This window comes from Chiloscyllium plagiosum, unplaced genomic scaffold (genome assembly GCF_037043375.1).
Source record: "Chiloscyllium plagiosum isolate Xiang-an unplaced genomic scaffold, Cpla_swu_hap1 HiC_scaffold_17, whole genome shotgun sequence".
NCBI classification, from domain to species: domain Eukaryota; kingdom Metazoa; phylum Chordata; class Chondrichthyes; order Orectolobiformes; family Hemiscylliidae; genus Chiloscyllium; species Chiloscyllium plagiosum.
The window spans coordinates 46,357,490-46,587,993 of NW_028270155.1; the positions used below are offsets into that span (position 1 = coordinate 46,357,490).

Sequence of the window (230,504 nt, forward strand, 5' to 3'; positions counted from 1 at the left end):
GTTCAGCAGGAGAAGATAAAAGGTAGGGAGGAGGGACTTGGAGGAGGGGCGTTGGAAATGTGATAGGTGGAAAGAGGTCAAGGTGAGGGTGATAGGTCGGAGTAGGATGGAGGTGGAGAGGTCAAGAAGAAGACTGCAGGTCAGGAAGGCGGTGCCGGGCTGGAGGGATTCGGCTGAGACAAGGTGGGGGGAGGGGGGATGAAGAAACTGGTGAAGTCCAAGTTCATCCCCTGTGGTTGGAGGGTTCCCAGTCGGAAGATAAGACGCTCCTCCTCCGACCGTCGCGTTGTTGTGGTTTGGCGGTGGATGAGTCCAATGACCTGCATATCCTCGGTGGAGTGGGAGGGGGAGTTGAAATGCTGTGCTACAGGGTGGTTGGGTTGGTTCGTCCGGGTGGCCCAGAGGTGCTCTCTGAATCGCTCCGCAAGTAGGCGGCCTGTCTCCCCAATATAGAGGAGGCCACACCGGCTGCAGCGGATGCAGTAGATGATGTGGGTGGAGGTGCAGGTGAATCTGTGGCGGATATGGAAGTTTCCTTTGGGGCCTTGGAGAGAAGTGAGGGGGGAGGTGTGGGCGCAAGTGTTGCACCTCCTGCGGTTGCAAGGGAAGGTGCCGGGAGTGGAGGTTGGGTCGGTGGGGGGTGTGGATCTGACAAGGGAGTCGCGGAGGGAGTGGTCTCTATGGAAAGCTGATAGGGGAGGGGAGGGAAATATATCCTTGGTGCTGGGGTCTGTTTGGAGGTGGCGGAAGTGACGGCGGATGATGCGCTGTACATGGAGATTGGTGGGGTGGTAGGTGAGGACCAGTGGGGTTCTGTCCTGGTGGCGGTTGGAGGGGCGGGGCTCAAGGGCGGAGGAGCGGGAAGTGGAGGAGATGCGGTGGAGGGCACCGTCGACCACGTCGGGGGGGAAATTGCGGTCCTTGAAGAAGGAGGCCATCTGTGTTGTACGTATTTTGAACTGGTCCTCCTGGGAGCAGATGCGGCGGAGACGAAGGAATTGGGAGAATGGGATGGCGTTTTTACAGGGGGCAGGATGGGAGGAGGTGTAGTCCAGGTAGCTGTGGGAGTCGGTTGGTTTGTAGTAGATGTCCGTGTTGATTCGGTCGCCTGAGATAGAAACAGAAAGGTCTAGGAAGGGGAGGGAGGAGTCCGAGACTGTCCAGGTGAATTTGAGGTCGGGGTGGAAGGTGTTAGTGTAGTGGATGAACTGTTCAACCTCCTCGTGGGAGCACGAGGTAGCGCCGATACAGTCATCAATGTAGCGAAGGAAAAGATGGGGGGTGGGGCCAGTGTAGTTGCGGAAGATGGATTGTTCCACATACCCTACGAAGAGGCAGGCATAGCTGGGGCCCATGCGGGTGCCCATGGCTACTCCTTTTGTTTGGAGAAAGTGGGAGGATTGGAAAGAAAAGTTGTTCAGGGTGAGGACCAGTTCGGTCAGTCGAAGGAGGGTGTCGGTGGAAGGGTACTGGGTGGTACGGCGGGAAAGGAAGAAGCGGAGTGCTTTGAGTCCTTCGTGATGGGGGATGGAGGTGTACAGGGACTGGATGTCCATGGTGAAGATGAGGCGTTGGGGACCGGGGAAGCGAAAATCCTGGAGGAGGTGGAGGGCGTGGGTGGTGTCACGAACGTAGGTGGGGAGTTCTTGGACTAATGGGGACAGGACCGTGTCGAGGTATGCCGAGATGAGTTCGGTTGGGCAGGAGCAGGCTGAGACGATGGGTCGTCCGGGGCAGTCAGGTTTGTGGATTTTGGGCAGGAGGTAGAAACGGGCGGTGCGGGGTTGTGGGACTATGAGGTTGGAGGCGGTGGATGGGAGGTCCCCTGAGGTGATGAGGTTATGGATGGTCTGGGAGATGATGGTTTGGTGGTGGGGGGTAGGGTCATGGTCAAGGGGACGGTAGGAGGAGGTATCTGCGAGCTGGCGTTTGGCCTCAGCGGTGTAAAGGTCAGTGCGCCAAACTACTACTGCGCCTCCCTTGTCAGCTGGTTTGATGGTGAGGTTGGGGTTGGAACGGAGGGAGTGGAGGGCTGCGCGTTCCGAGGGTGAGAGGTTGGAGTGGGTGGGAGGGGTGTGGGAGTTCAGGTAGCGGTTAATATCGCGGCGGCAGTTTGCTATGAAGAGGTCGAGGGCAGGTAGGAGGCCAGCACGGGGTGTCCAGGTGGACGGGGTGTGTTGGAGGTGGGAGAAGGGGTCGTCAGAGGGTGGGCGGGAGTCTTGATTGAAGAAGAAGGCACGGAGGCGAAGGCGGCGGAAGAATTGTTCGATGTCACTCCGTGTATTGAATTCATTGACCCGAGAACGTGTGGGAACGAAGGTGAGACCTCTGCTGAGGACTGATCTTTCATCCTCAGAGAGGGGCAAGTCTGGAGGGATGGTGAACACACGGCAGGGCGGGAAGCTAGGACCTGGTGTGGGACTGGAGCTGGATGTGGGGGCGGGGTTAGGCCTGGGGGCGGGGACAGAGGTCGGCGTGGGGGCGGAGTTGGACATGGTGATGGAGGCGTGGGGGCGGAGTTGGACATGGTGACCTCCATCCCCCATCACGAAGGACTCAAAGCACTCCGCTTCTTCCTTTCCCGCCGTACCACCCAGTACCCTTCCACCGACACCCTCCTTCGACTGACCGAACTGGTCCTCACCCTGAACAACTTTTCTTTCCAATCCTCCCACTTTCTCCAAACAAAAGGAGTAGCCATGGGCACCCGCATGGGCCCCAGCTATGCCTGCCTCTTCGTAGGGTATGTGGAACAATCCATCTTCCGCAACTACACTGGCCCCACCCCCCATCTTTTCCTTCGCTACAATGATGACTGTATCGGCGCTACCTCGTGCTCCCACGAGGAGGTTGAACAGTTCATCCACTACACTAACACCTTCCACCCCGACCTCAAATTCACCTGGACAGTCTCGGACTCCTCCCTCCCCTTCCTAGACCTTTCTGTTTCTATCTCAGGCGACCGAATCAACACGGACATCTACTACAAACCAACCGACTCCCACAGCTACCTGGACTACACCTCCTCCCATCCTGCCCCCTGTAAAAACGCCATCCCATTCTCCCAATTCCTTCGTCTCCGCTGCATCTGCTCCCAGGAGGACCAGTTCAAAATACGTACAACACAGATGGCCTCCTTCTTCAAGGACCGCAATTTCCCCCCCGACGTGGTCGACGGTGCCCTCCACCGCATCTCCTCCACTTCCCGCTCCTCTGCCCTTGAGCCCCGCCCCTCCAACCGCCACCAGGACAGAACCCCACTGGTCCTCACCTACCACCCCACCAATCTCCATGTACAGCGCATCATCCGCCGTCACTTCCGCCACCTCCAAACAGACCCCAGCACCAAGGATATATTTCCCTCCCCTCCCCTATCAGCTTTCCGTAGAGACCACTCCCTCCGCGACTCCCTTGTCAGATCCACACCCCCCACCGACCCAACCTCCACTCCCGGCACCTTCCCTTGCAACCGCAGGAGGTGCAACACTTGCGCCCACACCTCCCCCCTCACTTCTCTCCAAGGCCCCAAAGGAAACTTCCATATCCGCCACAGATTCACCTGCACCTCCACCCACATCATCTACTGCATCCGCTGCAGCCGGTGTCGCCTCCTCTATATTGGGGAGACAGGCCGCCTACTTGCGGAGCGATTCAGAGAGCACCTCTGGGCCACCCGGACGAACCAACCCAACCACCCTGTAGCACAGCATTTCAACTCCCCCTCCCACTCCACCGAGGATATGCAGGTCATTGGACTCATCCACCGCCAAACCACAACAACGCGACGGTCGGAGGAGGAGCGTCTTATCTTCCGACTGGGAACCCTCCAACCACAGGGGATAAACTTGGACTTCACCAGTTTCTTCATCCCCCCTCCCCCCACCTTGTCTCAGCCGAATCCCTCCAGCCCGGCACCGCCTTCCTGACCTGCAGTCTTCTTCTTGACCTCTCCGCCTCCATCCTAGTCCGACCTATCACCCTCACCTTGACCTCTTTCCACCTATCACATTTCCAACGCCCCTCCTCCAAGTCCCTCCTCCCTACCTTTTATCTTCTCCTGCTGAACACTCTCTGCACATTCCTGAAGAAGGGCCTGTGCCCGAAACGTCGAATCTCCTGTTCCCTGGATGCTGCCTGACCTGCTGTGCTGTTCCAGCAATAAAGTTTCAACAGGGAGAGAAGAGCCTTGTTAGAGGAAAGAGAGAGAGAGAGGAAAAAGAAAGGGAGAGAAAGTTCTTAGCTGAGCAAAAAGAGAGAGAATTTGAGCTTTGAAGTTGTGAATTAGTCAGGAAAGTCAAGTTAACAGGATGGAGATGAAGACAGAAAGTAGTGATGTGCACAAATATGTTAAAACATTGCCACATGTTGATGAGAAAGATATCACAGCCTTCTTTATTTCATTTGAAAAAATTACTAGACAGATCGTGTGGCCAGAGAACTTATGGCTAATGCTAATTCAAACTAAGCTGGTAGGCAAAGCTAGTGAGGTATTTGCAGCACTGTCAGATGACAGGTCAAGAGATTATGCAGATGTCAGACAGGCTATTTTAAGTGCTTATGAATTGGTACCAGAAGCATATAGACAGTGATTCAGAAACATAAAGAAGGAACTAGGTCAGACTTGTGTTGAGTTTGAAATAATTAAACATAGAAATTTTGATAGATGGGTGCTGGCCTTAAAAATAGGTAAGACCTAAGAGGCTCCAAGAGAGATGATTCTGCTGGAGGAGTTTAAAAGCTCACTTTGAGAGATGATAAGAATTCATGTGGATGAACAGCAAGTTCAAGAAATGAGAAGAATGGTCAAGATGGCAGATGAATATGCATTGGTACATAAAGTAAAATTGAGTCTCCAGCAGGAATTTCATCCTGTGAGGGATAGAAATTGGGAAAAGGGGAGATCCTTCACTACAAAACAAAGAATAGATCACACTAATAGTTTATCACCGATGAAAAAAGAAACCCAAGAGGGTGGAAAGGAGATGAAAGACCTCTGGTGTTTTCACTGCAATGGGGTGGGACTGATAGCATCTCTAGAGTCATAGCAGAAGCAGTAATGCAAAGATTAGAACAAACAGTCTTACCGCAAATTCAACCCAAACTCTGGGTCAGATATGTGGATGACACCTTTGTAATCATTAAAAACATAGAAATAGAGAACACACACCGGATCATCAACGCCACACTCACAGGAATCCGATTCACTAGAGAGGAAGAAAAGGACAACCAACTCCCATTCCTAGACGTGATGGTACAGAGAACACCAAACGGAGAATTCACCACAAAGGTATACAGGAAAGCCACACACGCAGACCAAGTCCTAAACTATGAAAGCAACCACCCCAACACACACAAAAGAAGTTGTATCAAGACACTGTTCAAAAGGGCCACAACACACTGCAGTACACCAGAACTTCAAAAAGAGGAAGAAGAACACCTCTACAATGTATTCGCCAAAAACAGATACCCCCACAATTTCATCAACAGATGCCTAAGGGAAAGACAACGGAATGAGGACATGCTGCAACCCAAAGGACTAGCCACATTACCATACATCAGGAGCATTTCTGAACTGACAGCCAGACTACTACGACCACTAGGACTCATAACAGCACACAAACCAACAGTCACTCTCAGACAACAACTCACCAGAACAAAGGACCCGATACCCAGCATGAGCAAATCCAATGTAGTGTACAAAATCCCATGCAAGGACTGCACAAAACACTACATAGGACAAACAGGAAGACAGCTAACAATCCGCATCCATGAACACCAACTAGCCACGAAATGACACGACCAGCTATCCTTAGTAGCCACACACGCAGATGACAACCAACATGAGTTCGACTGGGACAACACTATTATTATAGGACAAGCTAAACAGAGAACAGCCAGAGAATTCCTAGAGGCATGGCACTCATCCACAGATTCAATCAATAAGCACATCGACCTGGACCCAATATATCGACCACTGCAACGGACAGCTGGAACTGACAACTGGAAGCGGCAGAGACAAACCACTATAAATGCCGGAGGAAACATCACAGAAGTGCTTCACAGGAGGCTCCCAAGCACTGAGGATGTCACCTAGACAGGGGACGAAATGTCTGCAACACAAATTCCCAGCTCGGCGAACAGAACCACAACAACGAGCACCCGAGCTACAAATCTTCTCAAACAGTGGGACTGATAAAATTACAGTGCCGGTGGTTTCAGAAGGGCACTGGGAAGAGATGATTTCACTGCCAGAAAATGGGACACATAAGGTCACAGTGCTGGTCATTGAAGAAATGCACTGTGGTAAAAGATGTGGTATAAGAGGCTAAGCCAGTGGCATTACTGAAAGTAGAAAAGGAAACCCCAAGAAAAGTCAAGGAGCTACAGAGAGTGCACAGCCTAGGGTATAGAGTTAGTGCCTGATCTCGAAAAAGACTTCACCTCTATAGGTAACGTATACTCAGGAAGGACAGAGGGAGAAGGAAAAGAAGCTACAATTTTGAGAGATACGGGATCTAATCAATCTCTAACAGTAAGACATTAATGTATTTGCACTCGTTTTGATATGTTACCCGAGAAAGTGTTAATTTGTAGAATAAATGAACTGAAATTTAGTGTTCCCTGTGTAAGATCAGTTTGGAGAGCCAAATTAAGACTGGGGAAGTAATAGTGGGAGTGATTGACAGAGTGTCAGTTCTAGGAATACAGTTTGTTCTTGGGAACAATTTAGCATGATCCAAGGTGGGAGTGACACCCCTTGTTATGGAGAAGTCAAAGGAAGGCCAGGGAACTGAAGAGTTCAAAGAAAAATATACAGAATTTTTCCAGACTGTGTAGTAACAAGATCTCACTGTCATAAGTCACAGCAAGAAGCAAAAACTAAAGAGAAAGATTATGGAGTTGAGGTTCAGTTAGCAGATGCCTTGTACAACGTAATGGTGCAGGAAAATCTTAAACAGGCAGAAGTGTTTAGTCCTGAAAGGCTAATGGACTTACAACAGAAGGACGATACAATAAAACATATGTATTCATATATATTGATGCATGCTCAGAAAAAGAATCAGAATGTATTCCTAAGGGTTATTATCTTAAAACTAGAATTCTAGCTGAAAAGATGAAAATAGAGACCACAGCAAATTAGTGCAGAAGAGAAATGGGTGGAAGTGCACCAGGTTGTGTTGCCAGTAGCACACATACAGGAAGTGTTATGGGTAGCACATAAATTGCCAGTAGGAAGTCACCTAGGTGTGAGGAAGACTCAGGCTAAGGTACAAAAACACTTCTATTGGCCTGCAATGCACAAGGATGTGGTTAACTTTTGCCATACATGTTTTACTTGCCAAATGGTAGGTAAGCCACAGGCAGTAATAAAACCAGCCCCTTTATTGCCAATTCTTGCATTCAAAGAGCCTATCACCTAGGTTATGATTGATTGTGGAGGTCCCCTCCTGAAAACAAAATGTGGGAACCAGTACTTGATTTCTGGAGAGAATTCCATCATGGAGTGTTAATGCAAAAAGGATGGTGGAGCTTTCTTTAAGTGGTATGGGCTACCAATAGCAATTCAGTCAGACCAAGGGTCTATTTTTACTGCTAGGAAGTCATGGATGGCTTAGGCATACAGCACTTTAAATCAAGTGCGTACCATCCTGAATCCCAGGGAGCTTTGGAAAGGTGACATCAGACCCTAAAGACCATGTTAAGGGTGTGCAGTCAGGATTATCCCAAATGATTAGGGTAAAGGTGTCCCTTTCATATTGTTTGCCATTAGAGATGCCCAAAACAAATTGACTCCGTTTATTTTAATATTCAGATATGAAGTGAGATGCCCTATGAAATTAATTAAAGAAAAAATTGACAGGATGGAAGTCAGAGATTTTATACTAGATTGTGTATCTAAGGTGAGTGAGAGATTAAATCGGGTAGGTGAGTTAGCTAAAGAGCACCTGAAGAGGGCATAGCATAGAATGAAGCAGGTTGAAGATAAAAACTTTAAAATTCAGACATTTTCCCATGGGGATGACATATTAGAATGTTTACCAATTGTAGGAGATCCATTCAAAGCCAGGTTTAGTGGTCCCTATCAAATTGAGAAAAAGTTGAGTCAGGTAAACTATCTGGTAAAGACGCCAGACAGTTTTTTTTCTCCTTGTTAAAAACTGGCTGCAATCAAAAAAACGAACAACAGTTCAAACATTGCTGTACAATTTGTGAACCACGTTGTTTTATTTTTGGAACTTTAGAATGGTCTTATCAAAATACACAAAAACTCTCCAATTGACCTGTGTTTTTAGACACTAAATTGACAGAAAGCATGGACTAGTTTACTGTACTTAAAAAGAGTTGCCATTAATTATAAAGAAATAGATTCTAACTACAACATTTGAATTTTCAATTAAACTTTTATTTTACAATTACTCTGATATTTCTATTTTACTCCCTCCTTGCTGTAAGTACACAGTACCCTTGATTATCAGACCTATTACCATGTATTTCCAACATATGACATGACACACTTGCTGATTCTTTCTGCTGTCCCAAATACTCACTACATAATTCAAATCTTTTAGTTTCTTCTTGATTTGGGAAGGTCCAGTGAATCTTTCTATTAATGGCTCCCTGGAAATAGATAACACTTTGTTTCCTGAAGTAACATTTTGAATCTTATGGTGTTCTCCAGTGGTCATGGTTTCTTGGGTTTCCTTCAAATGATGTTTTTTTTTGCCAACTCACATGCATTGGTCAGTTTGTCTCAGAAATTAAAGACAGAGATTGGAAATGAAATTTCTACATTTTGGATTATCAACTTTTCTTTAATTAGTCTGTGGTCCTTTCAGCTCATGTTAATATATTAGTTCAAAAGTCCTAAATCCTGTGACCCATTCCAAATGAATCTTATGACAAACATTTACAAAGCAATTATTTTAACCCAATCATCAGAACATTCTTGATAATAAGCTCTAATCATAGTCTTCAAAGTTTGATGTCACCTTTCCAATTCACTCTGAGATTGTGGATGATACGCAGAAGATGCTAATTGTTTAATTCCCAATCTAAACATCATTTTCTTGAACATTTGTGACATACAATTGGATCAAGGATCACATTTTATTACTTTGGGTAATCCAAAACTGATTTTAAAAAAAAACTGAGCAAGCATTTCTACTATTGTCTCTGCAGTAATTTTTCCCTAAAAGCACTACTTCAGGAAATTAGATGGAAAAATCCAAAATCATTAAAAGATATCGCTCCTTGTTCCTGTTTTAACTAAAGGTCCTAAGAACCTATTTAGACCTCACTAAATATTTCTTTAAAAGTTGATACTGGAATTTTAGTTGTAGGTTTAATTCAGGGTTGGTGTTTTCCTACATCTATCAGAAAGAGGTTGTGAAACCTGAAAAGGTTCAGAAAAGATTTACAAGGATTTTGCCAACATTGGACGGCTTAACCTAAAGAGAAAGGCTGAAAAGACTGGGGCTGTTTTCCTTCGAGTAGTGAAGGTTGAGGAGTAACCTTTATAGAGGTTTATAAAATCATGAGAGGCATAGATAAGATAAATAAACAAGGTCTTTTCCCTGGGATGGAGGAATCCATAACTAGAGGGCATAGGCTTAGGGTTAGAGGAGAAAACTTTAAAAGGGACCTAATGAGCAACTTTTTCATGCAAATGGTGTTGCATGCATGGAATGAACTGCCAGAGGAAGTGGTGGAGGCTGGTACAATTACAACATTTAAAAGGTATCTGGATGGCTGCGTAAATAGGAAGGCTTTAGAGGGATATGGGCTAAATACTGGCAAATTGAACTAGATCAGTGTAGAACATCTGGTCGGTATGGACAAGTTAGACCGAAAGGTCTAGTTCTGTGCTGTACCTCTCTATGACTCTATGACATGTAGTACGTTTGACAAAATGTATCTTTATGTAATCCTGACCAAGAAAGAAAATTAAATATTTTGGCCTAGGTTTTCTTAATACCTAAGTGACCTGTCATTAGAATTGCATGAGCCACTTAACCTATCATAATGATACTCAGATAATGATACTGAGTGGACCACTGCCCACTCCTCACAGACTAGTATTGGAGTTGTCTGCATTTCGTCATTAATACATCGTTTATCAAAGAATAAAACATACACATTGTTTTTGGTTCAGTTTCAGAATAGGCTGTTTGGTATAACTCTTTCAATTCTGAAGCAGTTGTTAGATTTCTATTAAAGAAGATGGGCCAAACTGATTAGCCTTATTCTCCTTACCTTTATTCTTTTTAGTTAAATTATCAGAAATTTCACCTGCTAACCCAATTTCTAAATGATTTTTCTGTTTTATAGACACCTTTTATTCCTGTCTAGGTCTGTGAGCTTGAGATCTAGTCAAGACAAAGTCATAATACTATCCAGGATGTTTTTTTGTTGTAATATATCAGTTTCTTTTACTTTCACTGGTTGTTCTATCACTCTTGGTGAAGCCAACATTCTTGAACCTGTTGGGTCACTTCCACAAATAAATTCAATTCCTCTTATATTTTCACTACTCCAACTATAATTTCTATATTTACCAAGTCCATCTTGAAGCATCTCATAGAATCCTTACAGTGTGGAAGTAGACCATTTGGCCCTTCGAGTCCATACTAACTCTCTGAATATCATCCCTCCCGAAACACCACCCCAACCTATTACAGTAACCCTGTATTTCCCATGGCTAACCCACTTGGACTGTACATCCCTGGACACTAGAAGTCAATTTAGCATGGCCAATACACCTAACCTGCACATCTTTGCACTGTAGAAGAAAACCAGAGCATCCAAAAGAAATCCACGAGGATACAGGGAGAATGTGCAAACTCCACAATCTCCAAAACCACTGAGGCACCATCCACCCAATCCTTATGAGATTCTGCATTTCCTTCTATTTTCAATTTATCCATTGACTCTCTCAGTTTAGCTTTGGTCAAAGATTTTAAATTATGTGTTGTTACACCTTCCACTTCCACAAAACTCTTAGCAACACTCAAAGCTATCTTCAAACTACATGTGGTAACTTCACGACACAGCTGCTTGAGATCCAAAACCATTGTGTAGCAATTTACTTTAACAAGGATGACGCAGAACTCTCTTAGATTAAAGATCCTGCCAAAAATCCTAAAATGCTATGATCCCAGCTAATATTATTACTCAACAAGTCAGATGCCAACCTGAAACCTGAACTGATAGATTATATTTTGTTTTGTCTTGGTTTTAACAAGGTGGTTTCTCACAGAAACATGAGCATGTAATGTTGCACATATAGACATAACCAATGTTTACTAACCAAGGTGAATGAAAATAAAATTGAATAAACCCAACTATTTACTCACAAGACAAATGCAAAGAATTTGAAATACAGTAGAAATATAAAACACTCCTTTATAATTTCCAAAGAAAAAGCAACAACTCTTTTCCATTACATAAAAACATCCCTTTTACAGCACTCACAGCAACGAAAACATATTTTCGTAACATTTTGATAGGCTTCAAGTAGATCTGATTTAGCTCCTAGACAGGAAACACTGATAGCTTCAGAAAGAAGAGGCTATCAGAGAGCTAAGCTGCAACACACTCTTTTTCAAATAACCTTTTCAGGGCTTTATTCTAACACTTCTGATCTGAGACAATCACTAACTCCTTATTCTCATGTAATCTAAATTTATTATATTCTCTTCTTCTTAGGATCACTGTTCTACACAACCATAACCATCCAAGGACTTCACAGAATTTTCCGAAACAAAGTGAAGCTAAAAAACAGTTTCTCTCTTCTAAGCTAATGATTGTTTCACCAAAGTTTAAAAAAAAACTCTTAATTGTAGAAATTTCCATTAAAGCTTAAAGCACTAGAGTAAAACAAAGCACTGTGAATGCTAGAAATCTGAAACAGAAATTGCTGGAGAAACTCAGCAGGTCTCGCAGCAGCTGTGGCGAGAAAGCAGAGTAAACGTTTCAGATCCAGATAGCCACAGATATTTAAAAAGGAATAGAGTGAGTGTTAGTCCTCTAGAGTGTGAGAATGGTGAGTTAATAGAAGACAATGAGGAAACAATGAATTAAATGAATAAATATTTTAGATCACTATAGAGGATACAACAAACTAAATCAGGAGGTGGAAGGGAGAGAGGAGCTTGGTGAAATTACAATCATCAGTGATGTGGTAGAGTGAAACCCGACAAGTCTCTGGGTTCAGATAGACTTCATTCCAGCATCTTACAAGACGCTGTTATTGAAGTAGCAGATGTGTTGGTGCTAATTTTCCAAAATTCCCTAGATTCAGAACAAGTTGCATCAGATTGTAAAGCAGAAGGTATTGCCCTTTTATTCAAGAAGGAAGGGAGTCAGCAAACAGGAAACTATGGGCCAGTTACCTTGACATCTGTTATGAGGAAGGTGTTAGAATCAATCATGAAAAAGATTATAACTGCACACTTAGAAAAACCCAAAATAATTGGGAAACAACAGCATAATTTTGTCAAAAGGAAGTACACTTAACCAATTAATTGCAGATTTTGAAGAGGTGACATGGACAAAGGAGAGCCTGTAAACATACAAACATTTGGATTTCCAGAAACATTTGATAATGTGCCACATCAAAAGTTATTGTGAAAAATAAAAGCACATGGTGTACGGGGTGACATATTGACATTGATAGAAAATTGCTTGGCAAAAAACCGACAGTACAAATGAATGGGACTTAGTCTGATTGTCACAATGTGACAAGTGGAGCCGCACAGGGGTCTGTACAGAGGCCTTAACTTATTACAATTTACATCAATGATTTAGATGAGGGGAGAGAAAGTATAGTAACTAAACTCACAGAAGACACCAAGATCGGTAGGAAAGTATATTTTGAAGAAGACATAGAATTATAGAATTTTACAGTACAGAAGAGGGCCATTCAACCCACCTTGTCTGTACCAGCTCATGAAAGAACTACCCAGCTAGTCCCATTTTCCAGGCCCAGCTCCACAGCTCTCTAAATTCATCACTTTCAAATACATATCCAGATACTCTTTTGAAACCTTTGTGTGGGATCTGCCTCCACCACCCTCCCAGCCTATGCATTCCAAATCTTAACAACTCTCTGAGTAAAGAAGTCTCTCTTCATCTCACTCCTCACTTTCTTGTTCTAAATCTTGAAATTGTGATCCTAGTTAGTGACATACTAACTTGTGGAAACAAAATATCCTTCTTTACTTTGAACACCTCAAAAAGGTCTTAATCTTCTCTGATCCAAGGAAAACAAACCCAATTTCTCTAATCTTGCCATGTATCAGCAATCTGTCATTCCAATTAATCTCCTTTGAACTCTATCTAGGACTTTAACATCCTTCAGGAAATAAGGTGCCCAGAAATGAACAGAATACTCAAAATCTGGTCTGACAATGATTTGTAGTGGTGTAGCATCGGTTTTCTTTGGTTTTTATACCCTATGTCTCTATTTATAAACCCAAGGATCCTGTAAGCCTCCTTAACACTCGTTTCAACTTGCCTGGATAAATGGATAATCGAATAATGGATGTGAACCCTGAGTTCCCTCTGCTCCTGTACTCTCCTCATATTTATACCATTGAGCTTTTATTGTCTCTCTGTGTTTCTTCTACCAAAATGCATTACCTCGTATTTCTGTACATTCAAATTCACCTGCCATGTACCTGACCCCTTAGGCCAACTTACCAATGTTCTTCTGAAGTTGCTTAGCATAATCCTCACAATTCACTATTCTTTCTTGCTTAGTATCATCTTATTGTCATGAAATTTGAAGGTTTTGCCATCAACAGCCATCTTCAGATTGTGTACATAAATCAAAAACAGCAAGGATCCCACCATCAATCCCTGAGGAACACTATTTTCAACTTGTCTCCAACCTGAGAAATGCCCATTTTTAACCACCTTCTGTCTCCTATTTTTTAGCCAACTTCTAATCCATGTTGCCAAGGACCCATCAATATCAATCATTTCTGATTTGCTAACAAATCTGCTATGTGGCTTTCTGAAAGTTTAAATATACAACATCCATAGCATTTCCCTCACACAATGCCTGTGTCACCTTGTCAAAGAACTGAATTAAATTTGTAAGACATGACCTGTCCTTGTTTACCTAATCCTGTATTATGGCTTCCATTAGATTTCCCTCTATTGATGTCAAGCTGACAGGTATGTAATTTCATGAGTTATCATTTGCCCCTTTTTTGAACAACGATGTCACATTTGCAATCTTATGTTCAGACAGGCCTGGAAAATTCCTGTCAATGGTTCCATGATTTGCTCCTTTAACTCTCTCAGCAATCTAGGATGTATTCCATCTGGGCCTGGTGGCTTCTCTACCTGGAGTGCTGCCAGCGTTTTTAGCACCTCTTCATTATTTATTACTATACTGCTCAATTGCTCAACACCCACATTTTCAACGTGGTCACCATCTTCTAATTTGGTAAATTTAGAAGCAAAATCTCCGGTTAATACCTTTGCCATATTCTACCCCCTAGCTTATCAAACTGATCCTGCAAGTCCTCTAGGCTATATCATTGTGTTGTTGGTCACAACATGAACCACAACCATTAGTTATTCACCTTCCTTTTCCAGAAGTTTATCTAGCCATCTAATTATATCCCAAACTCTTGCACCCAGGAGCCAACCAACCATACAGGACTCAAGCTCCTGGCTGGGTACCCTGGTGCTGTGGTAAAGAGGTTATAGATGGTCATTGATAGAGTTTTGTCCATTCAACCTATCATAGAATCATAGAGTCCTACAGCATGGATACATATCCTTTGGCCACAACTGGTCCATGCTGACCAAAATGTCCATTCACGCTAACCCCATTTCCGTGCATTTGTCCAATATACTTTCTGTTTGTTTTCATCCATGTACTTTTCCAAATGCCTTTTTAATGTTTTTAATGTACCTGACTCAACGACTTCCACTGGCAGCTCATTCCATATGCTTACCACCCTCTATGTAAAAAAGGTTACCCCTCAGGTTCCCTTTTATTCTTTCCCCTCTAACCTTAAATTGGTGCCCTCTAGTCCTTGATTCCCCAAATCTGGGAAAAAGACTGAGTGCATTCACTCTATCTATGCATTTCATGAGCTTATACACATCCATAAGGTTCCCCTCGCAGTCTCCAACGCTGTAAAGATAAAAGTCCTAGCTTGTCCAACCTCTCCCTACAACTCAGACCATTGAGTCCAGGCAACATCTTTGCAGATTTCTTCTGCGCTCTTCCCCTTTTAGTAACATCCTTCCTATAACAAGATGACCAAAACTGAACACAGTATTCCAAGTGTGGCCTCACCAACGTCCTGTACAACTGCAACCTAACTTCTCAACTTCTATACTCAGTGCCCTGACTGATGAAGGCCAGTGTGCCAAAAACCTTCTTCACTGCCCTGTCTACCTGTGACTCCACTTTCAGTGAATTGTGAACCTGAACTCCAAGATCCATCTGTTTCAATACAGTACTTAAGCCTGTACCATTCACTACAAAACTCCTACTTTGGTTTGACTTTTCAAAATGCAAGACCTCACCCTTACCAATATTAAACTCCATTTACTATTTCTCAGCCCACTTCCCCAGCTGATCAAGGTCCTGCAGCGATTTCTGATAACCTTTCTCACTGTCCACAAGGAAGTATAATATGGGAAGCTGTGAAGTTTGTAATTTAGCAGGAAGAATGAAAAAGTGGAGAAATACTCAGAGAATGACTGCAGAATTCTAAGGTGTAGAGGGATTTAGATGTTCTAGTGCATCAATCACCAAAGGTTAGGACATAGGTACATCACATACTTAAGAAGACTAAGGGAATGTTATCTTTTATTACAAAAGGAATTGAACATAAAATTAAGGATGTCATGCTTCAAGTATACAGGACATTGGTGAGACCATATCTTGAATATATTTGATCTCCTTACATAAGGAAGGATGTAAATTCATTGGTGGTTCAAAGGAAGATTACTAGAATGAGCGGATTGTTTCATTTGCATAGGCTGGACAGAATGGTCTTGTTTCCACTGAGTTTATAAGAATGAGGGGTGATTTGATTGAAGTGCACATGATTTTGAGTGACTTAGATAAGATGGATATGGAAAGGATGTTTCCCCTTACAGTGAGCTAGGGCATACTCGTTTGAAAAAAAAAGGTGTTGTCCTTTCAGGACAGACTTAAGAAAGATATATTTCTCTCAGAACGTTGTGCAACATTGGAACTCTCTACCTCAGCAGCTGGTGGGGTGCAGTCATTTTTTCAAGGCAATGGTGGAAGGACATTGTTAGGCATGGTAATCAGGAATTATCAGGGAAAGATGGGAATATGGAATTCAAAACAAAAACAGATCAGCATGGTCTTATTGATTGGCAAAGCAAGCGTGAGGGCCTGCATGGTCTACTTCTCCTATTTCATCTGTTTAAATGTTCATTCTGTTGTATACCTACATGAATGCACCACTAATAGTTTGGAACTCAGTCTTTGAATATGTGCACATGAAATCGTCATCTGCATAAAACAACTCAACAATAGAGTTTGGGGTGGTCTTGATTCTGGACTGGAGGCAACACTTATTTAAAAAGTTTGCGTTTGTCATGCTGAGAAGCTCTATTCTAGTAGGAGACTTCAGGATAATGTAAACCAAATGAGTAGGGAAGCTGGAAATCAGAAACAAGACAGAAATTTCTGGAGAAAACCAACAGGTTTGGCAGCATCCCTGGAGAGAAAACAGAGTTGAAGTTTTGGGTCGAATGACCCTTCTCAGAAATTGTGAACCTTTTGAAAAAGGCTTACTGAACCTGAAACATTAACTCTGCTTACCGTCCACAGAGACTGCCAGGCCTGTTGAGTTTCACCAGCAATACCTGATTTTGTTGGAGGCTTCAGAGATATGGGATGGAGCGTTGCTGCAAGGAAGATGGAGACGAATGTTGGTGTGAGGACACAGCCTGCCTGAGCCTAGTTTGGGGTCAGTGGTGGATCCTGTTGGTGAGAATCATGGCTTGTGCACCATCATATAGGAGGAAGGACGGATAGGTTTCCTTTGACAAAAGTATTTCCATTTCCTTGGTAATCCCCTGTTGGCACTGAAGAATTGTAAATGCAGCAGATCCATGATCTGTACCATTTCTCGCGAAGTAATTTTATTAAGGGTATCTGAAACAGACATTGCCTTCCTATTTACTTCTATAAGGGGACAGTTTCAGGTAGCCACCTGTAAGGTCAATTTAATCAATGTGGCAGTGCTCATGAGATATACACAAATCAGGCAGGGCTGTTACATCCTGATATAGGTCTTCATTATTCTCTCCTTTCTGCCTGGAATTGTGCATTTCAAGGGCTAATTTCTACCATGGTGTAACAAAACAAAGTTGTATAAAGACCACTGCTTCTAACACTGAGAATGATAGCTATTCCAAACATTTGTCTACTTCATAATGAATAAGAATGGGAATTAAAGAAAGATTGCATTAAAGTGCCAACAGATCCTGGCAGTCTTTGACAGTTTCCCAGATGAGTTGGGTGTGATGACTTAAAATATTTAATCTAGTGATTATTCTGAATGTCTGAAGTGTTTATAATGTGCAGATGCCACTAGACAAAGAGGCACTGCCCCTCATCTGGAAACCAGGTCTCACTAAAATTTCTAAGTTCTGTATCCTGGAAATGCCTTCGGTTACTGAAAAAGACGAGTTCTAAAGGGCATTTTTCTTCCCTTATGTCCTTCTTTTATAAGCTGTCAGTCTGATGCATAACTTTCACACTAAAATCCATTTCATATCAAAAAATGTACTCAGGTTTTGGGTTAAATAAAGCAAACAGATAGCAATACATACCCAAACAAGTGACTGATTTGCTAATAGATTCCTGTACCTCCTGTTAAAATACATCATGTGAAGAGAGGAATTTTAACAATGAATTCCAAGTATTGTGGGAGTCTAAATCAAAGCAGACTACTTGTTACTTCAGCAGGACTTGTATACTGATACTAACCATCAGTTAAATATGAAACAATGTTAACTTCTTCCCTTAACAGTGTTGACAAATTCAAACACTGTTAGATTCTTAGCTACTGAGAATAGACCTGACTAGTAATCAAAACTCTTCGAAGTTTCAGCAACTCACAAATGTCTGAAAAAATTAGACTTTTTTTCCCATTGCAGATGTAGATTTTCCTGGATCTAAGCCTGAACTTATTGTGTTGATCTATAAACCCATGAACAGGACCTCAAAGAAAATACCTTTCCACTTTGTTTCTCCAGTAAGTATTAAACAATTTATATCATTGAGAACCACACATCTGAGGGAGCGCTGCACTATCGAAAGTGCCACCTTTTTGATGATATTTTGAACCAAAGCTCTGTCTGTTTTCTCAGGTGAATATAAAAGATTCCATAGCACAATTTTAAAGATAAGAGTAAGGCAATATTAGTGGGTGGCACGGTGGCACAGTGGTTAGCACTGCTGCTTCATAGCGCCAGAGACCCGGGTTCAATTCCCGCCTCAGGCGACTGACTCTGTGGAGTTTGGACGTTCTCCCCATGTCTGTGTGGGTTTCCTCCGGGTGCTCCGGTTTCCTCCCACAGTCCAAAGATGTGCAGGTCAGGTGAATTGGCCATGCTAAATTGCCCGTAGTGTTAGGTAAGGGGTAAATGTAGGGGTATGGGTGGGTTGCGCTTCGGCGGGGCGGTGTGTACTTGTTGGGCCAAAGGGCCTGTTTCCACACTGTAAGTAATCAAATCTAATTACCTGTTATCCTGACCAATAGTGATTGCTCAGTAAAGATCATTCAAACATAACAGGCTATTATCATAGTCATAGAGTCATGGAGATGTACAGCAGGGAAACAGACCCTTCGGTCCAACCTGTCCATGCCAACCAGATATCTCAACCCAATCTAGTCCCACCTGCCAGCACCTGACCCATATCCCTTCAAACCCTTCCTATTCATATACCCATCCAAATGCCTCTTAAATGTTGCAATTGTACCAGCCTCCACCACATCCTCTGGCAGCTCATTCCATACACATACCATCCTCTGCGTGAAAAGGTTGCCCCTTAGATCTCTTTTGTATCTTTCCCCTCTCACCCTAAACCTAATCCCTCCAATTCTGGACTCCTGACCCAGGGAAAAGACTTTGTCTATTTATCCTATCCATGCCCCTCATAATTTTGTAAACCTCTATAAGGTCACCCCTCAGGACCTGATCAGATGTACCCGAGAACTCTGTGGGAAGCTAGAGAAGTGATTGCTGGGCCTCTTGCTGAGACATTTGTATCATCGATAGTCACAGTTGAGGTGCCGAAAGACTGGAGGTTGGCAAACGTGGTGCCACTGTTTAAGAAGGGCGGTAAAGACAAGCCAGGGCACTATAGACCAGTGAGCCTGACCTCAGTGGTGGGCAATTTGTTGGAGGGAATCCTGAGAGACAGGATGTACATGTATTTGGAAAGGCAAGGACTGATTAGGGATAGTCAACGTGGCTTTGTACGTGGGAAATCATGTCTCACAAACTTTTTTGAAGTTTTTTGAAGAATTAACAAAGATGATTGATGAGGGCAGAGCAGTAGATGTGATCTATATGGATTTCAGTAAGGTGTTTGACAAAGTTCCCCATGGGAGACTGATTAGCAAGGTTAGATCTCATGGAATATAGGGAGAACTAGCCATTTGGATACAGAACTGGCTCAAAGGTAGAAGACAGAGGGTGGTGGTGGAGGGTTGTTTTTCAGACTGGAGGTCTGTGACCAGTGGATCGGTGCTGGGTCCTCTACTTTTTGTCATTTACATAAATGATTTGGATGTGAGCATAAGAGGTACAGTTAGTAAGTTTGCAGATGACACCAATAGGCTGAGAAGTGGCAGATGGAGTTTAATTCAGATAAATGCGAGGTGCTGCATTTTGGGAAAGCAAATCTTAGCAGGACTTATACGCTTAATGGTAAGGTCCTAGGGAGTGTTGTTGAACAAAGAGACCTTGGAGTGCAGGTTCATAGCTCCTTGAAAGTGGAGTCGCAGGTAGATAGGATTGTGAAGAAGGCATTTGGTATGCTTTCCTTTATTGGTCAGATTACTGAGTACAGGAGTTGGGAGGTCATGTTGCTGCTGTACACGACATTGGTTAGGCCACTGTTGGAATATTGCGTGCAATTCTGGTCTCCTTCCTATCGGCTACTATGTTGGGTTTAATGTCCCAGCTTTTCAATTGTTACTATGGCCTGGATTTTCCCATTGTTTGGATTTGTTATTTTCAAGGAGTTTCTTTGAGGGTTTCAGCCATGGCCCATTGCATTTTGTATGCTATCTCCTGCTACTCACAATATTAATTATGTATTCAGGCTCCATGGTGCCTTTCTCATTCAATCACCTGGCAGCAGAGATGGAAGTGCACACTATAGACCGGACTGTGCACTGTTCACTCTGTGGGTGCCATATTTAAACCTTAGCTGTCAGCACTCCAAACACTGCAAGCCAAAAATTGCCTATCATAGCCCATTGCTCTACCATTTTTGTGAAAGGACCCTGCTTCTAAGAAAGAGACCTGGAGATGCTGGTAGACAAGGTGGTGTAGAGAAAAGCCACCTTCTTTCCAGTTGCTCATCAAAGGAGGTCACAACACAAGTCACAGCCAGCCTGGACCCAGATAGTATCTTGGGTAGTTGCTACTTCAATCACCAAGAGAAATGCACAGCAGGCTGCCCAGAGGATTAATGATCTTCTGGGCTCCACAAGGGTAAGTGTTGTTTCCACTTCCTCACAATCTCTGTAACTCTGCTACTGTAAAGTAACGTCACCCGGTCCACGATTCTCACCATTATATTGAGCAGCTCCCACTGGCTGGCTCTCGCACCTCCCATCCTTCAAAGCTATGAACCCTTCTTGCCCTCTGCGCTTCCTACTCACTCACTCAGAACAACTCTGCACCTCTGCTGCTCATGCAGCACCATTAGCGGTTCTTCCATCCACTTCCCTCTCACTTAATCCTTCTTTTTGTCTTGTTGCAGGAGAAACTGACTTAGCCAGCTGGGCAGTGATATGGCTGACATTCAGCTTCCCAGACCTATCAGGAAAAGATTCTTGAGATGACTGGAAAGGATAATGAGTGCTCACATTGGGATAACATGATCTGCAGATTAACGCTGCCTGGTGAGCTTCATTGGGAAGTGCTGCTCTCTCCCAGGACCATCCTTTATTCCATAGATTCTCAAGTTGCTATCCCAATTGCACAGCTAATGGCCTCTCTTTTCTTTCACAGGTACAGCAGCACTCACACAGCCTCCACCCATAAAGGACCAGCTGCCCCCAGTAGCTCCTGCACCACCTTGCAAGAAGAGACTACAGATCACTCGTAGGATGCACTGACAAAGCTATCCCAGTCACCCTCTGCCAGCTCAGACACTTTCACCTTGGTGGATACTTTGCTTGATCAGCAGCACGATCTGGTGAGCACATTTCTGACGTGTACTCACAGCAGGTGGAGGAAGAAATGTTCCACGTCTCTGCACAGGGCACACACACAGAGGACTGCTACCAGAGACCAGGCAGTTGGGTAGAGTCAACCATACAAGTGCACAAATAGGCAGAGCAGCAGCAGATAGCTGTGTCAGAGAGTCTCAGTCAACTGGATCAAAGGGCAGAGGAATCCACCAACTTGACCAGTACAGTCCTGGCTCCAGTTTGTGTGTGTCTGGCTGTCTCCCTGGCCAGCTTAGTGCATGCCATATAGAGCCAGGACCAGCAAAATGCACAACAGCTGCCAGAATTGCACAGAGCCCTGCACCTGTCACTGCTGTTCAACGTCAGCAGCAAGATGAGATGGGGCTGTGAGGGACCCCAACCTCATCTAAGGCCCCTCAAGCAGGCACCCAGATGGAGGAAGGACCCCCAGAAGTCTCCTCTCGGAAGTGCTAGGCCTATGCCTCTACCCTACATGTGACCTCCAACGATGTAGAATTGCAGGGCAGTCGAGCGAGCTTAAACCGAGACAAGATACTCTCAGCACGCCTGGGCTCTCAAGTCACAAATGACCTTATGGTCATTCACTGAAATCTTCCAGTATGACAGGCTCCATGACAGAACCTGTTCCCTCCACCCCAGCTGCAGGCCACAGGGCAGCACCTAGATGCAGTGAGAGGGCAAGAAAAGGGCACAGAAGTGGCACATAATTGTAAATACCCTTCCACATCTGTAAATATATATGTGCCCGTTCCATCATCATATGTCTAATCAATTGCCATTTCAGTTATGTATGTAGGACCTAGTTATGTGGCTATTCTATCAGAATTTAGTAGCCTCTTTATACATCCTAAGGAGGATTGAAGTTATATTGTGAAGGCATTGCTTGTCTCTGAGAAGCATCCTGGATAGCAGAATAGATTTCCAGGATCCTTCAAGTTTTACATTCAGAGTGGTCTCAGTGATCTCCTCAATCATCTGAATACCCTGTAACAGGCCCTTGCCACACTCATGTTCCACTTTTATGGCTGCCTTGTATATGTGACTATGAGATCATTGATCAGAGCATGCTTCTCTGGAAGCAAAGGCTCATTCCACCGATGTGCTTAACGACAGGTTTGTGCTCTTTCAAGGGTGGCTGATGACTAAGCTCAATGACCATCCAAGTTTGGTTTCACAGTGTACACCCCCACCCCACAGTCCACTCTGCCCACTGTGAATGTGTTAGCAGCCACTTTTCTTCCTTATTATGCAGTTGAGGTTTGGTGAAAGATGGTACATTATCCATTTCTGTTCCTGTTGTGATTGTGTTCTAAGTTCTAAGTTCTGTGTTCTAACCAAGAATCCTCCCCTATTCTCCACAAACCCTATTGTATATTTTCCATGTCAGCCCTGTCAGGTCTGAGGGTCCCAATGTTCCCAGCTAACTGTTTCATTTAGCAGTCAATCTCAATTTGTTCACTCCGTCTTTGGCTTAGCACATTATCATATTCATTATCACTATCCACTGCCCATCCATTGAAGCCAGGGCAGTCGTGAGCTCCCCACCCAACCACCCCCCCCCCAACATTATTCCATGTCCTCCCATTGCTTGTACTTGATCCCAGTCTTTTAGTTGGAGTTGCCCCTTTCACTGTCATTCCCTCAGCATCAAAGTATGATAAAGCCCATCCCCAGTCTTGTTTCTCCCACTTTCCACTACATTTTATGGACTGGCCTCTGATAGACCCTGTTTACACTTACTGCTCAAGACCCCAAGTACTGACCATGGCTCACACTGCATGACTGACTTGTGTTGATAATCCTAAGTGAGCTGGCCCAGACCCCACATTGATATCTCCACAGCTCCCTTACTGATTTATCTATGATCCCCATACTAATTGCACTTGACCTACAGCACTGACCATAGTCTAATCCTCTGATAGACGCACCTTGATCACACCAAGCAACTGACTGATTGTAGGCAACCCCCAGCACTGAGACTGGGCAATCTCCTTGACTGGATTAGAGTGGTGCTGGAAAAGCACAGCAGGTCAGGCAGCATCCGAGGAGCAGGAAAATCGATGTTTCGGGCAAAAGCCCTTCATCAATCCTTGACTGACTGTGGTTCATCCACTGATTGACTCTGGTCTCCATTAACTTTACTCCCCTTAGACTTTCATACATGGTCATTTGATGGAAGAACATGTGGTGCATTTGTCATGTAAACTGCTGGCCGATGCTATAGGCATGACATTGATTTAGCCATCCAGCAACACATTGACCCCTTAATATTCAGTGTTGGCAGCCATGACAAGCTGCCTCACTCTCTCTACACTAAAAAGTGAGTCAAGCCAGTGTTCTTGTGGACCCATAAGTTCTCATTGAAGTGACAATGCATTTAAAGACAAGGCAAGCCAGAGATGCTGTATCTAACTAAGCAAAAAATGAGTGAGCTCTAAATAAAACCAAAATTAGAGCAATGATATGCATTCTGCGCAGTTATTTGAGATGGATGTCTGGATTGCTGTGTGCTGAGCAAACTTCCAGGGACAGTTCAATGTAAGGTAGTACCGTGCTCCCAGGTGTGGCAGTGAATTGCTGAAGTGTATGATGAGTTAGTTTGAGATTTGCTACAACAATGTGGTGAGCTGGGATTTTGCTAATGTCGATTTCTGTGGATGACAAGTGGAGGTGGTCACTGCCTATGGAGTGTGCCATAAGGTGTTGGGGAATGGACCTTAAGATGGAGGCCGAGAGAAGCAAGTAGTGAGCTGTCTATACAAGGTAACCGCTCTGAGTTTCAAATCAGGGAGTGTGCTGTCTAGTTTATGGCCAGTATATGGGAGATTCCCATGAAGTGAGATTAGCTGATAATCAGATGCAAATTCATGGGAAGAAGATGCTCGCCACTTAGTCATGGGATTTGTGTCTCATTCTGTAAAAGGTAAGGAAGATACTACTCGCCTGAACTCTTGTCCTAGTTCAAAGAGATCAGTTTTAAAAAGAATAATAAGTGTGGTCATAGAATCCCGATAGTGTGGACTTGGCCCAAGTCCACACCGACTCTCCAAAGAGTAACCCACCCAGACCCATTTCCTTACCCTATTACTCTACATTTCCTCTGACTAATGCACCTACCCACTCTTGAACACTATGGGAAATGGCCAATTCACCTAACCTGAACATCTTTGGACTGTGGGAGGAAACAAGAGCACTCGGAGAAAACCCACACAGACACAGGGAGAATGTGCAAACTCCACACAGCCAGTCACCTGAGGTTGGAATTGAACCTTAGTCCCTGTGAGGCAGCAGTGTTAACCACTGAGCCACCGTGCTTCCCCAAATGGATTGGTCATTGAATACAGTGTACCCGCAGGTCACACGAAGAGAAAGCAGAAGAAAGAGATACATCTTTTAAACAGACTTTACACTTATTAATCTACCATAATATTTAGGAGTAAAGTGTTCATTAAAGAGGGTATTCAGCATTGGATATTGATTATACAAGATAAATAAAGTGTACCATGAAAGCTTTGATGGGCTTTTTGAAGTTACAAATTCCGTTTGTCATTATTAAGATGCTTTTGTCATCTCGTGAAGCATGATTATCTACTAAGCACAGATAGAGGAACATGGGGTCCCATTCATAATTGGGCCTCAGTGCAAGGCTCAATTTCAACTAGTTTCATGATGAGACATCAAATGATTGAGAAATGCCTTCAAGCCAAATCGAGAAAATTGCAAGACTGAACACTGCAACACACCAATTATTGGCTACAATTCAGTATAATTGGACAAAGTAAACTGGTGATAGAGTGTCTCAGTCTGTGAAGATTAGCTCCCAATGCTGAGTTCACATACCTTAGCCAGGTTATAGAAAGCACCAAACAGAGGCACGGCACTGTCCATTGGTTGGGACAACTCAGAAAACAAGTCAACACTGAGTGATCTCTTTTGGACACCTTCTGGGTTATAGAGTAATTCGCTGAAGCCTGGTTGCTAAGTTGCTTTCTGTAATCTCAGTTTGTGAAATAGTGGATGTAAAGTTAAAAGGAAAGATAATTAAAAAATACCAGGCCTGCAGCCTTCAAGATGGCTTATTGCTTCAGGCATAAACCCAGTGGTTGGGGATTGCCTTGGAAGAGACCTAAGTATGAAAACCAGCCAAAAGAAATAAAAACAATAATCTGGTTTGTGATATGAAGCTGAAGACATCTGTTTATTCAATTATTTGTATACTTGTAGAACAATAATTCATTTATGTACCAAATGACATTTTACAGCATGCCAGCTAACAAATGGGAATAATTATTGGAGCCTAAAGAGTAGATGTTGACTTTAACAAGAATAAACACTTTAGAAGCTCATTTCTCTTGAAACTAACTATAGAATTTGACCCTAGATGGTGAATGAGTTGAGAAAACTACTGTAACGTTCTGGTCTTCTGCCTAGTTTTGGAATATCAGCAAACTTTATCAGATCGGATCATGTCAAAAAGATTTTATCTAATCACACACGGGAGACCATTTTAATATAACAATCAAACTTGAGCTTTGTAGTGAAAATCTATTTGGAGATGAAATGTTTGCAGATGTTTAAAGAATTAAGAGCAAAATTGTTCTTGATTCATTTAAAATGCTGATTTTTCATTGTTTACTTGGCACAGCAGTAGGACTGTTTCACGCCAGCTATCAATAGAAACATTTATAGCATCAGAAGAACAACTGCAGCTTCATTAGTAACATGACATTGTGGCAGCTGATTAATAGCAGGAGTATGCTTTAATCTGGTATAACCATAAGCAGAATAACTTCAAAAAGTGATTGCTACGATTGTTGCAGAGGATTTAAAAATATAGAACAATTAGGCACATCAGCCAGTTAATTATTACTGTTCCTTTTTAATAAAAAAAATGTATTTGCTAATATTGATAACAAATGCCAGAATACACAGAAGGCACTGAATATAGGATCAAGAGTAGGTCATTCAGCCCCTTGAGCCTATTCCAGTATTCAATGAGATCATGGCTCATCTGTGGCCTAACCCCATATATTTCTCTCGGCCATTATCTCTCAATGCCTTTGTTTAACAAAAATGTAAAATGAATAACTGATCCAGCATCATTTACTGTTTGTGGAAGAATACAAAAGCAAGGAGGTTATGGCAGAATTATATATAATGTTAGTTAGACCACAGCTGGAGTACTGTGCGTATTACTGGAAGGATGCAATAGGAAGGATGCAATTACACTCGAGAGAGTGCAGAGGAGATTCATTAGGATGTTGCCTGGGCTGGAGTGACTCAGCCATGGAGAGAGTCTAGGTTCGCGGAGGTTGATTTCCTTAGAACAGAGAAGGCTGAGGGTGGGACCTGGTTGAGATGTATACAGTTATGAGACGCCTAGATATGATTGATGAGGTTGAAGAGTGTGGTGCTGGAAAAGCACAGCCGGTCAAGCAGTGTCCGAGGAGCAGGGGAATCGACCTTGTGGGCATAAGCCCTTCATCAGGAATCATGATGCCCGCTTATGTCCGAAATATTGACTCTCCTGCTCCTCGGATGCTGCCTGACTGGCTGTGCTTTTCCAGCACCACTCTATTTTACTCTGATCTCCAGCATCTGCAGTCCTCACTTTCTCCATGGTTGATGACAAACTTTTCCCCTTGATGAAGGAGCAATAACTGGGAAGTGGGGAGCACATTTTTAAGGTATGGCACAGAAGGTTTAGAAGGGAAGTTTATCAACCAGAGGCTGGTGGATACCTGGACTACAGTGCCTAAAAGGGTGGTAGAGGCAGGAAGCATCAAGCCATTTAAGAACTATATAGTTAAAAATCACACAACACCAGGTTATAGTCCAAAACAGGTTTAATTGGAAGCACACGAGCTTTCGGAGCGACGCTCCTTCATCAGGTGATGAAGGAGCGTCGCTCCGAAAGCTCGTGTGCTTCCAATTAAACCTGTTGGACTATAACCTGGTGTTGTGTGATTTTTAACTTTGTGCACCCCAGTCCAACACCGGCATCTCCAAATCATAAGAACTATATAGGTGAGCACCTGAAGCACCATAACTTACAAGGCCCCACATCAAGTGCGAGAAAGTAGAATTAGAATAGATAGATTACTTGATGAGCGATGTGAAAACAATGGGCTGAAGAGCCTTTTTCTGTGCTGTAAAACCTTTCAGACTCTAACTGGTCACAGATGGATGTGGCATATTTTGATTTGTGTTGGTTGAAATAGTTTATATTCCAATAATCTGTCGCTACATTGGCAGAGAAAATTTGATTTAAGGCGATAGAAGTAGTTATCCAATGGAGAATTTCTGTCATTTCCATTCAGCCAAGTTGTTGGACATCGATTGTCGAAGCTTTTATCTCTGGGGCTGCTCTGCTGTTCAGCATAAACTACATGGACACCTTGCAACTTGGTATTTCTGCATTCAGGTAGTACGTTAAACACCATGCTGCGACTTCAAAGAATAAAGAGCTGTCTTTGATGTGAGGAAAATCAAACAACATTTTCAGACTGTGCTTTTCAAAAACGCATAGTTACTTGATACTGTGTTATTGTACCCCATCCCCCCAGTTGCAGCTCTTAGTTAAAAGAAAAGCTGTAACTTTATTCCAGGTGCTGACATGTAAACTTCATTAACCATTTGTGAATTCTGAAACTTACATTTTGCAACATTTGGGAAGCTTTCAATTGCAGTGGTGTTTCACAAGTTTCAGACGACAACATGCAAAATGTAGAGTGGGTTCTGTTCGAGTGAAACAACGCCTCAAACCAGCAGGACCTATCAGTTTCATTGCTATAAACTTCTCCTTTAAAAATAGGGAATACTACTTTGGCGAGGTTTAATCATACGTGAGATAGAAAAGTAGTATTTACTACAGTTGTGGTTTCACATGTGAAGACGATTTGTGCATTTTGAAAAATCCATGATGGTAAAGAAAAAGACATTGTAATTGGTAGACAGTGCAAATGCTGCAATTTTGTAGTCTAGCCTTAACTAAATTTTACACTCTGATTAACCCTAGACTTAAACATTACAAACCATGGTAGTCACTGATGCAAGGTTATGTGGGATCACATGCAAAGGTAACATCATTAAATGTTTTGGGGTCTCCTGAGGTTCTGAAAGGCATTGTATAAATAAGAATAATTTATCTGTAATAAATAAATTAATGTTATTTGAAGCAGATCATTTAAACTCAGGTTTGGTTTCCAAATTCTTAATTTAATTTTCAATAATATGGCATTTTAAACTGGATTTTAAAAAACTTGAACTGTCAGCGAAGAATCATTACATGAAAACATGTGGAGAATTCATATTACATATTGTAACCTGGTTTGAACCTGCTGAAGGATTGGATTTAACAAATGTGACCATCCTTCAATAAGAGTTTAGTCTTTCAATCAGCCTCTCACACCTATGAATGTTGTCTCTCCTTTTCCTCTCCTGACATCCCCTTCCACCGACACTCTCATTCGTTTGGCCGAACTGGTCCTCACCCTCAACAATTTCTCCTTCGAATCCTCCCACTTCCCCCAGACCAAAGGGGTAGCCATGGGCACACGTATGGGCCCCAGCTATGCCTGTCCCTTTGTTGGTTACGTAGAACAGTTGATCTTCCGTAATTACACCAGCACCTCCCCACCTCTTCCTCCGCTACATTGATGACTGCATTGGCGCCAACTCGTGCTCCCGCGAGGAGGTTGAGCAATTCATCAACTTCACCAACACATTCCACCCTGACCTTAAATTTACCTGGACCATCTCTGACACCTCCCTCCCCTTCCTGGACCTCTCCATCTCCATTAATGACGACCGACTTGATACTGATATTTTTTTCAAATCCACCGACTCCCACAGCTACCTGGATTACACCTCTTCCCACCCTACCTCTTGCAAAAATGCCATCCCGTATTCCCAATTCCTCCGCCTCCGCTGTATCTGCTCCCAGGAGGACCAGTTCCACCACAGAACACAACAGATGGCCTCCTTCTTTAGAGACCGTAGTTTCCCTTCCCACGTGGTTAATGATGCCCTCCAACGCATCTCGTCCACATCCCGCACCTCCGCCCTTAGACCCCACCCCTCAAACCATCACAAGGACAGAACGCCCCTGGTGCTCACCTTCCACCCTACCAACCTTTGCATAAACCAAATCATCTGCTGACATTTCCGCCACCTCCAAAAAGACCCCACCAGCAGGAATATATTTCCCTCCCCACCCCTTTCCGCCTTCCGCAAAGACCGTTCCCTCCGTGACTACCTGGTCAGGTCCACGCCCCCCTACAACCCACCCTCCCATCCTGGCACCTTCCCCTGCCACTGCAGGAACTGTAAAACCTGCGCCCACACCTCCTCCCTCACCTCTATCCAAGGCCCTAAAGGAGCCTTTCACATCCACCAAAGTTTTACCTGCACATCCACTAATATCATTTATTGTATCCGTTGCTCCCGATGCGGTCTCCTCTACATTGGGGAGACTGGGCGCCTCCTAGCAGAGCGCTTTAGGGAACATTTCCAGGACACCCGCACCAATCAACCACACCGCCCCGTGGCCCAACATTTCAACTCCCCCTCCCACTCTGCCGAGGACATGGAGGTCCTGGGCCTCCTACACCGCCGCTCCCTCACCACCAGACGCCTGGAGGAAGAACGCCTCATCTTCCGCTTCGGAACACTTCAACCCCAGGGCATCAATGTGGACTTCAACAGTTTCCTCATTTCCCCTTCCCCCACCTCACCCTAGTTCCAAACTTCCAGCTCAGCACTGTCCCCATGACTTGTCTGGACTTGTCCTACCTGCCTATTTCCTTTTCTACCTATCCACTCCACCCTCTCCTCCCTGACCTATCACCTTCATCCCCTCCCCCACTCACCTATTGTACTCCGTGCTACTTTCTCCCCACCCCCCACCCTCCTCTAGCTTATCTCTCCATGCTTCAGGCTCACTGCCTTTATTCCTGATGAAGGGCTTTTGCCCGAAACATCGATTTCGCTGCTCCTTGGATGCTGCCTGAACTGCTGTGCTCTTCCAGCGCCACTAATCCAGACTATGTAAGTATATATCTATTAATAGAAGAGATAGTATTACAAGGTGTGGCATGTCTTTGAGATGTCAACAGTGAGTTTAATAACCTCTGTAACAATCAGATGACATATAACGTTATATCCAGTTGAGTTAGTTTTACTTATTAAATTTGGTGCATTTTGTATTCATTTCTGCACTTTTTGTATGAAAAGTTTAATAAATGTCAATCCCAGTCAGTGGGATATCTGGAGTGGCAAGTAGTTCAGATAGAAAATGTTCAGCTGTCTTTACATTTCCTGAATCAACACTCTTCATCAAATTCTTTTTGCTTTTCTGTCTTTTGCACTGGCAGAAGATTATAATGCATTAATAACAATACACTCGATGCTGCAGTTTAATGCTAGCTTTTTTTCACCCTTTCCTTTTTCTTCCCTAAAAGCTTTGTGAAAAAATTCTATTTACATCATCCAGGCAATCTGCTTTGAAGTAGTCCAATTAATCAAACTATTATGCTAAAAAATAAATGATCCACTTATCTACACACAGAAATGTTCAAAGCTTAAAAATTCCCCAGAACAGATGTACATTATCATTAACTTCGCCTATGCTCTTTGCTGCAGTATTAGTTAAGAGTGTTCCCTATGTCCCCTTACATCCTCCTCACTTACCATCTACTCTTCACAGAGGCTTGCACCCCACTGTGCCAGTATACACATCAAAGCTCTCTCTCTATCTGTTAGACACAAAGCACAAAGTGAGAACATATGGCCTCTTTTAATTTTCCCAGTATTTAAGTCAATATCGCTGCTTTTCTCCTTTGGCAAAAACATAATAGGGTTCATCTTCACCCATCAAAGCAGGAATCTCCAGCACCTCAGAAGACTCCCTCTGTAGACTCTTGCCAATTGAACAGTTATTGCTCCATATCAGTGCTGGCAGCACATATGAAGAAATCACTAATTTTTAGAACTGCTTTTATTTCTGTAGATCAAAAAGATGCTTTCAAATGATGAAAAATTGCCAGATGTGACTGCAGACTTTTAGATAAGAGGATTTGAAACACATGAAAGGCTTCAGTGTCTATTGCAATAAAGGAAAATGCACACTTTTTCTTTTAATTCCTCTTAATGCTGATATCCTACAATGCGATCTCTGCTCAACAATAACAAATATACTTTTGGAGAAAACACATTCTAATGGTAATTCTTTTTTCAGAACCAAGTCCATACTGTTAGTTTGTTCTGAAGCTGTGGAAGGTTACTTCTGTACACTTTTGTGTGCCAAGATCCTGAACTTGTCCCGATTTGACTGTTTATAATCCTAATTCTGATTTGCAATTGTGTTCGTTCATTAATTCAGAAATAACAGCTTGGTCTACAAATGAATATCTGTCATGTTCTATTTTCCCTCAAGTGAAAGGAATAATAGTGAAAATGTATAGTCCACATTTGTAGAATTAGTGAAAAAGAGATTGCAATGATTGGAACCAAGTTGACCTCATTAGCTAAGAGGTTCTTGATAAGGTTTGTTAACCTCTGCCAATCAGGAAAGCCCTGGCTGACCAACATAAACAGGAGAGGTGACTCAGTTTATTAGCACTGCTGCCTCACAGCGCCAGGGATGGGGGTTTGATTCCCACCTCCGGGGCGACTTCTGTGTGGAGTTTACACATTCTCCCCGTGTCTGCGTGGGTGTGCTCCGGTTTCCTCCCACAATCCAAAGATTTGCAGGTTAAGTGACTTGGTCATGCTAAATTGCCCATTGTGCTTGGTGCATTAGTCACGGGTAAATATAGGGTAGGAGAATGGGTCTGGGTGGGTTATTCTTCGGAGGGTCAGTGTGATCTTGTTGGGCCAAAGGGCCTGTTTCCATACTGTAGGGAATCTAAAAAGAATAATAATCGCTGGAAAGGCTCAGCTGGTCTGGCAGCATCTGTGGACAGAAATCATAAACAGGAGAGGTGTTTGGAAGGTGTGTCAGGGCAGATCGAGAACCGGAAAGGGCATGGGGTGGGCTGAGAGCCAGAAAGGGCATGGGGTGGGCTGCCTTAGAGTGGCTGGAAGCTGGGAGGGATGGGTGGGTTGCTTGGGGGTGGGGGAGGGGTGTGGTCTGTATTCTAAGCACTGATTTTTATGTAAATGGACTGTCCTATATGTATTTGTTAGTATTTTGTGATGACTGAAACTGGGATTTGTGGTTTGTCTTCATTTCCCTGAAAACTGGTTGAACAGTAGGATTTGGGGCCTGGCTTTGCCACTCCTCTCCCTTGTAAAATTGCTGTTTCTCTGTATACAGCTGTTAATGTTAACTGTTTTGTAAACTGCATATTGTTTAATAAAATTAAAAAAAAGGAGAGCCCCTCCTTCACTTTTTTGATCATGCAGCATTGCCCTTTGACGAGAAGGGCATTGCTTGTCACTGGCCACTCAGGTTTCTCCTTTCTTCCTGCGGGTGGAATACGAATAAAGATTTGTCCACCTGTTGTCTTTCACTGTGTCTCACACCAGCACACACACATCATGGGTGCTGGGGAAAATATAAGCACTACCACTGTTATGCAGCAGTGTGGGGGAAAATAAAAAAAGAGAAAAAAGAAAATAAAACATAAGCAGGGGATTTAGAATCTTCTTAGTTGAATTGACTGACCGGTAGCTGGCTGGTCAACCACAGCCAGTATACTATGCACTAGTAAATAAAGAGTGACTTGGTGACGGGACCCGGCCTCTGTGCTGTTGTTTCAGTGCGTAGGCTAGAGAGTGTGCCTTTGTGTGTAAAACTGGTGTGTGGGCCAAAAGTCCCGTGCATAAGCTGAAAGCCCCAGGTGTAGGCTGAAAGCTCCATCTTTAGGCCCTGGGCTGAAGTTTTGGTTAGATTAGATTCCCTACAGCATGGGAACAGCCCTTCAGCCCAACAAGTCCACACCAACCCTCCAAAGAGTAACTCCACCAGACCCATTCCCCTACCCTATATTTACCCCTGACTAATGCACCTAACACTATGGGCAATTTAGTATGACCACTTCACACCTTTGGATTGTGGGAGGAAACCAGAGCACCCGGACGAAACACATGCAGAAACGGGAAGAATGTGCAAACTCCACACAGACAGTCACCCGAGGTGGGAATTGAACCTACTGGTTCAATTGAACTGGTGCTGTGAGGCAGCAGTGCTAACCACTGAGCCACCATGCCCTCATTAAGTTCCTATGCAAGCAAGCTTCTTTCAAATAGTGATACAACTGTACTTCCTTGTATTTTGTGAAAAGAATTATGATTTTACAAGAGAAAGAAAAAAGGTGTACATCCAGGAGAGTGGAATGGCCTCCGCTTGAAGAATGGTCTCTGCACTGGCTGAGCATAGCCAGTGTATGGTGCATTGGTACAATAAAGGGTGATTTAATGATGGGGAAAAAAGGAGTTTAGAATCTCCTCAGTTGAGTGGACTGACTCTGAGCTGGCTGGCCACAGTAAATAAAGTAAGTAAAGGGTGACGTGGTGAACAGGATACTGGCCTCTGTGCAGTTACCTCAGATAGAAACTTGAGAAGACTAGAAAGGAAGTTTAGAAGACTTCTTCTTGCAACACTAGAATATGTAACTATGAAAATTGAATGAATCAACTAAAGCAGTCAATTATAATACTTTACAGGGGACTCAATAGTAATCAAAGAGGTAAACTATTAATAACCAAGGACAATGGTCAACCAAGTAGAAGGATGTACGTTATCTTTAAAATGCATTTTACACAGATGAGACGAGTATGGACGAGATTGTCTTTAGTACTGAATATCTATGATCCTGTAAACTTTGACCCCAAAATTATTATTTGTGGTGAAAGCGCTTACTGTTTTTAAATGAAATTCTGCCTTCTCCTTTAATAGTTCGTAAATAAATAAATAAATCATGGAAGTTATGAAGAAATTTAATATAAGTATATTGTTAACCATAAACTATTCTAGAAGTTCATCATTCATAAGAAGTTATCTTCATTATTTCAGAAAAAATGAATCGAGCTAATTCTTAACAAGAATAAAATTAGCAAGAACATAGACAAGGTCTACTTCATTCCATAATTCTTTTGCCACTTGCTTAAAAGATGAGTTCATTTAGTTCAATTCTTCTGCATTTCTAAGCAACTTTTTGCATTTTCTCTTTTACAAAATTTTAATAAATTCCTTTTTAAAAGTTGCTATGTATTAAGCATCCATCATTACTTCTATTGGATATTGCAGGTCATTTGTGTCATTGAAGACAACATTTGGGAAAGCAGAGACCTTCTGAGTGGGATACACCAGTGAATCTCCATGCTGTCCTATAGCAGCTTTGCTGGGAAAGGCTCACAGAGGCATTCCTCCTGAGATACAAGCTTTCAAACTACTTGCTGGTTCAGCACACATTTTACCAATTTAGACCAGGCTAAGGATAGAAATCATGGGCTATGTTTCTGATCCTGGCCCAGATCTAAATACAGTGAGCCTATTCCCAACCAAGCACAGCAGTACCATCCTAAAGCCCTGAGTGCCATTAATTGGGCCCTGATTTACTTCATTGCCATGGGCCCAGTGTTGTTCACTTCTTATTCAACAAAGAACAAGGCATGAATTCATCTGTAAGAATGGTATAGCAGTAGCATTATTTAAAGAATTGGGCACCTAATTTGTAGGCTATTTCATAGGAATACAGAACATACAAAATAGGACTAGGAGAAGACCATTCAGCCCTTTGAGTCTGCTCTGCCATTCATTATAATCACATCTGCTCATCCTACTCTGTTTCTACTTTCATCCCAAACCATGTGATACTTTTAAGAGCTATATTGATCTCCTTCTTGAAAACATTCAGTGTTTTGCCCTCAACCATTTTCCATGGGAGAGCATTCCACAGGATTATGGACCAGAACAAACCACTTCAAAACATATTAAGAAGATAGCTTAGACCCTAACTTCTTCTTATTTTAAAGTTAAGTATAAGGCATTGCACTCTAGATGCAATTCGATTGGTCAAACTATTTGACTTTAAGCAAAACACACTCTATTTTCAATTAATATAATTGAAATATAGACAAAATAAAAATAAAAGGATTGGCTTAACTGAAACGCTATGAAGTGCTGAACAAAATAATATCAACCACTACTAATTAACTGTTCCAATATAGTAACATCCCATAAACCTACACTCTTGGTGAAAGCAAATTCAGTAAAATGGATTGTCTCACATGCAAGTCGAGCAGCAGGAAGAGAACTCCAGCTTTTAGTTGTAACTGTGAGAGGAATAAGAGCTACTACATTCAGCTTCACCCCTGCAGCTGCAGAAAGCCAAAACTGAAAATGTTGGTTCTATGGGAGCTTAATCCCACCCATTCAGGCTGCTTCTATTATTCAAACTTTGAAGCAATAGAAAATCCCAAAGCCTCACAAGCTGCTTAATGGGTTTTTTATCCTCTATGCCCCTTTCTTGGATTTAAGACTGCTCCTATTTTTTTCTTGTTAGCTACGATCAAGCCACTTTTCTTGTTTTGTTTTCGTACTAGAAAGGAATGAACAATTGTTCCATTTTCTCCATACACTGTTTAAATGTTTGTCATTACCTATCCACTATCATCTCTTTAAGTAACATTCTCCAATTTACCATGGCCAGCTCGTGCCTCATAGAGTTGTATTTCCTCTATTTGGATTGTGGTATTTAGTCTCAGAATCAATTGAGTTATTCTCCATTTTAATGAAGAATTATGGTCACTCTTCCTGAAGGAACATCACACGACTCGACTGTCAATTATTCCTCTCTAATTACACAATACCCAGTCTAGGATGGTCTGTCCTCTGTGGTTCCTCAACATATTGATCGAGAAAACTATTTCGTACACACTCCTGGAATTCCTTTTCTATGCCATTGTTACTGTCTTAATTTTCCCTACCTATATGTAGATTAATCTTGCCCATGATTGTAGCTGTAACCTTATTGCTTGTGTCTCTAATTTATTATTGACTGTCTTCCCCAAAATAACACTTAGAACATAGAACATAGAACATTACAACGCAGTACAGGCTCTTCGGCCCTTGATGTTGCATCGAACTGTGGAACCAATCTGAAGCCCATCTATCCTACTCTATTCAATTTTCATCCAAGTGTCTATCCAATGACCATTTAAATGCCCTTAAAGTTGGTGATTCTATTACTGGTGCAGGCAGGCCATTCCATGCCCCGACTACTCTCTGAGTAAAGAAAGTACCTGTGTCCTATATCTGTCACCCCTCAATTTAAAGCTATGTCCTCTCGTGCTAGCCATCACCATCCAAGAAAAAAAAGCTCTCACTGTCCATTCGATCTAACCCTCTGATTACCTTGTTGTCTCAATTAAGTCACCTCTCAACTTTCTTCTTTCTAATGAAAACAGCCTCAAGTCCCTCAGCCTTTCCTCATAAGACCTTCCCTCCATACCAGACAACATCCGAGTAAATGTCCTTTGCATCTTCTCCAAAGCTTCCTGTAATGTGGTGACCAGAACTGTACGCAATGCTCCAAGTGCGGCCACACCAGAGTTTTGTACAGCTGCAGCATGACTCTCGTGGCTCCTAAACTCAATCCCTCTACAATAAGTGTTAACACTCTGTATGCCTTCTTAACAACCCTATCAACCTGGGTGGCAACTTTCACAGATCTATGTACATGGACACCGAGATCTCTCTGCTCATCTACATTACCAAGAATATTACCATTAGCCTACTACTCTTTATTCCTGTTGCACCTTCCAAAGTGAATCACCTCACACTTTTCTACATTAAACTCCATTTGCCACCTCTCAGCCCAGGTCTGCAGTTTATCTCCTTTTCTTCTTTGTTTATCCTTACTAAAAACCAAGTACCCCTGGATATTCAGTCCCCATCCCTGATCAGTCTGAAGCCATGTCCTTGTAATCCCACCTATATTGTATCTGTTTATATCAATTCTATGACTATAGAATGCTGAGATACTCAGTGCATTAGCTGGTCTGCTAACCAGCTTCTTTCACTGTCAAAGAGCATCTCTTTAAGTACTGCAGAGTGCTTTTTTGAATGTGTTTTGGCTGGGTATTGCCATATTTGCAGGGAGTTTTGCTGCATCTTCATAGGGAAGTTAGATAATACGGTTTGTAGTTTGTTTAATCAAAGTATAACGGCGACAATTGCCAGGCTTCTGGATCAACAACAACACAGGCCAAAAGAGCTAGGCTGTAGAGAAGGCCGTCTTTGTGCAATTCCTTCTTCTAAGTTGGAGATGACACATCCACACTCCATGACAGTGATAAGAGGATGGCTGGCAGACCAGCTAAAGCACAGAGTATCGCACTGTGCATCAGCATTCTCCTGTGTGCTGTTTCATTGAGGTGTTCATCCCAGTCCTGTACAGCAGACCCAGGGAACCTGTGGGGTAGACACACTAATTAGCCTTTTCTGTGGCTGGGCTGGAGACCACGCAAACCTCATGGTGACTCATCATGTACAGATCGCAGCTCTATCCAATCACCCTTAACTAAGCAGCCCCATGAATAGACATTTACCCTGCCAACCCTTCAGCCTGACGTAATTAAAAATCCACTTTTATTTCAAGGACAATTAATTTCTAGTCCCAGCTCTATAGTAGTCTCAGGTTTTTTTAATTTCAAAAATATACTTTATTCATAAAATAATTTGATGGTCTGTACAGTTGATCATGCCATACATACATAAACATTTGCATACAGAGATCAGAATTTATCATTCATATATACAGGTCTGTATGTTTATCAATCATATGTCCATATATTTAGCTGAGGCATCAGCGAAACCCAAATGACTGCGTGGGCCCCCTGTTCTTCTTAGGCAGGCAGATGTTACACAGTGGTCTTTCCCCACCGCGCCTTGGCGGCAGCTGCCCCAAGCTTCAGCACGTCCCTCAACACGTAGTCCTGGACCTTGGAATGTGTCAATCTGCAAAACTCAATCGGGGTCAACTCCTTCAGCTGGAAGATCAACAGGTTTCGAACCGCCCAGAGAGCGTCCTTCACCGAGTTGTTGATCCTCCAGGCACAGTTGATGTTCGTCTCGGAGTGCGTCCCAGGGAACAGACCGTAGAGCACGGAGTCCCGCATCACGGCGCTGCTTGGGACGAACCTTGACAAACACCACTGCATTCCTCTCCAGACTTCTTCTGCAAAGGCACATTCCAGAAGGAGGTGTGTAACAGTCTCGTCCCCTCCACAGCTGCTTCGAGGGCAGTGTGCGGTGCGGCAGAGAGTCTGCGCCTGCATAAAGGATCTCACAGGCAGAGCCCTTCTCACCACCAGCCAAGCCATGTCTTGGTGCTTGTTGGAAAGTTCTGGCGATGAGGCATTCTGCCAAATGGCTTTGACAGTCTGCTCAGGGAACCGCTCGATAGGATCCGCGCTCTCCTTTTCCTGAAGGGTCTCAAGGACACTACGTGCTGACCACTTCCTGATGGACTTGTGGTCAAAGGTGTTTTTCTTCATAAATTTCTCTATGAAGGACAGGTGATACCGAACGGTCCAACTGCTCGGAGCGTTCTGCGGCAGCAAGGGCAGGCCCATCCTTCGCAACACCGGGGACAGGTAGAACCTCAGTACGTAGTGGCATTTGGTGTTTGCGTACCGGGGATCCACGCACAGCTTGATGCAGCCACACACAAAGGTGGCCATCAGGGTGAGGGTGGCATTGGGTGTATTTTTTCCCCCGTTGCCCAGATCTTTATACAGTGAGTCCCTTCGGACCTGGTCCATCTTTGATCTCCATATAAATTGGAAGATGGCCCGGGTGACTGCAGCAGCACAAGTTCTGGGAATAGGCCAGACCTGTACCACGTATAACAGCAATGACAGTGCCTCATACCTGATGACCAGGTTTTTTCCCGTGCTGGAGAGCGACCGTAGCTTCCATCTGCCCAGTTTCTGCCTCACTTTGCTGATACGCTCCTCCCAAGACTTGGCGCATGCCTTAGCCCCCCGAACCAAATACCCAGCACCTTTAGGTGGTCGGTCCTGACGGTGAAGGGGATTGAGGATTGGTGGGCCCAGTTCCCGAAGAGCATGGCCTCGCTCTTGCCTCAGTTTACCTTGGTCCCCGAAGCCCATTTGAACTGGTCACATATGCACATCAGTCTGTGCACGAACAGCGGATCCGAGCAGAAAACGGCGATGTCATGCATGTACAAGGAGGCCTTGACCTGCAGGCCCCTTCTGCCAGGAATAGTCACCCCTCTCAGGCTTGCATCCTTCCTGACGGACTCGGCAAATGGCTCTATGCATCTCAAAAGCAAGGCAGGAGAGAGACGGCAGCCCTGCCTGACTCCAGATCTGACTGGGAAGCTATCTGATTCCCACCCATTGATTGAGACTGCACTGACAATGTTGGTGTAGAGTAGTCTGATCCAATTGCAGATTCCCTCCCCAAAGCCCATTTTGGAGAGAGCATCTCTCATATACGTGTGTGATACCCTGTCAAAGGCTTTCTCCTAGTCCAGGGTGATCAGGCAGGTGTCCAACCCTCTGTCCTGCACGTAGGCGATCGTATCCCTGAGGAGTGCAAGACTCTCAGCCATCTTCCTGCCCGGTACAGCACAGATTTGGTCAGGGTGAATCACCAACCCCAGGGCAGACCTGACTATACTAGTCTCAGGTTACATTGCCTGTGTAGGTAATTGTGAATGTCAGATCATGGAGCCTCTTGATTAGTACTGCACTGTTGCTGTGCCTCCTCTTCTGGGTGGCTGTGATGGTGAAAGTGGCAGCTCAGTGGCAGTCTGTGAGCAGGAAATCAGAGTAAAGAAAATTGGAATGGGGATATGTAAACTAAAATTTCCATGGTCACACCATCTTTAGACTACTCATCATTGTGGGAAGCAGGATGGTGACAAGTTCAGACCACAGCAGCCAATGGCAGCAGTATGAACAAATTAAAACTCTAAGTGACACTGTTGTTGAATTTAGCATATTTTAGCTATTCTTTTCACGGAATGCATTTGAGGTTTGACTTATTTTTAAAGTTTTAAAACAAAGTGAATGTATGATTAAAAGGTAAGACCATAGACTCCAGAATCAACCGGGGACTATGCTCAGCCTCACCATTAGTCCTTTCAACTCCTCCACTGTCTCGGTATTGTCAGAATGCATATCCAGCACCCTTTTCTGCCTTGTAACTGAGATTTTAATGTCACTGACAAGGTAAGTGTTTGTTTTCTACCTCTGCCCCTGAAAACATGGTTGTGAACCTCCTGATTCAGCCACTGCAGTCCATATGGTGTTGGTGCATCCACAATATGAGATGGAGGAAGTTCCAGGTTTGTATCCTAGCAATAGTGAAAGAGCAATGATACAGTTCCAGATTAGAATGGTGTCCAAATGTGTCAGAACTTCTTCTTGTGAAGTACTGCAAATGTTAAAACCATTGTTGTCTCTCCCATTACAAATGACTTACCATTGTTACTATTTACAATACTCTCTGAACCACTGTCTCAGTTTGAAATTATCTTCTCACAACCTCAATTTTCTACTTGTTTCTGAGCTGAATTTTCAACCCGTCAAAATGTAGATAAGGAGCAAGACAGGGTGGCCAAGCATAAATCTTTGGGATTTCTATTGGTAGGGACAAGAAAAAGTAACTATTATTTGAAGTATTATTTTGCTTGAGCTCAGAAATCAAGGTGGATACACTGCTACAGTACAGAAGGAGGTACCATCTTTCAGAAGAGATGGGAAACGTATGTAACCTTCTGAAGTGGCGATAAAAGATTCTGTTGGACTATAGATGAGCTATTCCTGTTTTCCTGATCATTATTAATCCTTCAGGTAGTCATCAGATGCTGTTTGTTGGAGCTAGCTGTGTACAAATTGACTGCAGTGTTTTCCATATTTCAACAAAGCCTACACTTCAAAATCACCTCATTGATTACAAGAGTGAAATGCTGTGATCATGAAAGATGCTATAAATACATGTCTTCCTTTGTTCTTCTTAGAATTGGTCAAGAGAGCAAAAAGGTGGAACTGATGGATAAGATGGGCTTTAAGGGTCATAAGAGAAGATCACAAAGAAACCAGAAATGTTTAGGGATAGGGTAAAAAGGAATCTTGGGGGAATTGGTTTAATGGGCTAGAAGAAGGCTTGGCTTTGTAGATGGTCTCAACCTGAATGACGAAGAGGTTCATAAACTTCATGCATATTTTGTTCAAGGTGAATGTGATGGGAGAAAAAAGTGAGAGATTTGAAGAGATTGTATGAAGCTTTTAACAGCATAAATCTCCAATCATCAATCATAATGTTCAAGTTCACTTATTGTGAAAGTGCAGCGTAATTGCAACATAATGGAATGTTATTACTTTTTTGACAGAATTCAAACTTATTTAGAATACAGAAAGAAAGCAGATCAATCCATATATGGCATTGATACTTGTAATTTCTTTTGTAATTCTTAGAAGGATCTCTTATACTTCTGTGTATGTTCAGGCTACTTTTTCTCTTAAACCTTAACTCTTCTTCACACTGTTAATTTTTCATTACTTTTAATCTCATCTTCAAATTGTCTACATCCATTTGTGCAGAGAAACCACACTTGCTGCTTTGGTAAATGAATAACATGTCTGTAGCAATATAAGCTAATGCCTTTGCACTGAACATCCACTGGTTTGACCACAAATTATTTCCTTATGTTTTCATTTTCAATTTTGTCTTGCAATTATCTAAAATCAAGTACTGCTTTTATAAGACTTCTTGTGATGAAATCAATTCCATCTTAAAAGGCTTTGTTTAAAGAAGTCTTTTGCTTGCAAGTAACCTATAGTTTACATCATGTGTCAAAAATTACAAAACCACATCTACTTTTGTCAGTAGATAAATGTACTTCTTGTTATTTTCCATGATGTGGAGGTGCCGGTGTTTGGACTGGGGCGGACAAGGTCAGAAGTCCCACGATGACAGGTTATAGTCCAGCAGGTTTATTCAAAATCACAAGCTTTTGGAGCACTGTTCCTTCGCCAGGTGACCTTGTGATTTCGAACAAACCCTTTGGACTATAACCTGGTTTTTTGGGACTTCTGACATTGTTATTTTCTGATAGGTAGTTGGTGAATGAGAAAATCAAGATTTGGAGATGCCAATGTTGGACTAGGGCATACAAAGTTAAAAATCACACAATCCCAGGTTATAGTCCAACAGGTTTAATTGGGAACACTAGCTTTCAGAGCACTGCTCCTTCATCAGGTGGTTGTGGAGTACACAATTGTAAGACACAGAATTTATAGCAAAAGTTTACAGTGTGATGTAACTGAAATTATACATTGAAAAATACCTTGATTGTAACTACCAGCTGGTCCGACCAACGAGCACACCCGTGAACTAAACAGATTGATCAGGACTTTGGATTCAATCCTTCAGAGTTCCCTACACACCCTCATCCCACATACTTCTTGCTTGGACGACTACTGCCTTCCAAAGATACACAAAGCCAATACACTAGAACGTCCCATCGTATCAGGCAATGGGACCCTGTGTGAGAACCTCTCTGGCTATGTCAAAGGCATCTTGAAACCCATTGTACAGGGGATTCCCAGCTTCTGTCGCGATACTATGGATTTCTTACAGAAACTCAGCACCCTCGGACCAATCAAACTGGGAACATTCCTCGTCACAATGGACGTTTCAGTACTCTACACCAGCATCTCCCACAATGACGGCATCGCGGCAACAGCCTCAGTACCTAACACCAACAACTGTCAATCTCCAAACACCGTCCTACAGCTCATCTGCTTTATCCTCGATCACAACATCTTCACCTTTGACAACCAATTCTTCATCCAGACACATGGAATAGCCATGGGGACCAAATTTTCATCCCAATATGCCAACATCTTTATGCACAGGTTTGAACAAGATTTTTTCTCTATGCAGGATCTCCAACCAACACTATACAACAGGTACATTGATGACATTTTCTTCCTCTGGACCCATGGTGAGGAGTCACTGATAAAACTACACAGTGGTATCAATAAGTTTCATCCCACCATCAAACTCACCATGGACTACTCTCCACTATCTGTCTCATTCTTGGACACATGCATCTCCATCAAGAATAGACACCTCTGCACCACACTCTACCACAAACCCACAAATAATCTTACAATGCTACATTTCTCCAGCTTCCACGCAAAACTTATTAAAACAGCCATTCCCTATGGACAAGCCCTACACATAGACTGGATCTGTTCAGTTGAGGAGGAACATGGCGGGCACCTGGAAGTACTCAGGGATGCCCTCATAAGAACCGGGTACGATGCTCAACTCATCGACCGCATGTTCTGAAGTGCCACAGCAAGGGACCGTAATGACCTCCTCAGGATACAGACACGTGCTGCCACCGACAGGGTACCCTTCATTGTCCAATACTTCCCAGGAACCAAGAGACTATGCCATGTTCTTTGCAGCCTGCAACACATTATCAATGAGGATGAGCACCTCACCAAGACCTTCCCCACACCTCCACTGCTCACCTTCAAACAACCACCAAACCTCAAACAGATCATTGTTCGTAGCAAACTGCCCGGCTTTCAGGACAACTCCATACAACCCTGTCACGGTAAGCACTGCAAGACGTGTCAGAGTGTGGACATAGATACCACCATTATGCATGGGGACACCTCCCACCTTGTACATAGCAGGTACTCATGAGACTCAGCCAATGTTGTCTATCTCATACGTTGCAAGCAAGGATGCCCTGAGGCATGGTACATTGGGGAAACTGAGCAGAGGCTACGGCAACAGACGAATGGACACCACACAACAATCAACAGACAGGAGGGTTCCCTCCCAGTTGGAGAACACTTCAGCAGTCCAGGACATTCAACCTCAGACCTTCGGGTGACCATCCTCTGAGGCGGACTTTGGGACAGGCAGAAGCAAAAAGTAGCCGAGCAGAGGCTGATAGCTAAGTTCGGTGCCCATAGGGAGAGCTTTAACCGGGACCTTGGGTTCATGTCATACTACAGGTGACCACCATTGCACTATATATACACACACACACATATACACTATATGTCACAGACACTCACAACCTTCCAACTCCCCCCCGCCCCCCCCCAACACACACACACACACATGCACATACGCATATATGTTTGTGGGGTGAATTTGTACTTGCAAAATTACATTGTACTTTGCTCAAAAACTGCACGAATCCATGTAAGATTCTGTTAATTCATTTTTTAGATTAGAATCAGTCTAAACATTATGGCACAGACAGCAACACACAGGGAGCTAACACCTTCAACACATTATCTGGGCTGACACCAATTGTTACAGTTAACCTGAGAATGTAACTTTTTTAAAAAGTTTTGTGATTTACATATGAAAGAAGTGAAACTAACATGGTCATTCTAACAGATGAGAAAATCAAGAGTTAGCTTGGAATTGATTTATTCACAAAGTGGAAAAAATACTGGAAAATATATCCTGGCTCCATTCCACTCCTGCGTCCAATTAGAATAGAGAATAGCAGATTAATATGAGGAGTAAACATGTTTGAGAAAGTAATGAAGCCTAAATCTTGGTCCTCCCCTCAACCATTGCTTTAGATACTGGGGAATGTCTTGGGCACCTCCTCTGTCTCACTCGGTTAAGTGCTGGTGGGTGTTTCCAGTTCAATCCTTTACTTTTCTTTAAGATATGACATTCTGTACCCACCTAGTAAGGGACATATAAAATGAGTGACGAGTGACTAAGCCTTTGTTTCTTTCACTTTTTCCTAAGTCTACTGATGACTTTTAACAGATAGTACAGTACGACAGGTGTTGGTAACATCCAGCAAGGTAATATTGACTATACACTTCCTTTTCTTCCATTGCAGAGTTTGCAACAATCCCAATGCACAGACCAGCACAACAGTTACATCCAATCGTGAGGATTAATGTCACAATAAAAAGTAATTGAGCCCATTATACCTGTTGATGGTCAAAAACAAGTCATTTCACCTAATCCCTCTGAACAAGTCTTTAGGCATCTTTAGGTAATGGCACTGAAAATGCATAACTAAATATTTTTTAAAATGAAATAAGGGTTTTGATTCTGCTATCCTTTTGGGCAGTGAGTTCCAGAATCTTCTTTGGTAGAATTCATGTAAATCTTCCATGTGCACTCTTAACTGCAATTATACTTCCTCTTCTGCAATGGTAAGGCTGCATGCAGTATCCTAACTATATAAAATTGACTCGCATTGTTCCAACATAACTTCTTGTTATTATATTCTGTCTCAGTCAATAAATGAAAACATGTTACAATTCTTCTTCACCACTGTATCCACATGTCCTGCTTTCTTTAGAGATGTATGGAAATGCACTCAAATATTGCGCTAATCATCTACATTTCTCATGAGCCTAGCATTTATTTAACCAGTTCGTCTGTCAGCATAGGGACTGATACACCCAACACTGACAAGATAAAATGCTGTCCACATATTTCCACAATTTTATTTTATATGTTCTAAACTTAAGTTACTAGCCCCAGGAGAAATCTCTCAATGCAGAAGTTCATAGAGAGACCAGCAGACAAGATCAATGCAAATGTCATGTCCCTTTCTTATGACATCAAATACCATATGAAGGTAAGTGTTTAAAGGTCTCAAAGTTTTTAAGTAAGTTAGTGAATGAGTGCAGTGAGTTGAGTGGACAATAAAGAAATTGCCCCAATCTCATTTTGGAGGCACAAATGTACAAAGAAATTCTAAATTATGAACCAAATGAACCAGAGTTAAAAAGCTATGAAATAATTTGCTATGTTGAAAATTCATTTGGGATTGATATTCTTCTCAGAGTATTGTCCCTTTGTTATCCTTAGGTTTGCCCGTACCTGCTACTTTCCTCACACAATTCTTGAAGGGTAGTGTGCGTAAGGAATGAGTTGCCAGAGGAAGTGGTGGAGGCTGGTACAATTACAACATTTAAAAGGCATCTGGATGGGTATATGAATAGAAAGGGTTTAGAGGAATATGGGTCAAGTGCTGGCAAATGGGACTAGATTCATTTAGGATATCTGGTTGGCATGGACGAGTTGAACTGAAGGGTCTGATTCCATGCTCCACATCTCTATGACTCTATTCCTCTGTGTTCTGAACTGAATGACACCAAGACAAACTAAAATCGAACACATTACAGTTAGTTTTCTATCTACTGTGTTTCTTAGTTTTTCATCCACATGGCACATCAAGTCACCTGGAAAATTCTTGGTGCCTATTCGTGTCAAAACAGAAAACCAAGTACCCCTATTTCAAAATACACTTCAGTTCATCGTGATAGTAAAGGAGACATTACACATGTAGAAAAGACAGGCTTTTCCCAAAACACATCAGGTATCACACTATATTAAAACTGTGGTCACCCTTCCAAAAAAAAGTGCAGCCTCTAAATTACATGGGTAATAGTGAGTCATTGGAATCTGCAGAGATTGTAAAATTTACATTCCTGATGTCAAGAAAAACAGAGTCTAATATTTCATCCAAGGTGTTAATGGTATCAAAGGAACCATCCTAGTAATCAATGAGAGGCCTACTTGCATGTTTTAAAATCTCATCATTACCTCATGATGTGGAGATGCTGGTGTTGGACTGGGGTGTACAAAGTTAAAAATCACACAACACCAGGTTATAGTCCAACAGGTTTAATTGGAAGCACACTAGCTTTCGGAGTGACGCTCCTTCATCAGGTGATAGTGGAGGGCTCGATCGTAACACAGAATTTATAGCAAAAATTTACAGTGTGATGTAATTTCAGTTATAATTTTTGCTATAAATTCTGTGTTACAATCGAGCCCTCCACTATCACCTGATGAAGGAGCGTCGCTCCGAAAGCTAGTGTGCTTCCAATTAAACCTGTTGGACTAAAACCTGGTGTTGTGTGATTTTCATCATTACCTCAGCTCACCTCATTTAAAGGCAAGTTACTATTCTTTCACACAGCAGAGAGAAAGTGAAACCCAACATGAAAGTAGGAGCACAAACTTCGTGGCTCCAGCTCACATCTTGCTCCTGTGAGCATCCAGCATGATGAGCTTTCCCCAACATCACAGAGCATGCTCCATGGGTAGCGGCCACCTGCCTCCACAGATTTTGCATTGGACACACACCAGCCTCACCACTTCATCATGTCACATCTCCAGCTCACTTAGAATACAGTTCAATACTGCTCATTGGAGCTCACTGACACCATATATTTTAATACTGCAGTTTGGACATTTTGTGGTCAGGGACTGGCACCCATTGTATGCATCAGCATAAGATGCATGTCATGGCTCCTCGTTTATTTCATTAGTGCTCACTCACTTTGCAAGTACTCGTATTTTTTCAGCACCTCAGATTTGTTTTTCTGCGCATTGCCACCTCATTCAGAACTTACAGCATTAAAGCATTACCATCTTGCCTTTTGATGTGGACGTGCCGATGTTGGATTGGGTGGACAAAGTTAAAAATCACACAACACCTGGTTTTCATCCAACAGGTTTATTTGGAAGTACTTCCAAATAAACCTGTTGGATTATAATCTGGTCTTGCCTTTGAGCACAGACAAAGCCAAACAGCCTGTTATGTTTGCCAGCAATGATCAGTAAAGGGGGCAGACAGGTTACTGCACAACAGTGTACTAAGTCACTGTCATACCTACACCATGTGCCAGTAGCTTATTTAACAAACCACCAGCAAGGGTTTCAACAAATGGCCATATCTCCAAATCTGTATGTGGACCTCCTGACTTGTTTCAACTACACATTTTGGCCAGATGCATTCTTGACCATTTTGTTCAAGATTACACATGAATCCGAGTACTGACTCTGAAGCGTAAGTAATGTCAGACAAGCTGTAAAGATTCATCCTTGTTCCAAAATATATCATCACTTTCCAAGCTAGCACAAGGTCCAGGATTGGCACTTCGCACATGGAGGCAGCATTGCCAGTGCAAGTTCTGAAGGACCTGTGGCTACTTCCTCAGAGTTGGAAGAGGAAGGGGCTGCTCTCTTCAGGTCAGAGATTGTGCAGATGCTGCTGGTGTCTACAGGAGACAAGAGAGACAATGAGTTGCAAAATAGGGGTAGAAGTTTGTTAAGAATACTTCCACAGGACCAGTAATAGGACTGCAGTACAATGAATCCTACTTCGGTTGCCTGCACTTTGAGATCTTAGCATTGCCCCATGAGTAGTCAAAGTCATCTTCTGCTAAGGCAAGGAGCTTCTCCTTAAAATGGATTGAGGAGATAACTGTTGGACACTGTACCACAGGTCTTGTTTCTCTGTTCTTTATTGTGAGCTGTTTCATCTTGAAATAAAACAGAGTGAGGGTTACATGAGATGATTGTGTCTGGTGCAGTTATCAGTGTTGGTGCAGGTTGGCGAAAGGTAGCAAGGTGTTCCATGTGAGTGTGCAGGAAATGCAGAGGACAGAAAAGGTTGGTTTTCTGGGGATGCGTTTGATGGGTGAGAGCAACTGATGGAAGACACTGCATTAAATTGTGAGAGATAGACCATGAACTTTGGTGGGAAGTGTGTGCAATAGCAGAGATAAAGTAAGTATGAGGAGACAGCAACAATATGGTGGCCCTTTACCCTTGCATAATGCAGAGGATCATTAACCTTCTTCCTGCATTGCTGGGCATTCTTCTGGGCTGTGAACACCACACAACCCTAAATGGCAACTTCAGACCAGGCTGGCAGGCTGTGAGACTGTGAACTCTTCTAGCAGTGTTGAAGGAGCAGATGATCCCTGTTGGTGGCATGACAATTCCCCGTTTTCAGCATATCCATTCAAATCTTTCAGCTGCACAAAGTGAAGGGCAGCTCCCAGTTTGCAGTGATTAACCCAGGTTGGCACGGTGGCTCAGTGGTTAGCACTGATGTCTCACTGTGCCAGGGACCTGGATTCAATTCCACCTTCAGGCAACTGTCTGTGTGAAATTAGCACACTCCCCCCATATCTCCCTGGATTTCCTTTCTCAGTCCAAAGATGTGCAGGTTAGGTGGATTGGCTATGTTAAATTGCCCCATAGGGTTGAGGGATGTGTCGGTTAAGTGGATTAGCTCTGGGAAATGCTGGGTTAGAGAAATAGGGTTGTGGGGCGTAGGTCTAGATAGGATACCCTTCAGAGTGTCGGTGTGAACTGGATGGGCCAAATGGCCTGTTTTCACACTGTATGGATTCTGTGATTCTATGGTGCTCAGCTAGGGCTTAACTATGGTTCTGGTAGCAGCAAGCACTTTTGAATGCAGAAAAATGCAACAGCCATAGAAATACAGAATATAGCAGCAGCAAGAAGTTATTTGGCCTTTTGAGCCTGCTCCGCTATGCAATATCATCATGGCTGATCATCCAACTCAGGAGCAAGTGAGGACTGCAGATGCTGGAGATCAGAGTTGAGAGTGTAGTGCTGGAAAAGCACAGCAGGTCAGGCAGCACCTCCTGCTCCTCGGATGGTGCCTGATCTGCTGTGCTTTTCCAGCACTACACTCTCGGTTCTGATCATCCAACTCAGCTTGTTCTCACTTTCTCCCCAAATCATTTATCCCTTTAATCCAATGAATAACATCTACAATATCAGGGTTCTTAGCAGACGCAGTAATGCAGAAACTTGAACAAGCAGCTCTGCCAACCATCCAACCCAAATTTGGGTCCGCTACTTGGATGGCATCTTTGTCATCACTAAATGAAACAAATTAGAGGAAACCTTCAAGACCATCAATAATACCCTTACTGGCATAAAATTCACTAAAGAGGAGGAAAACAACAACAAACTGCCATTCCTAGATGTCACAGTAGAGCGAGCAGCTAATGTGGATCTTCAAACCAGCATCTACAGGAAAACAACACATACGGACCAAATACTGAACTACAGAAGCAATCATCCCAACATCCACAAATGGAGCTGCATTAGAACATTATCTCAATGAACCACCACACACTGCAGCAAAGAGGAACTAAGAAGAGCAGAGGAAAATCACCTATACAGTGTACTCAAAAGAACAGATACCCAATGAACATAGACCGCTGATTTCTCAGCAACAAACCCAAACAAGCAGACAAAATGCATCCAGAAACCTTAGCCACTCTCCCCTACATCAAAGCTATCTCAGAAATGACTGCCTGACTACTTAGACCCCTTGGCATCATGGTAGCCCACAAATCCACCAACACACTAAAACAACAGCTAATGATCTTGAAAGACCCTAAACAGACAACAAGCAAAACTAATGTCATTTACAAAATACCGTGCAAGGACTGTAACAAACACTACATTGGACAAACAGGCAGAAAACTAGCCACCAGGATACATGAACATCAACTAGCCATAAAAAGACACTCACACTAGCGGGTCATGCCTTTTTTAGTGTGTCCTTACATACAGATGAGGAAGGACACCACTTCGACTGGGACAACACATCCATCCTAGGACTAGCCAAACAGAGACATGAACAAAAATTCCTCGAAGCATGGTACTCCAACCAGAAATCTATCAGCAAACACATCCTCTACATTGGGGAGACAGGCCGCCTACTTGTGGAACGTTTCAGAGAACACCTCTGGGACACCCACACCAACCAACCCAACCGCCCTGTGGCTGAACACTTTAACTCCCCCTCCCACTCCGTCACGGACATGCAGGTCCTTGGCTTCCTCCATCGCCAGACCATGGCAACACGACGCCTGGAGGAAGAACATCACATCTTCTGCCTAGGAACCCTCCAACCACAAGAGATGAATGCAGATTTCCCCAGCTTTCTCATTTCCCCTCCCCCCACCTTATCTCAGTCCCAACCCTCGGACTCAGCACCACCTTCTTGACCTGCAATCTTCTTCCCGACCTCTCCGCCCCCACCCCCTCTCCAGCCTATCACCCCCACCTTAACCTCCTTCCACCTATCGTATTCCCAACACTCCTCCCCCAAGTCCCTCCTCCCTACCTTTTATCTTAGCCTGCTTGGCACACCCTCCTCATTCCTGAAGAAGGGCTTATGCCCGAAACGTCGATTCACCTGCTCCTTGGATGCTGCCTGACCTGCTGTGCTTTTCCAGCAACACATTTTTCAGCTCTGATCTCCAGCATCTGCAGTCCTCACTTTCTCCACATTCACTTGGATCCCATTTTCCACCCCCTGAGAAAAAGAACCAGAAATGACATCACCACAGGAAATGACATCACCACAGGAAATAACACCAACAACCTAAGGAAACCTAAACACATACATAAAAAGTGGGCCATATCACCAGTGCTTCACTGGAGGCTCACTAAAGAAGTTACCTAGTATGGTGACAAACCGTCTGAAAATGAGCCTTCCAGCTCAGCAAGCAAACTTACTTCCAATAACATTTACATTTTTCTTGTAACTTTTTCAATGTTTTGGCCTTAGCAGTTTCATTAGGCAGAGAATTCCACAGGCTCACCACTCTCTGATTGAAGAAATTCCCCATCACTTCAGTCTACCTCTTACCCTTAGACTGTGACCCCGGTTCTGGACTCCCAGTCACTAAGAACATCCTTCCTGCATCCACCCTGTCTAATCTTGTGCTGCAATTTGGAGCAAGCTGAAGTTATGATAGGTACTATCTAAATGCAATTTCTTTCTTTAGGCAGTCAACTTTATTATGAGCTTTACTGGCAGAAGATTGCCTTGTTGTTGATTCCATCATTATTCTTTATTATCACTCAAAAGAAATTCAATCCATTAATATATCACTCAATGACATAATTACTTTGACAGAATATTATGTACATAACTGTTAGCACTTGAGCTTCAAAAAGTTAGTGGTTCCTTAGCAAGTAGAAGGTACAAGAGAAGTCGGGAATTTCAGCAGCCCTCCCACCTACTGCCATAGCTTCATGACCTCCTCCTTCTCTATAGAGGGCAGGCTCAATGCAAAATGCATCACATGTATAAAAACAAAGGAGACAGAGGGCGGGGGTGGTGGTGGCTGGGGTGGCTACGGCAATACTGGGAAGGCTATCCTGGGGTCATACTGAAAAGACCCCATTAACTCTCAGTCTGAGTATATTTGGTGTACAGTATGATCTCCAAGCTGCCCGATCTTTATTAGCTGTGCCCTTTTTCATATACCAGCTACAAGAGAAGTGCCACACCTCTCCACCTTGCTTTCATCGACCCCGTGAAGGCATCCAACATTGTTATCAGAGCAACACTTTGAATTTGGAGAAAATTTGCTGTTAATTAATGCTGTTCTTAACAATGTACGCAGTACTGTACAATTTGACAGATTCCACTTCTGACAGCTACAAGGTTTTAAGTGGGACGGAACAGGAATGTGTACAAGCTCTCACCTTGTTTGGTATTTTCTTCTCCATGCTCTTGTCTTCTTTACAATGTGGAACAAGTTCACCAACATACTAGGTCAGACAACAAGCCCTACAATCTGCTCAAATTGAAAACAAAGGTAAAAATACAATATCTCTTGATCAGCTAACTGCTCTACCCGATGATGTGTCATTAATTACACGTACAAAAACTCAGCTAAAAAGACTCATGGACAGTCTCTTCCATTCCAGTCATTTCCTCCTGACTGAAGTTTTAAGGAAACTGTGATTATAGGACAGTTAATCACATCTCTATCCTGGATCACACTGAACAACAATTCATGGGAAGTGTTTGGCAAACTCTGCTCTTTTACATTCAAAATGACAGATAATTTTACTCTTAGGGACTTTGACTATCATCTATACCTGACTGAAGAAAAAAGTGTGGATAACGAACAAGCTGACCTTGAGACAAAGATGCTGGTTCATGGTGTTCAGCATCTTGTTGTGTGGCTATGAAACATGGATGACCAGAGATCTGCAAAGAGTGCAACTTCCACATTTATGCCACATTCTCAGCATCTCAGGGAAGGACAAAATCATAATGGACAGTTCTTTCAAGGGTAAATCCATTAAATAAGCTAGCAGTCATCAAGCAGATGCAACTTCACTGGTGCAAGTCCATTTGAGATTGAACATAAATGTATTCCCTAGATTTTTCTGTATGGTGAGGTTACTGGATCAAGATGGCTAGTAGGACCCTCAAAGACTTCTCTGCCTGCCAATACCTGCAAATGTGACATGAAGGCTCCAAGCATTGAACGGGCGACATGGTGGCACAGTGGTTAGAACTACTGCCTCACAGTACCAAAGACTCGGGTTCAATTCCTGCCTCCGGCAACTGTCTGTGTGGAGTTTGCACGTTCTCCCTGAGTCTGCATGGGTTTCCTCCAGATGCTCCGGTTTCCTTCCACAGTCCAAAAATGTGCAGGTTAGGTGAATTGGCCATGCTAAAAAAATTGCCTGTAGTGTTAGGTGAAGGGGTAAATATAGGGGAATGGGTCTGGGTGGGTTGCTCTTCGGAGGTCAGTATGGACTTATTGGGCCGAAGGGCCTGTTTCCACACTGTAAGTAATCTAATCTAATTTGCAGATGTGGAGACTAGTCAAACACAGAGGGAAACGGCATCATGAACATGTGGAATAGAGCATGTCACCATGACAATCAATGGTTACAGCAACTTGACATCAAGCACCAACATTGAAAACAATACACCATAATAACATTTGATAGCCACCTGATATGTAGCACTTGTGGTAGAACCTAGCTCTCTAGAACAATCACATCCAACATTAGCATGAACCATGTAAAGCTATTCCATCTCCAGTGGATTTAAATAGATGAAGGATAATGACAACAGCAATCCATTAGAAAATCACTGGATAAAAGCAAATTACTGCAGATGCTGGAATCTGAAACCAAAAGAGAAATTGCTGGAAAATCTCAGCAGGTCTGGCAGCATCTATAAAGAGAAAAAAGAGTTGACTTTTTGAGTCTAACTGACCAGCTTTGACAAAGGTTCAGTTAGACTCGAAATGTCAGCTCTTTTCTCTCCTTACAGATGCTGCCAGACCTGCTGAGATTTTCCAGCATTTTCTCTTTTGGTGACATTAGAAAATCACTTCTGTTATAAGCAACATCAAATGTTAGTGAGCAAATATGCTTTGGTTATATAAGTAAAGGCAGTTAGCAATATGGCACAATGTCTGGTTGATCAGTTTTATTGAAAATAGTATTTCCAAGATCAGTATTTTAACATTTAATAAAGGTAATTTTGAAGAACTAGCTGAAGTGAAGAGGCAAGTCGGGTTAAGGGATATATCAATAGAGATGCAGTGGCAGAAATTTAAGGAAATGTTTTAAAATAAACAAAATAGATACACTCCAACAAAAAAAAGGAAAATTGCAAAGGGAGGACCCACCATCTCTGGCTAACCAAAAATGTAAAAACATATATTTGGGCACAGGTGGGTGACAGGTCAGAAAATTAGGCAGAATATTTAAAAGAAAGTAAAAGATTAATAGGGATGGAAAATTACAGTAAAGAGAAAGCTGACTTGAAACATAAAAAACAGGTAGTTAGGATTTCCATTACATTTGAACTGGAAAGGAGTTAACAAAGTGAGCAAAAACAGAAATTGCTGGAGAAAATCAGGTCCGGTAACATCTGTGGACAGAAAGCAGAGTTAACATTTCAGGTCCAGTGGCCCTTATTCAGACATTGAATGAACGGGATGATGAAGTGGAACTGGGAAGCAGGGCAGCTCTGACCCGACATGAGGTCATACTTTTTTAGATTAGATTACTTACAGTGTGGAAACAGGCCCTTCGGCCCAACAAGTCCACACCAACCCGCTGAACCGCAACCCACCCAGACCCATTCCCCTACATTTACCCCTTCACCTAACTCTACGGGCAATTTAGCATGGCTAATTCACCTAACCTGCACATTTTTGGACTGTGGGAGGAAACTGGAGCACCCGGAGGAAACCCACGCAGACATGGGGAGAATGTGCAAACTCCACACAGTCAGTCGCCTGAGGCTGGAATTGAACCTGGGTCTCTGGCGCTGTCAGGCAGCAGTGCTAACCACTGTGCCACCGTGCTGTGGAGATAGAGATTGAGAGTTTGCGTATGGTGATGTATGGCACTGAGTGGGGATCTCAGCATGTGGTGAGGACAGCTGCCTAAGGAGTGTTGGACATCACAAAAATACTTGTGATGCTGAATGGATTCAAAACATGAAGGATGAAACTTCAATTGCAATCCATGTGGCATGGTTCTGAGCTGGAGGCGGTCACTGAGGAATGTGATGTGGCTGTGGAAGCGAGCTTTGGCAAATACCTTGTCAAACACCAGGAGTGACAACAAAAGTAATGATGGTAAACAACAGAAAAGATTAGAATGGAACTCCTGCCGGAGAGAGGAACAGAACCTCTTCAAGATGGGTATCCTGGAAGAAATGTGGCAGTGAGTTAAACTCTAAACAAAAAATGAACCCCAAACAACCACAAATGCTGGAAATCAGAAACAAAGCAGAAATTGCTGGAAACTTTCAGCAAGTCTGTCAGCATTTGAGGAGAGAAAGCAGAGTTAACATTTCGAATCCAGTGACCCTTCTTCAGAACGCCAGATATTTTGTATTGGTCTTCACTGTTTCAAATACAAGTAAAATCCCAGAAATAGCTAGATTCCCAGGAAGGGAGGGAGGAATAAACAAATTACAACCAGTGGACTAGTGGTGCTGAGCTATTTGCTGGAGATGTGGGCTGCCAAGTATGCAGATCCTGATGGATTCATCCTCGTGTCTTTCAAGTAGTGCCTCGTGAGATAGTTGATGCATTGGTTCTAATTTTCCAAAAATTGCCTAGAATCAGGGTAGATTCCATTAGTTTGGAAGATAATGAATGCAACTCCCTTATTCAAAATGGGAAGAATTCAGAAAGCAGGAAACGTTAGGCCAGTTATTTTAGCATTTATTATAAGAAAATGTTAAAAACTATTATTAAAGAAGTTATAGCAAGGAGCTTAGAAAAGTTGAAGATAATCAGGCAGAGCCAAAATGGTTTTGCAAAAGGGTAATTATATTATCCAATTTACTGGAATTGTTTAAGAAGTAACATGCTGTGGAGAAAGGGGAATCAGTCCTGTACTTAGATTTCCAGAAAGCATTTTATTAGGAGCCACATCAAAGGTTAATGCAGGAAATTAAGGCATATAATGATTGGGGTAACATATCAGCATTCGTAGAAGATTTAACGGATAGCAGGAAACAGAGAGTAAGCATAAATGGTCTTTTTCTGGTTAACAAGATGCATTGAGTGGCATGCCACAAGAATTAGTGCTGAGACCTTGACTTTTATAATTTCTATAAATGGTTTGCTTGAATGGATTGAAGATAAAGTTGTTAAGTTTATTGATGACACAAAGAAAGATTGAAAAATAAGTTATAAAGAGTAAATAAGGAGGCTGAAAAGGATGTAGGAAGGCTATGGGGGTGGACAATGATCTGGCAAATAAAGCATATTGTAGGAAGATGTGATATTGTCCATTTTGGCATAAATAATCAAAATGATTGTAGAGCTCTGAGATGCAGAGATCTGGGTGTCCTAGTGCATGGATTGCACGAGTTTAATATTCAGGAGCAACAAGTAATTATGAAAGCAAATAGAATTATTTATTGCAAGGGGAATTAAATACAGAAGTCGTGAGGTTATGCTTCAGTTATATGATGCACTGGTGACACTATGTCTGGAGTACTATGTACAGCATTGGTTACTTTATTTCAGGAAGGAATTAAATGCAATGTGAGTGATTTGAGAATGATTTGATAGGTTTTTGAGGAAGGGTTGGAATAGTAGCCTGATCTCTAGTAGAGTTTAGAACATTAAGAGATGACTTTAATTGAATCATACAAGATCGAAGAGCTCTTTACAGGTTGGATATTGAAAAGGTACTTCCAGTTTTGGGAGAATCCCGTACTAGGGGTCACTGTTTAAAAATACAGGAACACCCATTTAAGACAGAGATGAGGAAGGCTTTTTCCTTTGAGACAGGCATGAGTCTTCAGAAGAACTATCTTCTTCAAAAGGTTGTAAAAGTTGAGCCTTTCAATTTACTTAAGGCAGAGATAGATAGCTGCTTGATTAACAAAGGATTGAAAGCGGGGGAGGTGAATGTGCTGATTTGAGGTTATAATCAGTTCAGCTATCATGGAAGGATCGATTGGGGCTTTCCATATCCTTCCATATCCGCCACAAATTCACCTGCACCTCCACACACATCATTTACTGTATCCGCTGCACCCGATGTGGCCTCCTCTATATTGGGGAGACAGGCCGCCTACTTGCGGAACGTTTCAGAGAACACCTCTGGGACACCCAGAACAACCAACCCAACCACCCCGTGGCTCAACACTTCAAACCCCCCTCCCACTCCACTGAGGACATGCAGGTCCTTGGACTCCTCCATCGCCAGACCATAGCAACACAACAGCTGGAGGAAGAGCGCCTCATCTTCTGCCTAGGAACCCTCCAACCACAAGGGATGAACTCAGATTTCTCCAGTTTCCTCATTTCCCCTCTCCCCATCTTATTTCAGTCCCAACCCTCGAACTCAGCACCACCTTTCTAACCTGCAATCTTCTTCCTGACCTCTCCGCCCCCACCCCCATTCTGGCCTATCACCCTCACCTTATCACCCTCACCTTAACCTCCTTCCACCTATCGCATTTCCAACGCCCCTCCTCCCTACCTTTTATCTTAGTCCACTTGGCACACTTTCCTCATTCCTGAAGAAGGGCTCATGCCCGTAACGTCGATTCTCCTGCTCCTTGGATGCATACTAACACACTAAAGGTGGAAATTTAACAATGACACACCTTCCCTCTGGTACAACTTGAATTGGCAATACTTTCACTCTCTTGCTTTCTGATGGTTTCGAAGCAATTGTAATTAAAATTTAAAGTGATAGTGACCATGTAGGAAACATGCCCAACCACACGATTGGGGAAATTTTTCAGTGGTGAACCTTGCCACCAGTTGATAAATGGATGGGCTCGAAAAGAGCCTCCTAGACAAGTAGGAAGGCTCTTTATCATTGCCACAGCTCTTGCCCAAAATTCCATTACCATGGAACACAAAGGCAGCATAGGTATTTTTTAAATTTTAAATTTTATTTGTAAATATTTCACTTTACACTGGTTTCACTTTATGCATACGTACATCATCATTACTTGTTCAGAATAATTTAGTCAGAGAGCAAAACCTCACAGTTGACATGTATTGGTAGTTACAGGGGAGTCAGGGATAATCATTTGTTCTGAGAGGAATGACGATATATTTTTGCAACCACCCTTTATTGCCTGCTTTTATGTCAGTGACCAATGTTGTACTTGCCATCCTGTAGAAGATGACGATACTTGCAAACTTAGCTGGCCCACCTTTCTCTGCATTGTAAAGAGCATTATCTGAGCTCACTCTCAGTGGGAATAAGTGAAATGTTGCAGGTAAACTCCCTGTAACGACTCTGCCAGTCAACAGCCTGAGAAGGGCACACACTTGGACAGTATTGACATTCCCCCTAGGGCACTCAGCTTTTTTTAAACTCCACTGACTGTTCCCAGCATCCCTGTCCCCACCTCATCCAGAATGTCAGGCCCTTCCCATTTCATTTCACCATGCCTTTGACCTACCTTTGAACCTCCCGGGATCCCACTCCAAAGAACTCAGTTCATTCCACCCCCCACCCCTCACCATTGACCCTTACTTGTCGCAACTCTCCATGCAAGCTGCCTTTCTCCTGCTATCTTCCCCGTTGCCTTAAAGATCAACAATTAAAGCCACTGACTTCAGATACTGCTGCATAAAATCAACTGTTATCCTGTTTAGCTGTATGTGAATGTTTGCCACAAGATTCCTATGCACCTTGAAAGTAGTTTGCAATTGTAAGAAGTTTAACGTTACTGAGTATTCACGGCATACAAATATATTACGAAGTGGGAACCCACCACAAAACTGTGTGAAGCCTGTCATGCCCCAGTTATGCCCCCAATTTAATCTTGACATCTCAAATCACCAACAGGAAATCAAATTTTTGGCTCCCACCTAATTCAATTCTCTACACAGAATGTTTCCTGCTTTTGCAGGCTGTATAAAATTATCTACCCGTTTCCTTTATTACTCTGAACTATGTTTCCCAATATGTGTTTTTTTTTTCCTTCACATTCATGCTGAACAAGTTTTATGATCAAGTTATTAATTCTAGACGTTTCTCCTTGATGTCAAGAGTTGCATGTGTTGCCACATGCAGTTACCATGCTGTGACACCCCCTCACTTTGGTTTTGTGCATTTGAGTTAGTTCTCTGTTCGGTGGCCAGTGCCGGAGAACACAAAGAAACCAGGGTGACTTGTGACTCGCCTATAAAACATGCCTGTTGTCAGTAAATATTGATTAGCTAGATGCTCCCTACAAAGGCCATCTCACCCTGCTCACCTAATGGTGGACTGCATTGACAAAGAAGCCTGGCACACAGCAAAGAAAATAAAAACACAGGAAATAATAAGAGAGCATAAGATCTTGCAGCCAGTGTGAGTGTTAAGTTTTGAAGTAAGGCATATAATGAAAGAGATTTGATTTTCTTTGTAAATGTATGCTATCATACAAATTGTTAAACAGTTGTATAGCTTGTAATTTCTTCAAAAAACAGGAACTAGAGATATTGCATGACTGCTTATTAACTATGAAGAGTTTTAAAACCCAAGTTTTAAAGCATTGTCTTCAATTATAAATGTTGCACAACTGAATCTGGATGGAAAAAAACATTTTGTTTGGATGCCATTTGGCATACAAGAACAAAGAATAGTACAGCACAGGACCAGACCTTTCAGCCCACCAAGCCTGCGCAGACCCATGATACCTTGCCAAACTAAAAATCTTTTCCTTACGCTGTCCTCTATTCCCTGCCTATTCAAATATCTGTTAAGATTCCTCCTCAATGTTGGTATGGTATCTGCTTCCACCACCTCCTCTGACAACACACCACACTTACCACACTCTGCGTTAAGAAACTTGCCTCTCACATTTCCTTTAAACTTTCCCTCTTTTACCTTAAAACTATGTCCCCTAGAAATTGAAAAAAAGACCCCAACAATCCATTCCTCTCATAATCTTACTTAGATTCCCTCCAGTGTGGAAACAAGCCAATTGGCCTAACAAGTCCACACCGACCCTCCAAACAGTAACCCACCAAGACCCATTCCCCTACTATTCTACATTAATCCCTAACATCTCTGAATACAATGGGAAACTTAGCATGGCCAACTGCACATGTTTGGATTTTGGCAGCAAACCAGAGCACCTGGAGGAAACCCATGCAGACATGGGGAGAATGTGCAAACTCCACACAGATAGTCACCTGAGGCTGGTATCGAACCCAGGTCTCTGGCGTTGTGAGGCTGCAGAGCTGACCACTGAACCAACGCGCTGCCAATTTTATCAGGTTGTGGCTCAGCCACCGACATTCAGGTTAAAACAAGGCAAGTTTGTTTTCAATCTCTCCTCAGAGCTAATACCATCCAAACATCCTGGTAAAACATTTCTGTATCCTCTCCAAAACCTCCACATCTTCCTGGTAGTGTGGCAACCCAAACTGTAAGCAATATTCCAAATGTCGCCTGAATAAAGCTCTCCAGCTGCAACATGACTTGCCAGTTTTCATACTCTGTGCCCCAACTGACAGAGGCAAGCATGCCATGTATCCTATAATAAAAACCGAAAGAACTGCGGATGCTGTAATTCAGAAACAATTTGTTCTGAGGATGGTCACCAGACCCGAAACTTTAACTCTGATTTCTCTTCACAGATGCTGCCAAACCTGCTGAGCTTTTCCAGCAATTTCTGTTTTTTGTATGCTATATATCCTCTTGATCACTTTATCCACTTGTGTTAACACACTCAGGGAACTTATATACCTCGATCCCTCTGTATGGTAACACTTCCAAGGGTTCTGCCATTTATAGCCCTTCTGTTTTAGACCTTCCAAAATGCATCACCTCGCCTTTGACTGGATTACATTCTACCTGCCATTTCTCCACCCAAGCTTCAAGCTTATCTATATCCTGCTGTATCCTCTGGCAATCCTCCTCACTATTTACAGATCCGCCAATGTTTGTGACATCTGCTAACATACTAATCAGGCCACTCACATTCTCCTCCAATTAACCTTATCCATAGATAACTTACCACTTACAAAATTATGGTCACTGCTCCCAAAATAGTCCCCCACTGAAACTTCGATCACCTGGATGGGCTCATTCCCCAATACCATGTCTAATCTGGTCCCGATTTAGACTACTTACATATTGCTTCATGAAACTATCTTAGACGCACCTAACAAACTACCTCCCATCCCATCCAAGTCCTTGCTATTAAGGAATGCCCAGTCAATATCTTGGAAGTTCAATTCATCCACCAGAACAATTTTGTTAATTTTACATTTTTCCATAATCTGTCTAATTATATATTCCTCTGTCTCCCACTGACTATTGGAAGCCTGTAGTAAAGTCCCACCAATATATCATTTCTATCCCTGAACTCTACCCATATGGCTTCCCAGGATAAGCCCCTGAAGTGTCTTTCCTCATTGATGCTGCAATATTGTCCCTAATCAGTAAAACAATTCCTCCACTCACCACCACATCCCTCCCTCAACCCCCCCCCCTCCTCCCCGCACCCCCAACCCCACCCCCACCCCAGCTCCCCCCCACCTCTTTTACATCTCTCTCTATCTTGCCTGAAATATTTCAAACCCTGGAACATTAAGCTGCCAGTTTTGTCACAACCAAGTCTCTGTAATAGCTGCAATATCTCAGTTGTATGCACTAATCCAAACTCCAAATTCATCTATCTTACCTGTCACACTCTTTGTGTTAAAATAAATACACCTCAGACCAATCCCACTGTATTCGGTAACGTCTAGTGCCTTAGTCCCTGACTTCTCTTTGGTAATTTCACTTGCTGACCTACTGCTGTTGTTCCCACCCCACTGTCACACTAGCTTAAACGTCCTCACAATTGTCAAAAAAAAACTAGGCATCAGTTAAAATAGTTCTTGCTTTCAAGACACTAGTTATCCAAGCTAACACCTTTTCAATCAAATTTCTTGTTCAGAAGTGGTCAAATCATTTTCATGCAGTAATGGTACATAATGTGAAACAAAGATAAGTGATGGTATCTGCACTTGTGTAATTTTCTAAGGATCTGAGTTTAAATCGTAGGAACATGTGAAGTATGATCTTGAGAAGGCCATGCAAGCCTGCTCTGCTTTTCAATACAATTGCAGCTGACTTTCCAACTCAATGCCACCTTTTCACATTATCCCTATGTGTGTTAATATGCAAAGATCTCACAATTTCAGTTTTGAGTGTACGGTACAACTCAGTGTACGCAGCCCTTTCAGTGCCCTAATTTAAGTCATTTATATATATATATTGTAAATAGCTGATGTCCAAGTACTGATTCAATATTCTGTTAGATTGTAATGTGTCAACCTGAAAATAATCCATTTATTCCTACCCACTGTTTTCTATCTGTTAATCAATCATCATATATCCTGATATATCACTTACAATCCTGCAATTCTCAACTTGTTGGATGGCATCTTAAGGAATGCATTTTGAAAATGCAAATATACTGGATTTATTCATTCTCCCATATTCATCTCAGTTGTTGCATCCTCAAAGCACTCTCATAGATTTTTGAAACCTATTTCCCTTCCATGAACTGCGTTAATTTTGCCAAAATTGTATTGTGATGTTTCCAAGTGCCCCAGGACCACATTCCTGTTAATAAATTCTCGCATTTTCCATATGCTGATATCAGATAAACTGGTCTAAAGTTCCCTGTTTTCCCTTTTGCAAATAGCAAGGTTATATTTGCTACTTTTTCATTATGAACTGGTTTGGAATCTAGCAAATCTTGACAGATCAAAACTATCACATCCCCACTCAGTGGAACCTCCTTTCAAAACTCTATCACATTTAGGAAATTTGGTAAATATAAGCTTCATTAATTTTTCCAATGTTATTTCTTTATTAACAACAATACTTCTAAGTTACTCATTTTCACTAAATCCTTGGTTCCCCATTGTTATTGAAATGTTTTTGTGACTTCTACCATTAAGGCAAAGACAAAGCATTTATTTAATACATCAGCTATTTCCTTATTCCTACTATTCTTTTGTCTCTACCTATAAGGCCTGATATTAGCTTGCCCTTTTATACAATGTACTGAAGGAATTTTTTACAATCTATGTTTATACCACTTGCTAGTTTGATAATATGTTCACTTCTTTCATTTCTGTCAGGGAAGGTGACAGCAGTTCACAATGCCATGGGCTGCAACTTTATTGAAGGCAACAAAGGTAAGAATCAAACTTTTACAATTTTAACCACGCTATGTATAGCTTCCCGATTCTTTGGAAACTTAAAATACTTCCCCAGATATACTCTGGTCTCAGCCATGCCCAGATGCTTCTCTCTAGGTTGGTTGGAGGGTATGGGGTTTCCCCATACCCCTGCCTGAGGCTGGGTTCTTATTCCTTTCTGGTGACTTTCTCAAATTTTTCAAGGACCTGATGAATCATGTCAGTTGGGTTTTATCACCTTGCAATGTTGTTCATGGCTCACGATGGCTTGCTAACAGTGTGCCCTTTCTATGTGTCTGCTTTGGGGTCTGGGCATCTGGATTTTTCTTGCCCCCCAGAATGTGCAACAGGGTTAGGGTTAGGTCTTTTATTTTACTGAAGCATGTCTGGCCCATGGTATCTAGTATGGTTTTTGTTTGTCAGGAACAATCGAACTGTCATTTTACACTTGCTAATGTGTTCTGGTGTCTCTCTGGTTTCCAACTTCATTGCTCAGAGCACGGAGTACACCAGTTGAGTCATCATGTTGTGGTCGTACAGGACATTGCTGAGGCACTGTGTGTCGTTCTGGTCACCCTGCTATTGGAATAATGTGATTAAACTGGAAAAAGTACAGAAAAGATTTTCAAAGATGTTACCAGGATTGGAGGGCTTGAGTTATAAGGAGAGGCTGGATATGCTGGGACATTTTTCCCTGGAGCATAGGACATTGAGGAGTAACCTTATAGAGCCTTATAAAATCATGAGGGGGCATTGATAAAGTGTATAGTCAAGGTCTTTTACACAGGGATAGGGAAGTCCAAAACTAGAGGACATATTTTTAATGGGAGAGTAAGGTTTAAAAGAGACCTAAGGGGCAATTTTTTTCACACAGAAGATGGAATGACCTGCCAGAGGAAACGGTAGATGCAGGTACTATTACAACATTTAAAGAATATTTGGACAGGTACGTGAATTGGAAAGGTTTAGCGGGATATGGGCCAAACATTGGCAAATGGGACTAGTACAGTTTGAAAAACTTGGTCAGCAGAATTGGACCAAAGGGACTGTTTCTGTGCTGTATGACTCTATGTGTCATATCTTGGTCATCTTTTGATGAATTTTAAAACATTCACAATCTTCAGTTTCACATCTACTTTTGGCAGTATTATTCCTTAGGTAACAACTGTCAAAACCAAGGATGGTTTGGATAATTTAGTCAGTTTATTGGCTGAAGGAAAACTCATGGAAGGTTTTTTTTGCCAAGACCAAAGCCCATTGTTTTATATGGATACTTCTACAGAGGGGCACATGGAATAGTTGGACCTCTCCATCACATTCTTCTCTAAATCAATATCCAATGCATTGATCTTAAAGCAGCTATCTCTTTCATGCCACAACGTGTGAATGGAAAACAATAAACATGACTTCTTAAAAAAAATCCCAGTACCATGTGATATTTGTCCACTGGCTAATAATGTGCTAATTTAAATTATATTTAGGTTATTTAATATCAGGTATTTTTGAGCTGCTTTAACTTGGTTGCCATGGATACCATGTAAGATAAGAAAGGCTCTTGTAAAAACTAAAAGCAAACAATGCAGAATAGTTCTGTATTGAATTGAATTGAATTAGGTTTATTGTCACATACTCACATGAGTACAGAGAAAAGTTTACAAGTTGTCACTTGTGGTGTTATCTTAGTGCAAAGGAATCTAGTTACAGAATCTTGGTAAATAGCTGAAACATTAAAAAAAAGTTAAAAAGTTAAACATTCCAGTCATAGAGTCATAGAGATGTACAGCATGGAAACAGACCCTTCAGTCCAAACTGTCCATGCCGACCAGATATCCCAACCCAATCTAGTCCCACCTGCCAGCACCCAGCCCATATCCCTCAAAACCCTTCCTATTCATATACACATCCAAATACCTCTTAAATGTTGCAATTGTACCAGCCTCTACCATTTCCTCTGGCAGCTCATTCCATACACGTACCACCCTCTGTGTGAAAAAGTTGCCCGAAGGTCTCTTTTATATCTTTCACCTTAAACCTATGCCCTCCAGTTCTGGACTCCCCAACCCCAGGGAAAAGACTTTGTCTATTTATCCTAACCATGCCCTTCATAATTTTGTAAACCTCTATAAGGTCACCCCTCAGCCTCCGATGCTCCAGGGAAAACAGCCCGAGCCTGTTCAGCCTCTCCCTATAGCTCAAATCCTCCACCGCTGGCAACATCCTTGTAAATCTTTTCTGAACCCTTTCAAGTTTAACAACATCTTTCCGATAGGAAGGAGACCTTCTTACTAAAAAGTAGAAAAACAAAAGAAATGCAGTTAACAGTTCAACACCAAAGTCCATTAGCACCTGGCCATGCACTCCTCACAAGACCTTCACCTCATCCTTGCTGCTGCCCTGGATTACCTGCTTTTGCCATCTTGCAGCCTGCTCCCACTCTCACGACTGGCTGCCTTGGGCTGCATGTTCCTGCTCTCACTGTCACTTGGGATGACTCTGGATATATACTTCCTGTTACTGATATCAACTAACTTAGATAAATAAATTATACAATGGGCACTGGTATTTTAAATAAAATAAACCATTCTGAATAGGAAGATGGTGGTGGAGCAGTAATGTGACTGGGCTAGTAATTCAGAATCTCAGGTTAATGCTCTGGGAACATAGGTTCAAGATTTCTACCGTGCTATTTTGAATGCAATAAAAATCTGGAATTAAAGCAGGCCTAATGTTGAGAGTTTATAAAGCCTTATGACAACATTGGAGGCTTATTTGTGAAAACACATTGCTTGTTTTCATTGATATGATAAGTTAATATGCTGCCTTCTTAACATCACCTAATTAAAAATACTGTTTTCCAGACAATGTGGATTGTTCCAAATCCCAATAAAATAAATCAGCATCAGATCAATGAGCAGAAACAATAAAGCAGTGATATGGGAAATGTATTGTAGAGAATAGCCTGAATTGATGCTCCTGGAACTGGCTTTGATGTTCTCCTCAGGTTAATTCAATTAAACATTTCACACAGAATGTCTACTACTTCCTGAAAATTGCATTGATAATGATGACTGATACTGATTCCATGATCTGAGAAATTAAGAATTTGCATCAACATTACAGTAGATATTACTGTTTACTGCTGTATGAAATACACTGGAATGGTTTAAAAATATTTGGTTTTCAGGAATACCAGAAATCAAACTTCATTGTATTAAAATAGAAAGAAAAGTTGCAAATTTATAAACACAGGTTTGGAAGCACCGAAGCTATAGATATGCTATATTGTCATTTTTTGGATGTGGACGTTACAAATTTATTGACATTGATTTTTGTGAGAATTATGATGTGGAGGTGCTGGTGTTGGACCGGGTGTGGACAAAGTTAAAAACTCACTTAACACCAGGACTATAAATTGGTGCTGTATGATTTTTAACTTTATGAGAATTAACAGTCAACATTAGGCCTGCTTTAATTCCAGATTTTTATTGCATTCAAAATAGCATGGTAGAAATCTTGAAACTATGTTCCCAGAGCATTAACCTGAGATTCTGAATTACTAGCCCAGTCACATTACTGCTCCACCACCATCTTCCTATTCAGAATGGTTTATTTTATTTAAAATACCAGTGCCCATTGTATAATTTATTTATCTAATGTCATTACTGTTTCATACATCTTTGAAGTAAAGTAATTTAAACTCGTTATAAGCAGCTTTAAAAATACATCTGATATGACCTATGAAACCTATTGAACAAATCAGTCCAGATATTTGAGTATCTAGTAAACTCACTTTAAGAAATATTCACCTTTTCATTAGCTCCTACAGTCCAGAGAAACTCAGCACTGCTCTTTATATTGTCACTATTTGTATCAAACTGAAATATAATCAAATTTAAAGCTCAAATTAGGTAGATTAATAACAAGTAATAAAAAACAATTAAATCAGAAAATTGAATCTTGGAGAAATAACTTTACAGGGAAAGGGAAATATTTCAATCTATTCTATCATTATTATTTGTTTTAAAATGCTAAACTGAACAGTATTATCCGAGATTGTGAGATGCACACAGATGAATAAAGTAGAAAGTGGTGGGGGTGATTTTCATGGAGCATCTGGTGTCGTTGATATTAACTACTGAGAGCCTATTGAAGTCATTCACATGCTGTCTTGATTGACCTACCATATGACATTCAAACAGTTGTACTTTATCCAGCCATGGTTATTGGCTAGAGGTAAGAAATAAGAGCCCTGGCTGAGTTTTCAAGTCCACTGATCAATCTAGACCCTCATTCCTGCCTTGGCTATCATCAACAAAAAAAGAGCAGATCAGAGAATGAACTTGGGCCTTCTTTTCCTGCATTACTAATTGCCCTACATGGCAATTTATTTACAGCAAGTGATTCTTCACATTTCTTCAGCAGAGGGTTAAAATAAAATGCCAGCCACAGCAGATGATAGAAGGATTTGGCAGATGCTACATGCTGTTCTGGTGTTTGAAGGTTTTAGTGGTTAGAACAGCAGGGTATTGAGTAATTGGTCCATTGCCAAGTTTAGAGGGGCATGCATTTGAATTGGCATTGGCACAAGACTTCTTCCTAAACTGGGCCTCATTTGAACTGGCACTAATTCAAGATGTATAAATATGATAGAATGATTTGCATTTTGGTGCTGGATTTCAGCTGATTTGGTGTATGATCCATCTTCTGAGTTGGAACTTAACTGTGACATTAGAATATGGCTGACTAGCAATACAACAAATATAGTGGGAATATTATTTAAATATGATAAGTGTTTAACATGGTAATCCTGTAGCTTCATGAGGCAAAACGGTTACAAGAATTCTAATGAGCTCTGTATTCAACTGTGAGTATTATTTTCAGAAGAAAGCTCCCAAGCCACACAGATTTTTATGTATATAAAGAAACATCCATTGATGTAAGGGCAGCTTTCCAAAGAAAGGTGAGGTCAGATGGAATTTGACTTCAAGAACAAAGATAATTTGTGAATTATTTTCTTTGTTATTACCCATCTCTCTCTCTTGTTCTCTCCACCCTCATCCACAAAAAAAGTGCAAGGGAATTGTGCAGTTCTTTGTCCAGAATAGCATAGCCTCTATTTCTTCCCTTCCCACCACCAACAAAACTCCCCTGCACAGCTTCCACCCTAGCCCTGAGATCTTCCACTTCCCTAAATTTGTTATCCATGTCTTTCCAATCACACTTTGGGATACTTCATCTGCTTCCTTGACGTCATTTCTACTAAATTACTGACCTATCACCTATAGCACCTATCTTGACTTCCTCGCCTTCATGCTGGCCAGACTTGTGAATGGTTCTCTACTTTCAAAACCACAATCATATCCTCAACAAAACCATCTGACCCTTCTAACTTTGTAAATCATCAGCCCACTCCAATCTTCCTGGTTATGTTATTAAAACAGATGTAACTGAAAGCATGAGCTATCTATTTTAACTTCAGATGTCCAACATCTGCAACATATTCCTTTACACTTCCTTTACTGTGAGTTCTAGATATTGCGCATATCTTTGACAACTCTTCCGAAACTCTGCTCAGCTAAGAGAGTTTCTATCCTTCCTGTAAACCCAAAACAATTCTACCTGAAGTCACAAATTGCATTCATTATGTCAATGGGTATGATGCATTATCTCTCCTTCATTTTCTCTGCAGTCTTTTATATAACCCATCACACCAACTTCCTCAATGCATCGTTACCCAGGTCAGAGGCTTTCCCCCCTCTGCTTCCGTCATATTAAAATGATCTGCACAAATGGTCTACATTTTCACATTACTAGCACATTACCATTAGATCAGAAGTGCTACAAGAATACATCGTAGGTGCTTTTCCCTTCCTTTTATTTTTGTTGTTTATTGGCAGCACTACTTATAGCCAGCCTCCACATCTACTCTGATGGCATTCAGCTTGAACCTCTCCGGAACCTCCTTCCTATTGGAAAGAAGTTGTGAAACTTGAAAGAGTTCAGAAAAGATTTACAAGGATGTTGCCAGGATTGGGGATTTGAGCTATAGGGAGAGGTTGAATAGGCCAGGACTGTTTTCCCTGGAGCATCGGAGGCTGAGGGGTGACCTGATAGAGGTTTATAAAATCATAAGGGGCATGGATTGGATAAATAGACAAAGTCTTTTCCCTGGGGTGGGGGAGTCCAGAACTAGAGGTCATAGGTTTAGGGTGCGAGGGGAAAGATATAAAAGAGACCTAAGAGGCAACATTTTCACTTAGAGGATGGTACGTGTATGGAATGAGCTGCCAGAGGAAGTCGTGTAGACTGGTACAATTGCAACATTTAAAAGGCATCAGGATGGGTAAATGAATAGGAAGGGTTTGGAGGGACATGAGCCAGGTGCTGGCAGGTGGGACTAGATTGGATTGGGATATCTGGTCGGCATGGACGGGTTGGACCGGAGCGTCTGTTTCCATGTTGTACATTTCTATGACTCTGTGACTCTATAACCTCTCAAAATCTCGACTGTCAATTTTTGGATGAACCACATTCTCCCCCAATTGAATACTGAAAAGACAGAAGCCATCCACAGTCCTCAAGACCATCACTTTTATCATCTTACTAAAAAGTTGACAAAAACCGATATGTATTTAAGCAGTTAAACAAAACAAATTATTTTGCAGTGATTATTATCCTAGTTGTGGAAAAATTGCACCAGTTTGTTTTACTGGTTACGGACTTCCAATTGAAGAATAGTCTGATCAAAGTTTGAACCTCATGTCTGAAGTTTTCCAGAACATTATTAACAGTTTGGGAATAAAGCAGTTGAAGTCAACTGTGTATTATCTGCAATCACAGGGAGCTTTGGAGAGGTATCATCAGACTTTCAAAACCATGACCTAGGTATACTGTCATGAATACCCATAGGATTGGGATAAAAGATTTAATTTTATACTATTTATGACAGAAGAATCTCCAAATGAATCAACTGGATTTAGCACATTTGAATTGGTTTCTGGTCGTGAAATTAGAGGTCCAGTAAAATTGAGGGAGAAGTTCCTAAAAGAGAAAGACAGATCGCCAATGTTGGATTACATGTCCATGTTTCTGCAAAGACTCACAGCATTATATGGGGTAGCACAGGAACTTTTAAAACTTCCACAGACAGAAATAAAAGAACGTGCAGATAAACATTCAGCAACTGGAGCGTTTGAAGTGGGAGATAAAGTATTGATATTATTGTCTCTACAAAATGAACTTTTGAAAGCAAAATTGAGTGGCCCATATAGGATAGTTATAAGGGTTAGTAAAAAGGCTTCTTGGATACATATTCCTGATGATAGGAAGAAAAATCTGTTTATTCACATAAAACTGCTGAAAAGGCATCGTGGGGAAGAGAATAAGGAAACGCAACTGTATCAGGTGATAAAATAGTGGAAAATGAGAGATAATGAGACTAAGATAGAAGGAGAGGAAGACAAGTCTCAAAGAGAGCCTCCTACAATTCAACCAGCTAACACAGAAATACTGAACGAGATAGACACTGTGTTCTTGTATTTATAGAAAGGCCAATGGGAGGATCTTGTAAGACTACCGAGAAAGTATGAGGTCATCTGTAGAGATAAAATTGGATGCGCTACTTAACGTGGACATCATGTAGATGTAGGAGAGTCAGGACCAACAAAACAACATTCTTACTGAGTAAGGCCAGTTAAACAAGGTTGCATGGGAACTGACATCCAGAATGCTCTGGAAAACCACTTGACTGAATAGATTCTGAGCAGATGGAGTTCACCAAGAATGTTGGTTCCTAAGTTGGATAGATCCATGGATTTTGTATAGATTATAGAGATGTGAATGTGGATTGTCTTGATACGGTTTGAAGTGCCTCATTTCTTTCCAAGATTGATCTGTTGAATTGCCATTGATATTGAGAGCTAAAGAACTTACCACTTTTGTTACACCCAAATGGGTTTTACCAATGTCTGGTGTTACCTTTGGGTTAAGGAACTGGCCATCTGTATTCAGAATGGCTGCATAATTCCATAGAAAGCAATTTGATACCTATTGCAAATTCTTTTTGAGGCAGTGGGTTCCTGCAAAGTGCAGATGATCAGGAGCTAGGGAGTGTTTGCACGGGAAGCTATTCATTCTCAACTGACTGAGCAAGTTGGAACTGAGAACAAGTTATACAGACACAGACACAGAAACAGAAAGACACAGGAGTGTGAGCTGTTGTTCTCTCCAGCAGAAGCTGCCTGTTCTCTGCAGCAAAATCCTCTATTTAAATTTAAAGAAAACCAGTACCTTACCTGCAGAAGTTGCTTTGAGGTGTAACTTTTGACTTGACAAGTCAGTTAAAACATTTTCCAAATACATCAGTCAAACCAGTTGAAGCATCGTGCGAAAGTCAACTGAACCTTTAGAGTTTGGCAAGCTGAAGAAGGATTGTCTCAATATCAGAATTTGAAAACAGAGACCATTAGAGAAAAGGCAATTTTTCTCTACATCCACCAAAAATCTACCTTCACTATTTGTTTGTGTTTGCATGTATGTAAGGGGAGTTTATAAGAGGATTAGAGTTTTAGTTAGTAGTGCTACACGTCAATGGTTTACAGTACATATGTTTACTCATGGTTATTGTCTAATTACTTATAATAGAAAATTATTTTTACACAGAAACCTTGCCAGTGCTTTCTTTCAAAATTGGTTTGAAAGCCAGGCTAATTGGGATACTGTGCATGTCTTAAAAAAATGTTAACATTTGGTATAATTCCAAGCTCTCTATTTGTGGCATGCTATCTCAGTGGATCATAATAACAATCAGAGTGGGAAACATCCATATTTAAAAGTCTTAGATAGCATAATACTTTAACTTACAGAAAATGAAGCTATTTAGATGATTTACAAAACTACTACAAAATTATGAACCAATTTGTCAAATTAGGCCAGAAAAATGATTTTGCCTGTTCATGCTGTTGATGTGGAATATATAACATCCACACAGAATCAATCCAGAGAGATTAGTTGGGTGAGGGGAGAGATTATGTTCATGATGGAGAATCATATTTTTGAATGAAGTCAAAGAACTGGAGCTCAGCTGTCATATTGGTGTCAAAACAAGATGTGTCATAGGGTTTCTGTGTGGATTATCATAAAGTCAACATGGTAACAATAGTGGTCTCATATCCTATAGCAAGATTGAAAGATTATATTGAATGAATTGGACATGTCTGATTTGTCAAAAAAATCAACACACTGAAAAGAATATTAGCATGTTCCTTTAACTGAAAATGCAAAAGAAATATCAGCTTTTGTAACACAGATGGACTTTACCGTTGCAAAACCATGCTATTTGGAGTGAAAAATGTACAAGCAACATTCCAAAAATTAAACAATAAAGTAATTAAAGGATGTTTTAATTGCTTTATCTTACATCAATGATTTAGTTGTTTTTAGCCAAAACTCAGAATTTTTATTTTATTTGACTGAACTGTCTTGAATAAATAGTTTGATGTATTCAATTTTATCTCAATTTCTTTTGGTTAATAAACTTTTATTTTATTATTAAACAAAATCTGTTTATTATTAAACAAAATCAAGAGCAGAAGCATCCGTGAAAGAGCGACTATTTTAAGCGATTCCGATTGGTCCAGATGGGGACCTTGTGCAAGGAGCAGAAGGAGCATGTGCAGATATTGGAGATATGATGGGCTACTGGTATTGTTGCTGGACCGTTAATCCAGATAATGATTCAGGGATCCGGGTTTGAATCCTGCCAGAATTCAGTAAAAATCTGGAGTTAAGAGTCTAAAGGTGACCATGAATCCATTGTTGGTTATTGGAAAAGCCAATCTGGTTCATTAATGTCATTTAGGGTAGGAAGCTGCCATCCTGGCCTGGCCTACATGTGACTCCAGACCCACAGCAATGTGGGTGGCTCTTAACTGCCCACCAGGCAATTTGGAATGGACATCTGCAACAGGATTTGCAGATCAAGTATTGGATTATTCACCTCAGGACCAAGAACTTCGGAATGGAAGAAATTCATCCACAAATTCTGAAGGACTGTCTAAGATGAAGAAGGGAGGTAGGAAGTACTAAAGTCCTTGTCTAACTCATTGCCTTAGAGACCAAGCCTGTCATCTATTGTCATTGCAAATCTCCAGGACTGCTGCTGCCTGGGATGCAACTAACTCTATATTTGTGTGTGAAATGAAGCTTGAAGCTCAATTTCAGCTGGCCTTGGGCATCTCAGTTGTATTGTACACTGCTTGTGGATCAAAAATGGATATGTGTTTCTTAACTATACATGTGAGTTCATCTATGATTAGCTGTTATAGTTAATACGTCCTGATAAGTGTTAGTCTCTCCTCACCATCAGTTCATACTTTATGTTTAGTCTTTTCCATTTTAGAGCTGTGATTGATGGGCTGTCTTCAAAAGGACTTGAAGGAAGCTCGAGGCAATTCTCATTAGTCACTTTTAACATGTTTTAGTCGTTGTCAGGAGTTGAGTGAAAGGAAAGGCCTCTTGGTGATCAAGGCAATAGCATTGTAGAAATGGTAGGAAAACATAATATGTGAAAGGCTGATTTGGAGAAAGTGGCAGAAGAGATATGTGGTGCAATTAGAAGAAATTTGACCCAAGATGATGAGGCCCAGTCTCCCTAGTTACATTAAAGATGACAAAAGGTGCAGAGTTGCACTTTGTACAGCTTTAGCCAATAGCTATTTGATTGCCCGAAGAGGATATTTTTCCCTTTACAGATTAGCCACAACCACAGTACTGCTGATTATTCTATTTCAGAATACTATTAAAATGGACTTTTATTCAGACTCCTGGTGAAACGCAGTAATCCAAGGATCATAAATTGAGGTCAGATATTCAGCACTGCAAACTCCCTCTATTGTATTTCTACTGCAGGATTTTACACCGATAAAGACAGACAACGCCATCTACAGATTGATAAATACATGCAGCATAAATGTGTGTACAATACTACAAAGTAAAATAAATATTATAAATATAAAGAAACAGAGTGAAAGTTGCAAACACAGAAAAGCGAGTATGTGAATTCTCTAGTTTACCTGGCCATGCTGAACACATACAAGACTCAGGTAGAATTTTTATTCTTGAGAAAATGGAAACAGGTTACTGAGACTATAAGATATAGGAGCAGAATTAGGCGATTTGACCCATTGAATCACTCTACCACTTGATCATGACTGATATATTTCTCAACCCCATTCTCCTACCTTCTCCCTGTTACCTTTGAACGCCTTACTAATCAAGTACTTATCTATTCACACTCAATGACTTGGCCTCTGTAGCCTTCTGCAGCAATGAGTTGCACAGATTCACCGTCTTCTGGCTGAGAAAATTCCTCCTTATTTCAGTTCGAAAAGGTCGTTCCTTCACACTGCGGCTGTGCCCTTGGTCTGAGTCTCTTTTACCAGTGGAAACATCTTCTCCCCATCAACTCTGTCTATGCCTCTCAGTATTCTGTAAGCTTCCATCAGATCCTCTCTCATCCTCCTAAACTCCATCGAGTATACACCCGGAGCCCTCAAGTATTCTTCATATTACAAACTCTTCATCTCCGGGATTATTCTTATCAACCTCCACTGGACCCCATCCAATGCTAACACATCCTTCTTTAGCTACAAGGCACAAAACTGTCCACAATATTCCAAATATGGTCTGACCAGAGCCTTATAATGCATCAGTAGTATATCCTTGCTCTTGTATTCTAGCCCTCTTGAAATACTAATATTGCATTTTCCTTCTTAACTGCCAATTGAATCTGCATGTTAACCTTCAGGGAATTCTGAACTGGGACTCCCGAGTCCCTTTGTGCTTCAGATTTCCTAAGCATTTCTCCATTTCGAAAATAGTCCAAGCTCCTACTCTTCTTACCAAGCTGCATAACCTCACACTTTCCCACATTATATATCATCTGCCACTTCTTTGCCCACCAGCCCAGACTGTCCAAGCCCTTCTGCAGGCTTCCACTTCTTCAGCACTACCTGTCCCTTCACTTATTTTTGCGACATATGCAAACTTAGCAACTATACTATCAGTTGGATGATCAGCCATGATCACTGTGATGTAGCTGGCCAACCTGAGAGTGCCAAATGCAAGCTCAGAACCAGATCCATTTGCACCATTCAAAGGCAGTGCATAAAATTGGAAATTCCCGAAATGGAATCAATAGTCTTAGAATCAAGTCCCAGTCACCATTTTCATCACTTCCATGGACTCTCCTCAGCTCCAAGAAACTTCAGTTCAATGGGATAGCAGTAGCACAGACTTTGTGAGAAGGCACATGGAAAGAATAATATGAATATATAAATCAGTTGCAGGACAGTTGTCACCTTCTGCATTCTGTTGATAAAAAATCAGAGGAAAAATACATATATTTTTTCTGTCGGTTTTCTCACCATTTTTTTTCTCTGTCACCTGACAACACAAGAGTCCTATTCTGCAGGTCCTTGTCTTATCCCTCAATTCAATAACAAGGCCTTTTTTTAAGGTAAACAGTCAATGCTACCTAACTGTTTAACAATAGGAAGCATCCAAACTTATCCAATCTTGGTACATATAGGAAGTGTATCTGGAACCCTCGGTCTATATTCATTAACCTGAACTCCAGAATTGAACATACTGCAGGATCCATGTGATTTATTTGTTTGAAATCCAGAATCCATCCTTTTAATTGGTGTTTTAAAAAAATGCACATATTCAGAGTCTTGTTTAGTTTTTGAAATATTGCAACATAAACTTGCTAATTTTTCAATTTGAAGTTGAACCATAAAAGACCAGATTTTTGCTCCTGAGGCAGGTTGCTTGACTTGGCAAATTCCCACCTTGATTTAAAGACCCCATTACATCCAATTTTCATTCTGGGAAGCAGGAATACTGAGAGGCGTGGATAAATTGGATGAGGAGAAGATGTTTTCACTCGTAGAAGAGACTTGGGCTGAAGGGCATAGCTTAAGTGTGAAGGGCCAGCCCTTGAGAACTGAGATGAGGGGGAATATTTTCAGCCAGAGGATGGTGAATGTCTGGAACGCATTGCCACAGAAGGCTGTGGAGATCAAGGCATTGTATGTATTTAAGACAGAGATTGATAGGTTCTTAAGTAGTAAGGCAATCAAAGCTTATAGGAAGAAGGCAGGAGAATAGGTTGAGAAACATATCAGAGTAGAGAGTGTGGTGCTGGAAAAGCACAGCAGGTCAGGCAGCATCCAAGGAGCAGGAGAATTGATGCTTCGGGCATATGTCCTTCATGAAGAATGAGGCATGTGAGCCAAGGGATTCGAGAGACAAATGGGAGGGGGTTGGGGCTGGGGGTATGATAGCTGAGAGTGTGATAGGGAGATGAGGGTTGAGGTAATGATAATAGGTCAGAGAGAAGGGTGGAGCGGATGGGTGGGAAGGAAGATGGACAGGTAGGACAGGTCATGAGAGCGGAGCTGAATTGGAAGGTTTGATCTGGGATAAGGTGGGGGGGAAGGGAAATGAGGAAACTGATGCCGTGTGGTTGGAGAGTCCCAAGGCGGAAGATGAGGCGTTCTTCCTCCAGGTGTCAGGTGGTTAGGGTTTGGCAATGGAAAGGCGATGGAGGAGGCCCAGGACCTGCATGTCCTTGGCAGTGTGGGAGGGGGAGTTGAAGTGTTTGACAACGGGCAGTGGGGTTGCTACGTGCATGTATCCTGGAGTTGTACTCTGACATGTTCTGCAAGTAGGCATCCTGGACTCCTCCTGGACTACACCTCCTCCCACCCTGCCTCCTGCAAAAATGCTATCCCTTATTCCTAATTCTTCTGCCTTCAACACATCTGCTTCCAGGAGGACCAGTTCCACCATAGAACACACCAGATAGCCTCCTTCTTCAAAGTTCACAATTTCCCTTCCCACGTGGTCTATGATGCCTTCCAGTGTATCTCATCCACTTCCAGCACCTCTGCCCTGGAACCCCACCCCTCCAACTGCAACAAGGAGAGAGTACCCCCCCCCCCACCCCCAACCCCCCCCCCCCCCCCCCACCAGCACCACCACCACCCTGGTCCTCACCTTCCACCCCACCAACATCCAGATACATTGCATCATCCTCTGCCATTTCTGCCACCGACAAACAGACCCTACCACCAGAGATATATTTCCCTCCCCACCCCTATTTTAATTCCGTAAAGTCCCTCTGCAACTCTCTAGTCAGGTCCCCGCTGCCCACCAACCTCCCCTCCCCTCCTGGCAACTTCCCCTGCCACCACAGGAATTGAAAGCTCTGCGCCCACACCTCCCCCCCTCACCTCCGTCCAAGTCCCGAAGGAGCCTTCCACATCCATCAGAGATTTACCTGCACTTCCACACATCATGCAGTCTCCTCTACATTGGGGAGACAGGATGCCTACTTGTAGAATGCTTCAGAGAACATCTCCAGGACACACACACGAAGCAACTTCAGCACCCTGCGGCCAAACACTCAACTCCCCCTCCCACTCCACAAAGGACATGCAAGTCCTGGGCTTCCTGTATCACCAAACCATAACCATCTGACGCCTGAAGGAAGATCGCCATAGTGATAGATACATTAGTCAGGGGTAAATATAGGGGAATGGGTGCGGATGGGTTACTCTTCGGACGGTCGGTGTGGACTTGTTGGGCCAAAAGGCCTGTTTCCATACTGTAATCTTCCGCCTTGGAACCCTCCAACCCCACGGCATCAATGCGGATTTCACCAGTTTCATCATTTCTTCTCCCCTCACCTTATCCAAGATCCAACCCTCCAATGCGGCACTGCCCTCATGACCTGTCCTACCTGTCCATCTTCCTTCTCACCTACCTACACCACCCTCCTCTCTGACCTAACACCAATACCCTCACCTTCATCTACCTATCTTAGCTACCTTCTCTCCAGCATACCGCCCCCCGCCCCCCCCACCCCACCCCCATTTATCTCTCTACCCCCTTGGTTCACAAGTCTCATTCCTGATGAAGGGCTTAAGCCCGAACCTTCGATTCTCCTGCTCCTCCGATACTGCCTGACCTGCTGTGCTTTTCCAGCACCACACTCTCAACTCTGACCTCCAGCATCTGCAGTCCTCACTTTCTCCTGAGAAACTTATCAGCCTTGATCAAATAGCAGAACAGACTCAATGGGCCAAAATGGCTGAATTGTGCTCTATCTTTTATGGTTTTATGGTCTTAGGAATGATAGAACTGGATCCCATAACCCTGGAAGCTGATCACACATTGCCGGGGGTTGAGCAAATGTTGAGGCAGTCTGGTGAGAATGATCATCTCTGTTGTATGAACAATGGTACTGCTACTCATCATATTGCAAAGTTACAGACATTACAAAATCTATTTGAGCAGTCCTTTAACATAGTAGAATAAGGTGGCTTATAGAACATTAAAAATGCCTCTATTGCTCACTATTTGCTGCTACCATCCCCTTCAGCAAAGGGTCCACAGGGCCTGCTTGGTCTATTGCGGTAGACAAAGTCAAAAATCACATGGCAGCTGCCTGAGGAAAGAGTGGGAGCTCCAAAAGCTTGAGGTTTCAAATAAACCTGTTGGTCTATAGCCCCAGTCACCCCAGTCCAACACCAGCACCTCCATATTGTGATAAAGGAAGACCACTTGGTAGTCTAATAAGAACATATTTTTATCTTGACAAGTTTATTGCAGGATGGCAACAATATAAATTAGCCTTTCATTTTTTTCAATAAAAATACTTTTAAAAAAAGGGTGTAATTTAACTCCCAAACCAAGTCACTTGAATATAAATGAATATAAATGAGCCTTTCCTGAAAGAAGGGCTCATGCCCGAAACGTCGATTCTCCTGCTCCTTGGATGCTGCCTGACCTGCTATGCTTTTTCAGCAACACATTTTCAACAATATAAATTACACCAACGTGATAGACATTGTTACAGAGACTACAATGAAGATTTAGTCACTAGAGATCTTAAGCTGCTCTTAAGGTCTAATGATCCCCTGGTCCACATGGTATTATTATTATAGTGGGTGGAACCTAAGACACTCTTCAGTATTAACCCTTGAAAGCCTCACAGCCTTATACAGCAATCTCAGTTCACTGGGACGTCATCGCAGTTTGTTTACAAACTGTTAGGCTCTTTAACCCTCACTTCTTGTACTCACCCACCCCAATGACCCCCTCCACATAAACCCATAATATCTCCATGGCTACTCACCCAATATCTACCATGGGAAAACATCAGGGGCCATCTGGAGAAAAAATAAAATAACATTCAAATAAAGCTCTCACTCATGCACATTTGATAGTCAGAAAAACACCTAATCATGAAAATGATTCAAAACATTTAAATCCCCTCAAATCCTCAACCTCTTATAAGAAATATTCTCTATCAGAATCAATATCAGACAGTTAATCTTTTATTAGTTTGTTTTAAACTGTCACTCAAAATGTGAACTCAGCCACCTCATTGAGATAAATTCTATTGTAGCTTTTCAAACTCAGCCAAGGTTTCATGATGAGCTGAGCCATAACAACTGATAAGGTTTCATGATGAGCTGAGCTATAACAACTGATTTTGGAAAATGTCAACAAAGAATTCAATTGTAACAGCAGTTATAGATGTTAATGGCTTGTCTGAAAATTAATAGGTTGAAGTCATGTTTGATAAATTGCATTTTAACTAAAATCAAGTGACTTGGCTTGGGAGTTAAATTACACCCTTTTTTTAAAAGTATTTTTATTGAAAAAATTAAAGAAAAGTTGTTTTTTGAATATTACAACAAATACAAAACCAGACAATTCAAACCAATGTTAAAAAACAAACCCACTAATTACATAGATAAATAAATAATTACTAATAACTAAGCCAAAAAAAGAAAATCTTAACAGTAATAATAATAACAATAACACAGCTCAACAAAACAAAGCAATAGCCCTCGATCACCGAGCACATAAGTTTAGACATATTCATATGTTTATAGTTCCACCCCTCTGGATACCAGATTCATTATATAGAATTGCCATGGCTATATAAAGGCTCTTATTAGTATGCCGGACAAATCTGTACCCAAGTAGTCCAAAAAGGGCCGCCATGTCTTATAGAAATTCTCAGTCTTATGATGCACCATACTCGTAAGAAAGTTCAAGGGGATGTGCTCCATGACTAGCTTATGCCAGCCTGCCAGCCCTGTGGTATTGTCCGACACCTACCCTAATAGAATGTTCTTTCTTGCACAAAAAGTGAGGATACTGAAAAGCCTTTTGTCGTGTGCATCTAATGAAAGTGAACGAACAAAGCCAAGAAGAAGAAATACCGGGTCCATCTCCACCTCCGTCCCCAAGGCCTTCTCTATTTTGCCCTACACAGCTTTCCAGTATGCCCGCAGTCTCTGGTAGGACCAAAGGCAATGAGTAAGTGTGCCCATGTTCACTTTACATTTGGAACACATTGGAGATACTCCCACTTTAAATTTAGCGAGGCGGTCCAGGGTCAGATGGATCCTGTGGAGAATCTTCAATTGCAAGGCATGGGTCCTGTTGCAAATCGACATCCTTCTTGCATTTTCCCAGGTATCCTCCCATATTTCAGAAGAGATCTCAACGTCCACCTGTCTCTCCCATACCTTACAGAACCGTTCAGTCTCGTCCGAGGGACCTTCTCCCAATAGGTGATAAACATTGCTAACAGAAGATGTACCTTCAGCACTCAGCACCCTCTTCTCCATTTTGGACCTATAAGATTCAGTTAGAAGTGTGGTCTCTTTTTGTATGAAATTTCTAATTTGAAAAAATGAAAGAGGTCCTTACCGGACAACTCGTATTCCTGAGCCAACTGGTCAAAGGACATCGATATGTCCCCTTCAAATAAATCACCCAGGCAAGACATGCCCTTAGCTGCCCATAGTTTAAGTCCAAAGTCCATCATCCCTAGCTGAATACCTGACATACCAACAACAGGTGTAAAAAATGATGTTTTGCCAATATTGCCCTCACCCTGTCGCATTGCCCTCCACGCCTTGACAGTATTGATGACTATTGGGCTGTGGCAATATTTCTTAACTGTTCTCAATTGTCCAAGAACAGCAGGCTAATAAGAGGGAACCTTGCCTGAGATGCTTTGATGTCCAACCAAAGTGAGTGAGGGTCTCCCCAAGCCCAATCATTCACATAAGACAGCAACGAGCTTAATTGATAGTTTTTGATAGCTGGGAGGCCCACTGCTCCCAATCTGTAAGGTAATTGCAATTTGATCTATTTAATTAGAGGTCACTTACAATACTAGATAAAATAACTAAACCAGCCGTTCAGTCTTCTAAATATTTGCTTAGTAAAAAGCAGAGGGAGCATTCGCAAACGATACAACAGGTGGGGCAGAATGTTAATTATAATGAGGGCTAACTGACCTAACCAAGAGATCAAAAGCATCTCCCATCTACAAAGGTCCTGCTTGATTCTGTCGAATAATGGGCAAAGTTGGTTTTAAATAGCTGATCAAAGATGGGAGTATTAAATATACCTCAGTAGAGAAAGCCCTCCTGCGACCATCTAAAGCAGAAATGAGATCCGCCCTCAGGATCAGGCACTCTCGGCAGACCACCAATGGGCATGGCCTTTGACTTCGCAGAATGGACCTTATAACCCGAGAAACCACCAAAAAGATTGATGCATTGTATCAGGTGTAGCACTGAGACTGCTGGGTTTGATAAAAAGGCAAGAACGTCATCCACACACAGTGTGATCTTCTGTGACTTCGTCCCCACTTCTGAAGCAGTTATATTGGGATCTTTGCGTATTGTCTCCGCCAGCAGTTTGATTATCAATGTGAAAAGCAATGGTGATGAGGGACAGCCCTGTCGACTGCCCCTACAAATATTAAAATTGCTTGACCCCATCCCACTAGTGAGGACTGCGGCAAAAGGGTCACTATACAAAATCTCCACCCACCTGACGAAAGTCTTGCCCAAGCAAAACTGCATTAAAAAATAAAATGATATGGCCACTCAACCCTGTCAAATGCCTTTTCTACATAAGGAGATCATCAATCCCTGTACCAATCACTGTTGACGTACTTGGATCATGTTAAGTAACCTCCTGACATTATCCGTCGATCTGTTACCTTTTATGAACCCTGTCTGGTCCTCCTTAATGATGGAGGGCAGTACAGTTACTAACCTTAATGCCAGAGTCTTGGATAGGATTTTGAAGTCAACATTCAGGAGTGAAATGGGCCTATAGGAAGGACAGTGCACTGTCCCTTTTAAGAATGAGAGAGATGTTTACCTCTCTTAGAGTTGGTAGGAGGAGCCCACAACTATGTGAGTCATTAAACATACTAAGCATTGGTCCTGACAATATACTTATACATTCCTTAAAGAACTCACTGGGGAGCTCTTCAGGATCCGACGCTTTTCCATTCTGGAGCTGCCTCACAGTCTCCTGCATCTCTTGCTCTGACAATGGGGCATTGAGGAGAGACTTTTGTTCAAGGGTCATCCTGGAAGGTCCAAATGCTTTAAAAAAAGACTCCATCCCAAACCACCCACCCTCACAGCTTTCAGATTGGTATAGTTCAGAGTAAAATTTCCGAAATGCTGCATTAACCCTTCTAGAAACATAGGTTAAATTTCCAGTGCCCTCCCTGATCGAGGTAATGGTGCTCCTTTTCCTCGCAAGGTATGCTAGGTACTTGCCCAGCTTATGCCCATGCTCAACAGCCTTTGGTTTGCAAATGTAAGCTCTCTCTTGGTTGTCCGTGTGAGCATGGAGTTCAGTGTAGACTGAAGCACTGTGATCCTCTGCAGTTTAGCCAGTGAGGGTCTGTCAAAGTATGCCTTTTCAGCTGCCTTCAGACATGTCTCGAGCTAGCATTGCTGCTCACCCGTCTGCCGCATCTTACTGACAGAATAGGAGATAACCAACCCCCTAGCATAGGCTTTAGCTGTTTCCCAGAGAATGATGGGCTACTGGCTGAGACTGAATTAATATCTAAAAAAGTCCTGAACTCATAGAAAAGAACTACCTTGAGGATGAAGAGGTCCAGTCACCAGTGCCTCAAACCTACCATGGTATCCTTATCTTAACCATTAAAAATACACTGGGGCGTGATCGGAAATAGTGATAGTGCCAATTGTACATGACACCACTGAGCCCAGATATGCTGTGGGGGTCAGAAAAAGATCAATCTTGGTCTGGCATTCGAAAAGAATGTGAAATCCCTGCCAGTAGGGTGAAGGTGCCACCAAACAGCTACCAACCCCAATTCAGCATACACATCCCTTAATTGTTTAGATCATGAAGAAGATACTGGAGGGCCTTTAGGCAATCTGTTCAGTGGAGAGTCTATTAGACGATTGAAATCCCCTCCTACGATAATTTGCTGAGATGCAAGGTTAACCAGTATAGAAAGTGTGTCTGTCAAGAACTTAAGGGGGTAGGCCGGGGGACAGTAAACATTTAAGATCCCGTATTCTTCCCCATGTATCAGAGCTTTACAGATTACAGATCTCCCTTGTGCGATTTAATGCACTCTAACAACTTATATGGGAGATTCTTTCTAACTAAAATGGCTGCCCCTCTATTCCTCGTATTGAAAGATGAAAAATAAACCCGGTTATACCCGTTCTGTTGCAGCTTCAAATGGTCTGCATCATCCAGGTGTGTTTCTTGTAATAAGGCAACATCCAGCCTTTCCCTTTTAAGGTTGGAAAGTACTTTCTTCCTCTTGACCGATGAATGACTCCCCTTAATATTCCAGGTACTCCTCTTAAACACATCCTGAGCCATAACCTTCTATCGCACCTTTTAGACTCCAGAGAGGAAGAACCCGAACTACAGACCACTGAGTTTTAATGCAAAACAATCCACAAAACCCAAAACTACACAAACTAAAATAACTACAGCCAACAAATCTACAAAACTTACAAAAACTATGTACAGCAAAAACAGAAAAACAAAACATCGCCAAAGGCACTGATTGGAGGAATTTGCCCCCATTCAGAGGGGGTACCTACGCATCCTACAACCCTACCAACCATCCTTAACGCCTTCTCAATTGCTACCAGCTAGGGTCGCACCACACACACCCACCACCCGGTAGAGGGGAAAAAAACACCAAGAGCAAGGTTAATACTATAGACAAGTAAACTAAAAAATAAATACGTCACCGGTCTCTTTACATAACTTAGAGATTAAAGATAAATACTCTATCCATCCCGGACATCATTTAATGTAACTTATCACCAGAAAGGAGACTCCACCACGTCCTTTTTAAAGAAGAGCAAACCCTAACAGCTTTGACCTCTACACCTATTCAGCCGTTTGATTTATGTCAATGTGTCCACAAAATTCTTCGCTTTTTCTGGTGAGTCGAACAAATGTATGGATCCATTATGATTGATCTGAAGCATTGCTGGGTATCTTAAAGAATACTCGATCCCAAGCTCTCTCAATCTCCTCCTGACGCCATTGTAGGACTTCCTTTTCCAGACCACTGCTGCCGAGAAGTCATGAAAGAACATGGCCCTGGAGTCGCCACATACCAACACTGTCGATCCCTCTCCTGGGCTCTAGAGGCTTTTATGACCCTCCGCTTGTCGTTGTAATGATGGAACCTTAACAGGACAGAGTGTGGGCACTGATCTGCACCTGGCTTTCGTGCCGCGAACCTGTCTCTTTTAATTGTTATCCTTCCCCTCTCAGCCTCCAAACTAAGGAACTCCAGGAACCACTTCTTGAAGAACTCCACCGACCGCTTACCTTCCATTCCCTCCAGTATGCCAACAACGCGCAGGTTCTTTCTTCTGCCCCTGTTTTCGAGATCGTCCACCAGATCCAACAGACCACGGAGCTGTGTTTCCAGGGCTTCAATCCGGTTCGTGGAGGAGTGAGTCTCTGCCTCTGCCCCTGCAGCCCAGTGCTCAAGCTCATCAGTCCTTTTCCCTAGGTCTTGCAACATAACAGATACAGGAGCCAGCCTCTCTTCGATTTTTTCCGGGATCTGCCTCCCCAGGACCTCGTGAGATTTGGCCAGCTCCTCAATCATGGTTTGGTGAGGAAGCAAGCCCTCTGCCCCAGAGGGCAGGGCAGGGCCTTGGCCCTGGGAGAGCTTCCTCCTTTCTTTGGCATTCTCCAGCTGCAAGGACAAAGGTAAGTCATTTCTTTGGGTTACTTGCTCCTTTACTGGGATTTTACTCACAGTAAAGTTAATGGGTTGGGTTCAGGCTCTGTTGAGCCAGTATTGTGGCGTGGAGCCCAGCAAACACAATCCTAACAGGATACCGCCATCTTGCTTTTATTTTGGAACTGTTTCTCTGATAGGTTCTGGTGCTTGTTGGGACTTAACATAGCAAACTGAGACATGTGCTGTTGCCATTGAGAGCTTTGTGAGTCATTCTGGATTGACAGAACGTGCCTGAGACAAATTAACAGAAATGAAAATTGGACTTGAGCTGCTAGCTTAGGGAAGTGTAGAGTGAAACATGGAGGGCTGTTGTCGTGGTACTGATGGGCCAGGATACCCTGTTTAAGCCTTACCTGCTCCAAAAGTCAATAGGCTTGTGACCTCAATTTTTAATAAGTGGATTATTTTCTAATCAACCAGTTCAGTGATGTTATTACACACCTCCATTAGATTAGATTCCCTACAGTGTGGAAACAGGCCATTTGGCCCAACAAGTCCACACCGACCCTCCAAAGAGTAACTCACCCAGACCCATTTCCTTTTGACTAATGCATCTAACACCATGGGTAATTTAGCATGGCCAATTCACCTGACCTGCACACCTTTGGACTGTGGGAAGAAACCAGAGCACCTGGAGGAAACCCACACACACATGGGGAGAATGTGCTAATTCTGCACAGACAGTTGCCCCAAGGCTGGAATCAAACCTGGGCTCCTGTTGCTGTGAGGCAGCAGTGCTAACCACTGAGTCACCATGCTGTCTGGGACAAGTGGAACTTGAACCCAGGCCTCCTGGTTCAGAGATAGAGACTGCACCAAAGGACACTCAGGGGGAATAACTCACACTGCCATTGCACCAAGAGAGCTCACTTCAATATTTATCCTTTTTTTTCTGTTAAACCCATTCAGAGATACTGCTACACACCTCTGACACAGGTGGCACATGCACCTGAGCCTCTCAGTCTAAGGGTAGGGACACTACCTCTACACAAGAGCCCCTTGTCTCATTGTATATCAAAAGCAAGAAGCTCATGGCCTTCAGGTATTAAGAGTGCCTCTGGCAGACAGCAGCACATCAGCAGCTGTTTGGTATGACTAAAGCTTTCCATGTTTCACTAATTACAAGTTAATTAGGGCATCAGCTTTCCCAGATTGGTAGCTTCCTCCTAATTGCACAGGAGAGGGGAGGTAGTGATCAACACGTGTTAGTGCTTTGATGCTGTGGAAAACATTGGCATCAGAGGATGTTTGCACTGTTTATGTCTAACAGGATAATTGTTATTTGAGGTAAGGTATATGAGAAGGTAATAGGGAAGTGGGTGTATAGATGGAAGTGATACGTTGTTTGTCAATAATGTGACACATTAATAATATAGTTAAAATTTAAACAGTTATTTTTGTTTTTGTTCTTTAATATCCTCAAAGTGGATCTGTATTTACTTACCCCCTAGTCTTTTGAGTTGTATGTTCACCTAATTTTAGAGCAATAAATGCTGATTCTTCTACATTACTATGCTGTAAGAAGATGCATGATGGGATTTACAATGTAGCTTTGCTTTCACTCCATCTACAGAGTCAGAAGTCACACAACACCAGGTTATATTCCAACAGATTTATTTGAAATCACAAGCTTTTGGAGTGCTGTTCCTTCGTCAGATGAAGTGTCTGAAAGCTTGTGATTTCAAATAAACCTGTTGGACTATAACCTGGTGTCATGTGACTTCTGACCTCAGCCAACCCAGTCCAACACCGGCACCTCCACATCCTGGCTCTGTCTACAGGGAAAAGTATAAGCTGGGCCTTACATCAGTGTCAGAAAACACAAGATTGCCATTTTCTGACTTCTTGATACCAAATCCATCACCTTTTCCCACTCTCCCAGAATGTCCACCTCGATGTAACATGCAAGGCTAAGGGTCAGTCTGCTGCCTTCGCTAGGCTGTCTCAGGCTGTGATGGAAGCAAAGGTTGGGCTTGTCTGAAGATCCAGGGGTCAGTGCTGGGCCCATTGCTGCTTGTTATCAACATCAATAATTTGGATGATTGGTAAGTTTGCAGATGACATTAAAATAGGCGGCATCGTGGACAGTGAGGAAGGTTATCAGAAATTGCAGTAGGACCTTCCTCAGCTGGAGAAGTGGGCCAAGGAATTGCAAATGGAGTTCAATATAGGTAAGTGTGAGGTCTTGCATTTTGGAAAGTCAGATCAAGGTGGGAGTTTCATGGTGAATGGTAGTACCTTAAGGAGTGTATTGGAACCTTGGAGTTCAAGTGCACGGTTCTCTGAAAGTGGAGTCACAGGTCGACAGGGCAGTGAAGAAAGCTTTTGGCTCACTGGCCTTCATCAGTCAGGGCATTGAGTATAGAAGTTGGGAAATTATGTTGCAGTTATACAGGATTTTGGTGAGGCCGCACTTGGAGTATTGCATTCAGTTTTGGTCACCTTGTTATTAGGAAGGAGGTTATTAAACTGAAAAGAGTGCAAGGATATTGCCTTTTTTCTTTTAAGACTTTTTTCTTGAGAAGGAGACTGAGAAGGGATCTTATAGAAGTGCAAGGAGCAGGAGAGTTTCAAGCATAAGCTCTTCATCAGGGACATTCCCGATGAAGAGCTTATGCTCGAGACATCAACTCTCCTGCTCCTTGGATGCTGCCTGACTGGCTGTGCTTCTCCAGGGCCACACTTTTTGACTGCAATTTTATGTATGTTTGAAAAGTACAAGATAAATATATTTTGTTCCACTAAAATAGGAGTTGAAACAAAAAGGTGATACAAAAGAACATCAACGAGAACATCCACAATTCCTTGGTTCAATCATGCATGTGTAATAGTATCAAGCAGATCTCCAAGAGGCTGCCCCGATTTCGTGTCCAACAAGTTCAGGATATCGTAAGATAAATTAATAGGTTCTGACTGAGAACTGACTTTGGGGAAAGAAGTGTTTTGATGATGTGCCACAAACTGATTGGCAGCATTAAATTTCATTTAAAGCCTTTCCTGAGGGAACCATCTGCCACTAAATCCAAGCTTGTGTTATTTGAAAAAGCTTTCAGAGAACAGGTGGTCTCCAAGCTATACTCACTAAATTATCTCACCATGGGGAAAAGCTTTTGGAAAAAATAATCACTTCAAAATAATTCTGATGTGCTTCATTAGCAGAATGCATCCTTTTACATTTCTGTAACAACCTCACATATTGGAAGCATAGCACAGCGAACAAAAACGGTCACTTTCCATTCTGGGAAAATTTTTCAAACACATTCTTTTTGGTTTTAAAGTAGCCCACTCTCCTCAATAAGTTTATTTTGTCCTCACCATTATCACCATAAAATTGTGTGGGTTTGACAGTTCAATTCAATTCACCTATGTCCAACCATATATCAGCAGCAAACTCTCAAAATGTGGCCTTTGTCTGAAGAAGATACAACCGTTCAAGTTCAGTGATCTATGCAATTCAAATTGGGAATTTGGCTTTGAAATTTGTGGGAGCTTAACACAGTTTAAAAGTTGTCAAATTTCAATAATTTGCTCACTAGGATCCTCTTCTAAGTGTTAACAATTATGCTTGTGTGTTTTAGTGTAATTAACTTCAAATTACATTTCTAAAACATCGTTGCATTTATTTTCAATATGCTGGGAGTTGATATGATCTGTCCGTCCACACTCTTTGCTTGCATTTACGGTGAAGGCAGATTCATAAAATAAAAACCATGCTTTTTAGGTACCAAAATGTAACAATATGTGCAGAGTTAAAAAGATGTACTGTGTCCACAGGCTTGCCACTGGGATACAGAGTATATAATAACTTGCTGGCTGGTCTTGTACATCAGCAGCTTGCACCAAGAAAATCGACTCCCCAGTGTGGGATGTTCACCACAAACTCCTGAATGTCACTAGGGAATAGACTTATCACACAGTTTTCCCTCATCTCCTGCCAGAACTATGACAGAAGATCAACGGAAACAGCAGAGTAGCAACATAAACAACCACTTTCAATATTCCTTTGACGTTTGACAATCATCCACTGAATTTGGGGTGACAGCCAATGTCAGAATACCAGATGCAAATCCTATTTGAACCTGTTCTTCCATCCACTTTTCGAAATTCTACCCACATATCAGACCATATGTTTCAGCTGAAGCTACAAATTGTTTATTAAAGGAAAGAAATATCATCAAAAGCAAGTTTTAATTAACAGATCAAATATTAAAAGACCACCTTGTTTTTGAATAATTGTATCTATTTTCCAAAGTCAAAGAGAAAAAACTTTTGAGCTTTTTATTCAGTCTTTGTTCAGAGCCCTTTGACTGCTGCTGAATTGTAGATATCCAGACATTTTATTTTCGCAGCTTAGCAAAAGGAAATCTTCTCACTAAAAGTTTCTTTTGAAACACTCTCAGTGTGAATATAAGCTTTGAATTAATTATATCCTACAGAGAGATAAAGCAAGACACCCCCACTGCCCTGCTTCATTATCAGATTGATTGCTCTATCTTTTACCTGCTCTGAAAGGATATTGATTTTGTTTAAAGCCTGGACAATTAGGGATAATGGTTACATTTCCTACTTGCGCTCCTCAACAACTACACAATTGTTATCTACAGCACTGTTACTATCTGGAATCTGCAACTGGGTTAGAAGAATTCAAAGGCTACTTGGAATCTAATATATTCTAAATGTGCATTGAGTCATTTCCCACCAAAAGATTAGACATAATCTTTAATATAGACCAAAACATCCAGAGGCCGCGCATTGGTGCATAATCATAATTAATGGTGAACCAGAGAGGAAGATATTAAGATGGGTGATCCAAAGATTATAGAGGTGGGTTTTCAAGTGGGTTATGAAAGGGGAGAATGTGATTAGAAGCAAGGCCTTCGACAGGAATTTCAAAGTGTTGTGCTAGAAAGCCAAAGGCATGGGCACCAATAATGGGGCAGAGATTGGGGCGTAACATAAGAGGAAGGAATCCAGAAGAATACAGATTATCTAGATAGGTAGAAGTGGGGCCAAGAGAGATTCAAGCATAGGGGTTGGAATTTTAAAATAGAATCATAGGGAGCCATTGCAGGTCAGAATGGATGGTAGTTTTAGGTGTGCTGGGATTGCTGTGGGATAAAACTAGGTTGGCAGAATTTTAGATCTGTTGATGCTTAGTGGTAAGTAAAAGATGGGAGGTCATCCAGGTGAACGGCAGAAAGTACAGCTAAAAACCTCATTTTAAATCAGCCAATCATATCCTTGCTAAACCTTCTGGGAGAAAGATAGGGGAGTGATAAGTTCATACCCATCTTCATTGTCCATCTGTTATTTTGATTGGTAAAACAGCCAGAAAGTAGACTAGGATGTTGATGGACACAAAGTGAGAAATGAAAGAGTAACTTAATCATCATCCCCATATAAGAGGACCATCATGAGGCAGGTCCAATAGGAGGGGCTCCCTGCTTCAAGTGCTCTTGCAACATAAGCCTTCACTTGGCTTCAGATTATTGTTAGTGCTTAGACAGTTGGTAATAAATTGTTTAACCGAGGAGTAGATGTGCACCATTTCATTTGGAATACAGTTAAGAATCATTAGAGTTATGCCTGTGGTGTTTGGACTGAAATAGGGTGAAGGCAAAAGTGACTACTGCAGATGATGGAGATCAGAATCGAGATTAGAGTGGTGCTGGGGGGGAAAGCACAGCAGGTCAGGCAGCATCCGAGGAGCAGGAAAATCGATGTTTCAGGCAAATGCCCTTCATGAGGAATTCCTGATGAAGGGCTTTTGCCAGAAACATCTTTTTTCCTGCTCCTTGGATGCTGCCTGACCTGCTGTGCTTTTCCAGCACCACTCTAATCCTGAAGCAGGGAAAGGCCTGTCCTATGGAGAAGAACAGTGCAAGAAACATTGTGCAAAAGGATGTACAGTCTACAGTGTGTTGCACAGAGAGCAAGAATGCCTTTGATTACTGTCAAAAGATGCCTTTCAAGAATGTGAATCGGATCATTTTTGTATCCTGAAAACAATAAAAGGTAGAGAGGGTCAATTTGAACAAGGTGTTTACACTAAACAGTTGGAGTCATGTACCTTTGGATACGGAAACTTTGGGAACAGAGAAGCAATATTTCTCTCATAGATTCTCAATTCGTCTTTTCTTCTTCTGCTGAATGGTGCTTCAAACTGTATGAGATGAATTATTTGCAAAACCAGTTTCTATTTGTGAGATAATCATTTAACCCAAGGTTAAATTAAGTTAAACAAGGTTATACTTGCAATGTCAAGACTTACAATGCCATGGGCCAAGTGCTGGAAAATAGGAATAGTTGGTTGGTTGTTTCTGACTGGTGCAGACTTAATGGCCTAAAGGACCTTTTCCAAAGGAATTCTGGAAAAGAGGAGTGTAGGTAAAATGCTTGGGGGTTATGAGGTCATTAGACTTCTGCTGACTCCCAGTTGCTTGGGAAATGGGGGTCAGAGAAGAGGCAAACAATGAACTGGGCTGTTACCTCAGTTGTTTTGGAAATGAGAGAAGACTAATTGGGGTTTTACGTTTTGGGCTAGAGATTGCACTCAGCAGCAGAACACAAATAAGCTGATGAAGAAAGATAACAAAATTCTCTTTGGTTAAGACCAGTTTTCTGTGTGGTCGTGAAGCAGACAGGACTTCTTGGAGATGATATATGAGCTGGCGAAGTAGGACCAAACCTAGAAAGTTGTAACAATTGCTCAGAGATGCTAAAAGGCCGGTCTGTTTACCAGAAGTACCAGACTGCAAACTAATCATTATTGGTTATTTGCAAAGGAGGTCTGCAAAGGACCATCATTATTGTCATGCCCCACAGAAGAGGAGATTTTTAAAAATTCATTCACAGGATGAGGGCACAGCTGGCCAGGCCAGTATTTATTACCCATCCCACATTGTTCAGAGTCAACTACATTGCTGTGGGTCTGGAGTCACTTGTAGGCCAGACCAGGTAAGGTCGGCAGCTTCCTTCCCTGAAGGATACAAGTGAATCAGGTGTCTTTCCCCCAACAATCAACTATGGTTTCATGGTCATCATGAAACCCTCAATTCCAGAGTTTTATTAAATTCAAATTCCATCATCCGCTGTGGCAGGATTCAAACTCAGTTCCCCAGAACATTTCCTGGATCTCTGAATCAACAATCCAGTCATAATTCCACGAGGTTGGTACCTCCCTCATTCATAGAGGTATGCTTATAAATAATAATCTCACTCATAATCAGTGGTGAAAGCTGTTATCGGATAGAATTCCTGATCTATCCATGTGAGTAAAGAGCAACATATTGTGGAATTGCGCAGCCAGGTAATGCCATACATGTTAAAGCAGAATGTGCGTACTGTACATTTGTGAGATATACCTTTATTACACTTAGCACTTAAAGTGAAATTCATTTCTACTGAAATTCCATTTATCTGTAAATGCATATTTATTTCATTTTTGATTTTAGGTTGACTGTTGCAACAAAATTTATACAAAATAAAATTTTGACCATCAATTCATTTTGTTGGTGTTGTTAGGGATTTTTTTCTGTTTGAGTCATAGAGTCATAGAGATGTACAGCATGGAAACAGACTCTTTGGTCTAATTAATCCATGCCGATCAGATATCCCAACCCAATCTAGTCCCACCTACCACCACCTGACCCATATCCCTCCAAAACTTACCTATTTATATGCCCATCCAAATGCCTTTTAAATGTTGCAATTGTACTAGCCTTCACCACTTCCTCTAGCAGCTCATTGCATACACGTACCACCCTCTGCGTGAAAATGTTGGCCCTTAGATCTCTTTTATATCTTTCCCCTCTCACCCTAAACCTTTGCTCTCTAGTTTTGGACTGTCCCACCCCAGGGAAAAGACTTTGTCTATTTATCCTATCCATGCCCCTCATAATTTTGTAAACCTCTGTAAGGTCACCCCTCAGCCTCCGATGCTCCAGGGAAAACAGCCCTAGCCTATGCAGCCTCTCCCTATAGCTCAAAACCTCCAACCCTGGCAACATCCCTGTAAATCTTTTCTGAACCCTTTCAAGTTTCACAACATCTTTCCGATAGGAAGGAGACCAGAATTGCACGCAATATTCCAACAATGGCCTAACCAATGTCCTGCACAGACGCAACATGACCTCCCAACTCCTGTACTCAATACTCTGACCAATAAAGGCAAGCATATCAAACGCCTTCTTCACAATCCTATCTACCTGCGACTCCACTTTCATGGAGCTATGAACCTGCACTCCAAGGTCTCTTTGCTCAGCAACACTTCCTAGGGTAAAAACAATGACTGCAGATGCTGGAAACCAGATTCTGTGGTGCTGGAAGAGCACAGCAATTCAGGCAGCATCCGAGGACAGGCAAAATCAACGTTTCGGGCAAAAGCCCTTCATCAGGAATAAAGGCAGAGAGCCTGAAGCATGGAGAGATAAGCTAGAGGAGGGTGGGGGTGGGGAGAGAGTAGCATAGAGTACAATAGGTAGGTGGGGAAGGAGATGAAGGTGATAGGTCAGGGAAGAGAGGGTGGAGTGGATAGGTGGAAAAGGAGCTGGGCAGGTCGGACAAGTCCGGACAGGTCGAGTTACTGGAGGTTAGAAACTAGGATGAGGTGGGGGAAGGGGAAATGAGGAAACTGTTGAAATCCACATTGATGCCCTGGGGTTGAAGTGTTCCAAGGCGGAAGATGAGGCGTTCTTCCTCCAGGCGTCTGGTGGTGAGGGAGCGGCGGTGGAGGAGGCCCAGCACCTCCATATCCTCGGCAGAGTGGGAGGGGGAGTTGAAATGTTGAGCCACTGGGCGATTTGGTTGATTGATGCGGGTGTCTCTGAGATGTTCCCTAAAGCGCTCTGCTAGGAGGCGTCCAGTCTCCCCAATGTAGAGGAGACCGCATCGGGAGCAACGGATACAATAGATGATATTAGTGGATGTGCAGGTAAAACTTTGATGGATGTGGAAGGCTCCTTTAGGGCCTTGGATGGAGGTGAGGGAGGAGGTGTGGGCACAGGTTTTACAGTTCCTGCGGTGGCAGGGGAAAGTGCCAGGATGGGAGGGTGGGTCATAGGGGGGCGTGGACCTGACCAGGTAGTCACGGAGGGAACGGTCTTTGCGGAATGCGGAGAGGGGTGGGGAGGGAAATATATCCCTGGTGGTGGGGTCTGTTTGGAGGTGGCGGAAATGTCGGCGGATGATTTGGTTTATGCGAAGGTTGGTAGGGTGGAAGGTGAGCACCAGGGGCGTTCTGTCCTTGTTGCGGTTGGAGGGGTTGGGTCTGAGGGCGGAGGTGCGGGATGTGGATGAGATGCGTTGGAGGGCATCTTTAACCATGTGGGAAGGGAAATTGCGGTCTCTAAAGAAGGAGGCCATCTGGTGTGTTCTCTGGTGGAACCGCTCCTCCTGGGAGCAGATACGGCAGAGGCGGAGGAATTGGGAATTGTGGTGTAAAATTATGTCCCAATACATGTGTGAATCATAATGTAACACATGTATTGGGCCAAGCAGTGGAATGTGGTGAAACGGTTAAAAATTATGTCCCAATACATGTGTGAATCTAACCGGAATGGAGGTGTTGCTTAGTCCCGTGTGAATCTTATTACACACCTCCCCGTGTGAATCTTCTTATCTGTATGTAACCAGAATGGAATGTGTTTTTTAGCCTTGCTCTGCTGTTCACATGAATGTTTATATCTGGAAAAGAGTATATCAGCTGGAAAAGTCTCCAGTTCGGTGAGTCTGCTCCGGGGTTACGTTTAACCGCCGAGCGTGGGTTGTTGGCAACCGCTCTACGAGAACTGACGGCTCCCAGTTCCGGTAACATGTAGAGTGAGTATAAGCCAGACCCGTTGTTTGGACCTGGTTGTGGCGACCCTGCGGGGAATAAAATGCCCATATTCTAGCAGACTCGCCTCTTGGTCGTTTGTTCTGTGTCAGACTACTCTCCTACGAACCTGACCTTGAGAATTTTTTTTAAAACAATTTGGCGTAGTCGAGCAGGGTCAATCGCAATTGAGGAGAGATTTTGATACAGAACAATGTTTTGGAAAAAGACTAAGAAACCAGAAGAACAAACTGTGGAGGTCCCGACCGTCCCGGGATGGCATGGATGTGGGCATGTACGTGGCAGTTTGTTTGAGAGAGGATCCCAGTCCTGCCGAAGAACCCCTTGCCTGGGGTACAGCGGAGGATGTGGGCATGTCCAAAAAGCTGAAGCGGAGTTAACAGAATTGAATGGGATTGAACTGAACTGAACTGAGTGGAACTGAAGTGAATCAAATTGAACGGAACAAAATGGAACTGAGCTAAATTGAATTGAAATGGACGGAACTGAATTGAACACAATTGAATTGAACTGAACAGACCTGAACTGAGCTGAATTGAACTACACTGAATTGACTGAACTGAAATTAACTGAAACGAATTGAACTGAATTAAGCATAATGTAACACATGTATTGGGCCAAGCAGTGGAATGTGATGTAAAATTATGTCCCAATACATGTGTGAATCTAACCGGAATGGAGGTGTTGCTTAGTCCCGTGTGAATCTTATTACACACCTCCCCGTGTGAATCTTCTTATCTGTATGTAACCAGAATGGAATGTGTTTTTTAGCCTTGCTCTGCTGTTCACATGAATGTTTACATCTGGAAAAGAGTATATCAGCTGGAAAAGTCTCCAGTTCGGTGAGTCTGCTCCGGGGTTACGTTTAACCGCCGAGCGTGGGTTGTTGGCAACTGCTCTACGAGAACTGACGGCTCCCAGTTCCGGTAACATGTAGAGTGAGTATAAGCCAGACCCGTTGGTTGTGGCGACGCTGCGGGGAATAAAATGCCCATATTCTAGCAGACTCGCCTCTTGGTCGTTTGTTCTGTGTCAGACTACTCTCCTACGAACCTGACCTTGAGAATTTTTTAAAACAGAATACGGGATGGCATTTTAGCAAGAGGTAGGGTGGGAAGAGGTGTAATCCAGGTAGCTGTGGGAATCGGTGGGTTTGTAGAAAATGTCAGTGTCAAGTCGGTCGTCACTGATGGAGATGGAGAGGTCCAGGAAGGGGAGGGAGGTGTCAGAGATGGTCCAGGTAAATTTAAGGTCAGGGTGGAATGTGTTGGTGAAGTTGATGAATTGCTCAACCTCCTCGCGGGAGCACGAGGTGGCGCCACCCTCTCTTCCCTGACCAACACTTCCTAGGACCTTACCATTAAGTGTATAGGTCCTACTAAGATTTGCTTTCCCAAAATGCAGCACCTCATATTTATCTAAATTAAACTCCATCTGCCACTTCTTAGCCCATGGATTACAACATCCTAATAAAGATTTTTTTTAGTCCAGATGATATTACACTAGATCAGAGTGGAAAAAGTGTTGAGATTCTAAACAGAATGAATACGTATTTGTTGAGCTTTAGGTTGTATCTGACTTGTTACTGCATTGGGTGTTCCCTTGTTGGTTGCTTCCAATATAATTGTGCAACCAAGTACCTTTAAACACTGAAATCAAAGCATGACTGGTATTTTACAGATCTGAGCAATGAGGATGTCAGGAAATGATTCTAATATATATTCCTCATGAATTTCAATGTTAAAAGAAAATGTTCATGTCATTTACCTAGTCAACTTTATCTTTGATGTTTCTTGGAAGCATTCGTCAAAGCAAAGTAGAAATAAAAATTCCTCCTCTGGTACCAGGAACAGCAAGCACAATATTATCTTAGCATTTAACATTTCCTATTAAATTATTGAAATATTTTTGATACTTGAACTAATCCCCAGAGAGATTTAACTGGTGGTGTGCTGATGTTCAGCGGAAAATTATGTGTCTTAATCCACATTTTGATGGACAACATGTATATGTTTAATTACATCTGCATAATTTTTTTTAAAAATCACCTTTTCCCTTCTCATTATAAGTGGATATGTTGGTATTTTGTAACATGCTAATTTTGAAAGTAAATTTGTAACAAAATGCTTGAATTCAAATTCAAAATATTGTACACATTGTGCTCACTCCGTAGTTCTATTCCCTTAGAGCAGAGAAAAATAATTTGTACCAAATAGAATCACCCTAGTGTTCCACAGAAACATTTGAAAATGCCCCACATGCAGTGAAATAATTTACAGTATAGTCATTGTCAATTAAAGTAAATGCACAATTGTTTTCTGCACAACAAGGCCCCAGAAATCATGAATAGGCCTTATCCGTCAAGATAGCACCAATCATGCCTGCGAATCACAGCATATTTCCCAGCAAAGATAGTTGCAAACAATCTTCACAGGCTCTCTGGCAGCAGGGAGACAGATGCCAAGCTGTGCTATCTGCTGCAAGAAAATTGCAACTATAATGCATCAGAGAATTGTCACATCCAGTGACCATAAAGATTGTATATGGCCTGAAACCTGACTCCGCCTTCTTGTAGGCACACTCCAAGGTTGACGGAGAGTGACAGTTCACTGGAGTGGCAAAAAAGGTCACCCATCTTATGACCAATACTTTTGCTTCTACAGCAATCAAACTGAGCTCCATTACTTACATGTCATTGTAAAATGGGCACTTATTTTTACACATTATCTCTTAGTCCCCTCTTTCATCCATTTTGTAAAGATTATAATGGGTTGAACCATCCTTTTAATGGTTCCCTTTCCATTAGATTTCATTTATGCAGCATTTTTCTGTTTCTTCAAGTATTGGGCTGTATGCACCTGTCTAAATCTACACCTGAAATTTTGAAAAAGATTTAAATGCAGAATCCTGAATCCAAACTGTTTTGATCTCTCTCCAAAACCAATCAGTAACCATTTGCATTTATAATGAAATCTAAACCGTAAAGGCTAAATGGAAGCAATGTCACGCCTTGTGTGTAAAAATGCCAGAGTAAAGGAGCAGTCATTCTTTGGGAAACAGCGGCCTCAAGATTCTGTTAAGGGGAAAGAATTATTTTTCTACTAAAACTATTCACCAGTTATCTCAAATATCAAAACTTCTTAAAAATGTCAACATTGTTCCCATTACGGAAACTACTGAATCACATCTGACTGCCTGCTGGTCAACTCAAGTGATTGAAATTGGAGTTTTCCAGAATGGCTCCACATCAGATAATGACATGAACAACAAGATTTCACTTAGGGGAAACCCACCCCCAACACACACAGACACACACACATACACATGCACACACACAGATACACAGACACAGACACACACACACGCAGAAATTACATGGAAATTATAATTGTTCAAGAGTAGCCCTCAGGGTGGTTTGAAGTCGCATTTTCTGCAATTTGCATAAGAACCCAGTTTTTATTACCAATTGATCTCAACTGCAAAGTGAGGTTTTAAAAAATGAAAGAAGATTTTCTTTCACATAAATGTGGAGCACGTTGATCAAATCAGAATTTTCATCCATTTCAATTTGATTGTAGGGCAATGGTAGACTTAATGTAATTGAAATAATTTTCAACACTCCAGGACTTATGTCCATGCACTTCAATGGAAATCAAACTGAGGAAAATGTTAAATGGCTGCTGACTAAAGTTCATATCTTATCCTCTGCAAGTTTTGAGAAGATTTATCCTCTGTCTTTCCAACATCTTTGTCTTTTAAAAAGTTGAATGCCTTGAAACAAGAATAAACTAGATGCCAATTTCAAAATTTTACCTGTTGCTCTTCACTGATACAAATGGTCCCTGAGAGTCATATAAGATTGATTTCCACACATGGCTATTTTAATTATGGTCAAGGTTAAGAACAGCAGAAGCTCGGTTTTACAGTGAAACAAAGAACTACAGATGCTGGAGATCTAAACTAAACAAAAACAAAAATTGCTGGAGAAACAGCCAGATCTGGCAGTACCTGTGAAGAGAAGTCAGAGTTGACATTTCCCCTTCGGGTCACCTGGACTTAAAGCAACAATGCTCTTTTCTCATTACAGATCCTGCCCAGGCCTGCCTAGTTTCCCCAACAATTTTTTTTCATGTTTCATATTTATACAATGCCTTTCTCATAATGAAATGGCCGAATGTGCTTGAGAAGTATTCTCAATCAGCAATTGGCATATCGAGAGATATTATAGCTGCTGGCCTGAAGTTTGGTCAAAGATGCACATACTAATTAGCATCTTAAAGGGGAGAAGAGAGGTACAGAAGCTAAAGTTTGGGATGTGACTTCCAGATTTTAGAACTTTGGCAGTTCGAGTCATGGCCACCAAGACAGGAATGATTACAATCAGGATGCACAAGAGTCCAGAATTAGATCAGAACAGACAACTCAAAGCATAATAGATCTAGATAAGAGAGATAGGGAAGGGAGAGGTCATGCATGGATTTGAAAATAAGAATGAAACATTTTTTCTCATGCCAATACTTAATTGGCAGCTGACGTATGTAAATGAACATAAAGGTAACTGGTGAACACGATTCTGTATAGATTGGGAGTTTGGCAGCAGCTTCAAATTTATGGAGCGTACAGAGATGTAGTCAAGTCTAGAGGTAACAAAGGCATGGATAAGGATTCTCGCAACAGATGAACTGAGGCAGGAGTGAAGTTGGGCAATATTAAGGAAGTGGAAATTAGCAATATAATGTGCACATGTGGTTGGAGCTTATCTCAAGGTCAGTAAGATGAGGAACAGGTCTAGTTTAGATTAGATTACATTACAGTGTGGAAACAGGCCCTTCGGCCCAACAAGTCCACACTGACCCGCCACCCACCCATACCCCTACATTTACCCCTTACCTAACACTACGGGCAATTTAGTATGGCCAATTCACCTGACCTGCACATCTTTGGACTGTGGGAGGAAACTGAAGCACCTGCTGGAAACCCACGCAGACACGGGGAGAATGTGCAAAGTCCACACAGTCAGTCGCCTGAGGCGGGAAGTGAACCCGGGTCTCTGGCGCTGTGAGGCAGCAGTGCTAACCACTGTGCCACCGTGCCGCCCACGACTAGTGACTAGGAAACAGAGTTTGTGGGATGGATGAAAACAATGGCTTTACTATTCCCAATACTGAAGTGGAGGAAATTTCAGCTCATTGAATACTGAACGTCAAATAATCCATCCAACAGTTTAAAGACTGTGGAGGAATCAAATGCATTACGGTAAATCTGGGTGTCATCAATGCACAAATGGAATCTAATGTCTCTTTTGATAATATGACATCCAAATAAAGACAGGGAGCAGTGTGTAGATGAGTAAACGGGTCTCAACAATTCAACCCTGAGGGAATCTCGAGGTAACTGTATAAGAGTGTGAAGAGAAGCTATTGCAGCCCTTTTCTGACTATTGGATTGATAGAAATGGAAGCGGATTCTATCCGCACCCGAGCTTTTCCCAATCAGATAATAAATAGCTCGCTGCTAATAACATGATTTTTCAAAGTAAGACCATCCTTTCAAAAAGAGGTGCAAAATTGATTTTGCTGTGGTTTGTAGTTTCCTCAGCTGCTGAAAGGTGCCATATAAATGTGAATCTCTTGATCTTCCTTTTCCCAATAGTCTCTGTACTCATTTTGGTTTTTGAATGCTTATGCATTGTTTAAGGATGTCTCAGCTAAAGGCACTCCTACCTTGAAACAGAATAATGTGGACTTGAGTTCCATTGATTGCAAGATCTAGACCGATGAAAGAGTGTTATACTGGAGAACTGTCAGAGGTGGTACCTTGCATGTGAGATTTTAAACATCAGCCCAGATCTTTTTTCACTGTCTCAAAAAAGACCATGACAGTTCTCACCATTGTAACTTACTGACATTATAGTTTAGATAAATATTGGATCAACAATCAATGTTAAAAAGAATGTGTATAGCAATAAAGATTGAGTTTGTGGCTAGTTTAAATGGATCTTGAACATTGAAAGTAAAATTTTTCTAAATTGTGATTTGGAGATGCCAGTGTTGTACAAAGTTAAAATGCGTGTGTTTTTCTGAAGTATTTAGACCTAGCAGCTTTCAAATGGCTAACCTCCATCAGTACCTCCAAGAGCAACTTAAAATTCCCAACATATTTAACAGCACACTGCTGAAGTTGGAGCAAGCATTTGTGCTGGAAAAGCTTGGATGGAAAAAATGTCAGATGGAGTCTAGTGAAGTGAGACTAGCTCCCACATGGTGAAAACTTGCTGAGGAATGTTGAATTTCTGCATGACAGAGCTGAGATTCACTGGGGACTTTGTAGCATTCTAAACAGGTGATCTGGTTCATTGATTCCAGCAGTACCTGCCAACGCATTTAACATCTTCCGGAGCCTGAAGGAGTCTCTGTGCAGTGAGGATGTCTCATGACATCAAGGTCTTTTGTGGTTCCTCGTCCATATTATATAATTGTGTTACTTCCCTTTTGTGTAACAACACAATCTTAAAATGTTAGATTAACGGCAGTACTCAAGCCTGTTATTTATCCCATCCTGCCTGCAGCATTTGTTTGAATCGCTGCCTTTTTTCTATTGCATTGTCGTATTATTGCTGTACTCCCCTCTGTCTCAATGTAGTCGGTGCGTCAAGTCCAAAAATTTGTCCTCCCGAGCCTAGAGAATGCCGAAATGCTTCCATCTTGCGAACTTTCTAATTGCTGCTTGCATATTGCCTTGCAGTAAAGTAACATTATCCATATGTAGATGAATCATTAGATCATCAAATAGAATTGTTTTTGATTCATCCACTATTGAATTTTAAGCTTCGATGCAATGTTAATTTTGTAATGTCACTCTTCATAAGCTGTTATTAAAAGCAGTTCATTCTTACTGAGTCAGAAAACCATAAGTTTTGACTAGCTCTGTAATTAATTTTATTTCTGATATTTTAATTGTTTTCAGTGAAATCCTTGGGTGTTCTGAAATGCGGTCCAGATATGAGTGTCAGAAGGAATAAAGTTTTAATTTTATAACAGTCTGCAGTGACTAGGAAATATATATTTCAAGCAATATTTTCCCCCATGAATAATTAAGATTACTAATAATGCTCACTAAAAGTTATGGAATATACCTCGTAGTCAAAGCTTTTTAATAGCAGAAATTATTTAAATAATTCTCTGATGACACTTGGGTTTAATGGTTGTGCATTTTGCAATATGTCACCGCCATCTACTGGTATACATGGGACATATCAGTAAAATGCAAAGGCCAGCAAATGTGTAGCTGGAGCAAGTAGAAAATTAGAACAATTTATCAAATATACCATCACTTCATATTCAATGGATATAAAATCTATAGTTAGGAGTAAATTTAGTGCAGAGAGGAGAATTTGCTTTGTAAAACTTTACATGTTTTTCAGAATGAATTGAATGAAATATGTGGATTCAATATTATAAAACAAGCAATTAAAATGTTATTGATCCCTGCATTAAAATGTGTATTCCTTTAGCATTTCAAATTAAACTTCTTGTAGGGATGGTCATTGAAATGTTTGTTACTTTAAAAGTAGTGTGTCTTACTGTCTTGACATTACATCACCAAAAGCCTTGATTTGGTCCAAATTTATCAGATGGATGTTATTGATTTCACAAATTATGGTTGTTCTTTTTGAACGTATCTTGATAATTATATCAACTTGTATTTATTACATGGCTTTTAATATTTAAATTGCTGCAAACAATGCAGTAAAGGAAAATTAGATAAATTGTTATAGATGTGGGATTAAAAAGTGGAGTTTGAAAAGAAATTTGAAGGAGGAGAGAACTGTAATGAAATTTGATAGGAAGTTCCAGAAAGTAGAGCCGAGTCTGCTGAAAGTGATGTTTGGTATATGGAAGGTGGCAAGATGTTGTACTATGTCTCAAACTGACCAAGAACTCCAGAAACCCATCTGAATTGGTTTAGTTGAGAGTAAAGGGACCTGAGGCAAAGCTTAAAGGAAGTGTTTTGTCTTTGGAAGTCTTTTCAGATGTAAGTAATTGTTTCACCATAGTGCCTGTGGATCTGACCAAGTAAGTAACAATAAATTGGAAAAAGTTCTGAAATTCCATTGGGCAACCACCAGACACCAACTCTTTTCCGATTCTTGTAATCAGCATCTATTCAATCCTACCCATCATTCATTTTTTAAAATTGTTTATTGTCTTTACTTTGAGTCCATACCACTTTTATCTGATGTAGCAAATATTGTTATGCTTCCCTTGTTGAAAGTACATTGTCTGCATTTTCAAAATAGTCAAGGAGCTGGAAAAGCCTTGAAACAGGTTGGTTGATATTTGATCATTTCTTATCATAAAAGCATTCTGTTACTGTACTCAGTATGAGTGTGAGGTTAAATAGAGTGCAGTTACCTTTTTGTGCTGTATGTAAAGATTGTCCACTTCAAATGAAGGAACAAGTCTCTGATATTTATAAATATCTTATTATTAGCACAATATCTTACAAATCTCAGCTTTTGCCTTTATGATAAATACCACTTATCCTTAGGATTTACTTCTTTTGATTCTTTTACAGGTTATCTCATATCTCCATATTATTTGGTTTGGTTAATAACCTGAATTATCTCTAGATCTGGAACATAAGTTGTTCCTTCTCCCTAACAAATATTTTACTTGGATGAAGTAGTCACTTAATTGAATAGTTATTTCATTTACGTCCAAAGTTTAGTTTTGTTGTAATTGGTCTTCAGCCTAGTGGTATTATCGCTAGACTGTTAATTGAGGGACCCATATGCTGTCCCGAGGACCCAGGCTCAAATCCCATCAAGGCAGATAGTGAAATTTGAATTTACAAATAATCTGGAATTAAGAGACTAATGGTGACCAGCGATCAATTGTCAGAAAAATCCATCTGATTCATTAATGTCCTTTCAGGAAGGGAAACTACCATCCTTACCTGGTTTGGCCTACACGTGATTCCAGACTGACGACAATGCAGTTGACTATTTAAATGACATCTGGGCAATTAGGGTTAGGGTTGGGCAATAAAAGCTGGCCTAGCCAACGAAGCCCTTATCCTGTGAATGAATAAAAAAAACTCAGTTGAATGTGGCCTTGCTGTCAAGGGCCATCACTCTCACCTCACCTCTGGAATTCAGTTCTTTTGGCCATATTGAATCAAAGACGTGAGTTCAGGAGCTGAGTGATATTTGCTGTTGCAGCCTGAAGTGCAGAAGCATCCTGCAAGTGGATTGGAGATGTGCCACGTGAGTTCTTCAAGGCTAACACAGGTCAGATGCCATGTTGGGTAAATGTGGGGTGTGTGAGGCCCGTATCCATGGAGTGTTCCCTGAGACATTGGTGCCTGGTGTCCATTATAGAGATGCTTTGGAGAAAATGGTGAGCTGAAGTCGCCAAGTAGCTCATCTGGATTTGACATCAAGAGTTTTCAATGCCTAGCATGGTCAGTGCATTTCAAAAGTAGGAAATTGAATGTTATTGAGGTGGGTTTTGATGTTAATAAGGTGTTTAACAGACACTTAACAGGGTTCTGAAGAAGGGTCACTGGATGTAATATGTTAATTCTGCTTTCTGTCTACAGATGTTGCCAGACCTGTTGAGATTTTCCAGAACTATCAGTTTTTACTTCACAATTTTAGCCTCCTTAAGTGACAACTCACTGTTGCCTAACAACAAACTCTTCATTCTATTCAGCAAATCCATAAAAGACGCAGCAAGTTTTCCTCAAAACTGAGGTAGGTCTCACTGGACTTCTCACCCAATTTGGCCACACATCAGGGCCCTATAAAATTTCACTTGAAGTTAATGTTTCGATTCCAATATGACTCTTCTTGGAAACTGGAGGAGATGAGTAAAGTTGTGTTTTATTCTGTTAAAAAGCAGGGGAGCAGGAGCTCGTGGAACACATGGTAAAGGTGCCCCTCAGCAAAAAGCAAAGGGCAGGCTATAGTGAGTTTTGAGACATCGAACTGATGTGAGAAATAAGCGCATCTTCATTAGATGTGAAACTTTGTTTTGTCATTTATTTTAGCTATTAACAATAAGTTTGAAAGTTATTGGCTTCTACCAGGATTGAAATCTGACCAACATAATCTAGATTGCACATGTGGGCTTCTTGCTTCAACTCAGTTGCAGGAATGGTAACTATACACAGTGTGGCAAACCCCTTCGGAAACACATAATAGCACTTTGTTTTAATGGGCGACTCATGCAAAATGGTCTGTACTTTGCAAAACTGAGTTATCCTATGTGCAACTAGACAGGAATTAGTCCAATTGAGGACACCTTATGATAGCAACTGATTTCAGTGTACCTCCATGTCTTGCTGGGAGAGACTGCTGACATATTCAGAATATACCATGAAGAACTCTCAGTCAGACTTACAATTTCTTAATAGATTGGCTTGATAATTCGTAGATAGCATACCAATAAAAAAAAAACACCAAATGAAGAAAAAGCGAAAGAACTGCAGATACTGGAAATCCACAGGTAGGTCACTGGACTCAAAATGTTAATTCTGGTTTCCCTTCACAGACCTGCTGAGTTTTCCAGCGATTTCTGTTTTTGTTTCTGATAACAATGTGTGAGCTGATCAATATGATGGTGGGGTAGATGTTAAGGCCCTTGACTTATGCTGGGTTATAGATGAAAGGGCAGCCTCTGATGTCTCATGCATGTCTCTGTGAACCAGGGGGTCAAATGCTCATTCATTGTGGCGAACCCCAACTAAACTTAAACCTCTCATTTCCAGTTGCTTCCTGGAAGCAAATCAGGAAGTGAAATCATTTTTCCTATCTGGTGCTAAACATGCCCAAATATTCTACCTTTGCTAAAATTAACAGACTCGACTCAAATCAGGGAATTAACTTTACACCAAATACCATTATGCATTTGCCAGCTAAGCTAGTCAGAGAACTGTATGAGAATTCATGTATGTGTCTGTTTTATGTATTTGCATTATTGTTGAATAACTCCAGCCTCACAGCAATGTGGTTGATTTTCAACTCCTCCTAGTACAAATTAGGGATGGACAATAAATATGGCTTGGCCAGTGACGTCCATTTCCCATGAATGAGTAAAAAAAATTATGCTTGATGTGGGCAGCATGGTGACTCAGTGTTTAGCACTGCTGACTCACAGCACCAGGGACTTGGGTTTGATTCCAGCCACAGGCGACTATCTGTGTGGAGGTTGCATGTTTTCCCTGTGTCTGTTTGGTTTCTGCTGTGTGCTCTGGTTTCCTACCAGAGACCAAAGATGTGCAAGTTAGGTGGATTAGCACTAAATTGCTCATAGTATTCAGAGTTAGGTGTACTAACTGTAGGAAATGCAGGGTTATAGGGATAGAATAGGAGGATAGGTCTGGGTGGGATGCTCTTTGCAGGATTGGTTTGGACTTGTTGGGCCGAATGACCTGTTTCCATATTATAGAAAATCTAATTCTATTTGTAATTTAGACAGACGGTACCAGCTACATATTTCCTGTTTGCTAAAGACCTTTCAACCTATCAATTCAATACATTTGGTTTAGTACATTCCTTCAGGATTTAATTCTGGTAATGCAACCTTGAATGTACTGTTATAATTATTTTGAAATTACAGTAAATTGTTTTATTTGCCATAAAAAGGGTTCTACATCCAATAATCATAGTTCCTGAAAACGTTGGCAATTGACTGTGTTACAATCCCAGTAGAAACCTATACATTTAAAAAGAAATTTGATCTTGCAGTTAATAACTAAAATGGATGACATGGCAACATTTTACATTTTAAAACATTTATTGCAAAAGCTGACTCAAGGTATTATTGACTACATTATTTTTTTCATAGATGACTTACAAGTTAAACTGTAGAAAAAAGTTCCCTTTTTACGTATCAATAAAACACAGAAAGAGGTAATACAGTCATCACAGCAAGCAGTGCCCATTAACTTTCATTTTCAATAGGTTCCATTTCGAAAGATTCTCTCCAGGCGTTTCTCTCAATTTTCAGAGTTTCCCAAATCCACTGTTCGCAGTGAACCTGAACTGATGATTTTTCTCATCCTTACCTCCTCACAACTGATCATGTCAGGATGAATTTCCTAGATTCCTAAGAACCTCTGGAAAGCTTTTATTTTTAACAAGAGGCCTGATCCCTCCTGCATCCAGCTTTTGCAGCTTACAGAGAAGTTCCTTTCCAAGTCACACACCTTCGTAACTTGAAATGACATTGCCATTCCTTCACTGTGACAGGGACAAAATCCTGGAACCTTCCTAACGATACCACATGTGCCCTCTCACCCCAAGGATAGCAGTGCTTCAGAATGACAGCTAACCACCACTTTCCTCAGGGCGGTTAGAATGAGCCAGCAGCACTCTCATCCATGAACGAATAAAATAAATTTGTGACAAACTAACACTATTGATGAATGTCACTACCTCAAGCATATAGTTTACTGACATCACTGTCAACAGTCAGCATTTATTAAAGCACATTGTCAATGCAGTACATATATTGAATCAAATTTCACATTTTGCCACAAAATGTAAACACATGACTAAAATATAAAACTGTCAGCATCTTAAAGTCTTGTACATTTAATGTGGTTAGTTGAAGGCAAAAGACCATGTTTTTTGCCATGACCAGAACATGATCAGCATGCTCTCTGCTTCTTTGGTAGTATTAATTCTGAGTTGCAAGAACATACGATTATTAGAACATAAGAAATAGGACCAGCAGAAGACCATTTGATATCGCAAAATAACCCTGCTTCACTGAATTCTAGACCTAAAATACCTTTACTCTTGGTTGGTTCCACAACATATTGCTCCAGAAAATTGTATGAAAGCATTCTATAAACACATCTTTCAGGCCACCTTTACTAATTCGATTGGTCCAGTCTATATGAAGACTAAAGTCCCCCACAATTAATATATTGCCTTTGTGGTAATCTCCAATAACTTCTTGTTTAATGCTCTGTTCAATAGTATAACCACCATTAAGGAGCAAATAAACTATTCCCACCAATGTTTTCTGATGCATATAAAGCCTAATTAATTCCCATATTGATTTTCAAATCAGGATCTGTTCCTATGAATGTCCTTAAGTCTTTCTTTATTATCAGGGTTAAGCTGCCTCCCTTTCAATCCTGTTTGTCTTTTCAAATATTGTGAACCCTGAAATGCTCATGAGCAGGAGTTGTTGAATGGATGAGATTCTTGTCCCATCACCTGAAGTCACGATGCAACACCAGCAAACACTGCAGCCTCAAAAGAGATTTAATGCTCCAAAAATCATTAATAGACCCTGTAGAAGGGTCTATTGCCTCTCATTCAGATGGAAGTCTCAACTCAGACTGCTGCTGAATGAACTTACTGGGGAGAGGGAAAGCGAAGCTTTGGAGGTTTGGAGACCGAATGATGCAAATCAAACATTCTGCATTACAGATCCAAAGGTGGATCAGTAATATCTATTTGTCCACTGAAAAATCTGCTCAATTTTGTACGTGTTTTAAATTATGAAGACTAGAAACTGGGCCATAGATCAGTGAAAGGTCAGGCCATGTATGGAAAATCTGCAGATTTCACCAGACGTTTTTCTCTCTCTCTCTTTGGTGACAGAGAAAAGATGTCAAAAATGTTATTGGAAAATTACCTCCTTTTGATAAAACAAATTGTACAGTGTATTTCTTTTGTAATGCACAGAAAATATTTTAGTAAAAGTGTGACAGTAACCTATTTGGCAGTTTAGTTGACTGCTTGCAAGAAGACTTTCTGAAAGACAGGTCATCAGCTTTATTGAATGTATTCCTGCACCACAAGCTCTTTCAGTGAAGGCAGGTTGCTTTGGCAGCCATGTTGTTCCTCTAATTCAGTCACTTTTTTTTGGAGCTGCCTCATGTCCTTACCTAGCTCATTACCTAGATTTATCTGAACCTTCAACAAAGGGATAAGGTACCTGTGGCGACTGTGATTGGGTAAAATAAGGCCACCTTTCTCACAGAATTGATAGGCATCATCTATATTACCCAGATCTCTGCAGCACACACTAATAGCACTGAGTGTAAGAACAAGCCGATCATAATAACGCATACACAGTTTCTCCTGCAGGCTAAGAACATTCAGAAGGCAGTTCAAAGCTCTGGTATACTGGCCACTTCTGAGGCAGTTGTATCCTTCCTGCACCTCTGGTAGGTAGAAGAATTCAATAAATTCATCTGATTCACGGATGTCTTTGATTGCATATAACTGTCCCAAGTAGTCCATGAGTGCCAATTTACGTTCAATGATTTTTTCTTGCATGAAGTTCCCAGCCACGATTTTCTTTGGGAATGTAATTCCTTCTATCTCTTCTTTAAAGTTTCTCAAGATATTTTTATGGAGCTTTTCAAAGTCTGAGTATCGCCGTTCAGCATAGGCTTGACTACCATCATAGGTGCCGGATTTTATTACCACCACTTTGTACATCTGAGAAGGCAGAAAGATAAAGATCAGAACACCTGTGTGTTACTTCAACTGGTGGCACATGTTTGAGAAGAAAATAAATAGATGCCATGAATTAAAATGGCGCAAAGGTTACTCAATCATTCCAGCTTAGACAATACAATTTAATTTTCTTGTCTAGCTTTAGCACTGGCCCATTTAGTGCAGCAGGCTGCAAAATTGGGAATCGACATCGTAACACCTTTTGAGAATTTCAGATTCTTTTTTACATAAATACAATTCAGAAGCTCAACTCCACTGAGGTTTGCAGGATTTGTGTTATTAATTAAGGACTATGCCTTCCTCCCTCACTAATTTTAGCACAAAAATGAATGTGAATATAAAGCAGGGAACAGAATTAGCAAGTGAAGGAAAATATTTCCCCACGGGCACTATTCCAAGCTGCAATCTGAGCAAAGAACAAACTAAGAAATGGACTCTTTCTAACTAAAATAGAAGAGTTCCTCACACTCTTTTGCACAGTCGTAGACTTTTTACAAACTGTTTTTCACGTGGGGAGGATTGGAAGAACAGCTGGAATGTTATAAAATACCATGAGTTAGAAATTTATAGAATTCAAGTGTGGTGGCAACAGAAATTCCACTAAATGGCACATTGGAATTTTCAGACTGAATTGGAACAAGACTCTTAGATGCAACACAGTGAACTAATAGGAATTTATTAGCATTTTAATGAAGGTCCATCTATGTGTTATAGAGTAAGTTATGAAGATCACACAGCAATGTGTAAACTATGAAGAATGTCTAATTTGCTGTTAAGAATATACTCACAACATTGTAAGACTAGTCATCCTGATATTAGAAATGTGCAAGGAGGGAAATGCAATATTTGTGGATTCTTTGATGAGTACTTCATAATTCAGTGTGAAATGAAACAATGTTTATTTTCCAAGCATTTCTTTTTACTATGATTACACATGTGAATTAAGTAAAAATAAAATTATGAATTTTATAATCATGAGAGCCTTTGGTGTTTCAGCAAATAAATTTATCATTGAAAGAATTACATTACCCACTTGAGTGTAGTCAATGGTTGGAAGATCAAGGGTTAAATGCTCTTGATAAATGACAATACCAAACAATATCTGTGCCAAGTTGAAAATTGAGCATGGAGTTATAAGATGCTGACAGTGGGAAGGTGTATAATTTTGATTTGGACTACAGAATGGACCAACATCAAACAGGAACATAAATTTACATTTCGTCATAGGGTGACCCTATCTAATAACAACTGTCAACAGCCAGTATTTTATGGCAAAATGTGGATTATGAGTCATACTAGCATGTACAGAGGTCACTGTAGATATTTCCCTCTGAGTCATCCAGCAACAAACATCAAATGCAAGAGATTTTATGCATCTGCCTTTGCTAATGTTCTGGAAAAAAATTAATTGCACATAAGTAGCCCTCCAAGTGCCTCCTGAGATTCAAACAGATTCTCATAATACAAACCAGACGGTCCTGTCCACAACATTGTGTGTTGTGGACAGATAAACCAAATTGACTGCTTGCCAAATCTCTACAATTTAGATTTGGGACCAGGGTGGTTATGTTCAAATGGTGTGCACATTTGGCAGATAAACGCTACACTACACCTGCCCAATGGTTGTTGTGATCAAACCATTTCCATGGCAGGGTCTCAGCTAAATATTTTTGGCACTTGCTGTTTATATCTAAGCTTTTTGCAGTCGGCCCACTAACCTTGCTCCAGATTTCAACAAATGAAAGTAACACACTTATCATGGGATTAAAATGAAGGTTAGTGGTTGAATCAAAAGACAAAAATTTCTGAATAACTTAGGAAGGTCCAAAAGCATTCTCAACTTTTGTCGACACTAAAGAGGAAGGAGACAGGAAATAGTAGACAGAAGAAACCAAGTTGACAGGCATGATTTACTGTTAAGTGACAGAGCATCCTGTAACTCCCCTCCATGTGTGGTGGAAAACCATAGTGGGGCTGTTGGTGTGGGAGATGTTTATAAAGAGGGTTATTTTCTTCAACACTCCATGGCGGGGTCCCTATTGGTCAGCAATGCAACATGCAAGGAGGAACAGAATAGGATTTGTGTCATTCCGATGCTGCATGAAGTTTGTCAGCCTATGGCATGACTCTATTTCCATCTCTCTCAGGCCTTGCAGTCATCACCAGTCATCACCAACAATGCCTCTACACATGGCTGGTAGTGTACAGGTGTAGACAATTAGCCTTGCTAAACAACCTGGCAGGTTAGCTTTCATTGTAAAATAACCAAAAGCACAAAACATGATTATGATGTGTTGAATATTACTACTAGACATTCTCTGAGGTGCCATCAGCTCTTCAGCAGATCAGTGCAATCCGTGTCTATTACTTTGTATTTATTTCTATTGATAGAATGTCAGTCTGATACAAAATATTGATCCCAGAACATAATAAAACTCATTTGGAGATTGAAATGCCAGAAGGTGAATGGTGGCCAATCCAATTTGAGGAGATGTTTTACAGCTGTTAGCGAGGCTTCATTCCTCATTGTTACTCAGTCTCTGGACTTCTATATTTACAGCTGGCAACGGGGTTTCCTGAGCTGTTGGTGGAGGGGGGCGACTATTCAAGATCAAATCTGTGTCAGTTCAAAAGGTTAAGTGAATTCACACTTACTCTGTGGAAGGAGGTACCCATTGAAGAGTCTGTCTGGTCAGGCCCCACCAAGCTACTAAGATGAAATTTTCACATCCCCTTGCCAGATTTCCCACTATTCCATTGTTAAATTGTTCATAACAAGTGAGGAAATAATTTTTTACGCAAATGTAAATAGGAGGTGCTTCATTTGTTGTTGCACAAAGCAATGTGTCAAGCACATATATCAGTCCTCCAGCCAGTGGGGGGAGCTCTCAGGAAAACACTGAAACGCCAACATTTGGAATCTTGGCATGTGACCGTTTTAAATTTATGGGCCAGAAGACGTTACATAGTGGATGTAGGTTTGCTCACTGAGCTGCAAGGTTCATTTCCAGACATTTTGTTACCCTACTAGGTAACATCTTCAGTGGACCTCAGGCAAAGAAATGCTGGAATTTTCACTGAAGATGTTACCTAGTAAGGTAACGAAACGTCTGGAAATGAACCTTGCAGCACAGCGAGCAAACCTACATCCAAAACCTCAACCTGAGCTACAAATCTTCTCAAAACTCACTAAGACGTTACATAGTGTTGGTATATGGCAGTGAGTATGACTTACATATTGAACAGGATTTAATATTGAATTAGTTTGGGGAAAAAAGCAACCAAATGTAATGTCGAAAAATAGACAAATTGAATGAATGGTGTGAAAATAACATGGCGGCTGCTGCAGCAACGGGCACACAGCTCCACTCATGATGAATTGCAATGCTAATGATGTCAAAACGGCATTTGAAAACTTTAAACATAAGAGCGAACTGACATTCAGTAGTTTTCAAAAAGGCAGTAGTGAACAGGAAAGGATCAGCCACATCCTTTTGTGAGCAGCAGAAAAAGGGTAAAGTTTGTTCAATTGCTGAGAATAAAGTGAAGAAAACAGCAATTGCGCAGACATAAATCTTGATAAAGTCAACTTGAGCTTTCATCTAAAGTCAAATCTTTAGATCCATTGATGTGACTTGCAAAGCCTGAGGCAGGAATTGCAGTCTGCCTGTTGAGAATTTCCTGACAGCATGAAAAAAGGCAGAAAGAAAATGTAAATTTAAGGAAACAGATGCTAAATCAGCTCAAAAAGATTTGATTGGAAAGACCAAGCTCACAATGTCGCAGGCTGACTTCGGCTCCAGAGCACATGGAATCATAAGTAAACAGGTGAAAACACTGACTGCCCAACTGGCTAATCTTCAGTTTAAGTCAGAGCAAATCAGCAAGGTTGATGAAGTGAAACATTTAAAGAAATGCACAGATAGAGGGAAAGATGTGTGGGAACTGTGGATGATCTCTTGAGTTCACAGACAGGAGGAAATGTCCGGTACATGGATCGAAAGGTAGCGCTTTGGAAAATCCAATCACTGGGAAAGGATGTGCAGAGGCAAGAAACAAGATGGTAAATGAGTTAACAGCAGCAGGGTAAAAGGCGAAAGTGCAAACAAAAGAGCAAATATCTATATCCTGGAAGATTACGATGTGACTTTTCAGACGGCGGGGTTGGGGGAGGGGGGGGGGGGTGGCATCACAGCCAACTTCTTCAAGAGTCAGTGGGAAATGAATCCCCAGACATCAAAGCAACCCTGCAGCATTTAACACTTTGTGGAAGTGTGCCTTGTACAGAAAAAGCAGGACAAATCCAATTCAAGCAATTACTGCCCCATCAGTCTACGCTCTATCATTAGTACAGTGATGGAAGGTGTTATCAACAGTGCTATCAAGCAACACCTGCTCAGCAATAACCTGCTCGGTGACACCCAGTCTGGGTTCCACCAGGGCCACTCAGCTCCTGATCTCACTTAGAGCCTCGGTTCAAGCATGGACAAAAGAGCTGAATTCCAGGGGTGAGGTGAGAGTGACAACCCTTATCATCAAGGCTGCATTTGATCAAGTGTGACATCAAGGAGCCCTGGCAAATCTGGAATCACCGGGTATCAGGGGGAAAACTCTCTGCTGGTTGGAGTCATACTTGGCACATTGGCAGATGGTTGTGGTTGCTGGAGGTCAATCATCTGAGTTCCACGATATCTCTACAGGATTTCCTCAGGATAGGTGCTTACCATTGACAAGAATTCAACTGGACCTGCCATAAAACACATTTATAAGTGGGTCAGAAGCTAGTAATAACTCATCTCTCGACTTCCCAAAGTCTGTCCACAATCTATAAGGCACAAGTCAGGAGAGTGATGGAATACCCCTCCACTTGTCTGGATGTGTACAACTCCAACAACAGTCAAGAAACTTGACACCATCCAAGATAAAACAGCCTACTTGATTGTCAACACATTCACAAACATCCACTCCCTCCACCACTGATGCTCAGTAGCAGCAATGTGTGCTATCTACAAGATGCACTGTGGAAATTCGACCAAAGATCCTTAGGCAGCACCTTCCAAACCCATGACCACTTCCATCTAGAAGGACCAGGGCAGCAGATACATGGAACACTATCACCAGAAGGCCCGTCCAAGCCATTCACCATGCTGACTTGGAAATATATCGCTGTTCCTCAACTGTCGCTGGGTAAAATCCTGGATATCCCTCTCTGATGGCACTGTAGATCAACTTACAACACATGTTCTTCAGCTGTTCAAGAAAGCAGCTCAACACCACCTTCTCAAGGGCAAAGACGAACAGGTAATAAATGCTAGCCAACCACTGATGCCCATGTCCCACGTGTGCACAAAAAAAAAGATTTCATTGACTGAAGTGGGACTTTTGCCCCTCACTTGCCATACACCTGCCTCAGATATAGAGTCATAGAGTCATAGAGATGTTACAGCATGTAAACAGACCCTTCGGTCCAACTCGTCCACGCTGACCAGATATCCCAACCTAATCTATCTACCAGCCTATCCCTCTGCAGTCCCAGCCATGCCTACTTATGGAGCCAACAGCAATGACACCAATCCTCAGCAGACCCCAAACATCTCAAGGCCCTCTGAGGCATCTAATCTCTCTCGCAGGACTCAACATCTTCTCCGTAGACATCGACTTTTTGATTTCTATCCTCTTAGAAACTCTATGCCTTGTTGATTACCAATACATTAATCAGCATTGGCTGCAGTTTGGTTGTCAGTGACCACCTCCCTGCCTAATCAAAGGCTTCCCATCAATCCAGTTTTGGCCTCCCACGTAATGTGGAGTTAAAACCTCACACAGTCTGGGGAATTGCAAATGGACAGTGAACTTCTGCCTAGAGCTTCTGCGCTTCAACATTCAAATATGTTACACTGAAAGCCTGCAGTAAATCTTTATATCCTGCTGCTCCTGGGCCTTTGACAGAAATTCAACTCTGAAGGTGGCTACTGTATATGAGACCAAGATTGAATGATGATACATTAGATGGTAGAGAACTTGTGACTTTCACATTGGTGGTAAGTGTAATTTCTAAACATTTTTCTACTTTCTCCATCATCCACTAAGAGCTGTTTCATCAGACAGTTTTTTTACTGTTCCATCTGACATTTGAGGCTCTCCTTAACACCTAATGCTTTTGCAATGCTTTTAGTCACTTTTCCTCGTAGATTTTTTTCAGGCTTGCACAATTTAACATGTATATAGTTATAAAGGATAGAATGCTGCAGATTATTACCGGGAAGTCTTGTATTTAAAGTCTGTTCATTTTCAGTTTGACAACCGTAAGCTTCAACCTCTATTAAGACATGTAAAAATCATTAAATAATTACTCTGTAACTCCAATGAAGTAGTCTGCATTCTTGCCACTCTAGCCTTTCTATGCTATTAATTTTATGCACTTTGCATCGGCTGTAGGTTCTGACATTCTCTGTGTAAATTCTTGAAATGGGAACTGGTGCAGGCCTTTGAGTCTGCTCTACCATTCAATATGATCATAGATGATTTGACTATGGCCAAATCTCCACTTCCCAACCTGCCACTCCATGCCCCTTGTCAATCAAAAATATAACTGAGTTGTGAATATATTCAATCATCCAGTTCCATCTCACTCAGAAAGAAAACTCCAAACTGGCGAATCTCTGAGAGAAGAAATTCCACCTCATCTCCATCTTAACAGACCAAATTCCCCAGTTCACATTCAGTTTGGTGACTGGCATAGTCTTAGTTAGTTTTGCTAAATTTCACTGAAGCCATTGAGTGAATCTACCACATTGTTTAATTCAGTTGGAACCACATAGCTTTGTATTAAATAATTTGGTTTTGGTACTGTGATAATGCCTGAACACAATCTTCTTGGCAATACAACTAGGAAAACCACACTTTGCTTTAACATACAAACCATTATTTCTTTAACTGTATCTAAGAATGGTTATTGGCATTTTTCCTGATGTTTACAAACAGATTTATTTTGTGTTATCCCTTAGAGAATGTGGTACTCTGTCTTCAATTTCTCTGAAGCCTGTGAACAATTTGGGATCTCACTTTGAGATTCACTTTCCCGGTCTGTATCTGTAAATTCACCAACCTTGTAAATTAGTTTCAGCTTTAAGATCCCTCACTCCTTAAATGCACCATTCTTGACTCTGAATGACAGAGAGTGATTGCATGATTTCTCTTCCATTATATCTACATAGCTTTGCTGTACTTTGGCCCTTTAATTTCACTGCTGTTCCACCAGATCACTGTAATTCATTGAGATTTCATCTTTAGAAGCCATTTACATTGATTTGATTACAGGGAGATATTGAGTCTAGTGTCAAGTTTAAACTCCATGGTGTGTTCATCCAATTTAAATCACTAGTATTAATTGTCATTCTTTTGCAGTTTTTTTTTCTCTATTTCTGGCCTTGTGGCATTTCCACCTCTTAACTCTGCTTGGGCAGTAATGACTTCCCTTTTGATTAACTCTACTCTGCATTTAAAACTTGCATATCTTCCCAAAATGAGCCACGTTTCCACAATTGTGTCACAACAGTCCCCCTACAGGACAGTCTTTCCATTTGTGACATTTGTTCCCTCTCCACTTCAGACATTTCAGTGTTGTAGTCGGCATACTTTTTACCATTTTAGTGGGTTGTGCTTTTTGGGCTGGTTTTACCTGTGGTCTGTGTTCTCAACCACGTGACTTTAGGTTTCCCCATGATGCCACATTTTCCCCATAAGCACCTAGTTCTGCTTCCAAAGCTGTGTTTGCCTATAGTGATCTACACTGTTTTCTCCTCCAATAACTACTCTATACCTCGGAAAAGGTCTGATATGGCCTCATCTGACTCTCTGTACACGATCTGGTCAGGAATTAATTCTGCCTTCGGCCTCTTCTAAGCAGAATTCCCTGCCAGTCAGTGAAGATTGTTTAGGAATTAACCTATTGCTTCTCTTGACTCCTGCTTTAAAAACTGCAGTTTTAAATTCCTGTATCCATTGAAATAAACATTGAACATCAATAGTACTTCTTCTTAGTTTGATGCTAATATATAATTTATGACGGTCTCCATCAGTGCAGTAATATAGACCTGATCCTTTAGGACCATTTTTATCTAAACCTATGACCATTTGTACTTTGTAGAGCTTCCAAATCTCCGGTTTTGTGCCTGGAGCCAGCCCTTGATTGGATGGAATTTTCTAAGAATGGGAGAATAGCTTCCATGCTTTGCATAAAGTCTGGAGCTGCTGCATTATCTGTGACTGTGTTTGTCCTCCTCACTCTGCTTTGGGTCTGTGCTCACTGCTGTCTGGTTTCAAGCTCTGACCTGCAGCTGCAATGTCCCTTTAATGTCTTGTTGAATCTAGAAGTATGTTCTATTTTGGTCTTCACCACAAGGTTTTTCTGTTGCTGAATTAAAACTGCTTTATTCCTTTCCAACTGTATTGCTTTTCTCCATTGCCAAATGCACAGCTAGCATTTTATTTTATGTCAAGAGGTCTAATTCTATGTAATCTCCAAAGGTTTTGCAACTGAAATCCATATGACCATATGACGTCGGAGTGGAAGGAGGCCCACTGAGTCTGCTCCACCATTCAACTAGATCATAACGAATCATAACAACTCCATGTTCCTGCCTTATCCTGATAACTCTTGATTCCCTTGGCTATCTTGGCCTTGAATATAACATAGAGTCATAGAGATGTACAGCATGGAAACAGACCCTTTGGTCCAACCTGTCCATGCCGACCAGATATCCCAACCCAATCTAGTCCCACCTGCCAGCGCCCGGCCCATATCCCTCCAAACCCTTCCTATTCATATACCCATTCAAATGCCTCTTAAATGTTGCAATTGTACCAGCATCCACCATATCCTCTGGCAGCTCATTCCATACACTTACCACCCTCTGCATGAAAAAGATGCCCCTTAGATCTCTTTTATATCTTTCCCCTCTCACCCTAAACCTATGCCCTCTAGTTCTGGACTCCCCAACCCCAGGGAAAAGACTTTGTCTGTTTATTCTATCCATGCCCCTCATAATTTTGTAAACCTCTATAAGGTCACCCCTCAGCCTCCGACGCTCCAGGGAAAACAGCCCCAGCCTGTTCAGCCTCTCCCTGTAGCTCAAATCCTCCAACCCTGGCAACATCCTTGTAAATCTTTTCTGAACTCTTTCAAGTTTCACAACATCTTTCCGATAGGAAGGAGACCAGAATTGCTCGCAATATTCCAACATTGGCCTAAGCAATGTCCTGTACAGCTGCAACATGACCTCCCAACTCCTGTACTCAATACTCTGACCAATAAAGGAATGCATATCAAACGCCTTCTTCACTATCCTATCTACCTGCGACTCCACTTTCAAGGAGCTATGAACCTTCATTCCAAGGTCTCTTTGTTCAGCAACACTCCCTAGGACCTTACCATTAAGTGTATAAGTCCTGCTAAGATTTGCTTTCCCAAAGTACAGAACCTCGCATTTATCTGAATTAAACTCCATCTGCCACTTCTCAGCCCGTTGGCCAATCTGGTCCAGATCCTGTTGTAATCTGAGGTACCCCTCTTCACTGTCCACTACACCTCCAATTTTGGTGTCATCTGCAAACTTACTAACTGTACTTCTTATGCTCGCATCCAAATCATTTATGTAAATGACAAAAAGTAGAGGACACAGCACTGATCCTTGTGGCACTCCACTGGTCACAGGCCTCCAGTCTGAAAAACAACCCTCCACCACCACACTGTCTTCTACCTTTGAGCCAGTTCTGTATCCAAATGGCTAGTTCTCCCTGTATTCCATGAGATCTAACCTTGCTAATCAGTCTCCCATGGGAACCTTGTCGAACGCCTTACTGAAGTCCATATAGATCACATCTACTGCTCTGCCTTCATCAATCTTCTTTGTTACTTCTTCAAAAAACTCAATCAACTTTGTGAGACATGATTTCCCATGCACAAAGCCATGTTGACTATCCCTAATCAGTCCTTGCCTTTCCAAATACAGGTACATCCTGTCCCTCAGGATTCCCTCCAACAACTTGCCCACCACTGACATCAGGCTCACTGGTATAGAATTCCCTGGCTTGTCTTTATCGCCCTTCTTAAACAGTGGCACCACGTTTACCAACCTCCAGTCTTCTGGCACCTCAATTGTGACTTTCGATGATACAAATATCTCAGCAAGAGGCCCAACAATCACTTTTCTAGCTTCCCGCAGAGTTCTCGGGTACACCTGAGGTCCTGGGGATTTATCCATCTTTATGCGTTTCAAGACATCCAGCACTTCCTCCTCTGTAATATGGACATTTTGCAAGATGTCACCATCTATTTTCCTCCAGTCTATATCTTCCATATTCTTTTCCACAGTAAATACTGATGCAAAATATTCATTTAGTATCTCCCCCATTTTCTGTGGCTCCACACAACGGTCACCTTGCTGATCTTTGTGGGGCCCTATTCTCTCCCTAGTTACCCTTTTGTCCTTAACATATTTGTAAAAACCCTTTGGATCCTCCTTAATTCTATTTGCCAACGCTATCTCATGTTCCCGTTTTGCCCTCCTGATTTCCCTCTTAAATATACTGCTACTTCCTTTATACTCTTCTAAGAATTCACTCAATCTATCCTGACTATACCTGACATATGCTTCCTTCTTTTTCTTAACCAAACCCTCAATTTCTTTAGTCATCCAGCATTCCCTATACCTACAAGCCTTTCCTTTCACTCTGACAGGAATATACTTTTTCTGGATTCTTGTTATCTCAGTTCTGAAGGCTTTCCATTTTCCAGCTGTCCCTTTATCCACAAACATCTGCCTCCAATCAGCTTTCGAAAGTTCTCGCCTAATACTGTCAAAATTGGCCTTTCTCCAATTTAGAACTTCAACATTTAGATCTGGTCCATCCTTTTCCATCACTATTTTAAAACGAATAGAATTATGGTCACTGGCCCCAAAGTGCTCCCCCACTGACACCCCAGTTACCTGCCCTGCCTTATTTCCCAGGAGTAGGTCAAGTTTTGCACCTTCTCTAGTAGGTACACCCACATACTGAATCAGAAAATTGTCTTGTACACACTTAAGAAATTCCTCTCCATCTAAACCTTTAACACTATGGTAGTGCCAGTCGATGTTTGGAAAGTTAAAATCACCTACCATAACTACCCTATTATTCTTACAGATAGCTGAGATCTCCTTACAAGTTTGTTTCTCAATTTCCCTCTGACTATTGGGGGGTCTATAATAGAATCCCAATAAGGTGATCATCCCTTTCTTATTTCTCAGTTCCACCAAATAACTTCCCTGGATGTATTTCCGGGAATATCCTCCCTCAGTACAGCTGTAATGCTATCCCTTATCAAAAATCACACTCCCCCTCTTCTCTTGCCTCCCTTTCTAACCTTCCTGTAGCATTTGTATCCTGGAATATTAAGCTGCCAATCCTGCCCATCCCTGAGCCATGTTTCTGTAATTGTTATGTTATCCCAGTCCCATGTTCCTAACCATGCCCTCGGTTCATCTGCCTTCCCTGTTAGGCCCCTTGCATTGAAATAAATACAGTTTAATTTATTAGTCCTATCTTGTCCCTGCCTGCCCTGACTGTTTGACTCATTTCTGTTCTCAGCTGTACCCATCTCAAATCGATCTCTTTCCTCACTATCTCCCTGCGTCCCACCGCCCCCACCCCCCCACCCCACACCTTCCTAGTTTAAATCCTCCCAAGCAGTTCTAGCAAATTTCCCTGCCAGTATATTAGTCCTCTTCCAATTTAGGCGCAATCCGTCCTTCTTGTACAGGTCACTTCTATCCCAAAAGATATTCCAATGATCCAAATATGTGAATCCTTCTCCCATACACCAGCTCCTCAGCCATGCATTCATTTGCTCTATCCTCCTATTCCTGCCCTCACTAGCTCGTAACACTGGGAGTAATCCAGATATTACTACCCTTGAGGACCTCCTTTTTAAATTTCTGCCTAACTCTCTGTAATCTCCCTTCAGAATCTCAACCTTTTCCCTTCTTATGTCGTTGTTTCCAATGTGGACAATGACCTCCTGCTGGCCCCACTCCCCCGTGAGAACATTCCGCATCCTCTCTGAGATATCCTTGATCCTGGCACCAGGGAAACAACACACCATTCTGCTTTTTCTCTGCTGGCCACAGAAACATCTGTCTGTATCTCAGACTACAGAATCCCCTAACACAATTGATCTCTTGGAAGCCGATGTACCCCTCGTTGCATTAGAGCCAGTCTCAATACCTGAAACTTGGCTGTTCGTGCTACATTCCCCTGAGAATCCATCACCCCCTACATTTTCCACAACAGCATACCTGTTTGAAATGGGTATATCCACAAAAGACTCCTGCACTAGCTGTCTACCTCTCTTACCCTTCCTGGAGTTAACCCATCTATGTGACTGTATCTGAGACTTTCCCCCCTTCCTATGACTGCCATCCATCACATACTGTTGCTGTTGCAAATTCCTCATCGCTTCTATCTGTCTCTCCAACCAATCCACTCAATCTGACAAGATTCGCATCCAACAGCATTTATGGCAGATATAATCCGCAGTAACCCTTAAACCCTCTTTAAATTCCCACATCTGACAAGAAGTACATATCACTGAAAAGGCCATTTTTGCTCCTTCACAATCTACAGACCCAGAAAATAACACCGTCTTATTCCTCTACAAACACTGCCCCAGGTTAAATTAATAGCTATGGCTTATATTTTAAGTTTAATCAAGAGACTTATCTCCAAAAAACATATAATCAAGAAAGAACCCACTGTACTCACTAATACAGCCTTTCTCTTCGACAGACTTAAAACAACAATTAATTTATCTGATTCTGTGCTGTGAACTTCGCCCAACCGTTCCTCCAAGATTAGTTGTGAATTTCACTGTTTGTTAATTTTCCCAGATGCACTCCGATGTCCAGCGAAACACGAATTCAACCAGCAAAGGCAGTAACTGTGCAGATTCTCTCTCTCTCTTTCTCCCCTGCACTGTCCTCACCATGTGCTTCCTTTGTCTGCTCTTCTCCCTTTTAAAACTGCTGTTGTTTTGACTTTTTTTTACCAAAGTTCCAAAACAATGCAACAGCATATAAAACAGTAATTGCTGATCCTGGAATTCAAGGAAATCCCTTCCAACACCTAAAATACTTCAAAAAAAGGAGCAGCTCTTATAGCCAGAAATTTTTCGCATCCTCCATTTTGGATTACCCAGAATCCCTAAACAACTTAGCATCAATAGCCCTCTGCAGTAAAGAATTCTATAGATTCACTGCCAACGGAGAGAAGAAATTCCTCCTCATTGCTTGCTTTAAATGTGCATTCCTTTATTCTGATATTGTCTCCTCTGTGTCTGGACTCTCCCACAAGGAGAAATAATGGCTCTGCATCTAGCCCAAATTCCTTAAGAATCTTGTATATTTTATTTAGGTCAGCTCTCATTCTTATGCAATTGCAATTAGTACATGCCTAACTTATACAATCCCTCCTCCTAAGAAAGTCTGTCCATACCTGGTATCAGTCTAGTGAATTTTCTCTGGATTGCCTCCAATGCCATTACATCTTTCTTTAGATAAGGGGCTTAAAACAGCTCAGAATATTCCAGCCATGGTCTGTCTAGTGCCTTATATAGTTTAGCAAAGCCTCCTTACTTTGATACACCATGTCCTTTGAAATAAAGATTAACATTCCATTTACTTTTCCTGTTACTTGCTCAATTTGGATGCTAGGTTTTTATGATTCATGCATGAGGATTCCCATATCGCTTTCTTATGTAGGTTTGTACAGTCTTTCTCCACTTAGATAATATTCAGCTTCTCTATTCTTCCTTCCAAAGTTTATAAGCTCACATTTTCCCAGAATATATTCCATTTGTTATGCTTTTAACTACTCACTGAACCAGTCTATATCCCTCTGCCGACTCTTTCACCCTAACCAAGTGCCTTTCCACCTATGTTTGTACCATCCACAAACTTGGCTGCTGTACATTCATTCTCCTCATTGAAGTCATTCTTATGTATTGTAAACAATTGGCCCCAGCAATGGTCCCTGTGACAATTCAATAAGTGACAGGTTGCCAATCCTGAAAACGTTCCCTTATCACAACTCTCTTTCTTGTATTAGTTAAACAATCCTCTTAATATATTATCTCCATATCAAGTTGCTAATGTGTGGTACCTTACCAATAGCTTGGGAAAATCCACTGCTTCTTCTCTGCTTATCTTGCTTGTTACCCCTTCAGAGACTGCTAGCAATTTTGTCAAACCTGATTTCCACTTCATGACGTCCTGCTGATTCTTTTTGCTTATGTTATATTTCTAAATGCTCTGCATTGTATTCTTCACAATAGATTCTAACATTTTCCCAATAAAAGATGTTAAGTTAATTGGTGTATAGTTACCTCTTTTAGTCTCCTTCCCTTTTTAAATAAAGGTATTCATTGGGAGTTTCCAATCTTCTGGGACTTTTTCCAACATCCATAGATGCTTGAAAGGTTACTACCAATGCTTCACCAACTCTGTAGCTACTTCCTTTAACAATGGGTCAAGGAGACTTTTCGGCCTTTATCCCCAATAGTTTCCCTGCCACTTGTTCTCTAGTTATAGTTGTTGTTTTTGTTTCCTCTCCTCCTTTTGCCCCTTTATTATTCAGCAATTCTGAAATGATATTAGTGTCTTCTACTACGAAGACTGAAGCAATGTATTTAATCAACTCCTCTGCTATTTCCTCATTCCCCATTATAATTTTCTAAACCTCATTCTATAAGGGGCCTATGTTCACTTTTTGACTTCTTGCTTTCTTTTTATGTATTTAAAGAATCACTTGCGGTCTATCGTGATAAGTTTACGTTCCAAGTTTTTCTTCTTTTTTTTAGTGGTTGTCTTTTGTTTTTTTTAATAAGTTTTCCAATCATGTAGCTCACCAGTAAACTTTGCCACATTATCTGGTTTCCTTTCAGTTTGAAACCATTCTTAACTTCCCTGGTTAACCATGGTGGACTTATCCCATCCTGGACTCTTTCTTTGTCACAAGGATATCTCTTTGCTGTGAGCCATGAACTATTTTCTTAAACATCTACCATTGTTCATCAACTATCTTTCCTGGTAAATTCCTTCCTAGCCAGCTCTGCCCTCATTCTTTGTAATTACCCTTATTTAAATTTAGCACAGCTTTTCCAACCCAGGTTTTTCCCTTTCAAACTGAATGCTAAATTCTCCCCTGTTTTGGTTACTGTTTCCTAGGGGATCTTTTATTCCAACATATTTTATTAAATGTGCCTCTTGTAACACCAGATCCAAAATAGCTTGATCCCTGGTTGGATCCACAATGTTTTTTTGTAGGAAACTGTCCCAAATACACGCTATGAATTCTTCCTCATGGCTACCTCTGCCAATCTAACCTTTCCAATCTACATGAAGAGTGAAGTCACCCATGATTAACACACTGCCTTTCTTACATACCTTCACTACCTCCCAATTCATTCTCAATCCTATTGTGTAACCACTGTTAGGGGGCTTAAAGACCTCTCATACCAGTGTCTTCTTCCCAATTTTATTTCATATCTCCACCCAGATGGGTTCTACACCTTTTTATTAGATTACTTACAGTGTGGAAACAGGCACTTCGGCCCAACAAGTCCACACCGACCCGCCGAAGCGCAACCCACCCAGACCCATTCCCCTACATTTACACCTTCACCTAACACTATGGGCAATTTAGCATAGCCAATTAACCTAACCTGCACATTTTTGGACTGTGGGAGGAAACCGGAGCACCCGGAGGAAACCCACGCAGACACGGGGAGAATGTGCAAACTCCACACAGTCAGTCGCCTGAGGCGGGAATTGAACCCGGGTCTCTGGCGCTGTGAGGCAGCAGTGCTAACCACTGTACCACCATGCCGTCCATGATCATTTCTTGCTATTGCACTTAATCCATCCCCGACCAACAAAGTGACAATACCTCCCTTTCCTTCCTTTCAGAAAGTCACATACTCATGAATATTTAGTTCCCAGCTTTGATTTCCTTGCAACCATGTCATACAGTCATAGAGTCATAGAGATGTACAGCACAGAAACAAACCCTTCGTTCCAACTCGTCCATGTTGACCAGATATCCCACCGTAATCTAGTCCCACCTGCCAGCACCCAGCCCATATCCTTCCAAACCCTTCCTGTTCATATACCCATTCAAATGCCTTTTAATGTTGCAATTGTACTAGACTCTACTTCCCCTAGCAGCTTATTCCATACACACGCCACCCTCTGTGTGAAAATGTTGCCCCTTAGGTCTCTTTTATATCTTTCCCCTCTCACCCTAAACCTATGCCCTCTAGTTCTGGATTCCCCCATCCCAGAGATGTGACTTTGTCTATTTACCCGATCCATGCCCCTCATGATTTTATAAACCTCTATAAGGTCACTCCTCAGCCTCTGAGGCTCCAGGGAAAACAGAGTTCTAGAGTACACTTGATCAGGTCCTGGGGATTTATCCACTTTGATGTGTTTCAAGACATCCATCACTTCCTCCTTTGTAATATGGCCATTTTTCAAGATGTCACTATCTATTTCCCTACATCCTATATTTTCCATGTCCTCTTCCACAGTAAACACTGATGCAAAATACTTGTTTAGTATCTCCCCCATCTCCAGTGGCTCCACACAAAGGCCACCTTGCTGATCTTTGAGGGGCCCTATTCTCTCCCTCGTTACCCTTTTGTCCTTAACGTATTTGTAAAAATCCTTTGCATTCTCCTTAACTCTAGTTGCCAAAACCACATCATGTCCCCTTTTTGCCCTCCTGATTTCCCCCTTAAGTATACCACTACTGCCTTTATACTCTTCTAAGGATTCATTCGATCTATCTTGTCAATACCTGACATATGCTTCCTTCTGTTTCTTAACTAAACCCTCAATACCTTTCGTCTCCGTAATAGCTATAAGATCACACACTCATTAACCTTTATTTGTGCCATTAGTTCATTTATTTTGTTTCAAGTACTATGTGCATTCATGTTAAGAGCCATTTATTTTTTTTTAACACTTTTTCCCCTTCCCCCTTCACCCTGTTTACTGCCATTTTTCTATTTTTGTCTCTTTCTGTCCCACTTTGGGTTTCAATATCTAAATAACTGCCCTGTAATGCAGCTGTATTCTTTCTACAATTGTAAGCCAATAATTTTCTCCCCCAAACCCCTAATTAAATGCCCTTTCTACAGCCCTAGGTATTTGATTCACCAGGACACTGGTCCCAGCAGGTCCAAGGAACTTTCTGCATGAACTTGTAGCTTGATATACACATAAATTCTCTCAATGCCCTGCTGGAGTTTAGATTCTCCTCCAATTTTCTCCACTTATTCATGTGACATTGACATCATCGATATGTACATTCCCAGTTAATCTCATGAGTTGACAGCGACCAGTTCTGCAGTGTTTGCTTTCTTTGTTCAATACTTGCTCTTTCAAATGGACAACAATACCACTGAAGTGGAAATACAGTACTCTGCGGCATTCCCTGAAAATAATTAACTGGAAACCTATGCAGTGTAAAAATGAAACAATTTTCTTAAATTTAAGTAATGTAAATGATCAATATTTTGCACAGTTGCTTGACATTATATCTTATATCTTTAAAACAAAAAACTAGCTTTTGTGTTCAACATTAAATGACTGAAACTTTCACAATTTCAATGAGTTTCCCTGGAAGCTCACTGTTCCTCTTTTTGTTGCATAAAATAATTGTAAAATATCTCACATGTGGTTCATTTCTCTTATTAAAGAGGAAGTAGCTGTGGAATGATTCTGTACTATCTAACAATTGTCTTCTGTCAAATTAGTTTGAAGTGGATCTAATGGCAGTAACAGTTGAAAACACAAATGATATAAAGCGTATTTTAATAGTATGACATTCTTAGGAACAGAACAGGAACTTAGCATTTAAAGAACTTGGTAGAATTGGTTTTAGTACAGGCAAAACATCTCCATTCAATTATTTTTCACAAGAACATATAAAATAGTAGTCGGCTGAGACCAAACAGCTCCACTGGCCTCCACTCAATACAATCATGGATTCTCCTAATCTCAGTACTAAATGCTTGAGCTATTATCCTAAGAGCTATTCCCATATTCTGAATTCTCATGAAAATACCAGCCAAATGGTAATTGGATTAAAAATATTATGCTTTGGGAAATAGATCAATTTTGAGTGGGACCAATAAATTAAAACATAGTACAGCCTGAGGTTTACCTGTATTATTTACATTAGGGTGAACAGCAATATATTTGTTGAATAAGATTCACTCCATGTGATGTCAAAAAATAGCTGAAGGGAATGAATATTGCAAAGTTTAGGAGTCCTGATCTACGTTCCCACAATTTCTTTTTCTTCCCCAGGGACCTCCAAGGTTTGTACACAGCAGTGACTTCTGATACTGAAAGTCAATCTGGAAATGGCATTGGCTTGTCAACTGGTGTGTGTGTGAACCCTCAGAGTTGAGGGGACATTTGGCCCTGAAAACTTATACTGATATCTTGTGCTCCAGAATTAGTTACGCCCTAGCCTGTTCAATACAGCTACAAAACTGGCATCAACCTGACAATGTGGAAAGTTGCCCAGAAGTATCCTGTTCACAAACAAAAGCAGGAAAAATCCAATCCAGCCAATTAGACTCCATGATCAGCAAAATGAAAGAAGGGTCAATCAACAGTGCTATGAAGCAACACTTGCTTAGCAATAACTAGATCACTGAGGCTCAGTTGGATTCTACTGGGGCTACTCAGCTCCTGACCCCATCACAGCCTTGTTCAAACATGGACACAAGATTAGAACTCCAGAGGTGAAGTGAGAGTGACTGCCCTTGATATCAACTGGCTCTGTCTTTTGTAGACCAGTATTGATGAAAAAGTATACAAGCAAAGATAATGATCAGGCACTCTTTCTCGATCTGAACACATCATCATTCCACTTGTGCTGATGCCCTGGATGCAAATACACAAGTATTTCTTGCTGCATTAAGTTCTGTCTGGCTGATGTTGCAGCACACAGTGACTCTATCATTTATACAATAGTATTTCAGCATGACCATTGCCGTCACTAATTTTTTGACATCAGTGAATATTATTTATTGTTCTGTGCCCCAGTCATACATCCTTTGCAGTGAGTTGGTGCAGTGGTTCACCCTCTAATGAAAAATTGGGTCATAAGTATCTTAAATCGTTGACAAATACAACAAATCTTTGTACTGCTTTTACATCTGTTGGGTGGTGCATCACTGCTACAGATCTCACCTTTCTGGAACTGTGCAAAAAATCTTCCGCTGCTTGCAAACAACAAATAAATCTGGGGAGTTCTGTCTAACTAAATTATGATGTTGTTTTGACATGGCTTCTTCTATTTTGTCTGAGCATCCATAAACTGACAGATCATCCACTATCGCAGACTACTCACAGTTTTATGTTGTTTGTATAGATACTTCTCTGGAGCCATGGAAATGCCAAACAGCATGCACAAACATCCCAAAGGGCATCCTAAACACAGTTAGAAAGCTGCTGCTTTTATTCAGCTTCACTTACCAGCAACCATCATGAGTATCTAGGATAGGCTTTTGCCTTTCCATTTTCTGGCAAAATTCCTTCAATGGTTGAGATTGGCTATTGACAGCTCATCACAGTTTTGTTTAGGTCAATGCAAGCTCTCGGCTTTCCAGATTGTATCCCTGCTGCCATGCTGTAGGAGTCTTCATTTTCCATCTCATATCTCAGGCTAAACCTGAGGGCAACTGAAAATTTCCTCAGCAGATGCTCAGTTGGTCTCACACACTCATCTGATTCAAGATAATATTCTCCAGAAAGACATCCTAGGCCTCTAAGTGCATTGTGGTACATCTTTAGGATCTGCTCCATAATCAATGGTCATAGTGCAATTACTCAAATTATGCACATTTCTTTGGAACAGTCAGCACAAAGGGACTACAATCTGCGGGACCAATAGCCCTGAACACCTTCGCTGCCCATGATAAACTGATTTTATTTTTGTGGAATATTAGTTTTTTCCATTATTATAAAATATCCCTAGATTGTAATATTAAAAAATTGTAACATTTCACCTTCTGCTTTAATCCCATATGTATCTCACAATCTTTATTTGAAATGAAGGATATTCAATACTTTGTACTCCTCAGTTTACTGTCTGTAAAGGTTCTTCGATATGATTGGCTGCTTAAGTTTTTCAACATCAACATTGATGCTGGATACAAGTGATAACTGATAACAGAAATCATTTAACATCATAAAAGATACGACCACGAATCATTGCGATCATTTTTCTTCAGGTTCAGGCGTGGATACATTTATGCATCCAATTGGAAAACTCACTCTGAATCCCATGTGACCTAACTTCACTAATTGACTACTATGCAGAACCTTGTCGAAGGCTTTACTAAAATTCAAATAAACAACATCTACTGCCCTGCCATCATTAATTGTTTTGGTAACTTCCTCAAAAAACTCAATCAAGTTTGTGAGACATGATTTTTCTGGCCCAAAACCATGCTGACTATCCCTTATCAATTGTTGCCTCTCTAAATGACCATGAATCCTCCTTGAATGATTTAAAATCATCGTCCTCACGTCTGTTGGACCAGGACATTAAACCCATTTTCAGAGGTATCAATACAATTGCATCAAGTTACTGCTCTTCAAAATGGCACTGAATGTACTTTTAATATAAAAGATTATAAAGAATTGCATTTTATTATGCTGTGCTGGCTCATGGAAGACTTTAAATTTCCAATTGTGCAAATATGTTTAAACTGATGGTTGACTAAAATTTCGCTTTGGAAATAAAATGATATTCCAAGCCCAAGTTGCAGCCAGATTGTCAATTGCACTCAAAATGGAAAATATATCCAAAGACTATGATCTAGTCTTAAACTAGTTATAAACTCCTTGAAATGTTGGTCCAATACCAGTTTTGGTCCTTGTAATCATTATTTGGCCATTATTTGCTGTACTGCTGAAAATGTGTTGCTGGAAAAGTGCAGCAGGTCAAGCAGCATCCAGGGAACAGGAGAATCGACGTTTCGGGCATAAGCCCTTCTTCAGGAAGGGCTTATGCCCGAAACATCGATTCTCCTGTTCCCTGGATGCTGCCTGACCTGCTGTGCTTTTCCAGCAACACATTTTCAGCTCTGATCTCCAGCATCTGCAGACCTCACTTTCTCCCCATTTTCTGCTGTATAATTACATATGATTCAAATTAGTGACTCAAACTTACCACATATTTGGACCCCTGTTCTTCTACAGTTCTAGTTTCTGGTATATCAAAAAGCAATCGAATTGGCTTCACCTTTTTATTCATATTATTCCAATACTGCAACAGCTGTTTTGTGGTTAGTGTAGCTTCTGGGACTGTTGCGCTGGAAGGGGCTAAGAAAGGAAGACAGCCTATAAATTGACTTTATTTTAACGCATTGGAATGTTTGTAAAACATTCAAGTTGAACTTCTTTTTAAGGCTTGAAATCAATTCATCAATATAATGTTTCAAACTTTTGTTATGATGTATTTTTTATGGAATATTTGCTGTAGAGATCAAATGCTTGTATGCCCACACCCTATCTGTCCCAGATATCAGGAAATTACAGTATAGATGGAAGTCATTTGATTGACTTGTTGTACCTGCCACCTATGCTAGTTTGTAAAGTGAAGTTATTTATTCTCATCCTAATTACTGGTATCCTCTTTCATTCCTTTTTGAATGTTCTTCAGTTCTCTAAAACTTCATGTTATGAACTCTGCTTGAATAGCTACTTGCAGCTAACATTTCTAATGACAAAATGCTTCAAAAAAACCTTAACATTTTGACTCTATTCTTCTCATGACATCTTCAAGTACATGTTGCTTGTTGCCTGTTACATTTGTTACAAATTTGACATAATCTGCCCTTTTATTGCCTTTCTTCATCTTGAACATTTCTATTATTTCTCGCTAGCTTTTTCTGTCCCACTTAGAAAAAAGAAGTTTCTGAGCCTTCTTCCCTTCATTTCTGATATGATTCCAGTGAATCTTCTATGATGTTAACATGCTTACTTTAATGGTGTACCCAAATCTGGATATAACAGCACACCTATGGCCAAAGCAATATTCAATGGTGCTTTGTGCTAAATTCATAATCTTCTTTACTTTATTTAAACAGCTTTTCTACCTTCCATTTAAAGATCTTATTAATCATAACCCTGGATTGTTCTTGCCTCAGCAGAAGGAATTTTCTATTACCTGTGCCTCAAGGTCCACAATGTTCTGTTCATTAAATTAAATAAGTGAAAAACCAAAGACTGTAGAGCCCAGAAACAGAAAAACCTGCTACTCTGCTGTTTTAACATGCTGTGCCAACATGTTGCCCTATCTCTTCCAAGGTTTAGGAAGAATAATTCACAGATGCTCAACGTTTTGTGCTGTTTTACTCAAGATAAAACTGAGCATTAAAGATGCCAACAAAATTTGGACATAAACCCTGAATGGGTTGGAAAGTACTCAAATTGCATGTTAATAACACAATTAAGCATTAAATGTGATGTAAACCTCTCTGTTGTTGTGTTTAGTTACACCACTTCATTTACCTTTGTTTTGTTGTGAAACATCACTACTGCATCCTTGTGCAGCCCCAGTAACACTTTGTTCCTTAATGGAGTTTTTATAGCAAAATGCTGCTGAATGCTCATTGTTCAGTGATGAATCTTTTTGTTTGTAATCTTCCATTGTTTTAACAACCTGTATGCTAAAAAAAATCACAAGGTTATATTGTTACATTTGCCTGTTTGAAGAGGATCTATGGATGAATGATTGGTTAGCATTAATTAACTGTAAAGGTTAATGAATTGACGATTGCTTGTGTTATTAAATGAAGCATTTTTACCTTAGTATGTATATCCAAATTTGAAGTCCTAATGTGGAGGATTTGTTCTTTGCAGTTATCTAAAAGAATGCAAAGAAGACAGATGGGTGTTTATATTCTTGGAAATTTCTCAAAATACCTAAAAGTTAAAAAAAAGCCTGAGAGTGAATTGAGACAAATGTGGGAGTTATTTTATAAATGCTATGAACCAGCTGGAACTGGGATCTCCAGAACTTACCAAAACTGTAATGGTGGCGCCCAAGGATAAATTGAATGCTGTTCTGGTCCATGGACATTGGCACCCATAAGGAATGCCCTTTAGTTTCTTTCATCAATGCCTCCTGTTGTCTTTCTAATTGCAATCCTACTGTAAGTTACAAAAACAGAAACTGCTGGAGAATGTTTATCAGTCCTGAAGAAGGGTCTTTGGATCTGAAACGTTAACTCTGCTTTCGTTCCACTCATTCTGCTAGACCTGCTGCGTTTCTCCAGCAATTTCTGTTTTTGACTTAGATTTCCCACATCTGCAGTTCTTGATTGTTTGTTTGTCTAATATTAAGTTATTTTGCATTCAGTCACGGGATACAGGCATTACTGGCTGGGCTAGCATTTATTGCCCATACCTAGCTGTTATTGACAAAGTAGTGATGAGTTGTCTTCTTCCACTGCAGAACTTTTGCCATTTAATCATTTTATTGTCTTTATGTACTTTGCACATTACTTGATTTCTTGCTGTGGTGTTTCATGGTGCTACACCTTCTAATGACAAATATTTCCAAAGGTAATGGTAGATTTGGATTGGTAGTAGTTACTTGCTCATATTTCTTCCGTCTCTCTCTCTCTGTGCATATTTTATTAATTTCTTTTGCCTCATTCTGGTCTTATTTCAATATGGTCACCACAAATAGCTTTCTCTGTATCTTGGTATTGCTGAAGACTGTATAAAAACAATCCAAATTCTGGAAATTCCAAATTGGATGTCATATGCATTACTGAGTCAATCTTTTAGACTTTGAAAATCTACAAATTGAACCTACTATGAATGCTGCCATTATTGTGAACAGTGCAATGGTCCCTAGAGTCTAACTTAGTTGCATCTGCAACCTTCTCTCTGGTACACTAAAGATTTATGTATAATGTGATGAGCAGAAATCATGGGTTTGCACACTGGAGTAATCTACAACATCTTGTTTATTTGATTTTAGAGACATGTCGCATGGAATCTTGTATGTAATTAGATTACTTACAGTGTGGAAACAGGCCCTTCGGCCCAACAAGTCCACACCAACCCGCTGAAGCGCAACCCACCCATACCCATACATTTACCCCTTACCTAACACTACGGGCAATTTAGCATGGCCAATTCACCTGACCCATACATCTTTGGACTGTGGGAGGAAACCGGAGCACCCGGAGGAAACCCACGCAGACACAGGGAGAACGTGCAAACTCCACACAGTCAGACGTCTGAGGCAGGAATTGAACGCGGGTCTCTGGCACTGTGAGGTAGCAGTGCTAACACTGTGCCACCGTGTCGCCCAAATGTTCCCTGAAAGCCGAAATATATGAAGTTGCAAATCACACAACACCAGGTTATTGTCCAACAAGTTTAATTAGAAGCACTAGCTTTCAGAACGTCGCTCCTTCATCAGGTGGTTCCTTCATCAACCACCTGATGAAAGAGCGGCGTTCCGAAAGCTAGTGCTTCCAATTAAACCTGTTGGACTATAACCAGGTGTTGTGTGATTTGTAACTTTGTACACCACAGTCCAACACAGCACTGGGCGGCACGTTGGCACAATGGTTAGCACTGCTGCCTCACAACGCCAGAGGCCCGGGTTCAATTCCCGCCTCAGCCAACTGTCTGTGTGGAGTTTGCACGTTCTCCCCGTGTCTGTGTGGGTTTCCTCTGGGTGCTGTGGTTTCCTCCCACAGTCCAAAAATGCGCAGGTTAGGTGAATTGGCCATGCTAAATTGTTTGTAGCGTTAGGTGAAGGGGTAAATCAAGGGCAATGGGTCTGGATGGGTTGTTCTTCGGAGGGGCGGTGTGGACTTGTTGGGCCGAAGGGCCTGTTTCCACACTGTAAGTAATATAATCTCCAAATCAGAAATATATGAATGTTGTATGGCTGTAATGTCAAACACCACCAGCTTGAGTTTGGAGAGGTCTCTGTCACAATCCCCTGTCCTTGACTGTTTCTAAGGGCTTACTCTGTTTACAGTTGTAAAGGAAAGCCTCCAGTAAGGCTTAATGAGAAAAAGGCTCTTGCCTTAAACAAGATGTAGTTTATTGCATTATAGCAATTAAGTACTTGTAACTTTAACAATTTTCTTAGGATTATGAGGACAATTAAGATAACAGATATGCCTTCCGCAAGATCTTATGTCAGAGCCTTGCTGCGTTTTTCATTTTTTAAATAATTTTGTCAATTTTGGTAAACTGTGAGCTGAAGATGACATTTGCATTGTGGGTAGCAGCTTGTGTTATATATAAAAAAGGAACCGTTGTTTGTTTGTCAAGCCAGGTCTGGAGGTTAATTACAAGATTGGTTCTTGATCACAGGTTTCTATAGTCTCTTCGACTCTGAAGAAAGCAATATAGTTTGGCCATTAACAAGGTTGGTACCTGAGGACTGGTGCCAGCAAGTCTGGGAGGGAATATGAATTGTTAGGTCCATGCCCCCCACCAACACACCCTCTACTCACGGCACGTTCCCCTGCCACCGCAAAAAATGCAAAACCTTTGCCCGCACCTCAATCCCTTATCTCCGTCCACAGTCCCAAAGGATCCTTCCACATCCAATAGAGATTTACCTGTACTTCCACACGCTTAATCTACTCTGATCGTTGCTCCCAATGTGGTCTCCTCTACATTGAGGAGACAGGATGCCAACTTACAGAACATTTCAGGGAACATCTCTGGGACACACGCACTAAACAACCCCACCACCCTGTGACTGAACACTTCAACTCCCCCACCCACACAACCAAGGAAATGCAAGTCCTGGACATCCTTCACCGCCTAACCTGAACCACCTGATGCCTGGAGGAAGAACACCTCATCTCTCACCTTGGGACCTTCTAACCACATGGGATCAATGTGGATTTCACCAGTTTCCTCACTTTCCCTACCCCCGCCTTATCCCAAATCCAAACTGTGAACTCGACAATGCCTTTCGAACTGTCCTACCTATTGCATCCCAGCTACCTTCCCCCCCCCAGCTCCACCACCTACCCTCCCCACCCCCCCTCCCATCCCCAACTATTTATCTCTCAGCTCCTTTGGGCCACAAGCCTCATTCCTGATGAAGGGCTCCTGATCCTCGGATGCTGTCTGACTGGCTGTACCTTTCTAGCACCACACTCTTCAACTCTGATCTCCAGCATCTGCAATCCTTACTTTCTCCAGTCACTTGCATCCTCAACGCTCAGCTAGTCTTATTGCATTCTCCTGATTTATAGCTTTTTTGATTGATTGCAGTGATTTTTCCTGACAAGCATGGGAATTTATAGAAACATATTCTGGGAATATGTTTCTATAAGTTTTAGCCCCAAATATATGAATATTAGTTACATTATAATTATAAATTTACAATGTAATGAGTTATGAAATATTTTAGCTACAGATTCTCTACATTAATCCTTTACTTGTTAATTGTTTTATGACTATATTGCAGCTCCAGTTTTGTCTCAGTTGATTCATTTCTTACTAATCTGATTTTCTCCAAAACTTGAAGGTGCATCTCTTACCTTTTATATAAAGAATTTGATGAAGCAAGAAGTGATGCGCAAGCCTTATTATGGAGCATAAGAATAGAGATCTAAAACATTAAGTGGACTGACACATTATAAATTGTCCTGTGCAAGATCTTTCACCAGGTTTATGACAGCTTTCTGCCTGATAGATGTTTCCAAATTTGAGATGCAGGTGCCGGATGCCATTTCATGGCAGCTGCATGTCTGATCATGCATGAATATACCCAACGTTCTATGACCACTATAATTTGGTTGTGAAGAGTTAAACAGCTACTACTGAATTTCAACAAGTTTAACTGATGGCTAACATGTATGTTCGTATATGCACTGCAAATCTTGCACATTCTTGAATGAGTTGGGGGAGTGATGATTCATAACGCCACAGTTTCCAGTGCCTCTGTCAATTGTCTAATTACAAGTGGCGACTATACCTCCATCTATGGTGGCAGATAGGATGTGAGTAAGAGTTGTAGTTACTTTGATCCCTTTGGACCCTGTTTGGTCTGAGGATCACATTCCATGTGCTAGGAATTGATCTTCTCTTGTCGGCTTGATCATTCAATTTCTGAGCCTGCTAGGTTTACCATATTCAGAGACCTTGTGTTGATTTCTCAGATTTTAATTTGGTTTCTCTCAATCAAACTTTATCATGCTATTTTAACTGATTTTTAGCCTGAGGATTAACTTGAACCTTTATTTTGTATACCTGTTTTCTTCTTCACACTGGCGCCCAAAATCCAGTATCTGGTTGGATTCTGAAACAGTAGAATCTTAGAATCATAGAATTTACAATAAAGAAGGTGAGATTGCAGGGATAGGGTGAGGTGTTGGGTCTGGGTGGGATGCTGTTCAGAGAGTTGGTGCAGACTCAATGGGCCATTGTTGAGAATCTATGAGGCCAGTCAACTCATCGTGTCTATACTGGCTCATGAAAGAGCAACCTATCGAGTTCAATTTTGCAGCCTTACTCTGTAAGGTTGATTAGAAAAATATATTAATTTTTTTAAAAAGTCCTCTATTTAAATTAACATGGAAACAACAATAATTCAAAGAAATCTATCTATCATACTTTTAAATGCTTCAAAACAGGAATTTTTTGTCAGCAGTTCCTGATCCATCTGTGGCAAAGTTAGCAAGTTCAAGAAGTCTTTTTATTTTATACGAAACACATTTCCTGCATTTTCGCATGAATGCACTCTTCAGCCTTTTATGTAAATACTGTTAAATAAAGCACTATGGTAATGATCTCCTGAGACCTCGATAAATGTAAAGCAAAAGTCCCTGAAACATCTGTAATCATATTGATAACACATGGTATCTCCTCAGCCTTTAAGGTGCTCTCCTGAGCTTTCCAGAAGCAAGTATATTGTGAAACTTCCATCAACACCATATATCAAAAAATATTTCAAAGACTGGGATGCTGAGTGCACAGTCATTAGACCAATTCAGACCAATGAGTCCTGATAATCTAGACCACAAAATCCTACTTCAATTTGTTCTGCTTAAAGGTAAGGGGACTAGAAGTTACAGTGAGCTGTTGCTAGTCTTTATGGTGGATAAAACAGATAAAAAATGTCTCTTTGTATTCATAACTTGAGAGTGATGAAAATAAAGAGAAAGAGTCATTAAACCTTGCATGTGGTCCTTGATTTTCTTTGAGATACAACTAAAGTGGCCAGTGAGGATATAAATGCTGTGTGTATATATATATCTCTGCCTTAGAGCATGGCAGATAGCCATAACAGTAAAATAGGTCATGCATTCCAATAGCTCTCTGATGGTGTTTTTGATCCATATAAGCCTCCTTTCTCATTGTAACATCTAATCCTATGAATATATCATTCCATTCCTTTCTCCCTCATTCATTTTTCTTTCTTCCCCTTAAGTGTTGCAATCATTCCATATGGTAGCAAGTTTCACGTTGTCACTATAAAGAACTTACAACTGAATTTCCTGAATCAGAGTCAGCTGGACTCGAAGCATTAGCTGTTTTCTCTCCACAGATGCTACCAAATCTGCTGAGTTTCTCCAGTAATTTCTGTTTTTATTTGTTTCAGCTCTCCAGCATTACAGTTCTTTGTTTTATTCTAGAATTCCTGCAGTGTGGAAACAGGCCCTTCAGCCCAACAAGTCCACACCACTTCTCCGAAGGGTATCCCACCCAGACCCATTATTTTAAGTTTCCCCTGACCTACACGTCCCTGAACACTATAGGCAATTTAGCTTGGTCAATTTGCATGGCCTGCATATCTTTGGCCTGTGGGAGGAAACACACGCAGACACGGGGAGAATGTGCAAATTTCACACAGACAGGCACCCGAGGCAGGAATTGAAGCTGGGTCCCTGGCGCTGTGAGGCAGCAGTGCTGACCACTGAGCCACCGTGCTGCTCTTACTGAATTTCTTATTGGATTTTGGAGTGATTATCTCTTCTGTAAGACTGCTGGTTTTAGACTCTGTCACCTGAACAAACTCCTTAAAGCCATCCAAAAGGATTCCTCTCTGTTTTCTAAAGAGCACAGTTCATGCCTTTCAGAATTTACAATCATTATAAGAGACATTTCAGATAAGATGATTGACACTAAATTGTTTTTCTTTAATTTTTGGAAAATATTCAGTTATTTGCAATTTTACTACATGCAAGATTATTACTTACATGAGTCTATGACAACTTAAGATGAAATTCAAGTGTCCGTCATAATATAAATCAAAAATCTCTCCAGTGATTACAAGTTCCAGATTTCCATCACTGCTATAAATGAATCAGGTCTGTGTACAGCTCAAAGGAGTGGATCCCTCCCACACACAACAAAAGTGTTATAATCCTCTAGTTCCAATAACGGTTCCTCAAAGTTTATCTAATAAGACTAATTACATTACACAGCCCAGCTTATATATTTTAAATACTGGTTGGAAAGAAAAGAAAATCCAAATCTTGAACTATTTTTAGACAGTACGTACATATTACTGCAATCTAGAAAATAGGAAGCACTAAGTTTGAAGCATGAACTAACCTTTAACGTCTGAGTTTTGTCCTGGAGCTAAGGCACCAAAATAAAGGTAAACGTTGCAATTGTTGTAATGATGGATGTGAAGAACTGAAGTATTTTCAGTTTTACATAATTGAAACGTTGTTTCTGTAGATATGTGCAGTTATAAGGACACTTTGCCTTACGTCGTTAAAAAGAAAGAAGTTATGCGCTGAAATACTGATTACTTCCTCTAAGGGAGGGGTTTATGCAAAGGGAAATGTTCTTTAACAATTTTTTTTTAAAAGAGATACAACATCTAAAGATAGGCAGATGGGAAGAAACTGTTCTTGTTGGTGGAAGGATTGAGGATCTTGCACAGTGATTTTAAATCATTGGCAGAAGAAGTATCAGTAACACAAGGAAAAGCATTTTTTATGCAGCAAATGGTTAGGACCTGGGATGCACTGTCTGAGGGTATGGTGGAGGCAGCTGTAATTGTCATCTTTGAAAGAAAATTGAGTGGTTATCTGATGAGGGAGAATTTTCAGGATGCAATAATGTAGGAAGCCTAACTGTTGAACACCAGAATAAAGTTGCTACTCATGGCATACACAGGGAATAAACAGTTCTGTAGACCCTTCCATGTGTCTGTTTTTTTTTCTCCTATATCTGGAAGTACTATGATATTCAACCGAATGACTTTCCGACCGCCAAATCACTGTGACTTGTTTTTAAAATATTTGTACTATAAACTACTAAGCACCACCTGTAATCACCCATATAGCCTGGGTCTGCTTTTATTTTATTTTTCTGGGTTATTTTTCTCTTTTTGATTTCTCTTTTATATATCCGGAAGTGTTATCACACACACAGAATGAATTTCCCACCACTAAATCACTGGGTTTTCTTTTGGACATTTTGAAACTGCTAATCACCACTAGTAAAATCACCCGTGTAGCCAATTAAATATTTACAAGCAAGGCCCATTCTCCCATATCAGATAACCACTCAATTTTCTTTCAAAGCAAGGCCCATTATAGGCAATGCAAATCACCAAAAGTGCAAAAGGAGAGCAGGAAGGGGCTGGGTCTGCTTTTTTTTTGCATAGGTTAGAGCTGGGGGCAGGCCATTGACTGTAACCAAGGGAAGTCATACTCACTGAGTTCCATAGAGAGATTAATTATCGATTTCCCCGGGCCGTAAAACGGGTTATCACACAGGGCTACTGGGGAGAGGCACTTTTGAAATAATATTACAAAGAGCTGACAGGGATACAATGGGTTGAATGGCCTCCTGCCATGCTGGAAATATTTTATGATCTTATAATATTGTATGTTGAGAGAGAAAATCCAGAGGCTGTTTATTATATTAGCATGTTCAAGTGACATGATAGTCACTTTGATGAAATGCCCATCACCATAGGTGATACTAAAGAAAAGCAAAGTTTATCAAGTGTTCTTTTGAGATTTCAATATTTTCCAATCAAATGCTCAATATCATCATCCTTTGGAATCTCTAGTTGAGAAAAACACAGTCGACTCACAGTTCATTAACAATGAATAAATGGCCAATATTTTACATAATAATAGAATCTGTTCTGGAATCATCAAGTTCCTACAGATAGAGATCATTCAGCCCATCGAGTCTGCACCGACCCACTGAAGAGCATCCAATCCCCCACCCTCCATGTCACCCTGCATTTATCACAGCTAACTTACCTAGTCTGCACACTGCTGGACACTATGGGGCATGACCAGTCCACCTAAAACATCTTGCATATTATTGGATTGTGGGAGGAAACTGGAGCACCCAGAGAAAGCCCATGCAGATGTGGGGAGAATGTGCAAACTTCACACAGCCCAAGGGTGGAATCAAATCCAAGTTCCTGGTGCTGTGAGGTAGCAGTTCTAACCACTGAGCTGTTCCTGTTCTATTTATTTCCAGATCAGTTTTCTACTCCAGACAATAACTCGCTGACTTGCTGAGTCACATTTTGTCAGAGTTGTTAAATCTTGAAATACATTAGACTAACATCTAAGTTAGGAACACAATAACAAAATAAGAATCCTTCTTTTTATCTAACATATAAGAGAGAAAAAAACACACACTTATGCAGTTAGTAGTAGGGGCCTGGGGAGTTTGTTGAACAAAGAGACAAAGGGGTTCAGGTACATGGTTCTGTGGAAGTGGTATAACAGGTAGACCATGTGGTGAAGAAGGCAGTTGGCATGCTTGCTTTCATTGGCCAGAGTATTGAGTATTAGAGTTGGGCCATCATGCTAAGGCCATACAGGATATTGGTGAGGCCACCTTTGAAGTATTGTGCACAGTTCTACTCTATAAAATCTTGAGGAGCATGGCTGAGTAGCCAAGGTCTTTTCCCTAGGATAGGGGAGTTCAAAACTGGAGGGCATGGGTTTAAAGTGAGAGGGGAAAGATTGAAAAGGGACTTGAGGGGGCAAACTTTTCACACACAGGATGGATTGTATGTGGAATGCGGAAGTGGTAAATACAGGTGCAGTTACAACATTTAAAAGACATTGGACAGGTACATGGATAGTAAAGATTTAGAGGGATATGGCCAAACGCAGGCAAATGGTTCTAGTTTAGTTTGGTAAACCTGGTCGGCATAGACGAGTTGGACCAAAGGTTCTGTTTCCATGTTGTCTGACTTTATGATTCAGGGAACCCCTTGAGTCAGCTGGGCTGTCTGACCTCTCCCAGCATGCTTTGGGATATTCTACATGTATTTTTGCAGCCCTCCTGGGGGCGTCCTGCCACAATGACTTCTGAATAGAGCAGCTGTTTGGGAGTCTGGCATTAGGTGGATGAACGTCAACAAGCAGGAGGCTGGAAGAGCACAGCCCGCCAGGCAGCATCAGGAGGTGGAGAAATCAGCGTTTCAGATATAACCCTTCTTCAGGATTACACCTGAAACATTGGACTTCACCTCCTGATGCCGCATGGCTTGCTGTGCTCTCCTAGTCTCCTTGTCTACCTTGGATTTGAGCATCTGCAGTTTTCTTTTGTCTCTAATTTGGGTGTATGAATGACACGCACTGCCCAGTCGAGTTGGCTTTGAATGATTAGCCCCTCAATTCTGGGCATGTTGGCTTGGGAGAGAATGTTGCTGTTGGGGAACTGTCTATCTTGTCACAGGATTTGGAGGATCCAGCAAAAGCATCTCTGGTGGTACAATTCTTGTCCATTCAGACACTGATCACCAACTCTCTGATATGTAGGAGTGCCAGAATGGTTGTATTTCTTCACGCAGCGAAAGTTAAGCTACCATGTCCAGTCCATTCATGTTCAGTTTTTCCTCCATGACCACCTATTGCCAGTTTACAAATTACTAAAATATTCTAAACCCTGCAGCTTGAAACAAAAACCGAAACTCCTCAGAGCAAGTCAAACTGTTCCAGAAAACTGTTTCCCCTGCCGGAAGCGTTGACTTGTGTGTTTTGCACAACTTCAGACTGACTTCCTGCAGGTTATCTGATGTCAGCTTCCTCTCCCACAAATAATAAATAGAGAAACTGGAGAGAGAGCAGTTTCTGAATTCTGATGGGATTCTGACGGTCTCAGAATGATCTTGAGCAAATGTCTCAGCCTCCCTGTGACCGGAACGCTTCAGGAGACGCCAGCAGTCTTGGTTATTGAAAAGACGGTATTTTGGGAAGGGATGGAAGTCTCTCTCTGCGCCAGTGGGAAGTGGAGACGGAGATCAGTTCATGGTGTTTCTCGGCCCGTAGCTACTGGGCATTGAGCCCCCAGTGCCAGTTCAGAGAAGGTGCAGCTCTCAAACTGTCGTGGGCATTTACACCACAAGGAAAGTTCATGTGAGTTTACGCCGTGTTTTTCTGTGTGTCTGGGAACAGCATGCACCCAGAAAAGTAGGAGCTCACAATCTCTCCACGAGCCTGTTTTGGAATTTTAGATGTTCTGAGAACATTACCTCAGGTACCCCTAGAAATTCCACTGTACTTGTTTGTTACATGCCGTTATTAAAACGTCTTGCGTTGCTATGAATGTGGGTGTGGAACTTTCAGAAATAGAACATAGAACATAGAGGAATACAGCGCAGTACAGGCCCTTCGGCCCTTGATGTTGCGCCGATCCAAGCCCACCTAACCTACACTAGCCCACTATCCTCCATATGCCTATCCAATGCCCGCTTAAATGACCATAATGAGGGAGAGTCCACCACTGCTACTGGCAGGGCATTCCATGAACTCACGACTCGCTGAGTAAAGAACCTACCCCTAACATCTGTCCTATACCTACCCCCCCCTTAATTTAAATCTATGCCCCCTTGTAATAGCTGACTCCATACGTGGAAAAAGATTCTCACTGTCGACCCTATCTAAACCCCTAATCATCTTGTACACCTCTATCAAGTCACCCCTAAACCTTCTTTTCTCCAATGAAAACAACCCCAAGTGCCTCAGCCTTTCCTCATACGATCTTTCTACCATACCAGGCAACATCCTGGTAAACCTCCTCTGCACCCGTTCCAGTGCCTCCACATCCTTCCTATAGTATGGCGACCAAAACTGCACACAATACTCCAGATGTGGCCGCACCAGAGTCTTATACAACTGCAACATGACCTCAGTACTCCGGAACTCAATTCCTCTACCAATAAAAGCCAGTACGCCATATGCCTTCTTCACCGCACTATTTACCTGGGTGGCAACTTTCAAAGATCTGTGTACATGGACACCAAGATCCCTCTGCTCATCCACACTACCAAGTATCCGACCATTAGCCCAGTACCCCATCTTTTTGTTACTCTTACCAAAGTGAATCACCTCACACTTAGCTACATTGAACTCCATTTGCCACTTTCTGCCCAGTTCTGCAGCTTATCTATATCCCGCTGTAACCTGCCACGTCCTTCCTCACTGTTTACAACTCCTCCGACTTTCGTATCATCCGCAAACTTGTTCACCCAACCTTCTAACCCCTCCTCCAGGTCATTTATAAAAATGACAAACAGCAATGGGCCCAAAACAGATCCTTGCGGAACACCGCTAGTGACAGCACTCCAAGATGAACCTTTGCCATCAACTACTACCCTCTGTCTTCTTCCGGCCAGCCAACTCCTAATCCAAACCTCCAACTCACCCTCAATGCCATACCTCTGTATTTTTTGCAGTAGTGCTAGCAATACCATTCATGAAGTCTGAGATACACCTGGAATTATCTACTTGTAAAATTTTGTAATTGCTCAGCGCTGCTACGATATTGGGGGGAATAAAGCCTTCTTTTATGTCTTTAATATTGGGTTCGGATTAGACTAATAAAATCGAAGCGACTGTGCTGAATAACTCGGCCGTGTTCGCTCTCAGGAGGATTTAACAAACTCAGAATTGTTTGTTATGCTTATTTAGAATTTTTATCAAGTTAGCATTTTATTCTTTCAAAAATGTACTTTATTCATAAAAATATCTTTGTACATACATCGTCACTGAAGCAGTTTAATTCTGTACAGTAGCATATGAAGAAACATTGGGATTTGACTCTTATTCAACAAATAAACCAAAGGCATTTCTTACTTGTACAAGACAAAATTTACATATAGCAATTTCTGCCCAGAACTCTGAAGACCAGGTTGTAGGTGACAGTAAACTTGAGTCTAATCACATTCAATTTGGAAGGTGAAAGGATGCTGTCTTTAATCAAAACTATATTGAGTTTGCACTTGTTCATTCTGTAAACTGGGGAAAAGAATAGGACATGTGTGAAGCATTTATTACCCACCCCTAACTACCCTTGAGAAGATGGTGGTGAGGCACCTTCTTGAAGTCTTGTAGCCTGCAACGTTGTTAGGAAAGAAGTTCCAAGGTTTGGATCCAGTGACAGTGAAGGAGTGGTAGTTCCAAGTTAAAATGTTGTGTGGCTTGGGAGCAACGTGGAAGTGGCTGGTGTTCAACATTCTAACAAAGTTTTGCCCACAGCCCCTCTGATGTTCAGCGATCGGCACCGAATGCAGTATTGATTGCCCATTCCTTGGTGAATTGCTGCAGAGCATCTTGTAGATGATGCACATTGCTACATGTATACATGCAGCTCTTAGTACTTCCTACGTACTTACATGATGATCTTTATCCTTCATAAATGTCATTGTCATTAATTTGGCCATAAAATTCCATCTGAATGACAAATTACAGAATGGGCCACCATTTATGAATTTTCAAACATCATTAAAAATGTAGCAGCAAAAATGTGGCTCAGCAGTAGCACTCTTGCCTTAACTAGAAAGTTGTAGGTTCAGTCTCTATGCAATAGACTTGTGCACATAATCCACTTTGAGACATCAGCTCAGAAGTGAGAATTGGAGCTGTATTCTTTTTCATTAAGCATCAAACCAAGGCCCTAAATACTTTCTGATCTATGCAAAAGGTACCGTGGTATGATTCAGAAGAGATTGGGAGAATTTTCTTTGAGGTCATGGCCAATATTTATTCCTCAATCAGCACCTTTATAAAAATAAAGAAATGACTGGGCATTTATCGCACTGTTGTTTTTGGGATTGAGCTGTGCACAAAGTGGTCGTTATGATTAGATTATCTACAGTGTGGAAACAGGCCCTTCAGCCCAATAACACCGACCCTCTAAAGACTAACCCACCCAGACCCATTTCCCTCTCACTAATGAACCTAGCACTATGGGCAATTTAGAATGACCAATTCACCTGACCTGCACATCTTTGGATTGTGGGAGGAAACCCACACAGAATGTGCAAACTCCACACAGACAGTCACCCAAGGCTGGAATCGAACCTGGGACCCTGGTGCTGTGAGGCAGCAGTGCTAACCACTGAGCCACCGTGCCTTATTTCCTACATTAGAGCAATAACTAGGTAAGAACAGTGACCATGCTCAAAGCTGAGTTAGATACATCTCTATTACAAAATTAAGTCAAGGGATCTGGAGTACAGACAGGATCCTGAAGCTGAGACCACATCCCAATCAGCCATGATCTCATTGATTGATGGAGCAGAACCAATCAATACTATACTATAGTGAAATGCTGCGGCATCTTCTAAATTTGTGAAAAATCCTGTTTAAATGTGAGTTTTTTAAAAAGAAATTGACAACAGCATTCCTTCCCAAAATTAGGCATTTCATTAGTTGTTTAGGTCTATCTTGTTTTGGATTTTCTCAGCATTCCTTGAAATTAAATGCTTTTGGTTAATCTTTCTTTTACATATAACTATGCTCCAAGGCTTGTTTGTCTCACCCAGTTTTGATTATCATTAAAGGAGATGTGTGCAGAATGATGATTATCTAACAGTTAATTAATTCTGATTAATTCTAATTTAATTCTGATAAATTAAACAGCATTTAGTTCAATACAATGAATCTTACAGGTAAGGGCAGGTGAACTCAGGGCATGTATGGGAACATACGACTAGGACATCAAAGCTATTACAGAAGTATGGCTGAGGGAGGGACAGGACTGGCAGTTCAATGTTCCAGTGTTTACATGTTATAGGAAAGAGAGGAAGGGGAGTGGCATTTTTGATTAAGGAAAACATTAGTGCAGTACTTAGATATTTCTGAGGGGCTGTCCAGTGAAGCTATATGGGTGGAACTCAGAAATAAGAAGAGGATGTCACCTTGATGGGATTGTATTATAGGTGCTGAATAGTCAGAGAGAAATTGAGGAAAAATATGTAGAGAGAGCTCACATTTATGTAAGGATAATAGGCTTGTAATAATAGGGTGTTTTAACTTTCCAAACATAGATTGAGACTGTAGAATGCAGACTTAACGTATTGTTAAGGGTTTAGATGGTAAGGAATTTGTTAAATGTGTCAATAAGTTTTCTTTATCAATATGTAGATGTACCTTCTAGACAAGGAGCAAAACTTGACCTTATCTTGAGAAATAAGGCAGGCCAAATGACTGAAGTATTGGTGGGGGAGCATTTTGGGATCAGTGATCGTAATTCAATTAATTTTAAAACAGTTATGGTAAAGGATAGGCCTTGTGTAAAAGTTAAAGTTCTTAATTGGAGTAAGGCACATTTTCACGGTATGAAACAGGAACTTTGATTGGAGGCGACTGTTCACAGGAAAAGAGACGATTGGCAAATGGGAGGCTTTCAATAGTGAGTTGGCATGAGTTTAGAAGTATTATGTTCCTCTTAGAGTGAAGGGTACGGCTGGTAAGAATCAGGAACAATGGATGAATAAAGATATTGACGCTCTGGTTAAAAGTAAGAAGGAGTCATATATTCCATACAGATAATTGAGATCAAGTGAATCTCTTGAAGAGTATAAAGGATAGATTCAATGCCACCAAGCCTTCTCATTACTGATAACAAGGAGGAAGGGTGTCCACACAAAGCCTTCAACAGAAGGGAGGCAGTACCAGACCTTGGTAGTGGATACACCAGGACTGGAGGCAGATTAAATCTGGCGGAGATTTTCCCTGCACATCCACCCACCTCATCTACTGTATCTGTTGCTCTCAATGTGGTCTCCTCTACCCCAGGGAGACAGGACGCCAACTCACAGAGACTTTCAGGTAACATCTTGGTCTGTGCACACCAAACAACCCCACTGCCCTGTGGCCGACCACTTCAACTCCCCCTCCTACTCCCCCAAGGACATGCAAGTACTGGCCCTCCTCCACCGCCAAACCCAAGCCACCCGCCAACTGGAAGAAGAATGCCTCATCTTCCGTCTCGGGACTCCACTACCACACACCATCAACATTGGCTTCTCTAGTTTCCAAATCTCCTCTCTCCCCACCTCATCCTAGATCCAACCCTCCAACTCAGCACCGACCTCTTGACCTGTCCCACCTATCTATCTTCCTTCCCACCTATCCACTCCACCCTCTCCGCCAACCTATCACAATCACCTCTGATCTGCATCCACCTGTCGCCATCCCACCTACATCCCCCCCACCCCACTTTATTTGTCTCTCAGCCCCCTTCCCCCTCCACATTCCTGATGAAGGGCTTATGCCTAAACTGTTGATTCTCCTGCTCCTCAGATGCAGCCTGACATGCTGTGCTTTTCCAGCACCACACTTTTTGATTCTGATGAGGAAGACAGCCATGGATCCTGAAGTGAAATAAATCAGGAGGTGTCAGGGATGCTCAACAAACTAAGATGCTTACGACCTCCCATGGACTATGGAAAACTATCTGACAGCATGTACAGAGAAGTTGTTAACCCCAGGTTACATAGGACAACGGTTCAGTTTCAGGCAAAGAGATTTATCATTTAAGGTTGAACTGAAGAGGAATTTCTTTCCTGAAAAGATTGTGATTCTTTGGAATTGTCTATTGCAGAGGATGTTAAGACATTAACATTGAACATAATTAAGACTGAGATGGACACAATTTTTGTTTTTTTAGGGAGTAGTGAGTAGACAAGAGAGGTGCAGTTGAAGTCCAAAATCTACTATTGCAAGGGATATTGATGGGCTATATTGCCTTCTCTTGCTCCTTAATCCTATACTGTTGACTGAGAAGAAATGATTCTAAAACTGGCTGTTCGAGGCAGGAAACTTTACAATCTTTATTCTAACAATAATTGAGATATGGAAGTAACATCAGGGTGTGCACATGCCTGTTTGTGTAGTGATAGTGTGAAATCCTGCAGATAGTTGTAGGTAAAGAATCATAGAATCCCAACAGTGCAGCAAAAGATCATTTGGCCCACTGAGTCTGCATCAACCCTCCGAAGAGCATCCCACCACCCTATCTCTGCATCACCGTGCACATTCCCCCGTGTCTGTATGGGTTTCCTCTGGGTGCTCTGTTTCCTCCCGCAGTCCAAAGATGTGCAGATTAGGTGAATTGGCCATGCTAAATTGCCCATAATGTCCAGGGATGTGCAGGCTAGGTGATTAGCCATGGGAAATGCAAAATTATGGGGATAGTGTGGGGTTGGGGGGGGGGTGTGCGACTGGATGGGATGCTCTTTGGAGAGTCAGTGTGGACTTGATGGATGAAATGACCTGCTTCCACATTCAGCCATTCTATGTGGGATTTAAGACCTTTTGACTATAGCAATGTTGTATTTAAAGTGCTGACTTATCGAATGCATTGACAAACTGACTGTTGGGGGTAATTCAAACAATATGTTGCACTTAGAGATCATTAAGGTGCAGGTAAGTCATTCCCTCTTATTGACATTCCCAGCAGGTGTTACCAGGTACTCTGCAAAAATGTCAATGGAAATACGAATTGGCCTTTATACTAGTCCCAAAAGAAAATGCCAGATCAATTTGAAAGCAAGAAGGCAGTTACTTTAACTATAAATTTATTTTGATGGAAGAGGAAGCATGCTACAAGGTGCACACTGAATGCGCAATATGTAATCTTGCTTCTGAAATAGGCAACAGAGAGTAGATATGAGAGATGCCTTTTTAAAATCTGCCTGAATTACAATTAGGAGTCATTACCATATTGATGTTTCCTCAAATTATTTTGCTATATTCTGTCAACAATGCTTCCACTTAAATTTTTTTTGTTGCACATGGCAAGCTATGGGGAGTTTCTTAATTGTGCAGTATCTTTTAAACTTATCGCATGGCTGCCTGGATTCATAAATGTCCAGAGCTGTGCAAGCTTGATATTTACTATGGGAGAAGGCTACACAATACTTTCCAAGCTGCCATGGGTTTACACACACTGTAATTTAGTGGGAATAGGAATATTGGTTCATTTGACTTGGAAACTTCTATATTTTATCCAATAACCTGCCTTACATTGGATCACAAGTGTTACCTAACAATTCCCCAATTTAGCTAATTTTCAAACCTGGTTGACAGAAAGCGTGAACCACTATGCTTACTGGTTATAAGCTGTTGGCATATAACACCACTAGGGGTGGCATGGTGGCTCAGTCGTTAGCACTGCTGCCTCACAGTGCCAGGGACCTGGGTTCGATTCCAGCCTTGGGCGACTGTCTATGTGGAGTTTGCATGTTCTCCCCATGTCTGCTTGGGTTTCTTCCGGGTGCTCCGGTTTCCTCCCACAATCTAAAGATATGAAGATTAGGCGAACTGGCCAGGCTAAATTGCCCATAGTGTTTAGGGATGCGTAGGTTAGGGGTAAATACAGAATAATAGGGTAGGGGAATGGGTTTGCATGGGTTGCTCTTTGGAGTGTCGGTGTGGACTTGTTTGGGCTAAATGGCCTGTTTCCACACCCAAGGGATTCTATATAAGATTTTGTATAAAAACCTTAATCTACTTATAACCTCCCTGTTGCACACAGACAGAAGAAAATAAACATGAGTTATGGATGGGGGAAGGAGTTTGAAAAAACAATTCAGACGTTCCCATTTACAAGGGCTGCTGAGATGATTCTTGGCTGGTCAGAACATTGCTTCTCAACTGTCCTTCCAAGAAACGCAGAGTGGCTGATCCACTTATAAATAGGCCGCTGACATATCAATTAAACATCACAACTTATAGCAATCACTGAAGCAAAGATATACTGGTTTTCTTCAAGTTCAAAATGGCTTATACAAGGAATAGAAGGAGAGCTCCCGGCTAGTTGAGACCTGATGGTTTCACTGTATGTTGTTCCAACCCCAAACTGTTTAGTTGACTGAGAATCATGTGACAGGCAAAAGACCTTTGTCATTGATAACCAGTCACCAGTCTACAAACCGAGAGACTCCTTGTTCCCAGTTAAAGCGATATCTGTACACAAGCTGTTGGCTCCAGTTCATCTGCAACCATTGCTGTAACCCACAGCAGTGGATTGTTTACCATAAATGGCAAATTACTTGCTTTCAACCTTTCCAGGAGTCATTGTTTTTCAAAATACTTACCTCAGTTCAGTCCACAATCATAAAACACAAAAATAAGACACACAGTCTTCACACCCCATTAAGCTGCTCATAGGTCCTGTGCAGCGACCTTGTGCAATCCCACATTATAGAAAAATCGCACTTTAGAAACAACGCTTAAAGTGTTGGCGATGTAATTGGGTTACAGAGAACACATGTTTGAAAAGTTTGTGCTCTAGAAACAGTGTCAATTCATCAATCGTGTTACAGTGAATTTGCGTTGATGAAACGTGCATTATAACAGCATGACCTGTACATTCCTTAGAGTGGGTAAATATATGATGATTTCTTTAAAAGTTATAATGCCCATTTCTCCATTATCAATTCCTATTCCTTCTTCTCCTTCTGCATGATATATACCAAGGTCTGTGAGAAGCCCTCTAAGACCTTGTGGTCTCACAGTTATAGAAAAATTCCAAAGTTTCAAAAACACTTTTCAGTTGCTGAAAGGTTCAGACTCCACAAATGCATCCAGTGATGAGTCTATTTCCCAGTTTGTAGCAGGTTTAAAGAAGCTAGCAGGATCCTGTGAATTTGGAAACAATCTAAAAAATGATGCTTTCAGAGTCAGAGCGGTGTCTGGTTTATGATATGAAGCAATCCAGAAGAGATTACTGACAGAAAGGAGCCTAGACTTAAAGAAAACAGAGGAAATATCAGTCTTGATGGAAGTAGCAGCCAAGGAAGTTCAACAGCTAAGCTCAACCCTGAGTGTGTTTTATTATTGTGGACTGAACTGAGGTAAGTATTTTTTTTAAAAAATGACTCCTGAACAACATCCAGTGAAACCATCAGGTCTCAACTAGCTGGGAGCTCTCTCTCCATTCCTTGTATAAGCCATTTTGAACCTGAAGAAAACCAGTATATCTTTGCTTCAGTCGTTGCTATAAGCTGTGTTGCTATAAGCTGTGATGTTTAATTGATAAGTTAGCGGCCTATTTATAAGTGGATCAGCCACTCTGCGTTTCTTGGAAGCATCCAGAGAAGGACAGTTGAGAAGCAATGTTCTGACCAGCCAAGAATCATCTCAGCAGCCCTTGTAAATGGGAACCTCTGAATTGTTTTTTCAAACTCCTTCCCCCATCCATAACTCATGTTTATTTTCTTCTGTCTGTGTGCAATAGGGAGGTTATAAGTAGATTAAGGTTTTTATACAAAATCTTATATAGAATCCCTTCGGTGTGGAAACAGGCCATTTGGTCCAACAAGTCCACACCGATCTTCCAAAGAGCAACCCACCCAGACCCATTCCCCTTCCCTATTATTCTATATTTACCCCTAAATGCACCTTACCTACACATCCTGCTCTAAACAATGGAGGGTATCCTCAATGTGAGGACAAGACTTAGCTTCCACAAGAACTGTTCAGTGGTCGCTCCTACCGATGCTGTTGTGGAAAGTTGCATCTGTGGGCAGACATGTAGATTAGTGAGGATGAGATCAACTATATTCTTCCCTGGTGTTTTTCCCATTATCTCATGCTGTCGGTCCTATTGAACAGCTATGTCCTTTAGGGCTTGACCAGCTTGGTCTGTTGTTGTGCTGCTGAGCCATTCAAGAACCCAAAGCAGAGTACATTCTGTCACTTTATAACCCTCAAAGTGATGTTCAACTTTTCGACATAATGGAGGAGCAGCTTCATTCTAACTGTACATCGTTGGCTTCCTACGGCTCAGGACAGAGTAATCATGTTGTCTTGGACATAAGGTGCAATTGCATGATTATGCCTATTGCAGTGTGTGAGACAGATCTCCCTATTTTGGTAGTAACTTCCTGATTGTAAGGCAGACTTTGCAGAATCGACAGGGCTGAGTTTGTCATTTCTGGTGCCTAAAGTCCAGTTGGAACATTTAAGAGTCAAATACTTTGCTGTGGGTCTTGAGTCACACATATGCCACACTAATGAAGGACAGCAGGCTTCTTTTTCTAAAGGGCATGAATGAACCAGATGAACTTTTATGACATGATATAATTCCAGCTTTAAAAAAAAATCAAATTCCAACATCTACTGGCATGAACACTGTTTTTTAGAGCAAAAAGACACTGATATTTTCTGTGTCTGTAGATTGTGAAGGAGCAAAGATGGCCTTTAGTAGAGTGATATTCCCTTCCTGTCAGATGTGGGAGTTTAAGGAGAGTTTCCATGTTACTGATGATTAAGTTTACAGGAAGTGTCTTTGGTTGTAAATCCTATCAGATCATATTGGAATGGCAGGTAGTGGCAATAAGGAATTTTTAAGTGGTGGGGCTGTGATGGATGGCAGTTTTAGGAAGGAAGAAAAGACGCAGATACAGTCAGGTAGATGGGGTAACTCCAGGAAAGGTAGGTGGGGTAAGCAGGTAATGCAGGAGTCTCCTGTGGCTATACCCATTTCAAACATGTATACAGTTTTGGAAAATAGACTGGGACTGCCATAGTGTTAGGGGGTGATAGACTCTCAGGGGAATGTACCACAAACAGCCAAGTTCTGGTATCGAGATTGGCTCTAATGTAGTGAGGGGTACGTTGTGTTCCAAGCGATCGATTGTGTTAGGAGACTCTCTAATCAGAGGCACAGACAGACGTTTCTGCGGCCAGCAGTGAAAAATCAGAATGGTATGTTGCCTCCCTGGTGCCAGGATCAAGGATGTCTCAGAGAGGTTGCAGAATGTTCTCAAAGGGTAGAGGGACCAGCAGGTGGTCTTTGTACACATTGGAAGAGAAAGGATCAGATTCTGATGGGAGAATATCGAAAGTTAGGCAGAAATTTAAAAAGGAGGTCGTCACTGCTACAAGCTAGTGAGAGTAGGAGTAGGAGGATAGAGCAGATGAATGTGTGGCTGAGGACCAGACGGAGGGGAGAAGGGTTCACATGTTTGGATACTGGAATCTTTTCAGGGGTACAAGAAGGACAAATTACACCTGAATTGGAAGGGGACTAAGACACAGCAGGGAGATGTGCTAGAGCTACTTGGGAGGATTTAATCTAGTAAGGTGTGGAGGTGGACCGCAGGGAAATAGTGAGGGAAGAGATCAGTCTGAGACTGGTACAGTTGGGAAAAGGAGTGAGTCAAATAGTCAGGGCAGGCAGGAACAAAGAAGAGAACAAGGTAGGACTGATAAATTAAACTGCATTTACTTCAATGCAAGAGGCCTAACAGGGAAGGCAGATGAACTCAGGGCATGGTTAGGAACATGGGACTGGGATATCCTAGCAATTACACAGACATGGTTCAGGGATGGATTAGTGGTGCTGGAAGAGCACAGCAATTCAGGCAGCATCCGAGGACAGGCAAAATCGACGTTTCGGGCAAAAGCCCTTCATCAGGAATAAAGGCAGAGAGCCTGAAGCGTGGAGAGATAAGCTAGAGGAGGGTGGGGGTGGGGATAGAGTAGCATAGAGTACAATAGGTCAGTGGGGAAGGAGATGAAGGTGATAGGTCAGGGAAGAGAGGGTGGAGTGACGCTGATTGATGATGTCACTTCTGCCCCCATCATGGCCACTCCCACAGCCACTTCCGGCCCTCACATCATCGCTGATGCCACACGCTCAGTGACTTCCGTCACCCCTACTGCCGTGTCTGCCACCACCTCCGCCCCCACCAGCGCCACTCACCTGCATTCTGCTGACATGCCCCCCACAGACCCCACTGTCACTATCCCCATCCCCCAGAACCCCGAGGGGAACACTACCCCTGCTCATGACTCTACCCCCATTCCCCCCACCATCACACCCACTCCAGGGACTGGCTCCGACCCCACTCCCAGCTCTACACCTACACCAGCTCCCGGCTCCCAGCCCTGCCGAGTTTTCACCATCCCCCCAGACCTCCCCCTCACTGAGGACGAACGATCAGTCCTTAGCAAAGGACTCACCTTTGTCCCCCTCCGTCCACGCATCAATGAATTTAATACACGCCGTGACATCGAACAATTCTTCCGTCGCCTCCGCCTCCGAGCTTACTTTCACAATCAGGACTCCCGCCCACCTTCCGAGGACCCCTTCGCCCACCTCCAACACACTACATCCACCTGGACACCCCGCGCTGGCCTATTACCTGCCCTCGACCTCTTCATTTCCAACTGCCGCCGGGACATTAACCGCCTCAACCTGTCGACCCCACTCCAACCTCTCACAACGCGCAGCCCTCCAATCCCTCTGCTCCAATCCTGACCTCACCATCAAGCCAGCGGACAAAGGGGGCGCAGTGGTAGTCTGGCGCACTGACCTCTACATCGCTGAAGCCAAACGCCAACTCGAGGACACCTCTTCCTATCGCCCCCTTGACCATGACCCCACCCCCCATCACCAAACCATCATCTCCCAGACCATACACAACCTCATCACCTCAGGAGATCTCCCACCCACAGCTTCCAACCTCATAGTCCGGGAACCCCGCACTGCCCGGTTCTACCTCCTTCCCAAGATCCACAAGCCTGACCACCCTGGCCGACCCATTGTCTCAGCATGCTCCTGCCCCACTGAACTCATCTCTACCCACCTCGACACTGTCCTATCCCCCCTAGTCCAGGAACTCCCCACATACGTTCGAGACACCACTCACGCCCTACATCTCCTCCAAGACTTCCGTTTCCCCGGCCCCCAACGCCTCATCTTCACCATGGATATCCAATCCCTCTACACCTCCATCCACCATGACCAGGGCCTCCAAGCCCTCCGTTTTTTCCTCTCCAGACGTTCCCAACAGTACCCCTCCACCGACACTCTCATTCGTTTGGCCGAACTGGTCCTCACCCTTAACAATTTCTCCTTTGAATCCTCCCACTTCCTCCAGACCAAAGGGGTAGCCATGGGCACACGTATGGGCCCCAGCTATGCCTGTCTCTTTGTTGGCTACGTAGAGCAGTTGATCTTCCGTAATTACACCGGCACCGCTCCCCACCTCTTCCTCCGCTACATTGATGACTGCATTGGCGCCACCTCGTGCTCCCGCGAGGAGGTTGAGCAATTCATCAACTTCACCAACACATTCCACCCTGACCTTAAATTTACCTGGACCATCTCTGACACCTCCCTCCCCTTCCTGGACCTCTCCATCTCCATCAGTGACGACCGACTTGACACTGACATTTTCTACAAACCCACCGACTCCCACAGCTACCTGGATTACACCTCTTCCCACCCTACCTCTTGCAAAAATGCCATCCCGTATTCCCAATTCCTCCGCCTCCGCCGTATCTGCTCCCAGGAGGAGCGGTTCCACCAGAGAACACACCAGATGGCCTCCTTCTTTAGAGACCGCAATTTCCCTTCCCACATGGTTAAAGATGCCCTCCAACGTATCTCATCCACATCCCGCACCTCCGCCCTCAGACCCAACCCCTCCAACCGCAACAAGGACAGAACGCCCCTGGTGCTCACCTTCCACCCTACCAACCTTCGCATAAACCAAATCATCCGCCGACATTTCCGCCACCTCCAAACAGACCCCACCACCAGGGATATATTTCCCTCCCCACCCCTCTCCGCCTTCTGCAAAGACCGTTCCCTCCGTGACTACCTGGTCAGGTCCACGCCCTCCTACGACCCACCCTCCCATCCTGGCACTTTCCCCTGCCACCGCAGGAACTGTAAAACCTGTGCCCACACCTCCTCCCTCACCTCCATCCAAGGCCCTAAAGGAGCCTTCCACATCCATCAAAGTTTTACCTGCACATCCACTAATATCATCTATTGTATCCGTTGCTCCCGATGCGGTCTCCTCTACATTGGGGAGACTGGGCGCCTCCTAGCAGAGCGCTTTAGGGAACATCTCAGGGACACCCGCATCAATCAACCAAATCGCCCAGTGGCTCAACATTTCAACTCCCCTTCCCACTCTGCCGAGGATATGGAGGTGCTGGGCCTCCTCCACCGCCGCTCCCTCACCACCAGACGCCTGGAGGAAGAACGCCTCATCTTCCGCCTCGGAACACTTCAACCCCAGGGCATCAATGTGGATTCAACAGTTTCCTCATTTCCCCTTCCCCCACCTCATCCTAGTTTCTAACCTCCACCAACTCGACTTGTCCGGACTTGTCCGACCTGCCCAGCTCCTTTTCCACCTATCCACTCCACCCTCTCTTCCCTGACCTATCACCTTCATCTCCTTCCCCACTGACCTATTGTACTCTATGCTACTCTCTCCCCACCCCCACCCTCCTCTAGCTTATCTCTCCATGCTTCAGGCTCTCTGCCTTTATTCCTGATGAAGGGCTTTTGCCCGAAACGTCGATTTTGCCTGTCCTCGGATGCTGCCTGAATTGCTGTGCTCTTCCAGCACCACTAATCCAGAATCTGGTTTCCAGCATCTGCAGTCATTGTTTTTACATGGTTCAGGGATGGACAGGACTGGCAGCTTAATGTTGCAGGATACAAATGCTAGAGGAAGGATAGAAAGGGGGCAAGAGAGGAGTGGTGTTTTTGATAAGGGATGGCATTACTGCTGTACTTCGGGACAATATTCCTGGGAATACATCCAGGGAAGTTATTTGGGTGGAACTGAGAAAGAAGAAAGGGATGACCACATTATTGGGATTGCATTATAGACCCCCTAATAGTCAGCGGGAAATTGAGAAACAAATTTGTACGGAGATTTCAGTTATCTATAAGAATAATAGGGTGGTTATGGAAGGGGATTTTAACATTCCAAACATAGACTGGGACTGTCATAGTTTAAGGGTTCAGATGAGAGGAATTTGTTATGTATGTACAAGAAAAATTTCTGATTCAGTGTGTTGATGTACCAACTAGTGAAGGTGCAAAGCTTGACTTACTGTAGGGAAATAAGGCAGGGTAGGTGACTGAGATGTCAGTGGGGGAGCACTTTGGGGCCAGTGACCATAATTCTATTAGATTTAAAATAGTGATGTAAAAGGATAGACCGGATCTAAAAGTTGAAGTTCTAAATTGGAGGAAGGCTAATTTTAACAGTATTAGGCAAAAACTTTCAAAAGCTGATTGGGGGCACAGGCTCGCAGGTAAAGGGACGGTTAGAAAATGGGAAGCCTTCAGAAATGAGATAACGAGAGTTCAGAGAAAATATATTCCTGTCAGGGTGAAAGGAAAGGCTGGTAGGTATAGGGAATGCTGGATGATTAGAGAAATTGAGGTTTTGGTTAAGAAAAAGAAGGAAGCATATGTCAGGTATAGAGAGGATAGATCGAGTGAATCCTTAGAGTATAAAGGCAGTAGAAGTATACTTATGAAGGAAATCGGGATGGGAAAAGGGGGTAATGAGATAGCTTTGACAAACAGAATTAAGGATAATTCAAAGGGATTTTATAATTCCATTAAGGACAAAAGGGTAACTAGGGAGAGAATAGGGCTCCACAAAGATCAGCAAGACAGGCTGTGTGTGGAGCCGCAGGAGGTGAGGGAGACACTAAATAAGTATTTTGCATTAGTGTTTACTGTGGAGAAGGATGTGGAAGATATAGAGTGTGGGGAAATAGATGGTGACATCTTGACAATGTCCATATTACAGAGGTGGAAGTGCTGAATGTCTTGAAACGCATAAAAGTGAATAAATCCCCAGGGCCTGATCAGGTGCACCCTAGAACTTTGTGGGAAGCTCCGGAAGTGATCGCTGGGCCCCTTGCTGAGATATTTGTATCATCGATAGTCACATGTGAGGTGCCAGAAGACTGAAGGTTGGCTAACATAGTGTCACTATTTAAGAAAGGTGGTAAGGAAAAGCCAGGGAACTATAGACCAGTGAGCCTGACATCAGTGGTGGGCAAGTTTTTGGAGGGTATCCTAAGGGACAGGATTTACATGTATTTGGAAAGGTAAAGACAGATTAGGGATAGTCAACATGGTTTTGTGTGTGGGAAATCATGTCTCATGAACTTGATTGAGTTTTTTGAAGAAGTAACAAACAGAATTGATGAGGGCAGAGCGGTAGATGTGATTTATATGGACTTTAGTAAGGCGTTCGACAAGGTTCCTCATGAGACACTGGTTAGCAAGATTAGATTTCATGGAATATGGGGAGAACTCGCCATTTGGATACAGAACTGGCTTGATGGTAGAAGAAAGAGGGTGGTGGTAGAGGGTTGCTTTTCAGACTGGAGGCCTATGACCAGTGCTGGGTCCACTGCTTTTCGTCATTTATGTAAATGATTTGGATGTGAGCATAAGAGGTATAGTTAGTAAGTTTGCAGATGACACCAAAGTTGGAGAAGTAGTGGACAGTGAAGAAGGTTACCTCAGATTACAATTGGATCTTGATCAGATGGGCCAATAGGCTGAGGAGTGGCAGATGGAGTTTAATTTAGATAAATGTGAGGTGCTGCATTTTGGAAAAGCAAATCAGAGCAGGACATATACACTTAATGGTAAAGTCCTGGAGAGTGTTGCTGAACAAAGAGACCTTGGATTGCAAGTTCATTGTTCCTTGAAAGTAGAGTCACAGGTAGATAGGATAGTGAAGAAGGTGTTTACTTTATTGGTCAGAGCAATGAGTATAGGAGTTAGGAGGTCATTGGAAGGATGTTGTGAAACATTAAAAGGTTCAGAAAAGATTTACAAGGATGTTGCCAGGGTTGGAGGATTTGAGCTATAAGGAGAGGTTGAATAGGCAAGGCTGTTTTCCATGGAGCATCAAAGGTTGAGGGGTGACCTTATAGAGGTTTGTAAAATCATGAGGAGCATTGATAGGATAAATAAACAAGGTCTTTTCCCCTGGGGTGGGGGAAATCCAGAACTAGAGGGCATAGGTTTAGGGTGAGGGGGGAAAGCTATAAAAGAGACCTAAGGGACAACTTTGGAAAGAGTGGTGAAGGCTGGAACAATTACAGCATTTAAAGGCATTTGGATGTGTATATGAATAAGAAAGGTTTAGAGAGATATGGACCAAGTGCTGGCAAATGGGACTAGATTAGGTTAGGATATCTGGTCGGCAAGGACGAGTTGGACCGAAGAGTCTGTTTCCGTGTTGTACACCTCTATGATTCTATGGATCTACTGCAGTTAAACTCAAACCCAAATCCTCAGAGTGTTACCTGGGTGTCTGAATTACTGGTCCCACAAGAATATCACCATGTCATCATCTCCATTGTAGCAAGACTTCCCTACTTTTAAACCCAATCTCACCTCCGATAAAAAGCAAACTTCTATTAGCTTCCCTCATGACTTGCTGTAAAGGTCATTATGCTATAATGCGTATTTCATCAGCATGAATTGGCTATAATGCGATTGACAAATTGTGGATGTTGTTTGGATAATGCAAACTTGGGCTGCACGGTGGCACAGTGGTTAGCACTGCTGCCTCACAGCGCCAGAGATCCGGGTTCAATTCCTGCCTCAGGAGACTGACTGTGTGGAGTTTGTATGTTCTCCCCGTGTCTGCGAGGGTTTCCTCCCACAGTCCAAAGATGTACAGGTCAGGTGAATTGGCCATGCTAAATTGTCCGTAGTGTTGGGTTAGGGGTATGGGTGGGTTGTGCTTCGGCGGGTCGGTGTGAACTTGTTGGGCCGAAGGGCCTGTTTCCATAATGTAATCTAATCTAATCTTTCTACTGAATGGGTATAGCAATTTTCGATTAGTGATCTTATACACCATGATTTTCTCTCGCGGCTTCCCATAGTGTGATTTTCTGTAGTGTGAGGTTGGAGAGGAAACAACTTTCATGTTATAGCAGAATGACCTGTACTGACAGGCCAGGTTTCTTTAATTCATCTTTGAGGATGCACATATTTCTCTGTTCAGCAGCACATTGCAGTCACTCTCCATTTAAATAATATTATGCTTTTCTTTGTTCCCAATGAACAACATCATATTGTTCCACTTTGTGTTCCAACAAAATATTCCATCTGCCAAACTTTGGCCAATTTACTTAACCAAATTCATTCAACTTAAGTGTCTTCTCCTCACACCTTGCTTTCTGTCCTATCTTTGTATCATTGGAAAATGTGGGCTTCACAGTGCCAGAAACCTGGGTTCAATTCCCGCCTCAGGCGACTGACTGTGTGGAGTTTGCACATTCTCCCCGTGTCTGCGTGGGTTTCCTCCGGGTGCTCCGGTTTCCTCCCACAGTCCAAAAATGTGCAGGTCAGGTGAATTGGCCATGCTAAATTGCCAGTAGTGTTAGGTGCAGGGGTAAATGTAGGGGAATGGGTCTGGGTGGGTTGCGCTTCAATGGGCCGATGTGGACTTGTTGGGCCGAAGAGCCTGTTTCCACACTGTAAGTAATCTAATCTAATGTAGTTATAATTCATCAGCACCTTCATGCACATCATTAATATAGATCATAAATGGTTAAGGCCCTTATTGATGTGGAACTCCACTCTTATCAGTTTAGCAACCTGAAAATGACCCATATATTCCACTCTCTCTTTCATGTTCGTTACCAAACTTTTGTTGTGCTAACATATCACCCCTAACTCTTATTTTGTGCAGTAACCTTTTATCTGGTTCCTTATTGAATGTCTTTTGGAATTTAAATACACTATTACATCTTCTCTTTCTCTTTTATCCACCCTCCTTATTACATTCTCAAAGAACGATAATAAATTTGTCAAGCAGTATTTCTCTTTTAGAAAATCATATTGACTCAGCTTGATTTTAATCTTCTACATGTCCTACTACAATATAATTTATAATAGATTCTGAAACAAATATTAGATTAACTGCTGTGTAGTTTCTTTCTTCTGTGTCCTTCCTTTCTTAAATAGAAATGTGACATTTACAGATTTCCAGTTCTGGATGACCATTCCAGAATCTGTGGAATCGTGTAATGTTACAAGCAATGCATCCACTATCTCTGCAGCCACGTTCTTAAAAATCCTCTTGTCCAGGTCACCAGGTCCAGGAAACCTGCCAGTCTTTAGTTCTATTCATTTTCCAGTGCTTTTACTCTTGTGATTGTGATTGTTTAACTTCCTCCCTCTCTTTTGTGTGCTCACTGTGCCTTCTGCTGTGGAAACACTTACAAAATAATTATTCATCAACTTTACCATTTCCTTGTTTAACAGTATTATTTTCCAAGTCTCCGAGACTAATACTCACAACTATTCTCTTCCTTTCTATATACGTGTTGAAGTTTTACTGTTTAATTTTATATTCTTGCCATTTTACTCTCCTATTCTGGGGTGAATACAGGGAATGGGTCTGGGTGGGTTACTCTTCGGAGGGTCGGTAAGGACTTGTTGGGCTGAAGTTTCCATACTGTAGAGAATCTAATCTATTTGAATTTCGTATTTTATTCACTATTGTCCATTGCTGATTTCTAAAATTTTTCTAATCTTTGTGGTATTGTACACATTTTTCAATTTTATATCAGCCTTTTATTTTATAAAAGGCTTCCTTAGCCAAAATGGCACATCTTTCTTGTTTAGTCTTTCTGAATGAAATACATCATTTTTGAGATATATGACATCTATCCTTAAATGTCCACGACTGCTTATCTGCAATTTGACTATTTAACCTATTTTCCCAGTCTATGGAAGCTTTTGTTATAATCTTATTTAAGTTGAGGCTGCTAGTTTCAGACCAAAGCTTTTCATCCACAAACCAAGTCTGAAATTTTATCATGTTCTGATCATTCTTGCTTGGAAAGTACTTTACAATGAAGTAATTACTGAATCCGGTTGAATTCCTCATTACCAGCTCTAAAATAGACTTTTCCTTGGTTGGTTGCAGAATTTATTCTTCCAGGGAATAGCCCCAAATATCTAAGTGAACTCTGTGAATTCAACTTCAAGGTTTTCTTTGCCAATATGATTTGTCCAAGCTAAGTGCAGAGTAAAAAATATTCACAGTGATTACAGTACTCTTCCTCCAAGTTTCCTTTATTTCTTGTGTACTCTGTTATACAGTATAGCTGCTGTTTAGTGGGTATTGTTATGGACTAAGCCAGATCACTCACAACATTCTTAAGCAGGCAGCTCAGACCAGAATTTGCAATTTGTTTTGGTAAGTGTACAGTGAAGGTTACCTGGATTAAGTTAGCTAGGTTGACTAGATTTTAAAACAGACAAAAATGTATTCACAAAATTACACAAGAAACACAAAGGATAGAATAAAGAACTCCTACAGATCTCAATCTATCCAACTAGACTTAATTATGCTGTTCCGAATATACACAACAGTCCCAATAATCAAACTCCCTTTAAAAACCAGTATAAATGGAACACAGGTTAAAGGGCTTAAAGAGAGAGAAATTTTCCACACAACTCCCTGTTGAACTTCCAAGCAATTCAAGACTGAACTAAACTGTAGGGAATCTAATCTAACCTAATCTAAAACTGCTCAGCTCAGCTAGAGAGCTGACCACTTCCCTTTCTTTATACAGGTCACTTTTAAAACATGACCACTTTGGCCTGAAGTCTCAATCTTTTACATATTTTAAGAAAAGGCTTCTCAAAATCCTTTTCATCTCTGCACCAAACTAGACTGATCAGAGCCCAGCTGTTTTATTAACTCTCTGAAAATGACCAAGGATGGAGTATCCTTGATGGAAATGTGTTGCTGGAAAAGCGCAGCAGGTCAGGCAGCATCTAGGGAACAGGAGAATCGACGTTTTGGGCATTAGCCCTTCTTCAGGAATGAGGAAAGTTGGTCCAGCAGGCTAAGATAAAAGATAGGGAGGAGGGACTTGGGGGAGGGGTGTCGGAAATGTGATAGGTGGAAAGAGGTCAAGGTGAGGGTGATAGGTCAGACTGGGGTGGGGGCGGAGAGGTCGGGAAGAAGATTGCAGGTTAGGAAGGCGGTGCTGAATTTGATGGATTTGACTGAGACAGGCTGGGGGGAGGGGAAATGAGGAAACTGGTGAAATCCGAGTTCATCCCTTGTGGTTGGAGGGTTCCTAGCCGGAAGATGAGGCGTTCTTCCTCCAACCGTCGTTTCGCTGTGGTCTGACGATGGAGGAGTCCAAAGACCTGCATATCCTTGCTGGAGTGGGAGGGGGAATTGAAATGTTGAGCTACAGGGTGGTTGGGTTGGTTGGTCCGGGTGTCCCAGAGGTGTTCTCTGAAACGCTCCGCAAGTAGGCGGCCTGTCTCCCCAATATAGAGGAGGCCACATCGGGTGCAAAGGATGCAATAGATGATATGTGTGGAGGTACAGGTGAATCTGTGGCGGATATGGAAGTTTCCTTTGGGGCCTTGGAGGGAGGTGAGGGGGGAGGTGTGGGCGCAAGTCTTGCACCTCCTGGGGTTGCAGGGGAAGGTGCCGGGAGTGGAGGTTGGGTTGGTGTGGGGTGTGGATCTGACGAGGGAGTCACGGAGGGAGTGGTCTTTACGGAATGCTGATAGGGGAGGGGAGGGAAATATATCCTTGGTGGTGGGGTCCGTTTGGAGGTGGCGGAAATGGCGGCGGATGATGCGCTGTACATGGAGGTTAGTGGGGTGGTAGGTGAGGACCAGTGGGGTTCTGTCCTGGTGGCGGTTGGAGGGGCGGGGTTCAAGGGCGGAGGATCGGGAAGTGGAAGAGATGCGGTGGAGGGCATCGTCGACCACGTCGGGGGGGAAATTGCGGTCCTTGAAGAAGGAGGCCATCTGGGATGTGTGTTTTTGGAACTGGTCCTCCTGGGAGCAGATGCGGCGGAGTCGAAGGAATTGGGAGAAAGGGATGGCGTTTTTACAGGGGGCAGGATGGGAGGAGGTGTAGTCCAGGTAGCTGTGGGAGTCGGTTGGTTTGTAGTAGATGTCCGTGTTGATTCGGTCGCCTGAGATAGAAATAGAAAGGTCGAGGAAGGGGAGGGAGGAATCTGAGACTGTCCAGGTGAATTTGAGGTCGGGGTGGAATGTGTTGGTGAAGTGGATGAACTGTTCAACCTCCTCGTGGGAGCACAAGGCGGCGCCGATACAGTCATCGATGTAGCGGAGGAAAAGGTGGGGGGTGGGGCCAGTGTAGTTGCGGAAGATGGATTGTTCCACATATCCTCCGAAGAGGCAGGCATAGCTGGGGCCCATGCGGGTGCCCATGGCTACTCCTTTCGTTTGGAGGAAGTGGGAGGATTGGAAAGAGAAGTTGTTCAGGGTGAGGACCAGTTCAGTCAGTCGAAGGAGGGTGTCTGTGGAAGGGTACTGGTCGGTACGGCGGGAAAGAAAGAAGCGGAGGGCTTTGAGTCCTTCGTGATGGGGGATGGAGGTGTACAGGGACTGGATGTCCATGGTGAAAATAAGGCGTTGGGGACCGGGGAAGCAAAAATCATGGAGCAGGTGGAGGGCATGGGTGGTGTCCCGAACGTAGGTGGGGAGTTCTTGGACTAAGGGGGACAGGACGGTGTCAAGGTATGCGGAGATGAGTTCGGTGGGGCAGGAGCAGGCGGAGACAATGGGTCGGCCGGGGCAGTCAGGTTTGTGGATTTTGGGCAGGAGGTAGAAACGGGCGGTGCGGGGTTGTGGGACTATGAGGTTGGAGGCGGTGGATGGGAGATCCCCCGAGGTGATGAGGTTATGGATGGTCTGGGAGATGATGGTTTGGTGGTGGGGGGTGGGGTCATGGTCAAGGGGGCAGTAGGAGGAGGTATCTGCGAGCTGGCGTTTGGCCTCAGCGGTGTAGAGGTCGGTGCGCCAAACTACTACCGCGCCTCCCTTGTCTGCTGGTTTGATAGTGAGGTTGGGGTTGCAACGGAGTGAGTGGAGGGCTGCGCGTTCCGAGGGTGAGAGGTTGGAGTGGGTGAGAGGGGTGGGGGAGTTCAGGTGGCGGTTAATATCGCGGTGGCAGTTGGCTATGCAGAGGTCGAGGGCAGGTAGGAGGCCAGCACGGGGTGTCCAGGTGGATGGGGTGTGCTGGAGGCGGGAGAAGGGGTCATCAGAGGTTGGGCAGGAGTCTTGGTTAAAGAAGTAGGCACGGAGGCGAAGGCGGCGGAAGAATTGTTCGATGTCACGCCGCGTGTTGAATTCATCAATCCGGGAGCGTAGGGGAATGAAGGTGAGGCCTCTGCTGAGGACTGATCTTTCATCCTCAGAGAGGGGTAGGTCTGGAGGGATGGTGAAAACACGGCAGGGCTGGGAGCTAGGACCTGGTGTGGGGCAGGAGCTGAGTGTGGGGGCGGGGTTAGGTCTGGGGGCGGGGACGGAGATCGGCGTGGGGGCGGGGTCGGGTGTGGTGATGGCGATAGGCGAAGGGGCGGGGTTAGACGTGGTGACGGAGATGGTCGTGGGGGCGGGGTTAGGCATGAAGTCGGAGATCGGCGAAGGGGCGGGGTTAGGCAAGGTGACGGACCTCGCCGGGGGGGGCGGGGTTAGGCGTGGGGGCGGAGACACATGCGGCGTTAGTGACGTCAGTGGGGGCGGAAGTGGCTGCGGCGACCGCAGAGACAGAGTTATTCCCCATAGCCGCGGAGGTCGCGAATCAACTTCTCTTTCCAATCCTCCCACTTCCTCCAAACGAAAGGAGTAGCCATGGGCACCCGCATGGGCCCCAGCTATGCCTGCCTCTTTGTAGGATATGTGGAACAATCCATCTTCCGCAACTACACTGGCCCCACCCCCCACCTTTTCCTCCGCTACATCGATGACTGTATCGGCGCCGCCTCGTGCTCCCACGAGGAGGTTGAACAGTTCATCCACTTCACCAACACATTCCACCCCGACCTCAAATTCACCTGGACAGTCTCAGATTCCTCCCTCCCCTTCCTTGACCTTTCTATTTCTATCTCAGGCGACCGAATCAACACGGAAATCTACTACAAACCAACCGACTCCCACAGCTACCTGGACTACACCTCCTCCCATCCTGCCCCCTGTAAAAACGCCATCCCATTCTCCCAATTCCTTCGACTGCGCCGCATCTGCTCCCAGGAGGACCAGTTCCAAAAACGCACATCCCAGATGGCCTCCTTCTTCAAGGACCGCAATTTCCCCCCCGACGTGGTCGACGATGCCCTCAACCGCATCTCTTCCACTTCCCGATCCTCCGCCCTTGAACCCGCCCCTCCAACTGCCACCAGGACAGAGCCCCACTGGTCCTCACCTACCACCCCACTAACCTCCATGTACAGCGCATCATCCGCCGCCATTTCCGCCACCTCCAAACGGACCCCACCACCAAGGATATATTTCCCTCCCCTCCCCTATCAGCATTCCGTAAAGACCACTCCCTCCGTGACTCCCTCGTCAGATCCACACCCCACACCAACCCAACCTCCACTCCCGGCACCTTCCCCTGCAACCGCAGGAGGTGCAAGACTTGCGCCCACACCTCCCCCCTCACCTCCCTCCAAGGCCCCAAAGGAAACTTCCATATCCGCCACAGATTCACCTGTACCTCCACACATATCATCTATTGCATCCTTTGCACCCGATGTGGCCTCCTCTATATTGGGGAGACAGGCCGCCTACTTGCGGAGCGTTTCAAAGAACACCTCTGGGACACCCGGACCAACCAACCCAACCACCCTGTAGCTCAACATTTCAATTCCCCCTCCCACTCCAGCAAGGATATGCAGGTCTTTGGACTCCTCCATCGTCAGACCACAGCGAAACGACGGTTGGAGGAAGAACGCCTCATCTTCCGGCTAGGAACCCTCCAACCACAAGGGATGAACTCGGATTTCACCAGTTTCCTCATTTCCCCTCCCCCCAGCCTGTCTCAGTCAAATCCATCAAATTCAGCACCGCCTTCCTAACCTGCAATCTTCTTCCCGACCTCTCCGCCCCCAGTTGAAACTTTATTGCTGGAACAGCACAGCAGGTCAGGCAGCATCCAGGGAACAGGAGATTCGACGTTTCGGGCACAGGCCCTTCTTCAGGAATGAGCAGAGAGTGTTCAGCAGGAGAAGATAAAAGGTAGGGAGGAGGGACTTGGAGGAGGGGCGTTGGAAATGTGATAGGTGGAAAGAGGTCAAGGTGAGGGTGATAGGTCGGAGTAGGATGGAGGCGGAGAGGTCAAGAAGAAGACTGCAGGTCAGGAAGGCGGTGCCGGGCTGGAGGGATTCGGCTGAGACAAGGTGGGGGGAGGGGGGATGAAGAAACTGGTGAAGTCCAAGTTCATCCCCTGTGGTTGGAGGGTTCCCAGTCGGAAGATAAGACGCTCCTCCTCCGACCGTCGCGTTGTTGTGGTTTGGCGGTGGATGAGTCCAATGACCTGCATATCCTCGGTGGAGTGGGAGGGGGAGTTGAAATGCTGTGCTACAGGGTGGTTGGGTTGGTTCGTCCGGGTGGCCCAGAGGTGCTCTCTGAATCGCTCCGCAAGTAGGCGGCCTGTCTCCCCAATATAGAGGAGGCGACACCGGCTGCAGCGGATGCAGTAGATGATGTGGGTGGAGGTGCAGGTGAATCTGTGGCGGATATGGAAGTTTCCTTTGGGGCCTTGGAGAGAAGTGAGGGGGGAGGTGTGGGCGCAAGTGTTGCACGTCCTGCAGTTGCAAAGGAAGGTGCCGGGAGTGGAGGTTGGGTCCACCCCAGTCTGACGTATCACCCTCACCTTGACCTCTTTCCACCTATCACATTTCCGACGCCCCTCCCCCAAGTCCCTCCTCCCTATCTTTTATCTTAGCCTGCTGGACCAACTTTCCTCATTCCTGAAGAAGGGCTAATGCCCGAAACGTCGATTCTCCTGTTCCCTAGATGCTGCCTGACCTGCTGCGCTTTTCCAGCAACACATTTCCATCTCTGATCTCCAGCATCTGCAGACCTCACTTTCTCCTGGAGTATCCTTGAGCCAAGGAACAGCTTTTACAAAAAAAGGACTAGCTTTGTGTCACCTCTCCCCCCCTCCCCCCCCCCACCCCCATAAAAAAGAACCATCAATATCAAAATATGGCGTTATTTTTAACCCTTCAAAACCTTTCTAAACACACATATTCACTACACTAACGATAAACATGCAAATATGCACAACTACATGCACATTCAGGCCGTGGTACACCCATCACCTAACGCCTCCTTCTCTTATTTGAGTCACGATAATGCATCGGCAAGCATGTTTTTGTGACCTGCCACCTGCACAATTGTCAAATTGATTGGCTGCAACAACAAGCTCCATCTAAACAGTCTGGCATTTTTGTCCTTAATTTTTCCACAAATGTCAATGGGTTGTGATCAGTGTGTATGATTGTCTGAGATGCATTGCTGGTAATATAAACACTGAAATATTGTAATGCCAACACCAAGCTTAAAGTCTCTTTCTCCACTGTTGAATATTTCTGTTGCTGAACGTTCAACTTCCTGGAAAAATACCTGATGGGTCTTTCTATCACTTTGTCCTCCTGGAGGAGCACTGTACTAACACCCACATCACTGGCATCGGTAGCCACCTTGAAAGGCTTCATGTAATCCAGTGTGGCTAATACTGGAGCAGTGGTTAACACAGTTTTTAGGCTGTCAAAATGGCTTTTGACAGGCCGCTGTCCACTGAAACTTCTTGTCCTTTTTAACAATTCAGTGAGTGAAGCAGCCACACTGCTAAAGTTCGGCACAAACTTTCGGTAAAATCCACTCAATCCTAGGAACAGTAGTACGGCTTTTCTTCGTCCACGTTGTGAGAAATTCCCCGATTTCATTCGCTTTTGATCCCATGGGGCCATTTGTTCATGTCCAATAACATGGCCCAGGAAGGTGACTTGGGCTTTGGCAAATTCACTTTTAGTTAGGTTTACCACCAAGCGTGCCTTCCGAAGTTGATCGAACAAGTCCGATAAATGCTGTCAATGTTCCTTCTACGAGTGACTAAAAATCACCAGGTCATCAATATACACCACATAGTTGGGTAACCTTATCTCTCACCTCTAACTCAAGCTGCTTCATTTGCAATTGAATTTGTGTCATTTCTATAGATTCTGATGGTTTCTCCAGCAAGTTGAAATGCTGAGCTACTGCTGTAATATCTCCTTTCCTCACAGAAGCAGGCAGTTCCAATTCCAGCTTCTCTGCTAATTCTTACAACTTGGTCTTATTCACTTTTTGCAAAACTTCCAAAGTCACTGCATCCACATCCAGAAAACTTTTGGCGACTGAAAGGGCCATTCCTATCCCAGGCTTTGTCTACCCAACTGAACCAACATCCGAAGTAAAGACACTAGCACCTACCAATCACTGTTTAAAATCCCGCAAAGAGCCCCAAGTCTGTTATGGACTAAGCCAGACCACTCAAAACGTTCTTAAGCAGGCAACTCAGACCATAACATTGCAATTTGTTTTGGTAAGTGTACAGCGAAAATTACCCAGATTAAGTTAGTTTGGTTGACTACTAGATTTTAAAACAGACAAAACTTTATTCACAAAATTACACAAGCACAAAGAACAGAATAAAGAACCCCAACAGAACTCAACCTATCCAACTAGATTTAATTATGCTGTTTCGAATATACACAACAGTCCCAATAAGCAAACTCCCTTTAAAAGCCAGTATAAATGGAACACATGCTTACAGGTTGAAGTAAAAGGGCAGAAAAAGAGAGAGAGAGTTTCCACACAGCTCCCTGTTGAACTTCCAACCAATTCAAGACTAAACTAAACTGCTCAGCTCAGCTAGAGAGCTAACCACCCCCCCTTTCTACAAGTTACTTTTAAAACATGACCACTTTGGTCTGAAGTCTTGTCTGTTCACATATAAAGAAAAGGCCTCTTAAAATCCTTGTCATCTCTGTACCAAACCAGACTGACTGGAGCCTGGGCAAAAGTGAGGACTGCAGATGCTGGAGATCAGAGTCTAGATTAGAGTGGTGCTGGGAAAGCACAGCAGGTCGGGCAGTATCCGAGGAGCAGGAAAATCGACATTTCAGGCAAAAGCCCTTCATCAGGAACCCTTGATCCGAGCCCGGCTGGTTTATGACCCCTCTGAAAAGAATCAAGGACTGAGTCTCCTTGAGCTAAGGAACAGCTTTTAGAGAAAAAAAAGAGTAGCTTTGTGACAGTATGTAAGTTCCTTGAACCATTGATTTCAATCTATTGCTATTTCTTATCTCCATCCAAACTGACTCTATATCTTGATTGTTCAACCTTTGATACTATAGCAGTATTTATTTTGAATATTTCACTTAGAAGCAGTAAGTAATAATCTATTATCCACCTGTTTCTTTATTTTACTAGGTCTATCTGTATTAAAATAACCCTGTTGAAAGGGCACCCAGTGGAATGAATGCTGATCAACTGCTTAAGGCACAAAGACATAAACTCATCATGATTCTTGGAAGAGGTTCAGTGGAAATCTTTGAGAGCATTCTTGATCATTTACTAGCATGGGACCTTCTGAGTTGGGAAGAATATGAACATGTGAAATCACCAGAGGTTCTGTCTCATTCCAGTCGTAATCTCCTTGATGTTGTTACACTGAAAGGGACTAGAGCCTGTGAACTTTTTCTTCTGGCATTGGAAGATACCATTCACACCTCGCAGCTGGCTGATTTAATTTTGGGCAGCTATAAGCCTCCAGAAAAGTCTCCCGAACCTTCAGCATCACTGGCAACATTACCTTCTCAAAGTCTTCAACAGCACAGACCCAACATTGTGCGGAAACTGCATGGACACATTGCAGCTGTGTTAGAAATTCTGCACAGCTATGGTCATTTTTCAAAATATGAATGTGATGAGGTTCAATTGCCAATATATACACCTTCCCAGCAGGTACCCAAACACTGTGTGTGTGTGTGTGTGTGTGTGTGTGTGTGTGTGTGTGTGTGTGTGTGTGTGTGTGTGTGTGTGTGTGTGTGTGTGTGTGTGTGTGTGTGTGTGTGTGTGTGTGTGAAATAATGAATCATAGAGGAAAATTTAAGTGAAGTTATGAAATGTGATTTTACATCTTGCCCACTTGTAATTCATTTATCCCTCAGCTGGCAAAACATTCATATCATGTAGCTGCTTAATGTGTACTTGGTTTATGCTATATGTGAGCTGATTAACTTAATGATAGTGCAGTGTTTACAAAATGGGCATCATATAGTTCTATATAGATATTATATGTTTGCTGTTCCCTTTTCTGCCACCCGTTGAGCTTACACCTTCTCAAACCTTTGACCCTATCCTCAAGATCGATGACCTCCATCATAGGGTTTCTTTCCCTTTATTTCTGTTCCCTTCACCATACACCCCAAAAATCCAAAACTAAAAAGCCTGCTAATTCTTAGATCAGTCCATGCACTCAACTGTTTCATTCAGTAACTGCTAATCATTCAACTTTTTTTATTTAGACCTATGCCTGTCAATGTTATCTACATGTCCCAAATATCTGAAATGTCTATTTATAGTGCTTCACAATTTCTGGCATCTCTTATGTCCATTGTCTCCATATATCTCAGGAAATATATTTTTAAAAAATGCAAGATCATTAACTTTCCCAATGTGGAATATGTTGGGCCCAACAAGCTGAAAAGGTTCCTTTTGTGCTACAACTATCATTCATTAATTTATTACTAAAAAGGCAAGTGGTCAACTTAAAATGAAATTGAAGCTACCTTTACAAGCACTTAAGTAAATAGACAATTAGACAAAGAGTGATTGCACAAATATTGAAGAGGCCATTTATGCCGAGAAGTGAAGGAATGGCAAAGTTGTCTCCCACATACTCTTTGCACCTCTAACCTGCCCACCTCTCAGTTAGCCCATGGAACTGATCTCCTTGCTCTCAAATCTCTCCCATAGATCACCCAGTACTGCCTCAGAAACCTCATCCAATTATATTTATCTGTATGCATCTCCACTTCTCAAATGCCTCATCCATTTCCTCATCCCTTACTCTGTTCTGTTATTGGTAACTACAATTGACAATTTCCTGTTGAGCAACTACAATTGTTATGTTCCTCACAATGTTCAAATGCTTCCTTGTAAGCTTGCTTTTTGCCCACACGTTTGCCACAAATTCCTTTTGTTTTCTTCGCAACCTCTACCCTTGGTCTATAGCCATGTACTGATCTCTAGATTATTCTAGGCATGCATCTATCATATTACACTCTATAAATACTATAAATACTGGCTCAGCTAGCAATGCCCTTGTCCCATGAGTGAAGTTTTAAAAAACATGCAGAATCCGTTGCTTCTTTTTACAAATATTACATTTTTCACATTTTTAAGTACAATTTTAACTGGTGAACATGATTGAAAAGCAGCTTCTTATGAAACATTTAGTTATTCTTCTGTATCACGTTCTATCTGAATGTAAATGATCATTTATTTACATTAAAAATCTTATTCTGCCATTGATTTGGCAATGGACATCCAAAGTCTATGTACTGCACAGTTCCTATTAGCTCACACATTAATCCTTTTACTTCCCATTAGCTCACACATTACTCTTTTTACTATGTTTAAATTTTCAATGTTAGGCTCGAAAGCTGCTGGATCTCACTAAAGCTAAAGGGGAAGATACAGCTCAGGTCCTGTTAGACTACATTGAATCTGAACCTGGACCTATCAAACCCATCCTCGGTAAGGAATATCTCCAGCTTCTTAAAATTGATAGTTTTCCATCACTGCTGCTTTCTCAACACTGTCTAGGAAAGATTTCTGTTAAATAGCATTAAACCTCACTGCCTTCAAATAAGAAAATGTAAAATTGTGAGAACGTGTACTTCAATTGCATGCATAGCTCTGCTAATTGGTGTATCTCTGCTAATGGTCTTTTAATATATGACTGTGTCAAAGGCAAACTCTCCCCCCTCATCCTTCTTGACTTCTCAGCAGCCATTTCTTACATTGTGCTTTTCCACTGGTGTGCGACTTGGTGGACTGCTCTTACCACCAGAACTTCGAGAGAAGAGTCATATCAGACTTGAAATGTTAACTCTGTTTTTCTCTTCAGAGATGTTGACATCTCTGGTGAGTTTCTCTCGTAATCTCTGTTTGCTTATGAAATGTTCTTCTAACGCTTGTTAGCATCCCCACGTGACACTCTTACTTTACAACATTCCTTAGAATCTATCTATTTAACTAAAAGTTTGATTTCCATGGAATTTCCACAACTCCATGGGCCTTTAACAATACCACCCAGGGCCCAAGTTCAGGTTTCCTAGCACATTCAATTTTCAACACCCAATATTTGGGCTCTCAGCCAAAAATGCATACCTAAGAGCCCAGACATCCATTAGTCTTTTGGATTAGCTACACCCAAGGGAAAACATTGCTTGATTCACAGCATCTGTTTTTCAATTGCTCAGTGTTTATTTAGACATGATAAAGAGATGCATCGTGCTTATAGTTTCGACCACTGGCCCTTTACAGTTCAGGTTGATTGATACTTTTATAGGACTTTGGTGATTTTCAAAGCATTTTTAAAGGATTTTCCCACGTGATGTTCATACTGTAGGGTTCTGCATAGAATATGTAATGGATGGATAGGCATGCATGTATGACAGGTTAAGATGGAGGACATGGGAGGATATAGGGCTGGATGGAAGGGCATTGGTCATGGAGGGTATACAGGCTGTTTGTAGAAAGGGGATGTAGTCACATAGATATGAGAATTGAGGGATGGAGTACAATCTTTGGAGATTGCTTTTACAATGTCTAGATCAAACTCCACACTTAGCAGCTACCTTGGCTCCTTCAAGATCTCATTCTGGGAACAGTGGATCATACCCCTGTTGGCACCAATTCCCCCCACCCCAAACAGAAATGGTACCTTTGCAGGTATTTTCTCCTGAGGTAGGTGCAACAATCCAGGAAGTTTTCTAATTTCTGCTACCACCTCAAGGATGGAAATCCAGTCCTATATTTTCTTGTATGGCTCAATAACATAATTTGTTTCAACATGTATTTATGAAACACTTGGAATTAACATCAAGCTCTCCAATTTAATTACTGTAAATAAAACTATTTTTAGGCATTTTTTTGTGATGTTAAACACTAGCATTGACATTTACATGAATGATCTGGATGAGAATATGAAAGGCAGAGGAGAAAGTGAGGACTGCAGGTGCTGGAGATCAGAGTTGAGAGTGTAGTGCTGGAAAAGCACAGCAGGTCAGGCAGCATTCGAGGAGCAGGAGAATTGACATTTCGGGCATAAGCCCTTCATCAGGAATGGCTTATTCAGGAATGATGAAGGGCTTATGCCCAAAATGTCAATTCTCCTGCTACTCCGATGCTGCCTGACTTGCTGTGCTTTTCCGGCACTACACTCTCAAATATGAAAGGCATGGTTACTAAGTTTGTGGACGACACCAAAACTGGTGGCATAATGGACAGTGGAGAATGTTATCTTGAAGTACAACAGGATTTTGATCTGCTGGGCCAGTTTAATTCAGATGAATGTGACGTGTTGCATTTTAGTAAGACAAACCAGGGAAGGACTTACATAGTTAGTTGTAGGGCCTTGGGGAGTGTTGTGGAACAGAGAGATCTAGCGGTTCAGGCACCTGTTCTTTAAAAGTGGTGACACAGGTACACAGTGGTGAAAAAGGACTTTGATACGCTTGCCTTCATTGGTCAGAGAATTGAGTAGAGCCATTTGGATGTCATGTTACAGCTGTACAAGATATTGGTGAAGCCATATTTGGAGTACAATTTACAATTCTGGTTGCCCTGCTATTGGAAGGATGTTATTAAACTGGAAAGCGTGCAGAAAATATTTACAAGGATGTTGCCATGACTGGAAGGTTTGAGTTATAAGCAGAGTTGGATAGGCTGGGACTTTTTTCCCTGGACCATAGGAGACTGAGGGATGACCTTATAGAATCACAGAACACCACAGTGTGGTAAGAAGGCATTTAGTTCATCATGTTTGCACTGATCCTTCAAAGAGCATCTCACCTAGACCAAGCTCCTTGCCCTATCCCTGTAATACTGCATCTTACTATGGCTAATCCGCCTGGCCTGCACATCCTGATTACTATGGATAATTTAGTGTGGCCAAGAGACCTTACCTGCACATCTTTCGACTTTGGGAGGAAACCAGAGCACCCAACGGAAACCCACGCAGACGCGGGGAGAACATGCACATTCTAAACTGATAGTCATCCCAGGCTGGAATTGCACCCGGATCCCTGGCACTATAAGTAGCAATGCTAACCCTGATACACCATTCCACCCATATAAAATCATGAGGGGCATAGATAAGATGAATTTCAAGATCTTTTCCCCAGGATAGGGAAATCCAAACAAAAAGGGCGTGGGTTTAAAGTGAGAGGGGAAAGATTTAAAAGGGACTTGAGTGGCAACTTTTTCACACAGTGAACGGCCAGAGGAAGTGGTACAGGCAGATATAACAATTATAACAGTTAAAAGAAATTTGGGCAGGTACGTGGGTAGGAAAGGTTTAGAGGTATATGTGCCAAATGCAGGCAAATGGGACTAGTTCAGTTTAGGAAGTGTGGTCCACATGGATGAGTTGGGCTGAAGGTCCTGTTTCTGTGCTGTATGTGTCTAAGACTCTATGACCAGCAGTTTGAGAGATGCCACATTGTTACTGTGCTTAGCTATGAGCCTGTCCTAATTTCTACACATATCAGTATCATCCCATTCTGTCAGAGCTAAATATGATAAGAAGGTGTGTGCGTGTGAGCTCACATCTGAGACTTGAGCCCTGCTTTACCATCTTGTCCAACGGCCATCAAGTTGGCTGCTAAAGGATTTCAAAGGGATGATGCTGTAAAGCATGGCTGTGAAGGGTGCAAAGAGGAAGGAGGGGTCAACAACAGTCAGTCGAAGGAAAATCGACTTTTCGGGCAAAAACTCTTCATCAGGAATGGGGAGCTTTCCTGATGAAGGGCTTTTGCCCGAAACATCAATTTTCCTGCTCCTCGGATGCTGCCTCACCTGATGCACTTTTCCAACACTACATTCTTGACTCTAATCTCCAGCATCTGCAGTTCTCACTTTCGTCCAACAGTCAGTAGAAGCCTGACTTCAAATTGTGGGGGATGTTAGTCACCACACTAACATGGTCACCTCCAGATGGCAGAGTGGGAAGGGTGGGTGGGTGTAGGTGAATGTAGTCAAGTTGGGTGGCGACTTGTGGAAGTATGAAACCTGTGGGATTGACAGGATGAGCCACTGGGAAGGGGATGTGGATGTTTGTGGGCTCACATAGAAACATAGAAAGTAGGAGCAAGAGTAGGATGTTTGGCCCTTTGAAAGTGCTCATCATTCAGCATGTTCATGGCTGACCATACAACTTAATATCTTGATCATACTTCCTCCCCACATCCTTTGTTTCCTTTAGCCCTAAGAACGATATTTAACTCCCTGTTGAAATTATTCAGTGCTTCAACTACTTTCTGTGGTAGATAATTCCACAGGTTAATTTAAAGTACCTGGGATCTGGCATAATATGTTGAGATGGATAGCAGACAGAAAACAAATTGTAGGAATAAATGGGTCTTTTTCTGAATGGCAGGCATTGAATAATGGGGTACCTCAGGGATCAATGCTAGTACCCCGCTATTCACAATATATGTTCATTGTTTAGATGAGGGAACTAAATGTAATATCTCAAAGTTTGCAGAAATCTGGGTGGACAGGTGAGCGAGAGTGCAGCAATGTTGCAGTGTGAATTGGATAGTCTGAGTGAGTGGGCAAGTGCATAGCAGATGCAGCCTAATGTGAGTAAATGTGAGGTTATCCATCTGGGTAGCACAAATAGGAAAGCATATTATTACTTGAATGGCTGTAAATTGTGAGAGAGGAATATTCAACAAAACCTGGGTGTCTTTGTGCAGCAGTTGCTGAAAGTAAATGTGTAGGTGCAGCAGGCAGTAAAGAAGGCAAACTGCTTGCTGGCCTTCATAACAAGCGGAATTGAGCCCAGGAACAAGAATGTCTTGCTACATTTATACAGGGCATTGTTGAGATTACACCTGGAATATTGTGTACAGTTTTGATCTCCATATCTGAGGAAGGTTTTCTTGCTACAGAGGAGGTGTAATGAACATTTACCAAATTGATTCCTAGAATGGTAGGACTGACATATGAGGAGAAATTGAGTCAGTTAGGAGTTTAGAAGAATGAGTGGTGATCTCATAGAAACCTATCCAATTCTAACAGGACTAAATGGATTAGATGCAGGAAGATGTCCTGATGGTGGGGTAGCCCAGAAGCAGTGGTCAGAGTTTAAGATTTAAGGAGTAAACCTTTTAGGAGTGAGATAAGGAGAAATTTCTTCACCCAGAGAGTGGCGAGCCTATGGAATCCATTACGAGAGGAAGCTAAACATTTTGAGGTGAAAACATTTTGTTTTTAAGATGGGAGTAGATATAGCTTTTGTGGCTAAAGGGATCAAGGGATGTGGGTGGAGGGAGGGATTAGGGTATTGAACTTGATCATATTGAATGGCAGAACAGGTTTGAGGGGTAGAATGGCTTACTCATTTTCCTAATTTCTATGTTTCTATGAAAAAATTTCTCCTCATCTCAGTCCTAAATTGCCTAACCTATATCTTTAGACTTTGAACCTGGGCTGAACTCCCCAGGCAATCTGGAACATCCTTCCTGCATTCACCCTATACAGTCATGAAATAATTTATAGAATTTTAGAAATCTGTGAGATCCCTTTTCATTCTTCTAAACTCTCGTGAATGTACTCCCAACTGATCCAGTCTCTCTTTATATGTCAGTCCTGCCATCCCAATAATGAGTCTGGTAAACTTTGGTGCACTCCCTCCATGGCCAGAATATCCATTCAAACAAAACTGCACACAGTACCCCAGGAGTGGTCTCACCAAGGCCTTGTACAATAGCAGCGAGATATCCCTTCTGCTGTACTTGAACGCTGTCACTATGAAGGCCAACATACCATTTTAACTTCTTCACCACTTGCATGCTTATTTTCAGCAACTGGTTTACAATGACACCCACATCATGTTTCCCCTCCCTCTTTCTCAATCCACCACCACTTACAATAATCTGCCTTCCTGCTTTCATTACCAAAATGGATGACTTCACACTTATCCACATTATAGTTCGTCTTCCACACATTTGCTCATTCGCTCAGCTTGTTGAAATTACACTGCAGCATCTCTGTATCCTCCTGACAGTTCACCTCCCACCTAGTGTTGTCTGCGAACTTGGAGATATTATATTTAGATCCTTCATGTAAATAATGAACGCATATTGTGAATAGCTGGAGTCCAAACTCTGATCCCTGCATTACCCCTTTAGTCATTGACTGCCACTCAAAAAAAGATCTGTTTACTCCTATGCTTTGGTTCCTGTTTGCCAACCAGTTTTCTTTTCATGTCAGCACATTGCCCGCAATGCCGTGTGCTTTAATTTTGCATGATGATCTCTAAAGCTGTATGTGCAGGCAAAGGCTAGAAGCCTTTGGCAGAAGAGCACACGCGGTCACCTTCCATTATGCTGGAAATAATACATTTTCTTATGTACAAAAAAAAAGAAAATGACTACAACCACTCTCAGAGTGGGCAGGGTGAGTGACTCAACATATGAGGCAAGGTTCTGCAGCACATAATGTTCTTAAGACTTTTAATGGGGAACAACACAGGTCACCAGCTACTGAAGGGTCTAGCACAAGTGCCTGTAGGCTGCATACTCCCTGCTCATTCTACAGTATTGGCCTCCCAGTAGATGCACCTCCTTGCAGAGCTATTGCAGAACAACTGTTTGGCAGCTGCACATTTATACACAGAGGGTCGAAACATTAGGTATCGTCTTCCAGGATAACTAAAAGTTCCAGAAGCACTCAAATCCACATCTGTGTATTGTTCCCTGCTTATAGCTTATGTGGTCAGCTCTCACCACAAACCTCTCCATGAAGTCTCTTGTTTGGTCATGAACTGTGGCTGATGGTCTGACAATTGTGTTGAGCAACTAGAGAAAGAGCCTCAAAAGCAGATGTATGAAAGTTAATGTCAACAACGTTGGTTTACAACAATTGAATAATTGGACTGAAGGGACCGTTTCTGTGCTGTATGACTATGTCAACAAAGTGCCTCACAATGTTTTCTTATTTCTCTCCCGCTTTCTACACCTATGTGCACATCTTGTCGTGCAGTTTGGAGGAGGGAGTCTGCACTGACGCAGATGCTGTTAGCTCTGGAGGTTTGGCAGGGTGACCCCAACGTGACACTTGTGTCAAGACAGGGTATCTGGATGAGTGCATGAGTATCATCAACTTCAACTTTGTGACTGGAGGGTGGCAGGCCAGGTAAAGATGAAGGGTTGGGCTACCTCTGTACATACTCAGGAATATTGTGAGCATCCAGATAGACTCAGGAGTGAGGTAGTGTTAAGAAAGTATGTGAAAATCCTAAAGATGCAGCCTAGTCCAGTCCCTCAGCTGGGTGTGTGTCTCTGAGCACACCATATCCTTGCTGCAGCATTACAATCAGAGTGCCAGTGGAGCCCAGCATACAGTATTGAAATGCAGAAACACCCTCTAACTGGATCAGGGATGTGCATGGGGACTCTTAGAGGCCAGTACATGTTGATGCCGGTATCTGTGGATATGGGGTGTGTGTGTGGCTGTTATCCAAGGATCATATCCTCAGATGTTTGTGCCTGGTTTCCAACATTTAAGTAATTTGGAGCAAGCGGTGAGCTTAATCTGCATGATGCCCTCTCTAGTTTCCTGGTTGAGCTTTCTGGACTTCCAGCTCAAGGTAGGCTTGCTAATATGAGACATTGAATATTGATGAGATGAGTTGGGCTGTTAACTAGTAATAATGACTGTCCATTGGCAACTTGTCACTGCCTAGCAAGAATCTTACCAGACCACTTGTGATAAGCATAAAAGGTGGCATAATTGCAACAACGAGGAGGTTGAACAGTTCATTCACTTTACCAACACCTTCCACCCCGACCTCAAATTCACCTGGACCATCTCAGACTCCTCCCTCCCCTTCCTAGACCTTTCCATTTCTATCTCAGGTGACCGAATCGACATGGATATTTACTATAAACCGACTAACTCCCACAGCTACCTAGACTACGCCTCCTTCCACCCTGCCCCCTGTAAAAACGCCATCCCATATTCCCAATTCCTTCGTCTCCGCCACATCTGCTCCCAGGAGGACCAGTTCCAAAACCGTACAACCCAGATGGCCTCCTTCTTCAAGGACCGCAATTTCCCGCCAGACTTAGTCGACGATGCCCACCACCACATCTCTTCCACTTCCCGCTCCTCCGCCCTTGAGCCCCGCCCCTCCAACCGCCACCAGGACAGAACCCCACTGGTCCTCACCTACCACCCCACCAACCTCCATGTACAACGTATCATCCGCCGTCATTTCCGCCACCTCCAAACGGACCCCACCTCCAGGGATATATTTCCCTCCCCTCCCCTATCAGCGTTCCGAAAAGACCACTCCCTCCATGACTCCCTCGTCAAGTCCACACCCCCCACCAACCCAACCTCCACTCCCGGCACCTCCCCCTGCAACCGCAAGAAATGCAAAACTTGCGCCCACACCTCCCCCCTTACTTCCCTCCAAGGCCCCAAGGGACACTTCCATATCCGCCACAAATTCACCTGCACCTCCACTCACATCATCTATTGCATACGCTGCACCCGATGTGGCCTCCTCTATATTGGGGAGGCAGGCCGCCTACTTGCGAACGTTTCAGAGAACACCTCTGGGACACCCGGACCAACCAACCCAACCACCCCGTAGCCCAACACTTTAACTCCCCCTCCCACTCCACCAAGGACATGCAGGTCCTTGGAATCCTCCATCGCCAGACGGTTGGAGGAAGAACGCCTCATCTTCTGCCTGGGAACCCTCCAACCACAAGGGATGAACTCAGATCTCTCCAGTTTCCTCATTTCCCCTCCCCCCACATTCTCTCAGTCAAATCCCTCGAACTCAGCACCGCCTTCCTAACCTGCAATCTTCTTCCTGACCTCTCCGTCCCCACCCCACTCTGGCCTATCACCCTCACCTTGACCTCCCTCCACCTATCGCATTTCCAACGCCCCTCCCCCAAGTCCCTCCTCCCTACCTTTTATCTTAGCCTGCTGGACACACTTTCCTCATTCCTGAAGAAGGGCTTGTGCCCGAAACGTCGATTCTCCTGTTCCTTGGATGCTGCCTGACCTGCTGCGCTTTTCCAGCAACACATTTTCAGCTCATAATTGCAACACCAAGATAGGCCTTGCTACACTTGGTACCCGATTCTGCCACACATCTCCCTCATAGCTGATGTCCCTCAGATGTCTATTAGATACCTCCAAGGTGTATTACATTGTTCTTAATTCCTCATAAGCGTGCATCAATCCTACCCCCTGTTTCTGGTTAAGTTATAAGACACTTGTGAGACTTCACCTGGAGCGTTATGTACATTTCTGGGTGCCACCTCATAGGAAAGGTGAAAGAGTGTGAGAGTGATTTACAAGAATGTTTTCAGGGATGAAAAACTTCAGTTATAGGATAAACTGAAGAAGTTGGGACTGTTGTCCTTGGAGAGAAACAGCTAAGAGCAGATTTGATAGTGTTTTTCAAAATCATGAGTGGGCAGGATAGAGTAGAGAGGGAGAAACTGGTACCATTTGTAAAAGGAACAGGAACAGGAACAGGAACAAGAGGGCATGGATTTTAAGTGATTTGCAAAAGAAGGGTCATTTGAGGAAAAAAAGAGACTTGCTTCAAAGTGTTGTGGGGGCAGGTAAAAACAAGGTCTGCAGATGCTGGAAACCAGAGTCTAGATTAGAGTGGTGCTGAAAAAGCACAGCAGGTCAGGCAGCATCCGAGGAGCAGGAAAATTGACGTTTCGGGCAAAAGCCCTTCATCAGGGATAGAGGCAGGGTGCCTGCAGAGTGGAGATATAAATGAGAGGGGAATGGGGGTGGGGAGAAAGTAGCATAGAGTACAATAGGTGAATGGGGGTGGGAATGGAGATGATAGGTCAGAGAGGAGGATGGGGGAAAGTAGCAAAGAGTACACTAGGTGAATGGGGGTGGGGCTGAGGGTGATAGGTCAGAGAGGAGGGTGGAGTGGACAGGTGGAAAGGAAAATAGGACAGGTCATGAGAGCGGTGCTGAGCTTGAAGGCTGGAACTGGGTGAAGTGGGGGAAGGGGAAGTGAGGAAGCTGGTGAATCCACATTGATGCCATGGGGTTGAAGTGTTCCAAGGCGGAAGATGAGGCGTTCTTCCTCCAGGCATCAGGTGGTGAGGGAACGGCAGTGGAGGGGGCCCAGGATCTGCATGTCCTCGGCAGAGTGGGAGGGGGAGTTGAAATGTTGGGCCACAGGGCGGTGGGGTTGATTGGTGCGGGTGTCCCAGAGATGTTCCCTAAAGCGCTCTGCTAGGAGGCGTCCAGTCTCCCCAATGTAAAGGAGACTGTATCGGGAGCAACGGATACAATAAATGATATTGGTGGATGTGCAGGTAAAGCTTTGAAGGATGTGGAAGATTCCTTTGGGGCCTTGGATGGAGGTGTGGGAGGAGATGTGGGCGTAGGTTTTGCAATTCCTGCGGTGGCAGGGGAGGGTGCCAGGAAGAGAGGGTGGGTTGTTGGACGGGTGTGGACCTGACCAGGTAGTCACGGAGGGAACGGTCTTTGCGGAAAGCGGAAATGGGTGGGGAGAGAAATATATCCCTGGTGGTGGGGTCCGTTTGGAGGTGGCAGAAATGTCGTTATGATGTGGTTTATACAAAGGTTGGTAGGGTGGAAGATGAGCACCAGGGGGGTTCTGTCCTTGTTACGGTTGGAGGGGTGGGGTTTGAGGGTGGAGGGGCGGGATATGGATAAGATGCGTTGGAGGGCATCTTTAACCACATGGGGAGGGAAATTGCAGTCTCTAAAGAAGGATGCCATCTGGTGTGTTCTGTGGTGGAACTAGTTCTCCTGGGAGCAGATACGGCGGAGGCGGCGGAATTGGGAATACGGGATGGCATTTTTGCACGAGGTAGGGTGGGAAGAGGTATAATCCAGGTAGCTGTGGGAGTTGGTGGGTTTGTAAAAAATGTCAGTGTCAAGTCAGTCGTCATTAATGGAGATGGATAGGTGCAGGAAGGGGAGGGAGATGTCAGAGATGATCCAGGTGAATTTAAGGTCGGGGTGGAATGTGTTGGTGAAGTTGTGGGGGTAGGCCTAATTGAGTGTGTTGAATGATTATTTGGGTAGGAATAACATGCAGTTATATGGAGAAAAAAGCAGTCGATTGGCAATAAGTAAATGAAAGTGAGGACTGCAGATGCTGGAGATCAGAGCTGAAAATGTGTTGCTGGAAAAGCGCAGCAGGTCAGGCAGCATCCAAGGAGCAGGAGAATCGACGTTTCGGGCATGAGCCCTTCTAGGTAAATGATGCCTGTGCATGGAAGATGGGCTGAATGGCCTCCTTCTGCATCAAAAGACTTTTATGATTCTGCGAAGCACCTTCCTTTGAATTATATTACATGTTCTGTTCATAAGTTACAAATACTCCTTAAAGATAAAAGGAGAAAAATGTACAAATTTTGTATAATTCTCTGGTAATTTCTTTTATGTATGAGTCCGAAGCTGATATCAGAATCTGATAAGAATTACTTCTCAAAGTGTTGAAGTATCATACACTTAATTATCTATGGTTATAGCTGATTACCAGTTGGTAAGATAGTGTGTTGCAATAGTACAAAGAAAGCCATGGATTTTGGATTTTTAATATTGTTCACTGTCGTTTAGGTAATGCTTGCTTGAAGTATCAGGAAAAGTTGAGCTCTACATTGGCTGCTCAGTCCCGATTTCTAACAAACTATGCTGGAACTGAAAATATGTGCCTGGAGGATATTTATGTGGATTGTCTCTTGGAAGTATCCAATACTGCCGCTGCTCAAAATGGCTGCTTGTCATTCCTCGTTAGTCTGGAAGACATCTTTGGACCAGATGGAATATTAAATAAAGATGCAGATACTGTGCTGATCACTGGGGAAGCGGGAAGTGGGAAAAGCACTTCACTACAGCAAATGCAACAATTATGGGCAACAAAACAAGCTTTTCAGGACTTCACATTTGTATTTGCTTTCAGCTGCAGAAGGTTCAATTTCATTGATAAACCCATTTCACTTCAAATGTTACTGTTTGAACATTGCTGCTGGCCTGATGATCACCAGAGTGAAGTGTTCCAGTACCTCCTTGACCATCCTGAAGAGGTCATGTTCCTGTTTGATGGGTTTGATGAATTTAAATTCCAGTTTACAGATGAAGAAAGACACTGTTCTCCCTCAAAGCCTAGCTCTCCACTGAATTTGATCTTTAATCTTCTCCAAGGGAATTTGATGAAAAACACTAAAAAAGTTATGACCAGCAGACCAAATGCAGTAACTGCCAATTTAAGAAAATATTTGCAGAAAGAGATCACACTAAAAGGTTTCTCACCAGAGGGAATTGGAAAGTTCATAAGGAAATGCCATAGAAACTCATCAAGTGCAGAACGTATTTTGTGTTTTGTTGAAGCAAACTCAGCTCTTCATGGACTCTGTCATGTGCCCTTCTTCTGTTGGATAGTTTCAAAGTGCCATGAACAGTTAATGCAGAATGTGAGTGATTTCACTCACACAATGACTGATGTTTATCTGTTGATTCTAGAACACTTTTTATTGCATCTTACTCAAAATAGCCGAGGAACAAATGAAGTTTTGCTGAGCCATGTTGCTACAATCCTCCATCTTGGCAAATTAGCATTGGATGGTTTAAACACTTGCTGTTACTTATTCTCAGCTGTACAGCTACAAGATGCTGAGGTATCAGAAGAAGACATTTCTTTAGGTTTCCTTGTCTGTAGTCATAGTTTCTCACATGCACACAATGCAGTTAGTTATAGGAATTATGAGTTTTTTCACATCACTGTCCAGTGTTTCTTTGCTGCACTGTACATCACTTTAAATGATGACGTGGCACAACTTACACTTTACTCATTGTTCAAACACAGACAGGAAAACCCATCCCTGTGCATAATGTCAGCAGGCTGCTATAAAGGTTGGCCATTTAATTGTCACCTATCTCATGAAGAAGATAAAAGGAGAAATGAAACTCTGTTACAGGAAGCGGAGACATCAAATCTTCAAATAACAGCAAGCTTTGTTTCGGGGCTTTTGTCTAGTAGGAACAGGGACCTGATGGGGAAGACCACCCTCTTTCAGAAGCAATCCAAAAAGTGCAGACTTGTTAAAAAATACTTAGCAAAATGTATACAGAAACATTTCCTATCCATACCACCAGCTGTTGGAGGAGAGAAGAAGAGCATGCATGCTTTGCCAGAATTTGTTTGGTGGATTAAATGCATTTATGAAATGCAAGACAGTGATTTGGCTAAAGAAGCTGTTAGTAAATTGCAAGTCAATCACTTGAAGTTGACCTATTGTGGAGTAGGACCTGTTGAATGTACTGCTCTTGCTTATGCTCTCAAACACTTGAAAAGTCCCGTGGGATTACAATTAGATTACAACTCTGTTGGTGATTTAGGAATTGAACAACTCCTTCCCTGCTTGGACATTTGCCACTCAATTTAGTAAGTTTATTTTTAGTCCCAAACTATATTTGCTGATACTAGTAGATGAATGCTTAATAAGTTTGTGCCACAATTCTTTTGTTTGCTATTTTGGGAAAGAAGATAACCAAAGGTTCAAAACCAATTTCCTGTCTTTTGCTGCAAGTTAGTCTCATCCGTTCATAAGAACAAACAAGATATCTGAACAAACGTTCCTTGTTTGTTGTTATAGATTTGTTATCAAAATATAAGACAAGAATATTGTAGGCCTTGGTATGTACTTTCCACTACTCTTGAAAATAAGTCATTTCAGGCAGTGGTTTAGGAATACAGCGGTGTGATTAGCAGGGAAAATAATACAAATAAATTTAAGCTGACTTTTGTGGAGATTAATAGGTTTTATTAAATAGACCTAAGTACAATAAGCACTTAATATTGTGAAATGTTAATAGTAGTTTTCAAATTTTTAGCTTCATCGAAGATGATGACAAATGTTTCCCTCAAGTCCTTATCTTTTGCCCAAAGTTTTTTGCCTGGTCTCAGTGCTCCCCCTTTCCCTCTAAGTCAGAAAATCATGGATATAAGCCCCATTTCTGACTCTTGAACATCATCCTCGAATGACAGTTCTTGCTGAGAAAATGCTGCATTTTAAGTGATATCATTGTCTAAAATAGATAGTAACTGCGACATAACAGATCCAATGGCAGTACATGAGAAGTAGCAGATATTCTTTCTGGTATCCTGACCAAACTTTGTCCATCATCTAACACCACCATAACAGCTTATCTGGTAATTTACCTCCATGCTGCTCTTGGAATCTTAAGTGAACAGAGTTGTAGCTGCTGAGGTTCCTTACTTTATCACAGTGGCTGTCATCAAAAACATCATATGGAGTGCTTTTGGACCTCATGAAATTGTAAATGCTAATCATTTTTGAATGTGCTTTCTATACTGAAAATCTGTGTGTTTACATAATTGCTACATTGCTAATGTTAACTGCAATAAAATAACAGAAGTAGAACCACATGTCACCATAATTCAGAGAGACCATTTTCCTTCAAATATGTGAAATGTTAGAAAGCCTTTTTACAAAATTATACTTACCCATTCAATGAATTGTGACTGGAAAAATGTTTACCAGAGATTAGCTTCATGAGATCAAAGGAAATTCGGAGCCAGAGCAGGCCACTTGGCCTATTAAATTGCACTGCCATTCATGAAGTTCGTGGCTGATCTGATTGTAACCTTAACTTCATTTACGTGCTCCCACATCACCCTTGACTACCTTGTAGATCAAACATCAATGGTCCAGTCTTTGCTACTTCTCTGAAGATGAAAATTCTAAAGTTAATGTTACTCTGAAAGAAGGAATTTCTCTACCCATCTTAAATGGGAAATCTAATAGTTTTAAATTGAATCCCTAGTTTGAGATAACCCAATCTCAGCATCTAACCTGTAAATCTCATCATATGTACCCAGTCAATTCCATCAGACTGTTATATCTTTCAAAAAAATTACCTCATTCTTCTAAACTGCAATGAGCTTGGGCCCAACCTGCTCAATCTTTCCTATGAAGGCAAACCCCTCATTCTCAATATTCAGCCTGAGTAAACTATCTCGGAGCTGCAATAAACATTTTTCAAACTACCTAATTTCCAGTTTCCTTGATATGTTTCATAATATGAGACGGTGAGGTCTACAGATGCTGGAGATCAGAGTTGAGAGTGTGTTGCTGGAAAAGCACAGCAAGTCAGGCAGCATCTGAGGAGCAGGCAAACCAACGTTTCGGGCCAGAGCCCTTCGTCAGGAATGCTCTTCATTTATTTCCAATGAAAGGCTCCGGCCCGAAACGTCTATTTTCCTACTCCTCGGATGCTACCTGACCTGCTGTGCTTTTTCAGCAACACACTCAACTATGTTTCATAATAGTTTACAATACTTCAGATTTTCTGATGACTCTTCAATATTGGGGCTGAATTTTTTCCACACTATGGTTAACTGTGAACTTTGGAGTGTTTCATGGAATGTTTCTTTCGTGAGCCCTGACAATTCTTTTTGCACAGTTCTCTGCTGCTCACCTCATTAAGTATGCCCCTCACTCCACTGTGCCTCTCTCATACAATCATATGAGTAGGCTCAGTCAGAAAGTAAGGAGGCATGGGTTACAGGGAAATCTGGTTATCTGGATTCAGAATTGGCTGGCCTATAGAAGACAGAGGGTGATAGTAGATGGAAAGTATTCCGTCAGGAGCTTGGTGACCAGTGGTATTCTGCAGGGATCGTTTCTGGGATCTCTGCTCTTTATGATTTTTATAAATGACTTGGACAAGGAAATGGAAGGGTGGGTTAGTAAGTTTGCCGATGACACAAAGGTTAGTAGAGTGGCAGATGGAGTTCAGCCTGGAAAAGTGTGAAGTGATTCATTGGGGAAAGTCAAATTTGAATGCAGAATACAGGGGTAATGCAAGATTCTTGGCAGTATGGATTACAGAGGAATCTTGAGATCCATGTCCATAGATCCCTCAAAGTTGCCACCAAGTTGATAAAGTTGTAAAGAAGGCGTATAGTATATTGGCTTTCATTAGCAGGGGGATTGAGTTTAAGAGCCACGAGGTTATGCTGCAGCTCAATAGAACCCTGGTTAGACCATACCTGGAATATTGTGTTCAGTTCTGGTTTCCTCATTATAGGAAGGATGTGGAAGCTTTAGAGAGGGTGCAGAGGAGATTTACCAGGATGCTGCCTGGACTGGAGGGCATGTCTTATGAAGTAAGGTTGAGGGAACTAGGGCTTTTCTCATTGGACTGTAGAAAGATGAGATATGAATTGATAGAGTTGTACAAGATGAGAAGAGGCATAGATAGCGTGGATAGCCAGAGACTTTTTCCCAGGGCAGAAATAGTTATCACGAGGGGGCATAATTTTAAGGTGATTGGAGGATGGGTTAGGGGAGATGTCAGTGGTAGGTTCTTATCACAGAGAGTAGTGGGTGCGTGGAATGCACTGCCAGCAGTGGTGGTAGAGTCAGATACATGAGGGACATTTAAGCAACTCTTGGATAGGCACATGGAAGTTAGTACAATGTAGGTTAATTTGATCTTAGAGTAGGCTAAACGGTCAGCACAACAGTGATGGCTGAAGGGCCTGTACTGTGCTGTACTGTTCTATGTATCTCGTGATCAGCAGTAGCAGAAGTGCTCTGCAGTGCTAGTATCTTGTGATATTCATGCTGCTGGTGCCATATTTAAACACTGGCTGTGCACCATTTCAAACACCAGAGCCAGGATCTGCCCTTCACAGTGCGTATCACTGAACACTTCCAAAGGAGATGGCTGAGAGAATGATGTTAGTGCCCCTCTTTGTCTGGAGGTTTTGGTGGACAACATTGTGGAGAGGACTGCTAGAGAAGACGACATCGCCTGACAAAATTATAAGGGGCATGTATAAATGGAAAGTTGGAGTCTTTTTCCTAGGGTAGAAATGCCAATTACATGGGGATGTAGATTTCAGGTAAAAGGAGACAAGTTTAAAGGTGACGTGAGAGGCAAATTTTTTACACAAAGGGTGTTAAATGCCTGGAATGTACTGCCAGAGGAGGTGGTAGAAACAGATACAATAGCATTTTTAAGAGGCATTTTGACTGATACATGAAAAGGCAGGGTTTAGAGGGATATGGACCATGTAGAGCAAAAAGGTTTTTAGTTTAGAAGGGTATTGTGTTGGCAGAGGCTGTTTGGGCCGAAGGGCCTGTTCCTGTGCTGTACTATTCTTTGTTCTTGCTTTGTTCGGGTAAGTGAGAACAGCTTCTCTCTGCTACCTCAGCTTCACTCTAACTCTGCCACTGCACATAACTCCACACCAAGGCTCATGGTCTACCATTCTGCACACAGCATTTATATACTCCATAGTTCTCACCAAACCTATCCCAGCAAACTACCGATCCTTCCTTCCCTTGGCACTTGCTATTCATACATCCAGGACACTTCATCACCTTTCCTCCATTTGCACCTGCATTATTAGGTTTCCCAGCCAGTTTCTTCTCACTCAATCCCTCCCTTTGTCTCATGGCTAGAAAATATGGCCTATAATAGGGCAGAGAGGGCAAAAAGGAGTCATTTACATCCTAATCCAAATGAGGAGACGATCCTTGAGCTTGTGGGAGAGGAGTAAGGCATCTCATGTGGGGATAGCGAGACCTCCATGTCTCAGCAAACACCTTAGATTCATTATATTGTGCTGTGCTGAGATCTCATTACCACCACTTGGAATGTATTTGTAATGTCCTCAAGCCTCTACTCACATTGTGCAAAGTATTTCCTCTCATCTTCTGCAGGCACTAGTGGCATTCTCCCCTAAGAGATAATCCAACCAGCCATTAGTTCCTCTTCTACCTTTGGAGGATGAAGCTACATGCCCCTCAGAGGAAACACCAACAGACAAAATACTTTGGCTTTGGGTACGGATTTGAACCAGATTAGAGTCAGGAGTACCTTCTGGTGAGCACATCATTGACCCATCTTCCCAGCTGGTTCAGGAAGAAATACCCCAGGCTGCTGGTACTTGAAGGACCTCCTAGAAACCAGTCACCTGCCCAGTCAAGGGCAGGAGAGGACCCCATGGTAATGGCCATTAAAAGTTTCAGGCAGCTGACCAGACAGTCATCGGAGCAGTGGGCAGTTTTGTCAGAGATACTCAGTGAAATGAAGGGGTCCACCAACATCATCAGTACCATGCTGGCTCCAGTACCCATGTACCTGGCTGTCTCCATGGACAGGTTGGTAGCTGATGTGGAAAGTTAGGTCCAGCAGAACACTCAGTTGCTGCTGGAATCACATGTGGAGCTACTCTCCATTGCTTTAGTTGTTGGTGCTGAGCAGCAAAAGCAGGGTGACAAGGGGAAAAGGAATCCCAATCTCACTCCAGGTGCCCCATCCTCTCAGGGAGACAAAATTAGTAACAGCGGGAGTTCAGGCCAAGGTGGGACTACAGAGCCCACATATCCTACGAAGAGGCAGGCATAGCTGGGGCCCATGCGGGTGCCCATGGCTACTCCTTTCGTTTGGAGGAAGTGGGAGGATTGGAAAGAGAAGTTGTTCAGGGTGAGGACCAGTTCAGTCAGTCGAAGGAGGGTGTCAGTGGAAGGCTACTGGTCAGTACGGCGGGAAAGGAAGAAGCGGAGGGCTTTGAGTCCTTCGTGATGGGGGATGGAGGTGTACAGGGACTGGATGTCCATGGTGAAAATAAGGCGTTGGAGACCGGGGAAGCAAAAATTATGGAGCAGGTGGAGGGCATGGGTGGTGTCCCGAACGTAGGTGGGGAGTTCTTGGACTAAGGGGGACAGGACGGTGTCAAGGTAGGCGGAGATGAGTTCGGTGGGGCAGGAGCAGGCGGAGACAATGGGTCGGCCGGGGCAGTCAGGTTTGTGGATTTTGGGCAGGAGGTAGAAGCGGGCGGTGCGGGGTTGTGGGACTATGAGGTTGGAGGCGGTGCATGGGAGATCCCCCGAGGTGATGAGGTTATGGACGGTCTGGGAGATGATGGTTTGGTGGTGGGAGGGTGGGGTCATGGTCAAGGGGGCAGTAGGAGGAGGTATCTGCGAGCTGGCGTTTGGCCTGCCTCTTCGTAGGATATGCGAAACAGTCCATCTTCCGCAACTACACTGGCCACACCCCCACACCTTTTCCTCCGCTACATCGATGATTGTATCGGCGCCGCCTCATGCTCCCACGAGGAGGTTGAACAGTTCATCCACTTCACCAACACCTTCCACCCCGACCTCAAATTCACCTGGACAGTCTCAGATTCCTTCCTCCCCTTCCTCGACTTTTCTATTTCTATCTCAGGCGACCGAATCAACATGGACATCTACTACAAACCGACCGACTCCCACAGCTACCTGGACTACACCTCCTCCCACCCTGCCCCCTGTAAAAACGCCATCCCATTCTCCCAATTCCTTTGTCTCCGCTGCATCTGCTCCCAGGAGGACCAGTTCCAAAAACGCACATCCCAGATAGCCTCCTTCTTCAAGGACCGCAATTTCCCCCCCGACGTGGTCGACAATGCCCTCCACCGCATCTCTTCCACTTCCCGCTCCTCCGCCCTTGAGCCCCGCCCCTCCAACTGCCACCAGGACAGAACCCCACTGGTCCTCACCTACCACCCCACCAATCTCCATGTACAGCGCATCATCCGCCGTCATTTCCGCCACCTCCAAACGGACCCCACCACCAAGGATATATTTCCCTCCCCTCCCCTATCAGCATTCTGTAAAGACCACTCCCTCCGTGACTCCCTCGTCAGATCCACACCCCCCACCAACCCAACCTCCACTTCCGGCACCTTCCCCTGCAACCGCAGGAGGTGCAAGACTTGCGCCCACACCTCCCCCCTCACCTCCCTCCAAGGCCCCAAAGGAAACTTCCATATCCGCCACAGATTCACCTGCACCTCCACACACATCATCTATTGCATCCTCTGCACCCGATGTGGCCTCCTCTATATTGGGGAGACAGGCCGCCTACTTGCAGAGCGTTTCAGAGAACACCTCTGGGACACCCGGACCAACCAACCCAACCACCCTGTAGCTCAACACTTCAACTCCCCCTCCCACTCCACCAAGGATATGCAGGTCTTTGGACTCCTCCATCGCCAGAAAACAACAACACGACGGTTGGAGGAAGAGCGCCTCATCTTCCGCCTAGGAACCCTCCAACCACAAGGGATGAACTCGGATTTCACCAGTTTCCTCATTTCCCCTCCCCCCACCTTGTCTCAGTCAAATCCATCGAATTCAGCACCGCCTTCCTAACCTGCAATCTTCTTCCTGACCTCTCCGCCCCCACCCCAATCTGACCTATCACCCTCACCTTGACCTCTTTCCACCTATCACATTCCCGACACCCCTCCCCCAAGTCCCTCCTCCCTACCTTTTATCTTAGCCTGCTGGACAAACTTTCCTCATTCCTGAAGAAGGGCTTATGCCCGAAACGTCGATTCTCCTGTTCCCTGGATGCTGCCTGACCTGCTGCGCTTCTCCAGCAACACATTTTCAACTTTGACTTTCAAGTCAGGATTCCTACTGTTTACTTTCTCACCAGTATCTAACAAAATAGCAGCCTTCATATAAATGAGGCAAGGTTTAGTATCAATGAGATGGTAACGCATGCAAATAGGTTCATTGCTGCTCCCTGGCAAGATTCTCATTTTGTCAGTATAACTTCAGTGGAAAATGGGACTTTCTATTATTTTCTCATTCTTGCTATGTTTTCCAGACTTTCTTACCATTGCCCACATTCATTCAGACACTTCAAAAGTGCCGTCATTGGTTTTTGTTTTGGCCTCTGTTTCGACTGTACATACATTATGGGCTGTATTCTACTACAGTGATGCTAAAACATGCAAATCAGATAGCAATTTCTGGTGATTAGATATATACAGTGGAAAAGCTGGAAGTTTTTTTGTTCACATTACAGTCCTCCAAAACCTTCCATGTTTCTATTTGTTGACTGAATAAAAACTATTTTATGGTATTTTCAACCAACTAGCTAAATTAGTGGTGATTTCTAGATTGATTTGATCAGTCCTAAAGTTAATTATTAAAGTTTGTTTTCAGATTAATATTTGCCATAATTTTAAATATCATGCAAAGTTACATTGATGAAAACAGTCTGTGAAAATTTAACAATTCCTTTGTTATGTATGAATGGTCATACATGCCAAACTTTCACTGATTGCTCAAAGACCTATAAAATCTGCTTCAGTTAAAATCTGCTTGCAATTTATTCAGATGAACCAAAAACAAGCTAAGGCTCTCACCTATGCAATTGGTGCGAAGCCATGCTTTTAATGTCAGAACACAATTTCTTCGTTTCATTCTTAGCTTAAACATCTTGTTTTTTTAAAAATTAAACGATTCTATGCTGTAAAATTTTAAATTCAGTGAATTAATTTTAGTCTTAAAACTTACAGCTAGACAGAGTATTGTGCTTACATTGTATGTTAAGTGGAGAAAAATGCTTACTTTTACCAGCTACGTCAGTGGATAATGATCACATCCATTGTGACAGAGTTTGTGCGAAGATTTGTAGCTCGGGTGCTCGTTGTTGTGGTTCTGTTCGCCGAGCTGGAAGTTTTTGTTGCAAATGTTTCGTCCTCTGGCTAGGCGACATCATCAGTGCTTGGGAGCCTCCTGCGAAGCGCTTCTTTGATGTTTCCTCCAGTGTTTATAGTGATCTGTCCCTGCCGCTTCCGGTTGTCAGTTTCAGCTGTCCGCTGTAGTGGTTGGTATATTGGGTCCAGGTCGATGTGTTTGTTGATGGAGTTTGTGAATGAATGCCATGCCTCTAGGAATTCCCTGGCTGTTCTCTGTCTGGCTTGCCCTATGATAGTAGTGTTGTCCCAGTCGAATTCATGTTGCTTGTTGTCTGCGTGTGTGGCTACTAAGGACAGCTGGTCGTGTCGTTTCGTGGCTAGTTGATGTTCATGTATGCGGATTGTTAGCTGTCTTCCTGTTTGTCCTATATAGTGTTTTGTGCAGTCCTTGAATGGTATTTTGTACACTACATTAGTTTTGCTCATGTTGGGTATCGGGTCCTTCGTTCTGGTGAGTTGTTGTCTGAGCGTGGCTGTTGTTTTGTGTGCCGTTATGAGTCCTAGGGGTCGCAGTAGTCTGGCTGTCAGTTCTGAGATGCTCCTGATGTATGGTAGTGTGGCTAGTCCTTTTGGTTGTGCACATGCAAGGACTGCACAAAACACTATATAGGACAAACAGGAAGACAGCTAACAATCCGCATACATGAACATCAACTAGCCACGAAACGACACGACCAGCTATCCTTAGTAGCCACACACGCAGACAACAAGCAACATGAATTCGACTGGGACAACACTACTATCATAGGGCAAGCCAGACAGAGAACAGCCAGGGAATTCCTAGAGGCATGGCATTCAGCCACAAACTCTACCAACAAACACATCGACCTGGACCCAATATACCAACCACTACAGCGGACAGCTGAAACTGACAACCGGAAGTGGCAGGGACAGACCACTATAAACACTGGAGGAAACATCAAAGAAGCGTTTCGCACGAGGCTCCCAAGCACTGATGATGTCGCCTAGCCAGGGGACGAAACGTTTGCAACAAAAACTTCCAGCTCGGCGAACAGAACCACAACATTGTGACAGAATTTGTAGGCAAGCCAAACCATAACTGAGAACATTTTTTTAAACTTTGATGTATTATTGGAAACAAAAAGAGTTTGAAATAATTATTTTTAAAATGATTTGGAGGTGCTGGTGTTGGACTGGGACGTACAAAGTTAAAAATCACACAACACTAGGTTATAGTCCAACAGGTTTATTTGGAAGCACTAGCTTTTGGAGCACTGCTCCTTCATCAGTTGATTGTGAAGTTAAAAATCATAAGATGCAGAATTTTTAGCAAAAGTTTACAGTGTGATGTAACTGAAACTAAATATTGAAAAAGACCTGGATTGTTTGTTAAGTCTCTCATCATTTAGAATGACCATGTTGGTTTCAGTTTTAAAAGATGAGAGACTTAACAAACAATCCAGGTCTTTTTCAATATATCATTTCAGTTACATCACGTTGGAAACTTTTGCTATAAATTCTGTCTCTTGCGATCTGATACTCCACAATCACCTGATGAAGGGGGAGCACTCTGAAAGGTAGTGCTTCCAAATAAACTATGTTCTGGTGTTGTGTGATTTTTAATATTTTTAAAATGTTAACCTAAATTGAAACAAAGAACATTATACTGGTGTAAACCCACACTTGAGCTCTTATTTAGGCTACAACTCACAAGCTGTCTCTATATTTGAACAAATACAAAAAAATTTCAAATATTAGTATTTTGGGGAATTGTATTTGTTCCATTTGGACAACAAAACAATGGCATGAATATCATGGTTGCAAGGAATTTGAGCTGCTACCAAGAGATGTGCAGCTTCCTAAAAATTTAGCAGGATGAACTTTAATCAGTTTTACCTCGAAGAGAGCTGTCTGGAATGACTATTTTAGAAAGCAAATATATTTAGGTTATTTTACAAGTGGATTGAACATTGTTAGTGTAATTAGACATTTTTGATTTTAAAATGTGCTTTATAGAATAAATGTATTAAAACTGAGCAGCTTTTTTTAAATGTTGATTTATAAAATGTAAATAATTTGATGTTTGCATCTTTCAGCCTCCGGGGAAATGACATTTCTGATCAAGGTGTCTCCAAACTGGTTGAGCGAGCTCTTGACAGCTGTAATTTGCAAAAGATTGCGTAAGAACAATGCTACCTGTTTCTCTTAACAAATACAATTAAGGATGTGCAATAAATGCTGACCTAGGCAGTGACAACCACATCCTGTGAAAGTTTTTTTTTAAATTAAAAAATGGTCCTAATATTTGCAACTATTAAAAGTCTCAAAAAGTTGTTATTGATTTTTAAATAATATGATAAGAAGCTCAGTGGTTAGCACTGCTGCCTCACAGCACCAGGGTCCTGGGTTCAATTCCAGCCTCAGGCGACTGTCAGTGTGGAGTTTGCACATTCTCCCCGTGTCTGCGTGGGTTTCCTCCGGGTGCTCCGGTTTCCTCCCACAGTCCACATATGTGCAGGTTAGGTTATTGGCCATGCTATATTGACCATAGTGCTAGGTGCATTAGTCAGAGGGAAATTGGTCTGGGTGGGTTACTCTTCGGAGGGTCGGTGTGGACTGGTTGAGCCGAAGGGCCTGTTTCCGCACTGTAGGAATCTAATCTAAATAAAGAAGTAAATGTAATAAAACAGAATGGAAGATGATAATGCACATGTAGTTTTGTTAATATTGATACTGCTAGCCTCATTCCCAGAGGTGCAGCCATCAGTAAAGAGCAGAGGGTGTAGACCTGGGGCAGGCCTGAAATTTGATGAACTGGAATATAACTTGTATCAAATTGGCTCTTTAAATTATCAGGATGAGCCACCTAGCTTTTTGTGTGCACTAAATGGCAAGACCAGTCAGAGCTACCGTGAGCCATTACGTTCTAAATGAAGTGGCAGTGCATTGTAAGGCAATTCAAGGCAGAGATGCTGTGGGAATCCACGTGAGCCAAAAGAGGAAGGGAGCCAGCACTTCCTTCACCATTTAATTCCCCAAAACAGCAACCAGTTCACCCTATCTGGTCCTGTAACCAGTACTGTCTAATGGTTGCATCTCTACTTATACCTCATTTCAACAGATTTCTGATTCAGGTGTTACATAAATTTTCATGAGATTTCGAGTATATTCTGGGGAAGTTAGATTACTGTTCAAATCTCTTTTTTTAAGGTTATTTCACAATAATTTGACTGATGCATGTGCCCAGGATTTTGCAAAGCTCCTGAAACACAAGAACAACTTTCTTGCATTAAGGTAAGACGGAAGTTACCAATAATGTTAACAAAAGAACCATTGAGACATTAGATGCTAAAATTCTGAAATTCTATTTGAAAGTCAGAGTTTAACTTTGATGAAACCAGAACAGAAATTGCTGAAGAAACTCAGGCAGGTTTCAGATTGCCAGGATTTTTGTTATGATGTTTCAGGCTGCTTTCAGATGTTTTATTTCCTAATGTTATTAAAGCCTAGGTCAAAGGAATTACTGGCAGTAAAACTTCGATTTGTTGGTATGTTGATACAAATTATGTTCCCTTTCCCTTTGCCACCATTATTGTCCTTGTTGCACAACATGTAAAAACATTGAAGGCTTAAAGAACAATTTTTTGAAAATTTGCTGACACCAATATCTCACTTCAGCTTATGTGGAGTTAGTGAATATGTTTAAAACATATCCAAATCCCTAAAGATTAAATGGGGTACCAGTTCATAAATATCCTGCACCTTTCTTTGAAAATTGACAACCCTTTTTAATTTGAAATTAAGCCCAAGAAAATGTGTGTTTAGAAATCCATTCCACGCCTCCCTTCACTGGAAGGTGAACATTTTGTAAAAGTGGCAGCTTTGCTTAGATTTCCTAAATTAAGAATTTTTACTCCTTCTCGATGTAGTCAACTATGGCACTTGAATTTTTGTTATCATAATTGCATCAAAAAATTGATGCAAAGAAATATTATGATAAGCAACAAAATATTTGGGATGTAAGTAGTCGATCTGAGGGAATGTCTTAAAGGAGGAAAATAGAAGCGCAGAGAGGGAACAGGTGTAGAAAATAGACAAGGCAGCTAATGCTGGCCTTCATGTCTAAAGTGCTGGAGTGTAGGGATTCACATCTTATATTGTAGTTTTACAAAACTCTTGTTAGACCCCACTGTGGGGCGGTATGGTGGCTCTATGGTTAGCACTGCTGCCTTGGAGCACCAGGGAGCAGGGTTCGATTCCCAGCTTGGGTAATTGTGGAGTTTGCACATTCTCCCAGTGTCTGTGTGGGTTTCCTACCACTGTCCAAAGATGTGCAGGTCAGGTGAATTGGCCATGCTAAATTGCCCATAGTGCGAGGTGCATTAGTCAGGGGTAAATGTGGGGAAATGAGTTTGGATGGGTTACTGTTCGAAGGGTCGGTGTAGACTTGTTGGGCTGAAGGGCCTGTTTCCATGCTGTAGGGAATCTAATCTAATTTGAGGTTCCTAACTCAACAAATAAAGGAGTAGCTGTAAAACATTTGTGTTGTTGTTTCTCAACGAAAAATTGTCCCAATGACAGCTGAGCCTCACAGGTCAGTATTGTCCCCACAGCTCAGGAATACCTTCTGTGGTTTCCCCTTCTTCAGCCCTGTAAACTCCTTGAGCTCTGAAACTTTCTGAGATACCTGCCCTTCTCGAATTTTGGCCTCGTCTGCATTCCTGATTTTAATCTGGAGACATTCAACTTCCTAACCTTTGGAATTCCCTCTCTAAGAAGAATCATAGGAGCAGGAATAGGCCATTCAGCCCCTTAAGCCTGCTTCACCATTCATTAAGGTCATGGCTGATCTAGGGTCTAACTCCTTGAGCCCATATCCCTTGATACCCTTGCTTAATAAAACGTTGTCTATCTCAGACTTAAATTTAACAATTGAATTGAGAAAGAGAGTTCCACACCTCCACTACCCTTTGAGTGTAGAAGTGCTTTCTAACATGTCTCCAGGACAAAACTTCTTAGACTCTGCTGCCTGGTTCTAGCATCTTCTACCAGTGGAAATAGTTTATCTTTATCTACCCCGTCTTTCCCTATTAATATCCTGAAGACCTCAATTAGATCATCCCGTAACCTTCTAAATTCTACATAATAAAGGCTGAATTTGTCTAACCTTTCGTCATAACTTAACTCCTGATGTCCAAGTATCATCCCTGTAAACCTGTGTTAAACTCCCTCCAGGGTCAAATCATCCTGCTGAGGTGTGGCACCCAAATCTGCTCAGAGTGGGGTCTAACAAGAGTTTTGTAAAACTACAACATAGGATGTGAATCCCTACACTAGGCCAGCATTACCCGCCTTGACTATATTTTACACCTGTTCCCTCTCTGCGTTTCTACTTTCTTCCTTTAAGACATTCCCTCAGACCTACTACTTACATCAATTATTTGGTTGCTCTGCCTAATATCTCTGCATTAAATTTTTTCTGATAATGTTCTTGGAAAGATTTTTTGGGAGGATTTCCTGTGTTTAAAATGCAATATAAATGCAAGTTGATGCTTGTGCTGCACTTTGGGTTTGAGGCAATGTGGATGGATTGCAAACTCAGATGTCTGAATCACGGTGTTCAGGAAATTAGGAATCGCTGAAGGTCCTCTTGTTGAAGTGTAGGGTTGGTGTTTATAAGTGACCCTGGGATCTCTCCGCTGAATATGTGGAACTTAGTAAAGGATTTTTGTAAAGCCTTTGTGGCCCACGCACCAGCTTCAGCTTTTGTGAAGAATTCACATTTGTTTGGGATTAACTAATTTATAAACCAAGAGTTAATTTAAGTTCTATTTTGAAAAGATGAACTATGTTTTTATGCCACATCTCCTGATTTTTGTCTCATGGGATGATGGGTTTGGTTATTGCTTTTTGGCTGCCTTAGGAGCTTTAGGTGGTAAAATCAAATTTTTGAATTAGGAAAGGTCTGGGTGCTTTTCAAAGTGGAGCAACTATGGGCAATTCCTTTACAGTTTCTGATGATAATAAGCATTCTGAGAGGTGCTTTTATGGCAGTAATCATCGTTTAATATTCCCAGGCTTGGCAACAACCACTTAACTGCTGTTGGGGCAGAGGTGCTGGCAGAAGGTTTAAAACAGAACAACTCCATCCAATATTTAGGGTATGTAGCTGTTATTTTCATTGTTCTGCATATCATGTGTTGAGGTTGAATATTGTACACATTTCAGGCACGTAGGGTAGAAAGGCCCATTAAAATTCTTAATTGAGAACAATTGCTTGTCTGACGGGCTTGGCACATTGTGATCATTCTACTCCAAAAGGTGCTGTCATAAGCTGGAAATTGATTCTAATATCAGAAATTCATCACATACTATATTCTGGAGGTAACTTTTAACATCAATGAAAAGTAAAATTTGACAGGTGTGAAATAGATATCCCAGCCAGTCATAGAGTCACAGAGATGTACAGCATAGAAACAGACCATTCGGTCCAAACCGTCCATGCTGACCACATATCCCAACCCAATGTAGTCCCACCTGCCAGCACCCGGCCCATATCCCTCCAAACCCTTCCTATTCATATACCCATCCAGATGCCTTTTAACTGTTGCAATTGTACCAGCCTCCACCACTTCTTCTGGCAGCTCATTCCATACACGTACCACCCTCTGTGTGAAAGAGTTGCCCCCTAGGTCTCTTTTATATCTTTCCCCTCTCACCCTAAACCTATGCCGTCTAGTTCTGGACTCCACGAACCCAGGGAAAAGACTTTGCCTATTTATCCTATCCATGCTGCTCATGATTTTGTAAACCTCTATAAGGTCAACCCTCAACCTCCGACGCTCCAGGGAAAACAGCCCCAGCCTGTTCAGTGTCTCCCTATAGCTCAAATCCTCCAACCCTGGCAACATCCTTGTAAATCTTTTCTGAACCCTTTCAAGTTTCACAACATCTTTCCGATTGGAAGGAGACCAGAATTGCACGCAATATTCCAACAGTGGCCTAACCAATGTCCTGTACAGCCACAACATGACCTCCCAATTCCTGTACTCAATACTCTGACCAATAAAAGAAAGCATACCAAACGCTTTTATCACTGTCCTATCTATTCTCGACTACACTTTCAAGGAGCTATGAACCTGCACTTAAGGTCTCTTAGTTCAGCAACACTCCCTAGGACCTTACCATTAAGTGTATAAGTCCTGCTAAGATTTGCTTTCCCAAACTGCAGCACCTCACATTTATCTGAATTAAACTCCATCTGCCACTTCTCAGCCCATTGGGCCATCTGGTCCAGATCCTGTTGTAATCTGAGGTAACCCTCTTCACTGTCCACTACACCTCCAATTTTGGTGTAATCTGCAGACTTACTAACTGTACCTCTTACGTTCGCATACAAATCATTTATATAAATGACAAAAAGTAGAGGGCCCAGCACCGATCCTTGCGGCACTCCACTGGTCACAGGCCTCCAGTCTGAAAAACAATCCTCCACCACCACCCTCTGTTTTCTATCTTTGAGCCAGTTCTGTATCCAAATGGCTAGTTCTCCCTGTATTCCGTGAGATCTAACCTTGCTAACCAGTCTCGCATGGGGAACCTTGTCGAACGGCTTACTGATGTCCATATAGATCACATCTACCACTCTGCCCATATCAATCCTCTTTGTTACTTCTTCAAAAAACTCAATCAAGTTTGTGAGTCGTGATTTCCCATGCACAAAGCCATGTTGACTATCCCTAATCAGTCCTTGCCTTTCCATCCTGTCCCTCAGGATTCCCTCCAACAACTTGCCCACCACCGATGTTTGGCTCATTTGCCTATAGTTCGCTGGCTTGTTCTTACCACCCTTCTTAAACAGTGGCACCACATTAGCCAACCTCCAGTCTTCTGGCACCTCACCTGTGACTATCGATTATACAAATCACTTCCCACCAAGTACATTAGATTACAATGACCTCTGTTTCACTAGTATATACCCCCATAATGTTTTGCATTGTGACCACAGAGTCATTTGTCTTTTATTTTGAGATACATAAAATGTTTACTTTAATGGTTATCCAGACTTTGGGGAAATAAAGTTGGAGGTGCTGGTACTTGTGCTTTGGCAGCAGCTCTTGAGAATAACACAAGCTTGTTATGGCTAAGGTAAGGATACTGGGGTTGTAATGCCCCTGGCAAAATTTCTTGATCCTAATGTCATTATTAAAGCCCTGTTGTGTTCAGATAAATATTTCAAAGGATTCTTTCTCACTGTTAGTCTTGTAGGTAACAACGTTGATAGCCATGGTGCCAAGGCTTTGGCTTTAATGCTGAAGAAGAACACTGTCCTAGAGGAGCTCTGGTAAGTGTCTTTATGATGTTTTCATGGGAAACTGACTAAATATATTTGGAGTCAGTTCGTTCTGGGGTGGGATTAATCATGAATCTGATTGTCATATGAACTTGCTATTCTTTATCTTGGTTATTGATACTTGGGATTCTGCAATTCTTTCAAAAATACATTGTCCTTTTTGATTGGTTTATTCGCTAATCAAAGTACAAATTCCCTTGCAGATAAGCAGAGCAGGAATGTGAACACATGGCTGAAGGAATGTTATGAGAAAGAGGTTTTCCCATTTCAGGTGTTACTAGAATCAATGCTACGGTGCACAGTAAAATTCTCCAAGCATAGACTGGGAAATTCTGCAACACTTTTTTATTCAGACTAATTTTCATTGTTAATGCTCAGGGACCTGCAATCTCTTCCCTTGCCTCCCACAGCAGCCTTGGATACAGCTTATCTGGCCTTGGGGACTTTTTCATTTTAAGCCCCATAAACTGCTAATATCTTCTCTCCCACAATGCTAATTTGCTCAACTATATCACAGTCCTCCTCCCTGATTTTTACACCTACATTCTCCTTCTCTATTGTGAATACAGATGCAATGTACTGATGTAAATCCTTAGCTATGTCTTCCGGCTCCATACACAAATTTCTAACTTTGGCTCCTAATGGTCCATACTCTTTCCCTCATTATCCTCTTACCCTTAATATACTTCCAAAATGCCTTTGGAATTTTCCTTTACTTTACTCTCCAGTATTATTTCACGTCCCCTCTTTACTCTCCTAATTTCTTCTGTGAGTAATTTTCTTTTGTACTTTTCTAAGACTTGCCCTGTTTCAGCCCTCAGTATCTGTCAAAAGTTCTCCTTTTTTGTCTGGATCCAATTCAAGGTTCTGTGGACCTATTGGCTCGACCTTTCTCCTTTATATGAACATGTTGACCCTGAATGCTCACAATTTCTTTTTGACTTAGTCTCACTACCGTGAGACTGTCCTATAAATAGCTGCTCCCAGTCCATTTTGGCCAGACCCTGTCTTATCATATTAAAATCATCCTTCTGCCAATTCAGGATCTTTACTTCAGGTCCATCATTGTCCTTTTCCATAACTGCTTTAAATCTTACTGCATTATGGTCACTATAACCGAAATATTCCCTCACTGACACTTCGACTACTTACCTGGCTTCATTCTCTAAAATTAGATCCACTGCCCCCTTTCTTCAAGTTCCTTCTACGTGCTGGCTAAAAGAGGTCTCCAGGATACATTTTTAAAAATTCACCCAATCTGAGCCTTTCATATTCTTGTCTTTGAGAGTTAATATTGGAGAAGTTGAGGTCCCTGACAATTATTAGCCAATTACTTTTACACTTCTCTGAGATTTCACTACATATCTGTTCTTCTATCTTGCCCTCATTATTTGAGGATTTTTAAAATTCACTTATGGGATGAGGACATCACTAGCCAGGCCAGCATTTATTACCCATCCCTAAATGCCTAGAAGGCAGTTAAGAGTCACCCAATTGCTGTGGGTCTGGAGCCACAAGTAGACCAGACAAGGGTGGCAGTTTCCTTCCATAAAGGGCATTAGCAAACCAGATGATTTTTTCTGTTAGTCAATAACGGATTCATGGTTATCTTTTGACTCTTAATTCCAGATGTTTATTGAATTTAAATTCCACCATCTGCCATTGTAGGATTCAAATCCCCAGGACATTACCTGGGTCTCCGGATTAACAGCCAAGTAATAATACCACTAGGCCATTGCCTCCCTGCCATCTATAGAACATTCCCAATAATGTGAATGCCCTCTTTTTGTTTTGAAGTTCACCCATACGGCCTAATTTGAGGAACAAAGTTATCACCCCTTCTTACTGAGGTAATTCAGTCCTTAATCAATATTGTGACACCACCTTCTCTTTATACAGTCCTGTTATGCAGTCACTCTCTCACATGACAATTCTATACCGTGGAATATTGATCTGCCGAACCTGCCTCTCCCTCAACCATATCTCCATGATTACAATGATGTCATATCCTCATGTATTAATCAACACTCTCAACTCATCTGCCTTACTCATAAGACTTCTTGCATTAAAAAAAATGCCGTCCAACCTTGCCACTCCCTTGTGCTGTAACTCAACTCTCTTCCAAACTGACTTGGTTTTTCCTTGTGGGGGTCAGTTAGTTCAGTTGGCTCGATATAGAGTTTATGTTATAGAGTGTTGCCAACAGTGCAGGTTCAATTTCCACACCAGCTGAGATTCCCTTGTAGGTCCCATGCTCTTAACCTTACCTCTCACCTAAGACGTGGTGTCCCTCAGTTTAAGCTCACCACTAACCATCTCTGTTCAGTTTCTGTAATTCTACCTCATAATTTAACTTTTGCAACCCAGGTAACATTCTGATCAATCAATGTTGTATTCTCTCCAAAGCCAATTGCTCATTCCTAAAGTGTGGAGCCTAGAACTGCTGGAAGTACTTGGTGTGCTCTCACTCAGACTTTGTATTGATTGAAGCAAAGCTTCCAAATTCTTGTATTTGAATCCCCCAGATGTAAATGCCAGCATTCTATTAGCCTTTGCATTCATTTTCTGCACTGATCTCAATATTTTGCTGTTTTTATATTTACCACAAATGACTTTGGACTGCCAGTATTTTTACTTTACATCTTTCAGAAAATACTCTGTTCTATTCTTTTTAGGTCCATTTTGGTTGATCCCACATTAACTAAATTTTATTCCATTTGTCAGCGAAAACTAAGAGAAGACAAGCTGTTCATATATTTTTGTATCTTTTTGTTTCCATTACAGTTCTGCCATCTTTCTATTTCAGGACATCATCCCCTTTCTGTCTATGTCATGAGTATATATGTGAGCCATGATGTCTGAATGTTTGCCATTCTCCTTCAGAATTCTTTCGACCATATTTTGACATCCCTGACCCTGGCCCCAGGGAGGAAACATTCCATCCTGGACTCATGTCTGTGGCCACAGAAAAATCTATGTCCCTCACCATTGGATTTCCTACAACTGTTGCCCTTCCTCCACTAAGTGGTAAATGAAGGCACTGGTGGAACATCTAAAAGACATTTGGAAAGGTACATGATTAGGAAAGGTTTAGAGGGATATGGGCCAAATGCAGGTAAAGTGGGACGGGTTTAGTTTGTGAAACTTGGTTGGCATGGAAGAGTTGTACTGAACGGTCTGTTTCCATGCTGTATGACTCTACAACGGTACAATACTTCCTGCAGATGTGGTCACCCAGGCTGCCGGGAGCATCCAAGACATCCCACATACTGCAATCTGAACTTGGGACTGAGCTACACATGAGACTGAGCTTTCCTGCCATACTTTTCCTAAAAATACTTTAACCCTAAACTTAATCAACGTAGAAAATGAAGTAAGTTTCTTTTCTTTAAAAGAGTTTGAATGTTTCCCTTTTGTTAATTCAGATTTGAAGTGGAGAATAAACAGCTCTTGCTCACTGCTTACCAATCTGCCCTCTGCTTTGTGCCAATGTCACTTTCACAATGACCGTGCAGTGACCACTCCTACCGATATTGTCATGTATGGATGCATCTGTGATGGTAGAGCAAGTAGATGAGGATGAGTTCCAGAAAATCCTACCACAACCTGACACAGATTCAGTCTATCAGCTACGCCCATAGGACTCAGTCAGATTGGTCAATCGCCATTCTTGGTAATGGATATTGAAGTTTCCCACCCAGAGTCTATTCTGTGACTTGCTGCTCTTGGCATTTCCTCTAAGTAGTGCTCAGTGTTGAGGAGCACTGATTCTTCTTTCAAGGTGGGGAGGCAGGAGGTGGTAATCAGCGAGAGATTTCTTTGCCAAAGTTTGACTTGATGCCATGAATCTTTATGGGTTTTATAGTCAATATTGACAACTCCTGGAGAACCTTTTTATGACTGTGCTATGTTTGACAGCTCTGTGGGACAGGACACATCTAGGACCGGTGACAGTGGCGTCTGAGCTATTGTAAGATATAATCCTGTGAGTATGTCTATGTCATGTTGTTGTTTGACTCAGCTATGAGATAGCTCTCCTAATTTTGGCCCAAGCCCCCGGATGTTAGTAAGGAGGACTTTTCCAGGTCAACAAGGCTGGGTTTGTAGTTGTTGTTTCCACTGCCTAGATCAATGCGAGGTGGTCCATTCATTTACTTCCTTTATTTAAACATCCTAGTGGCTTGGTACAACTGAATGGCTTGCTAGGTCATTTCAATGTGTCTCTCACACATTGCTGTTGGTCGGGAGTCAAGTTGGATGCTGAGTTAACTAGCAGCCTTTGAGTTGTATAATGATGAATTGGAAGACCTGAATTAACATTGATCAATGTGGAGGATTGTGAAAGGAAATTTTGGTTGTTTGGATGTCTGTTTTGTGTTAACAGCATGGGAAGGTGATAGAAATAGATTACACATGCAATTGTCCTTGCTGACTCTAAATGAGCTTGATAATTATGAGGTATGCTACACAGCAACAAGTGCTGCTGTTGACGCACTGACTGTACTTTTCCCTCAGAATTGTCTGAAGAGAGTCTGTGAGTTTCTTTGTTCAGCTAATCCAAATCACAATGCTTGGTGATGTTGTGTAAAGTACAGCACTCCAGCATTCTGGAGACCTTGGATGGTGTGCATCAAAAGATACCTTTCTATCTGTCCAGGCTCCTGAAGCAGGTCTTTAACATGTTTGCTCAATGAAACATCTCATCATCTGGCTTTCATTATGTCACTCCTGGGTGTGATTGCTTGGGTCCCTTATGGGTACTACCAGTCATGTTTTAAATGGGTATCTATTGTTTTTGAAAACCAGCCAGTGTGTCTGCTTTGATGTACAAATAAATTAAGATAGTTCAGAATGAAAATATCATGGAGTCCAAACTCACTTGGAATATTGCATAAAGATCTTTTAGTGATTGCACACCAGCTGCTGATAGCTCTTCAGGAGAAAAGTAATCAGTCTGTGAGCAGGAGACTCATAGAGTCAGTGTCAGAGAGCATGGAAACAGACCTGTCAGTCCAACCAGTCCATGCTGAACATAATCCTAACATAAACTAGTCCCACCTGCCTGCTCCTGGCCCATATCCCTCTAAACCTGTCCTATTCATAAGTTATCCAAATGTCTTTTAAACATTGTAATTATACCTACATCTACCACTTCCTCAGGAAGTTCATTCCACATGCTAACCACCTTCTGTGTGGCACAGTGAGGCACAGTGGTTAGCACTGCTGCCTCACAGCGCCAGAGACCCGGGTTCAATTCCCGACTCAGGCGACTGACTGTGTGGAGTTTGCACATTCTCCCCGTGTCTGCGTGGGTTTCCTCCGGGTGCTCCGGTTTCCTCCCACAGTTCAAAGATGTGCAGGTCAGGTGAATTGGCCATACTAAATTGCCCGTAGTGTTAGGTAAAGGGGTAAATGTATGGGAATTGGTGGGTCGGTGTGGACTTGTTGGGCCGAAGGGCCTGTTTCCACACTGTAAGTAATCTAATCTAATCTAATCTAAAAACACCTGCCACTCATGTCTTTTTTAAAATCTCTCTCCTCTCGTCTTAAAAATGTGCATCCTAATCTTGAAATCCCCCATCCTAGGGAAAAGACAACTAATATTAACTCTATCTATACCTGTCATTACTTTATAAACTTTTCAGATTGCTTCTCAACTTCCTATGCTCCAGTGAAAAAGTCCTAGCCTATCCAGCCTTTCTTTATAACTCAAACTTTCCATACCCGGCAACATCTTGGTAAATCTCTTCTGAATCCACTCCAGCTTAATAATATCCTTCCTATAATTGAGTGACCAGAACTGGACACAGTATTCCAAAAGGGGCCTCACTAATGTCCTGTACAACCTCAACATGACTTCCCAATTTCTATATTCAATGTGTTGAACAATAGAGGCAAGCATGCCAAAAGCCTTTTTAACCACTGCCTCTATATGTGACGCAAACTTCAAAGAGTTATGCATTTGCATCCCTCTGATCTACAACACTACTCAAGCCCTACTATTAATTGTATAAGCCCTACCCTTGTTTGTTCCAACTCCTGCTGGCTTTGGTCAACTTATTTCTCATTTGAGGTCAGGTGTAACACACAGAAATAGGTATAGGCTAGTCAGCTCCTTGACCCTCTTATGCAATCGGTGCAATTGTTGCTAATCTGTGAATTAATTCCATATATATGTATTTCGTCAATATCACTGAATATTTAAGGTAACAAAAATCTGTCAACCTCAGATCTGAATTTAATGATTAATCTCATATCAACTTTCATTTGTGTTCAGAGTTATTCCCCAATATTACTCTTGAAAGTTCTGAATCCAATTTGTAACATATGCCCCACAATCCCAGGCTCCCATCTAATGAACATAGTTTATCTCTATCTACCATTTAACTTCATTTGCCCAATCTGTTGTTCTTAATATCAAAAACATATTTGGTAAAATTAGCCCTTAATTTCTAAGTTCCAGGGGATACACACCTAGTTTCTGTAATTCTACCTCATAATTTAACTTTTGCAACCCAGGTAACATTCTGATCAATCAATGTTGTATTCTCTCCAAAGCCAATTGCTCATTCCTAAAGTGTGGAGCCTAGAACTGCTGGAAGTACTTTGTGTGCTCTCACTCAGACTTTGTATTGATTGAAGCAAAGCTTCCAAATTCTTGTATTTGAATCCCCCAGATGTAAATGCCAGCATTCTATTAGCCTTTGCATTCATTTTCTGCACTGATCTCAATATTTTGCTGTTTTTATATTTACCACAAATGACTTTGGACTACCAGTATTTTTACTTTACATCTTTCAGAAAATACTCTGTTCTATTCTTTTTAGGTCCATTTTGGTTGATCCCACATTAACTAAATTTTATTCCATTTGTCAGCGAATACTAAGAGAAGACAAGCTGTTCATATATTTTTGTATCTTTTTGTTTCCATTACAGTTCTGCCATCTTTCTGTCATTGTCAAAATTGGAAACTTTGCTTTGAATCCTAAGTCATTAATTATAGCATTTGAGACTCCAACAAAGATCCTTGAGGGTCACTACCAATCACCATCAATCTTGGCGATTGGAATACCTGTCCATTTCCCTCGTCTCTGACTCCTCTTCCTTAACTAATTTCCTAACCAAGTCAATAATTTCCCATGATTCCATGGATATAGATTAACATGTTTTGTGAAGTTTTCAAATATTTTCTGGAAGTCCAAACCAAAAACATCCATGGGCATAGTCGCCTTTTCAAAACATTATAGGAGTTGTCAGGTATGACCTACTCTTGAATTTGAATTTGAATTGAATTTATTGTCACGTGTACCAAGGCACAGTGAAAAGCTTTGTCTTGCAAGCAATATTGGCAGATGACAGAGTTAAGTAGCATAGATAAGTAAATAATAGGTAAACAGCGGCAAAAACAAAAACACAGGTACAGGCGAATGTTAAGAGTTTGTGAGTCCATTCAGTATTCCAACAACAGTAGGGTAGAAACTGTTTCAATACTGGCTGGTGTGTGTGTTCAGGCTTCTGTACCTTCTCCCCGATAGTAGAGGTTGTAGAAAAACATTGCCAGGGTGGGATGGATCTTTGAGAATGCTGGCGGCCTCTCCTTGACAGTGGGCCTGGTAGATGGATTCTATAGATGGGAGGTTGGCCTTTGTGATTGTCTGGGCCAAGTTCACCACTCTGTGTAACCGTTTCCGATTTTGAATAGTGCAGTTGCCAAACCAGGTAGTGATACATCCAGACAGAATGCTCTCGATGGCGCACCTGTAAAAGTTGGCAAGGATATTCGCCGTCATGCCAAATTTCCCCAGCTGCCAGAGGAAGAAGACACGTTGTTGGGCCTTTGTAACCAGTGCATCCACATGAAGAGTCCAAGAAAGCTTGTTGTGGATGACCACTCCCAGGAGATTGACACTCTCCACTCATTCCAGCTTTGTGCTGTTAATGCGTAGGGGGGGCATGAGTAACATCCCGCCAAAAGTCAATAATGAGTTCCTTGGTTTTGCTGGCATTGAAAACTAGGTTGTTCTTAGTGCACCATTTTTCCAGGTCTTCCACCTCCCATCTGTAGTCTGTTTCGTCACCATCTGAGATTCGACCGACTATGGTGCTGTCATCAGCGAACTTGTAAATGGCATTAGTCTGGTATTTGGCGACGCAGTCATGGGTATACAGCGAGTACAGTAGGGGGCTGAGTACGCACCCCGGGGGGGGCTCCAGTGTTGAGTGTTAGTGAGGATGAAATATCATCCCCAGTCTTCACTGATTGTGGCCTGTGGATCAGGAAATTGAGGATCCAGTTGCAGAGAGTGGGGCTTAGTCTGAGATCACTAAGTTTAGTAATCAGTCTCGAGGGGATAATAGTGTTGAAGGCTGAACTGTAGTCAATGAGTAGGATTCTTATGTAGCTGTTCTTGGTGACAGTATGTTTTAGGGAGGAGTGAGGGGCAAGTGATATGGCATCTGACGTGGATCTGTTGGTCTGATAGGCAAATTGGAGTGGGTCAAGAGTAGTGTGGAGGCTGGAGTTGATTAATGTCATGACCAGCCTTTCAAAGCACTTCATGACCACTGAAATTAGGGCCACTGGGCGGTAATCATTGAGACATGCTGCATGAGCCTTCTGAGTCACAGGGATGATGCTGGCCCACTTGAAACAGGCATGGACAGTGGCCTACTGAAGGGAGAGGTGGAAGATGTCCGAGAAGACCTCTGCCAGTTGATCTATGCATGCTCTGAGTACACGGCCTGGTATTCCGTCTGGTCCCATCACTTTCCTTGGATTCACATGAAGGAAAACTGACCTGAACTCTGATGCAGTGACTGTTGGGATACATTGATCAGGACTTGTTGGAATAGATGTTACCTCTCTGCCAAAATCTGCTCAAAGCGAGCATAGAAGGCGTTGAGATGATCTGTCAGGGATGTGTCATCTGTTATCTTGCACTGTCTCCTTTTAGAACCTGTGATGTCATTCAGTTCTTGCCATAGTCGCCGGGTGTCTGTCTGGTTCTCTACTTGAATTGGTATTGGTCCTTGGCTGTCTTAATGGCTCTGCGAATGTCATACTTGGATTCTTTATATTTGAGTGGGTCTCCTGATCTGAAGGCCTGATGCCTGGTTTTTAGCAGGTTCTGTATGTCCTGATTCATTCAGAGTTTCCATTCGGGGAACACCTGAATTGACTTCCTCGGTATGTAGTCCTCCACACACTTGCTGATAAAGTCTGTGATGGTGGTGGCAGACCCGTCCAAGGTACCTGCAGACTGTTTGAACATGGCCCAATCAGCTGATTGTGAATCCTTTATAAATCCCTGTTGGCTCTCCCTGAGCTGCAGAAAATTTCCAAGACATCCAGTCATGCCTTTTTTTACTTATGGATTCTAGCAATTTCTTGACAACCGAGATTAGGCTGCATGGCTGATTTTACTTTCTCCAGAAGACTATAACACGTGGGAGCAGAAGTTGCAATTTGGCCCATCCAAACTGCTGTGCCATTTAATGGGATTATGGTGAATCTGATAATACTCAACTCGATTTTCCTGTCTTATCCCAATTATCCTGATTCTTCTAAACTCCAAAGAGCACAAGCCAAACTACTCAACGTTTCATCATTGGATAATCCTTCCATAGCTGGAAACAACTTAGTGAACCATCTCTGAATTGCCTCCAAAATTAGTATATCTTTGCTTAGATAAAGGGACTAAAACCCTTTGCTTACAGTATTCCAGCTGTGGTATGATTAGTACCTGATCTAATTTTAACACAACTTGATGACAGGGATCACAAAGTACCTAGTGCCCAATCAAACTGAGAGCTATACAAATCAGAGAATACTTATCATTCTCTCATCACTGACTTCAGCCCTCTTCCTGAAGTCTCAGTGGGGACAGTACAGCTTGAGGAAGCAGGGAGATCTGAAGGTGAAAGTGAGTGGAGAGAGAGAGAGAGAGAGAGAGAGGTGCTAGCAAGCACTAGAAATGAGGTGAGTGGGCCGAGCATGGTGAAGGTTGCAAAGAGGTGGCTTTGGGAACAGAATATGCAAAGAACCAGCTGGAATTGGTTGGACCATGGTACAAGATTGTCAAGGCAAAGTAAAGTGAGCATTGCCATAATCTACAGAGTCATTAGAACTGAACAATAAGCACAATAGCAAAAAAGCGTGATTTATAGATGTCTTTGATATGTTGATCAAAAAACTCTCAGAATCTATTTGGCCAAATGAGCATTACATAAAATATTTAAAACCAGACCCTGGTGAGTAGATCAGTTGGTTAGCCTGTTCTGATTTTAAAGCTGACAAGTGATTTTTCCACCAAAATGATCTCACATCAAATAGTCCTGCTCCTTGGATGCTGCCTGACCTGCTGTGCTTTTCCAGCGCCACACTTTGAGTCCTTAATGCAGGCCAGTATATTTAAAATGAACTTTCATTTGAAAGTAGAAGTCCAGTCTAACTTCCACTTTTTAACTTTTTTTGCAGTCTTCAGGAGAACTGTTTAGTTGATGAGGATATGCTTCACTTTGCAGAAGGACTCCAAAACAACACAAGCTTGAAGGTTCTTAAGTATGTGGTGATATGTCAATAAATGTACACAATAACTCGAATTGTGTACAAACATTCTTACTGCACAGAAGCAGGCCATTCAGAAAATCATTACTTTGAAAGAAACTTCCAGATCTTTGAAAGAACTATTTGATTAAATTCTACCTTCCTGATCTCTGTCACAGCCCTGCAACATTTTATTTGTGCTGTAATTTGTCAGGAATTTTAAGTCTGTTCAAAATCATGAGCAAAATTATTTTTCCTGACCTGGGTAATATTAAGAAAATCAAATGATGCATTTTCTTCCTCATTCAGGGAATTATTTGATTATTCATTTTAATTTAATTGTTTTAAAAGGACTATTCTCAATCAACATGGGTATGATGCTGGGGAGAAGGTAGCAAAGAGTACAATAGGTTGATGGGGGTGGGGATGGAGGTGATAGGTCAGAGAGGAGGGTGGAGCGGATAGGTGGGAAGGGAGATTGGCAGGTAGGACAGGTCATGAGGATTGTGCTGAGCTGGAAGGTTGGAACTGGGGTAAGGTCGGGGGAGGGGAAATGAGGAAACTGGTGAAGTCCACATTGATGCCCTGGGATTGAAGTGTTCCGAGGCAGAAGATGAGGCGTTCTTCCTCCAGGCATCGGGTGGTGAGGGAGCGGCGGTGGAGGAGGCCCAGGACCTGCATGTCCTCGGCAGAGTGGAGGGGGAATTGAAATGTTGTGATTTGCTGTGCCATTTGATCACGGCTGATATGTTTCTCAACCCTGTTCTCCTGCCTTCTCCCCATAACATTTGATCCCTTATTAATCAAGAACCTATCTATCTCTGTCTTAAAGACACTCAAAGACTTGGCCCCCACAGTCTTCCAACACATAGATTCACCACCTTGAGAGTTCAGAGAATTGCACTTGATTTGATGACAAAAATAATTGGAAGATGAAGTAAGCTACTTGCAGAAGTAGTGAACATAGGCTGAATAGGTCTATGAAAGGAATGAACCATGGTGAAAGAGATCTGTTCAGTTTCAGAGTTATTGCATTTTGGGAAAGCAAATCTTCGCAGGACTTATACGCTTAATGATAAGGTCTGAAGGAGTGTTGCTGAACAAAGAGACCTTGGAGTGCAGATTCATAGCTCCTTGAAAGTGGAGTCGCAGGTAGATAGGATAGTGGAGAAGGCACTTCGTAAGCTTTCCTTTATTGGTCAGAGTATTGAGTCCAGGAGTTGGGAGGTCATATTGTGGCTGTACAGGACATTGGTTAGGCCACTGTTGGAAAATTGTGTGCAATTCTGGTCTCCTTCCTATTGGAAAAATGTTGTGAAACTTCAAAGGGTTCAGATAGGATCTACAATGGATCTTGCCAGGGTTGGAGGATTTGAGCTATAGGGAGAGGTTGAATAGGCTAGGGCTGTTTCCCCGGAGCGTCGGAGGCTGAGGGGTGACCTTATAGAGGTTTATAAAATCATGAGGGGCATCGATAGAATATATAGACAGTCTTTTCCTTAGGGTGGGGGAGTCCAGAACTAGAGGGCATAGGTTTAAGGTGAGAGGGGAAAGATATAAAAGACACCTAAGGGGCAACTTTTTCACTGAGAGGGTGGTACGTTTATGGAATGAACTGCCAGAGGAAGTGATGGAGGCTAGTACAATTGCAACATTTAAAAGGCATCTGGATGGGTTATGAATAGGAAGGGTTTGGAGGGATATGGGCCTGGTGCTGGCAAGTGGGACTAGATTGGGTTGGGATGTCTGGTCGGCATGGACCAAAGGGTCTGTTTCCGTGCTGTATATCTCTATGACTCTAAGTATATGCATCCAGATTTTTGCATGCATTGATGATCACTTCCTAAGCAAATATGGAAGTTACACATGGAGACCCTGTACAATCCCTTCTGCAGCAGGTTCCAAAGGAATTGCTCAGGAAATTGAAGATTGCACTGAGCAATTCCCCACTACCTGGAACCCTCTGAAAATATCCATTTACACTTACCCTCTCCAGATCCTAACACCCAACATCCTTCTTACCCCCAACACGCCACCTCCCCAAGGCACTGACCTTTCCTCGCTTGCAACTGCACCCCTTAGCCTTTCAACCCTCCACCCTGATTCCTCAGAACTCAGATTTCTGAAGAAGAATCCTGTCAGACTTGAAACATTTACACTGCTTCTCTCTCTACCGATGTTGTGTGACCTGCTGAGTTTCCCCAGCACTTTGTTTTTAATTCAGATAGCCAGCATCCACAGTATTTTGCTTTTACTTGAGTATCTTCACTTCTACACAAATAGAATATCCATACCATGATTTTCTGTTTCTCACTGCCTGCAGATTGTCTAATAATAGGATCAGCAGAAAAGGAATGGAGTTTTTTGTCAATACTCTCAAACACAATGTTACTATTGAGTCTGTATGGTAAGTAATGAGTTAAAAAATGGTCAAGTCAAATACGTTAAGGGCTTTGCAACTTCATTCATTGAGAAACCACTTCACTCATACTATAGGGACAGAAGTGGACTATAGATCACCCCTTGAGTCTGTTCTATCTTTATAGAATTGTGTGGAATTGGACAGCACAGAAGGCGGTCATTCAGTACATCATGTCTCTTTTGCCAAATGATGCAATAAGAAGCTTCTTCAGACTATACAGATTACAGACCATAACTAGTCAGCAGTGTCAATAGTAAGCCATGAGATTGAAGATAATTTTGAGGAGATGAGGTAGGCTGAGGTTTGGAAGGGAGGGAGGGAGCATACCTGTTTCAGCTGATATCCAGGAAGTGTCAGGAAAAATACTTATCAAATGAAGCTAGCTGTTCCCTCTCCCTTTCACTGTCAGCTTTCCCAACTCCTAGAAAACCTCCATAACAGCAGCTCATTTTAAATTGCAGGGTTGATTATACTTTGGGAACTTGGTTTTAAATATCTTAATAAAGTATCCTAGTTCACCACAGCATAGAAGCCATGAAAAACATTTTTTAAAAGTGATAGTGGTCATGTTTCATGCATTTGACCATTTAGGACTCCCTTATCAGTCAGTTGTAAAGGTTTAAAATTTAATTCATTGGAAAATTTTGATCAACAGTGTTGTGTTTTCCTGTTCACAGACAGGATTGGCCTCATTTCTATTTTTCCAAAGCTGACATAGGTTTTCCAGATGCTGATAAAAAATAATGCTATTTTACAGAGTATGACAAGTTTGCAGATGTATTTGGAAGGATATCTAAGCATGTCTTTCAAAAGAAAGACCATCTTTCCATTATCAAGCCAGAAATAGGAATCTAAAACAAAGCAAAAAGAAATTGCTGGAGAAATTCTGAAGATCTGGCAGCATCTGTGAAGAGAAAGCAGAATTAACATTTTGGGTCCAGTGACCCTTCTTCAGAACAGCCCTGTACCCAAAATGTTAACTCTGCTTTCTCCCCATAGATGCTACCAGATCTGCTGAATTTCTCCAGCAATTCCTGTTTTTGATTCAGATTTCCAGCATCCACAGTTTTTTTCCAGAAATTGAAATATTCACTGATGATTACACACGTAACAAGACTCCTTAGATATTGAAGCAGTGCATGCCCAAATGTAGAAAGAGCTGGACAATATCTAGGTTTGGGCTGTAATATAGCAAGTAACATCTGTGTCACAGAATGACCATCTCCAACAGGAGAGAACCTAACCATCACTCCCTTGATGTTCAATGGTATTATCTGCTGAATACACTATTATCAACTTCCTGGGGATTATCATTGGCCAGAAATTAAACTGGATCGATTGTATAAATACACTAGCTACAATAGCAAGTCATAGAGTCTCTAGAGTGCGGAAGGAGGCCATTAGACCCATTGAATCTGCACTGCTCCTCCAAACAACATTCCACCCAGACCCAGTGCCCCACCCTATCCCTGTAACCTTACATTTATCATGGCTAATCCACCTAGGCTGTGCAATGCTAGATATTATGGGACAATTTACCATGGTCAAACCACCTATCCTGCACATCTTTGGACTGAGGGAAGAAACTGGAGCACCTAGAGGAAACCCACACAGACACAGGGAGAATATGCAAACTCCACACGATCACCCAAACCTGGAATTGAAGCCAAGTCCCAATAACAGTGCAAACCACTGAGCCACCATGACTCTTCAAAACATGTCCATCATCGACAAGTCACTTTGATTGAACTCTCCCCATTTACTTGGGTGAGTGCAGCTCCAACAACACTGAAGAAGCTTGACATCATCTGGGACTGTACCTCACTTGATCACATCCACAAACATTCACTTCCTCCACCACCAATACTCAGTAGCAGCAGTATGCACCACCTACAGGATGCACTGCATAAATTCATCAAGTGTCCTTAGAAAGCACCTTACAAACCCAGGACCACCAACATCTATTAAACAACAGATACATAGGAACACTGCCACCTGCAAATTCCCCAGGCCACTTACCATCCTGACTTAGAAATATATTGTTTCTTTAATGTCAATGGGTCAAAGTCCTGGAACTCAAACTCTAATGGCACTCACCAAATGGACTTCAGTGGTTAGAGAAGGCAGCTCACCATGATCTTCTCAAGAGCAATAGTGAAGGGCAACAGCCAGCAACATCTACACTCCATAAATAATTTTTTTAAAAAAAATTGGGGCTAAGAGAGCAGGATATTTAAGAAGCCATATCAAACTCTGTAATGTGTTATGTCCTATTTACAGGCAACAGGAGTCTCTTACAACAAATTAATTCTGAGACAAAATTGAATCGCTTAAGAAAATTTTTTTTTTATTCAGGTTAGGGGGAAATCTTGTCACTGCAGAGGAAATCGAAGAAATGACCAGAGTGGAAAGAAGATTAATATTTTGATCAAAAACTGAAAAGGAAACTTGTGACCTTTTGATACTTCCCTCACACAAAAAAAAATCCTACCCTGCTCTGCCTTGTGCAACATATTTAAAGTGGAAAGGAATCTGTATTGGCTAGAGTTGTATTTTCAAATGTTTCTTTTTTAAAAATAATTTTTATGTAATCTATCATTTTGTAATCTATCCATGTCTTTTTTTATTTCTGTTCTCAACTGGAATGGTATCTGATGTTTATATGAACAGCACTCTGGATTCTAATTACAGCATTGCCCTCCTTTTATTTTTCCTGTCTCCCATTATAATCCTGACCATCTTCAGTATCTGAGTCCTGTATGCTTCAACAACTAAGTAAGGCTTTTACATTTATTCTGGTATTGTGGATATGTCAGTGTTCAATGTGAACAAAGTATTTTTAAATTGTAATTGCTATTATAATTTAGGTAAACACTACAATTAATTTAAACATAGCAATGAGATCATATTTTAGTCATGTGGGATAAGTGTTGGCTCGAACACTGAGAAAATGCCAGCTGTTTAGTAAATAATACAGTTGGACATTTTGTATCCTCTTTAATCAGCCAGACAAGGATTCAGGTTAATGCCTTATCTGAAAGGCAGTGTAGCACTTCCTCAGTATTGCACTTAAGATTTCTGCCTGAATTGTGTGCTCAAACCTCTTAAATGAATGGTCTACTGATTCAGGATCAAGAATGAAGCACTGAAAGCATTTAGTCTATTTTATTTTAACGTCCGTTGTTTCTATTGTTTGATATGATAGAATAATTCCTGCAAATTTAACATATTCCTGCTACTTCATACAGATGTACACCTAGAAATTGCCACTGTTTAGAAATTTCTTATACTTCTAGCAGGATGAAATTATGTGATTCATTACCCACACAAAGAGCTGACTACATGAGTATCAAAACTTATTCATAGGCACAGGAAGACGATTGCTAGAATGAAGAAATCTGCTGAGGTATTTTGAATTACAACATGGAATATCAAGTGTCTGATCAAAGTAACCATTGTTATAAAAGTACCTTTCATTACTTACAAATTAATTTGTACTGAATGATTAATCAATTCATAAAGTCACATTCTATGCGGTGCTATCAAAGGAGAAACCACCCACCAAATATGTAGCATTCACAACAGACCTCAGCATGAGATAAAATGCAGTCAGATAAAGGTGGTGGATGAATGAAATCGTGATAAAACTGTCTAGTTTCCAGGTATATGTTAACTTAGTGGTATGGAATTTGTTGTAGAATGGGTAGATGTATTGTTGATGGACTAACGTTAAGATCACATATCTGCTCTGACATTCTAAGGTGGCATATATTTAAAGGGAACAGAGCTGGTGGAGATCTCATACATTTCAATCACATCTCCATTTCTTTGAAGCACATGCGGTGTGTTATTGCTTAAGCTGCTGGCGCACATTTCAGCTCTGACTTTGATGTAGCATGGTGCCATAGAGCATAGTGGGTCCTGACCTTTTCAATATCAAGGCACACTTGAATGAGACAAACAATTTCACAGCACACCCACTTTCTTCATATCACATGCGTGGCTGTGGAAGTTTACATATCCGCAGCTCTGGAGGCTCGCGCGTGCACAGTGATTGACTGGCATGTGGTGTCAGCAGATATTGCCTTTGATAACAGACATTGAGACTCCGGAGGAGATCAGAATCATGGAAGCAGCCTCAATGCTCAGGCAAAGCAGCACTGCTTCTGTGATTCCAATCTCGTGGCACACTTCTCAACTTGTTGTGGCATACTCATTGAAAATCACTGCTGTAGAGTGATATAGAGTCATAGTCATAGAGACGTACAGCATGGAAACAGACCCTTTGGTCCAACCTGTCCATGCCGACCAGGTATCCCAACCCAATCTAGTCCCACCTGCCAGCACCCGACCCATATCCCTCCAAACCCTTCCTATTCATATACCCATCCAAATGCCTCTTAAATTTTGCAATTGTACCAGCCTCCACCACATCCTCTGGCAGCTCATTCCATACACGTACCACACTCTGCGTGAAAACGTTACCCCGTAGGTCTCTTTTATATCTTTCCCCTCTCACCCTAAACCTATGCCCTCTAGTTCTGGACTCCCTGACCCCAGGGAAAAGACTTTGTCTATTCATACTATCCATGCCCCTCATAATTTTGTAAACCTCTATAAGGTCACCCCTCAGCCTCTGTCGCTCCAGGGAAAACAGCCCCAGCCTGTTCAGCCTCTCCCTGTAGCTCAAATCCTCCAACCCTGGCAACATCCTTGTAAATCTTTTCTGAACCCTTTCAAGTTTCACAACATCTTTCCGATAGGAAGGAGACCAGAATTGCACACAATATTCCAACAGTGGCCTAACCAATGTCCTGTACTATTTGACTGATAGATTGACTGTTGCATGTTTCCTGCTGTAACAAGCTTCCTAGCTCTTCCGCTGTATTAAATATCAAATCGAAAGGTACAATAGATAGTTTTAATAGTTGAGGTTGGTCAAAGTTGAGAGGTGTTTAAGTGATACAATATAAATAAGTGGACTTATGAATATATAGGATATGAAGTTGAAACCCATCTCAAGGTCAATATGACACCAACATTGCAAAAGGTCTGATTCAGACTCAAAGCATTGCCAAGGACAGAGATGAAGTTAGTAACTAGGGAACAAAGATAGTGACTTCGGTCTTCGCAATATTTAGTTGGAAGAAATTCCTGCTCATGGGTTAGAGATTCGACAAGAATTCTGACAATTTAAAAGGGAGAGGAGAGTTGGTAACAAGGTAGTGTTGGGCATCATTCGTATACATGTGGAAGTTGTAATGTTTGTACGCTGTGTAGTAGCAGCATTAGATTGTAATAGAAATAGGAAGTGAGGCAGGATGTAGCTGATTTCCTAGGCGACAACAGAATGGACAGTGGTGGCTATTTATAGGCTATGATTGGATAATAAGAATAGAATAGATGAGTATAATCAAAAGGGTGTGAAATGTGGGCACATTAATAGGTCAGTATTTATTGCTTATTCCTTTTAAATAACAGGGACCTTTTGTGGATTAAAATAGTTTTAAAAAGGGAAAATACTTTAAGGTGGCCAGAGTGTACACCTAAGCACAAATTGAACTAGCTCATGAAAGCATCAATTAACAAGATCGTATCTAAACTGATATTAACATGTCATCAGAATTACTGAAACCAAATACTCAGATCTAGTATCTTTTATTTGATTTACATCTCTGAAAGCTTCACATATTGGAGTGTAAGTCACCAAAGATTGTCCAACTTGAAAGAAACAATGAAGAAAGACATGGGAAGACACAAATGAACTATATTTCAGACAATCACTTTTGGGCAGAAAGGGAAAAATAATAAATTTGTAACCATGGAACTTGAAAGCTTTCTCTCTTTCCCTTTTTCTTTCATCTTCTTAGATGAGAATATTCATAAAAACAAATTAGAGAAAAATCCATTCATTGAAAACTCCAAGCTACATCCAAATCTCATTACTACAAGTCATCAGATGATCAACCATGGCCTTAGGTTAAACCTAACACCTAAAGAACTAAGGATTTTTAAAAATTGCATATTCCTGATCTTCCTTTTGGCATTAGGCATCCTCACCTCTTTAAACTGTATGGGCAAAATCTTAAAGAGGCTTGACCGATGTGAGCTATGCCAAGAGTTCTGGCAGAATTGTGTGGGAAGTCTGATGAGACCTTTCTCGATGGCATCTGCCAGGCATTGAGATGAGTTTCTTGCTTAATGCAGCACTGAGTTACCAATTAAGGGTAAATTATTGGTTGCTAAACTACTTATTAACTGCATATTTTGCTTCATTAATATGCAGCATCCAATAGGTTCCATAAACAAAGGATTCTGAGAATAGAAGTAAACAAATCATTAGAAGTTGTCTTAATAAATTGTCTTAATAAAATTCTGAAACAGGAAAACTAACAATTGGAGTTGTAGGAAGGAGAAAATGGAAAACTAGAGAAGTGGTGGTAAGCTTATATTGAACCTTGATTAGGATCTACTTGGAGTTCGTGTATGGTTCCACTAGATATAGATCCATTGAAAAGGATTAAAAATAAACCAAAGTTGAGAGGTTATCCGCAAAGAGGCTTGACCCTGTAACCTTCCAAATCAACAGCTAGACTGTGATCAATCTAGGTTGAAAAAAAGGTCAATCTATGTGAACATTGAAATCAATGATGTTCTGTAATGATAGTTATGTTTCATTAAATTGAAAAGAAAAGTCAGTATACTAGGCCTGATACAGGATTTATTTTTACTCCTTCATGACGCTTCATTCTGAAGAACGAAAAGATATATTAAGGCTTTGATGGAAGGAACTATTTCTGTCTCTAACATTTGGAACAAATGTAATTATGCTGTTTTTGGGAGCACTATTTCTGGAGATATATTTAGTTTCAGTTACTGTCAGTCTAGTAGCATATTCTGATGGTTGCATAATGTTCAACACCATTTGCAAATGCTCAGATACTAACGTAGAAAATGTCCATCTGTGGGAAGACCTGGACAACAGGCAGACTTGAGATGACACCAAGTAAGGTTCACACCACACAAATGCCTGACAATGATCATCTCCATCATCCTTTGACATTCAATGTATTTGCCATCATTGAATCGATCAACATCCTGGGGTTTACTAATGATCAGGCACTAAACCAAGTCAGCCAACTAAATATTGTGGCTACAACAGCAAGTCAGTGGCTAAGTGTAACTGATTTCCTGTCTCCCCAGTGTCTGTTTATGATCTACAAGAGGCAGATTGGGTGTGCGATAGATTGCCTTCCACTTACCTGGACTGGTGCAGCTAAAACAACACTGAGGAGCTTAAAAAATCACACAACACCAGGTTATAGTCCAACAGGATTAATTGGAAGCACTAGCTTTTGGAGCGGCGCTCCTTGGTCAGGTGGTTCATCACAAGCACCTGATGAAGGAGCAGTGCTCCAAAAGCTAGTGATTCCAATTAAATCTGTTGTACAATAACCTGGTGTTGTGTGATTTTTAACTTTGTACACCCCAGACCAACACTGGTATCTCCAAATCCTGAGGAAGCTTGACACTATCCAGGTCAAAGCATCCAAACTGACTGGCACCTCCGCCCTCAACATCCACTACTTTCATCACGGCTGCAGTGTGTATCATCTACAAGATGTTATACGACCCAAACATACCACTTAGAAATACTAGGGCAGAAGGCACATAGGAAAACCACAAATTGAAAATTCCCTTCTCAGGCACTCCGATGTGACTTGGAAATATATTGCTGTTCTTTAACAAATCCTGGAACTCCCCTCACAACAGTACTGTGGGATTGCAGAAGTTCATGGAGACTGCTGATCTCACCTTCTCAAAGGCAACTGGGGATGGGCTTTAAATGCTTGTTGAACCAGAGGCACCCAAATCCCAGGAAAGGATACAATAATGTGAAATTGCTCTTCTACACTTACTTCCATGAGCATCTTTTCAACAACAGCATAATGTCATTACCACGTATCTAGAAATATACTAATTAAAAAGCCAGAATCAAGCCATTTGATTCAAACCAGTTTATGCTGTTGTCCATAGTCAAATTTCAACTGAAAAAAGATCTGGTCAAATAGCAGTATTTTCCACAGAAATATTTTATTTTTCGTCCACTTAAATATTTAAACTGAGGATTGGGCTGCAGAAGACAGAGTGGATTACATTGAAAATTACATTCTTAATACGGTGCTTTCACCTTTACAACCCTTTGTTGTCAATGGTTTTTGTTATTTTCCTAGGCATGGCTCAGTTGAAGCACTCTTTCCTCCCAAGTGTGAGTTCATGATTTCTTATAAAACTTGAGCACAAAAAATCAGGGTTGATAGTCAAGTGCAGTATTGAGGGAGCGCTGCAATTTTGAAGATTGCGTTTTTCCAATTTGACATTAACTGAGGCCCTCTTGGGTGAACGTTAAAGGATCTTCTGGCATTACTTTGAAGAGCAAGGGAGAGATTCCTGGTGTCCTTTTTATCTCCTATCAAAATCTCAAGAACAGAATATCTGGTCATTATTATATTGTTTGTCGGAGCTTGCTGTGTACTTCTTACATTGCACTACTAACTATAGTTCGAAAAGTATTCAGTTGCTTGCGATGCATTTTGAGGTGTGCAGTGACTGTGAAAAGAAATACGCAAGTGTAAGTCTTTTGTTTTGAGGGAAGGCAAATTCTTGATGATAAACAAATAATGTTTCCATTGGCAGGGAAGTGTAATTCAAACTCTTCAAATTCAGCATCACTAAAAACATTGTGAACGACCACCACAACATGTACATATTTCTGTACATATCCAGGTCATTTTTTTACCCCCTCAGTCTCTAAGATATAGAGGATAATGCACATGGATTTATTATGGAACTGAAACTTTCCAGACTGCTGTAAACTAATCCAGAGGTATACTTATAGATATGTATTTCTTATTTCCTCTAGCACATCCTCCTTTAAACATGACCACTGGAATTTTTACATAAACTAACTTTCTTTGCTGTTGGGCGGCATGGTAGCACAGTGGTTAGCACTGCTGCCTCACAATGCCAGGAACCTGGGTTCAATTCCTGCCTCGGGCAATTGTCTGTGTGGAGTTTGCACATTCTCCCCGTGTCTGTGTGGGTTTCCTCCGGATGCTCTGGTTTCCTCCCACATTCCAAATATGTACAGGTTAGTTGAATTGGCCATGCTAAATTGTCCTTAGTGTTAAGTGAAGGGGTAAAATGCAGGGGAATGGGTCTGGGTGGGTTGCTCTTCGGAGGGTCGGTGTGGACTTGTTAGGCCGAAGGGTCTGTTTCCACACTGGAAATAATCTAAAAAAAGTTTATTGTTATGATTTGTAAGGACAAATAAACTCATTTTACGTAATCATATATGTAAGCTATTGACAACATATCACACAAACAGTAGTCAATAAAAGAAATATAAATACTTGAAAATGATCAATTTCCATACAGGAAAATGATTAAAAAACGCCTTACAAAATGCTCAAATGCACCACAACTTATGGTTCAACATCAAAAGCATATCTTATTACCTTTCCCCCACTCCCCCCCGCCCCGCCCTCCTCCCCACCACTCCCAGCATTTTCCATCCTGACCAGTTGTTCCTTGAGTAAGCGGGGTAACCTAGTTTGTGCAGTCATAACGTTCAAGCCTCATGGTGTATCAGCTTTTTTCTGTTCATCTATTTTGTACTCACCTGATTTGATATTTGTAGAGAGAACAGACTTATGATCTGTCCTGGGTCATAAAGCTCTAAAATTCAAAAACGCAAATGCCAGTCAATCTCTGTAGCAGAGAGAATTGTTGACCTCTATTAACCTCTTACCTTTTCTCAAGAGAATGCTGAAACGAGGTTGTGCTTCTTTTCTTACATTTCACACCACTATTTTTTAAATATATCCATTATCTGGAATTTGAGACAAATCACAATAGGAACATAACAGCAAATAAATTATACTTCCACTGCAATTTCTAAACTATGGTGGAAATGCTATCATAAACTGTTAATTAATTCATGACACAATGAAGTAAGATTTGTGAACATAAATACTATACTCAAGACTTTTGATGATATCTTGATAATTACCATCATTTTTGATATTCTCCCTAGAGAAATACACATTATCCATTTGTATAATCTTAACTTTATTTTTATTTGTGTTTTTGACTAAAAATATAAAAAGTGATTACTTCTTTCAATGGTAGGATGAAGTATTTAATGTTAAATAGTTAATCTTACCTGAAATAGTTAATAGTAAGTCCTAAAGTAAGCACAATAGACCATCAAGTTACTCGCATTTCATATGACACTGACAACTAATTAGAATAGAATAGCAATTTATTGTCACATGTATTTTTACAAAAAGTACAGAGAAAGGTTTTATAAGTTGCTATAACAATGCACCTAAATTAATGACAGGAGTCATAAATAAGAACAAAAAAATAAAAACTTATAAGAGTTCAATGAACAGCTCCTGGATTTGGGGTATGCAGGAAAACTGAGCCAAGCTCTCTCTGCCAGGCCACTGGAAGACCCAGAAACCACTTTCAAAGCGGACAAACCTCCCTGCCAAGAGGAGACCCCCGCACCAGGACTAGATCTTCATGCTGGGCTGTTGGAATACATGAAAGCTCCCTAAGAAGACCTCTATGCCAGGATGAAACGTCCATACCCGGACAAGACTGCCATGCCAAGCAGAGAATGCCTGTCCTGGACGAGACCAGCAAGCCAGGCCTATACCGCCATTCCAGACAGCTGGATTGGGAGAAGACACCTTACACTGAAGTCATTAAAAAAAGATAAGGTACCAATATATATAGAAACATTTAAAAGAAAAGCAGAGAGAGAGAGAAATAAGCAGACGGAGTAGACGGGCTCCTGGGCTGAAGAGACCACATGTTGCACTCCTATTCTGTCGCCATCTTGGAATTAACAACACTATTTTCAGATTTACAACTTGGTCCACATCAATTTACACCTTTAAACTTCCTTCAAAAAATGTTAGGAACCCAATAGCAAGTTGCTGCTGCAAAATATCCGACATTATGTTGGTTGAATGTTTATTAACTTGAATCCACATCTCCAATATAATTTTCAAATTGTCGTGTCACCTTGGACTCAAGGATGTTTGGCAACTATGCAGTTTGTGGTGTAGAGTCATACAGCGTGGAAGTAGACACTTCAGTTTAACTCTTCCATGCCGACCAAATTTTCCAAACTAAACTAGTCCCATTTACCTGCATTTGTTCCATATCTCTTCAAACTTTTCCTATTCACGTAAGTATACAAATGTCTTTTAAGTGTTGTAACTGTACCTGCATCTACTACTCCCTCTGACAATTCATTCCACATATGAACCAGCTTCTGTGTGAAAAAGTTGCCCCTCAGGTCCCTTTTAAAAATATGCCCCCTACTTTTGATCTCCCCCACCCTAGGGAAAAAAGACCCTTGCTATTCACCTTATCAATGCCCCTCATGATTTTATAGACCTCAATAAATTCACCTGTCATCCTCCTAAGCTCCAGTGAAAAAAGTCACAACCTATTCTTATAACTCAAACCCTCCAGTTCCGACAGCATCCTGGTAAATCTTTTCTGACTCCTCTCCAATTTAATAGTACCCTTACTATAGCAGGATGAGAATTCCAGAAGTGGTATCACCAACATGCTGTAAAACCTCAATGTGACATTCAACTCCTGTACTCAGTGGTCTGAGCAAAGAAGGCAAGCATGCTAAATGTCTTCTTAATCACCCTGTCTAGCTGTGACGCAAATGTCAAAGAATATGTACCCAAATACCATGCTTTTATCCAAATTAAACTCCATCTGCCACTCTTCAACCCATTGGTTCATTTGATCAAGATTTTTTTGTAACCTTGAATAACCTTCTTCAATGTCTACTACACCACCAATTTTTGGTGGAATCTGCAAACGTACTAACTACGACTCCAAAGTTCTCATCCAAATTGTTTATATAAATGATACGTAAAAGTGGACTCAGCACTGATCCCTGCAGAACACTGCTGGTCATAAGCCTCTAGTTTCAAAAAAAAGCCTTTACTTCCACCTTCTGTCCCCTACCATCAAGACAATTTTGTATTCAATTGGCAAGCTCTCCATGAATCAAACGTGATCTAACTTTACTAAACAGTCTACTGTACAGAACCTTATCGAAGGCTTTACTGAAGTCCATGTAGACAACGTCTACTGCTCTGCCCTCATCAATCCTTTTGGTTATGTCGTCAAAAAACTCAATCAAGTTTATGAGATAGCCTTGCTGACTATCCCTAATCAGTCCTTATCTCTCCAAATGCATGACAATCCTATAGCTCAGAATCTCCTCCAACAGAAACTCAAAACCATTTCGAAAATTATGGGGAACAAAGGATTTTGTGAGAATTAGGATTTTCTTTTTAAAATGTATAAACATAGATTCCGCAGGGATCAGCTCTGGGTCCTCTGCTGTTTGTAATTTTTATTAATGACTTGGAAGAGGGAGTCAAAGGGTGGGTCAGATTGGTGGAGTTGTGGATAGTGAGGAGAGCTGTTGTCGGCTGCAAAGGGACTTAGATATGATGCAGAGCTGGGCTGAGGAGTGGCAGATGGAGTTCAACCCTGTCAAGTGTGAGGTTGTCCATTTTGGAAGGACAAATAAGAATGCGGAATACAGGGTTAACGGTAGGGTTCTTAGTAAGGTGGAGGAGCAGAGGGATCTTGGGGTCTATGTTCATAGCTCTTTGAAAGTCGCCACTCAGGTGGCTAGAGCTTGTAAGAAGGCCTATGGTGTATTAGCGTCCATTAGCAGAGGGATTGAATTCAAGAGTGGTGAGGTGATGTTGCAGCTGTACAGAACCTTGGTAAGGCCACATTTGGAGTACTGTGTGCAGTTCTGATCGCCTCACTTTAGGAAAGATGTGGAAGCTTTGAAGAAGGTGCAGAGGAGATTTACCAGGATGTTGCCTGGAATGGAGAATAGGTCGTACGAGGATAGGTTGAGAGTGCTAGGCCTTTTCTCATTGGAACGGCGAAGGATGAGGGGTGACTTGATAGAGGTTTATATGATGATCGGGGAATAGATAGAGTAGACAGTCAGAGACTTTTTCCCCGGGTACAACAGAGTGTTACAAGGGGACATAAATTTAAGGTGAAGGGTGGAAGATATAGGGGGGATGTCAGGGCTAGATTCTTTACCCAGAGGGTGGTGGGGGCATGGAATGCGCTGCCTGTGGGAGTGGCAGAGTCAGAATCATTGGTGACCTTTAAGCGGCAATTGGATAGGTACATGGATAGGTGCTTAAGCTAGGACAAATGTTCGGCACAACATCGTGGGCCGAAGGGCCTGTTCTGTGCTGTATTGTTCTATATTCTATAGATGTACAAAGACAAAATACAGCAATGGCGGAGATCTTAATTAGAAACAAAGTTCTGTCTGGCAGCATCTATGGAGAGATGATCTAGAATTCCTAAGGAGCCAGTTCAACCCCTTTAAACAGGGATTTAAATCTTAGCAGGTCATCTGATAAAACGTGACTATAATTTCATAAAAGTCAGGAAATAAAGAGTTAGTCCAAGTAGTAATGACTTTGAAAGGATCATCCAGAAGCATAACTAAATAGATCGGTTCATCTCTTTTAAGATAAGAAATTTGTACCCTCACCTGATCTGCCCGACATGTGACTCCAGGCCCACAGCAATTAAAGATGACATCGACAAACATTTTCCCTCTAAATCTTCACTACAGAAGATGTAAAAAAAAGTCCAGAAATAGCCGTAAACCAGAAGAACGTCACACTTGCCCTGGTGGAAGTGGAGTTAAGTGTTGGGACATTTTATTTATTGTTGCTCATTCGTGGGATATGGGCTTCGCTGCCTGAGCCAACATTTCATTGCCTGTCTCGAACATTTTGCATGGAAATAATAATCGTGTGGAAATATTAACAGGAAAGCGATAGAGTAATTGTGGTTTGGCAATAATGCTCATGGTTCAAATACAGGGTGAATCTTTAACATGGGTTTCACAACAATAACCATTCAGTTGGAGATCTGATTTTCTCTTGCACACCATCCTGTCAATAACTCTGCACCAATTTGCCATTTGCTGCTGGCACGAGGCGGAAGCGATTGTTCCAAAAT

At 42.2% G+C, this 230,504-nt stretch overlaps 3 protein-coding genes across 8 annotated transcripts; 1 reads left to right on the top strand and 2 right to left on the bottom strand.

The window, feature by feature from the left end:
* Positions 1-38,175: 38,175 nt before the first annotated feature.
* LOC148147324 (uncharacterized) lies at positions 38,176-39,475 on the bottom strand. Its single transcript, XM_087995569.1, has one exon. It carries the CDS (start codon positions 39,237-39,239, stop codon positions 38,337-38,339), a length of 903 nt encoding a protein of 300 aa, XP_087851695.1. The 5' UTR covers positions 39,240-39,475; the 3' UTR covers positions 38,176-38,336.
* A 68,077-nt stretch (positions 39,476-107,552) lies between these two features.
* Positions 107,553-140,123, bottom strand: snx20 (sorting nexin 20). 2 transcript variants are annotated; one of them, XM_043706960.2, is made up of 5 exons: positions 139,940-140,122; positions 133,192-133,250; positions 132,896-133,053; positions 131,553-131,704; positions 107,553-110,240 (listed from the first exon to the last, which is right to left on the bottom strand). In XM_043706960.2, the coding sequence occupies exons 3-5, from the start codon at positions 133,032-133,034 to the stop codon at positions 109,569-109,571; spliced, it is 963 nt and encodes a 320-aa protein (XP_043562895.1). In that variant the 5' UTR covers positions 133,035-133,053; positions 133,192-133,250; positions 139,940-140,122; the 3' UTR covers positions 107,553-109,568. The 2 variants fall into 2 exon arrangements, with proteins under 2 accessions (XP_043562895.1, XP_087852021.1); XM_087995895.1 differs by lacking the exon at positions 131,553-131,704 and having other exon boundaries at positions 139,940-140,123.
* A 3,063-nt stretch (positions 140,124-143,186) lies between these two features.
* nod2 (nucleotide-binding oligomerization domain containing 2) lies at positions 143,187-223,085 on the top strand. 5 transcript variants are annotated; one of them, XR_006314121.2, is made up of 12 exons: positions 143,188-143,736; positions 171,689-172,222; positions 173,917-174,019; positions 185,147-186,971; positions 197,162-197,245; positions 198,276-198,359; positions 201,143-201,226; positions 203,130-203,213; positions 203,326-203,409; positions 206,643-206,791; positions 213,896-213,979; positions 216,288-216,330. XR_006314121.2 is itself a non-coding variant. In XM_043706962.2 (12 exons), exons 2-12 carry the CDS (start codon positions 171,734-171,736, stop codon positions 218,812-218,814), a joined length of 3,078 nt encoding a protein of 1,025 aa, XP_043562897.2. In that variant the 5' UTR covers positions 143,190-143,857; positions 171,689-171,733; the 3' UTR covers positions 218,815-223,085. The 5 variants fall into 5 exon arrangements, 4 of the variants coding, with proteins under 4 accessions (XP_043562899.2, XP_087852023.1, XP_043562897.2 ...); XM_043706962.2 differs by lacking the exon at positions 206,643-206,791 and adding an exon at positions 218,742-223,085 and having other exon boundaries at positions 143,190-143,857; positions 216,288-216,371; XM_043706961.2 differs by lacking the exon at positions 206,643-206,791 and adding an exon at positions 218,742-223,085 and having other exon boundaries at positions 143,191-143,736; positions 216,288-216,371.
* The last annotated feature ends 7,419 nt before the right edge of the window (positions 223,086-230,504 follow it).

Coding starts and splice junctions, on each gene's coding strand:
- snx20 (XM_043706960.2), bottom strand. CDS start 133,034: ATGGAAGATTACAAACAAAAAGATTCATCACTGAACAATGAGCATTCA. Junction 131,705..132,895: donor TGTTTCACAACAAAACAAAG/GTAAATGAAGTG, acceptor TTCCTTTCTTAG/CCCCTTCCAGCGCAACAGTC. Junction 110,241..131,552: donor AACAGGGGTCCAAATATGTG/GTAAGTTTGAGT, acceptor CTGCCTTCTCAG/ATGTACAAAGTGGTGGTAAT.
- nod2 (XM_043706962.2), top strand. CDS start 171,734: ATGAATGCTGATCAACTGCTTAAGGCACAAAGACATAAACTCATCATG. Junction 186,972..197,161: donor GACATTTGCCACTCAATTTA/GTAAGTTTATTT, acceptor TGCATCTTTCAG/CCTCCGGGGAAATGACATTT. Junction 197,246..198,275: donor TGTAATTTGCAAAAGATTGC/GTAAGAACAATG, acceptor TCTTTTTTTAAG/GTTATTTCACAATAATTTGA.
- LOC148147324 (XM_087995569.1), bottom strand. CDS start 39,239: ATGGACCAGGTCCGAAGGGACTCACTGTATAAAGATCTGGGCAACGGG.